The following is a 221,400-nucleotide window of genomic DNA, read 5'->3' as shown; positions in this document are numbered from 1 at the left end:
CATGCGTGCATTACCGCTCCTTATCTAATATTGAGATGCTGCTAGAGCTGTGAAAGCTGAGTGATGCGGCACAAGCCCTCCCTCCCAAACGCCTCGCCGGACAGAAGAATCACTGCCGCAACAGCTCCAATGCACCAGGCACTTGAATCTCGTCTTGAAAGGCACTATGATTAATGAATCTCCCGTAACTCTTAAATGTTTCTTCCATTTTTGAGAGTGAGCAGAGTAGAATAAGAAGAAAGAGAAAAAAAAGTGGAATTAAATCCTGGTCAGATAAAGCCCTCTGGACGCATAGCATTTTTTTTAAAACCCTCTTGCTGAATTAATTTAGCCTTAGAAATGTGATTCTGGTTGCTCGGTTAGCTTCTTCCGCACCTGGAAAAACATGCATTTTGCTCCCTTGTGTCTCAAGATTGAATTCCTTTTTTTTTATTATTAATTCCCTGTTTATAAACACTGTCAATGTAAAACAAACCTGTTCATCTTCAAAGCTCATGTTAAATTCATGCTCATTCTTAAAACATAAAGCAGAGCCAGCGGTGGGGCATCAGCGACTCATGAGGGGATGGTGCGCTGTAATTATGGACGTGGGCTTTAAAGAACGCCGCCAAAAGCCTGTTCATATCGCACACGCTCGCCAAGAATAATCACACAATTAAGAGAGCTATGTTCGCTCCATGCAAGAAAAGGATGACTCACGCATAGTGACTCAGGACTATGGTTGTATTATCAGGAATTAAAAAAAAAGGGATCATGCCGCACAGTTTTAGACTGTCAAACTTACGCAACAATTATGTAATCTTTCAGTCTCCATCAGGTATGTTCTTAATACAATGTGAGCTGCTACACATCAGCAGCTGATCAAAACTGTATGGGGATGCGGCATCGGGGAACTGACTGAGATCAGGCTCTCTCAAATCACACACAGCTCATCATGTACGTTGCTTTTCTTCCTCTCACAGCTCGAGTCACAGAAACAGTTTCTGACTCATACTTTAAATGAATAGTTTGACATTTTTTCGGTCGGTCTTCGTGCAAAGAGAATGATGAGAACAAACCACAACCTCTCACATGTGTACAGTAAACATGAAGCCGGAGCCAGCACCTAGTTAGCTTAGCTTAACATAAAGGACTGGAAACCATGAACGTATGGCTACATCGAGATGTCTGGACAGTCAGTCAGTGAGTGCTGAGTGATGTTCAAACCCACAATTCATCCAGCTCACAAGGGGCTTGAAGCAGGTGCTTCCAGAGACTCCACTTGGGGTGCAGACTTCACCAGATTTCACTGACATTATTACCCACAATCCACTGCAATACGGATGTGACGTTGTAAAACTTAAGTAAGAATGTGCAAAACAAATATTTAATTAGAACCTTGCTGTCTTGACATGACATCACGGGATATATGAATTAAGTGCAAGAAGGCTCAGTCCTCAAACCCGAAGGGTAGACGTTTGGGATTCAGCCCATAACAGACCTAGTCAGAGGGCACCACTCAGCCTTGCTTCAAATTTTGCCTGCTGGCCACTCACAGTGTTGCACAAAAAAAATCACTTTTCCAGACAGCATGTTTGTACTTTACATGACTCCTTAGCTGCAAACAAGGTCAATTATGACTCTTTCTATTATGGAATGTTTGGTCTATGGAGGTTTTACATTTGTAAAATTTAAAAAATCTTTGATGTCAGCAGAATATGGAGTCAGTGGGCTGAGCGCGAACTCACAGGCAGGGTCAGTGGGAGAATCTTAACTGCATATTTAGTGGGTCCCATTACCAGGAAGTAAAACAGGAAGCTGGGACACTTTTTGGGAGTCACTGAATGTGCGCCATCTTTGGTTTAACTATCTAGTTATATTTAAGATCTATGCTGGAAATAAGTTAACAGCTAGCCTTTCTCGGGCCAAAATGAATACTACGTATCATCTCTAAAGCTCACAATTAAACTCCGAAAATGTCCAGGAGACTATTTTTTGGTCGGGAGCAGTGACTTCTTGGAATCTCATAATCTCCAGTAGTACTTTTGTACGTCTGTTTTTATACTGATTAAAATAACAAAATATATCAAGTTCATTCAGGAGTTGTAGATGTGCTGGTTTGTGAATTTTGCTGCATACATATTGTTACCTACGCTTTATGCTAAGCTAAACTGACTGGCTGCTTGCTCCAGCTATATGCTTCGCATACAAACATGAACGTGGCACCGATATTCTAACCTTGCAAGAAAGCGCATGAATGTCAAAATATTCCTTTGCTAATTAAGAACAGACATATGCCTCTGCGTTGCGTTCTTGTGTTTTAATAACCTCCCTTTGTGTCTGGATCGTGGCAGCCATATATTAAGGATGATAAATAACTAATCAATTTCTCCTCTCAACCAAATCCAGCGACAGGAGGAGCCAGTCAGCCTCCATTCATCGCTGTCACATACTGTAAGTGAGGCGCCGCCTCGCGCCCGCAGGACAACAAAGAGCAGCTGACTGCAGCCATATGTCTCTCAACCTACTTAAGCTTTAAACATCTCGCTGTGTTTCCATTTTTATTATCTCCTCTTTCCCCCTTTTTTTTCCCCTCCCCTCTCTGTTTTGCATGGCCCTGGACACAGAAACCAGACCCCCACTCTCTGCCCCAGCGACCTGGCAGAAAAGGAGCGGCCGCTGCGTACCTTGCCAGTGGTGGTCACCAAAATCAGCAGAAGCTCGCCTGCCAAAAGCGCCATTGATTTGTGCTGCGGCCCTGAGCTACGCTAAGCCCGGTCCCAAGTCACAGATCAGCAGCTCTACGCCTGTGCTGCACTCTCTCTCCGGTTTGTCTTTCACAGCAGACTGAACCGGGGAACCCAATGCCAGCTGGCCTGCCAGGAGCCTTTTTTTTTTTTTTTTTTACCCAGATACTCCATCAAAGTGAGGTGTGGTAATTAGACAGGGTTAATGCCAAAGCCAAGCCACGCCATGCCACAGGTGCCTTCTTATTATTGGACAGGTTGATTATCAAGTGTCCCACAGCAGCAGCAGCCTCTGAATGGGTTCAGGTGTCCTCTCTGTGGACTGGCAGACATGACTCTGTGCTCTTTCAGCTGCACATATTTTAGCATATTCCTCCCATTTGAAGGAGTCAGTTCATTCATCTCTCGGCATCGGCTTAGCACATCCTATCCACGTCTCGCCACGGCTCATTGTTGTGCTTGGGACAGTGATTACTCTGGAGAGGCTATGGATTAATCAAGAGTGTGGAGAGCACATTGATCTTCAGTCCAATACATCTGATATTGGCGTCCACTCGATGGCGGGGGGAGAAGCGCAGCATGGAAATCAATACCGTAAGGTCAGGGGGTCCCATTTGGGAAACAGGTTACAATTGAGGTGACCATGTTACGACAGCCTATCAGATGTCCTTCACTGAGTATGACATGCATTTGACATACAGCCGGATTGAAAACAGGCTTCAGACTGAGCTGTGAAATATATCGATGACCTGAGTAATTATATCCGCATTACTGATGATTATTTATCAAATATCTCTCTGTGATAGTGTCGCAATAGTGATAGAGGTGAAACGTTGTGGCTCAATGTTGTCACCAAACTTCATCTTCTCCTATGCTCCTGTTAATCCACAGATGTGCTAAGGTCATTCATATATATATATATGTATATATATATATATATATATATATATATATATATATATATATATATATATATATATATATATATATATATTTGTATTGCAAAAGAGCCTTAAGATATTAAATCATTATTTTAAGGCCTTATTAAAGCAACATTTGTACTTTTTGACCTCAGATTAACAGCTTCAAAGTCATTTTGATGGTCCAGTGTCTTGTAACAGGGTTAATGGTGTCTCTGTCGCAGACGCTCCGCTGCCCCATCATTAGTTTCTGCAATATGTAACTTGGGTTGTCATGAGTTTTGTTTGTAGTCAGCACCTACGTTACTTCTGACAAACTGTTACTCCTCGATTCCACCAGATATGACACAGTAGTTCAGCTGAATTTAGAACCGAGCAGACAGGAAGTCATGCACCAAAACAACAATATTAACATCTGGTTACTTTTCAAATAAAACACTCCGTGTTGAACCACACAAATCTCAAAAAAGAGATAAACACAAGCTCTTCTGCTAATCCTTCGGTCGGGAACACTTTATGTTGTTGTTTTTATAACACATACCTATAACTGCGGTCGCATGTGATTATCGCCAGAACTCCTCAGTCTCGCGACGCCAGCTGTCGACTGTACTGTGCCATGGCGGACTCAAAATGCAACCAGTGGTGGTTGCCGGACGGAATTGCGAGGTAACAGGCCTGGGATTTGTATTTACCACAGTGGTGCCGCCCATATGAACTGTGGGAGGCCCAATTATCTACATAATGTTGATTTAACAAAAATATTCAAAATAAAAATAAAAGAAATATTTCAAAGCGTACAGAAGGGAGAGAAAAACCAACAATTTTTTCTAGTTTGACAAGCAGTCACACTCACCTTCCTCCCCCCTCTCCCCCCAAAAAGAAATTAACCACAGCCATAAATCACCATCTGGAAAGCCGATTTACTTGAATCCAACTTTTTTTTTTTTTTTTTGGAGCAGTCCACTTTATTTTCTCCTTTATTTAGTTTTCCTCCACAGTTTGAAAATATAATAGTCTGTGATGAGCACCGCGCAACTAGACAGTGATTTATTGCAGAAGGAAAAACAACCCCGCCGTGCCTCTGCTAGAAAAAGCTACGCAGAGGTATCGGAGGGTACGACTAATTATTTCGTCGACTGATCCCAAGTTTGACCTCACGCGGTCTTGCTGATCACACTGGTGATTGACCGTGTACTGGTTTTTAAAAAAAAAGAAAAAACCCAGCAGCTCAGGATGCTGCGTGGGTGCATCCCACTGCAAACACAGTTGAATATTGATGAACAGCGCACTCCACCCAACCTGTTAAAAAGGAAGAGTGCAGAATGGAGAACTATGGGCCCCATCCCGTGCATGGTTTGAGTTTTTAGCGTTGGGTGGTGGCGCTGAACACTTTCTCAAGTGTGACAACGGCAGTCATGCATGGAGTTGGATTCAATTCCATACGGCAACGCAGGATGAGCGGGCAGCTGCAGACGGACAAGCTGGTCGCATGAATATATAAAGACCTGAAACATCAGAATGGTAATAGATGCACTTGTAGAGGCATTAACATATTGATGAGAATATTTTTTTTTCTATGGATAGAAACATGCTTATACATGTGTATGTGTGTGTGTGTGAACTACTGTTTGGGGTAATGAATTTAAAAGGCCACGTTCTCCTGCTGATTCTCTGTTTGTTTCCCGCCACAGGTGAGTTATTTAGTCAAGCATCCTTATCTCCGAATTAAGCCCCATGGCGGCGACCAAAAAAAAATGATGCTCTGCCACAGTTTTTGCTTTTTTTTTTACGGTGTGCGGCATCAAGGTAAACACATCAAATCCCTCAACCTGATATTTTTTCAGCCCTGGAAAAAAATGCTCCCAAAAAAAAATTCATGCAAATCAGTATCTGAAAACATGTGGGTGAACGTTCCTCCACTCTGTTTTTTTTTTTCACTATATTTAAAAGGATGACACGACTTGAAAAGGGCTGGTGGGTGAAGATGAAAAAAGCAAAAAGAAGAAAACAACAATGCAAGTCTTTTTTTTTTTTTTTTTTTGCCTTTTGGTCGTACACAGGACCGTTTTTTAAATTTTTTTTTTAATTCCAGCGAAAAAGGAATGGAGCTTTACTTTCCTGGCTGACTCACAGCAGCGCCGCTGCGTAGCCGAGAGGGAGGAAGGAGGAGAAAAGGCGGGGGGGGGCTCGTCTCATCGGAGCTTGACATGAACTGCCCTCCTGGAAAAAGGCTCTGATGTGACTGACACCTCTCTCCTCTTTGTCTTCGCCACTCCAATTAGCTCAGTGACAGGTGCATGTGGAGAGACGAGGCAATCAATTACCGTCCCCTCTCTTCTCTCCCCTGTCCTCTCTTCATCCTCCTCTCCCTGTGTCTTTATCACACTTCGTCCCCTCGCCTTGCTTTCTTTTTTCTCGCTCTTAATTCATTCTTTTTTTAACCACTTTCCCCCCCCCCATTCATTCATTCACACCTTGTCTGGCTTCTCATTGTCTCCTCATAACGTCTCCTCTCCTCTCCCTCCCTCCTTATCCCTCTCCTCTCTCTGTTTCACTGCAGCATGCCTACAGTCAGGGTGACAGAGGGAGAGGAAAGAGGGAACGTGTCATTCAAGACTGTGAGGCATCCTCCCGCTTTAATCTCAGACACACCAAGCAAAAACTGCTCTGGGGCATAACCCCGACGTGACTCCACCACTACTGGCAGACGAAGTCACAGCTAAAAGGCTTCGCGGTCCTCTGTTAGGTCCTTCTTACCACAGCTTTGTCTCATTTAAGAGGCAAATCAGATGTTATTCTTCATCATCGCAAGTCTTAGTCATTTATTTGTCAGAGGCTAGAGTCAAATGTATCTGGAAAAAAATCAATATGCACCCTTGGTTATTTAAAACTCTGATGTCACTGCAGGTTTCAGGGTGGGTCTTCTCCACTTGGATGTTTTAATGGTGAAAGTTTGCCACCTGCTGGTAATCACCGTCACGTCCTCCGGCGCCCCTCGGATCAAAACCTCTCTCATGGCTCCTTTAAAAAAATAAAAATAAAAAAAAACACACTCGCCCTCCTGACATTTAGTGCTGCCAAATGTCCACATGAAGTGTTTCATTCTGTTAAGGTCAAAAGGAAGTTTCTTGACGTCGGGCTAAAGGGGATCAAATTAAATGGCTCCAAAATGTCTGACTGGTTCCGTGTTTCCAGCCCCCGTGGTATAAATTTAAAAAAGGCTTCAGGGGCGATAACATGCTCAAAGTTTCACGTGTCACTTCACTGGTGAGCCTCCTCGCAGGCACAAGGTCATCTTTCTAAAGTCCAAAGTTCAGGCCCTTCTGTATCTATGAACAGTATACTGAACGCCTGCCAGCTGTGTCACAAAAAGGATTACATGACTTTCTCCTGCACATTATTAAACAGCAACTGTAGTTTGTCCACTCACACAGTAGGCCTACCCTCTAAAGACCACCATCCCTTTGCTATATGGAATTTTTACATTGATATTTTCTTTCATAGTGATGTTTTCTACTGCAGTGGCCAGCTGTTTTCAGCAGAGAAAGCAAGCAACTTACAGCTAGCTTGGCTGGCTACTTAGTGGGTAAACAAGTGGAGTGCTTAGCAGGAGAGTGAATATTGGACTTACATTGGCCAAGGGTCTATAGAGACATGACTCCGGATGAATGATGTTGTTGTTCCTCGTCTGTTGGATGTGTAGATGGGCAGTTGATTGCTAACGTGGATGTCGTGTTGGTTTTTTTATTGAGTTCTCAGATTCTTTCCAGCTGCTCCCAAATCCCTGATTGCAGGTTTGGGCAGAGGTATGCGCTCTACTGATTGGCATTCTGGCGATCAGTAGAGCGCATACCTCTGCCCTTAAACTCAAACAAGCCGAATCACCGTAACTAATTAACCAGAACTTAAGATCAGCAAATCTAGATTTGCATCGAATGGTGCTCACTCATAGATACACGCCACCTAAATGTGCCTGATTTAAAAGAATAATAATTTTTAAAAAAAAGTGGGGGAATGAAAATCCTGGATGCACACCAAAAGTTAATGGGGTCTACTCTGGGCCAAGACCCATCCTCCATCCAAGTTTCACGGAAATCCATTGAGTAATTTCTGTGTAATCCTGCTGACAAACTGACACCTTAGATAAACGCGACCTCTTTGGCAGAGGTAATGAAACATTTAGTCAGGTGATTGGTGATTTAGCTATTTTTAGCCAAAAGGGCCAAATACATTAAGAGCTATAAGTTGTGCAGGAACACGGGGAATCACAGCAACGAACAGTTTTACGAGAAGATGAATTGAGGTGACGTCTATTCATCATCTGACATCTGAAAAATGTCCTATATCTGACACAAAGGGGTCAGCTGATACAGTACATATATATCATGGGACCTGTAGGTTTAGATCTACAGATCATTGATTCTCTTCAGCAGGAACTATAATTCAACGCAGAGAAGAATAAAAAATGGGGGTGAGTAACCTACAGTTAAAACATGATGTCTTGGTTCCTTGACGTTTATAGATTAATAGCATAACTGAACATTTACTTGTCATTTTGATAAAACAGTCTTTCTACCAACGGGGTATGTAAGAAATTCAAGGATAAGGTACTTTTTTTTTTTAAATAAAGACACTCAGTCGATTCATCATGACTAATGCTCGGGCGTCCTTGATTCTTCTCATCAAGGTTTAAGTGAAAAAGTGGTCTTCAATCATTTCACCATTACTGAAACTGTCATTCTATAAGTGCCGTACAAGTGAAATGTTTTACGGACCATCGTTGTTGCGGCGTTACAGTGTGGTCAATGTCACATCAAAACTACCAGTACATGAAAGAAGACACAAGGCAAGTTATTTTTATTTTTTTTCCTTTTTGAATGTGGCATGGCGCCATTTATTTATTAAAGTTATGCATAACCTTCCAACTTGATCATTGTACAGTATTCTTGAACTTCATGACATTATTAGGATATCAGGCAGTCGGATCAGCATCGCCAACGTTAGCAGGAAGAAGCAGCAGTTCTGTCAGGAGCTGATACAGAGGGAGCATGACCGCTCCGTGAAGAGGAGGGGGGAGGAAAGAATGGGGCAAGATCTAGATGAGGAAGCATGACATATAGAGTGTGAGAGGGGATAAATAAGCATGACAGCCACTGGGGCTGTGAGGAAAAGGGAGAAGGATGACACCCATAAGTGTTCACAGGGAAAAGAAAGGGGGAAGAGTCATACGCAGAGGAGAAGAGGAGCAGACGAGAGGTAAAGTACCCCTCACGGTGGGGGGGAGGAAGAGGAGGAAAGAGGCATCACAGAAATGCAACAGGACCAGATCAGAGCCTTCGGACTCTTCATTCTAGTTAACACCACACCTAGAATTCATCTGAAATTCTAGACTTTAACACAATGTATGAGTTTTTTTAACACAATGGGATCTATCCATCACCAGTGCAACTCTGGCCTCTATCAGTCTGAATATATTCCTGCCATTTCATCAGGGTACGCTAAGGCTAGCGCGCTTGTATGCTAGCGTGCACTCAACACTCACACTAACCCTGTGTGACTGAAGCAGGAGAAGCAGCCAAAAAGGTAACACCATGGCCATTAAGCATGCAAGCAATGTGGGGAAACACTTAAAAAAAAAAAAAAAAAATGAAAAGAAAGAAAATAAATACATCTTGGGATAAAAAAAATCTTAATACATTATCTTAAAATTTTCCTTTTCTTGTTTTGTGTTTCATATATATATATTCTAAACACACATCTTTGTACATTTTGGTATAAGTTCTCTTTCTTGCAGGGAGCTCCGGAGGGGGGGGGCGGGGGGAATGGGTGTTAGATGGTAGAGGGGTGAGGTTTCGGGGGGGGGCAATCCCACCTCGCTGATTGCCTTGTGCTGATGGAGAGGGGGGTGGGTGGGGTGGGGCGCGGCATCAACAAAGATGACTCCACCCTTCAAACGTTTCCGCTCACACTCAAGTCTTTTATTCTCTGTGGCAACCGCGGGCGACGGCGATGGAAAATAAGAAGAGGGGGCTCAGCAGTGAGAGGACAAGCTTATAGGATGTCCAGAAAGTCCAGGACACAAGAAGTAGGAACAGACTACTGAGTCGGTACTTCCTCTTTGGGACCAGAGCCAAAGGCTGAGGCACAGACTTCCACTATCTCTTATCTGTGGGGAAGAAAAATGGAGGTGAGGGAACAGAAAAAGCCAGGAAGTGATTCACGTATTAAGATGTAGTGTTTCATATGTTGACACCAAGCATTAATAGAGATACCTTTGTTTCCATCCGCGTCTGCCGCTGGTGGCCTCTCTGGCCTTTGGCGTATTAAATTATTGTACTTGGCCTCAACCTCCTGAAAGAGAAACGCACCACTTACCGTTAGATCGGGCAGTAAAAATGACACAATGTGTATAAATATGGAACTTTTATAGGTATGTGCTGGTGGGCTCTTGATTGTTAATCACCTTCAGATAGTTGAGGTTGGCCTGAAGGTTCCGAAGGTGAGACAAGACCTGTCTGCTAAAAGAAGAGAGGCTGCCGGCCTGTGACGCTGAAGAGAACCTCAAGTTGATGCCAGAGTCGGCGGCGCAGCCTTGCGAGGTGCGCAGCTGCTTCCCCGTGGTCGACGCCAAGATGTCGTCATCTGTGCTGCTCTCCCCCGGGCCACCGTAACCCTCCAGGACTAAATATCCTGCTGAAAGAATCAAATGGACCCATTTAGTTCTCATAACATCGGGATCAGAGAAGAGATAAAGATCACTGAGCAAATATATTTAACTGTAAGCACAATCTCTTTAAACAATGTAATTCATTTCTGACAAATCAATTTGTTCAATCTGACTCGGCTCACCATAATCTTCAGGAGAATCAAAGAAGCCCGTGTCCCCAGAGCCCAGGTCCTGAGTCGGGTCCTCTGTCTGGGAGCTGTTCTTCTCTGAGCCATTGTGGACCATCACCCGTGCACGGCTGTCTACGGGGGTCCGCAGAGAGGTGGTCCTGAGGAGGCGGGCCCCTGTGGAGCGTTTGGTTTGCTCTGCAGCCTCCTGGGACATCAGCTGGGTCACCAACACCTGCTTTAATGCTGCCACTGAGAGACAGGTGAGAGGTTAATGATTATCTCAGTACAGCTGCTTAATACGCTGCATGTGTCATGCTTGATTTTTGAGTCATCAGCTCCTTGTGCTTACATGTTTTCAGTGCTTCGTCTGCTCTGGAGGGAAACATGTTAAACGAGTCTCCTTCTTTGCCATCTTCAGCCACTGGGTAAGCAAGCTCTGGGTCCACGAAACCTTCCTCTTCCTCCTCTTCCTCCGCCTTTACCCCCTCAAACGGATTATTACCTGGTAGAGAGCTCTGCATCACAGTTCTAGTGGCTGGACTGCTCTCTTTATCTAAGGAGGTATAATCAGAAGAGGATTATCCACACTACAATTAAATACAAGAGAATATCTGAATTAATAGGAAAGAAAAAGTGAAGACGTAAGTGGCTCCAGGTACCTGTGGACTGGGTACTGCCGGTGGATGTGCGATCTGGGTCTCTACTCAGCCTGGAAACACCTGCTGTAATGATCTCCACACCATCTCTCTCCCCACTGAAACACAAGCAGCATGTTATGTTAATGAAATCGAAGAAACAACGGATTTGATTATATTATAAATACGATGGAGTAACATACTCAGTCTGAGGTAATGGTATGACGCTGTGAGGTTTGACTTTCATGGCATCAGCTCTCTGGGTGATTAGACGCTGCCACCTTGTGCAAGGAAAAAAGAGTTATCACCTTCACACATTTAACAACTGGGGCAATAAAAATGTTCGTCATCAATCAGGAGTTAAGGGACTCACGTTCTCTGATCTGAGACCGTGGGTGCCATCAGCTCGTAGATCTGGGCTCCATTGTCCGACATAGATAGGACGAAGAAGGACTTGTTGTCTGGCAGGAGAGAACGTTCGGGCTGAGATTAATGACAATTCTGTACACACTTTTGTTTGGATGATTTGATCCGATCCAGCTTTATCACCTAATTGTTCAGCCTTGTTTGTAAACGGCAGAACAGAAAAACAGATTAGGCGATTAGGTGTTAACTGACCTGTGGCCACGGAGCGCACCAGCACGGTGTTGAGTTTGATGATGGGGCTGAAGATATGTTTGGTATCTGCCGTGCCTGCCAGGTTTTTACTGTGACACTTGAGTATCAGACGCTCATCTTGTTTCTGTAGCAGAACGAGGATGTCCTCCAGGAGGAGTGTGTACAACTCTGAAAAGAGACAAGCAGATAGTTATATTTACTGTTTTAGAAGCAATGTCAAAGCTTGATAACAGTATTTTCTTTTATGATGTGCTAAATACAAACCAATAGTTTTGTCCTTGTTGACTTTCCATGACAGCGGTCCCTCGTGCACCATTGTTCTTTTGGTCAGATCCAAGTTCTAATGAAGGTAGAAGATGGAAAAACATTTTCTCCAGTACATTCCAGGCAGCGCTACCTGTCTACCGAGCAGTTATTTCAAACAGCGCATGTGGGTGTTCAACAAGTAGGTGTGATTTAACTGAAGCTAAAAGGGTTGTGTAGAAGTCTCACCTTTAGCTCCAGGATCATGGGGTTGTCTGTCTGCTTTAAAGAGGAGAGGTCCAATCTTCTCTGATAGTCCTCCAACCTCTAGAGGAAAGATGGAGAGAAGCAGACACAGTGAAGGGGGGATAAGTAAGCGCACTTTTAAAAAAACAAGCCACTGCCTGGGGAGAAAAGGAGGTAGAGAAATAATAAAATTGTGGAGGAGCAGGAAAGGACTTAGGATGAGAATAAGAGAAAAGTCTCTGAGAGTGCATGAAATGGAAAGAAGATTTTATAAAACATTGCACCTGCTTGTCCTCAGATTCCTTCACAGCCTGGTTGACGTGATTGAGGATCTTTCTACAGCAGTCTGCCGCCTGCTTCACTTTTTCCTTCTCCGCTGCATTCTCTGAAAGATATTATGACATCGAATAAGAAGTGAGGCCTCCTCATTTCTTCGAAAGGGGGGGCTGTCCGGGAAATTGATATTTCCACTGTCCATTAACACACCATCGTTCTCAAAAATTATGATAAATCAGGGGGGCATTATGAGCTCATAATAGCTGGTTATACTTTATCGTTAGCGCATTGTCTCTGTGTGAAGCCCAAACCCCAGCCAAGACTAAAATGATGGACCAAATAATGGGTGAGACATTTCCCAAAATGTGCACGACCGCTCGAGGACCATTAAAATGATAATCTCTCCATTTGTCTCTGTAATTCACTAATGCTTGGCATGTTGCCATGTAGAACCTTGCTAAAGACTTCATTTGCTTCATTTTTGTCCACTTCCTTCCACCTCAACAGTTGATTTGCATTTTTATCTATTGTGGGGTTTTTTTTTACATGCAGATTATAAAATGCAAACTAGGTATTATTCCTGCAATGCGTGTTGCCATGGTTAACAGCGACATTAGTAAATTAATGCCCATACTGAATAAATTGCCTCATAGGATACTATTGATTTAAGGATCTCAGGAGTGAGAAGCTGAATACAATAACTGACCTCTACTAATGAAAGTTGTGTGCGGAGGAGCTGCACCAGAGCAGGCCAAACTTAGAAAAATAATTAATTTCTTTTTTAAGTTCACAGCGACAACCAATCTGACCAAATATACAACACACTGTCAGGGAAAAGAATAAATATAATAGTGTTTTGAAGCTGTCATTTTTAAAAGCAGATCACAATGACTCTCTGTGATTGGAGTCAGTGGTTGAAATATTTGTGACAAAGTGGAACAGACTGCGATGTCTGTGTAAGGCTTCCAGAGAGGAATCAGTTTATGTACATGCATTAACCAGAAGTGTTTTGTAAAAACCTGCTCTGTTGTTGCTCCTGCATGTTGACAGCATTAAAGGTGCACTATGTAACTTTTTTAAACAAGGCCCATCAACAGAAATAGCAGTTTACAGGAGCTAACATGAGTTTTAGATTAACTTTAAAGCCATATGTTTACATTTGAATCTGTAACCTGGGGTCAGGTGAGTGCAAGTATAACGCAAAAAGACAGTATTATGCAGTTTAAAGATTTGTAACATCATCAAGCAGAGGAGCTCTACTGATTTAAACCACAAGAAATACGTTTCGGATAAATGAAATCAGACAAAATGTTTGTGGCAATTAAGATTACTTAAAGACTATTTTGGCACCTGCAGATGCCCTGCTTGTGTCCATCAAATTAGTTTATAAAGCTGCAATTAGTCCATAGGGAAAACATGTATCTTCAACAAATTTGATCATTAATCAAGTACTTTTTTAGAGCAAAAATCCCCACAATTCCCTGCTCTGAGACCCTGGTAACTTGTAATGGAGATGTTCTGTACTTTCTGTTTTTTTATAGGACAAAAGATTAATGGTTTAATTAAGAATATAACGAGTAGAAATGTTTGGTTGGTTGCAGCTATATTCTATCACCATTCAAGAAAACTAATATCTACAAGCCACATTTATGGATCATTCATTCATCTTGATTTGAATCATTATTATGTGCAAGGCCATGCACATGGTTAGTGTGTGGAGTCATTTTTGCACTATAACAATGTTGTGCACATAAGCTGATTACAACATGAACGAATTACTGCAAATTGTTGTGAAGGAACTCTGATTGGTAAGGAAACACTACAGCACCTGTGTACTTGGAGATGTTCTCTAGTAGCAGGGGGTACTTGGTGAGCCGCTGCATTTCTACAGGAATGATGTCTTTAAGCTGCAGTCGGCGACACAGTCTGTTACTCTCGGCCTCCTGCCAAGCAATAAATAAAATCAGGTTGGATGGTCATCAAACAGCATAAGTACATATTTCAAGAAGTATGTTTCAGGTGACTAAATGCGACTTGGGTTGAATCTTCTCTATGATGCATCCATTCAGTAATTTTCACTCAAACGTTATCTCTGTCGAACAATTTTCTGCAATATGTGAGCATGATGTCAGTACCTGGATGAACGAGGTGAACCGCGAGTCTTTCTTTTGCTTGGTCTTGATGATCTCTAGAGCAAATGGCTGGTTACTGCAGAACGTCCCCACTGCCTGCTTGATCTTCTCCTCCTCTCCGCCGCTGAACTGTAACCACCCAACCCAAGACAGGACAGAGACGGTGATCAGTCACTCAGTCGATCTGGGTCAGGGGTAGTTGCCATGGAAATGTCTAGTATTTAACCATTACAATGAGCAGCAACTCCCAGAAGGGGGCCAGGCTTAAGTCCTCGCAGCAGCAGAGACGGCTTAAGTTTGAACGTAGACTAGATCGATCAATCTGACCCTCAGGGGACCGTTTACCCAACTTAACCCCCTTAGACAAGGCTGCCAGCTGATATGTAGGGACCTCTCATCAAATGTATCACACATGATATAGAGATGTAGAGATGTCAGCCAAATTTAGGGCACTGTCTGACATAACCATTTACAGAAACATGCTCCGTTTCACTTGCTTCCACTGCGAATACAATTCTTGTTACTGAGGAGGGCGGAGTTGTTCCTTTGTGTCATGTTTAAGCTTTGTAAGAGTAGAATTCAAGCTCTTTTGAAGAACTTCACCAAAAATTTCCAAACTCTTGAAACATTTATCATCACATCTAAATTGATGTGGCAACCAAAAAAACAAAAAACAGGACCATTTAATTTCAAATATCAAAAATATTTAGTTTTGTGTAGATGAAACACAAGATAATGATGATTTTCAAGGATTAGTCAAATTTGAGCTCATTTCTAACATAAAATAAACAAAACGGTTAAGCATTTTCCAAACCTTTAACACTTTCTATAACCTCAGGATTTTGGTGTAGGATGTAAGGATTTAATGTTAAGTGTAAAAGAAACCCTTCTCTTTGTTCAAAACCATTATCACATTCAATTACACTGTCTAAATAAAAAGAATTGAACCTGAAAAACACCAACAGTAAAACATTTTTCCTCCACTTTAAAGGAATTTAAAGTGGGGAAATTTCAATTTCTTAGCTGTTTTTTTCCTGCCATCAGTCATCTTGAAAATGTATTCAATATAAGAAAATGTTTGAAAGAGGATATACAATTTCAGCCTGAGAATTGTACTCACCCAGGAGAGCAAGTCGTCTCCTATCTGATCAATTACTGAAGACTCATTTCTCTTCCGAACGGCTGCCATTTGCTCCAGTATTGAAGCTGTAATACAAAGGAGAAGCACCAATGGACCGTCAACGTGTGTGTGTGTGTGTCACCGTGTGTGTGTGTATCTAATGGCGGGTATACACTACAGGATTTTTCAAACCTTCACAGATTAGGAGACCACACACTTGATGATAACAAAACACAGATCACACAAGATCTCTCTCTGCTGATCTTATAGTGTGTGGTGTTCTCCGTAGTGCACACCACACACTAACCGATTCTTCAGCAGAGTATCAGGTTCCTTCACGCGCAATATTGCAAATCTTGCATGGTCAAACGTGACTTTAGTGTAAACAAACATGGCGGATGAACCGGAAGATGCAGTGGTGGTTGTTTTACACCTATTACTGGCTGAAAAAGTCCTGGAGACGACGAGAGTGTGGGCTGTATGCGTTACAGCGCGAGTTGGAGGTGAGTAAAAATTGTCAGAAGTATTACAGATAGCTTCGAGAGCAGCGCTGTGCGCTCTGGCCCCGGGTACTGTGGGTAACCATGGTAACAGGTAAATAAAAGGCTGACGGAGAAACACAGCTGACTCAGGTCGCATATTGATTGGCTGTTGGTCCGGTACACGTGACATCACACGCTGTGCGTGCTCGGCTCCGCTCGGAACACCCCACACATTACAGGATTTCTAGTTTCAAATATTAAACATGTTCATTATTTACGATCTCTCCTTCTGACACCTTCCGAGCGGATCTGACTGGACAAAATCACTCTTAACACACCCCACACCACAGGAAAATCAGACACGATGTCCTTTGCAAACATCAGATAATAGGGCCTTTGCTGGCTTTGATCGTAAGGGGGAAATCGAGACAAAAATCGGCCCAATTATCCTGTAGTGTGTACCCCCCTTAAGATAACAAAGACAAGGAACACAACGCAAAACTAAGAATGCTCTCAATGTTTTATCTTTGTAGTTTAGTTTTGCTTGCATTTTTTATTCTTACTGCCTTCCTTCAGATTTTTGCAACTGTTTAAAGGTTCAAGAGCAGCCATGCATAGATAAGAAGTTCTGATGGATGTATGCGTGTACCATGCAGCTGAAGAATCTCCTCCAGATTTGTGAAAATGTTCTTGATGTCAGCAGGAGGCAGGATGGCCTCTTTGGAGAGCTTCTGGTAGAAAACGTGGTCCAAAACTCTAAGCATCCGGACGTGTGCACGCTCTGTGTAAAACAGCTCTGCAGACACAAACGCAAGATGTTAACTCAAGATGGCAGACAATTCATGGCTCAGCATGATTTACATTTGACAGCAGCTTGCTGGTGCTGTATATCATATCATTATCTAACACAACAGTGTTTTTAAGCACACTGAAAGGGAATTATTTGAAAATAGATCTGGCTTTAACATATCATGTGAAGTGGGAAGCCATGTCCTCACCATTGATAACTTCCTGTCTCTTGATTTCCTGAGGCCGGAGACCTGCTAAGACCTCTCGTCCCACTAGCTGCTGCCAGTACGGGGGGTCATGTTCAGAGTCTGTTCCCTGGTCGTCCTCGCTCTGCACATCAGCAGGACACAGTCCCTCAAGCCTGGGGCGAGACCGAAAGTTAACTTTTCATCTGGCTGATAAAATTATCAACACTACCTATTTTTCAGATGCATATATGTTAGAGAAGTCAACATAAACAGGTATTCTCACCTTCTAATTGCCTTTGGCGTTCCCTCGTGGGCTCTAGATGAAATATTGGACAGAATAATCAACGTTAAATAAAAATCAATCATCTCTATGTAAAGAGGCAAAACTGCAAATGTGACTGTTGACACACCTGTCGCTTTCTCTGTCATCCTCCTGCAGCTGGTCCAGGCTGTAAAGGTCAAAGTGCGTAGCAGGGTACGGCAACCCATCCAGAGGGTCGGACTGAAGGCCGTCGCTCAGCCTGGAGGGGCCTGAGGTCGGAGTCCCACCTGAAAGACAAAAAGTAAAAAGTTAGAAACCAACACTTCCTCTACCGATGTGTCTGATTCAGTTGTTCAGTAACTCACCCATATCAGTGTCTCGGCTAGTGTCGGAGCTAAAGGTGGCGCTGTTTGGAGACGAAGTGTTGACAGACGTGGAGTGTACAAGTTCAGAGCCCTCACTCGATTGGCTGCCTCTTAGACGACCGGCTTCCATGTGCTCGCTTGCTCCCAGTGTGGGCTGAGACAACTGTTTCTGAGGCCGGGGGCGGCCATCCAAGGCTTTACCAACTGAATACACAGAGAGAAAGAGTCAAAATTTGAAAAAGCCTCACCAGTAGAGCTGCAATTATTAAATTGTTAGTTGTAAACTTTGTCACTCAATTAATTGGTTTCAGAAAATTAAAAAAATGTAGTAATTTTTTGATTCCACAAAATACTTTTTTTCCCTCTGTGACAGAATACTCAATATATCTGGGATGTGAACAAAACAAGACTTTTTAGGATTAGCTTTGGGTTACACTGATCAACATTTTTTGTAATTTTCTGACATTTTAGAAGCAAAATGACTAACAGAGTAATATAAAAAAATTACTGTTCATGAAAATAATTGTTAATTGAAGCCTTACTTAACAGAAGTATCATAATTATGGTTTATTCTAAAGTCCTGTCACACCTGATGCTGCTTCGATGCGGCTGGGCCGACGCTGAGGTCCAAGGATGCTTGGAAATCTGGGTTTCTTCACCTTCTCTTCTCCTTCCTTTTCTGTCTTGATGCTTTTCTGATTTTTAAAAAATATATGAGAAGTGTCAGGCAGATGAGAGAGAGAGAGAGAGAGAGAGAGTCAAGGTGTAAAGATTAGCTTTATGTACCTTGATCTTGGGGAGAAAGTTGATCCTGACCCGTTTGGACTCCAGACTGCGAGGTTCCTTGACCCTCACACCAAGGTGCTTCATGTATGTATATATGACATACTGCATTGTAGTGCTAAAGGAAAACAACAGTAAGACTTTGGTCACCCCTTTCTGATTTGTGACAAATAAAGAAACAGATCGCTAAAAATTGAAGAGAACAAGTGTCCATATTGTGTCTTGTACCATATGTCGCACCAGTCTTTCTCATACAGTTTCTCCACAAACCATCTGCAGTGCGCTGCGACCATATGGCATTTCAAACAAGGCTGTTTTAATCAGTCACACGTTTGAATTATTGAATATAAACATACTGCATAAATTAGATGTTATCTTTAAGAAATTGCCTGAGCGCTTCATGCCTTTACTATGGAAGATGTAGAGTGGGGTTTGGATGACACCAATATGCTGTTCTTTGTCAAAACGTCAAAGACTATCCTTTAAAGATCAAAAATGACAACCACCGACAGATGTTATTAATTTAGATCAAGATTTCTGTAGTAGTTATTTTGAAAGAGTCATAAAGTCTAATTAAATAAACTGTGACACAGTAATTGTTTTAGATTACTATGAGACACATTACAGCCTGTAATCGCTATGAAGACAGATGGTTCGAGAGGCCATGAGAGCCCTTAAAGCCCTAAATGATCTCCCCTTGTGTGATTCGAGAAATACTCATATCAATTAACCAAATGATCCACAATTTTAGTTCACTTACCATTTCTCTTCCTCTGTGGTCTGAGTAGTTAACCTATAAACAACAAAAAGAAGAAATAAACATCTGAGTGGCAAATAATGATTAGAGACATAAGATCATGAGTATTTGTGCATCCAAGCAGCATATGTGTTTGTGGGATGTGCTACTTACAGGATATCCTCTATCTTGGTGATGATGTTTTCAGCATATGAGCGCTCTCGCTCCAGAGTGACACGGTCCCTGATTCTCTCTTGGTCCAGTCTGGCCAACTCTACTTCAGCCACCGTCAGCCCCATACTGCGCTTCTGCCTAGAGGTACAAACATATACCCGCAGTGTAATAAGTGAGATACTTAGGTTATACAAAAAGATAAGTTCTGCAATAAATCTTAATCTGCAAGACCAAAGAAAATAAAATGTCTGATTGACAAATTTACCTGAAATCCTCGAGATTCTTCTGAATGTCAGGGAGCAGAGAGTCCTGCAGTGTTTGAACATGCTGTCTGTTTATCTCCTCTGGGATCAGTTCTGTCCGCCGCCGGTCTGCAAACACATGCACACACACACACACAAATACTCACATATACTGTACTGCGTGACTCTAAAGCGATTATGGCAAGTGAACACTAAATATGCACTGTTACGGTTAAGCAATACTTTCCAAACCAGCAGAGCGTTTGATTTCTTAATACCTTAATTGGTAGCCTGCATGGTTGAGTACATGTTACATGGACTGTTTAATGAGGATGGCGATAGGAGCAAACAGAAGTACAAAAGGTGACACTAACAACAAAATGTTCACCTTTCCAAAATGACAGCACAGCATTAAATACTTACCGAGGTCAGCAGAGATGGATTCAGGAACAGGAACTTTCAGATTCTAAAAATAAAAGAGTCAGTGTCAACAAATGAGCAGGAAAAAAAATATTAACGAATAAACTAGATTCTACAAAATCGAGGCACCCATAGTCACATGGTGAATGATGCACTAGCCAACTTGGAACACATACATAACCTTACTCTAACCTATAAAGTTGCTGTCTTAGGCAATTTGGTGTTGACTGAGAAAATGTTTTGGTCATGTAGATCGTTCCATGTTAAGTCAAAACTGTTTCAGATTTATAGACAAGGTTTAAAGACAACAAACATCAGATGTTGGGGCTTTCCTTGGTCTATTTAGTGATGACCAATTATTGGTCAGAATCTAATCAGTGATGCACTGTACACATTCTGTGACACAAGACAGAAGAACATTAGATCAGCCTGACCTGTAGTGTTGCCCATATTACACTGTAAGGAACAAAAACTGTACTTACTGCTCCCCGGTCTATGAAAAAGGTGTGGAGGTCCATGAACACCCGTCTGGTCTCTTTGGAGTTGGTCTGCTTGTAGAAGTCAGCATAGAGGTAGCACAGCTGAGGACATAAGATGAAATACTAGTTAGCGATAGCGTCTGCCAGGCTGCGTGAAAACAGGAACTTATTGCTTAAAAGTTTTGAACAAGGTGTGCAGGATGAGGGTCTTACCACAGGAGCAGGGTCAAATTGAGAGATGACATGGTGAAGGAAGGCTGCGAGGTGGGCAGGGCGAGACTTGAGCTGCTCGATGCTGTTAAAGCTGTTACACTGGCCGTTAGTCTGAAACACAATCAGAAGAACAACTTTATCGTCTTGTGGTGTTTGCCGACGATGCTTACAATGAGATGTGTATGATTACCACAAGAAGATGTGTATGATTGTGTCAATCAATGTGTATGGTCAAGAAGATTGCCTGTGTTAAAATACCTGCTCCTGGTCTGAATCAAAATAGTCGTCCTCAGCACCAATTATTTGCGAGACGAGGCGGGAGGAGGAGGGACTGCTGACAGTGGTAGGGGACAGAGAGTCCTGGAGAAAAGATGGTGGTAAATGTATCTCACAAAGAAATTCTCCATTTGGACATTTTAATACACACTGTACATATACTTGCATTGACAGAGACTATTTACGTAATATCTAAAAACATGCAATATTTATCTATAAATCACACTTCTAACATCCAAACATTTGCTCCAGGAGATGGAGCAAATCAGTACATTTCTTGATTAAAATCTGCACATGGCCAAAGAGTATAACTACCAGGTCAGTGGCGTCCTCTGCCTCAGGAGAGTGGCAGGAATTGAAGCTGTTCCTGGGTGTGCTCTTTGGGCTGGGGCAGGATAACTCTCTCTGGCAGAGACTCTCTGGTGATCCAGGCCCAAACCCACGTGATATCTGGAGTTGACATGAAGCAGAACATTTTCACCCTCAATTCAGAAAAGAATTATCAAAAACTACAGGTGCCAAGTAATCAATTCAATTAGTTATTATACGTGACCAACAGAAAATGGGATACAGAATCAATACCTACACTTATTGTTCTTGCAGTGGTGTTGACCTGATCTGAAGCAGTCAAAGCTAAGCAGGTCTTATTAAGATTAATCTAATTTAGCATGATTTAGCCATGAATGTTCTTCCCTAAAGCTTATCTAGTCTTTGAATCAAGGCTGAGGGCACATTCAGATCAAATCTGTGCAGCAAAATGTCACAGGTTTTTGTCACATTGTGACTCCATGGTACATGTGTATCACATGTTGGGAACCCCGGCTGATCAGCTGAAAGACGAGGCTTCTATGTTGTTATGCTATTAGAATGCTGGTTTTACTAGAGATTGTTTATCCACATTGACGGTTTACAAATAATGCTAAACAACCAGCATGCATGACAGATTATTACTATGCGTTTTAGACTGGGGCACAAGTCCAATCCAAGTGATCACAAGTATTACATAGCGCTACACAAAGAAATGTCGTTTGTGTTCCCTCTGTAGCATTTAGCCATGCTAAGTAACAAGCCCAGCTACTGACCCAGTCTACTCTGCCTCTGATCTCCGGTCAAGCCTCTGCCACGGTAGGTTAAGCATGCCAGTGCTACAGTGATCGTCGGCATCCACCGATGTGTTTTAAACTGGTGCAGAATGCCAACTGAGCATGACACATTACATTACAATCCACTATGTTTTAAGTCATTCATGCCGCCATTCTGATTGCCAGCATATGTAATTGGCCACTGCGATGGGACGTCAGGCCCCATATCTTCAAAAGTTTAGTTTGTCTCAACCTTTTCGCCGCAGCCGGCTGTAATTTTCTACAGAACCCCTTACAACTGGCACTGTCGCAGCCATAACTGACTGCTCTCTTGGGAAAACCTGCATTTTTGCCACACCACCAAATTTGGCCTAAAACCACCCTAAATATGAAGATCAGTGGGAAATTTTAATTATCTGGTTAGTAGTGCTGATGGTCAACAACTTACAGGAGAGCTGGTCCAGGACAGGTCCGTACTGTTGTCTCCCTTCAAGGCAGGAGTGTGGTCTGTCTCAAACATGCTACCATCGTCTGCATCACTGCCTGGAACAGCCTCCTATGGATTCAAGTGAACACAAGACTTATTACTAAATATAGTATCTATATACTAAATAACAGCAAGATTCAAAAAGTTCCACATTTAACATGTTTTAGATGAAGAGCAAACTTACAGGCTAAATGGATGACAAATAATTAACCATGTAAATGTGTGTTTTAGGAGCATAATCTTGTTAAATACAACTTGTAAAGAGAGAGCAGACTGTTATGCTGACATGCATAACACTTGATTCAGTGAGTGGTGTATGTAAAATAAGCTGTCACACAGACACAAAAGAGTGGCTTCCCACAGAGAAAGCCTAATCCTCTGATAAGATTAGGATTAATGTTTGTCTGGAGCGATCCCTAAACGCACTACACAAAATAATGCAAACACAGCCTGGATGCTGCTGGTGCATCAGCGTCCCTGGATACCCTTCTGTGTATTTCAGTACATGGAGGCAGTTTATCAGTTTTGTGTGTGTGTGTGTGTGTGTGTGTGTGTGTGTGTGTGTGTGTGTTTGCTTCACCTGTGTTGCCCCAGTGGCCCTGAGGAGCTGACCCTGCAGCTGAGGAATGTGTTTCTTAGCTTCCTGGATGTCTTTCAGTAGTTTGGGGGAGGGGTTCTTGCTGTACTCCTCCTTCATGGCCTGTACAGAAAAATCAAAACCAAAAATCAGTAACAGTTGTATTGAGCTGTCTGTATAGTAGAATCAGGGTTCAAAGTTCGGCTGTATAGTCATTATACACTACATGATTGCGCAATAAAAGGCCGCTGTTGCCTCCACCCCTACACACTGCCTGTCTCCAACCTTAAGTTATGTTCTAAATAAAAACTGATGAAAGCAGATTATTTTATTTTCAACACGTCTAATGACAGAACGTTCCATAACAGGGTTTAATTATATACAACTATGCAATAAAGTATGCAAGTCACCTAAATGCTGCCAACACCTGTCAAGTAAAACAATGTTACAGTGGAAAGAAGACAGGAAGTGACAGTGAATGTTATGCTTACCTGCAGCTCCTGTGTCTCTCTGGAGAGCATCCTTTGCAACACGTCAACCTTTTGGTTGGAGACACTGTTATTCTCATCCTGTCGGGAAAAAATTAAAAGGGAAATTGAAACTCATAAAGGAAGTGCGCATTTGACTGCAGGTGAGGTGCATTCAAGCAGACCTTAGACATGAGGAAAGATGATGTAGATGGAATTTGTGGAGGCAAGACTTTGAAAGAAGGCAATTCAAGTAAGTGATGTACCCATGATGGGAGAGTGGAGGAGAAGCGGTCCTGAGGACTGTAGGGGCGCTCTGCTGCTGGGGAGTTTGGAGAGGAAATGCTAACACCCAACATTTCAGACTCTGCTTCAGACAAAGGGATCTGGGCGAGCCCTGGAGGCCGCCCCAACACTGTGAGGGCCACATAGGAGCCCGCTAAAGTGGTCAAACCAAAACAAAGTGTCAGTGTCACTTTAAGGTTTTTTTTCAAAATGAGAAGATGTGCTGGAACGGAGACAGAGGAACTTACATTTGATAAGCTTCACCACCTCTATGTGATTAGAATGTGTAACAAGGGTCCCGTTAACCTGGAAAACAGAAATTATACTATGATGAGAATAAACAGATAATAAATCCGTGGACTAAATCCAATAAATCCAAGTCGACATCACATTTGTATGGTACAGCATGAAGAAAGCATATAAACTGACTGGCCAGCAGGTGGCAGCCTATAGCCTCTGTTTCAGCCTTGGACAGGAAAACAGTGACGTTAGCAGTTTAAAGACATAGATGCAGATGAACACAATACCTTGATGATCCTGTCTCCTGTCTGAACACCTGCCCGCATAGCAGCCCCATCTGGCAAACAGAGAGAAAAAGAGCATTAGAGCAACAGAAGAGGTGTGGACGGAGAAGAAACAGGCGGGAAAACACAAAAGACACACATTTATTTCATAACGCAGTTGTTGATATGTCTGCACAATGAATACACTGTATAGCCTTGACAGAGCAGATGTGGCAAAGTGACTATTTGCGTGCTATTTTGAAAGACCATAACAGTGGTTATATTACGAGAAGGACCTGTTTCACAGCTCCACCCAAAACAAAGGGATTTAGGCATGAGACAGGTTATTATGAGATCCACGTCTGGCTCTACAGTCAGCAGCACATAGCTCAAGTATTTTGTAAAACAAATACAGATCCACTAATACACTACTTATGATGTGAATTTTGGGTCTTCATCTTTGTATCAGTATGCAGATTTAAAAGACATAATCGTGTGTGATCAGTTGGCATACAAGTAGAGAAATAGGCATGACTGATAATTTGTGACGAAATAATATAATAATAATATGTCAATATGTAAACAGATACTTGGATTTGATCCGTTTTACAACGAACAAAAGCCTTATCAAACTGCTTCTTGCTTGTTTTTAGGTTTAAAACCTATATTACAGATACAAACTAGGAATGAATTTGATTTGCTTCTCAGTTCATGATCAAAACAAAATTGTAATTTGTAACTGTATAAATTATTCACATGAACGATCTACTAAGTAGATTGCTTTCCGTGTTGAGTCATTAACAATAGCACAAATGGGGAGCCACACAGAGATAGTTAAAGGCTGCCAAGCACTGATGACAGTGCAACAAAAGTCCTTGATCGGTTCCTTCCTCTTCCGTCTCTCCCCATTGACGTACAGACCGTGTAATGTTCTCTGTGACCTGATAACGGCTCACATCATCCTCTACAGACAGTAAGAGACTGTTGGATACCACATAAGTATCCTGTAAAAGTCCCCTCTATAAGAGAAAACAAGATAAAGCAGAAGCAGCAGCTACTGTGAAACTACTGAGGAAATATATGGTCACTGGCTTCACTTCTCTAAGTAAGTGCCTGAGAGGTGGTGGTAGTGGTGGGTGCTGAGTCCCAGGAGCCCTAGTCTCTATTACAGTCCTCAACCAGAGGTCGTCATCATACTAACATTTTTTTCTTCTTCCTTTTAAGTTCGAAGCGCCTCCTTACCTTCTTTGACAAGCTGCACAAACACTGGGTTGTCACCGCTGACAGTGAGCCCAAAGCCATTTTCATCTTTCTGGATGATTACACATCGCTGGACCAGACCTGCAAGTGAGACAGACAGGAAAGAAAGACATAACAGTGTCTTCAAAAGGACCAGGAAGTCACTTCAAGAAATGTGCTTCACTCACTGAAGCCAGTGCATTAACAACCAACTTTCTGAAAAATGTAACTCATGCTAAGGAGACATTTTACATAAGTAACAGATTGTGAAGGGATGTGGCAGGTGATACAGTCTATGAACATTACTTTTTAAACTTCATTTTTTTAAGAGCGGCTTTACATGTGCTGTGCAAGCATTGGGTCTCACCTAGGGCTGGGCAATATCGTTATATTGTTAATGAGAGCTCATGTGTTGTCTATTTCTTGTTTTAAAGGCTGCATTACAGTGAAGTGATGTAATGTTCTGAACTTACTAGACTATTCTGCTTGTTCTAATACTTCCCTTTATCCACACTACTCACAATTATTTGGCCGAAATCTCATGATGTTAAAATATTGTGAGTATAGTCATCCCAACAATATTTTTTGCAATCTTCTCAAGTTATTTTAGTCAGAAATATAGTGAAATTTGATTTTGTTGCCTAATCCTGGCATTCATGAATTGCTGTATGTAAAGCCTACAAATATTGCAACATCATATTATGGCCCATATTGCCTAGACCTGGCTTCACCAATGGGTATAGGAATAGACTTTTCATTTAAAGGACCATTTCACACTGGAAATAATATTAACATGTCATGTGTATGTGTATTATAAAACTGATTGACTTTTAAGAAGAAACCTCTTTGTAGCCAGTATCAACGAGAGTAAAAATACATGTACAGTAGGTGTGGGCATGTAATTATGGGCCCAACTTAAAAAAATGTGAACTATCGTATAACAAATCAGCACATGATCCAACCCCAGGAGTCTGGGACTCTGTTGTCATAATAAACTTGATTAGATCTCATAATTTGAATGTGTACAGTAAAGAGAGCTTGTTCTAAGGTTGACCGTTAAACATTTAAACAGTCTTACATTTATTAGGGAGATTTTATGTATTTTGTGCATAATGTAGCCTATATGTTTTTGTATTTTTTTAATTAAGACATTTTTACATTGTCAAGTAACCCCTTTGGTGAAAGGACAACAAAAAAATACAAAAGTAAAAAATAATAATAAACAATAATAATAATAATAAAAAGTATTAACATAAAAAATGTAAATACTTCTGATGTGAGGTGATGTCTGTAACAGATCTGGCACCCCAGACATTTTTGATTATAGTTGCACAGGCCAGAAGGAGGAATGTTACTTTTCAGGTTGTTTTATGCAGCGTTTCATTAGTCTGGCAAGAAGAGATAAGAGCTTATCTAATGTCTGGGTGACAACGACTAAACTGACAGGACAGTACAAAAGAAAACAATACAAAGAATGCAAAATGCCACCTAATGATATCATTAAAGGATAAGTTCAGCCAAAAATTAAAATTTGGTAATAATCACCACTGTCATGTCGGTTTCATAATTTCATATTCCACAAAACATTTTTGGAGCTTCACAGCAAAACACTGTTGCAGCATTCTCCTAAACAGCTGAAGAAGATAGGGACTTTAAAAACATAAAAAAACAACTGGAAAAACAAAACATAAAATATAAATACATCCAGTGGTCCCTAGATCTAAAATCAATTTGAAAAGACAATACGTAAACGCTTTTTAAAGCCGAAATCTTCTCCATAACTGCTAAGCTAAATGCGTTAGCGTCCTTCGTCAAGGGTGTAAAAGTTATCATTTCAAATCAATTAGGGATCTCGGGGGTTCTGGACATTTGGATTACACCGGAAGATGTACAGAGACATTTTCTGTTTTGGTCTTTCAGCTGTTTTTTTTCCCCATTTTAAAACAAGTCACATCCTACTTCAGTTGTTTAGGAGAATGCTGCAGCGCTGTTTAACTATGAAGCTCCAGAAATGTCTCGTGGACTACAAAATTTCACCCAACTTTGCATTGAAATTATGACAAGGAGATAATGACATTTAATTTCTGGGTGAACTTAAACTTTAAACAGAAAGTAGATTTTCCAGTAATTACAGAAGATCCTGAAAATCTGTAACACTGATTTCATACAGTAAGTAACCCAGACTGAATGAGGTGACCCTTGAACGGATGTCTTGTTCTGTCCCAGATTTCTCGGTCAGTGCAGCATCCACCAGAGAGGTGAGTCAATCGATAAGGGCAGTGGTGGGGTGGGGGTTGGAGAGTGGAAGGAACAGGAGCTAATACATGGAGAGAGGTTATGGGAGGCAAAAGCCCAAGGTAGGGGGGAGGGGTGTAGAGAGAGAGGGTTAGGTGGAGCTGAGGGAGCAGGGGGAAGGGAAATTAGGGAGAGGGCAGGGGTGTCAAGGAAACAGATGAGGCCATATGGGTTAAAGAGCTGGTGTGAATTTGCCTCTAGATGTTGATCTTGTTCTAGGCTTCACAGTGTATCAGAGATCTTTGGTTGGCATTTATAGACCATCAGCAGAGGGAGTGCTGACATGATCACTGATCAGGTTAATCCATCTAAGCTAATGTATTATTCAGAGGTTTAGCCGATCCGCAATCAGCACCCTTTGTTGTAACACGAGGGAATGTACTCAAGACACCAAACTGACCTTTAATACCGACAGAGTACCTTTAGCCCCACAATCACACAAACGAGGAAGCCAAGACGACAAAAGGTCTGACTACTTTTCTTAAATCTAAAAGTCTCTTCTGATGCTGTTCAGTGATAAAAGATTCACGTCGGTAAACGTCTTTAGTTCTACATTGGTGCAAGACGAGACAGAAAGGAGAGAACTGATTTAAACAGGAAAAACACAACTATGCTCTGTTGAATATGATAGAAGATTATCTTGATAAACTCTGTCCTAGTCAGAAACTAGACACCATCAGAAACACTTCTGATGGAAGCCTTTTGATAATTCACTGCATGCGAGTTCAGGCACCCACTAGAGGTCATTTTATTCAAATTCTCAAATTACTTGAGAATTTCTGTCTCAGCCAATAACAGGAATTCTAAAAAATGCCCCAGACAATGTAATGAGAGCTGCTGACCAGGGTTATGATGACACTCTCCCAATCAAAAGGCTCCATAATGATAATGTGTGATAATGTATCATGTCACTTAACTCTGTTCAGTGGACACATGGCTTTACTCTGAGTGAAGGTCCTTGTATGCATCTAAACATTATTTTCTTTCCAAACTTAATTTTTAATCACATTTAGATTAAGAGAAAATTCACATCAATTTCAGGATCTGACTCAAGAGTGGCATTATGGTTTCAAGTAAACTCTGCAACTGCATCCTGTTAATCCAAAATCTATCTTTTAAGTAGTACTGAGAACAGCTGCTAAGGTCTTCTGCAATAGATTCCAATACTGATCATTTTTCACTACTGGAAAAAGTTACTAAAACACCCATGGACTGAGATGGAAGTGGTGTATTTAGCTGTATTTTGGCAGTAATGTCTTACTTTGCATAAAGATGGACAGTAGAAAATAATGGGTTTGAATAGTTTGTATGGTTTCTCATTAAAGTATCAAAAGCCAAATATCTCACAACCTGGTCAAGTAATCCTTGAGCCTGTTGTACTGATCAACAAGTACACAGACAAAAAAGTTGATTTGCTGATTGGAAACAGAAGGGCTGATGGGATGGGATAATCAGGGGAAGCGCTGGCTTCAGCCTCTGTCATCCTATCTAGATGATTATCTAAATTATGATGGCTACATTGAGCACTATGAACTGCTCATATTTTAAAGTCTGCAGCGGAGCTAAAAGATGTTATTATTTGAACAACAATCCCATTCACCACTGACATCTAAAAGTAGAGATTAAGTGACTTCTCAGTCATTAACAGCCATGTTCTGCTTTTCTTGATCTTAAATGAGAGTGAATTAAATAATTATCAGTTTTGGCATTTTCAAGTAAAGAAAATCTTTGTCTGTGCATATAAGGGTTAATGAATTGTTTTCAAACAATTTATAGAACAACTCATTGGAAGACTAATCTGTAATGAAATAATTGTAAATTGCAGCTTTAAATCAAAGCACATCCAATCATGTTGGAGTGGACTGTAAAAACTGAGAAAATGTTAGGAAAATCCTATGTTGATACACAGCAGTTGAGTTGATCTCTTGGCACTGACTCTCAGAGGGGCTTAAAACTCAGACTTCTGACCATGCAGTCAAATAGTTTCATGATTTAAAATAAACAAAACTCTACCGTCATCACTCTGCTTTAAACAAACATCTAGTGGCAATTTCACACCAGGATCTGCAGCATGTATAGATGCAGCTGTCACACCAGCCATTCCAGCAGGAGCATCTTACCACAGGACTCAGGCTTCCCCTCTGCTAGCACACTGCTGCTGCCACTCTTCTGCACCACCAGAGCTTCTGCCCACAGCCCCCACCACGCAGACCACAGCGCAGACAGCACAGTCGCAAACACACATCCATACAAATGCACGTACGCACACACACACACACACACACACACACACACACACACACACACACACACACACACACACACACACACACACACACACACACACACACACACACACACAAACAAACAAACAAAACAAGAACCGACACAAGGAAAGGAAACACAAAACAGTAAAGAGAAAATCATGAGGGAGAAACAATCATGGGAGAAGAAAAATTAAATGAACAAATAGGTAGTTTAATAAAACATAATGGTTTGGATAGGCAAGAGCGCTGTAATTATAATTAAACTAGCTAAGTACTCCAACCTGTAGGGGTCAGTCTACCAAGCCATGGTGTCTTCAATGACAGGGGCCCCACTTTTCCAAACTTTGTGTTTTTTGCATTGAAATCACAAGCTTAAGTGATCTGAGTGCAGTTAAGGTTTAACTCTGCACCAGAACCATCATAAAATAAACACAATATGTGGGTTTCCAATCCAGAAATATTGGGATAATACCTAAATGGCCTTGCCTAACTACACGTCATAATAATGAACTGACATTTCAATCATTATAGCGTAATGAAAAGACAGCTGGTTAAAATGCAGTTAAAATTTTATGTCCATCAACACCAGAAGGTGGTTATACACGTATGGCAAAGGAGTTGACGTTGCCAGCAACACAGGAGGGAGTGGCCGTGCTCCAATAAATACAAATAATTACCCTGTTTTAGCGTCCAGTATATGTATCATTATTAATAACCTATTACCGGATATATTATCATTATTATGAAAACATGTGACTCTCATGAGCCAGTGAGTATCTGACTCCTTCTGCCCATCCCTAATAAACCCAAACCACTTTGAAATCATGACAGAAAAGGTGCAATAGGAGGAAATCTGAGAAAAGACTGTTTAAGAGTTCATGCAACTTGCAGAAAACTAAAAAGGGAAAAACAAGTAGACCAACAACATGCAGGCATGCAAAGGTTCAGGGCATAATTTCAAATCCGAATATCTAGATATAATAATCTTAGGACGTCATTGCTTCTCTGTGACTACTTCAATCACTGCCTCATTCGAAACATGGACCAAACCATCAGAGAGATACATGGAGAGAGATTTTAGCCTGGTGCTACACAAACACGCAACGATCTGCATGTCTTGTGTAACCAGTGAGAGAACATACCGTGTCTATGTTTTGTTGCATCATACAGAGATAAGCCACCATGCAGTGCAGAGGATTTTCTGTTTTGTTTTGAATACAGAGGGCTTCAGTCATATCTCAAATCACACTGCCCTGATTGCTGACAAACACCGCAGGGAGTGTCACCATATCAAACCAGTCTGTTTCTGAACCCTAACAATCTTACACTGCAATAAACTGGATACTGGAGTGCATAACAGGCTTAGTGGCTTTTGTGCCCTTCAAATATGCATCGAGACCACCCAACCACTTTGAGCATACAAAACCCACAGTGCGCTGATTTATGCAAAACTACAGGAACCGTGTGGATGTTAAACATGCAGTTGCAGATTTTAAGGTGCTATAATCAAACCTCTCTGGGCTTATCGGCTTAAAATCTGCAGCACGTAACACAACATAAGCTTCTGCCAGTTGTTATAATGCAGTGTAATGGGGACTTAGCCGATTAAGACACATTATGCTGTCTTTTAGATAATTAACTCAGAAAGAAAAATTCCAACTCTTGTTCAGAATAAGTTGCAAGGTTCCACAATTGTCTTAGATGAGACCACACAAATAATATGAATGTAAAGTTGTCAATGAGATAACAAAACATAGAGCAAGATACACACACCACCCTTCACCATCCCAGCATGCCTTGTGCATCGAGCAAACCATCATCAGCACAATTGTTTTATGAGACTGTTTGTGTGTGTGTGTTAGAGAGAGAAAAAGAGAGAGAAAGACAAAGAAAATGGGTGAGAGAGACAGAAAATGTATGAGGCAGTCAGATAAAGTGATGCATACAGAGGTAGGATGGAAAAGAGGAAAAAGAGTATGTGATAGAGTATATAGGGAAAAGAGTGAATAAGAACAGAACAGGAGAAAAAGGCTGAAGAGGAAAAGTGGGAAATTACCTGTAGGGTCAAACTCATTGGAGGGAAGTGAGGTTTTGTCACTTTTGTGTTTCTTGTCCGGGGGGTGGTCTTTACTGAGAATGCTGCTGGTTCTGGAGGAAGAGAAGCACCCGTGAGAAACAGGTAAACCCATCACAAACAATCCTGTGTCCAATAAATATTGTCATCTAAACTAAAGCAGTAACGATTAGTTGATTGAAAGAAAATTAGTTACCAACTATTTTGAAAATCGTTAGGTTTAGGGTTATTGTTGCAGTCCAAGAAATATAAGGATTTACTGTCTTTCTTTGTTACTTATGATAGTAAATGAAATGCTTGGGATGGTTTTGAGCAGTTGGTTGATTAAAGGAAACAATCTGATGATGTCACTTTGGCCTTCATTTTACAGACTAAACTATTAACCATGAAAATAACTGGCAGATTTATAGATTATGGAAATCACCATCAACTGCAGCCCTACATCAAGCACTGTCGCTTTTATGAGTAGGATTTTTTTTTTTTTAAAGGCAGTATCACTGCATCGCTCTGTTCCGTCTGCCTTCATATGCTCAAGCTGCAGGCGAGTGAAGGTTCAGGAGGAATTACACCAACACACAGAGCCCAACAATTGTTCCCTTCAGCATTGAGAATAATGTGGCTAAAGGACCTCCTAGTGTATGAATCATGCTGAGTGTGTCTACTGTATAATGTGACAGCCAGAGAGGATGTGGAGCCGCTCTGCTGAGCACCCAGGGAGCAAGGCCAGAGAAAGGACGCTCCTCAGAGGAGGTGCTACGAGGCCAGACTCCGGCTTGAACATCGGGAGGCTATGTATGGCTGCCTCTGCATATACCGGCCCCAACTGTGAAAGGCCACTGTTCTGTTCGCAGTGAAAGGCAGTGATGGGCCGCCCTCAGAAGAGGGACCCCTTTGTCCCTGATACTGTGTGTGTATGTGTGTGTGTACATGAGTGAGATGGGGGAGTGGAGAGGGTATGTTTGGTCCAAACTCTGAAGACTTCTGTGTTGCAGCACACCAGGCCGAGTAAAACCTGCCTCATCTGGAGCACTGGAGTGTGTGTGTGTGTGTGGCCACAGGATTACCTACACATTTGCAAAATATAATAAAATAAAGATTCTTACCTGTTTGCCTTCCTGGGAAACCTGCAACATAAAACAGAACAACTATCAGTATCTGACAGAAGTGACCTGGAAAAAACTAATAATATAATAAAGTCAAGAAAAGCAGAGTTGTTTATGAAAAACAAGATGCCAAGCTGACAGCTTCTCCTGAGGCCTATATCCTGGTAAACATTATAATCCTGATCAAGCATCAGAGTTCTTCAGCTGCAGATTAAAGCCTTTTCCAGGTCAAATGTCCCCCGCCTCTCAGATCTCAGCTGTGCGCACATGTATGTGAGTGTGTGTTTGTGTGTGTGTAGTTGTGATTTAGTTCCTGACAGACATCAGGACTTGACTGTAATAATCATATCCACATCACATCCATGGCCTGTTTCCTTCGAGGCAGCGTGCCCCGAGACTGATTGCTGCCGCAGAGTGATGTAGTGATGAAATAACTTTGGGTTACTGTCAGCAGAAAGAAAGGGTCAGAAAAAGGTAATGTTTTCAAGGAACGGTTAGAGATTTGCATATTAACTCACTGTTTGGCAGACGAGCCATGGATGAAAATTCAAACTGAGGCAGATACTGCACTATAAATTTAATTCTGGCAGTAAGTGTTTGATGTCATCTCTAAGGCTAGAGCCTTATAGCGTCAAAGCTAGCTCAGAGTGAATTTTTATACACAAAAAGTTCTTATAATTCTACATTTAAGACCTAACACAGAAGTGCAGTGGACTGAAAAGAGAGTGCAAATAAGCATCAGTAGGACTGAGCATGTCACAAAACCTAACCCAGCTCGGCCAGGCAAGTCTCACTCAAAAAACAATTTTGACTCTAGTAGTCCATGAACAATAAATAGGATTTATGCCACATTTTAAAATCTGTAATAAGCCCCTCTGTGTTCTAGGTTAACCATAAGTAACTGAGGGACCCTATGAAAATCTATTCCAATGTAACATTAATCATGTTTTATCAGTAATGCACTTTCCACTGAAAGGAAAATCTACTGAGCACTCATGAAGTTGCCAATTATCTCTGTGGCCCCTCAGCTACAGACAGAGTGAGCCACGTTTTGCCATTCTTCTTCATGTAGTATGAAAAACCACATCAATGGTTATAAAAGTTATATAGCTGCATAGCTATCATAAAGCCTAAATTTAGATTCAGTTTTATCATTCTTTTATTGTGATGAAGTAGAAAGCATGGAAAAGATTGATGTCTCAGCCAAGAAACCCCACAAAACAAATACCTTTTAACACTTTATTGTAAAGCCCATATCTTATTTGTTAGTCGGGATGATGGTTCATATATAATCATGTTTGACAACATAACATTTTCTGAATAAGCCTACAAAATGCTTGAAAATGGACAATACACAAAGGCAATAAGGAACGGGATGCAACTCCGAACTGCTCTTCTTTAAAATCGAAACACTGACAGTATTATACTACAAAACCCTAGTAAGAATTAACTCCACATTTTAGAAACACCAGTCTTCCGTAATAGGGAGGTCTCACAGCTAACTAGCCCACATTAACTCTCTTTCTCCTGGCGACAGTGTGTCCCATTCAGAGCCATGCAGGGGCAGCTGAATGGCCCGTTTATGAAAGTGCCTCAGACTGTAATAAGTTCCAGAGCCTACAGCAGAAAAAAAAGACTAGCTTTAAGTAGCCCACTCCCTAAGAAACCTCTGACTTGGAGAGATGGAAAAGTCAGCACATAAACACACACACTGAACTGGGACATGTGTACGCACAAGCTTGAGGATGGCAAAACTGAGTAGGCCAATGTTGTTCTTGGTTGATCATACAGGAACAACTGAAAACATGACAGGCAAACTTAGTTCTAAGACGTGGATGATGCATCAGGCTGTCTATACTGTCTATGCTCAACCCTACTTATGAATCATGCTCTCACAAACAATGTAGTAGTGTTTTGCCCCTGTTAAAAGAGAGCAGAACAGTTCAAAGAGAACTGGAATGGCATTTTTATTCCATTTATATCATGCGGTATATATCCGAAATAACAATAGGACCATGAAATGACCTGCCCGAGACACATGCCAGTTACCAGCTAACAAGAGGTTATGAAGAAAGACTGAAGCAGTGAGCAGAAACTATAAGAAAGATTAAGAAAGAAAAAGCATTCTTTGAAACAACATTAATGATACTGAAGGATGTAATTAAGTGAAAAGCCTGAACATTTATGTCAGTTTAGCCAAAAATAGGTAATCATGCAACAGAATAATTTTGCACTACAAAGTGATAGGACTTTCTGTTGGGTGCATTTCAAGGATATCAAACAATAATAATAAATACACTATACTTTAAAATACTAGGTAGCATTTCTTAATGGCAAACCAAACATATCCTGCTGCAGAGAAGCCTGAAACTGCCAGGCCTCTGGAAGAAGTTGTTGAAAACACACAAACATACCACTCCAGGGCTTGACAGTAAAAGTTCCGTAGTTTCCCCTGGCAACCAGATCTGGATCCGTCTTAACCGCCTCTAAAAGGTCTGAAAACCCTTGCTGACAACCACCTCTCCACTAATAATATACAGACAAAGGTAGGCTAAAATAAATATAATACATTAAAAATATAACTTGTTCTCTAAGAACAACTTTCTGCCTTGGTGGACGAGAGTGCTGCCTTTACACTGATTTCCACACTAAACCAGCAACACTGATGGTGTGGGGGGAAAAAAAACAAAAATAGGCACCACAGCTACACAGTGAAGCAGTACTGATAGTGGGAGTCGAACCTGTCTGAAAAGGATGAAGAAACTTCATTGGGATTTTAGAGGCAAAGAAAACATGTAAGGCAGAGAGTGCTACTTCAGGCCTACAAAAGAAACTGTATTTACAATTGTTTTTAAAGGGCAACAGTCTTACACATTGTATTAAAAACTGCACAGACAAAAAGGATTAACAAAGATGGTGGGAACCAATAAAGCAAAACAAAAGTAACGGACAAGTATCTAATTTGACAAGTGCTGCCAAATGTAAAATTAATTTAGTTAAACTCATTTATCCCCGTTTGTGCCTATAGACAAGAGCCAGACCAATACATCAGTTGCCTTTATCCTTGTCACACGTGCTGGATAACAACAACTGAGGGATCATTCTAAATACGAGTGTATATTGGCCAAAAGGTTCCTCATAACTAACACGCACAAAATATTAGCCTACTTACAACAGTTATTTAACAATAAGTCTCCATGGACATAGACTGTGCCTTTTACAACCAATCAGACTAACCGCCTCCTCCTTAGAGCTACTGTGAGAGTTCTCTGAGACAAAGATGATAACAGCTATTTTGAAACAGCAAAGGGAAATCAGAAAAAAACAGGTACTTTCATTGAGGAAGTAAAAGTGCTCTCTGGTTGAAAATGAGAAATTCACAATTACCATACTGTATTTTAAGGCACTAACAAACACCACAAACTCAGTGTCTACTACAGTACTCTGCAGCAACTCCTTGCCTGTATGTGACAAAGCAGCTAATGACAACTTAAGTCATCACGCCTGATTCATGCAGTGGCAGCACAAATAAACGGAAAGGCGTACAAGCCTCATGAATTCACATTTGGTTTCACTTTCACTGCAGATACAGAAAGGGTTCATAGATACACATTTACAGTATACTTGTCTTGTCAAAGTTGACATGTTAACTCATGCCTTACAGTACAATTATGATGTTGCACTTCTCTGTTTACGCTGCTATGCACTGTCCTGCCCTTTCAAATTTCCTGGCAACCACAGAGACTGGAAGCACATTTCTTTAGATGAAACAGGATTTATATCAAAATCATCTTCAACGCATAATATTTGATATAACCCTTTTTTCATAGCCCAGTAAATATGTAGTAGGAGCAAGTAAAAGCATTGTTGGCTTCACCCTGATGTATCAGTTGTCATTCTGATGCATTTAATCTTCAATTACTTGAGCAATGTACATTTATGACTGCACGCATTGCTGTCTGAAATAGGTTAGGTGTCATAGCTATGAGGGTGGCTGAATAACTTTCAGAACTGTTCATTGCAGGGATTTTACCTTTGCTCAAGCTAATAGCTGAGGTTGATAAGTCATACGTGCCACCACAGCAGAATACTGTACTGTGCATATTCAGTTGTAGTTACCATGGGAAACAAAACAGTACAGTTGTGACAGTAGAGCAGAGGCTTGTTACAGCGAGCCTGTATCTGGGTGGAAACAGAATCCAGTCACTGCAAAGCTGACTGGTCAACCAGGGCAATGTTTCCTTGAGTTTTCACTGACACTCAGTCATGGCTCGCATAACTTCACAGTGCATCTCTTGTGAACTATCACAATGTCTCCACATTAGCAGTGAATTCTCTGTCCAGTAGACAACACTGGTTTATTGTTCTATGACCTAATGCTAATACTTTAAACACCCTACTACCATATACAGAACAATAAATAACTCAACTAAATAACTGAGAAAATATTCTAGCTGAAATGGTGGGTCGATTAATTGGTAGGTGACTGACAGAAAATTAAAGGCAGCTATTTTGTTTATCTATTAGTCGCTGACAAAAAAAGAATTCATACATTCTCAAATGGGAGAGAGTGCATCTCTTCTCAGTCTTCTTTGATAGTAATCACTGAAGCTTTGGACTGTTATCAAGAGAGTAACCAGAAGATTAATGGATGATAAGTCACAGCTCTAGAAACTGAACGCATCTGAGATACAATGTGAACATTACCGGTAATAGGATGTAACACCTGCAACGCATGGGATTAAAACATTAATGTGAACTATAAAATAGTATTTATAGGCCTAAATAATTGAGTCAAGATAGATCAATAAGCAGCCTGTAGAAGCTTTGCTCTGCTGCAGGCAGCACTTTAAAAATATTTTCTTGGTAATACATAAGAAAACAAACAAACTTGCAGCTGTTCTACTTTTTTAGACGATAGATGATATGTTGATCTGGTGGAAACTACATTCTGAAAACCTACAGACAGCATTTAGGAATCAATTTTGCCTCAGCTCATTCAATTCTTCAGATCCAGCTATAAAAGTCTGAGCTGGGACCTCTTCCTGGACAGGGCCATTAAACTTGCAGTGAGTGAGAAAAGGGAGAAAGAAGGCAGAGTCAGAAAAGGGTGGGATGAGAGGGAGGGGCAGCATTGGAGCGGGCCTGGGCTTGAATGCTCCATTGAGGTTTGGTGTTTTGATGGAAAACTGTGGCAGAGCGGGGCCAACTGCAGCAACAGTGGCAGGGAGAGAGGCCCGGGACCAGACCAGACTGTGGAGAGAGAGAGAGGGAGAAAAAGTAGCAAAGGAGGGAGGGACAAACAGCCCCGAGGGAGCGGGACTCTCTCTGACATACGGCCATTTCTGTCAAAGGATCTCCCCAAACTGAAGAGGAAGGAAAACAGCGAACAATAAGGAACTAGACCAACTCATGGAAGATTCAGGGGAAGCACTTAAAGTTATTCTCAGTTCCTCTTAGAATCAGTAAAAGCAAATACAGTCCAATGACTGAAGTTCAAATCTGAGTTGAATTATGTGAACTACTTATTCAATATATAAAAGAGCTAAGACAAAAACAAGAACCTCAAACTGATCATGATGATAAACTTGTCTGGATACAACCGACATAACGAAGTTACAGTATACCAAAGTAGTGTCACACTTGTAATGTATGGAGTTGCTGCAGTAATCCTGAGTTTCCTACTAGAAGCAGAGTGACACAGCTCTTTACATAGGTGTTGTTGGGACTGGGAGAGGCTGGGGCCCGTCTGAAACTGGGAGAGGACTGGACAGTTTTGGGAGTTGCCTGTAGGCTGCACAAATCTGAGCTAAGGTGTGTTTAATTACAAGATAACTTTACACACTGCAAAGCATCATCAGATGTGAAGATTACACTGGAAAATGTAGCTGGAGTCTAACTCTGTAGTGACTGCATCCTGCAGCTGGGTTTTGTGCTGATTCATGCCACTGGTCTGCTGAGTACCCTATGGAACTAGTAATATCTTCTTTTCAGCCAGCCAGACAGCCAGCCAGCCATTCATGCCACCTCTTTAAAACCGCTCTGAGTCTATCTCAATGGTGTAATGATACAGTCTCTTGAGCAGCCTGATTCATGCCCGCAGCCTGCCAATGGGAGAGAACACACACACACATTGTGCTTGTTATCTAATCTATACACCTGAGTCACACAATGTGGGTGCACACACAAACACACAGCCAGCATGACGTCATCGCTTTCCACTCCCTGCAACTGAGAAAGAAGTAGTCTACACCCACATAGTGATACTCCTTTAAACCCCCTTCTGTATTACACTCCAATATCAAAACACTTGTGTCATCCTCAACGTGTGACCTTAGCGGTGTATCCATGTACTGCTGTTAAGGTGGTGATATTGATTTTAAAGAAAGGTAGCATTAAGTGAGTGTATGAAATAGAGAGGGAGAGGGAGGGGGGAGCGAGAGAGAGAGAGGTGTGGTGTGGTGTGTTGAGAGACAAGAGCAATAGCTCTGGAGCTCAAGCTACAGCCTCAGGGGGAAAACAGTGCCCTTTCTGCCCCAATAAACCTCATCAGGATTCCTGACATGAGGTCTGGGGGATAGACATTTCTTCACGCTATGCTGTCTGCTGTCCTCCAGCACTGGGAAAGGAAAAGAGGTGGTTCAACATGCTACACTGTCCACGCTGCTGCCGGTCATGAGCCCTGCAACTAAACCTGGGAACTTTACTAATCCTTTTTAGTTCAGGTTGATCTTCAAAGGGGTTGTCCTGTTTAGAACAGGGCTGCATGGCTTTAAAATAATATTGCAAGGTCTTTAGGCTGTATTGCAACACATATACATCTCAATATTTTGAGACTGGGTAACAATGTAATATAAATACTGTGACAATATGAAACAATGAGATTCTGATAAATAGTTACTATTTATGTGAATATAATGGCTGTCGATAAAGGCAAGTTTTAAAAAAGAAGAACTGTCTGATAATTTCAGAAAATTACATTGGTTTAGTTGAAGTGGGAATTACAGAGCAACTAACGCTACGATGCATGATAACAATAGTATCACGATACAGCGATTCTGCAATAATCGATACATTGCGAGAAATTGGGGTATTTCTGCAACTACGAGGTGCATTTGAATAATCAAGTTATCTTTATAAAGGGAACACTTTAAATATTTGTTCAGATCTGTAAGTATAAGCATATATGTCACCGTGTCTGAGTAAATATCCACCCGAGCATAACAAATTAAAAAACAAAGACAGGAATTATGTATTTATTCGCTCAGGGCTCCAGGGTGCGGCTATTTTGGTCGCACATGCACCCAAAAATCTGTTGAGTGCAATTTAACATGGACGCACTGGTATGCGTCAAATCCAATAGTTTATTTTTTTTAACAATTAAAGTTATCACCATCTCTTGTGCAGTGATTTAAACAAAGAAACACATTCATTTGCAACTTTATTCACTTTTCTTTTGCATTACTTTGCATTAAAATGTCTTGGGTGCATCTAAATCATGTGCTGGTGCAACTAAATACACAGTGCAAGAAAGAATAAAAACTTATGTCTAGAGACCTGATTGACTGCATTGTGGTAACAGTTTCAGAGAATATGACATGAACTGAGAACATCATTCCAATGTAAAATACCCATAAAATGGCAAAAGGTTGAAAGCAGAATAGTTATGGAGTTAAAATCTTTAAAGGAAGGATATGACTACGACTGATTAAATCTTTTCAAAGTGTGTAAAAATAAGTTTAAAGAAGTTTTGACCACACAGAGTTACGAAGGAGTGATGGTGGTAAGTCATACTGTAAGGGGGACCTGTTTATGGCACCTACAATTTTAAATGAAAATATCGATATTTGGTTCCAGTGTATCAATAACTCTATTGCAAGAGATAGCAATACGATATTTTGCCGTATCAATAATTTGTCCCACCCCTACCATTAATGTATGTAGCCTTTAAAACCAGTAAAAGACAACAATTAACACCATATAATGTATGATGTAACAATATGCAAAATTCTAAGAATAGTATCATATCACAACAACAGTCTATTATCAAAATATAAACCTGTTGATCTAACTTTAGAGCTACACTATTGGATAAGTGGGTAGGGTACCTCTGCCAACCGCACATGGACCCCTGGAATGACAGACTTTGTAGGTACGATTTGGTATCCTGCAGCGATCTCAAAATGTTTTGATGTCTGTCAAAGGCAGACCTAGGATGACATCCAAGCTGATGCAACCTGTGGTAAAAGCACATCACTGATGCCTCATTCCCTCCAAAGCTACAAAATGTTCCATCTACTACACTACTCTCATTAAAAAAATCTGCAAGATGATACTGAGTGATTCATCACTGAAGGAAAACGTTGGGCGTTCACAAAAATATTCTTAGATTGTGAAAGGTGCAACAACATAGTACATTCACTTTTTTCTTCCACGACTTTATGCCATCAAAGAGGATTGAAGTCATTCAGAGAGCTGTGTTTTCCACTTAGCATGACCGCAGTTTGGTGACAGAAAGTGATCTGACGTGTTCTTGTAGAGAAAGTGTAGGGGTGTGTTAGTATGTCTAGTCACCCCTGAATCAGCAGAAACAGGCAGTAAGGTTAATCACAATACAGCAGCAGGTTGCCCGTCTCTTGCTCTCTCTCTCGCTCTCTCTCTCGCTCTCTCGACGATACAGCCTCTCCAAGCATGCAGAGACAACATTCGATTGGAGCATCCCCATTCAGAGACCCAGGGAAGGGGAGTCTCAACATGTCACATAAATCACATCCCATCATCTACAGCAGAGATGCTGCTTCTTAATGTCAACTATCTACTGCCTGGTATATCAGACGAAGACTGAGCATGCTGTACATGTGCACTTACAAAATATGTATAATTCAAAAAATCTAAGTTGTGTGAAATAAGGAGCTTAACAGCAAGAAATATCAAATACATCTCCAGCCTCTCATGTCTCTGGGCCACTGAGCAGTCTGCAGAATATCATGGCTTCACAAGTGCCACAGTTAGCTTGGAGGCACAAGTCCAGTTCACAGCTACAAACCCCTTACATGGACATGTGAGGACGTGACACTCTGGAATGACAGCTCTCTGCCCTTGTCCCCTTTTTCTCTATTGTAGTCATCCTGTCTTTTGTGAAGTGAAAGTAATGTTTAGGCCTGAAGCTCTCTTGGCTAAACAGGGCAGGATCGTACAGGGTGTCCACAAGCATCAGCATCACAGGGCTGGGTGATAGACCCCCCAACTCCCCCAGCACTCAGAAGCCCCAGCTAATGCCCCGACTTCACCAACTCTCCAACATCCCCACCCCTGGGGCACTGCCTATTTCTGTTCCTCTCTGCCATCTCTTTCTCTTCTTCCATCCCAGTGTCCCTTTATTTTCTTTTCGCCAATCTGGACATGACTCAGATAACAAAAGAAGAATTATTAAGACCGCCCAAAAAACACAGAAAAGAGACCCAGGTCAAATCATTCCCACCTGTCCAATTTGAAATTGATGAAGGGAAATCTGATGTAGCTATAAATGTTGCCTACCTTGGAGGCTTAATAAAAATGTGGTGATGTTGGTAGAAAGGGAATGATTGAAGTAAAGACTGGAATAAAAGATGGATGTGATTGAGAGAGAGTGTGAAACAGAGTGAAATGGAACCAGACTATGATGAGAGTTGGTGTGTGCCTGCCAAAGTGACGTCCAGGTGTGAGCAGAGTCTTCATAAGGTTCTCATTTATATCCAATAAATAAAAAAACCTAAAAATCTGGCCAGTCATCTGGGGCAGACTGTCAATAGGTTTCAACCAAAAGGAAAACTTGATATTGCTTTAATGTAAAGCTGGCCACCTTGGCTAAAATGTGACCACGTCATCTCCCAGAGCATCAATGCATTACTGACAACTGTAATTGCAACAGGAGAATAACTCCAGAGTGGCACATGGTGAGATCACAACATAGTAGGACGATGCAGCACTTAATTAGAACTGGCGTTTAAAACTATAATTCACATTAGTGAGAAGATGGAATAAATGTGTCAGGTCAGACATAAGACAGGACACAGCTCCACTGCTGCAGGCGGAAGCATCTGATTATGGAAAGAAGTCAGAGCACCAGTGTTGGATCAACTAGTTTCCCTTTTAACCGCTGATTTATGCCTAGATGTCTTTAGATAGCTTTAGTGATGGCAGATTGATATAACATCTAGAGTAGCTGTACTTATAAATGCCATATTGTTTTCTCTCCTTCTTTAAATGTAAAAATAAAACTCTTCCAAGTCTTCGACACACAATTTAACCTACAACAACTATTCACTTTCTTCATGAATGTGACAATAAGATTCATAACAAGATTTGAGACCAGGCCGTGGTACAAAATGATAACAAATCAATACTGTAATCCAGTTAGCCAACAAGCTGCTTCTCTTTTCCACTGTGCGTATGAAAGCCATGAAGCCACTCATAATCTATAAATACCATTATGAACAAGGTCACCTTATGACAACAAATAACTAGGCCTATGCGTTTTCAACGCGCTGATCTGGGCTTCTGAGAGATTTCATACTCGCCCATGGAAGGCAAAGTCTTAGAAACACCTTTCTGTATAACACAGCACCACCAAAACCACAACCTCCAACGTCACAATCAAATTGAATCCAGACCTCTCTGACAAAATCTGAACCAACATGATACACTTCATAAAGATAAGATTTATGGCAGAGCTGTTGTGTTTGGTTGCACAAGACTATTGTTTCTTTGGCATTTTCATATACACAATCACCATACTATGAGTAACTATGCTGTTAAAAAGATCTAAAATGGTAAAAGAAAAGCCTACAGGCTACCATACCTAAGGTTAAGGAATGGTTAGAAATTAGTCATGATTTTGTCTATGCTTTGTCTAATTTGAACCTTCAGGGAACTCTTTCCAAATTTTCATATTGGAGAAGCTGGAACAATAACAGATTTGGCATTTTTGCTAAATAGCCAAATAATCTTTGGATTAACCGTTTATTGATCTACTAATCGGGATACAGCTCAACAAAGTGCATTATAGCCCCAAAACAACATCATGACATTAACCAGGAGTTCTTTCTTACTCAGCAACTGGCGTTGCTGACTTTACATAAGATACATACAATGATGAAGCTGTGTACCCTACCTAACCTGCCCTACTCGGATGTGACACAGTACCTTATAGCTGCTAATTCTTTTTGACCTGATGTTAAGTTTTTCCCACCTGCAAAAGTTTTATCTCATCCTTTTAGTCGCAGGAAACATGTTAAAATATTCTCCACTGCATGCTGAGCTGCAGCCTTTGCAGTTCTGCTCAGAGCTTAAAATGACTTCTGGATACTCATTTTAATGCACAGTTCAGAGCAGCTGACACAGCTTCCCCAGCATCAGTGCTGACTAGATGGAGAGGGGGCATACTGCATTATAAGGCAGGGATGCCAAATACAGGAGACGCATACAGGCAGCTGTCAGAGGTACTCATGAAAACATTGATCATGAGGACTGCAGGAAGGCCAGCATCACCAGTTATCATCACTTGGTGTGCACATAATTACTTTATTAGTTAATAATTGGCATAATTTCATTTGATAACAATCCTGATTTATCAATTAACCCTTTTGAGTTATTCATCCAAGCATATGCTGGATGCAGAATCTGATATCTGTTGCTCTTTTCCATTTAATTTTATTGTAAACTGATTGGCAGGACCAAACAAACAATCTGGAGACATCTCTGTGGCCTCTGTTATGGTGTGGTGGCCATTCTGGCATGACAGTTGCCATTAGAAATGCTTAATAGTTACATCAGAATCAATAACAATCAATCAATTAACGCAAAATGTGTTTGTTGCAACCCTATCATCATTAACTAGCCACAGACATAACCTTAAACTTTGCCTGCAGTAGGGTAACCGTGAAGACATACTCCAACCAGCATCCCTGAATGTACCTGACCTACACTGACAGACCTGGATAGGAACATACAGCGGACAGCCAGTTTGCTCCCACTGAAAGCTATTGTTTACTATTAGTGATGTCACCAGCACCACTTCCCGGGAGGGCCTCAGGGGGGGTGGGAAAAACGTGGAGATCAGCAGAACTCTATGACAAAGAGCTAACAGCACACTAAACTGACCCATCGGCTGGCGGCCCAACCCCAATAGATGCTGGATGCATGCTCCAACCATGGCCAACAGAGCGAAAACAAAATGCACAACACCACATGCATAGAGGGAGGGAACGTAAAGACAGGGATATAGGGATGGAGTTAAGGAGAGAAGGCGGGAGGAAGACAGCACTAATCAATAAAGTCATTATCGACACCCACTGTAGAAAAACAACCTCGAGAACTGCTGAGGTGTAAACAACAACAACTCAGATCACAGACCCGCTTTAATTTTTCTGCAAAAGAAGTACAGAGCAGGTTGCTTGCATGGCCTGCAGCCTGCTGTCACACACACTGTTTTGCGATTTTTTGTTTTGCATTATCAGAATGGCTGGCCTGCATCACGCTCTACTGGTAAAGTTACAAATGTGACCTTTAGGACACAGACATTGTGAGACCAAAACAAACGGATTAACAAATTTACTCTGGAGGTATCAACACGCTTTGACAGAAGGGAAGATTAATAGAAAGCAGATTTGTGTAGCACCGACTCAAGACTTCTCATGCAGCAGCAAATCTGTGTTGACCAAATAGACTGTATGATATTACATAAGACACTGCACCGCCTAACACCAATAGAAACCTCTGATTAGGTGCTTTATGGCGTCAGGAGTATCTCTGTGATTTACTTGCTTATCAATTGCAGTTTAAATTTAATACAGGTGATAGAAATGTGCTGATTTGTTCAAGCAACCAGATATATCATGGTGTCTGCACCGGTTTAGTCAGTGATAATGCCTTGTGCAGTGATGTGGTAATACTATTTAAAAAATACAAAAACACATGAAACAAACAGCCCCACAATAGCAGTTGGTGCCAGCCACTGTTGCCATCATTGCAGTGGGGGAGGGGGTCATGTAAAATGGGGTTGGGCTTTAGCCTCTAGCTGGTGCCCTAGCCCATAGGATATTTCAGATCCCAACCTGTGCAGTAAAGCCCTCTGCTCTGAATCTACCAAGCACATTCCACTCTATTGGCCTGCTGTCCTCACAGGTATGTGGGATTCAGGTGGGATGTGATGTAATGCAGCAGCTTCGCTTCTCACTGCCAGAGCAAATCAAATTGAGAATAGGAACCTCTTTATCCTCCAGGTACAAAACACATACAGGAATTCATGACAACTCATATCTCACCGGATGATCCGTCTCTGCCATTTAGTGTGCTCTTAAGGCCATGACACATTATTTAGCCCTCTGGTCTCGGTGTCCAATCTTTGCGTTGACAGATGCCTCGGATAAGGTGATTACACGACGGGGCTAGGGTTTTGTCTAAATCCAGAGATTGTTTTAATAGGTGTTGGAGAAGGTTAGCTTTAAAGGCTTAGCTGTAATAGTGATGTTGAAAGGTGTACAGGGATCACAGACGACTGTTCCCTAGCACACAAACAGTGGCAGGCCTTCTCTCACTCCTTGGACAACTAGTACTTTACTGTCTGCACAGAACTCCATTACCCATGCTGAGATCAGCAGAGTTTCCATCAAGATCTCTGATGTCCTCCCTTAGTAATTAGATTGTATAACACAGTTATTACCGAGCACATCACCACAAAGAAGTGCTTTACTTGGACCATGTAAAACATATTTTCATCTGACTGTGGCTTGTGTTTCACATCCAGATCATCCTAACCCAATCAAGGAAGTCTAACAAGATGTTGTATTTTACTGCTGTAGAAATTCAATTTTTATCCAAGTGGAGTGCTGTCATGGAATAGAAAGATGGTTGTACACTGTACCTGTCAGTGAAGCTGGACTGTGTGTCACTCATTGGGCTTCCGGTTAGATTTGCAGCAAATTATATCCGATTAACATTTTCCAGAGTGTGATGACACGATTTCCTGGGGCGTCCTTCTCTGGCATTCGTCTGAAGTGGGCAAGGGTTTTTGAGAATGGTGTTGAGCATAAATTAACTGAGGGGGTTTCTTCGTGGCACGTCCAAACACTGTAGAGGGCAGAAATACTACCTGTGTGCTGTCTTTTTAGCCAATACTCCTTGTCAAAATGCAGCAGCAGGGAGGAATACACAGTGCAGACCTTAAAAATGAATCGGGCCCTCTGTCGTATTAGCTGTACAGTCAGATGATATCCCACCCCGGCAATAAACAATAATTTGGCAACAAGAATAAATAAACTGCGCCAGCTGGCACAAGTTGTCGTGCATGTATGAACTCCTTGTGTGAATCCTTTGCATTCACATCCCAGTTTTCCGCCGATATGAAATGTGTAAACAATCTGTATTCCAATGTAATAGACACCTTGGCCCAGCGATGCAGTCCGTCTGCCACCACCCCTGCTCGGCTGAATGGCCCTCGGTTCCCTAAATGATCTTTGAAGATGCTGGAAATTCCTCCAGTCCCATTTGGTATTCCCTGCTCCCAGAAATGCCTGTCTGTGGCTGTGAGGAGGACGACTCTCCCGTGACCATGAGAATCGCTCGATAGCGAGTTTAAACGACCCGTGTTAACACACTAGCAAAACAACCGGAGCTAATGTTAATACCGGCGTAAGACGTTACGGATTCAAAACGAGGAAAATTGTCAGATGGTCGATTTAAAAAAAAAAGCACATCCAGGTTTTTTGTTATTTTTTAGAAAGTCCTTTTCTCACGGCAAGCAGGCTGTTGAGTCTCGCCAGCTACCAGCTAACAAAACAGATGAGCTCTTTCAGCAGAAAACTTTGCTTCGTATGCTCTTGTTTCGAGTGCAAACTAAGCAAACTCCCGTTCACCACAATGAGCCGGCCAACGACTGAAAATATATATATACAACACGACATGAATGTTGTCTGGCTTCCGATGTGTCTCCGTGTTGTGTCCTTCAGAAAAGTCTCCTTGGGGCGAAAAAAAAATCCAGTGGAGTCGGTTAGCACAGCGCGACGTTCCTTGACTCCATGTTTCCAGAATTCAGTCGTTTCTCGGCAGAATTCCCGTGGATGGAAGCGGGCTAGCTTATGTGGCCAGCTAACGGGACAGAAAGTCTCCCCGGTCCTCTGTAAACAACGACGAAAACACACCGAGTCGCTGAAAACTTTTAGCGAACACCGAACGCTATTTTTTTCCAACGCGAGGCGTCATTTGTACAGGAATATAACTTGCGGAGAGGTTCCCAAAAATCCCACTTTCTGCCGCTAGCAACGCCCTAGCCAGCTAGCTGTTCAGTCCACTAGCGCTTCCACTAACCACTTCCGCCGGGAGATGGGAATACTCGTTTTGTTTCAGCATAATGCGAGGGGGGCTGCTGCAAAGTAACGCCACAATAATAACAACCATGATACAACTACTACTAGTAGAATTTTATATATATTTTTTTAACACTTGAGTTGTTCTTAATGTAAATGTATTATGTTATGTTTTGGAATGAAAAGAGTCTTACAAATGTTACAGTCTGTATTAGGCTAGACCTGCAACAATTAGCTGATAGAACAGAAAATCAATCAGCAACAGTTTGGATGATTTCTACTTTGTTTTTGACTGAAGATTGTTGTCTTTTTGACTGTTGGTGAGACAAAATAAAACATTTGAAGACGTGACCGTAGCTACGGAAGCCCTGAGGGGGCAAGTGATTTTTATTTTTTCTGGTGATCATTTTTCTAAGTGCTAATAATCTTTATTTAATGTGTCAAAAGGAGTGTTTGTTTGTTTTTTCTCGCGAGAAAGACATCTTTTCACTCTGCTTTCATGTGTGAATCCAAACATGAAACTTTTTTTTAAAATTCAAATTGATCATCAGAAAAAAGAATTGTCTCACTTGCCCATCAGAGCTCCCGTGTTTAAAACCTTGGAACTTCTCATGGACTTTTTAAAAATTATTTCTTGACTTTTGTAGACCTTACAATGAATCAAAAAAGTCATAGAATAATCAATAATGACAATATATATCAGGGAGGGAAATAAAGGTGACCGATGTCATGTTTATAAGTTGATTAATTGATTTGTTGATAGAGTATGAATCACTAGTGATTTACACAAGCAACAGTGTTTTTGCATTCAGTATTATGATGTATTTGGCCAGCTGTCCAAAGTGGGGCCCTCAGGCCAAAGTTGACCTGCCATAATGTTAGATTTGACCCACCAGATGTTTCTTGTGAGAAATTATTAAAATTGAAATGATAATATGAGTAGCTGTTAATGTTATTTTACTTTATGTTAGGTAAAAACATCTTTGAAATATGTGGGATCCCTTATAACAAGTGGGCAGGATTATATTTTGTCCCGGAAGTTCATCAATTTAAGGCACTTGGGATTCTACCGAAGCCTTGACAGGCAAGTGAAAAGACATTTAAGAAATATCAAAATATATTTCTAGCAAAATAATAAAAAATCTGCAAGTCATAAACATCTCAACACCAAAGGTTTTTGCTTTTGGCCTGTGTTCCATCATAAGTTTCAGTTTTGTCCTCTCAAGGGAAAAGGTTTGGGCATCTCGGTTTCAGACTGTTGGTCATACAAAATAAGGCATTCCTAAACCTGTCTGGTATTTTATAGAATTTCAACTGTATAATCAATATGTTTACTGATCATGTACTTCCCAAAGGTTTACTTTTCCTTGAGCCTTTCTTAAGCATTTTCCATAAGTAGTCATTTTCCTTTAGGTGGTTGGTCATCTTGCTCATTACGTGTTGTTGTTGTTATGATTATTTCATGCTTTTCATGGCCCTCTGCCTGTCTGTGGTCGGTCTGGGGCTGGGAGAATAGTCATTATGTTCATTATTTACAGCTTACAGTCCAGTTCTTTGTCCACCCGCCGCAAAAGAAGACACTCCTATTCTGATGAAACGTCCTTAACTCATCCACAGAGGAAGCTTGACAGATGTAAAAGAACGGAGAAAAAACCCTACTTAAAGTGGCTGCATGTGAGTGTAATATAAATGCATAAGATAGATAGTTTAGATATTGATCTACAAAATAGTGCAGAGTCAGTGGAGACAAGACCAAGACCCATATTCAGTGCAATCAATCCCCATCGATTCCTTTACTGGTCCACTGAGGATATGGATGTTTTTTTTTACATTTACTGTACAGGCCACATTTTTGCACTGCCACAATGAGTATGTCAAAATCCTATTTACCTTTAAATAACCAGTGCTTGAGTACAAGTGACACATGTGCAATTCTTCCTCTCGAACCTTCTCTGTTATGTTTGTTTGTTTGGATCTGTATTTAGCGTACTGAAGTAATACACTGTATACGATGAAGTGTATTACAGTGTTGGGAAGCGCAGTCCTATTTCATTATTGACATTTCTGGCAGCTAACCATACTGCGGGATACTATAATATAAGCACTGTATATTACATTAAACTTCATGTGCTGGAAATATATATTCAAAACTTTAGAATTAATGCTAAAAAAAGGGAAGCAACCACAAGTAAAACTAGCTTTAACTAACTTTCGCTAAACTGAAAGTACATTGTGACATTATTTTCTGTCAACAATGTTGCAAATGTGTTATATGTTCTTTATTCTATCATTACCAAATGACTGTCCTCATGTTTCTGCTCTTAGCAATTCATATATAATTGATATGACACCATCATGTGGACAGCTGAGGTAACTTCACCCTCAGTTCAATAGTACATCTGAGTACCTGGCTTTAAATGACGCAAACGCAGCTCATCCGTTAGTTTTAGTCGACATTTTGCTGTTTACAATTTATTCCAAAGCATCCAAACAATCCATCACATCTTTATTTCACTTCACGCAGGGATTACAAAGGCAAATCATGAAACCCCAAGCCGACACTTATTCCTTCTTCAACTCCTACGCTCACGTTGGAGGGTTTGTACAGTACGGCACAAGACGATTAACAAACATAGAATTAGGAAAGTACATTCAGAGAACTAAGGCACACACCAGTTAGATTTTTCTTGTATATAATGGTGATTCTCAGTGGCAGCCAGGTAAACAGACCTTATATGAGAGCAGCACATTAAATATCGATCAAATATAAACGGGGAAACAACAGGATGACAGGTGTTTGAGCACACTGCTGCAGAAATCCATGCGCACTAAAATAACAAACAAGATCATAATAATGACAACATAACATAAAGTCATGAAGCTGTGTGCATGAAGATGAAAGTTTGGTAACTCTCTTAGCATGGAACGAATCCTTTCATTGGGGGGTAATAATTCATAATATTTTCACAACATAGCCTTGTCTTTATCCCATGATGCACTTGTGGGTTGTGTCTGGACAATATGGTTGACATTATTATCATAATATTAAGATGATTACATTTCTAATAATAACATTATGGCAAACATAGGCAGAAACGCACAAAGTCACACTCGAAAATACTAAAACTTCCACAATGCTCATCACTCATGTAAATACAAAAAAATTATTAACTTTTTTGTCAGTATGTTTGGAAATATTTTTTTATTCATAACAAAACCAATAACTCAATATGATTATATCATCTAGATGGATTTGACTGAAAGTTGTGTGTGTGTCACTGACTTTGAATAGACTAAGATAGAAATGTGACATTATATGGGTTAGAATCAAAAGATGCTTCTGCATGTTTGCACAGATATTCATCCTGTTTCAAGTCAGAGGCTATCTAGTGCTGTTTGTTTGTGTCAAATGTTAAAGGAGACATATTATGCTTTTACATTTTTTTCCTGTCCTGGTGTATATACTTGTGCCTGTAAAAGATCTTGAAATTGAAAAAAGGTCAAAGTTGGCACCAACAGGAGCTCCTCTCTCCCACAGAAAACACTGCTCCTGAAATGCCTCGTCAGAAGTCCTGTCTATGATTCCGTGACTTTCTGACAACACGCGTCACCGTGTTCCACATTTGCTTACCAGATGCCTCTTGGCCAGTTTAGCACGTATGAATTGATTTAGCCCAGCTGCTCCGTTGTTGTTAGGGATACTCGGTCAGGCAAGTGTGAGCTGATCATTCAAAGGAGACTAGGTATTCAGGTGGAGGAGCCTTAAAGAGACAGGAGGTACAAAAGGGCATTTCAGACAGAGGGGGAATATAGAACTGCAGCACTGGACAGGATAAGAAAACAAATGTGTTTTTTTAGTGTTAAAATATGTAAACCTATTCCAGTATTAACCCATTATGAATCTGAAAATGACCATCATATGTCTCCTTTAAGACAAATAGAGTGTTGGGCACGTGCATCTCAAAAACGTTTAACGAGATGCTAGATAAAAAAAAAATTTGCCGAAGTCAGACATTATATCAGCACATTGTACAGATAACTCTGAATAAATGTAATTAAATCGTCATGTCTTGCCTGATAAGTCCTCTTTGTGACAGAAACATCCTTCTATTAAATCAAATTAATTGGAAGCTATCAGTCCAGAGCACAGATCTTTTGTCTAACTTTATCTAAGAAGATTAAAGTACGTTTTGCAGGTCTGTGCTCACATAGTCGACACAATGAAATTCAACACTTCAAATAACTGAAAAAAAACTAACATTTCACCAAACATTTGAAGACAATTAAAGTTTACATAAATATTACCAGTGTGGAACTACGCAAGTGACAGGTGTCTTATCACATATCCCTTTACATGAGGGAAGTAAAATAAATGAAATGTCTTTTTGGGCTTGTTCTGCAGTAGGATGTCAGACAGCAGGCAAAAGCTTGGACGAATTACCGTAAACCGTAGGAAACAAATAATCAAACACATCACACACTATCTCTTGAATTCACCCCCAACTCTCTGTTATGACTTCATCTCCCTGAGTATACCATTCACATCTGCTCAAAATTTCCCATGTGCCAAAAAACAACAACCTAGGATTACATGGAAACCAATCCTAACTTTCTGATATGACTAAAAAAGTTTCACAAGGACCTCGGGCATTACATGTAAACAGTTTCTTTCCTAATGTCAAGCTTTCCTTTGGAGCAACACCACCACTACATATGACTAGGCCACAGTTCACTGCAACTGAAAGCAACATCTGTTCAAGTGTTTATACAAAGTGCTTTGGTTTTCAGTGATATAAACTACATCTGTGTTGTTTGCTAGCTGTATATTTGACATGAAAATCTAACATGTTCAGCTGGAATAACTGCATTCAAAATGACTTTTCTTAAAAAAACAAAAATGCACCGGTGTTGGACCTTACAGACAGGATATTTCGCGACATGGGAAACTATGTGCTTGAAATATCTTTTTTTATCTCAGTTTTACATACAAAAAGTTGATTCTCTTTGTCATTTCCCCTGCGCGTCGAAAGTAAAAAAAAAACAGACATTATTCAATGAAACAAAAGCCCATCAGTCCTTCTTTCCTTCGTGGCCGTTAGCTGCCACTATCTCTTGTTGGTCTCTCTGCTGTTTGTGCCAGCTCTTGCTCTTCCTCATGGCAAACCGAACAATGTCCACCATAAACACCCAGGATAGAGCGTACATTGCCACTCCCCCACACTTGATGAAGAATCTGGGTCTTGGGGAGATCAGCTCACAGTACAGCATTGTACCTCCCACAAAGATTCGCATCACCACAAACAGCAGCACAAACAGGACGTCCACGGCGTCGCCCAGCCACGTCCTGTAACGTCCCGTCTGTTTAAGGAACCAGCGTGCCTGCAGGAGGGGGTTGGTGATTTCGCTGCCAAAGAGGACGGCGCAGCCCTCTATGCCAGACTCCCCCAGCCACAGGGTCAGCAGGATTCCCAGGATGCTCATGGTGTGGTGGGCCAGCATAACAGGTCCCTCTGTGCGGAAGTACACGCACCAGGCCATATCAAAAATAAAGTAGCCCAGACTCACCACCATGGCACTTATCTGAAGAGGAGTGTTCTTAGTACCTGGAATCCACAAACAGAAACAGAGAGTTCTGTGTTAGCATAAATATGAGCAGAAGCAATCGGGAAATCTAAGGGCTGCAGCTAACCATTACTTTCATTATCGTTTAAAGCTTCAACATGTAAAAATTGGCCACCTGTTGAATTCATACACAACAAATAGGGGCAGCATATCAACAGAGTCACAGCCAGGCTGCTAGCACAGGAGCGCTGGACTGGAACAGGCCGGGGCGAGCTGGTTAGTATGCTAAACAAGCTTTGTAACAATATGAAGACGACCGTATACCGTCGTCTAACAAAATTCTTACATATGTATTGATTCATTGTTTAGGCTATGAAATGTAAAAAAAAAAAAAAACGTTGTTCCTCTTGCTTTTTAAATTTATTTGTCTTATTGTTTGTCTGTGGCGGGTTTATTCAGACTTGAAATCGTTCCAATTAGTAGTACGCACTGTGTACACCAATGGCTGTTTACTTAACCCTTTTTAACAACATACTAAGCAATCTAGAGCTGAAAAGATTTGTCCATTTGGACAAAATTCATCTGCAACTATGCAATAACTGATTTGCCACTGAAGTCATTTTTCAAGCAGAATTGCCAAATGTCACCTTGTTCTAGCGTGGCAATTGTGAGGATTTACAGTTTTTTATTTGTCATATGACTTGACACCTTATAGTTTTAATATATAAAAGTAATAATATAATATCGTTTTCTGATTAAATGAAAATGAAAATAATTGTTAGCTGCAGTTCTAAAGCAGCAGCTGACTTACTTAACAGTGACTGAATTAGCATTTACAACATATGGATATGAAAACGACTTCATATATTTGAATCACAGTGACAGCCGTCACTGTTTTGTTATCTTGAGCTTCAATGTAATAATTTGAATCAACAGAGGGTACACGTCCTTACCTGGATAAGTGAAAGGCCAGGGTCCATCCACATAGCCTATGTATGCTGTGATGCAGCATGCCAGGATGCCGTGCAACAGGGTGACAAGGCGACAGTTCCACTCGGAGCTCCTCGACCCGTTAATGTGACACAAGATGAAGTAGAAAGAGACCCAGCAGCACAGGGACAGGAGCGCACTAACCACCAGCAGAGCCATCTTCTCTTCTACCGACCAAAGACAAACAAGAAAAAACTGCTGAAACCAACTCACAGTTTCTCTCAAACACTTGCCTCTCAGTAGTCATCAAGCCAAGTTTGAATCACATTACTCCGTGAGGGAAAAATGCATTAGAGGCACATCTTGCTCTGTAATATCGCTTACAGTAGAAAGAGACAGCATTACCGACCGAAGACTTGGACTGTGCAATCCTTTGTAAGTGACCAACAATTAGCCTTTGCTTGAACTATAATAGCACTATAGTTGGCAGGCCGAGGGTCTGGTGGGGTGAGGGGGACGTCTCTTCTTCTGCTGCTGTGACGTTTGTACAAGGAGGTGAGACCATGCAGATGGACAGGCCCACACTCACTGGACGGGAACAAGATGTACACTCGAGTCTCAAAGACTTCAAGTGAGTTTCGAAACTGGACGAGAGGTTACTGTGTGCTGGGCCTCAGACGGTTCTCATTCTTTCAGCGCCGATTAAATGAAAAAAACAATAAATCCAAAATGTGTTGTTGTTGTGGGTGTGATGTGAAGCAAAATTAAGTTAAGTTCTATGGGTACATGGATGTTAGGGTGGCAGGGGGAATTGAAGCTGTGATATCATATGTAGTGGAACACTCAATTTGGGTTACTTCCCACTTTCCAAAACAGCATGCCAACTACTAATACTTTCCTCAATGAAACACAGAGTATGTACCCATTGCTGCTTTAGGGTCTCTGAATGAAAACAACAAAAACAAAAGATGTAGTTTCATGACGTCGTAGGTAACAATGGGAGTTGCTGATGAAAATCTACCTAACCCTAACCATAACCTGAGAAAATGAATTTAAAATGTTTATTACCATCATGTTTTGTCGCTTCCTTCCCCTTTTCGCAATATCTATAAGAAAGGGGCGTACAAGTTGTATACATTTATCAAATACGAACTGTGTTGGGACATGACAAATGAGACCTCCGTCTCTTCTGTGGATGGTCTGTTTAAGTTGTTTAGTGTTCCTGGACTGTGGATTTCTGGTCGTTCTTAAACACTTTAAAGTGGAAATTTTATGTATCTTTGAGCATTATAAGATGTCTAAAATAGAGACAAATGCCCATAAGAACCCAATCTGATGTATTCAATTGACTTGTTTTTTTTTAAACCAACCGTTATGATGTATTAAGAAATCACTCACAGGAATTTTGAATTTCTTTTGCTTACAAAACTAGTCGATTTATCATTTCACCTGCAGCGACAGTAGATGGGTGAGATAAGAGAATCGCTTGATGCTTTCCAATGAGAGAATATATTGAACATTAAATGTGTTTGGTCATAGACAACCTACATGACAAACGAACAAGGTAGAAAACAAAAGACACGGATTCATCACTGGATCTGGCTGTGGGGGGGATGTACAAAGAAATAACACAATCTACGCAAACTGTACATAGTATATAAAACACACGAGATGCAATAGATTGAAGTGATCACCTGTTAGATAGACAACTTAGTTTGGGCACATTCCCATAACTTTGTCTCCACATGACAGCATGCAGAATATACAACCTACGAATGATGTAATACATTATAAAACTGTCTGACTGACACCATATGTGTCGTGGCTAAACAGAGTTACACATAAAGTTCAGATATTAAGCGTGTTTAATGTAATTTCACAGGTTTATGACGCACAACACGAAATGTGAATTGGAATTACGTTCCCATGGAAACCTGTCAGAGGAGACGACAAGAAGAGGCATTTGGCAACAAGCTAGCTTAATTTTAAATGGAGTTAATGTTTTTTGTTTCCCCCTGAGCTAAACTAAGCTCACTAGCACCTACACTGAAGAGGAAAGAGCACCAGAGATAACTCTTCATGTAGGAAGATGCTCTCACGCCGGCTAACTACCACAGTTAGCTGGACCAGCTAGCCGGCAGCAAGCTAGCGCTACAGGGCAAACAAAGCCCCTTCTTAACACATCCACAACACTGACAGCAGCACAATATCGTTACCTTGGTGGTGCACATGTGGCTGTCTCTTCCTTCACATCCTGGGGTTTTTCGAGCTCGGTGAATGTATGTTTGCGCTGGAGGCTGTAAAAAGAGTCATTTGCAGGACACGGTGGCTGCTGTTTGTTGGCCCTTTAAAATGTGAGCTCCGACAACAGCCTCCCTCAGCAGCATCCCTTCATTTCCCTACCGCCTTATCAGCCGCTGCACATGCAAATGTAGAAGAGCAGCAGGCGTGTGAACTGGCTGTATTATCCCATAGTATGCCGGAGTAGAGGCATTATGGCAGGCTTAATGAATATTCAACAGGGGGAAATATAAGCATGTTTACATCCTTGTTGATGTCTTCACACATCGGCTGGATGCTGCCTCGGCTTTTTGTTTTGAAATAACAGTGGCGACACCTGGTGGTCAAAGGCTGGAATTACACCCAGGGTTGTCCTCCAGCAGGGACACAAAATGGAAGAACTACATGATAGTAACACCACTAATGGTCTAATAATGTTTTTTAAATTTCCTAATTTTACTTTGTTTTTTATTATAATCATTATTCTCCGTTTTATATACCATATTCTAATGTCTCTGTGTTAATGTTTCATGTCCGTTAGGTGTCTGTTCTTTCTGGAATTTCGATCTCTCAAATCAAATCACTGAACAAAAGTACTAACAGGGAGGTGCAGAGATCATCCTATCTGAATGACCTGGTTTTAAACTCTAGAGGCAAAACCCTGCGTCCACAACAAGGATGCAAATTATAAGGAATTTATTTGACCGATAGTCTGCTGCGTTAACAATCGCTTATCGGTTAATCATTAAAAGTATTTGAAACATGTTCTGTTTTTCAATTACAAAACTGTTTTAAACTCTGAAGGGAAAACCAGAGCAAACAACATTAGCAGTTAAAAGAACAGATAAACACCAAGTTGCTTAAATGATAAACTGATAAACCCCCAACTGTCGCAATTCAACAACTGGACCAACAAAATCACACTCATATTGAGAGTGCGAAATGGCTCAAATGTAATAATATCAGTTTATATAGAACGTCTTATTGTCTGTTTTAATTACAAATTACTGGTATTTTAATCAAACGCATTTTCTTTTACCAGTATTTTATATTTTATTTTGCTATACTTGATAAGCGAGTGTTAGTAATTTATAACAAGATACTTTTTGATGCATGTGTGCATCTCTGATCCGTCAATTAATACATTTTTAAATCAGTTACATTCTAAACGGCGATTAGGTGATTAATCATTGATGTCCCTAGTACTCAAGCAAGGCTTTGGCTCCAGCTGTACCTGTGGTTGACCTCCCAAAAGTGGGTCGGTGCATCAATATTATTCACATGAACACAATCAAGCATCGAGAAACCATTTTAATTGATTAGGTTAAGCGAATAGGAGAGCCAAGAGGTTTAAGGTGCTGATTATGCAGTCGCGGTTTCTTTCTCTTCCCTTATTTCCTGTCAGCTCTCGACTGTATACTGTTTAATCAATGGCATAAAACTTCTAGGTCCCTGATTAAAATGTTGCCTGATATGCACTGATATGAAATCGTTTATCTTTTTGTAAGAATTATAATGCAGAAAAAGATGCTCTGGATTATATATAATTATTAAATTCCCAGTCATCTTAGAATTTCAGAGTATCATAAAGTGTTGTGGTTGGATTGTAAAATATCCCACACTCTTTACAGATCTTTCATTACCACATTTGAGGGATCGTTGCAAAAAATGTGTTCACCGGTTGATTTATCAGCATCAGAATTTTTTTACTTACAAGTATTGGAACCGGCCCAAAAAATCAAGTTGTGGCAGGGACCTGAAAAAAAACATCAATTCATTAATACAAAAAAAAAACACATTTACTCATACTTGTATTTGCAGTGCAAAGAAAAGACTTTATTGAAACAATTCATGAAAAAAACACAACTCTTAAATGGTACATCACCTAATTGCTTCATTTTCTCCTTATGGCAACTTTTTACAACATATTCAGAACTCTCTCTCATAAAAAAAAAAAAAAAATGTTTACAAACTTAATCTACACAATTACATAGCAAAGATATCAGTGGAAATGTTAAGGCACTTGATCACCGGAAAAGGCCACAAATACAAATGTTTCACTCATTTGGTTCTTTAGTCAGCCGGACGCACCGGCACACGAAATGAACGTTTGATATGGCAGTAGAGTGTGAAATGAAGAAGGAGGTAAGACAAAAAAAAACAAAAAAAAAACTAAATTATACTTCAACCAGGCGGACGAAAAAGGAAGTTTGGTCCCACAAGTTCAAGAAGTGCTCCTTGAATTACGCATGTAATATAAGATGCATAAATTATAAAACATTTAACTGTTGACACGAACACACCTAACCAGAGACCAAAAAAACAGAATTCTGGCAAGAAACTGAAACAGTGCTTCACCAGAAGAGGGCAGTAGAGATTATTTTAAAGGCCGTGCTGCAGTTTTAGTGACTTCTAACGTGGAAAAACACTAAACTGAAGAGCCCGTTTCTATAAACTGAAACATTACACCCTTCTTTTGACAGCATTTCCTTTGACTTTGGTTTATTTGACACTTTCAAACAGAACGGGAATGTGATTGGTGGGCGTGAGGAGCCCCACCTCTATGGGTATTAATGGGTGAAAGCAGAAATAAAACTCTCCTGTAGAGGAAGATAATACACCTGTTGATCCACAATCTCTGTATTAGCATGACAACCTGGCAATGACACCCACGTCATGGGATGTGTGTGAATACTTCTTGTTATCGAGGACCTGTGGTAGAAACGTGTGACTTTAAGAGCTTGTTTAATGCAAAAACAAAATAAAAAGGAAAAAAGAATGATGAGGTTATTTATGACAAATAAGATACAAAAATAGTCCTCCATAATTTCACTTAGCAACCAAAATAAATAAAGCCAGCATTAGGGGAGCATTTTCTGCGTCGGACCAGCTTATATCGTCATAGATAGGCGTCCGGCGGGTCTTTCACAGATGATATAAATCCACCATCCAAATTTTCCTTCACCAGAATGGAAGATTGTGTTTGTACGACTCCTTTGATCAGAGTCGTTCCTCTGCCGGGGGTTTAATTGACCAGAAGCGCACTGTCCAAGCTTCGTGCATACCGTAGCTTGTACGAGAGGTTATTGTTGTTGGCATCTGTCATCCGCTCCAATAATTTCTCCAAAAAAAGGAAAGGCACAAAAAGTGACAGCTTCTTGGCAAAGCCACATTACAGCTGATATGTGGATTTTTCCCCCCAGAAAAGGCTTAAAGTTAACTGGTCCTCTTAGAACGACTCCTTCTTTTTTTTTTTTTTGGGGGGGGGGGGGGTGGTCTCGTTTAAGAACCCGAATTAATTTTCAGCTTGAACATCTGGATCTCCCCACCTGAGACAGCTTCACTCACCATCACATAAACTGAGGTCCAGTGTTTTCTGTGTTTACTTTGAATAGCAATGGGTGGAGGAGCGTTGGCTTGGTTGGGAGAAAAAAAAAAATGTATTTCTCTTTTTTCTTAACCACGCAGAACAAAATGCTAGGTCTCCTCGTCCCATAGACAGAGCTGTTTTTGAGGAACGTAGTAGGTGAAATGGTAACCCTTGCTGCAGCTCTTTATGCCGCACTTGTAGTTGGAGCCTTTGCCCACGCTGTCCCGGCTGCGGCAGTACTTGAGCAGACACGGGTACCACTCCAGACGCAGGCTGTATGTGCAGAGACAGGGCTGCCACATGTCTTTGGTGGAGTGACAGGCCTGAAAGCTGGGCGCCTCCACCGTCTGGGGCAGGGCCTCGAATATGGAGCCATCCACTCCTATAACACAAGACAGGAGAGGAGCATTATAAAACAAAAAGCACGCCGTCATAGACTTATGTGAATCCTCCTCTTTTTCTCATTTCACTCAATTAAATACTGCAGAGGGTTGAACAAAGTGGTTCAACGGAGGGGAGGCGGTGCAGTAAAGGGGAAGCTTTGTTATGCAAAGGAGATGCTACTGTGATTCCCTCTGCTGATAATGGTGCGGAGTGCCTGGTGAACCATGACCATCAACATTGTTTCCTCTGTAACAGTGCTGTCAGTGGACAATAGCGCTGTCATAAGGATTCTCCTCAGCCTGGATAATGTGGAGTTCATTGCTATGAAGATACTGGATCCCCCTGTGAACATGCCCTGATGGGACTAATAATAATAATATTGTCATGTACTGTTAATCGTATTAGCCGTGACTGTCCAGAGAGGTAAACTATTTACCTACCAAAACCGGTGTGCTTGGTGCATTTATCAGGAATGCAGAGAGACAACGAGGAGGGTAAACAGAAGATAGCATGAACAGTAATAGAGTTGTATCAACAGGAGGCAGGAGATAATGGTTGGAGTTGGAGTATTATCAACAGAAGGAAGTGGAAGATTGTGTTTAGGTGATAGAACCAGGGAGTGTTGGGGAGATAAAGACTGTCAGGACAGAGATACGTTGTAGAAGCAGTCAGGAGGGAGGGGGAAGAGATAGGAGACGGAAATTTAGCTCAAACCAACAACCGAACTTGTGTAAAGTTTCAGTAGCCGCGTTTCCACCCAAAGTACTCAAGAACTACTTTTTTCGAGAAACCAAAAGGGTACTTTAGGCGACGGCTGTTTTTTCACGTCCTGGACTCCAATCCGTCGCTTACAAATACTGGTAGTCGCTGGTTGCAGTGTTTGGGGCTTGTTCCTCAAGTTAGGTTGCTACATCTGGTTTGCGCCCATCTCTCCCCTCTCGCCTGAAATGCCCAGATTTTATGTTCCGTCTACAACCTCGATTAGGTTCCCTCCACTGCTCCCCTTCCCCATAGACAACACAAACACGGGTGCCATCAAATCAAGTGTGATTTATGAGGGTTTATTCTTTAGCTTAAAAAAAGGGAAGTATGGGAAAAATGATGGCAAAGAGTGGAAGGAAGAGACTGTATCGAAGGACTGGACTGAATCCAAAGTGGGGGAGAGATATGTTCACATCATGCTCAACATGCCAGTTTATACTGATAAAAGTAATACATTTCCATTACCTCAACAGTGTTAACTGATATACTTGGTCAGGTCATTATATGCAACTTTTCGTGCAAATTTTCGTTTCACTTATGCATTTATTCATTCCTCATGTTTGTTGACCAGATGGTTTTGTTCAGGTTGTCTCGAGATAAGAAAGAAAAATATAAAAATGACAAGGTCCAGCATTTTCTAAATTCTTTGAAATGCTTAATAAATCCGTAAAGTTATAGTATAAATTAATCAACAAGCCTGTTTTGGGCTTTTCCCCGCCCCTCAAAGCCAGGTGGCTTCTTTCGGGGTTTTTTCCACAGACCTGGTTGCTTGTTTCTTTCAAGAGATCTGGCAACATTGACCCCCAGACCCTGCAGTGGACACGGACCGAGTTCCTCCAAAAGGAAAGTTTCTGTGGTGGAAACGCGGCTAAAGACAAACCAAGACAAGATGACCACTGACCTTTGTCCAGCCAGTGTTTGACATCGGCCTCCCTGGTGTAGATGGCCTCCCGGGCCTCGCTGCACATGTTGTGGATGTGGGAGCTGAGTTGCCAGGCCCGACTCAGATTGACCGCCGCGCTCATCGTCAGCTGCTCCAGTCCTCTCCGCTCCTCTGCCAGGCGGATGGCCTGAGGATTTTTCTGAGCAGACGACACGAAAACGATCAGCGTTGACAGCCCCTGCTTCTTATAATACAACCCACGGATGCCGCTTTATCTGCTGTGTCATACCTGTCTGAGGCGGGCCATGGACTCGCTGGGGATGATCTCATTGCGGCTGAGGCGGGAGATGAAGCACAGGGCCTGGTACTGGTTCTGCCCTCTTTCCAGCTCGCCCAGGATCAGCGCTCGGAATATCTTCACATCCTGCAAGACATCAGGGATGAGAGATGACAGGCTGAATGGATAAACAGACGACTCGCAGATGTCACTGAAGCGCTGCATGAACGCGAGGCTATAATAACTGTTTATACGCGTAGGCTCGTACAGATTAGGAACAAATACTCTTTCCGTTTCAGTGCTTGATGTAGCACTTTTTCCAGACACTCAAAGTAATTCAATATGTGGAGTTCAAAGATGTTCAAACAACCGTCTGCTCGCTACACCCATAGAGCCTCATCTGACACTCTGTTGATACATTTCATTGTCTGTAGGCCTGTGTAATGTTGCTTCAGTCATGCTCTGGTTCTTTGTACTGTCAAATTAAGACTCAGGGCGCCGTTTCTTGATCGGAGTTCCTCACATGCCGCAAAAGTCAGAGCACTTTGCCACGCTGTTTTATGTGCAACTGAAGAAGTAAGGAAAATGGTGATAGTGAGGTTCCCCCCCCCCGAAAAAAAACTTGTTGCTGTTGGCAAGTGTGTGAGAGATCTGGCGCCAGAGATGAGGCCATAAAGAGTTCTGTGAGAGGGCATGCAAAGCATGATGGGAAGCTCCAGCAGTGGGAAGAGCCGAGCAGCAGACCTGTCCTCCTATTCATGAGACGCCCCCCACCACCACCACCCCGCCACCACCACCACTGCTTGGCTTCTGCTTCAAGACAGACAGTCCCAAACACCCCTCCTCCGCTTTTCACACACCCGTCTGAAGCCAACAGGCTGCAGAGGAGTAGCAGTTTCAAGGCTGGAGGGATCTCTGGGACAGATAAACAGCCCAGAGATAACCCCACTGAGTTCTCCTTAAGCTCTTGGGTCCCACTTCCTGTATGCTTAAGTGTACACACCAGGAAGAAAGCACCACAGGCTGCCTTGGAAGTGTGTACGCTCCGTTTACGCTCTTTTATAGACTACTTTGCATGATCACCCGCTCCTGATTTACGAACCACTTCTGTCTGCGAAAGGAGATCCTGGCAGGCGTTCAATACAAGCACAGGCATTACACAAGACAATAACGCAATACTATTTGACCTTTGGAAAGCAAATTACTGACCAAATATTGATCCACAGCTTTTATGTGATATTAACCTCAGATCCTCCCGCCTCGAGTCCATGTGAGCTGCTGAGCGTTGGACGAGAACACGGACTCAAAGGACTGTAGGAAAACAGAAAGCCGAATACCTCAGACGTTCCCATCCAGCGAGAATAAGTCAGTATTTTTGGGTTTTTTTTGGCAAAAAGAAAAGAACAAAGTCTGAATGATTAAAGAGAATTTCAAGGCTAGATAGATATGAATGTATCACAGGGAGCACAGTGAGGTGCAAGGACGAGGGAGCACAATGCCGACAGAGTGCCATTTCCCCTCAAGTGCAGGGAGATGCAGAGGCCACGACTTCAAGACCTCCCATATTGCAGACATATGGCCCTGCGCTGGGACACTGTGTTCGTACGTGTGTGTGTGCAGGCAGAGAAACTGAGAGAGAGAGCGAAGGGGGAAGGCATTCGTGTCAGCCACATAGGGTTGCCCCAGGGCTCTCTGGGTAATTACAGAGAAGCAGGGCAGCTCCACCAACTCTGCTTCTTTGGAACTTGCTCAATGGTAAAGTGTCGACGCCGAGATCTCCTCCTCCCCTTTTGTCATTATGTGTCCAGATTAATGATTGTCTACTTCTACTGCCCTGCATTTGGAATCAGGCCAGAAAGGGCAAAGGGAGGGCAACAATGTTGAATGTGGAAGCTTTTTCTGATGGAAATCTTGAAGGAATAGTTTGCCATGTAAAGGGAAATGCTCTTATTTGATTTACTGCGATAATATGTCACGTCTGTCTGCTAAATACAAAGCTGGAGCCAGCAGCCAGTCAGCTTAGCTCAGCATTAAGAATAGAAACATGGACTGGCTCTGTTCGAGGCTAAATCTCACTGACTGAGACATTTTATGGTTTGTTCAATTCATACAGAAAACAAAGTAGAGAGGTGACAATTCATGGTATGTTGTACCTGCGATGGCTTTTTTGCAGCTGACTATCGGCTGATCCACAGGTGGGCCAAGACACGCAGAGTTGAAGAGCTGAGGTAAGCCGGATGAAACATTGTTGCTAACAGCTAGCAGTCACTCAAAGTGACCATACCCTGAACTGTGCACAAATTCAAAAGGTCATATTGATCAAATGTTTGTGTAGAATCATTGTTTGAAGGGAATACATCCACAGAGCTCGTAGAAAGGTGCAGAATACATGTATCTCTTCTCCTTCAAGTCAATATTCTGATTTCGAATCGATCATTTAAAATATTTTGTCAGGTCCAGAAAGATTGTTTTATTCATTCTGGTTCCAGGTTATACTGAGTTTGTGAGCCAATAGTATGACACGGTTGGTATCAAATGGTATCTAAGTTTTCGTCAGTTTCTAGTTTGTCAAAGAAACCATACTGCTTCACTTTAGCTAGTTAGCATTAGCGACGTTAAAGTTAGCTTACATGCGCAACGTTAACATTAGCTAGTTAGTGTGCAACAAACGGGCAACCACTTTTGGGGGGGCAGATGATGCTGCAAACCTTGCTGTAATTTAAACGACTGAGTGATTAAAAAATGCATCCTGTGTACAGGTGTCATGAGTGGGGTTTCCTCTTAGTCGCTGCTCTCAGTTAAACAATCCAGTGTATGAACATTTGTAAAATCAACTTTTTTTCAGTTTGATTTTATCATACAATGTTTAACATGATGAGCTTTAACGCTGCTCTTTGGAGGATTTTGTTAACTTTTGACAGCCATGCATGCCGATCCCCCATGTTTTCTAGACTCCATGCTAAGCTAAGCTAACCAGCTGCTGACGCTGGATTCATATTTAGTACACAGACAGCAAGTGGCATCAATTCCTCTCATCGATCCCTCTCACCTAAATATCTAATTAGTTTAATCACACAGGTGGCACTGAGAAGGAGACACTAAATATTTTGTCTCTGGCCAACAGTTAAGAGAAATTAAGCCTAATCGAGGCCTTTAAGTGGCAATAACAAACCGGTGTTGATACCTCCGCGGTTTGGGTGCAGCTGGTATAATCATCAGCGCGGCTTGTAAAAGCAAAAAGAGTAATAACAATGACATCACCTCCACATCTCCATCCAGACAGAAGCTGTTGGATTCAACCGCTTGTTTGGATAAGACTAGACTCACTTCTGCCTAGCTGAGAGCAGCAGTGGCACACACACACACACACACACACACACACACACACACACACACACACACACACACACACACACACACACACACACACACACACACACACACACACACGCACACACACAGCCTCGTTTGTGCCGACACACTCAAAGGGCGATAAAGGAAAAACGCAGCAAAATGCCGCGTGCCGCGATTAAAGAAGCTTTTACACCTGTTGTCACGATGACAGGAGAGAGTGAGCTCACTGATCAAACAGCAGTTACCTCTTTTAAAAATCCGTCAATGCCGAGTGGGTTGGTGGTGTGTTTTTTGCATGCTGTAGATACAGGCAGAGTGTGATTTTGACAGATGTCAGGTGTTAGGCTCCTTTGTCAGGCTCCTTTTTGCGATGGCAATAGGGGGTAAATACTGCAAGAAGAACCTGATTTTATCAGTGACTCAACTATTGCTCAAACACTCAGATTACACTCAGGCGGTGATGGTGGCGATATATCTGAATAGGATAGCACTGATTCACCTTTAGGACATCATACTTGAGTGGGCCTGCTCGAGCTTGAAAATGTTAGAGCAAGGCCACTTGAACTCACAGCTACTCCCTAAAAAAAAAAAGCAAAAAAACGAGAGGCTTATATCGGGAAAATGAGTCACCCTCCTAAAAATTGCATTTCCACAGAACTGCATAAAATTAAAGGTTCGCAGACCAACATTTAGAGAAAATCACCAGGTACGGACATTAAGAATTAAAAGGGTGACATTTCCCCGTCTTGACTGGTAATACCATAATCAAAGGACAGCGTAGCCTTGAGTTTTTTTTCCCCACCAGAGGAGTGTAAATGTCAGCACGGCTATAAATAATCCACACAAGCAACAGATTCCTCAGCAATGCTCCCTGACACCCTAGGACCCGGGCCATTTGCAGACAAACTACTGCTGGCCGAGAGCCAAACACAAGTCTGTATTCAGCATGACTAGTGGGTCATACTAAGACCTGTTAAACTGGAGAGAGGAGGGGGGGGGGGGGGGGGGCTGTTTCATTGGTGGTTACCTTTGGTGGGCCAGGTTATTTAAGAGGTGAACAAAAGCCTATTCAGACTCTCAAAGGGTGCCATTTACAGTGAACATTCTCCGTCACTGTAGTTGCAACCCAGCTCGCCAAATAAGCTCCCCTTCACAGAGCATGTACCTGCTTTCCTGGCTGTGAAAACGAGAGTGGCGTGGAGCCAAACGCCGAAAGAGAGAGAGAGAGAGAGAGAAAAAAAAGCTCATTTTTCAGAGAGCTAACAGAGATATACATCGTAGCCCACGCCGACTGTGCCAGCTCACACTTGCACGCATGGCTGGACATCCAAACACACACAAATGCGCGCACGCACGCAGACACACACACAAACACAAACAGTGTGCCAGTGGGTATCCCCCCCCCGTGCTGGAGGTTCTTCCTGTTTTCCAATCCCCTCTAAGACCCTGTCTGTTGATAAGGCTGATGGCTGGCTTGGGGAGGACTGCTGGTCAGCCACGCTCTGATGAGTCATTTGGGATCACTGCGGGTCTGTGTGGGTATTTGAGTTGGCCGGACGTTATGTTTTCAATCGAGCTGGAACCAAAAACATTTCTGAAATATATATATATAAAAAAAGAAAACAGCAACAGCTAGAAACGTTTCCCTTCGCCAAATCTTTTTTTTTTTTTACAGTTTGATATGTAAAAGCTCATCGTGCAGGCTTCCAGTTGGTTCCTTTGGACCGTATATGTTGAAGTGCAAGTGATGAAATGCTGTATTTACAAATGCCCCCCCTCCCCCCTTCAACAAAAACCCACGGATTGCGCGTGTTTGGCAATGGGGGGTGGATAATTTTCCCTCGGTGGATGAGGGGAAGAAAGAAAAAGCCCAGGTATAGGCAGGGATTAAAGAACATGTTGGGAGACAGAGGGAGAGAGAGAGAGAGAGACAGAGAGACAGAGAGAGAGACAGAGAGAGAGAGAGAGAGAGAGAGAGAGAGAGAGAGAGAGAGAGAGAGAGAGAGAGAGAGAGAGAGAGAGAGAGGGTGAGACGGACTCGCGCAAACAAAAGGAGCGGGAGAAAAGCCGCTGCGTTCAAAAATGCTTGAGTTGAAGCTAATTACATAGGCTCTGGAGACAGGAATGTGGAGTCACTTTCGGAGGCCGGTCACACCTGGCCGTCCAAAGAGCCGACCAATTAGTAAACAGTGGCAGTGAATGGACAGTAAAAACACCGGAGGCCAAGGAGAGAGGGGTGTTCCCCCTTTGGCTGCCCTCCTAACAACGGTGAAAGCTAACTTACTTTTCCCAACATGTGAACTCAGAAATCAAGCTACACACAAACCGCCTTGAATGTGAAAGTCTGCAAAAACCTGCGCAAAACATGTGCATCACCACAAACGGGGGGGAACTGCCCATTCACACACGAAATCTGGATACAATTATCTAGACACCAAAACTGTTTATGGAGACTTTGCATTCAGGAAATGACTAAGAGACAAACAGTGAGTGCTAACAGGGAAGGAAACGAGGCAGATAGATAAGGCATAAACAATAGGGGTGGCTTGAGTCCCATTCAGCCTCCAGCCGTTGTCCCACAGCTTCATATCCTGTTGCAAGGGGGACACGTACTGCCTTTTAATGGAGAGGCATTTAAGCTTTATGTCATTGTTTATTTGTTTTGAAAGCTTTGCATGCAAAAAATACTCTAAAAAACAAGGGAAACAAGAGAAATTCGTTAACAAACTAAATAAACATACTCTCTTTGTTTTCATGAGTGAATAAACCGAATAAACAGACTGACCTTAAAGGACACCACAATTTCATACTGTTTGTTTACATGTGGTGGACCCTGCCACCTCCCTCGCTTCAAACAGAGCTCTGGCGACCTTATTCTCCTCTGAGAACAGCTTCTTTATTTAGTTTAGACAAACTAAATAAGTCTGACTTTGTTTTACTACCTCATTAATATTATGAATATTAACATTATAAACTGGGATTTTTTCCCCCCCCAAAACTACGTGAAGCCCCTTTTAAAGGTGATTTTATTTATGCAGGAATTGGCCACCTGTCAAATTCATACTCAAAACAAATAGGAAGCAGGAAATCACTGGAGCAAACACTTGCCATTAGCTAGTTAGCTCAGTTAGCCAAGCAATAAGCGATCCTGACTGGGAGCTTGAGCACCAGGGGGGGTGTATTGTTTACACTGCTAGTAGGACAGGCTGGGATTAGCTGGTTAGCATGATAACTTCATATAAACAACTCTGCAATGCAGCACATTGACATCATATTTTCAGTGGATCTGTGTGTGTGGCCTGTTTTTCTTCATCTATTTGAAAAGATAATATGTTTCTTTTTACATAAATTCCAAGCAGCCTGATGCTAGTTTCCTCAGTCAGATAATAAAAACATTAAAATTCCCTTTCATTACTTTTTCTAGGGTTCCATTGCTTCTTTCAGAACTCTGACAACCGAATCACAGTTTTATGACTGGAGAGTGACACAGGAGTGGTTTATTTGACAAGAAAAAAAAGGGGTGACGTAATGTCTCCCCAGGTGCGGACCCTCATAACTTCAGCATTGGTGCTGAGTGAAATGTCACAAAGGTTGCATGCTGAAGTCAAACACTGCGACTAAATTAGTTTGAAGCTAACCAGGCTGAGCCGGCCAAGAGGACAGGACACAGCCACGAATTTGACAAAGGGACATTTCAGGACGCCGTGTGGAGAACAGAACAGAAGCTTTGGCAGAGCAAACCCTTTGTTAGCTCTTCCGCTGCCAAGAAGTGCAATCTTGAAACCTCTGAGGTAGTTAGAGATGATGGTGCACGCCACAACTTCCATCACAGCACCGTGCAGTCCACTGTCTCTGACCAGTGGGAAAAAAAAAAATCTAAAAAAAAAAAACAAATGATAGCAGTCGTTCTCTGCATGGCTGTGGGAATGGGAAGCTTTTTCTTTATCAGCGGCATTACAGATGAACATCTGGTCTGCTGGTGGGAGGAGGATGAAGGATAAAGACATCAAGAGGGGCAGAGGGACCACGAGAGGCCAAAGGGGGCCAATGTTGAAGGGCCACAGAGGAAGCTATTTTTCCAGGGATTCTGAGTCAGCGAGGGAACAAAGGGTGGCTCGGAAAAAGACTTAAGTGTATGGGTTAATCTTTGAAAAGGTCCACTGCCTGCACACACGGCAGCCGAAGATGCAGAGAGCAGAAACAGAAACAACATTCGAAATAAAATCAACCCACATCTGAGCCAAATTTAGGTCTAAAATTCCATATACCAGATTACTTTCTAGACAAGTACGAGCGGTGCAATTCCTCTGAATCACACAGCCTGTGACATATCTGCAGAGTTTATCTCTCCAAATCAGAGAGGAGCCGTAGTGTGAAAAGGGAAAGTGAATAGGCAACAAGGTCCTTTAAGGTCCTGCTCCACGTAAACACAAACCTGAATACCGGAGTAATTATTGAGATTAATGAGGAAATACTGGTTCACTTCCAATCTGTATGGGGACAATTTATTACATTTATTAGCGTTGGTGACTCGCACATGACTCGCTGAGCTCTTTTCCCAACACAGGAAGCCTCGTGTGCCCCCTCAAAGACTCTGAAACAACAACATTTTCCCAGAAAGGGTGACACTCACCTGTAGAAAAAAAAGAAAAAAAGAAAAGGCTTTACAAGTTTGTGCAAGTGACAAAGTGGGATGGTGTTTCAGGGTTGAGTGAGAGGCAAGGTGTGGCAGCCAAAAGAGAAGAGAAAAAAAAAACAGGTCATATAATGCGGTGACGACACTGCACTGACTTGCCGCCGATTTACAGTACTAAACAAACCGGCAGTTGCTTCATTTGGCAAACACCGGCGTTTCCCACAAACAAAAAAGAAGAACAAATTACGTTGCCAGCAAGCCTCCCACACAGGAGCCAGTTTGCCTAATAGCTAATAAATACCTCAGTCCAAATCCATTTGAACAATTTTGATGGATGACCCAGTATGCGGCGGCTGTGGGAAAGCTAGAAATCTGCCAAAATAGATCACAGATACCATAAAGAAAAAAAAGTCCAACCAACCCCCCCCGAATCTCTGTGTTTGACACAGCACATGAGGGTGTGTGAATACTCGCCCATTCATTCTTACAGTGAGCTTACTGATGGGCGTTTTCCATAAAGCCCGTGCGCTTTGAAGACAATCAGAATATACACTAGAAGCGAGCTGACCCGAGGGCGAAACGGCCCCCAGCCGAAACACAATCCACTTTATGAGGTTGAGATGAAATGAGGATCTAATAATGACACAACTCGTTCTCACTGCGGCGCCATTGTTTACGAAACCCGGATCCATTTAACGTGATAGTGTGAGACAGTTTGACTGTTAAGTGGTCTCCAACATCTGGTGCTGCCTTGACCCCCCCCCCACCAGCACAGCGTGGGGTCACTCAGGACACGTCTGCACTGATGTGGGTCAAACAGAAAAATGCCTCCCCGAAGTGGAGGAGTTTGAAAATGGCTTGGTGTTGTATAAACAGGGGCTCCTACACCTTCTCCACAGTCAGATTCAAGACTTTTTCAAGCATTTCCAAGGCACACTTTCAGCTTACATCTGTGGTAAATAATTCATCTATATCAAAGATGCATTGTGCTACTGACTGGGTGTACTTTAAGTCACACTGGTCGCTTGCTGTTTATGGATGTTGGCTACTTGCGCAGTAAAAAAAAAAAAAAAAAATGTTAAAGGAACAGCTCACCCAAAAGTTTTAATTCAGTGGTTATCTACTTAATCCTCAATGACGTAGCTCCTGAGCTAAAAGAGTTAGCATACGCCCTGTCCAATGTGGGTGCACGAGGTAGACCGCATATTGAGTCACGTTGACGTATTTTCAACTCAATTTGGGATCACTTGGCTTCCAGGAATTACGATCATGCTGGATGAGCTGTACGGAGCCATTTCATGTTTTGTTCTTTCAGCTGTTTTTTATTTTTTTATTTTTATGTTTTAAAACAAGTCCCAATCTACTTCAGTTGTTTAGGAGAGTTCTGCCACACTGTTTTGCTGAGAAGCTCAAGAAGTATTTTGTGGATAACAAAACTTCACCCGACTTCCCATCAGCATGGGGGTGAGCAGATAATGACTGAATTTTTCATTTTTGGATGAGCTCTTCTTTTGAGTTGGAAGTCCCAGGAAGTCCCAATACTATAAAAAAAAAAAACCAAAACAAAAAAAAAAAAACACGAAGATACACAACATATAATGATTACTTTAGTTTACAACAAATTATATCAGATGTTTCCTGAAAGAACTGAACAGAAGGGTGACAAATTCAAGTTTCATGTTTCAAAATGTGTCACCTGTCTGTACGTTGCAAGGCTTCCCATATAACCTATATAACAACTTGTCAAAGTAATGCAGCAATAATTTTAAGCAGTTTCAAGCACTACATCCAAAATCCAAGCACTTGTTGAACCTTAAAACATTTCAGTTGAAGCGTTTTCAAGCACCGGGTTGAACCCCTTTATGTTTGATGTTTAAGCATTTTTTCACCATTCCCACTATTATTGATCTTTCAGGCAGTTAGACAAAAAACTTTCCAAATCTAAAACACACTTCTATTTTCATTCTGCATTAGTGTTGCCGAATGTTTGGAGATGTTCTTTAAATAAAATCAGATGACAGACATTACAGAGGACTCTGTCATAGAGCCGAGGTGTGCGATGCGACTATAGATCTGCGAGGATGTGCACCGCTGCATCCCAGAAGTGAAACCCTTCTTCATATGGGACCTCAGCCGAGAGGCCTGCGCAGTGAAGTCACTTACATTCCTGCATTGATCACTGGTTGCACATGAAAGCAAGACATATGGAGTACAAACTGATTAGCTTTACTGACAAAGTGCTCTACATCTGGAAAGACCCAAAACAGCCTCACAAATATGCGAGACATTTCCCTCGGATTAATCTCCAAGACATGGTTTATGTTCGGCTCAAGGTCTGAAGGCCATAAACTGCTGTACTGGTTCGCTGAAAGATAAAAGACGAATCTGCCACCAACACATGACTGAGAGGAAAAACCGTCTATCCGAGGCGGAGAGGGCCGTCAGACTCGTTTGATGTCGTATAATTGAACGTTGACACTGAGCATGTCATCGGGATGTAACTGCAGACACACTGCTGCAAAACAACATTCAGAGCAGATTTGGCTGTAAATACTTCACAGTGGTCCCAGATTGGAGTGAAACAGATGAGATCACCAACATGAAGCCCCTCTTCTTCACTGGGAAAGGTTTTGAGTGAGTTTAGCAACCAACAAATAAACAGGTCGACTCCCTCACGTGCTGCTGCCTGCCTCTCGTGAAAAATAATGACACAGTTCATCTGCGGTCTGAACTTAATAGACGATGTTATCTACATGTTGAGGTTTACTCGACACGATGCAGAGGTGTCACGGGCGAGCTAACCTGCATCGTCTTTTCCATATGTCTGCTGAGCAAACCTCCTGAATAATCACAGTCCGGCGGATTCTCACAGTGATTCATTGCTTGGATAAGGCTGACTAAACTTCCTTCTCGCATCCAGCGGAGCCCCTCAGCCGGCGGTGTCTAATGGCTATAACATTTACCGTCCCGTCTTTGCCACGTACTCACAAAGCAGAGAGGAGCTGCTTGTCTGATGATTATTTATAGAGTCATAACAAAGATCTGATGCTACTTTTTTCTTTTCTTTTTTTTTATAAACATAAAGCTCAATCCTGGATGAATCAAACATGATCACTTGGATGGGAAAAAGGCCAAACGCTCGATCGACTCATTAATTCTTCTTTAATCTGAATATTAAGTAACCACCTCTGGCTGTGTTGTTCATTATAAATCTCGAGTGTGTTTTAACAGCCCTGGTAAAACACTCTTCCTCCCACATGCGTTCATCTGGACCGTATATTCATGGCAGCTGCAAGTGACAGCTCATCCAACTTTCCATAAATCTTGGGAGATACAGCACAAGAGCCGAATGAGAACCACATGCAGGAGCAGCAAGGAGAGGGCAGGCAGTGAAGGAGCCGGGCCGAGAGACAGAGAAGGGGGGGACAGACGGAGAAGGAGGGAAAGGAGGGGCGAGGAGGCTGACCTACAACTGTAGCAGATAAATCAGGCAGCGGAAAAGTAAATTGATCTGAGAGGTTCTGTTGGCTTTATTCAAATAAGCAGAACCACATGTGCGTGTGTGGGGGCCCGGGGCCGCGCATGAGGGGGGACGCGGCGACACAGGGCGCCCTGCACGACCGGGCAAAGGCTCGCCGCTCACAGATCAGTTGTACGTCTCTTTATAGCGGTTTGTCACCGGTGATTGGGGGTGACGGCCTCCTCTCTTTCAACTCTAAATTAGCTGTTTTGGTTAGTGAACCAGACGCGCAGATCAAAAAGGTCAGACATGCCCACTTTATCCTGGTTAATCTCCCCCTTCACATCTCGCCAGCCTGTCAGCTTCTGTGTGACAGCAACCATCACAGACACATGCCTTTGCTCTAGTGCGCCGCTGTGAGTCCGCTGCACTCCTCCTCCGTCCCCCTCATACAACGCAGCAGTTGTAGTTTTCCTTCCAGGACGGACATTTAAATGTGTCTCCCGAGCAGAAACAGCATCATCTTTCAAAAAAAAACCCCAAAAAAACTGTGAATGTAGAGCTGCTCAGGAAGGGACACTTGATCTGCTTGGCTCCTTTTAGAGGAATGCTAAATATGGCTGCTGATGATCAGCTCTGGGCCAGCGGGGGGTTTTAAGGCCATCGGGGTGTGTGGATGTCCACATCTAAGCAGCAGCAGCTGTCTTGACCTCTGTGAAACTCCCGCTGAGATGGAAAAAGATGAATGAAACAAGTCTCACTTGAGTTTATGTGTGAGTTCTAGCGTCTGCTCTGGGGAGGTTTTCCTTTTAAAAGTTCAGATTTTGGGAGCCTGCATCCTCGCCTCGAGGCAACCAAAGAGGCCACTGTGGCTACTGGAGCTCAGACTTAATGGAAAACAGATTTGGGGCTGATCTCATGAGATAATCATAAAAGAACATGTAGGGAAAATAAAGGTATCAAGGTAAACAAGTGGACATTTACTCCTCTTGACTTCAACCCTAGGGACAGGACAATGGGTTGTAGGGACATGAGGGCTCAGATGGAAGGAAAAAAAACATTTATAAATGATCCATGTTTTAGGTGATGTAATGACGGGATTGTAGGAGGTCAAAGCAGATCATTACGGCAGGAAAACAATTGCATTATGGCAAATCAAAACCTATTTAATCTAATTTGATATCAAACATTTTCTTAATGCAAGCTGAGTTTTTGCCATCTTAGTTTTAAACTAATTATGCTTTTTAAAAGGGCACTATGCAGTTCTAGAGAAGAAATTCAACCTGATGTAATAACTCAAAACTCTGAAATATTTATTTTTACCATAACTGAATATACAAGCTGTTCTTAGAATAAAATAAGGTCCCCGGCACACTGTTGGGAGCTAGAAGGGTGGCAGGGTCTGCCACATATAAACAAAGTCAAACAGTATTAAATTGTGTTGTCCTTTAAGGTCAGTCTGTTTATTCAACCATGAAAACAAACAGAGTCTGTTTGTTAACTTTGTTTAGGCATAATTAACAGTCAGGGAACATCTTTCTCTTATGATTCACCCAAACTACATAGTGCACCTTTAACAGTAGCAGGGACATGTCTCCAGCCTCCCCAGTGTGAGTGACTCCTATGGACAGGACTTGGATTTGGTAGAGGGAGGTTCTGGTCATGTGAAACATAAACACACCCTTGTTTGGTTCTTGGGGACCCAATTAAGTAAGGTTAAATGATTAAATCAGAGGGTCCCACAGTGAAGTCTGACAGACCTGCAGGAGGCTGAGAAGTAAAACAAGGGAATCTTGAAAACCAGAGAATGTCATCTAACAAATGATTTAATATCTAAACAAGGAGCCAAAAGGTGGGACAAATCATGGTTCAGTGTAAAGTTTGACATCATCTTCTACGTCTCGTGTGGTCAGGGGGTCTGAGTTGAGAGACCCTCCAGAGGTAAACAGGACCACCACCACCACCACCACCTCTCACCTGTTTGAAGTCCGCCACAAAAGTGATGAGCGTCCCGTCTCCCTGCTTGAACTCCAGCGATATCGCGTCTTTCTCGCTGTCCGCCTCCAACACCTCCTCGGTCACCAGTCCGTCAGAGAGCCGGACGCGGACCCGCAGCTCCGACCCCAGTCCCACGGCGGCCAGCAGCACCAGGGCGGCGCAGAGCCGGGTCAGAGTCCGAGCTGAAGCCGCAGAGACGCGACTCGCAAACATCCCCGCAGAAGACGCGAAACCGAAGCCGACGGAGGAAAAACTCTCGCGGAATCCACCAATCTGCGCTCATAGCCCCCTCACTGCTGCGTCTGGGGGGGTCCGCGTAAAGTCTTCTCTCTCATATTCAGAGTGCGGCTTCGCAAGTCCCATATGGTCTCCTGTGTGCCAGCAGCACTTCTTTCCAGAAGAATCACAAACACAGTCATGGAAATCAGACGACAATCTCCCCCGCGCTGAAGCCCTCTCAACGCTCACTAACTTCTTCTCCTAGTTCACTTCCATTGAGACTCCGGCGCTGCTGGTCGTGGAGAGATCATGCGCATTTCAGTCCGATGATCGCACGTTGCTTCTCATTCTGCTTTGTGTTGATATTCCCGTCTTCTTCTTCCTCTCCTTCTCCTCTCTCTCTCTTTCTACACTTCATACAGTCCCGTCACTTCCTATCCGTCGGTATTCCGACGCTGCTCCAAACTTTCTGTTGTGTGTGTGTGTGTGTGTGCAGTGATGGTAGTAAACTCTTAAAGCCACACACCACCCTGTGAACGCTCTGCCCATCCCCCTGCAGGCCCTCATGTGATCCTCCTGCACTCCAGCAAGCAGGCTGAACTAATAATATCCCCCCCCTCCAACAATTACAACAAAGGTGTTGATGGGATTTGTAAATCACTGCTGCTCTGTGGATGTTTGCTCTGGTTCATGTGGGGATGAGTAGATAGATAAATAAATAAAGGAGTACATAAATAAATAAGTAAATAAATAGAAGGCTGGGCTGAACTCTAACCTACAGCTGGTGGTGATCCAACAGCAAACAATGACTAATAAACAAAAATAAACTTTTGGAAAAACACTTCCCTTGTCATTCATCTCAAAGTAGGTGTGTTTCTTAAAGGGGCAGCTCACCCCTCAAAAATCAAAAACATATTTTTTTATCTACATTTACATTCAGGGCATTTAGCAGACGCTTTTGTCCGAAGCGACTTATAATAAGTGCATTATTTTGTCACAATATATCAGCGACCAATAAAGTACTGATGAAAAAATACTAACCGTTTTCAAGACCCTCATGTTCGTGGTGCTTGTGATGTGATTACAGAGCCTAGTGATGTATAGTGTATAGTGAGAACAGATATGGTCCTAGTACTGAGCCTTGAGGGACACCAGTTTCCAGAAAGCAGGGTTTGGACAAGCAGCCATTCCATGTGACCTGAAAGTTGCAATTTGTCACTTTCCTCTTACATGTACCCGTCAAGCAAAAACATATCCAAAAGGCGTCTATTCAGCGCCGTTGGCAATGCTGAAATGACGTCCAATGGAGAGATGGATTGCGATGAGGTCACATGTTTTATGTGTGATTTTATATGCGATCAGACCCGAGCACAAGCAGTTAATAATAACTGTCTAAAACTACAAGCCTTTTTTTTTTTTTGTAATTTTAGTAATCTTTTCAACTTCAACCACCAACCTTTAAGGAACCTCTTGGGGTTCAAAGTTCAAGTGGATTTGAACCCTGAGTCTCAACCATGGCAGCCTGCACAAGGTAGGTACTTTACTAGGAGAGCTATTTATCAGCTTCACTGAAAAGCTCATGTTTAGTCTTCCAACCTTAGAATGCTAGCTTACCTGATGAAGGTCAGATGACTGAAACGTGATCATCAACAAAGTGCATCAATAGCTCTCTTGGTAGAGCACAAGTTTTGAACCACATGTAAAACTTATTTTTTTTAATCCTGTAAGGACGATACTTGGACATCAAAAGTGAACATACAATCTTTAATCCTAGCTCTCAACTGGATGTCTTTTCAACATTTAAGAAGTCCTTGAATTGACATGTTTTTGCATGTCTAGATTGTTTTGGCGCTGAGTTTTAGACGGATCAACCCTTTGACTCTGGATTAAAAACCCTCTAACACTGACTAACATCTGACTTTTGTCAGTATTGTGACCTTGTAAAATAAGAATTCACTCTAGCGTTAAGGGTGATTATCGGCTCCAGCTCTGATCAGCGATGATGGAAACAGAACACTTGGGTGGACGCGATAATTTTCCTCACTTGTTGGGCAAAGTTGCAAATACTTCTCAGTTCAAGCAGCACTCTGCCCCTTGATTTTAGCAGGTTTGCCCTAGTTTAAAAACACACACACACACACACACACACACACACACACACACACACACACACACACACACACTCACACACTATTTTTGGTCTAATGATTGTTGTAATGATGCCTCCCCCTGAATGTAATGGGACAGATGACACTCGGCTTGTGTTACTCAAAAAAGTGGCAAAAAAATTGCTTGAAAAACATCTCTCATGTCTCTCTCCGAAAATCATGACCCAGTTACTCAAGATAATCCACAGACCTTGTTATCAGCAGTTTTATGTAGGAACTATTTTCTTTCTGATTCGCCGCGAAGAAGGAAGTGTGCATCTACTTGTGGATGAGAGGCTGGTTCAGCTAGGCTAACTTATGTTGCCTCTTTACATGAGAAGATGCACATTTCCTTCTCCACGGCGATTTAGAGAGAGAATCCTTCCTGTTTGGAACTGCTCATAGCAAGGTCTGTGGATTATCTTGAGTAACTGGGTCATGATTTATAGAAAGAAACATTCTTTGGTGCTCTGAGGCCGATGAGCTGGGTGCCATCTCATTCCATAATCTTCAAGAGAGGGCACCTCTACAGATAATATCGCTGAAACCTGGTCTGATTTGGGGTGAAATGTCCCTTTAAGTTTTCAACTCTTTTCAAAATCATGATAACTGCAGTGCATTTATGTCAGAAATGTGTCGCACTATGCCATTTTATGGTAGATCATAGATCTTCTAAAGCATCCTCTTCACTTATCAGACATTATTGTCTCTTCTTTGCATCACAGATGTGTGAAACCAAGACCGTTACTGTGAAAATCAGTCTAACGCCTACAGTCTGGAGAGGAAAACAAAGATGCAGGATGCAACATTAATGTTGTATAAGTGAATAAAGAAAGTTTTAGGAACAAAGGTTGTAAATAAGTTAAGGTGCAATCTTCTTCTGTAAGCTTGTATTGTTTATCTGCTGTATCTACCTAATCTCTCCAACACCCTTCTCTTTATTTATGAATTCAGTTGCCTTCTGAAATAAATCTATTCCATAATGACTACCTTTGATGACACATATGGTTGATTAACGGGTTCGATCTGAAGCTACAGGTACAGTGACTCCTTTATTCTCCTGACGAATGGGGCTTCATTTTACGATGTCCTGAAGGGAAAGTTTGACAGACCTGAAGTGAGAGCTGCCAAACAGAGACAAGAGGACCATCTCAGAGCCACAGTCATGGGAAGATTACCGCTGTGTGTGTTGCAAAAAAAAGGGAGGGTGTCATCCCTGCAATAAACCACCTGAGCAGTTGTGTTATCTCTGCGGGGCTGACGCGCTGCATTCTGGGTGGGCCGACGACCCCAAATGCGGCAGGACTTGAGTGCTGCTGAGACAAAGAGGCGGTCGCTCCAGTGAAGGGGAAAACAAACAGAGAGGCTATAAAGCAGAGCAAACACTGTTAGCTTGGCCCTTGCAAACCAAACTGGGCCCCGGACCCTGATAGACTGGAGGTCAGGCAAACACACCCCATTGTGATGTGAGTCTAGTCCTCAAGCATTCTCAGGCTACATCTTAGTTGGAGCATTGAAATAGCTGCAGGCTGAAGCTCGGGTGGTGGTACGTCGTTCCGTCCATCTTTATGAAAAACATCTCGCACATTTGGAGCTTCGTCATTCTTGATCCGCTCTGAATATACTGAGCCGCATCCGCACCAAATCAGCGGTCCAAAGTGCAGTAGCTCCACGAGGCTGTTTGCCTGCCGTGACTCAGGCAGATAGCAAAGACAGACACAAGCTTCAGTGTACAGAGGGTGTTTATGATTAACTAGCAATCGTGCTGCCCTGCAGTGATCAGGGGCACAATGAGCAGTGTATGGTTAACCACGTCAGGGCCTTACCTCACCCGGTTTTTACAAAACACAGGGCCTGAGAGGAATAACATCGGTTCAGTCAGTCTATTGTTAAGAAGAGGCCAAATCATACAAACACCCCGAGAATTATATTTGCATGACATCTGCTTGAAGTCAAGCGATAATAGAATTTGAATTTCATCATACTCCTTCCACTGTTTATTTGATTTCCCTAGATTCCCCAGTTGAAATGCAGGGGAAGCTGTTTGCATTCCTGAAGGCGAAACCTGTGAAATAGACACCGCTGTCTTGTCGGGTCAGACTCTCCGAATGTGTTTGCTTTTTCACTCAAATGACAAACAGCTGCAGGAGATTCCTTATCTTGGTGTAGGTGATCTCGACATCCTCCTGCAGTTGTGAGATAACGCAACCAGTTGTGATTCATTGACATCCCAAAAGAGCAATCACATCAAGTCATAGATAAAGAGTCTTTCATGTGTGTTTCACATTTGACCGATATCCATTTATGTCTTCTTAAAGACCCCAAATGAATCATGATAAGTGCAGTGGACCGGCCAGAACTAGAAAGCAGCGTATTCATTGAAAACAGAAACATCGGATCTTGGTTCATTTGTCAAATGGTCCTTTGCTGCTGCAAAACACGCACACATGCACTCCCACTTTTACCGTTAGAAATGTGAAGTATTTCCACCCTTTGATGAGGCGCAACTGTGCTTATTTGCGAGGTATTCCGGCTCTGACTACAGCCTGGGTGCTAATACTGCATTCCAGTCGTGTGTGTGTTTATGTGTGCGCACGTGCATGGACTTGCACAAGGTTAGCCTAAAACAGTTGCATTTGACAGGGGATTTGTGCCACCCAGATGGAAGCTCTCCACCAAAACAGCAATTCTTGCCAGTGAATCGAACCGAAAGCGTGACTCTCTCTGCATCCCACCATGTTTGCCGTACTTTAAAAAGAATGCAATAAGGTGGATTAAGATCATATTCCCCCAAGTGGAAGAAGTTGTTTTCATAGTCGGGAGTGAAAATGCCAGATACAGAAAGACAACATTTGCACTGCGGTTTGATCGGCATCACGTGCAGCCAAGCAGTAATACCCTTAATACTCCCTGAAAAGGCGCAATATTTTCATCAGTAATGGTTTGCTTGAACAGAGTATTCAGAGGTTATCAGAAAGCCTCCAAAACCAGCAAGCAGATGACGTTTCACCTCTGCAGGGCTGCAGAATGAGGACAGCCAGTGGGGGAGAGCCAAGCTCTGTGGTTGATCTAGTTGATCCCTCCTCCAGACAGATGCCAGAAGTGTTGTTGTGTGTATATGTGTGCGTGTGTGTGTGTGTGCCTGCGCACACTGTTTGAGAATGTGTACAGTATTTATATAAGGATTGTAGAAGCTGAAATCAAGCTGCTCTCCACTGCTCTGATGATATTTTCATATCTTCGCTCCCCTTCTTTTTCTTCCCTCAAACTGCTTTTCCTACAGTGTGTCGGGGCAGCGCTGTGGCTCTGGGAGCTCTCCGCTGTAGGCCGACTGACTAGATATCCCCTTACACATGTGGGGCTCTGGGGCCAGAGTAACCCTTTTGGAGCAAAGGCACGCACGGAGGAAAAGTAGGGTTGGAAGGAGAAAAGTTGGATGATGATGGAGACTCAAGAAACTACAGGAAAGGCAAAGAAAGTTATACATATATATAGTTTATATAGGTATACAGCACATTTTTACAGAGGGGGAAACAAACCTGATTTAGAAGAAAATATTAGAAATAATACTCACAGTACCAAACAAATCAGAGGTGCCTGTCCTCAATTTGCTTACTACCGCGTCGAACTTGTACTTCATCTGGTTTCAAAGGGAATATCGTATGTTCATTCCCCATTTATTTTGTCGAGAGTGTTTGCAATATAACATATCATCATCTTATAAAATATGAAGTCACAACCCTATCACCAGCATTAATGTTGGCAAACTATGAATATGTTGAAACTTTACATTTCTTAACATCATAATTTATGCTTCTTTATGTTCTCAATTTCATCATGTCACAACATTGTGCTCATGGTCTGGTTAGGTTTTAGGTCAAACCACAAAAAAACGCTTGGTTAGGTGTAGGAAAAGCATGAGAAGTAATTTGGATTTTCATACTTTAAGGTCCAATGGGTTGGCCCGACCTGCCAATCCAAAGCGTCAGTATATGACGACTTGGGAATGAGTGCGCATTGATGTGGTCTCGGAATGATCAGAAAAAAAATAGGTTTTCTCGACTGGGAATATTCACATGAGAACCAACTTCCAAGTAAGACCAAGAACTCTGAAAGTCTGAGAAGATTTCTCTAAAGAAAAAAAAAAAATGCCAAGTCGACGTCATATGACGCCCAAACATGGCGGGGGAAAGTCACCATTGAGTTGACGATGAAAAACTTTAACCTGAGTCATGTATTGCATATGAACCACAGGCTCACATATAATCTGTAATATGGTAGTTAAGACTGTCATTTTTAATTCCTCTGAAAGATTAAAATGAAAAAAAAACAAAACGTATTTTCTGGCGTCCATGTTAATCCCACATTCTGACTTGACGTCCATGAACACACCGAATTTGGAAGAACCACTTCCCTACTCGGGGAGTAGAACTCAACAATCCACTAACTAACAAATATGACCTTTAAATGAAATATTGTGTCTGTGTTGTTGCCATTCTTGGTCAGGTATCCCTGTAAAAGAGATCATTTAACCTGGTTAATTAAAAACTGAATTTACATTAAAAAAAGCCTATTGTCTAATGAATAAAACAGCCATCTACTAACATGAAGTCACATTTTCAGTGCAGGATTACAATATATCTATATTTACACGTGATCACATCACTGGAGACTGGATGCATGTTAGTCCTTATTCAAACACATGACAATAAAAACATGATGATAGTCTGCAGGCAGGCTCATTTGCTTTATTGTTTGATGATCATCGGTTACATAATCCAGTACACAAATGTTTGGATGCCGTTTTAATGATAGTACATCAGTAACTGTTGCTCACTGCGCGAGTGGCATCCAGATGTTTCCGTGTCATCACTAGTGGGGGCAGAGTTCAGAGGAAAAACATGGCGAAATAACAGAGGAGGGATCGTTTTAACCCCTTCCATCTCCGAGGGAAAGCATCGCACCCCCGCGTATGACTCCCTCATCCCACACAATCACTTACATTACAAAAGAATTCCATGGAAATTCCCATAAAAGTTAATGACAGAGAGAGAGAGAGGGGGAAAGAAAGAGTAGGAGATAGAGGAGGGCTCTTTTTCAATTGTAAAAACAAATAAACATGTTTGGGCTTATAGCTGGCAGCGTGAAGCCCCACAGTGAGAATCTTTCCTGGCAGAGACCCAGCAGGAGATGAAAGGCGATCCCACTTTAAACACATGTGTAGGAACGTATCATTTATCTTTCCCCATAATGGGACGACAGACCTGTTATGATCTAATAGGTGAGGTGGAGCTGCCTCTCCAGTTCTTTTCTAGAAAAGTCATTTACAAATACTTTGAGCATCTACCGTACGCACGCACAGTAATTTTCAGAGCGCGGGCTTTTACGCCGCCCTGCGTGTAAACATCTGGCAAACCTCTTCATAAACACAAATACATCCATCTCCGAGAGCCCTCAATAGAAACTAAAGCTACAGTCTGAGTCTGTTGTCGGTTCGGAATACGAGGAGCTTCAAGGTAGATGATACCGGGCCAACAATCTTCCAGCAAGTCTGCCTTCATCAGACGGAGTTGATTAAAGTCTGAGGAAGCACATGACTCAGAAAACATCTGTTCAGGATACGGAGAAGATCTCTGCGGCATTTAATTAATCAGGCTCTCTGGGTTAAAGCAGAAATTACTGCTAATTCTCTGTGGGGGGGGGGGGGGGAGGGTATTTAATAAGGTTGTTGGGAGTCACTCAGAGGTGAAACACTAGACACGATTTTCACAGCAGTTAAACTTCCTTTTATACCGATAAGACCTGCTCATATTTTACTCTGTTCACGTGCTGCTCTGCTAAACACCAGCTACACTGACTCTAGCTGTGGTTACAATACTCTGCAGTGCATCTATTACTGGTTACAGTATGACAATGACTGGGTTTACAGTGATACCATCCAAGAGAGCTGCACACAAGTCACAAACAAGTGTACGTCCAGGTTCGCTCCGGTGCCGGCAGAATAAAATGTCGCTATTGATGTTGGGTTTGTAGGTTTGTAGGTTTCATTTGTTTCATATCAAGATTTCCACAGTCTGTTTCATATAATGTTGCACGTACATTAGCAGACTTCCTTCATCGGGAGGAGGCGGGGGTGGCAGGTGGTTACACCAAGAAAATCGAGTATTAGTGGCCGACGGGACGTTTTCCAGTTATTCGTCGTGACAAAACCAGGTATTTTTAGCCAAGACATGATCTTTTCCTAACACTAACCAGGTGTTTTTTGTGCCAACAAGACATAAAGAAACGCGAACGGAAGAACAGTAGAGTGGAGTTCAACGTTTACATGGTTTGCAGATGTTGTCCAGAAGGAAAGGCTGACATCCAATACAATAATCATTCCAATATTACACAAATACTGAATCAGTATCACTTTCTTGCTCAAGGTCATTTTCAAGAGTAGTTGTAGAGCCAACTTCTGCCTCCTCCCAGTGAAGCTCCTCGCTCTGAGGCGAGAAGAGGTGGCTGTCTGCAGCCTCCACAGGTCATCCCGAGGAGTGTTTAGCGGTGAAGAGGACCTCAGTTCAGGGGAATTGGATCTTCCAAATCATGGAGAAGAAAAAAAGGAGTACCGCCAGTTTGAGCCAACAGAACTCACACGGTGGTCTGTCAGCGACTCCGAGTCTCCTGTGGACAACAGTTTAAAGGGAACTCTGACTGCCAACGTGACACAACATGGGCTCGACATAAACTGAGAGAGAGCAACAGAGACACGATTATCTGACTGCTGATTGTGTTTATGTGTACGAAGACAGTTCCCTTCAGCTCTCACTGCTCTCACAGCGTTGTTAGTAAAGCCCCATAGTTTGGAGTTTAGGGTCAGCGACCAAAGCGCCGGTATGTGACGAGCTAATAGATGCATTCCCAAGGCTAAAAATTGAACCTGTGTTACGAGCCTTCCAGTAACCGGAATACACTCTGGAACAATATCAAAGAGCAGTTTTTAATCACCAATATAGAAATGGAAAGCTCAGAAAATAATCTTGACATCACGTAAGGTAAACCCTAACCCAATTCCATTCCCAGACTGAGATTACCGAGGGGAAGACTTTAAGGCACTCTCCGTCGGCGGCCCTTTTTTTTTTTGTATCGGTGCTCAATATGTCCATCTGTCATTAGGCCTGCTACTCACACAGATAAGAGGCCAGTGTAATTGCCGTGTGGCTCCGGCAGTCACGGCATGGCCGCTGATGTTCTGCCAGCATACAATCAAGATGCCTGCTTCAGATTATCACGCTGTAAACAAACTGACGCGGGCCTCTCCCTCAGTGAATTATCAGGCCTCCTTTCATGCACCGGGATTAGCTTTTTCCGACTGTCAGCTGTCAGACTGGGCTCACTGCTTCTCTCCTGACATACTGAGGGTATGTGTCTGGAACAAACGGACCAGATCAACAAAAATACAAAAAAACCCTTCAGCCAATCAGAACCCCGCGAGACTATTTGTTACTATAAAACATATTTGTAATTATGGATCTGACTGTGTTGCTGAGTTTATCATTCTTGACTGGTTCTCTGTTCTGCTCTAGTCTGCTGGGGGAACTATTAATTTAACTGCCTCTTCCCAGAAAAAAAAAACAGCAAACCAGTAAAAGTCTGTTTTTAGAAGGCTGTAAACTGTAAATGAGGGCAAACATTAAGGCTATCTTTTATAACAGTGATGCCTTGGCTTTTTAATGGGTGCAGAGTTTCATTATACTAACTTAAAATAGTAAATATAGGATAATTGCTGCTGTTTCTACGTGCGCAGAATGTTTAAGTATGGAGACAACACCCACAGGGACTGTGACTGCAGCGTTTTTACAGTATTTTGTTGTGCAAAGTTTAAGTGGAATAAAATATGCCCCAAAGTTTCAAAACAGCTGTGACAACTTGCGGAAAACAAATATCTTTCCACGTCTCAAATATGTTATTGTTTGCCTGTCTCTAATATTCACTTTAAAACCACCGGGCTCCAATCTGTTCTTGTTTCTCCTCATGAAAACAAATAACCATGCAGATATACTGTATATGACAGGCTGAAAAAAAATCTGGTTTGATCAAAAGGAAATTGAATTAGTCGGACATTTGTTACGTCCGTCTTGTTGCCAAAGCACAAATGACCTTTGCAGCCACAAAGTACAAAATCTGTATAAAGTTCAGCCTGTTGCATAATACTGATTAAAAAAAAAAGCAGATTTCGGGACAAATACACGCGAAAAAACCATGGAGGCTTTGAAAAGCCATTCTCTGACAACACACATCACCGACAGTAACTAATATAGGGGTCTAGCATGCATGAGTCTGCTGAGAAAACTGAGGAAACCAGCTTAACGATGCTGGTATTCAGGAAAAGGATACTTGAGCCTGCGACAGCCTCTGTGTACACAGCTCTTTGGAAATCAGATAACTTCAATATTTACTCAAGCCAATGTTGCCTTTGATAGCTCAAGCTGCTCTGACCTGGAGATCAAACTGTACGGAGTCACGTTGATGCGTGATATTATGATAGATGATGCACACAAAAGTTTTCCGTCAAATTAGAAACACACCATTGTGATCAATGTAAGCGCTGCAGTGACTTCATGAACGAGTCCTCATAAGGTTTGCGCCTTTCATTTCACCTGCGTGTGAGAAAAGGAGGGTGAGGACGGTGATGTAACACACTCTCTGACAAATGGAGGAGGGCGGCAGTGTTGCCAGATATCGCGAGAGAAGCAAGCAAGCGGGCCTATGAAAACAAGCCCAAAACAAGCGATTTATCTGTTCGTGGTTAAAAAAAAAAAAAGAGAGAGAGAGGTTATTACACTTTGCACACACACAAATATCACCCTGAATCCAGAAATATCATTGTATTTATTATTGTTTTTATATGTTATGACCCTTTTTTGTTTTAGTTACAGGACTTCTAAACAATATGACATGCAATACAATAGGAAGAGGAAGACTTTAACAACAAGCCCAAAAACCCGCAACCCGCGACTACCAATATTTAAAAGCGATTTTACAGAAAAACAAGCCCAAAATTGCTTGTAAAAAACGGACGTGGCAACTGTGGAGGGCGGGTGTTGCACGTCAGCTGTTGGCGGTGCCTGGGGCCTTATCGCCACTAGGGGTGCCAGACAGATGATAGAAGAGAGCTACCTACTTTATATACATTTAAAAATCTGAAAGACTCTCTTAATTTGTCTGAATCTTTATTGTATTGTATGAATACATCATTAAAAACAGAAACCCTAAAATATAAACCTAACTAAATCAATGCGTATGATGATTATCATGTGGCACTTTTGGTAATTTTCCTTTATTTACCATATGTCAAATTGTGCATAGACGGGATCCCCCTGAGAAAAATCTTTCTAGAGTAAGCCGTCAAGCCAAGGGTAGGAAGCCTTCTCTTTCTCCCTTACATGAGTCATGTTCTGCTGATAGCGCTTTACGGAACCATTAAGTTTAAGACCTGTTTTATCAGGATGTAGTGCAGGTGTCTCAGAGTCCTGTGGCTGAGCGTGTGAGGTCTTCCTCCCTCGTAAAAAAAACCCGTAGCTTTTAAAAAACCAACTTGTGAGTTTTTGGATTGGGTTATTCTCACGGCTAAAGACCAGAACCATTAAGAAGGATGTTCCAGGAGATGGCGTAGAGGTGGGAGTTCATTACAACAGGCAGTTGTTTGCCAGTCACTGCCACGGTGGGTGTGTTTTTGTAAAAGAGAGAAAAGAGAAAAACTGTTGTTTTTGTGCCCAGATTTACGCCATCAAACACTGCTCTTTGTTTGGTCAGCCGCAAAAGTCGTCACTGACACAAAAATGCAGCACCAGAATTCAGGGTCAGCTCTCGCGCCTGACCTTTGACTCCTTGCCATTCTTGTCAGGGATGTAACTGTCTTCAGTAAATCTGGCTTGTGTCCTCACAGTCCAGCGCTCAGACAAGGGGCCGGGCATTCTTGAATGTGGGAGTCAGGCGAGAATGGGACATCCCTCATGATTTAACTGCCTCTTCCACAAGCAGGGCTTTGTCTGGATGCGTGTTTGCTCACATGAAATAGGTCTGGGCTTCGCTGTTGTCTGGTCAGCAGGGGGAAAAAGGCTTGTGTGGCTGACTCATTGCCCCGACCAACGCCACAGTCTAATCCGCGGCGGAAGATAAATGCACATGTTTACTTAGACCTTGGCGGAGAGTCCCGCGCTCTAAACATGTGAGCATGTTTGGATTGGTGAAACAACTGTGAGACAAGCTGGAAGCACTCTATGAAGAGCAGATTAATGGACAGCGAGGTACTAAAAACAGGTAGTACCGCAGTTTGGATTTATTCCGCAACATGTGTTTTGTATTTTACCCAGGTTCCCATGAAACCGGGCCATGGATCATCCTCGGCTTCCTGCTGCACACACACACACACACACACACACACACACACATACACACACACAGTGCCCTTTTACCTCGGCACATGCTGGGAGGAATTCTCCATGGTGAGTTCCGAAATGGGAGAGCGCTGAATGAGAAAAAAAGGAGAAAACATGCGAGGAGGGTAGGAAATAGAAAGCAACATTTTCCTCAGTGGCTGCCAAGAGTCTTAACTACACCTGTAAATCTATCTCTTTTAATGAGGAGTCTGCGAAACTCGCATTAAGTTACAGCAAGAGAGCTTTTCAGAGGTCGTCCCAGGATGCCTTTTAGATGGTATAACAAACGAGAGAAAGGGTTTCAATTTAGGCACTTTTCCTCTCTGCTCCCTTTGACATATGACTGACTGATTATACTGTTGTCAAGTCAAAACAGGCTCATGTCACAGCACAAACATTTAGAGGGCAGTACCGCTGCAGACACAACAAACTGGGTTTTTTTCTTCTCTCCTCACTGTGCCGTGTTGCAAACGGAATATTTTATCAATTCTGATCAACATTCCTGTATACGTCTTTCACAAAAGCTCCGGACCTGATAAGCTGCCGGAAAACTTTAAGGATCAAATTACGTTTCTCTTTCTCAACTTTCAACCCCCCCCCCCCTCCCTGCTCAGGATCAGGATTTTAGACCACCAGTGGAGATCTATGATCCATGATTCAGAGCTCAGCTGAAGCCGTGTGTGGCACCTGTGCAGTGTAGAGAGTTAGCATCACTACGAATGATAATGCCTTTTAACTTCTGACATAAGGCTGCAGAGATCTGAAAAGGATTGTGAGTACTAATAATTCATGAAGTAAAGAAAAACATTAAAACTCTCAATTCAATCCGAGCCAAATTAAAGAAGAAAAAGTGCAAATACATTAATACAGCCCTCAATGGCCTACACCAGAAAATGAAGGGACTATAAGAAATAATGACAATTAAAGTCACTTTGTATGGGATTTGAACGTTTCTAAATGTATCACCCCAAAGTGGTAGGTTTCAATCATGATGAATGCCTTCACAATAATTTAAAACAATAGTAGAACTCAGTTGAACAGTTAAAACAGTCGAATAGGGTTTTCTGTGGCTCTGCCTTCCAAACCATCTTGGCTTGGGGATATAAAAGTCATCTAATTTCGGCCTCTTGTGCTTGGACTGATTACTTTTATACGTTTCTTGTGGGTCTCCCAACATTACGGAAGCGCTGTAGCAAATCACAGGAGTTTCACTTTAACCAGCAGGGACAACAAAGAACTGTATGGAGCTCCCCTGTCAGAGTGTGTACTGTCACTGTGAGCCACTAGCAACTTTCCTGTCTAAAAGGGTCAAAATATGCGAATGATGACATGGCATCTAATTACATGACAAAGCTTTTGTGCATTAAAAATGAGACTTGTTTATTCGTTGTGAGCCCAAAAAGTGCAACAATTGATCCTTGCTAAGCCCCGCCCATTTTCACTCTGTGGTCCAATTACAGTTGAGCAGGTACCCTGATGAACCTCGGTCAACTTCCCTGTTTTTCTGTGTTTCTGTGGTAAAAAGATGGCATTCCTGGCAGAGGCGGAGCAATGTTGACTGATAATCTTGTCATCCTCTGGCTCTACCTTGCTGTCAGCTACCTGAAGTTAAATTGCCTGATGCCCATAAACTCTCTAATAAACTCTGCAGCTGGAACAGAACCGGCAATGCCATGTTTGTTTTTGTCAATCTTGTCCAACCTAGCAACAGTACATTCTAAAAATACATTGTGATGACATTATAATTCATACCCTCAAATTTCACTTCGATGACAGTCAAAAGTCATCACCTGCCTATGCATGTATGACACTGTAAGTAAATGACACTGTTGCTACCTTTGACTTTGCGTTTGCATGGCTCATGTACCAAATCCCTGATCAAATGTCCCTGAAAAAAAGTGCCACGCCTTCCTTTGCATGCTAACGTCCGATATCGTGCAAGCCCAGTGAAAACCACTTGCTCGTTTAACCACCGTCAAGGTGCTTTTGTAGCAGGTACAGTATTCACTTTCACGCCCATAAACAGCCCCATTGAAGTTCTGTGGCAGTTAACCGTGATGTGACTCCCAGCCTCAGGGCAGAGCGGGCGACCAAAGGGTTGCGGCTATCGGTTACTTTAATTAGCGTTGCACTCATGAAAACATTTAACAGTCTACTGACTCACAAAGTAGCATTGTCTTTTGATGTGGAGAGGTGAAGAGTTTATAAGCGTCCATGCGTGCACCTTGTTCCTCCTCACTCACAGAGAAGATGGATTCAAGACCCTCAACGAGCTTTCTGCATTTGGTTCACACAAACAAGCAAGAAGCACTAATGTATATTAAAATTAGGGCACATTGTACTCAGCCTGTCACCAAGAAGCTCCTTTAATTCACGAGCTGCAGTGCCTTTTATCATCGGCCATGCAGCAGAGCGCCGGGATCGTTTTATGATAAGACCGCGTGTTGTTTCATCAGAGCATTCCTGCAGGCTAATGTCAATACACTCTGTCACGCTATGTGGAGGAGGTGATGGGTAATTACGTTCATTCAAACAAACGCTCGTACGAAGATGTGTTTACTCACTTTCTCTCTCTCACCTGCAGCAGTAACACTGGAGGTCTTCGGTTTCTTCTTTCCTGCTTTGAGATCATCAACTTATTAAGTAGGGTTGCAATAGTTTGCACAACAAAGGACAGGGACATGTGAATAAAAAGTGAGGTCTAGCAGATCAGTATAAAGTGAATTTAACTATTCTCCGACCTGACTTTGGACACAAGTATGCCTAAAGCCTTTCCTGACGCCTGCTGTGCATTGCTCTGTATTGTCAATATGATTTCATCAGAGCTGTGTAGGTGGTATTCTGTGCGTAAAATGAGGCCAGCAGGTGAGGCAACACTTGCTCCAGAGAAACTGGCAACATATCACAAAAAGTCTCCATAGTAATAAAAACAGTACGGAGTAGCCGGAGGAAAAAAAACCACCCAGATTTTGATATGGCTCAAAGGGAAGCTGGGGAGAGAGGAAGGCGTGGCGCGGGCTGAGATAAGTGGCACCTTTGGGTGGTGCACAACTGGATAACTAGCCATATTTCAACACATGTCGACTGTATTTAAGCCCTCGAGTCTAAAATATGCCAATGAAATGGGTTTCAATCAAATGATGGGCAGATAAGCCACGCATGATTGGAATGTATGCACAACGATTTATGATGGAAAGATCATGCAGCCTTAAACACGGATTCAAATGAAGCATCAGCCTGTGGTGTCAAAAGAGAAAAGATGTTTGACTTTAAATACATCTGTTTTTTATTCAGATATAAAGTTTCATGTATGTTGTGGTGTTGATGTTAAATCCAATTTACCCACACAGACACATCTCCTATTAACGTGAGGCGTTAATTTGCTTTAAATGATGTGTCATTGTTATGTTTTTAAAGATGTATGTAACATTTTTAGTTATATATCAGAGTATAGTTGAGTTGTGTTATTACTATTGCCATTTTTTCTGGATTTGTGTCACATGGTCTTCATCAGTTACTAGAGCTCACTTTATTTTCTGAAGATGGATCCATTAACAAAAAAGCTCAATAGCTGCTCAGAGCATTTAAAAAAGGATGAGGAGCCCTGAAAGTAAAAATGGTTAAAGTCATTACAGTTACTGAGCTCGCATGGCAACAGATCCATCTCCATGACAACTGAGCAAACTAATGAATATGAAGGGTAATACTGCTGAAAGATCCAGAGAAAAGCTACTGTAGGTGTTATTGTTTCTACTATTTCCGAGGTTGGGAAGGATCTTTCACGGTTATTTTTCAGAAATATGTAACAAGTCATGCGGAGGAGCACGTAAGTCAGGTTCTTCATGCCCACAAGTTGTACTATAATTCATTATGTTATTAGATAATTTAATCATTTGGTTGCTGACGTCAGTTTGCCAGTTTTTTTCAAACCCAAGTTCGCACTAATTCCTTTCTCCTACAGAAGACACTGCTCCTGAAACACCTTCTTAGTAGCCCCACCTTTAATTCTGTGATATTGTGACATCACACTACTTCATCATGTCACACATTTCCATAATTTATGCTTATATTCACAGTAGAAGTGAAACTAACCGGAAGCTGAAAACACAACTGGAAATGTGATGATCAGTGCTGGCTCAGGCCTGTGTGAGCTGACCAATCAGAGCAGACTGGGGTTTTGGGAGGAGGGACCTTGAAGAGGTAAGAGCTGAAACAGAGGGGAACACAGTGCTGCACCACTGGACAGTATGAGAAATCAAATGTGTTTTTTCAGCATTAAGGCTAAAAAAAGGTAGGTAACCCCAAATTAGATTATGAACCTGAAAATGAGCATTACACTTCTCCTTTAAAATATGTTCTAATTCCTGAAGGGACCGGAGTTGACCTACTGTGGAAACACAGTTGCTTTTATAAGACAGAAGACACTGAAATGTGTGTTGTATAAGCTTTATGTATAAAGACTGAACAAACATACAAATCACCGTTTTACATGTATTGTGAGATATTAAAACGTTTTTACAGGACAAATCGTGTGACACCTTGGACAATATATGCCTCTACATGGCTTTCTTTTGTTAAAAGGTGTAGAAGGTAAGAAAATACATGTTGATTTGTGATGGATTAATAAAACTGATCATTGTGTGAACAAAAAAATAAAGGTGCAAAGCTGCATTCTTCTTTGGAAAACACCCAGTGGACCATATCAATCAAAATCTTATTCCTACAGTGAGGTGAAAACATCCCGGTTTGGTGCATTTTATTTTTCTACTGGAAAAGTTGGGATAGAATAAATAATCATTTGCAGTTTGCAGTGAATATTTTACTGCACCTTTTGTCCATTAGATCTGTTCTGCAGCCATTTTTAGTGTGTCTAACCCTAACCCTAACCCTTTTGAAAAACTGGTCCTTTAAACTCTCATAGCACTATGAAATAATAAAAACTAGAGAGAACAACATAAACACCATATATATATATATATATATATATATATATATATATATATATATATATATATATATATATATATATATATATATATATATATATATATATATAAGGTCACCAGGTCCCTCTCTGTTATATCCAGTGCAAAAGTCTAAGTCAAAGTTCAAGACATGCCACCATGATGCCTAAGTTTAGTTCAGTATGTAGCCAAGCAGTCTCTCTTTTCTCTCCATCTGTCATCTCCAGAATGCAGCGCAGAACGTCTTCACTGAGGCCTCAGTCACTTTTTTTGAAGTCTTTCTTCAATTTGAACACAAACGAAGGCTCCTGAAAGAAAGTAAGGGCTTGGATCAGGCAGAGAGACTGCAGCATGTGAAGGACGAAAAGACTAAAATCTAGGCTTAAAAAAACACAAGTCATTGACACAGAGCTGTGCCTAGATCAGCTCAAACGATGCCTGACCACCAAAAGTTTGTTGTCCACCCACAGATAAAAGCTATTGGACTGAAGTTGCCTCAGAGCTGTGAGTGAGGATTGGCTTCCCTATTTGGGAGGTCAAAACTTGCTCAGAGTCGTTAGGCAACTTCACTATAAAATGGCAGAGAAAAGGTTATTGTTCACGTGCAGAAAATGTTGCATCTTGTCACTGTAAAAAACAAAAGTTAAGATAAAGTTTAAGAGGGAAACAAACAAGCAACAATTTCAGCACTTTGTTTTTAGCCATGACCACAAAATAATGTCATGCTAAGTCATATATATAAAAAATAAAATAGAGCTAAAATATCAAAAATGTGAATATTTGTACTTGCGAATTGTGCTTACTTTAAACAATTAATTTTTTTCTAATGTTAAAGGTCCCATATTATAGCAAGTGAAATTTACATCTTCTTTTTTAATCATTAAACATTGGTAGGTAGGTACAAAAAACACTGTGAAATCATACAAAGCACTCAATCCACAGAGAAATGCAAACAACATATGTTCCGAAAATTGCCTTCAAATAAGCCTTCAGGACTTCTGGAAAGTTATGATGTCACATCTACACAGCACTGCCGTGGTTGCAAAAACACCAGCGAAGCTCACTGTAAATAATTTTGAGCTGTTTCAACATGAAAAAAATCAAACATTTTTGGCTGCCTTAAATATTTGAGTTACTTAACTTGAATAATAGTCTTTAATATAGTCTCAATAGTCTTTTTTTGTGAAGCCAAATTTTAAGGTAGCTTAACCTGAGAAAACAGGTTCTATAACCCTAAGATGACAAGTTGAACTAACAACTGTTCAGTAACACTGACAAATACTAGGAACAAATTTAATTTCCTTTTATATTTTTTTCAGTTTGAATGTTCATTTTACACAAAGAACAGCAACAGATCTTCCTGCTGAAGCTACATTGTTCCAGCATTGGTCCAAAGACAATACGTGAAACTGCTCCCAGTTAATTATTTTCAAAGCGTCAAAGTGTGAGGCGGTAACGACTGAATTCAATACTAACTTTAATCATGTTCGACATTATTTTCATTATTGTAACAAACCATGACCTTCGCTGAAATGTATTAAAAGACACAAAGCAAGTTAACATTACATGTGATTTCTTCAGAGTATGAAAAAGGAGGTTCTCAGGAGATTAATAATCATAAAACAATGCATGTTCGGAGGTCTACAAAAAACGTCGATCATGTTTCTGTAGAAACTTATTTCAATGACTGGAATGAACTCTGTTTAGCCGACTCAGCCAAAAGAACTCAAGTTAGAAGTACTTGAAGGACACATTCTGAAATGGTCTGACAAAAAAAAAAAAAAAAAAAAAGAAATATAACTTTATTTAGTTAATTAGAATAGCTTAGTTGAATCCACTAAATTCCTGTATGTTTTTTTTTTTTTTTTGCGATTGTGGAAAGTGAGGTGGATGATGCCGGCTCAGGCATGTGAGAGCTGACCAATCAGAGCAGGCTCGGCTTTTTGAGAAGGGGGGCCTTAAAGAGACAGGCACTAAAATGGAGCAATCAGACAGACGGTGAACAGAAGTGGTGCAGCAATGGACAGAGAAAAATAATGGGTTTTTTTTATATTGAAGAGGTCATATTATGCAAATCTTCAGGTTCATACTTTTATTTGGGGGTCCTGATAGAATAGGTTTACATAATAAAATTTTCAAAAAGCATATTTTTCTCACATAGTGCATTGCTTCAACATCCCTTTCCGCATTGTGTCTTGAATGCTCCGTTTTAGCTGGGGAGTGAGACATCCCACATCTGTTAAATCTTTGGTTAGAGTAGCACTTGCACATTACTTAACTGGCAGGATGTAGCCAATCAGACTGTGAGTGGGGCTGGTCATGCCGTGCAAGGTAGTGTGATCTAAAATAACACTGAATATGAGTGGAGCATTTAATTCTGTAACTTATGTGCGTCACTATGTAACAGATATATATATATATGTATATATATATATACATATACATATACATATACATATATATATATGTATATCTGTTACATAGTGACGCACATAAGTTACAGAATTAAATGCTCCACTCATATTCAGGAGTCTCATAACCAGGCAGTGCAGGAGCAGTGTTTTCTGTGGGAGAGAGTAACTGCCTTTGGTGTGCACTTTGGGCTTTTTCACTTTCCAGACCTTTAACATGCACAAAAATGCTTTTAAAAAAGAAAAAAGAAAACACAATATAGGAAAGCAAAAACCCCAAAACCAAAATATAACCTCTTTAAAGCATGTAAACATTTTCTTGCAGACACCCAGAATAAAACCTGAAAGTGAGCATAATATGGGACCTTTAACTTTCCTGAATGAGCAGTTGAGTTTTTCTTTCTTTACTCTTCGTAAGCTGTTAGCTTTGAAACAACTGAGGCCTTATCACTTGCCAAGAATCTCCAGTTGAATCAATTCATCTTGAGCCTACTAAGCAGGATTACCCTTTTGGGTTTCCTTTTCGTGAGAAACTCGATATGAACTCCTTGGTGTTAACTTAAAAGGTGAATCCAAAGTGATGAAAGTGCTGCACATTCACAAAGGTTCTGGCTTTTGTAGACAGAGTTCAGTGTAGAGGAGAGTTGCTGTGGAGAGGCCAGAGAGAGGCAGAGACAGAGTGCACTCGTGACACTAACACTAAAGCACAACCAAGGAGTCCGTTGCTTTTACTTACACAGATATCACTGCACTCACTCACTGCACAGCTTACTTCTTCTTCCCGCCTAATGACATACTTTCAGTTTTTTTCTTCTGTGCCTCATTGAACAAAAGACACACCTTCATGTTAGCAAGTGGTTTTGATGGGCGTGTGCATGCATGTGTGTGTGTGACCCCGCCCATGAGAAACAAATTGCACAACTGGTAATTTGTAGTGTTTGGTTACTCCAGGTGAGAAGCTTAAATGACACCTTGTTGATTGACTTGGATTTGTTTTCTACTTGCCTCCTTCTCACAGCAGGAAACCTGTAACGCTGCCATTGTTTGTTGGACCACTGTCTGGGTTACTGTAAGTTCTTTCAAGGCTCCAAACTAAATTTAATTAGATAAGTCCCCACAGGCACAATGGCATGTTTGCAACCACGCAGAAGTGTCACTTTTGCCTGTGATTACTGCATGTATGTGCAGGCTCAAACCAGTCTTATTCCCAGCCCTTTTTTTCCCCTGAGGTCACCAAATGAAAATTTCCCCATATGATTGTTGCCACAAAAAAAAGACCAACAATATCTTGATGACACTGTGTAATTTCACAGTAAACACAAGGTAAGCATTTAATTTAACTAAACTTATTTCTTACATTGTTTATGCTGCTTATAGTTTTACATTACCAAATTCACAAACACAATCTTATCATTTTGGGAAATACGCCTTTTCACTTTCTGGCGAAGAATTAGGAACAGTGTAATTGAAATACATCAACTTCCTTTTTTACGGCGGATATGTATGTGCCTATTCCTTGGCTCGGACCAGTGACTTAACAGATTGTAAAGCCTTTAGCAAATGTGTGATTTGTAATTTGGTGCTATTCACTTAAGTGTACCACATGTTCATGTATATATACATGTATAAAGGCACTGCAGGCGTTTTCTTGAGCACACCACTCAAAACCATGGATGCCAGGAAAGCAGCTTTTTTGTTACTTACGAAGGAAGGACAAAGTCTCACGGAGTTCTTCAGAAAAGACCGACTTTATTTTTGGCATTATGGCTAACTGTTAGCATACTGACAGGTTCTGTCAGAATGAGCAGCAGGATGACTCATCAGCTGGCAAAAGCCTTGACAACGACACAATGATTGACTGACACACATTGGGTTAGCTAACAATGAGTGGGACAGGACATGATAAATGTCTTTGTAAAAATAATTGAAGACTGGGATATTTCAAAATATATTAAAGATATTTGTCTGGACTTGGGTCACCCAGCTTGAAACTGGGACAGTCCCGGACAAACATGGGACATATGGTCACCGCACTATGAACACAAAATTGACATGATTTGACTTGAATGGGTTGTTGTTTGTACAGATTTAAAAATAAATAAATAAATTATAAATGTTAGGGGGGCATGTAGCTTTAGAGAAATAATGTAGTAGATTTTTTGGGGGGTTTTCCTAAATGAATAAACAAGCTTTTTTCAGAGAAAAATAAGGTCCCCAGAACACTGTTTGAAGCTTTAAAGGTGGCAGGGTCTGCCAAATATAAACAAAGTAAAACAGTATGAAACTGTGTTGTTAAGATCTGTTTGTTTATTCAGTCATGGGAATGAAGAGTTTGTTTATTTAGATTGTCAAAGTCAATGAAAGTCTTTCTCTACTAATTCAAATGTATTGCACCAAAACTACATAGTGCACCTTTAATTTATAAGCTTTGGAGGTGCTGGACAGAGCGAGGCTAGCCTTTTTTCTTGTGTTACAAGTCTTTGTGCTAAGCTAAGCTAAATAGCTGCTGTATGTAGCTGTATAGTTATGGTTCAAACATGACAGTGACATTGATCTTCTCATCTGAGACAGAAAATGAGCATATTTCCCAAAATGTTGAATTATTCCTTTAATTCTATTTTTTTTTTTTCAAAGTAGCCGTCTGGGTTATATAACAGTGACTTCAGCTTTGCTACTGACCCACAAAGTCTCCATTTTTACGTTATGTTATATACAACATTGGTGATAGATAGATAGATAGATAGATAGATAGATAGATAGAGCAGAATAGGTTCTACCTCTGTCATGGCGTCATCGATCTGTTTCAGTTCCTCATAGTGGTCACGAGAGTCTCTCAACGGTTGAACCATGATCTCCTCAATCTGAGGGAAAAGCTGTTGGACACCACAGCAACAGCATTAATTGTTGCTAATTAATGTGGGTGTATTTATCGGGGAACACATCTCACACACATTGGAACACATCTCACCTACCTTCATGACAGTCTCAAACATTGGGATGAGGACAAACTTGATGAATCCGATCTGAGCGGTGGGTTTGGTGACTTTGTCTCTGTCCATGAAGGGAGCCACGGGGAGACCCTCAGACTTCTCCCTGTCACTCTGGGAAGCACACATGGGGATGTTTTTTGATTCAATACAGCAAAATTCACCTCTAATGGGTAGCAATGTACTTTTCCCTTCACCCGAGTCAACATATAGGATTTAGATTAGTGGATTTCTGGAGTCAGTGAATGCTCTGGTTGAAGTCACCTGCATGAAGTACTCCTCAAGGAGGCAGTCCACCCACGGCTCGGCTACCTCAGTTGGCCTCACTTCATTGGAAATATCGCAGCACTTGATCAAAACCATCTTCAGCTGAAAACACAAACACACATGAACAAACACACGTGCCCCTCACGCAGGATAAAGAAGCCTATTCATTGTGCATCTACTGTATTTACGTGACTACATTCCAAATTACACTAATACAGTCTGTTTGGCTCCTGCTGATTAAAGCACACTCAGCAGATAAAGGCCCGCTTGTGTTGAGGTCACCTCTCACATGTGCTGTACAGTAAGGAGCTGATGTCAGTTGGTGATGCAACGTGATCTTACAAGAGGTGTATACATACACATGTCACATGCTCCTCATTGGTGAAGTCAAAGTTGTCCACTTTTTGTTTGAAGGAGTCTAGTATCTCGCCGTGTCGGGCCATGTCAGTGGCCAGGATGAGGGTGATAATTGCCTGGAAATAAAAAGACCAAAACTGCTTGAGACCTTTGCATTCTGACATCAGTTCTTATGATTGATATGTAAATATGGGACAAAACCCTGTAGGATTAAAGGGACAGCCCCCCCAAACAGAAATACATATTGTTCCTCTTACGTGAGGTGCTATTTATCCGTCGTGACTGTTTTGTTGTGAGTTGTCAAGCTTTTGAGATACCAGCATTGAGATGTCTGCCATCTCTTGAATATAACAGAACTGATCACTGAGGACAACCTACAGACCTTGTTGTGAGCAGTTTCCTGGAGTTCAGGGCTGTACAGTGCGAGCATTTTGCTTGCATATGCGCCTAAAAATACATTGTGCCAGTAGAAAAAATAAAAAGGGAGCACAGGTGTGAGTACAGATTTAAACCCTTTCATTCGCATTTTGCTCCTACAATAAATCCATTCAAAGTGGATCAAAGTAGAGTAAAATTTTTGCGCATCTGTATACAAATCGACAAGTCATAGCCAGTGTTGGGTATAACGGCGTTACAATAAATGGCGTTACTTTTTTTCAGTAACAGGTAATCTAACTAATTACTATTTCCATCGTTACAACGCCGTTGCTATTACCGACTATTAAATGTGGCGCGTTACAAACTGAAGCTGATCATTGAAGCTGTTGTCATCCGACTTGGCTCTCAGCCACCGGAGCTGCAGAGTTGTTTTTTTTTCCTCCGGTGAGGGGCGAGACAACCGCATTAGTGAAGATGATTGGCTCTCTAAGGTAGAGTGAGAGTTCTTAAGCCAATCAGTGGCAATGTTCGGTCTACACACAAGCCACACACGCACACAGCAGCCTCACACACACAAACTAGCAGAGGTGAACTGCAGCGATGGCGACTCCGGAGGGAAAGTTAACGTTTTCAAAGTGGAAGTACAGACAGTACTTGAATCTCTTTTGTCCACGTCCGTTGTAAGAAATTTCATAGTGCTCCTAAATGTTTTCATTTAGGAGCACCTGTGTTCCTAGTGAAAAAGCTAAGCGTACAGCCCTGAGTTTTCAGGAACCATTTTCTTTCTACCAAACTCCCCCTGCCTACCATATCTGCGTACACCTATGTTTAAATTGTTAATTAGTGTATTTTAGGGCGCACTCACACAAGGAAATCTGAACCATGCCCAAGTATGTTTGACCCCCAAAGTCCAGTTCGTTCGACTGGCGTGAGTGCTATGTACTGTACAATTTCTTGGCCCTGGCCAAGTGTGAGTGCTCCCTTAGCCTGTTTTTTCACCATAGTTAGTTCATCTGTTAGCAGTTTTCACTAATGTTTACATCCTGCGCTGCCATGAGCACAAGCTTCTTATTCAAGAGTAAATGCGCATATCCTTCTGTGTGACGATACAGAAAGAAATAGTTCCTACATGATTATCTGATGATGTTGAAAAGAGACATTTTTCAATTTTTAGTCTTAAATTCGAGAAAAGGCAGTCACCTCTCCGGTCGATATCAACAAAACTGTGAAACTCGCACCAAAACAGACTAGATGGATAAACAGCACTACAGGTGAGAGGAAACATGTATAATTGATTTCGGGGGGTGAACTGTCCCTTTATGATAAAACTACGCCAGCGAGAGCTTTACATTCCACATCTCACCTGTCGGATCTGTTTGAATGCCTCTGGATCCACGTTTGCAAAGATATTGCACTCAGGAAGAGAGAGGATCTGGAAGGCAACAGCACAGTGATGGTTCTCCAGCGGGGAGATGTCGTTGTAGCGCACTGCCAGCTCTGTGCGGGCATTGATTTGGTACCTGATAGACGACACAGGTGAGTGAATTGATTGACTGTATTCCCATAAAGCTTCACCGATAAGAGGTCCTCACCTTCCCTTAAACTCAGACAACACGATAATCTCAATCACCGTGTTTTCATACCTGAACTCTCTCCATCCTGAACTAGTTTCACAGTCCATTGACAACAGTGTTGTGCCGAGGGGTGTCAAAACACACTGGGGTCAATGGGCATCTGCATTGCTCTATCTGTCAACACCCCTACAGACCCACTGGTGAGTCTTACGTGTTGTTGTAGCCAGGGTGGTCCAGGTCATGACACACAGCAGCTGTCATTAGAATTCCCATATCGGTGAGAGTCAGCTTCTCCTGGACAATGGAGAAAATGAAAGGTGTTAATGCTAAATGTCCAGACTGGAAATGTCTTGATTGGTATTTCAAAGACAGATGGTTGCAAGAAACAGTGTTTAATCCCACAGTCTCAAACACGCATCGTACCTGCAGGTTGCAGAGGTGAATCATGCCATACATCATCTGACTAACGCAGAAGCAGTGGCGAAAGTTGTGGAAAGGGTTGTTACGGTAATTCTCCTGAATCGCTAACTAGAAGACAGAAAATTATCAATGCACTGACTGAAAATCTTGTTTGAGATCTGCAGTGTGCACTGCAGGATACAGTATGCCTATGTGCTCGGCTGTGTTTACCAGCCAGCGTTTGAGTGTGATGGGGTTCATGTTGAATTCCTTCACCAGCCCCAAGTCATGGTACATATACTCCAAACAACTCAGCATCTGCAGCCACAAAAGAAGAGAAAAGAAGTTCAGACATGCGGCACCTAGATCACATTGAATGGGAAGTGAGTTATGGCAAGACAACAAACCTCATTGTGTTCCCAGTGCCAGACGTCAAATGTCGGCTTCTTGAGTGCCTCGATCGTCTCCTGCGACAGCGTGTACTGAATATATAAAATGAAAAAAAGCCATCAGAACTACCAATTTGCAAGGCAGTTGATTTTTGAGTCTCATTCCAAACTCTGAACTCTTAAAATACTGATGCTTTGAGAGAGGGGCCAATCGACCTACGCCGTAGAGATTTAAAGTTTGCTCTGTCTAATAGTAGTAAAGATACCAGTCTCGGTGGACATACCTTTGGGTAATTGGGGACATCTCGTCTAGGAGTGACCTTCTTCCCATCGTCAAAGTTGTACTTGCACGGACAGTTCACCCTGAATTTCAAAGGAAAGGAAATTTTACACAAGATTTGATTGTCGTAGACGCACGTTGCAAGATGTCTGACTTTAGTCTTCATCTCACCTGCCACCACCTCTTGAAGTCATCTCATCTCGTAGCTTCTTCAGATCATTTTTACACCTCTCGATCTCCACCACCTTCAAGCCCTCCACTGAAACAACATGGCAAGGCATATCACAGCTTGCTGGAACGCATTTGCATTTTCTCTATTTCGTTATTTAGGGCATCCTCTTGTCGGTCCGATGTACCACTTACATTCCACCCTCTTCTCCAGCATTGCTAGCCTGTTGGTGACCTCAGTCTTCAACTCGTTGATGCGAAAGGCTCTGTGAGAGGAAGGCAGGCGATAAGAATAGAACATGATAAGACAGCGGCATGTATTTCACATGGTTCAGTGGTAATAACGACAAAATTGCCTCTGTGGGTTGCGGTGTGTTATCATTGAAAGTCACTGGTTTCAGGTATGTGTGTGAGGTATGTGGGAGGGTGGGGAGGGATGGGCTTCGACTGTAACATAACATAAACAACTGAGGTGTTACCTGCTGAACTGCTCCGCCACCTGGGACAGCACATTCTGAAACATGTCCTCCTTCTCTGCAGACACAGATACACCGCAGATAAATCATTGTGAACAGCGCTCGCCTTGTTGAATCTGGTATTTACAAGCTCATTAGTGACGGAGAATAAAGATGTTTACAGCTAACCTCCGAGCTGGCCAGTGGACAGAGGGACAACTTTGTACAGAAAGCTGTGAGGAAACCAGAAGAGCAGTTATTATTCTTAACTCTCAACATCAGCCTTACTATTTCTTTACACTGATTTTATTTCAAAGAGGTGAATTTATAAGCTCTTGTGTCACTTATCGATAAGGTTTGAAAACAAATAATACAAATCTAATCTAATAATACTGGTGTGTTACTTTGGAGAGTTGGTGGGCATGGTTGGATCTATGGAGACCAAGGCGCCCTCTGGGTCCACCATCATGATGGCCGTGTTCCTGTTATGACGGGACGGAGGTAAAAGTGAGAAAGGTGGACACATCTGCAGTTGCGAGATCAAGTGATGATGGGATCTTGCAAACCCATCGTTCCAGGTTTCAAACTGTGGTCGAACACACATTGGGTGAACCATTCAGCATCCAAAAAGGGAGCTACAGTCAGGAGAAGTGACTGTTTGCAAACAACAGTGGTAGCAAAGAATGGCACTTAAGGCATTCCTCGATGGAAAAAGATGTTGATTTTGCTCTTCTCTCGACTGGCGAGTTGGTGGAAGCGAAAAATAGTATATTAAAAACCATGAATGTGACAAGAAGTATTTTTGCTATACATAAAGCTGCATATGTGCCATGAACGTATTTTCAAGATAAGGTCTGCAGAACAAGGGAAATAGAGGAGTGTCGACTGAAAGACTAGTGTATAAATAATGTATCTTCCTTTACAACAGAACTATAAGAACCATGACGACAAACCCTTTCCACTGTTCTAATTGTCTGCTTTGATGTGCGTTGGCCCTATTGTTACGCACAATTATTTGTTGTATGTAAATAGCTGTTTTACTGCGTGACAATGTTGCTTTGTCATATAATGTTTGTGTGCAGCTTTATGTGATGGTTCATTATTCTTTATAGTGACAACAGATGCAAATCAGATACTGGCTACCTCTGGCGCAATTACTTTGAATTGTGAGCTCTCCCTGTAAAAAATAAACACGAAAATAAAATAAAAATATCTAGAAATGATATTCAGTGACACAGATAAACAATGAATGAAAAATAAATAAAATAAACCTACGAAAGAGCAAACAAATTAACAAAACCACAAACCTGGGAATGTTAGATGAGGAACACAGGAGCTCCTTGATGTCACATGGGCTGCAGTGGCGACTGAACACCACCTGTGAGGAAAACAAAGATCTTTAATTGTTTTCTGAATTCAAATACAGGACTGTCTCTGGTTTTGTATCAATCATGGAAGTGGCGCCAATTGTCAATACGCCACATGTTCGGGAGAAACCTCCTCCGTGGCCCACAAATCCAACACAGTGCGATCTGTGTCTACAAGGATTCCAAAGGCACACCTGCACACAAACAGCTGCCGGTTTTGATATAAGGCCTCAGTGTTCTGACGAGGTCGGAAAGTTATCAGATTTCATGTGTTTTCCAGACAACCGAGTCACATGGGAGCGAAAAGCAAAAGGGTCGGTTCGTTTTTTATGGTTGAATAAGGTCAAGTCGGCAGAGAGAGCGGTGAGGGGAAGAAAAGGACAGCTGGAGTGTGAGGGTTTATGGAGCTCTGGAAGAAAGCAACATTATCCACGCCTGTCATGCAATCAGACTTAGTACAGTACAAGTATAGAAAGGGTGCTGCTGCGTGAGTGCAAAAAACTGTGAGCTCACATCTTGAAGGGAGCAGGTGTAGCAGACAAACATTCAGCCTCAGGCCGTGGGGCTCGGGGCTCTTGAAAAGACATGTGTCATCGCCAGCTCTCTACTTGAGGCACTCTACATCACCACAATCGGCAAGTGCTGCATTTATCCGTATCTCAGTATGTCTGGAACGCTGTAACATGAAACTCGAGCCTCGAAACATTTGTCACGACGGTTAAAATGATGACCAAGCTGCTGTGGTTCCAATTAAAAAGCTGATATAAGTCACCATTTTATTTTATTTGCACTCCACAATTTGCGTTTTTTATTATTCAGTTTAATCATCACTGATTAATATCTTAAATTCTGCCTCTGGAAACTTGATCTTAATCCATAGATTTTACTCGTATACCCCAGGGCTGTAAGGCAGCAGAAATTAATGGTGGTGTGGAAGCTGTTAACAACAGGTGTTTGGTTCTATCAGTAGCACCTGTAAGGCAAACTGCAACGCGGTGTAATTTAAGCACCTCCTCAGGTGAGGTGAGTCCGCAGGGAATACCTACTAGTGACTCAAGAAGGTTGCCATGGTTAAAGTTTATTGTGATTTGGTTTTGTCATTAAACAAATGATTAGAGGGGCTCTGTGGAACCGTTCCGTGCTGGAAGCCAGTCATTAGTTTCTGTTAGCGGGCTCCATTTCTAAACTTAGCTAGCTACCGATGCTCTCTGTTAGCAGAGTGGATTAAAAAAGAAATCTGCAATCGAGCAGCATTAAACAACTGAAACAGATCATCCACAGGCTCACATTAACAAACGAATGAGAGAGACAGGGGGGGCCTCGTGTTTTTCTCGCCACATATGACCAATATAGAACTGAGTTTTGCATCAACATATTATCACATAGATCCCCTTTAAATCTCTTATACAATAATCCAATCATATATTTAACCATAAGAAAAAATTATTTACTGAATTTGTCTGAACTTTGATGATTTGAAACATATTTTGGACAGTACTGCCTGCACAATTAATTGTCTTTCTCTACAGTTAGATACCTAATACACTGCTTTCTTTATACTCAAGATATAATATACCAACAACATTTACAGTGTAAAGTTAGTATTTTTTGCATCAGTGAACCTTTAACTCGCTTCTTTTTCCTTTTATTAATCCCATTTACATGATATGACACTGTTTTCTCCAAAAAATAAAAACAACATAAATTAACAATTTAAAAAAGCAAAAGCAAAAAGTGTTTGCACTGGATTTGGACCCACCTTTTGCACTTTCCCGTCCACATCCAGGTAAATGGTTTTGGGGGCATAGGAGGAGGAGCTGGAGCCCATGTTGACCTCCCTCTCCTCTCTTACACCCGCAGAGTTTCTGGTTTAAAGTCCTGATTGACAGATCTGACGAGCCAACAACCAGGGTCTTTTCACAAGGAGTCACTGAAAATACAAATATTGGGAGGACACCCATTTCTTTCAGTATATTCTTGCAGATAATGCCTGATAAATGCAATAAATCATGACATAAGGAGCAGGTGAGCACAATGAATATACCTGCCAGCAAATGTGACATTATGCTAATGTCCAGTAAAAAAAAACAAAAAAACAACTACAACATAGAACAAGAACATTATCCCTTGAAAATGAAAAACTCACATCAAAAAAGCTCAATAAACAGTCCATTTACACATATTATTTTCCATGATACAAGCCAAGTTTTTCATACTAAAATCAAACAGTAAAGCTGTCACCTCCAATTAAACATCTAACATGATATTACACTTAAAATCACGGTCAAAGCAACAGCAGACCTGTTGAACTCACAGTGTCAGCGGTGCAGCTTCCCCTGTGGAGACTGGAGGTAATGTCTCAGGTGCTGAGGATGCAGCCGACTCACATGCAGACAGGCTCACACTCCAACGCACAAAGGGAGAGCTACAGGGGAGGAGAGAGAGAGGGCGAGAGAGAGCGAGAGAGAGAGAGAGAGAGAGAGAGAGAGAGAGAGAGGATGTGAGTGATGAAGAAAGAAGTGAGGAAGGGGATGTGCGAGGGAGCCAGAGGGGTGAGGAGTACTATGAATATAACTGGTACTCTTACTGATTGCCAGGGGACTGTTACTATGGAAAAAAAAAAAAAAGGAAACAGACATGTCTTAAGTGGTGTAGGGCTTTTACCTGCGCCCGCCACAAACCTGCATCTTATCTTCATAGCCTAACTCAATGAAACTCACAGAGGAGAAAAGCACACAAGTATTATGGCTTAATCAGATACTGAACACAAATTGTTTAATTCACAGATATCTGATAAAAACCCAGGTAGATTATTATATTACACCTGCGTTCTGCTAAAAACAGCAGTTGTTATTGGCCCCTGAATGGCGCACAGGGCACAAACTAAACACTGATTAGGGCACTCAGCAATACATGGAAAATTATATCTCATTGGCCAGACTCCACTTCTAAACCTAATTTCAAGTGTTTGTTCGTTCTTTCTGTCTTTCTGCTGAGTGCTACATATGTACATATGTGAATGCGCTTTGATTGTTAGATATGTATTTCTGTTTGTTTTCTCTGTATGTTTAAGTGTGTACGTGTGTGTTCGCGTGTTCATGTGTGTGTCCACTTATCCACTTGGTTGTTGAGAGCAGGTCTAGCAGATGGTTCGGTCAGATGAGTTCAACAGAGCACTCCAGGACATTTTGAAGTGAGTTCTTTTTTTAACACAATTTACAGCCGAAAAGCGCACATACAAGTGTATCAAAACACATGTTTTGATGAAATGAAGAACAATTCAGACCATGTAAGATAAATTCCTAAGGATAAGGAAAACTTCACAAATAGGGGAAAAAAAGATATCTCAGGAAGAGCATCAGGAGAGATGGAGGGAGTGTTCAGATCTTTAAAGAAAATGTGAAAATACATTAATGTTACTCCACTGCAAGCACTGCATTAAAATTTTAACCTACATAAAGCTGCTATATGTTACTTTCATTTTTTTGTTGATTCTGGAGGCCCCTGTGGACAGCAGTGGTACGAGCACCGCTCAGGTCACAAAGATCATGACTCGCCTAATGCACGCATTTGTTCACATGTTACTGTGCAAGATTGATAGCTGTAACGTGACAAATGTCAAACATAGTTAATGTTGTAAACAGCTAATAGATGTGGTTGCTTGGTAACTTTGTTGAGCTAGAGTTATCAACATTTCCTCATAATGCTTGACGTCATGGAGAATCCACCTTTATGATTATAGATGCATTGAGTATGTCTATTTAGAAACTGCAAATCTACCACTGATGGTCTTGTTTACTTGTAGGTCATATAGAGTCATCCAAGCTGACTGTTTCATAACCAGTTAAAAACACCTGACGTATGTTTAACTTCAACTTATGTCAAACATTAGATTTTTTAATGTATTTTTTTTTCTCAATTAAATTTTTATTGAGTTCTTTATAGCAAAGTATATGAGTACAGGGTTGGTCATACATTTCTGGATTTTAGCATAAACATATGACATGTCACAGAGGAAAAATAGAACTTGAAAAATAAAGAACATTAGATTGGATAGATAAGATTTGTTATTTTTTTTAGCTAGCACTTGTTACCCAGAAACAATTGTGGCTGATATATTATTACAATAACAAATCCATAAATAGTTAATACTGATGCCTCAATGTGTAAGATGCATTTTGCTGTTGGAGCTAGTTTAAACTACTTTACATACCGTGAGACGGATGTTTTAACCTACCTTGAGGCTGGGCTCTATAAAAATGCAGAGGTGAGATGATTAATAGGGTATAGAAGAAGAATAAACAATGTTTTGCCAGAAAAAAAAAGAAAGAAAAAAGATGAATTCTTCAGGATGTTTCTCTTCTTTGTATTTGTTTGCTTTTTTTTTTTTTTGTAAAATATTGTTCCTAAAACAGTTATTTAAAGAGTAATGTCGCCAATTTTACAGATTAAAGTGTGTTCACAGGTCTTGGCAAGTACGACAGGTTATGAGCCAAAAGACTGGAAGCCATTGCCTTAAACTCATTGCATTACTTGTATCTATCATATGTATTTTAATATAAAATGGAGCAAGTAACCGTAGCTTTTACATAAATGTAGGGGAGTAGAAGGTACAATATTTGTGTGTGAATTGTAGTGCAGTATAAAGTATAAAGCAGCACAAAATGTAAATGCTAAAGTAGTTACTGTATGTTCAGAGTAGACAAATAGTAGTAATGAGAAAATGTAAGTAAATTAAGTACATAACATATACTATTACTGGAGATGTGAAAAGTAGTTTAAAGCCTTTTGTGGCTCCAGGGGAAGCCTCATGTACTCTGATGAAATGCCTTAAGTGATGTCACTCAGTAGTTAAGTGGCATTACTTTGCAATTATTAAGTCTAATAGGACTTTATTCTATATAATAGCTGTCCGCTGCCTTACAAAGGCAGGGCTCTACTACCTAATACGAACTGCAGGTCCCGATCTATGGAGCCAAAAGGACTGGATAAGAGCTTTCCAACAGTAAAGTCACCCTCCTCTACTGGGAATTTCACATCAACAGGCTGGTGTGACAAGGACATTAGTGAAAAAGGCTCGGCCAGGCAGGAGGAGGAGGTCATTAATTAGCGCTGTAGAGCATTATACATCATCTCCATTGAACTGATAGGACTCCCCACACATGGACTTATACACATGTACCGTATGCACACAGATGTGATCCTACTCCCCAGTGTCTAATTACTGCCTTGGCTTCCAAGCCAGGAGAGGTGGAATATGGCAGGGAACAGACTGTGTGACAAATAAAAAAAAAAGGGAGATTAAAAGCAATTTCCAAGCTCGGTCACAATGATCTGCTTTCATTATATGAGCACATTTAATTTTCCACTTACTGTAAGCCACTAGTCATTATGCGTGTGTTTCTGTGCCCAATGACGCCTGTATGTGTATTCATGAGTCTATGTGCCGAGGAATAAATTACATTTTCAAACAAAACAAAGGCAAGATCAAAACAGGCGGATCTGATTTGCTCATGCAACCGTAAGACTCATCGCACCTTCAGCAACGGAAGACACATTTCAGGATAAAAGCAATTAATAAAATCATGCAGATTTTCATGACAAAAGATGTCCAGCTGTACCTCTGAAGGGAGCACATTATCCTGATAATAGTGCTGGACCACGTCACTGTGTGTGTGTGTGTGTGTGTGAATTAGGAGAGTCTTTCACAAGCTTGTACCTCACAACTGAATACAGGTCAGCACACCCTTTAATCATTCACCTTTCTGGTCTTTTTATCCAATGCTCCTTGCATTTGCAATGGAGAAACACAAGTACATGTAGCCCAAACCCAATATTACGTATTTAGGAAATTAGCCATTTGATCATTTCCGGGAACAATTTGTCCATAATCAAGAAGAGTATGCTTATAAAACCACAAATGGCTGACTTGAGGATTCCTCTTGACGACACAATTTCATCACTTATTTTTCTTCTTTCAGCTTGATCCTCGCTGACCTTCAAATGTCAAGTAACTGAAGCTTAAGAGGCACTTTGTCGCTAGCCGACCAGTTGCTCATGGCTCCAAGCTTTCCCATCAAACAGTTGTAACAAATCCAGCGTAAAACCCAACACTTGCACAATATATTCCAAAAATGTCAACTGCATTTTATGGATTGAAAAAAATTCAGAAAATTGGTAATGTTGAAATGTATTTACAGGTAAATCTTTCTAGTGGTAAGTGTGCATTGAAATACAGTATTCAAAGAAATCTGTGTGCGACACCTAATGGACAAGAAAGGAATTACAATCACATGAGCAGATCACATTCAGCTCCCTTCCACAAGACAAAAGAAAGTAATGATCTCTATTAGTTTTTTAAAGTGGAATGTAACTATAAGTGCATTAACATGCTGTAGTTCAGTAAAAATTTGAGGGACTTGTACTGTACTTGAGTATGTCTTCCACCACTTCTATTCCACTTCTTTTTGAAGGTAAATACTCTACTTTTTACTCCACTACATTTATTTGATTACATTAGCTACAAGTTACTTTGCAGATTACATGCTGCATTAGACCCAAAGCAGAGGACTCTTTGATTATTTTATTCTATCGGCAACTGGATAAAAGAAAAACAGTGATTCCAATTTTTAAGTACAGTATATATATACTTGTTAACATGTGTGTGACTAGTGACTAAAGTTGTCAAATAACTATAGTGTGTAGGAAAATAACAATATTTGCCTCCAAAATGTAGTTGAACCAAAGTAAAAGTTCCTCAAAACTGCGAAAGGACAGTAATTAAGTAAATGCACTTAGTTACCATCCATCACAATTACTCTTTCTGACTCTTTAGCTATAATTGCCATTAAAATTAATGAATGTATAGATGGACTGCTTCGGGTCTAATGATACATCATGTAATCTGCGAAAGTTGGCAGTAACTAAAGTTAATGAGTAGCAGTACATGGAAAAACGTATGTAACGTAGAAATACCCCCAAATTGCAAAAATTGCAGATCAGTACAGTACTTGTATTTAGTTACATTTGGTCATAGTTTTAGATACATAGGTGCATTTAATATCAGATATTGAAGACTTTTACTAAAGTATTATCTTTTCCAAAGTAATATTTTAACACATTGTCTTTACTTTTACTCGAGCGTGATTTGTGGTTATTTATATTACAACACTGCTATCTTGAGTGTGAAACTCTAATAACAGGACGATGTGTTTATACTGTACAAGTAAAACTGAGTACAAGCCTAAATCTACTGTGGTGGAGAATGTGTCAAAACTGATGACAAACAACAAAATATTTAAACAGTTTTTATTACTGTTACCTTAGGTTGTACGACGACCTACTGTTGAATAAGAATACACTTTGTGGTTTAATTGTCCAAAAGAAATACCTGATCCATAGCTATTAACTTACATACAGTATATACAGGCACTTATCAAAAGTTCCCAGTAGAATTTATAATTCATCAAGAAGCAAAATATATACCAGAGCTGTAAATTCTTTACCGGTTGACAGAATATAATTCTCTCAGGACAGGATATTATCAAAAGACTACAGAAATACTGTGCATAGAGAAATAGATGATAAATAATGGAATACAAAGACACAGTTAGCTGAAAGTGAACTTATCTCTTATCCTAGTGCATCGAATCCTTTATCTCCGCTGCAGGATGCAACAAAGACCAACAATCTATACATGTACTTTACAATCACAGAATAAACACATACATCTGAGCAGCTGTCACTGCTGTGATGGACACTGAGTCTGATCACAAGGCTCTGCACACTCCGCCTCTACAGGCAGGTGGCTGCTGGTGGGGATTCCCACCGGTGGACGGGCTTTTCTTATGGGACTGAAGCTGCGTGGAGATGAACCGGGCGAGTGAGCCGGCGAGCGGATGGGGCGTAGGGGAGGACCTGGGAGGGGTTGTGGGAGAGGCTGTGCCAGTGGAGAGGGGCTGCGGGGGTATCTGCGTGGGGCGGTCCAGACAGGCCGTTCAGTTCTGTTGTTGGAGGGGGGAAGGACCGGAGCATAGGTAGCAGGGATATTCATTTCTGATTGGCTGACAGCATTGCCAGAGCATTCTTCCAAACGCTCCAGAGTCTCCTGAAATGAGATTGAGATACACGTGTTGTGGCCATCATCACATTTGGTGTTCTAATGATTTCATCTTAATGGAGCCATATCTTTTACAAAAATATTTATATATATATATATATATATACATATATATATATATATATATATATATATATATATATATATATATATATATATATATATATATATATATATATATATATATATATATATATATATATATATATATATATATATATATATATATATAAATATAAATGTTTGCCTTGGTAGTAGAATGGCTTTAAGGATGGCGATGTGGGTCCAACAACTAATGGATGGATCATGATTAGAATTGTCCAGACATTCATGGCTCCCAGAGACTGAATCCTAATGACTTTGGTGAGACCCTTATTTTTTCCTGTCGTACCCTCTTGAGGTTCAATAACCACTGTGGTGAAATTTGATACAGACATTCACACTCCCCCCAGGTTTGAATTTTAAATTTTCAATCTCCAGCTTCAATATTGTTTAACTCTTTATTTAGTGAGAGCATCAGGTCAGTTTTCCATTTTTACAAAGCTTTGTTTTATGACCGAACATAGAGGGACACTTGGAGAGCGCAAGACCAATGATCCATGCTTCTATGATATGCAAATCTGCAAGCGAAATCAATACACGTCTGACTATATTTACAATTGTACCTGTTCTCCCACGAACCACTGTCACACTGAGTGCTCCATAATCTCACAAGAGTACATGAGGCAGTAAATGTGGATGGTACAGTTGGCTATTTTTTGTCACTACTGAACTTTACCACCATCTGCTGGATTTTAAGATGTATGCCATTTATTCAGCCAATGCCAAAGGCCCTATAGTAAAAAAAAAAATAATAAAAAGAAATTGTATCCACCCTGTGATTTGGATCTGCTCCAAAAATGTACTGGCTTCTTCCTTGGCCCCATGAAACAACTTTTTTTCAGTTACATGACAATTGGGCCAGTAGATGTTCAGTTGTCCTGCTGTTAAACAAACAGACAAACACTCTGAACCAAAAACATAACCTCTTTGGCTAACGTAACAATAATGATAATCTCATCATCCTCTGCTGGGCTTTGTGCTCAGTAAACAACATGCTAAACTGAGATGGTGAACATGATACAGATGAAACCTGCTAAAACATCAGCATGTTAGGATAGAATGGCTCTTTGTCTTGTCTCATTGCAAAGCCGTCAATGGCTCCTTTTGAATTAAATGAAACGTAATATAGATGTTAAATCGAAATGTTGTGACTTACATCTTCAGTGAGAACATAAAGAGGCATGGGACTCCTTCGACCGAGTGTAGATGGTTTGGGAACAACATCAACTGCAAAAAAGACAGATATTTATTTTAATATTGTGTTTTTTAATCAAATGTTTAAAGATTAATTGCAATATGATTATAATAATATATATATATGGTATGATATATATACATATGGTGTACACAGGATGATCGACTGTAACTGTTGCTCACCATCATGGCCATTTTCACTCTGCTCCACATAGATGGGAGCTCTTTGGGGGACGGGTCGATGCTTCTTTCTACAGCAAGGAGAAAAATAAACAGTGCAGAAAAATCCAAACCGTGCTGTTAAATGGCTGCTCACACCAGCTACAGGTCACCGTTTGCACTTTTTTTCAACTAAATGTTCAGGTGACACCGTTGACCTACTGATTGAGATTCCAGTCACATCCTCAAGTGCAATATCAAAGCAAAGAGAGGTGGAGAGAGGGGAAGAGAGAGAGAGAGAGAGAGAGAGAGAGAGAAGAGGGAGAGGAGGTGCAGGAAGAATGACTAGCTCTCACTTGGAGGGTTTCCAACAGGCACACACTGTCACCAGGGTGATTAGGAGGAATATGCCTCCGGTGGACAGGATGATGTATAGCGAGCTCCGTCCTAAACCAGAGTGATACAGAGGGGTAGATGAGAACAAAAAAAGAAAGAAAGAAAGAACGATGGAGAAGTTTGTGTCAGTAACAGCCAGGCAACAACAATGAACCAATGACTTGTACCTTGGCTTCACATTTAACTTGACCTGCTTTGTAGATAAAGGAACGTTTGCAGGATTAGCAGAAGTGTGTCTTCCAGGAAATACATTTAGAAAATCCTTCTTTCTTTCCAGCTGTAAAGCCTAAAATGAAACACGACCGGGACACGGAGCAGGCAGAACATTCGATTCCTTTTTCTTTTCTTTTTTTTTTTTTGTGTGGCTTGCCAAGTCTTTAGAGAGCGCTGGCATGAATAAGGTGCAGCGAAGTAGCACATCAGGGTAGTCACTTTGAGACTTTGTGGCGTGCTGCGATGCATGCAGAGGGAGTAGAGAGCAGTTTGAGGCGCCTGTAGCTGTCTCCTCATGCAGCACATCACAGTGCAGCAATAATGAAGTGAGGATTACTGAGGTCCACCGAGGCAAAGCGTTCTCCCCACCTGCCTTCTTTTTCTGCTCCGTCCTCATAAATAACTGTCCATTCATTGGATTAGACAGCCTCCCCCCCCCTCTCTCTCTCAGCCATGACATGAGGCTCTATACTGGCGCCCAGTAACAGCCTCTCTGGGCCAACTCCAATGCACTCAGCGTGGATTTGCACTTGTTGTAAACAACATTGTTAGAGAGGCGGGCGTGCTTGTGTATGGGTCAGCATGAGATGATAATTGCTTCTGCTAGCTGCTGAAATGGATGGCTGTCCAACAATGAGCTGAATATGAGCAGCTTTTGTAATTAGATTCTGAGGATATGTATACATTTTCATATCGGTTGTTATTTATTAGAACGAGCTGGAGCTGCTTTAACTATGAAATATAAATATCATTATAAACTGACAATGAAATTGTATAGTATCGCATTGCAATGCATCGAATCGCATCGAATCGCATCGTATGGCATCGTATCGTATCATATCCTGCACAGGCTAATGAATAGCCCACTTAAAACTTAAAGAACATTTTGCCAGTAATACTTCTGGTACTTTTAACTGATTTAAAATCTTGAAGGCAATTTTACTTTTAAAACTATGTTTGCAATCCATTTACTTAAGTCTCACATGGTGGGACCTATCTCCACATAGGTAGCTGTGTGTCTAGAGAAAAGTCTTAGCTGTACCAAATCTGATTTTGGCATAGGGGAAAAAATAATCCAGCTTGTCTGCACTATTGTCTTGTCTGTATCATTTTCATTGTGTAGATTGCTGGGTCGCAGGTTGTTGTTGTGGCAGAACGCCACCTGAAATAGACACCCATTGGAAAACATACACCAACGGTCTACAATTCGTGAGTCAGGCTATGTTTACTTGGATTTTATACTTACTAGGATTGAGGTGCATCTAGTGGTGAGGTTGCAGTTTGCAAACAACTGACAACTCCTTGTATCTTCCTCATCTATGGTAGCTGCTAACAATGCCAAGAGCGTCAAAAATGCAAAAGGCCCACTCTAGAGCCAGTGTTTGGTAGGTCCGTTCTGGCATACTGTAAAACATGGGGGCACAACATGGAAGAGGACCCTGCCCCCCATGGATATCGTATTCCATTTCTGCCAATAGATCCTTCTAAAGCCTTGAAGTACACTGAATATTTCTTCCACCTCTGCTAGAAACCCTGTGATGTTACTTTACCACCATCTCTGCATCCTGAATGTAAACATGTATAACTTGAGGTCCTACCGGTGTTACATGCCACCTACTGTAGACAGTTAGCTTGACAGGTATGCTCCTCATGCTGCTGATGGGGTTCTCCACCGTGCAGGCGTAAACATCGTCATCAGACATCAGGACGCGAGCGATGGTCAGCACCTTTTGGTCATGTGAGAGCAGCAGTCGTGAGTCGTTGCTCAGCACCTTGCCTCCCTTCAGCCAGCCGTAGATGGGCTTCGTGCCGTTATCGTGGGAACAGTGTAGGTTAAAGTGCTCGCTGTATTCCAGGACGGACGAGGCCATCATCTGGATGTAAGGTTTGGACACAGGAACTGAAAAATGACAGGACGAAGAGAGGCTGGTTGAAATCTAGTTATATAAATGATAAGTGAAATCCCAGCGAGTGTCTTCAAAAAACCCCCCAAAACACCAACACTTGTGAATCACTCTGTATCATGAACTGAAAAACAGAACAGTATTACTATTACGCTCTCCAGGGTGAGATCATGTATTTTCAACCTGTATTGATTTTCTTTTAGCTCTTTACTCCTCTTCCGAGTCCTGCTCATATTGCTCAGATGTTTTGAAATGTGAGAGGCTCTGTGAAAGGAATTCTGCATACCATCCACAGTGAGCTCAATGTGGCGCTCTCCAGTGAAGGTGTCGTCAGTGATGGAGATCTCCACCTCGTAGGCCCCTTCGTCTGACAGCTGCAGGTTGTGAAGCAGCAGGGAGCCATTCTCGAACACTAGGATGCGGTTGCGGTACTCCGGCCTCAGGTTCCCTATGATGTCTGTTCCAATGGACTGCACGACGGTGATGGGTTTCTCTTTGTCCCTCTTTATCTGCCACTTGATCACGGGCTTGTCGGCGCTGCTGCTGGAGTAGCTGACCGACAAGAGGGCCTCTTTGCCCACCGTGCCCCTCACCACCTCGGTTTGGCTGGTCACATTCACCCCCGACACCTCACCTGGAGGGAAGGCAGGGAGACAAAAGGTGAGATCTTGAACTGAGGAGCAGATAGAGAGGGATGCAAGGATAGTAAGAGGCTGACTGGGGACACTGAGTGAACAAAGGGCAGGCACTTTGCAACCTTTGATGCTCTGCCAGTGGGCAAAGAGAAACAATAGAGGGCTTATACAAAAACACACTAATTACTGCTTCACTAATTACTACTCTACAAGAACAGGCATGGAGGGCATGTTTACAATGGCCCTATGCACAAACATTTACACAGCTACAGTGTAAGTACAATATTATGGTTCATTTTACTTGAATATATCTATTTGTGAGATGTACTGTTGAATTGTGTATCAAAATATTGTTACATTTATTGAATTTCAACAGTCACTTGTTCATTCGTGTGTTGGGTTGTTAGAATTTGAACTTAAATTGTCAAACCATCAAATACATGTTGATGTATGCATAATGTAACCCTAAAAACTCTACTTTTATCCTTAATTGGTCATTAAAGTGAAACTCTCGCCAAAATGCAACGTAGGCTTTTTTTGTGAATGTATATGAGTCAAACCTTCGTATAAAAGTATAATTACGACGAAAGAGGCACTTTTAAGATTTACCGTATTTTCGTTTTTGGGTCAAACTCATTTTCAATGGGAGTGCTAAGGGCAAATTAGCGATAGCAACAAAATCGTGTGTTCTTAAAACACTAAGAAGGCTCGACAGAACATGAAACTTTGCTTGTAGAATCACCGGGGTCTCTACACATGAACATGAGCATTGAGAACATTGTTTGTGTACACAGAGTTTACTAAAAAGAAAGTGCTAAGATGCAAAATGACCCTAAAGCGTCAAACATGTAACAAAAAGACTCTGCACACCTTTATGTACTTCAAATCAATTTGGTGGTAACTGAATTAGAAAAATATATAATTTTTTTGTTACGCCTATGCTGTTTTTCCAGCACAAAAAACAGCAACTGTTTTTCCAACCAGCAAAAAAATGATAAAACATTGAATATAATTCAGAATAATTTATATCGAAAATTTGATATCAAATTATTTTCCCACCCAAATATCCCGGGAGACGATAAAGTCTAATGGCAAAAACGACATGTAGCCACATTCAAAGCCCTCAGCTCCCCATTTTCTGACTATTTCAACCCGATATATTGCAAATGACATCATATTGCAAGTGATTATTGATAATATCTAATATTGGCCCCAACCTAACACAATTGAACCTTTAACTAGTGGCTTATTACAATGTTTATCAGAAGCAAATTGGCTCTTTATTAGTCATTATAAAGCCCTTAATAATACTGTATTCTGCGTGACCATATCATACAGCTTCTAAGAATAGACCATATCTTTAAAGTGTAATTAAAGGAGAATTACTATTCTTTTGGTCCTACCTCCATCATAAGGCCCATACTAAGAAAAACATTTAATATCGTCATTAACATACAACAACTTCTTTTCTTACTACAAATAAACAGTAATTGGGAGGTTAGCCTAGCAACTGTAGACTATTGTAATGGAGAATAAGGCATTAATTGGTGCTTTATAATGACTTATACTAATAAGAATCTTAATGGTTAATATATGTATTCATTATATGTATACATTGAAGGTGCAATGTGTAGGATTTTTTCTTTAGAAACCTAAAATTAATCAGAGGAAATGTTTAAGTTATGTCAGCGACGACTCTTCATTGTGTTGCACAGAGATTATTTAAATCAGCTTACTAACGAACAAGTCACTTGTTTTTTGGAGCAATAATTCAACAGTTTGACAATTCTTACTTATTGCGCTTTAAATAAAAGTGTGGCTGAATCGTTTTATTATTAGAAGTGCAAGTTGACTACTTCGTCAAACTTTGATACTGTCACAAAGGGCCTTCATCCTTTATGCCTGAGTTGAAGGTGTGTTTCCTTTATTGGAGATTATCAATGCATCAATGAAATTCAATGCATTTTCGCACTAAAACAGCCATTGATCACTTTGCTTTATCTCACACATGCAAACAAACGCAACAAATGTACACTCTTGCTTCTACCCAGGCCCCATGATCACATCTTGATCACTAATCTGTTTCTCAGAAACACCCTAGGAATTCCTCGTGCCCCCTCGTAGAGACCAAGTAATGCGCTAATTTTGATTTGTGTGCCTCAATTATCCTCCAGCCCACCCCCCCCTGCAGGGATACAGGGATAAGGTATTACAGCGTGAGCCACATTTCATCTTTTATAGACGAGCACTGTCTGGGAAACCAAACACAGCAAAGCTATTATGTTCACAGTGGAGGTTCCTATAACTCAGCTGTAGCCGGACACACGGAGGCCTAAACATTGGCTCCGTGCCTCTGAGGGGCATCCTACTGTTAGGCCTCAGTGATAGAAAAGATCAACCTAGGAGAGAGGGAGGAGGAGGGAGAGAGAGACAGAGAGAGAGTCCGCACTGTTCACTATTCTTTGCAGCGAGGCAGTTAGCAGGGCATCGCCTCATTGCCGTGGTAACCATTTGGTGCGCCTGACAGGGGTTGCCAAGGCGATAAGACAAAGGGCATGATTGTTGGAACGAGTTTCCTCCCTCGAAAAAGAGCGAGAGAGGCAGAGAGAAAGTCTTTGTCACTGGTGAAGTTGGAGATTGACACAGGATCCAGTGATTCCACCAAAACCAGCCTCAGTGGGTAAACCGGGCCATGGTACTGTCATTCAAACGAAATATTTTTCAAACCAAAAACATCACATTCTAGTCTTTTGACAACATTTTTACCCCTTGAATGAGCTCATCTGAAGGTTTCCCACACTCAGAACAACAACAAAGAAAAATCAGACCAGGCCCTCTTCACCTGCTCTCCACAAAACTTGATATTGCCACACTTAACCTAACACATCCCCTCCTTACACACCTACAATGGCCACTCCAGGCTCCTTTGAGCCGGGGATGGGGGCCCAATATAGAGCGCTACCCATGAACGAATCCATTGTGCCGCCAGCCCGTCGAACACAAAAACATCTGCGACTAACTTAATCTGGATTAACTTCAAAAAAGCGTACAAACTTGTGTTTTGTCCCGGGTTTTAGTGACAGAACTAATATGCACAAAGAAAGCGAAGCAAAGAGTGTAAACGCTGTGTAAAGATGTCAATTGAAATGATGATTACAGACCCACAATTAAAATGGAAAATCCACTTGTTCTGTCGTCATCAGAGAGGTTTTTCTAAGCCCTGACAAATCTTTTGGACTTACCTGCGAGGAGAAGGAGAAGGAGGAGGAGGAGGAGGCCGGAGAGCGTCAGTAGTGAAGGAATGTCTGTAAAACTGTCGCCCGTAGAGGAGGTCTTCCTCTCCACCTTCATCTTGTGTCCTGGGCAGAGTCTTTCTCCCACTTAGTGAGCATGGTTTATCCACCCCGGGCACGTCCCTGCCGCTCAACACTCTCTCCACTGCCTGACTGCCTGCAACACTGGCCTCTGCCTGGTCACACTGAGCCCCACTCTCCTCACAGCACCCCAGTCACCGCCAACAACAGCCAACTGTGTGTGTGTGAGTGTGTGTGTGTGTGTGTGTATGTGTACAGTGTGTGTGTGTGTATTTGTGCGAGACAGAGACATAGTGTAGATGAGCTCCTCTCTTCCACTCCACATTGCCCTTTCAGAGAGGAGCTCAAAGGAAATAGTGTTTGCCTTTTTTTTTTGTCTTAAAGTGTCTCCTTGTAAAAAAAACAAATTAAGTAATTAATTAAAGTGCTGCCGTTGTTACATTGTTACAGAGTTGAATTCAATATGGAGTTGAGCTTCTTTGCGAGAATTCGCGCTGGGAAGATGCACTGTACTTCAGCCCAAACAGTGGCTTCCGAGAGGAGCCCACTTAAAGTCTCTGAAATGTCTGAGTTTGAAAAACAACTCACTTCCCCCCTCTTTGGCCCACTTTTGTCACATTGTGTAAACTCCTCTCTGGACCGGAGCCTCACAATAAACTCAGTATTTGTCACCAGGCAACCAACCAACCAACCAACCGACTGACCTGCTGTTGACGCAAACACACACATTTGCTGCAAGTTGCTGCAGGAGCTGTCAGGTGCGTGATTCATTTCATGGTAGCCTACCTGCCTGAGAGCGTCGTACGAATATGAGCAACACATAAAGGGGAAGAAATGGAAAAAAAGAGTGTTTGTACCTTATTTGTCCTCCAGGTGGTGTAGAAGCTACATTAAGGTACAGAACAGAACTGATGGAGATGTCAGGAGGTGAAACTGTCAAGTTGTGGATTTTTCACTGTTACTTTGTAATTGAAATATCTAATGTGAGTGGGAAAGAAAAGGAGTGCAACATATGATCAAAACAAGAGGAAAACACTTGCAGGAAGTCTGACATTAAAAGAGAACATGTCTGACTTTGAAAAGTCAAAATATAAAACACATGTTTGAATCATTTGAGGGGCACTAGAGTTCTCTCTAGGGTTTTAGAGAAGAAACACAAAGACAGAGTTTTAATATTTACAGTATTAATGAGGAAATGATACAAACTCTCTTTTACATCACTGAATGCGGAAGCTGTTCTCAGAGGAAAATAAGGTCCCCAGAACACTGTTTGAAGCTAGAAAGGTGGCAGGGTCCACCACATATAAACAAAGTAAAACAGTATGCAACTGTGTTGTCCTTTATTCAGTATTCACTCATTAAAACAAAGAGTTTGTTAATTTGGTTTGTTTAGACACACACACACACACACAAAAATCAGCCAGTGAAGTACTTTCTCTTCTGATTAGAATTACTTTCCAAAAACGACGTAATGCACCTTTAAGCATTTTAAGATCTAAAGCATCCTTAGATGTTTCTCGCAAGCCGTACTGTCATTTCTCATTATATCAGACGTGACGCCACGTGTTACATCAGTCACTTTTTCACTGCCTTTTGGGGGATTAAGGCATTAGCTTGTTCGCGCTGATGAGTCAGTCGCATCACAAGTCATCTCTCCCACTTCGAGAGAGCCGTCTTTTCTTGTTTGAGTTTGTTTTTGACTGCGTTTTTTTTTGTTTGACAACAAAGGGAGGGTCTCGATGCAGAGGAGGAAGCACGGTTGATGGAAAGAGCTGCAGGAATGTGGGAACACAGCTGCTGTCCACCGCCGCTCTCCCAGGCCTCAGACGCCTGTGTAGTGGCCCATCAAAGCCGAACCTCTCCCCTCCACCTCTGCCCTCGGTAAAGGCAGCACCTCCCTCTTCCTCTCATCTTCTAACACACTCTAAATCAAGGGGGTTTCTTTGCAGTCGACAGAGGAAGAGAGACGGAGCACAGACGGTGCCTGTGTGTCTCAGTCAGTTTGGGTGACAGAGAGCGTTGTCACGTTGTAGCCCACAGCAAGACTGATGTCATCCGGTGTGACTCAGACATACAGATGTGACAAAATGTATAACAATCCACCAGGTTTTATTTATGCAGCCGTGCCTCTCATTTATACTCTCTCATTGCTGCTAAGTTGTGTAACCTACTTAGTATTAATGGCACTGCATCTCTTAAGATGGCCAGGCCAGTGGCATAACCACTGGAAAGCAGATAATTGCGCCCCCTGCTGTTCATCCCAGCTTTTTCATTTCTAATTATCACCCAGGAGACCACAGAGGTCTTTTTTTCTCTCTCTCACTGACAAGCTGTCTGAGGCAGAGAACAAACCAGCCAAGCAGATCTTTCACATGATCTACTCCTAAAATAATCCACGTCCACCTTAACAACTTGTAAAAGGGACCGAGTGAGTATTCTCCGCTTCGCCGTGGTAAGTTCAAGGATGCAAAGGACACTCTCGAAGATTTTTCAAGACCCCCATCCAGCTCGAGTTTCATGTTTTTTTTGTGTGTGTTTTTTTTTGAAAACATGTCTTTTCCCTCACTCTGAGAATTCAATCTACAGCACCGAGTGGGTGTTGTGCTATGTTTGGAGGTGTGCAGATTATTGATTGTTCACCCACAGTCATTAAAGAGACAGGAGAACGTGGCCATGGCACCTCTGGGACTGAGTAGGAGAAAAGAGAATAGGTCCATATAAAACCCATGGAGGATATTTATGAGAGCGTGGCGGAGGAGGAACGTCAGCCTGAGAAGGAAGTGCAGTGCACTCTGGCTCTGCAAAACCACAGAGACTAAGGCTGGTGTTGGTTGTCCTATCTCTACAGCTGGTGACACCGCCAGCAAACCGCGCGTGTGTGAGTGTGTGTGTGCATAATGTGTGTGTGCATGTGACAGTGAGTGACTTGAGTGGGATCTGCATGCTGAAGTACGGGCTGTGTTTTTCCTGTGTGTGATGTATGTGCAGTCTGAGTTTGTGCAGAGTGCTGTATGGCTCAGATGTGTGTAGGTGGGCTGAGTGGGAGCACTGGGAGACTGAAGATGCTCGAGCCTGTTTCTCATAAAGCGACCAAGACTGCCCGGGCAAATGAAGCAAAAATTGCGTTGTTGTCTTGTGACTTAAAACAGCCTTGATGCAATAAAGGTGGCCCAAAATATCCGGCTGGTACACGCATCACTCAGTGTTGGAGGGGTTTATGACAATGCAACTGTTGACAGGATGAAAACACTTGATAATTCAATTCTCCATGCGTATGTGATCATTTAAATTGCCCTCTCTAATAGCTATTATTAGTAAAAAACCCAATTTATTTGTCTAGTGTAACTGGTAGTTGTCAATATGAGTAGTGCGGCTTCATGTGATGAATTATGCATGTGATTCCTTGTGCAAGAGCGCCACACGGGAGACAAAACACTGTTGCAGCTTCATGGAAACGGCTCCCTCCAATTAGCAGCCCTGCTTATGTGGCAGTGACAAAAGGAAAAAAATGAGCAGCTTTGGCTGCTGTGGTGCCGTACAGAAATCTCGACTTTACCACTCGGAATAAAGATGGAGGTGATAGACGACATAAGAGGTCCTGTTTGAAACTTGATCTTGAATTAATGAAGTGTGATACAGACATTTCACCGTATATTTAAGGTGGATTTATTAGTGTAATGCCATGACTCTACAGCAAAAGTTCAGCAATGTACTATTCAGTTTAAATTGAAAGCATGAAGGCTCTGACAATGGAATTTTCACACACTCTGATTTAACAAGTCAAACCCACCAACACAACAACAGAACATATTGACCCAGTGTCTGTTTAGGTAAAGCTGTACCAAATGCATCTGGAAAAAAAGAAAGAAGTGTAGTTACTGCATGCTTACTGTTCTGGAAGATCAGATTTATAGAAAATGCTTGAAAATGTGGAAACTTACGTATCATGTGATCAGAAAAGACAATCAAGGCAATTGCAATCTGAGTGATGTAACTTAGAATAAATAGAACATACATAGCTACTTCTCTTGTTTTCGATGTTTTAATCCGTTTCGTAAGCAAGTCAAATAGGTAAATAATAGTCAAGATACAAGCACACCAGAAAACAATGCAAGAAAAATGACACATAATCAAAGCCACTAATCACGCAAAGTCTAACGCTGATGCATACAAGGTTTATACACAGATGGTATGAACGGATCCATCCAAAATAAGCCCTGTTTAGCATTTAGAGGACATTCATTTTCACATTCACAGATCATCATCTAAAAACTAGCACACTACCAGAAGTTTCACAAGTACATGCAGTGAGTTGCAAATTCTGGGTCAAAGACATCCGTACTGCTGGAGGAGCAGAGAAGGAGTGTTAAAGTTCACAAAATTCACAAAACACACCCTCAAAACTGTCGGTTCATTTTCTACTGCTAATTTGTGTTGAGAAAAAAACAGAAAATGACTCCCGGGGTAAAAAGGTGTGCCTGAAAGCCAGCCCAAGCCGGCTTATGCCAGCCATCTCTCGCTACCTTGCTTCTTCCCCTCTTTCTCTTCATCCAGGTCAGGACAGGGGGGCGTCACTGCTCTGGCACAGATGTGTCGTCTCTCTCTACTGCCCCCGATCCTCCTGTCTCTAAAAACAGAAATAGGCAAAGGCGTAGTTAAGCACTGCGGAGCCTGGAAAGAACAGTTTCTGTGTACTCTCCTGTCGCCAAGGTGAACCGACTCCAATGAATAGTCACAAACTGCAAGGTTACATGTGGGCGGACCTATTTTAAAAACACACATTTGAAGAAAACTTGAGATGGTGAATTCATTTTAAAAAGAGTTGAAACGTGCTGTCATGTAAATATGAACTGTCTCTTAAATTTCATTTCGCAGTTTTCAAGCACTTCGCGCTGCTGAGAAGTTGGCAGATGAGTTCGAAAAACCCAATTCTACTGTGAAAAGGGGGTCCCCCCCAACGGAAGGTGCTTGTAATGCTCTGTTCCAGCCCGACAGGCCCATTAATTCTGCTTGGCCCTCTGAAGCACATTGTACCTAATGCACCTGGAGCTATAAATACATCTCCTACATAAGGATGCAAGGCAGCCAGCAACTGGGTTAGGGAGAATCATAGACGACCATCCCTTGTGTCAGCCTCATCCCAGAAAAAAATGCTGCCTGGTCTAACAGGAGCAGGGATAACATTTTTACCTGTGTGGATATCTGGTGTGAATATGTGGTGATCAAAGTACAATGATTTCATACTTGTTTACTTTATGCGTCGTCTTTTTCAGATATGTTTAAGTTTGGTTTGTAAGAGCGTAAAATCGAACCTAAATGCAACCTTTGCTCGTGTTGGAACAGTGGAACCCCCCCCCCAAAAAAAGGTAAACTAACTTCTTTTGGAGCGACTTAACTGCACATCTACAGGCAGATTATAATTCCTTTAACAGGAAAAAAAAAAAATAATTGAAAGATTCAATCATCTGTTGCAGGAGACCCTATGGTGTAATTAAATGAGTCACTCAGTTATGTGTTGCATTAATCACACTTGGGAGAACCCATAAGGGGCTCTAATAGGTGTATTCAATTATGTATAGCTTTTTAAATGGTTTCTTTTCTGTGTGAAATGGTTAATTGGCTTGTGTTCACTGTAACGCTCAAGTGTTTGAGTCTGAGAAAAAAGGTTACAGTCACACAACGTTCCCCTCTAACATCTTAAGATGGAAACCAAAGACTAATGGTCAACCAATAACATGCAGGACATCCTTAAAACGTCCAACTATGATAACTTATTCTACTACCTTATGCCTAAAATGTTCTTTCTCATAAGTAAATGCTCTCCATCACTTACCTTTTTGTTACCTTCTGATGGGAGCGTCTGTTCCATAATGCCCTCTTTAACGGCATTATGTGACCTACTCTTACCCTCATGGTTCTACACCACTGACCTGTGTCCCCCTGGCTGCCGTTGAGCACATCCCCAGTGCTGCTCACCTCCTCCCCTTCTGCTTTGTCCTCCGGCTTCATCTTCTTACGGGTCATGTGGCCACGGAAGCCAGCCTGGATCTTGGCAGCAGCCCTGTTGGCCTCTGGGTCATCCAGGGGGATGTCCATGATGTCCTCCTCCTCCTGGGGCCGGCTGCAGTCCTCCTGCTGAGAGGGACCAAAAAGTCGTAGTTTATCACAGATGGCTGGCATGTTACGTGATCACATCTGGACGACACCGGTGGGAGAATCTAACCATCAATAAGCTGCTACAGCGCATTTTTATGAGCTACAACACCAGCTTTTAAACAGTAAAGGATGCGTGCTTATTGCTGAGTGGCTCCCCTTGTTACATGACTTCAATAGGGCTCTCAGGAGGTCAATAACCCACATTGCCTCCCTTTTTCTCTCCCCGTCTCCTCTTGTCACTTACTGAATAATACACTGCTGGCAAAAACATGTCTGAGTCAGCCTAGTTTCTAATGAATTATCACCGTCTGCTCTTGCTACCATGGATGCAACTGCATATTTAGCAGACAAACTGAACAATGGTCGATGATACTCAGATCATTGTTCATTAGACAGAGTAAACTCGGTAAGAAACAGGTTTGATGACTGATCTATGACAGTATGGGTAAAAAAGTGTTAGGTTTGGGGGAAAAAAAACTTCTTGCGCTGCACCCTGGGCTGAAAATGGATGACCCAGCGAAATAAAGAAAAAAGCTGCCGTCGTCAACACCAGCAGCTCAGTCAGTGCCTGAAAGTACAGCATCCACTGTCCCAAAGGAAACTGGGGGTGGGCGGAAGAGAAATTCTGGCTTGTCATAAAGTGTCAGTGGAAAAGCGCCAAGGCTGTCGACGAGTTATGTAAACACAATTCAGATGCTGTGGCGAAACACATATCGGCTACACCCCGTGCTTTGCTTATGGATAACAGATTGACATTTCATACAAAGGCAGCCCACAGAATGAGCCCACTGTCATCCCACTACCTTGGTGAGAAACAGTGCATCATGTCTCCAGTGAAACCCCTCCAGTGTAGGAGTGTGACCACCCACCTGTTCAGCCAGCATTCATTAGCCTCCCTGTCTGACTGCTCACTGAGCAGCCAAAAATCCAGCTCTCTCTCTCTCTCTTGCAGCAGAGATGATTGACTGATGCACTAAATTTTGCTGGCTACACACCTCCTCAGGGGTCTCATTGTTTTTTATTGGCTCGGGGTCCTTAGACTTAATCTGACATAAATCCTTTTTTAAATAATCTGACGCAAATGTCAAGTTATGTTATCCATTTATGATGAAAAAAAGCTTGAGAGTTGTGTTAAATTAGTTACCCTTGGGGCTAAAGAATCTATCAATTGTGAGTCTTAATGATTAACAGAACATATTGCACACTTTGCAAAATAACAAAAACAATAACACACACTTGCCAGTAAGCAATTTGACAACAACCAAACACTAGTAAATACCAATAGTAGTAGTAGAACTGTCTCACTCAATAAATGGTATTTGCATTTACCTGCTACACTGATCAAGTGACAAAAAAAAAACAAAAAACAAATCTATTCAAAAAAGTTCATCTGAAGCTTCTACTCACATTGTGACACTCCATGTCTCACTCAGAGGTTACTTCAGTCTTCAGGTGGGCTGACCTAGTATGACTTGTGCGCCTTGGTTTTTCTACGTGGACCCAAGCAAAAGCTCTCTTTAAATGAGTCTCCGGTATAATACAGATGCCTCACTGGCTCTTACTAACAATCACTGTATGTTCAGTAACACCCGCTCACGCACAGAGTGAGAGAGAGGGAGAGAGAAAGAGAGAGGGAGAGAGAGAGACATACAGTCGGAGAGGGGGGAAGAGAGAAAGAGGGAGGGAGGGAGGGGAATAGAGACCTCCTACAAACATGACAGCATGTGTTCCATCTTTTCACTCTCATTAGGGGCTGCTGACCTACTGTGTTCACATTACTGCTGCGGACCTTTAACAGACAGACACAGATTGAAGCCTAAACGCTTGGGTAGTAACTTATATAGGGGCTGAGCAGAGAGTATATAGTGCCGGTTAAAGTTTGAAAAAAGTGAAAAATGATGAGCTACACAGTCTGGGTGTAAATTAAAGTAACTGCCACAGTGCCAAGCATCATAAAAAATCCACAAGTTGCAGTGTTATTAACAAAAAAGAATCAACAAGACTCACACAAATAACAGATGACCAACATAGAAAATACTATGTGACGGCATATGGCCGCAGAACAATAAAAAACTGCTGACTTTCAAATTCCACTAATTGCGTGAAAATAAAACTGTGTAAGCATCTTGGGCTGTTTTACACTAGGAGGTGTTATAAATTTATTAGAGGCAGAGTGAGCTAACAGCCCTCTCCATCCCTCTGATCCCAGCTGGTACAGCCGCCCACACTCCTCTGCCAGCCTCAGAGACAAGACGGAGAGGGAGAGAAACAGAAAGCGTCCATTTATCTGAGTTATATCTCTGACATTAACACTCTTCCTGCTGGTTTGCTCGCCACCTATTCGAACCGCACCTTCAATTAGCCTTGCGCCTGGTTTCCCCTGCTTCATCAATGAATTCCCTGAACGATAGCCACTGTGATTACATTTACAGCAATCGATCATGATATAGAAAGCCTGCTTATATTAGCCCGATCATTAGTCTAACACATTGTTTACTTTCCTAAGATGATTAGAGCGTAGGAATATTGTTGTGGGCACTTGAAAAAAGAGAGAGCTGAAGGCAGGAACATTAATAAAAAAAAAACTAGACATCTGCTGAGCTTCCACAGCTAGGTCACTGTCAAAAAGATGGCCTATATACTGTATAGTGCAGTTGTGGTAGATTCACTCCAGCTGAAACAAAATTCTGCCTCTAAGCAGGCAAAATCACTCCGCAAGTGAAAAAACAGAAAGTGCTTTTTTACTGTTCAATCAGTCAGTCAGGGGCTGCTATTAAATGTAGATTACTAATACAGATGGTGCATAGCAACTATCAGCATCACCATCTCCTATTAATTCCATGACGACACTAAGAGAGAGCAGGATGGTGAGGGGTTACCATGGTAACATTCTTAGTACCCCTTCCTACACTCCCTCCCCGTGTGTTTGGGAGCCCTGTCGGTCCAGACAAATCAGACGGAGCTAACTGTGACAGCAGTAAAAATGTTAAAAGCCTAATTCACAAGACGAATTGTTCAGTCTGTCTTTTATGATGATAGATGGCAGAATCAGACTTCAATCTGTGGAGGCTGTGGTGGCTCCCACGAGGAGAGTTGATCCGGCACTAACAAAGCCACGGTATTACAGTTTCATGAGCAGGGCGGCAGAGAGAGGTCCTCAAACAGCATCTTGAACATGCCCGCGGATGAACAAAGACACAGATTATTAGGGCGAACGCTCAAACGGAAACCTTCTGCACATTTGAGATGGGAAGATTTGGACTGTGACCCTCTAGGTGACATTCAAAGTTTGTCAGAGCAAACGCGCATCCATACATCATCCAGGAAATGAACTATTTTGGAGATATTTTCAATCACCTATCCCTAGAGAGTCCAGGAGGCGAAAAAAAGTGAGGGCCACTGTTGATCAGACTCGTCCTTGAAGGGTTTATTTATATAGGCTACCTGAGACAGGAAAGGGAGCAGAGCAGCAGACTGTAGCCAAGCTAAAGACACATCTGTCTGAAAGGGAACATTTACCCTCAGCCTGCTGATAAAAGTGGACTAGATGCAGTGATGGAATGTATCTGAGTACATTTACTCAAGTGCTGTACAGTTTTGAGGTACTTCTACTATAATTCAGTATTTACATTATCTGCTTCTTTATACTTCCACTTCACTACATTTTGGAGGAAATATACTTTTACTCCGTGAGCTCTGCCAAGGAGGTCATGTTTTCAAACACGTCCGTTTGATGGTTGGTTGGTCAGCAGGCTCACACAAAACCTACTCAACAGATTTCCACAAAACTTGGATAGAGGATTGGTTCTCGGCCCAGAACAGACCTCATTAACTTTTGGTTTGGATCCAATTAAGGAACGGATGCATTATTTAGTTTTTTCTTCACTTTCTCTTACATTGCAATTTATTTCTACAATTTCACCAGCCTTCTCCATTATCAGGGGATAATGTGTGGATCTTGATATAAAATAGGTGTGTGCATTTAGGAGGCTGGTATCTGTGATTGAGTGTAATTTGATGCAGGTTCAAGTAAAAATCAAGATCAAGCAGATTTTAATTTCTGAGTTTGAAGTTCTTCTCCAAAACTACATAGTGCCCCTTTAAGTGCACTGATTGTCATAAGATTACTTTTGATACATAAAATATTTAATATCCAATGCTTTAAGACTTTTACTCAAGCACTATTATATTTCGTTTAACTCAGGTATGAGTTATGGGTACTTAAAAAATGTTCATTTATTATGTTAAAGCGTACACAAATGTGTGAAATACGGTGTATACTGTTTTGAGAGGAAGCAGAAAAAATTACCTTGTCACCACTGTGGCCTTCAGGCTCAGTGGTGTCCTGTTCAGACCCAAGCTCACTTTTCTCTCCTTGGTGCTCATCAGCCAGCCGATCTGCACTCTGTGTGTGGCTGATGCTGCTCTCTTCACACATTGCATCACTCTTCCCTTGTATTGCAGAATCAATCTTTCCCTCTTCCACAAGTCGCTCTGCTTCTGATATTCTCTCCTTTGAAGTGACCTGTTTTTCTCCCTCTTCATCCTCTGGCTGTGACTCCACAAGTGTTCTCTGACTCTCCTCGTTCTCCTCTGGTAGTTGCTCTAAAGTTTCACTCTCTGCCTCCATTGCAGCAGTTGATATATTTGTCTCGGTTTCTTCTGACGTGTGATTTCCCGCAGCGCCATCATTTGTCTCTCTGTCCTCAACCTCACCGTGGCCTTCTGTTTGCATGTCCTCCTCTTCTTTTCCTTCCATTGTGTCTGTTTTGTCTTCTTCTTTAACGTCAGGGTTGTTCCACTCATTCTGGTGAAATTCGCGTTCACTTATCTCCTCGGTTTCTTCATTTTTAAGATCGGTTTCATGCTCCGGGCTCTCTGCTTCTGCTTCGCTGGTGGGCTGATGTGACGAGCTGATGGTTTTAACACCTTCTCCGTTCTCATCATCCTCACTATCATTTGAATTAGAGTCAGCGGTTTCCACCTTCTCCTTCGTTACATCAGATGCCTCGTGTTGCCTTTCCATTTCCTCTCCTTCAGGGTTAAGTTCCTTTTCAGCTCCCACCGTTTCAGGTTCATCATGGTCTTGTGTACCTGATATATTTTGGTCTGTTGCTGATGCGCTCACTTCCTCAGACTCTTCCTCCTGTTGCATTTCCAATATATTAGTGTTTAAGACCTCTGGCTGTTTCTCCCCAACTTCTGTATTCTGCTGAGCCTCTGGAACATCTTCAAAGCTTATCTCAACAAATGAATCCTCCTTTGGTATAACATTACTGTCTAAATCACCCTCTATATGAGTTAAACTTTCATGTGTTCCCCCATAAGGAGTCTCAGTCTCTCTTCCTTCCTCTTCCTTTGCTTTTTCTGCCTGATCTTCTGCTACTTGTTGATTGTCTTGCACAACAGTTTCTTCAGGCTGGGGCTTTGAGCTTTCCTCTTCAATGATAAGTGTATTATCTTCAGCTCTGCTCCCTTCCACTGTCCTCTCTGCTCCTACAAGCTCTGTAGCACACACATCTACATCAGCTAGCCCAGAATACGGATAGACCTCCACCGGTTCTTCAACTTCCGTTTTTTCCTCTTCTTTCGAGTCTACAATGTCTTTATCCTCAGCCGCAGTCTCTAAAACCTCACCTCCCTCATCTTCCACTGTTCCCAACTCCTGTGCACACACATCTACTTTTGAAATCCTTCTGAATGAAGACAAGTCAGTGGGGCTGCTATATTGTTCACCAGCTGTCCCGCCAAATGTGGTTGGGTCGTCCTCTTCTTCTGTCCCACTCAGTTCATCTGACTGTGCATGTGCAGCTCGGAGCCTTATGACTGATTCCTCATCCGAAAGTTCCTTTTCCGCTGAAATAACATGTTCCTCTGTAATATCATGTTTTTCGTCTTCTTCTCCTGTGCTTTCAGTCAACTCAATCTCTTCAGAGACATGAGGTTGTGTGGCGGTAAGATTTGAGGCCTCTGCTGAATGACTGGATTCATCTTCAGTTTGGGACTCATCTGATTTTTCTCTAAACAGAACATCAAAATGAAACATTGAGGGGATTACTGTGACTTGAGTGATGCCAAACAGAACAGTGTCATAACGCCTTTATGACACTCATCTGGAACCTGTGACTGTCTTCCTGCAGCTCTTCAGTCTTTCCTTTTCCGCTCACCCTTGACACTGCAAACTTGAAAGCGCTTTCATCACTAAGCTATTCTATTCCACAGTGTATTTTTGCTATAAAGGGTCTTTACTGACCTGTCTGAAAAGCTGAAGCATGACATAGGATGATTCTATTCATATTCAACTAATTCTTATAAGTGATTTTTATAAGCTACTGTGAATAAGTTACATTTTGATTTATGTATAATTGTCCTTGATTTTAAGTGTTTTGTATGTGCTTTGCTCAATGTACAGTATTCAATTTTAATTCATTTTAATGTGTCTATTGTAGCTCCCATTACAATTGGCCAAGGACTGAATCGGAAAATGAGCGACTAAACTGGCATATTTACAGAAATGTCCTTAATGTGCAATGTCCCTGTAACTCTTAAACATCTTTTTTAAAATGACACTTTAAATGAGGTTAGGACAATGCATGTACCGTCAGTCCAAGCCTTATTGCAAGCGTAGTTGCTGAGTGATTGTGCTGTATGATATATTGCAGCAATGCGCTCAAACCTGTACCTAATATTCCTAATCAAGGCAAAAAAACAACAACGGCGTCTACAGAAAACCTCACACAACGACTCTATATTGAAAACTTTTAGTAATATAAAACAAATTATTTATTGTTCTAATTTCTTCCTCACTTGTCCCTGAACTTTTCTCTCTCTCCTGTCCATCCTCGCCCTCTCCTGTTGATCCTCCTGGCTGTTAATAGTTCATACATTGGGACTCACTTGGTAATGGTCACCTCTGCTGCAGGCTCTTTTTCAGGACTAGCCTGTTGGGGGGGAAAAACAACAAGAAAGGGTTTCATAACAAATAAATAGAGACACACTAAAACAACAGAGAATATTTATAGTTATGGTAAGAAGTGGTCTCTACAGTAAGGTTGACCCAGTACCCCAGTAGCCTTGAATGCGTGGTTGTTGTAGAATCTATCTTCCAGTTTAGCAGCCCAATCAGCAGGGTCCATGCCACTATCTTCAAGCAAAATTAGAATGAAAAAAAAATAAAAAATCATTATAATAACTTGACAGCGTTTAATGGCGTTGGTCTCATTTTACAACATACAAAGTTGCAGTTACCTTCTCTTTGTTTGAGAAGAGCATCAAAGTACAGTGCAGCATATTGAGGGATGTCTTCAGGCTGGTCTCGCAGGACTTCTCGGGCCAGTCCCTCCAGGATGGTACCAAAACCTCTCGGGACCCGCAGGTGAGTGTTGGAGAAAGGCACTGACATTTTTTAAAAAAAATATCTACAGTGACAGCGTGGGATATCTGACCAGCAGAAGTCGACGTTTTTGCTTTCTCTTTAACTTTCTTCTCGGTGTGTTGCGTAGAAGTGCAGGGACGCTAACGTTAGCTAACACTGGGCACTTTATACAGACAAGCTGACTTTAACTTTACATTTGTAGTTAAGCGGCGAGGTTGTCGTCTCAAAACAGTCAAAGTGCTTGATAGATATATTCACAAAGATTAAGAAAATGTCAAAACACAAGTTAGTAGTCACACCTGTTACCTGCATTAACTGCAGTTCGTATCCACCTTTAGTTTTTGAACGCTACAGCTCGCCGGCTAACCACTTGTTGATAGCCGTTCCTAGGCAACGGTTCTAACTACGGACACTGACAAGGCTCAAACATCATAAAACTCACAAGACAGAATGGCTTTATTTGAAATTAATGCGGGTTCGTTATAAACAAGGACACAAAACAAAGAACATTAATAAGTAGCTTAAGTGTAAAAATCGTTACATTTATATACACTTAACGTGCATTAGCATGTATGACACACATTCAGACGTGTGTTATCCTCCTCCTCCTCCAGCAGCAGCAGCAGCAGCAGTGTCCTCAATCAGGCATATGTGATGACTGCGTACTCAGAGTTGGTGCTCATCTTGCGACTGACCTCTCTGGGGTGGGGGACGTGCAGCCTGTCAGCTGATCGTGAGGCCTGCAGGTGAGACCACTGGAGGAGAAGCAGAGGGGAAAAAACAACAGCTAATTATTAGCTGTGAAAAATAACTAGCAAACCTGGCTCTCCCCTAGTGTGCTATAAATCAGTGTACATACAAGATACATACAACTGGTTGCATCGTGTGGTGTGTTTGAAAGCATCAGCAACACATTTAAGTGTCACCCAAGTGTGTTTAAGTGTGCAATTATGTCAAAGCCAATAATAAAATAAACTAACTTGGAAAAATATAAACATGGTGTACATTTAGTTGCAGAAATAAGACTAACCCAACAGCTCTGGGGTGGAAATAACTAATCACAGCTACTCAGTTACTCTTAAAGTAATATTGATCAAATCAGATCTAATCAATTTCCAATCACACTGTCTCAGTGGGCTTTACAATCTGTACAGTGAACGGCATTCTTTGTCATTACAACCTCAATTAGAGTGAGGAAAAACTTGCCATAGTGGAAAAGAAAAAAAACCTTTCAACGGTGAAAGACTAACAGAAACCTCAGTAAGAGCCTCAGAGGAGGCACCCCCCTCCCCGGATGGACTGACATGCAATAGATATTGATGCAATACAACATCTGATACCAGGGAATTATATAGGATATAAGTGAAGAGCGATTCGAGTTAGAGTACTGAGGACAACTTAAATGAATATCCAAATCTTTCTGCTGCATTTTTGTAGCCAATGAAGCTATCTGATCAAAATCAGGTCAGTGGAAACCCTGACATATGGACAAAAAACACAAAACAGTGCAGTGGATCTGGGTGACCGTGACACCCCGTGGACTGAATGCCTGATATATATATAATGCTTAAAAAAATCAATGGTAAAAAAGGAACAAATACTCTGAGTATTGTCTGAGAAGAATACTTTGTACTTCTCCTTAAGTATTATTTTAACACCATTAGTTTGACTTAATAATTGAGTAATATTTCAGTAATGTAGCTATACTCGTACTTGTGTACAGATTTCCAGTGCTCTCTCCACTGCTGCAAAAGTATATGCCTGTTGCTTGAAACTGTTTCAGAGAGGTGTTCATTTAAGAAATTGTTATTTTGCATGATGTGATGGTGCTGTTGATTTGTAGTGTGTATACTGATCTACTATTAAGTCTGTGCTAGAGGACATTAATACCTCATAATCTGGCAACTGACTGTTTATAAATACAATTACATGCTTATGAAATGCATAAAACCGCACAAGCTGCGCCCCTCACCTCTTTTTGATCCCCAGGAGTGTAGCCGACCTGATTGAGCTCTGGTGTGCTGACGCCGCGGACGGTGATCATTATGTCAGCATAAGGAACCTCAGTGTCGCTCTCGTTATCTAAACAAAAGAAATGATTCAATACTTTAGAAATTGGCCGACTTTGCATTGTCGACAGCAGTGCTGTGTCACTTTGGAAACAAGAGTGGTGGGACTGCTGATCCAAAGATCCTCTTACCTGGTGTAGGAATCCTCAGAGTCACCCTATCACTTTGTGTTGACAGTAGTCCTGGGGAAGATGACAGGTGTGAATGACAGGGCTGAATTCAGAGGCAAAATTTCTTACACTGTATATTTTAAACCGTTTACCGTTCACTGGTGAGTGGACAGAATGAGGAGGCACTGGGGATCTGAAACATGGATAGATAAAGAAATGAACTTGTAAAGAATTTCTGCACAATCTTATCATATTACATAGTCATATTTTTAAAGCTGTTTGAACATAGATTTAGCCAAATAGTTGTTTTTAAATTAAATTGTACTCACCCTGACCTGGACACAACTGGCTCCCCTGGAATGTATGACATAATTAATACAATTATACAGAGATAGTGTGTATTTTCTAGACAACAAGTCTATGTTCATATTGAAATATCACCTTTACAATTCCAGCTCAGTTTGTTCCGGTTCAGACACAGAAAAACAGCCAATGCTGTGAGCACCGTGGCCACAGCAACGCTGACTGCTGCTAAAACCTTAATTCCAGTCAATTCTGCTGATAACATAGAAACGACAGTATGAAGTTGGATTGTATGGACTAACTTTGATATTTTAGTTCCAGACATAGAATTAGGTAATCATTGGAAATATATTCACATATTATGCTTAAATTCAAGAGCTGTCTCACCTCCATTTGAATATTTTGGCTTAGCAGGAAAAGATGCTGAGAAATGTTGAACATAGTACGCATAAGTTAAAGCACTGTGTGAAATAAAATGTATATTCACAATTGTGGAGTATATTTTTTTATTTCCTCTGAGCATACATGGTGCTCACCATTTGTAGTTTCAGTCTTTGGGGAAAGGGTCCAGTTTGGGGCATGTGTTTCACCTGAAAACAATGAAAACAACAAACATCGAAATGAAATCTATGGCCGGCTACACAACATTTGGTCACTTGGTGCCTTCATAAAGTTTGCCACAAACGAGATAAATCTTATATTTATTTTCATGTTGTGATATTTATCTACCTTGAAGTTGCAAGAGAACAATACGCTCGGTTTTCTTTGGAAGTTGAACATCGTCTGTAGCTTCTGTGTAGCAGGTGTAGTTCTTCAGATCTTCTGCGGTCACATTTGAAAGATGAAGAGACGCTGTGCAAAAGGTGCATTTTTTTTCCTTTATCCCACGACAGCCAGAGTTTTCCGATGCCTTGCTCCAAAATCCACGGACAAATCCACTGGAGCAGTTGTAGGTGCAGTTTAACGTGAGAGAGTCCCCTAATGCTACGGTCAAGACATCAACAGGCACCTTGATATGAACACAGCTTGCAAAATCTGCAAAGAGACAAAATATTATCTACTTTATGGAAAAAATAACATCAGTTTTAATAGATGAGTGCATTATAACCAAGAGTATATTTACTCTACCTTGTGTCAGCCAAAAAAAGAGCAATGTGAAGCGTACTGAGATCATCATTGTTGTCCCGTTTTCTGGTTCCTGCTGCTTTGAAACATGCAATTGGTTGTCTTGTGCTCTTGTACTCTAGTGATGTTTGCATCTGCAGAAGAATGCTGAAATACCCACACATCTACTCAAACCCTGGGGTTAGGGCACAGGAAGTGGTATGCGACTGATTTCAGAGTACGCGTGTAAAAATAATTCAGAACTTTCCACTCAATGCACCTGACTTCCTGCAAAATGAATTTCAGTTGAAAATAGGAAAAAAAACATATCCTCAAACATGCATAAATCATACATGAACATTATACAATAAAGAACAGTTTACTGTATTAATATTGCAAAACTATCTTGGAAAAAAAGATACAGTACACGATGATGTGGTTTACACAAATATCTGCAGCTGCATTGCTGCAGCTCCCTCTCAGCTCGCACAGAGGATGTGTCTGACATTCATTTGAACTAAAACTGAATAATTTATTTTTAAATGCTCGCCCTTTGAAGACATAATAGATTTTTTTTTCTGACAAAGCATTCAGCGTTGGCACTGGATTAATTTAATTGTTTCCAAAAGTCCGTCTGAGTCTTCATGTCATCCCCATATTTTATACTCTCGATAACCTCTAAATGAATTACACAGGTAGCATCAATAATTGAAGCAATCCACTAACAGAGACAATATCTAGGTTAGCTTCAGCACATGCTCATGCATTATAAAAGTGGAAGGTACAGTTACAGAACATCATCGCTCCCCGTTGTCAGCGAGGGCAATCACATGGGAATCACATTTCGCGCTCATGTTTCACTTTCAGCGACTGAGGGCCTCTCACTTTCATGCCTTTACACTATTAGTCATGTAGGCTCTGACCAAACAGTCTTGAATGAAAATACAGGAAAAAAAAGGAGCAGTGAAGAATTGATCAAAGATTCAGGGATAATGTGCTCATGGAAAAGAATGTGTCTGTTGTGTTATTCAGCTTCTTGGATATTTCTGCTGCTGACACAATCTGGACTGGCCTCAGGTAAGAGGCATATTGTTTATTACAGAACATGTAACAAACTAAGCTTATTTAAGACACAAACAGTCAAATGCTGACCCGCTGTTTATCTATGAATTTAAGAATCACCTGAAGGGAGTGCAGACAGCAGTGAAGAGACGGGCATTGATCAGTGTCCAGGAGGAAAATACTTCTCCCACCAGCTTTGTTTAGAGTGTCCGTCCGGTCATTTGTAAGTCATCAACAATCTTTAAAATGACTGATGTGTAAACTTTTACTATGAACTAAATACATAGATATTTTCTTTGAGACATCGCATGTAAGAATTTTACATTCACTTAAAAACATGAAATCGGTTACAGATGTTGAACTGATGCATTTCTTTTATATAGTTGTCCTGGCAATGATTCTGCACCTCACAGATGTCCGGCAGGAACATTTAACCTCTACACGGGGCGAAGCAGTAGCAGTGACTGCAAGGTAAGAGACAGCTGTGTGTAACAAACAATCTATAAACAACACAGTGGCTCCCAAACTTAAGACTTTATGGTCTTTTTTAGCGATGAATCTGGATCAAGAACTTTGTCACAACAAACATTTTGACTTGTCTTAGTAGAAAAAACACACGTGGAACTAATAACAGTAAAAAGCACACTGCTCCAGCTGTTACTGCATCACAATGCAGCGTTTAATGATTAGTTTCCGACAAGTCAAAATGTGCAAAAGCTTTACTCAACTCTGCTTGATGGTGTGTGGCAGGAGATATTGTTGTCAAGGTGCTGTCTTTTAAATAAAAACTAATTTCTGTTCATTGCAGCCTTGTTTTCCAGGTCTGATCAGTTCGGAGGACAGAGTGGACTGCAGACTGTGTCCTGCAGGTCTCACGTGTGATCCAGCCAATGGGACCCTCTCTTTGTGCCCTCCAGGACAACATTCTCCTGAGGGGGTCCTACAGTGTCTGACCTGCCCTGCAGATTCTGTCTGCACCTCTGGATTTCCTTTTAGGGTAACTATGGACCCTTTTTACTACAAATATTATAAATAGTCAAAGCAGGAAAAGCACACTCTTGATCAATAACTTAAACAATGGCTCTGTTCTATTAAGTGTCCCAGTAAGCCCTGTCAGTGATACCAGAGCCCTGGATCGAACTCCCCCTAACAGAATGCAGCCATAATTAATGTTCCTAGTCCTTTTTCCTGCCGTGAAAAGGGTCTGTCACAGTAGACTATTTCAGTGTTGTTCCTCCAAAATGCATTGTATCCGAGAGGGAAATGCCAAGGTAATTACTGTGCCAAGGTGATTTATTTTTTCATTATATATCACAGGGTTACATAAGGAAAGGAACGTTTGTAGTTTACTCATGTGATACAAACATTATATATCCAGTATGCATAAAAACACAGTGTACACCCGGGAAATTATTCTGTCTAGTTTGTCTTTATGAATTGCTGGTTGGGTCTTGGAACATTGGAATTGATACAAATCATGTGCTTTTTCTCCTTGCTCCTCTGTTCATCTCTCATAAATGCCTAATAGTGTGGGCCTGGCAAGGAGCCCGACATAGACCACACTGTGTGTAATGACTGCCTCCCGGGCTTCTACTCCACTGTGTGTACTATCAGGTGTCTGCAGTGTCCAGCAGGTAGTTCAGTAAAAAAAAAATATGACCATAACATTAACCTAATCTGCTCTCAATATTATGTTTGATAAGTGAGAAGACCTGAAGTAAATCTGTTAATGTGTCCTTTCCATACCATAGGAAGTTACTGTCCAGACAGTGGGATGTCACAGCCCCTCCCCTGTCCTCCCGGTCGCTCTTCCACACCGGGACAGACTTCCTGCCCTAGTTGTAACGATACATCGCTGTGTGAGGGAGCTGTGGCCCCCCGCTGGAGCCAGCCCATCCACAGGTCCAGTCAAACGATCACCTGTCGACCAGGAACATACAGAGACTCGAGGGAGGAGTTAGCATGTGTGGTCTGTCCAGTAGGTTCGTATTTATCGCTGCATTCTGCCATTTATATTGCCTTTCCTTCTGTAAGATGCCCAGTGTTTACCTGTGAATGTTTCTGTTCACCTCAGGTCATTACTGTGTAGGAGGTGTAGCCGTACCCTGCCCTGCAGGGACTTATGGCTCAAAGGAAGGTCTGCAGAGGCTGAGAGACTGTACAATCTGTCCTGCTGGTAGAGTATTGATAAAACCTTCTTTCAGTTTCACGTCCAAAGACTATAATATTTATATTCATATCAGTATGTATGCCCATTACATTACCTTGGTTACAGGCTAATGTTACTGATGTCTTTGCTATGAATATTTTATCCTGCAGATATAAAAACATATTTTTGAACTTATCTATAAATACTTCTCTCAAGGGTTTTACTGTCTGGAAGGAAGCTCACAGAGGCCCACCTCCCAGTTCCTTTGCCCACAGGGCTATTACTGTGAGGAGGGCACCGCCACCCCTCATGGGTCACCTTGCCCTGCTGGTACAGCGGGGGAACAACTGGGTCAGACAAGTAGGGCAGCATGTAAGAGATGCAGAGAAGGACGCTTCTGTCCTGCAGGTAAGTCTTAGCACTAATATGCCGAATTCAATACTGTGTGTCACAGCAGAAGATAGATTTTAAGGTGGAATGTCACTGTACCGGGCCAGCTCTTTTCTCATTTTTCTATGTAATGCATATGTGTGTGTGTGTGTGTGTGTGTGTGTGTGTCAGGCTCATCTGGGCCTGGCTTGCCCTGTGCTCGGGGGAGATACTGTCCTGCTGGCTTGGAAGAGGTGATCTGTCCTAGAGGCACCTTCACCCCTCATCAAGGAGCAATAAGTGAGCTTATATGCCGTATTATTACAGTTTTATGTTCCCCCTTTATTAAATCGTATTTCATATTCACAGTCATTGATTTTTTTTCACAGTTTACCGAGTATAAAGCTCAGGCTTGCCATTTATTTTTTAAGTGAAACTGTTATCTGGGAACAGCCCCACAGCTCACCTTAATGTATTATGGCGCTATAGCAGTCTATCATGGCAAAATGCAATGGTTATATAATGATATGAGTGTTGTTCCCATGAAGAACTGGAATATATGGATGAGAAATTGCAACAGATGGATGCCAAGAGAGCAAGGACAGATTTTTAGTAAGAAAAAATAACCGTTGATGGTTTGCTGGAGCTGTCAGTGCAGTATGAAAAAAAAAAGAATGTCTATCAAAGGAAACCTGACTATCTGTGCTACATGAGTGTGGACTATAAAACACAGGTGGATCACAAAACTCCAACATATTGCGTTAAAAAGAATCTAACATACATTTGTTTGTAACTGATTCCTTCAGGTGTGAAGGACTGTCTCAAATGCCCAGCAGGTTTTTACTGTCCTGAGGGGACAAGCGACCCTGTCCCTTGTCCACCAGGCTCCTTTAACCCCTTAGAGGGTCAGGATGAGTTGGCTGATTGCAGGGAGTGCTATGCTGGGAAGGCCTGCACACAGGTAGCTCTGAGAGCCCCCGATGTGGACTGCATGCAAGGGTGAGTGACCGCTTCAAATTCTCCTCAGCCACATGCTTTGTTGATACTGTGAACTTGTGTTTTAATCCTGCCTTCCCTGTCCCTCTCATTTTGACCAATCTGCCTGAATCTGAACAGGTTTGTGTGTCCCCCCGGTTCCTCCAAACCCAACGCACCGACCAATGCCTGCCCACCGGGGACACTGAGCAATCGCACTGACCTCACTGATCGCTCACAGTGTCAGCAGTGCCCCGCACGATATGCCTGTCTTCGAGGTGACATTTATCTTTCTCACATAACACACACACATTTAATCAACCTTCAAAAGACTCTGTTTGATATTATGAGTATAGAACAGAATTTTTGGGTTGTTAATGCAAAGTAGAGCCTGGTGATTTATTAATATTTTTTATATGAGTCAACACATTGATTTAACTGTGTGTTTTCCGAGACTTAAAGGGTGCATTATTGTATATTTTACACATTTTTGTACTTACTTGACTGCTGTAGAGAAATAAAATGTACCAATTTAATCCACATTTGTCATCTGTTTTCTTTTGTGTAATCATGTTCTAAAGCAGGGGACCACATGAGTAGCCCTCAGGCCTTTTCTAAAAATGAAAATTGAATATTGATATTATCCGTTTCCCACCTTGTTAAGTCATTGTTGATAATTACTGTGAGAAATCATTAACGTGATCAATGTCTTCACATAGATGAGTATCATTAATCATTAATAATCATATATAACTAAAGGCAAACTGAGCAAATGTGTTATTTCAGAAGAGTGTGTCAAACTGGTAGTCCTTTGTATGACTCAGTACCCATGAAGTAGCTCTCAGTTTCAAAAAGGTTGGTGACCCCTGTTCTAAAGGTAATTGTACTTTCCCAAAATAAATGATCAATATGAGGTTTCCGGTCAAAGTGATATTTGATTTTGTCAACATCACCGATATAATCATTTGCTTCCAGCTTGTTTTCCGAACTTCATGCCTGCATTTTTTAAATGTTTTTTAGGAACTGGTGGTATCCAGAGGCCGCCACTCTCCTGCTTTGCAGGGCATTATTGTCCACCTGGAACTATGTTCCCCACCCAGTACAAGTGTCCTGTGGGGACATGGAGTGGTCAAAGTGGACTGGAAGCTGAAAGAGAGTGTCGTCCATGCCCACAGGGCTGGTACTGTTTGGCTGGTTCTGGAGTGCCGTCAGGTCGATGCAGCTCAGGACACTACTGTCCTGAAGGTACATGAGTGTGACATAAATGTTAAAATACTGTGGATAGTATCCAAACAAAATTATTTTTAGTCACTACGTGACCTTTTGTAAAAAGATGAATGATTATTGAGTCTCCGTCCGTCCATCCATCCACCATCTATAACCAACTTATCCTTAGCGCGGTTGCAGGTGGCTCAAGTTAACCCAAGCTAACATTTGGTGAGTGGCAGGGCACAGCAGTTTCATGGCCATCAAATACCAGTCAGAGTCAAATACCAAACTGGGTCTTTGGCCAAACCATTAACTGACAATCTGGGAAAACACTCAACATCTTTCTCCAGATTTACTTTAAAAGATACATAATGTTGCTTTAAGATGTCAAAAGTCTCACACACAAAAGTATCTTGAAAGAATTTGAATGTTTTCTTTGGAAACTGTTAAGGCCTAAACACAGCTCTTCGTGCAAAATCGATTTCATAAAATAAGATTTTTTCTCTCTCTCCTAGAGCTGATATCGTGAGTCACTTATGTGGATATAACTTTTTCGATGTTGCATCACCAGGGACTGCATATGGCACCCAGTATCCCTGCCCTGCAGGCACCTACAGCATCCAAATGGGGAACAGACACAGAGAAGACTGTCTGATTTGTCCTGAAGGCTCATTCTGTCAACAGGGAACCTCCAAGCCGTCACCCTGCCCACCGTAAGCCGTAATTGTGTGCTGAATGTCAGAGAGAAGATGTGAGGATGATGATATGGAGGAGGATGCATGGAAAGAATGTGCCATAAAGAATGAAATGAAGTATAAAGCTGATGTGATAAGTATGAGTTAGTATATTCACTCTGACCTGTCTTCCAGCTCCACTTTTCGCCGCCTGAAAGGAGGTCGAAGGCTGGAGGACTGCTCTGCCTGCCCTGCCGGCTATTTCTGTCCCCACTCAGCCTCTGTCAACCCCAGAGTGTGTGGAGCTGGCAGCTACTCTGTAAGGCCCCATCTATAACACAGTCCACTGTGACTGGTCAACTGACTGAACCAGCGGAAACCAGAGCTGGTGTACACGTCTCGTCCTTTTGATTGTCCTATTTTTAGATTAGCATTTTCAGCCCACAGTGATATCGTATTACATTACTCACCATGTATGTACATCTGTAAATGTCAGCAAAATGAGTTGCTAAACTCAAAATTTCGTAATAGTTCATCTCTCGCTCTCAATATGGAAGCAAAATCAGTGCTCCTGCAGCATCTTGCAAGTTCGATCCTCCTCTCCCTCGAGTTTTCAGAGTGTATTTTGCGCTGTCCCTCCCCCATACTGGTTGATATCTTTAACTTAAACTCCCTGAATCTTCCTTCACGTTATCTGGTGTGTAGGACGAGGGCTCTTTGGAGTGTTCTCCATGCCTGCAGGGCCACTACTGCAGCAACGAGACCACGAGCGAGGAAGCCATGTTGAGTGTCATGGTGTGCCCCCCAGGCTTTCTCTGCTCTCAGGGTTTGGCCAGAGACCCCCAGCGCTCAGCCACTCTCTGTCCTCGTGGCTTCTACTGCCCTGGAGGAGGCATTGTGAGTCGAAACGATATGCACTGCAAAGGAAGAATTTGTTTTCTTTATTAACATGTATGTTTTTCAAATGTCCGAAGCACTTTTGTTTCATTAAATTACCTTTAAATGTTATTTCCCTCACAGGATCCCAACCCCATTCCTTGCCCCAATGGTACCTACAGTGAGGTTCCTGGACTGCGTGAGGCCGGCGAGTGTGTCCAGTGTCCTGAAGGGAAGTACTGTTACTCCCAGCAGCCTCAGGAGCAGCCTATTACCAACCCTGTGAGATCCAGAATAAATTAGATATATAGCATTTAATATGAAAAAATGTATTCAAGTATTTATTTATTTTTTTCGTCATAATACTGAGCACCATTTGACTGTATGTGTATACTGTGATATCACAGACAGGAGTGTGTCCTCATGGGCACTATTGCACCGTAGGGACTGGCTACCCCTACACCTACCCCTGTCAGGCTGGCCAATACAGGAACAATACACTCGGCCACAGTGGAGAGGCGTGTGTATTATGTCCACCTAGGCATTACTGCGACAGCCTGGGGACTCAGATGCCATCAGTCTGCCCTCAGGTGGGAACATCCAGCATTTTGAATAAAATGTGTTAACACATGGATGAGGCAGTGTAACAGTATAGATGAGAAATCTCTTGTCTTGTCACTTTTTTGTCAGGGCTATTACTGTTCAGAAGGCACTTCTACTCCCGAGCCGTGTCCTGAAGGCACCTACAGTTCACGCTCGGCTCTCAGTGGTGGGTCTGAGTGCTCCCCCTGTGGCGGAGGCCAGTACTGCGCGGGTGTGGGACTGTCAGAGCCCTCTGGAAGCTGCAGAGAGCGCTTCTACTGTCGTGAGGGAGCCAAGTCTGCAGTATGAAAATACTATTTTTAATAATTTACTCAATAGAGGTTGCTAGTAATGAATTCTTTATTCTTTTCTTGATGTGTTTAACCCTGATTAACTTAAGTAAAATAGTTACTAGTCCTCCTGGGGTCCACAAGCAAATTTAGGGAAATAATTAAAGACATCCTCTCTAAATAATGAAGTCATCAAGTCAAGTAAACGCATCAGTACAACATTAAACCTCTGAACTCCAAACAGGTTCCTGATGTTTTTTGCTCTCATCACATTTGTAGTCTCTATGTACTCATTTTTCAGAGCAATTTATTTTATATATAATAGTATATTCAGATGAAAGCAGCACAGTCATGATTAGAAGGAGGGGAGAAGTCAAAACTGTCTTTTTGGCAATTTAACACAGATAATAATGCCATAAATCAAAAAAACAAAGGAAAAAAATGAATATGTTGATAATTTATTCGACAGAGATATAAAAAAAAAACCTACAATCCAAATGTGCAACATATTTCATATAAGACAGAAAACACATCAATATTCTGCATAAATAAAACAACATTTCAGTTAATGTTACCATGAATGCCCACACACATACAGTTTTTTATAACGTCTTATTCCCACCTCAGCATCCACACATGGATAACAACAGGCACACACAAAGTCACACACACACACACACACACACATTTACACACACACACACGTACAACACAACTACCAAAAGAGAAAAGAAATGCTTTTCAAAGAAAATACAGTTTCAGCAGATCTCAGGTCACCCGACAGTTCCAGAGAACCGCTCATTATAGTGAATAAAAACACCATAACTGGTCTTAATTTTTAATGGTTGGTACATCCAGGAGACACCATTAATGGCTGACTGAAGAGCTACTGCAAAAAAAAGATTGGAGGAACTTTCTATGTCGTTTACCCTTCTCGACCTTCGGTCTACTGATGAAACTCATATCATGAAACATTACTTTCCTCCTATCAGATTCCACTGCTTCAGGAATTGAATTTATTTCCCTATTCACTATCTTTTAGCAAATCTTTACATGCCTGTTCTGTAACTATTTCCAGACCCCTGCAGATGGGCCGACAGGAGGTCTATGTCCTGCAGGAAGTTACTGTCCTCTAGCTTCGTCCTCTCCCTTCCCGTGTCCTCCCGGCACCTTCAGCAACAGCACCGGCCTCAGCAGACCTGAGGAGTGTGTCAGCTGTCCACCAGGGTAATGCCACTCTTCTTACTATTCACTTATAATCTCAGCCCATTTATTCGAGAGAAATAAGAAATCTCTTTTCTTTGTGTCAAGACTTTTCTCTCCCCGTCAGTTTTTATTGTTTAGGTTCCAACAACACCTCACCCTCAGGCCCTTGTTTTCCTGGTTTCTACTGTACCGGTGGCTCCGCCTCGCCTGTTCAGAATGAAGCACCGGAGGGTTATTATACCTCAGAGGGGGCAGCTAGGGCAGAACCATGTCCTCTGGGCACTTTTCAGCCGGTAAGAAATAATCCTTACAGAATGCCAAATCCCGCTCTACTGAAACTGCGCAGTTGAAAATAAATAATGAAAGAAAACCTGCTCTATGTTAGTCCCTTGTCTCTACTCTGAATCCTCACAGCGACGAGGTGGACAGTCATGTGTCGAGTGTGAGGGAGGAAGAGTGTGTAACCAGACAGGCTTATCCCAGTCGCCGCTGTGTCCCACAGGACACTACTGTCCTCCAGGGTCCTCTGTTGCTCGATCCTGTCCTCCAGTCAGTACTGTATCTGTGTGTGGCGTGGTATTGTGACTGTCCATCCAGCTGCTTGTCCTTGTTCTTCAGTCTTGTTCTGAGCCGTAGTCCGACATGTCGGCTGTGTCTCCTAGTTTTACACTCGTGCTTCATTAATTGCATTTACCCTGATTCCAATGTACATAATTACTGTGGTCAAATTTGATCATCTTATTATTCAGGGCTCGTACTCTGACCAGCCAGGTGGCGACACTGCGCAGCACTGTCGGCCATGCGAGGCCGGATGGTTCTGCAGCAGAGCAGGCCTCTCTGCCCCTCAGGGTCTCTGTTACCCGGGACACTACTGCACCTCTGGAGCCTCCACTGCCTCTCCAGTAAGATGAAATGAATAATGAATTTTGAAAACTTGGCTTCTAACAGCGCATCTAAATGGATGTTTTTAGTATAAACAAAATAGTACAACATTCAAAGAGACACATGGTTGTTTTAAGTGTGAGCTGTTTTTGGGACAGTATCACAAAAAATACTAACTCTCCTGACCGTCTCTTTATTTGTTGTTTTTATTTAACAGTATATAAGAATTGGCCACCTGCTGAATTCATATTCGAAACAAATGATGGGCAGCATATCACTAAAGTTACCGCTAACTGTTGCTAATTGTAGCTGTCATTTGCTAGTTAGCTCGGTTAGCTGTGCAGCTAGCAGGTAGGACTTGGTTAACACTAACACTGGACCATTGGGATGGTATGGACAGGGGCTGGCTGTTTATTATGCTAACTTCAGTTGCTGCTGACAGTATTGGTTGATTTTTGAATGCTTTCAACTAGAATTCCTACATATTGCACCTTTTAACCTTTATTTTAAAAGGAAGATTCCCATTGAGATTCAAACACTCTTGTACAAGTGAATCCTGGCCAAGACAAGATTCACATAAAGGAGCAAACAACAGCTTAAAACAAACAACATATATATATGAGTAAACATTTTAACAAATAAAAGAACAAAGCAAGCAGTATAAATTATTTCAAGACAATGGTAACAGTGTTTCATATAAAGTCTAGATAAAGTGCCTGTGCCCATGTATCTGAGGTTGTGCAGAGAAAGAGAAAAAAATATACAGAATTTGATTATTCCCTGTTTTGATGTCATATCATTGTTCTTAGTTATTTGTTAAAATGATTTTTTTTGTTCACTCAATAGATATGTTTGACTTCCAGTGATATAGCAGGAATGAAGGCTTCTGTGCCCTCCATATGTGCCATGTTGAAGCATTTTATTTGCTTTGTTGCCTTTTGTTGATTAACTGGCTTTTTCCTCAGGTGAGGCGATCCTGGATTTTGTGAGCATATCACAGCATTAAAGATGTAGAAATATCCTGTGTTTTTCAAGTGGAATATTTCAGCTTTCGAAGTTAAAGCTTTGTATTTGATTTGATGGCAGCCATTAATTTCCCACACACTGTGACTGCTGAAGTGTTTGTCATCGGATATGAATATGGATTTAGATGTTCAGTTCAAGTTTGCGTCGCTTAAAAAAATAATTATATTTCCGAGATGCTTGTTGGATATGCTGCTGGTAGTGCGTGGGAAATGAATGACAGCAACAAACTGCCAACACTTTAAACTTTTAAACTTCTAACTATAGCTGAGAGCCAAGATTATCAAAGTTTTTTAATTTTCTGTTGATTACGCCGACATTCCCCGCAGGTGGCCGTGGCCTCTGGCGGTGTGTGTTCTGCAGGATATGTCTGTCCACGTGGGACCAAGTATCCACAGCAGCATCCCTGCCCTGTGGGAACATGGAGCAGCATTGTGGGAGCTCAAAACCTGTCCTCCTGCTGGCCCTGCCCTCCAGGACACTACTGCAACAGTACTGGGCTCAGAAAGCCCACGGGAATCTGTGAGACAGGTGTGGGAATGAAGTATCTGAACAAAGGGTGGTCTTTTTAAACTGGCATTGACCTTCCAAACTATTATTTTATGGTTTGTGTAGATGTTTGTTTGCTATTTTGTAGCTTAGTTTTAATCACATGTCAAATAAATTATTTTTCACACAAGAAGTTATTCAAACAAAAAGCATCATCACATCTGTGTTTTAATTCTTTAAATGCCTTATCTACTGATTTTTAGGGTATTACTGTTCAGGAGGGGCCACGTCTTCAGTGCCCTCAGATGGTGTGACAGGGGACATTTGTCCAGTTGGACACTATTGTCCCATGGGCTCAAATTCTCCTGTAGTCTGCCCTGATGGGACGTACTCAAACACTACAGGTATGGACAATTCATTCCATGGAAGTGTGTTAGATATCAAATGTCATGATCTGAAAGATAAAATGTAGGCTTAACCTCAATATCTCCATCTTCCTATGTTGGGTGAAGGGGCGGAGGCGTGCGATGACTGCCCCACAGGGACATACTGTCTGTCAGGAGAGGGCGTCCAGCTCTGTCCAGCAGGACACTACTGTCTCGGTGGTGGAGTTGAGGGTATCCTGCCCTGCCCTCCTGGCACTTACAGCCCTCAGTTTGGCCTCAGCCAAGTGGAGCAGTGCCTCATTTGTCCAGCAGGTGAGAGTATTGTCACATGGTTATCTTCACTGCTCTGCACGACACTGCAAATGCTTTTATAATATGTTTAGTAGTAGTGTTGGGAGTGTTCAATTTGAGTGTTTTATGTATAATTTTGTTCTTTATTTATTAGCTAGAGGATGAAATAATTATTTCCACACCTTATTTTTTTAATGTGGTGGTGGTTTCAATTCTCCCTGCTGTGCTTCACAGGGTTCTTCTGCGAGGACTGGGGTCTGTTTGAACCCACTGGACCCTGTCAAGCCGGTTACTACTGCATAGCAGGTACACATGCGGTAAAAAAACAAATATCACCATTTATCACTGTAACCTAACCTAAACAACTGCTACTAGCTGAAAGCTGTGGTGCTGAACTAAACAACTAAACTAATTTTAGATATGCACGCTCTCAAGGTGTAAACTTTCAGAACCCAGATGGAAACTTCAGCACGGGAGTGGGAGGAGCATGTCCGCAGGGGAGGTACTGTCCCGAGGGCACCAGTCTCCCGGTGCCCTGTCCTCCAGGAACCTACTCTGATAGGTTGGACACCTCATATATTACATAAACATATTCCTATTAAGTTAACCCTGTTGTTTTACTATGTATGTGACGTGTGGGTGGTTGCAGTCTTTATCTGACAGATGCCTTTGGCTGTAGTCCGTGTCCAGCGGGTCAGTTCTGTGGCACCGCGGGTCTCACGCGTCCGTCTGGACTGTGTCAGGCAGGATTTTACTGTCCAGGGGGAGACACAACAGCCACAGGTAGAACAGGAAAATATTGAATTGTGCTTGTCAGATAGTGGCAAAGTGACTTCATCCATTACTCCATTGTTTCTGCAGGATAAATCTAGTCTAGCCACATCGATGCGTTGATTTTATCAGTGGTTAACAATGGATGTAGCTCATACATGAAAGTGACAGTGTAGAGCCGGGGTAATATATAATGTGTGAGGAGAATTCTTATGAAGAAGCATCAGATAGAGGAGGAACAGATGCTGATAAATGCAGCAAATCTGAATGTGTGAGGGTGTTTTGCTGAATGGTTGATTGCCGACTTAATCAGGGTTTATCACTGGATTCATCACACTGAGGGCTTCACAGTCACAATCTCACTAATTTACCACGTGTAATTGGGTTTTTCCTCTCCAGGCTCTGAAGGAGGTCTTTGCCCACCAGCTCATTACTGCCCTGATGGGAGTGCGAGCCCAGTGCCCTGTCCGGCTGGGACCTACACCAATCTCACTGGGCAGTCGGTGTGCTCCCGGTGCCCTGCTGGCTATTACTGTGCAGAGAAGACCGGCAACTTCACCAAGTGCCCCTGTCCACCTGGATTCTACTGCCCTGATGGTATCCAAAAACCTTTCATGGTTGTGTTTCTTCATGAATTTATTGAAAAAACGTACATGCTACAAATACTACAAATACTGAAATCTGATTGCGTTGTACACCTAGGTACAAGGCATGCCACTCAGTTTCCCTGTCCTCGTGGATACTACAACCCCGAGCCTATGACTCAGAGTCTGGACAGCTGCTTGCCTTGTCCTCCAGGACACTACTGTGAGAAGGAGAGGCTGACCAAAGTGTCTGGAAAATGCAAGGCTGGTCAGTAACAGTGTCTTTGTTTATTTCTACCAAAGATACAATCACAGCAATAGTTTCTCAGTGTCAGGACTTTGTCCTCTGCACCAGCCTGTTTGTCTCCTGGGGCTGACAATCCAGTCCAAAGCAGTCTGGAAGACTTCGCGGTCAGGAACAAAGAGTGCACATTAAGCATGAAGCGCCACAACTCAACACCAGCCACATCAGTCATTACTTTAGTTCTCCTCCTCACTTTCACTCGCGCACTTCAGCACCAACCGCAGCTTTCAGATAATTCCCTGTGCATAATTCATGTATGTGCAAATGTGCAGAACAGCTTGGCTCCATATGCCACCACATAATGCCCACAAGTTTCATGCAGATATTTAAAAAAGTAGCTAGCTAGTTTGTTGGAGGTTTTTTCTTTTTTTTTTCTTCTCACCAATGACTCATCTCTCTCACCTTGCTCTGTATTGCTGCTCTGTGTGTGTGAGAAAGTCATCATGTGATGTCTGCAGTGATGCCTCTCTGTGTCAGCAGCAGCAGAGTGTTTGTGTATGACAGAAATAGACAGCAGTCAAAACATCAACGCATCACTTTTCATCGGCTCTCACTCTGTCTCCTGCTGTGTTTGTTTCCTCTCAGGTTGGTTCTGTGTGTCAGCAGCATGGAACTCTCAGCCTTTTGACCTGGACAATTACACAAATGCCAACTGTCTGTGTCCAGCTACCTCCACAGGGGGGCGCTGTCAGGTAGGCTTTTACTGCCCCTCAGGTAGCCAGGAGCCCCTGCCTTGTCCACCCGGAGCCTTCTGTAACATCTCAGGTATTTTGACATTGCTTATCAATACATGTTGGCCACAAATCCACAGTTTAAACAACACACGTCTAATATTTCCAGGTAACAAGGAAAATTATTAAACATATGATTTGTACAGTTTCACCTTGAAACAAAATGGATTGTTTGGAACATAAAGGAGGATAGATTAGAGTTTTACAAAGTGGTAATTTGTAATGTTGGCTCCCAAATGTCTCATTTGACTTTGAAGGTACTACGCTGATAGTAGTCTATAATATAATGGAAACATCATGCTGTCTGACCTCCTTATTATCAACTTGGTACACCATTAATGTCACCACGTTACCATTTTAAAACTATTACTCCAGTGTTACCATATAATTACTGAACTATGATGAAAAATTAAGCAGTTGAAATTGTAGATTTTTTTCGTAAAGTAAAGGCACATTAGAATCAACAAGAGGTCTAAGGCCAGACTTGTAATTTATAGTAATAAACAGCGATATATTAAAATGTATTTAAATGCATAGAAAGACACACTGTAATTAGAAACAATTGTGTAAGATGTTACTAATACATTTGAGTATATTGTCTGAAACAGCAACAATAGTTGGTTTATTTTGAAAAATAGTTGAAAAATATATTATGCCACATTTTACACCAAGAATATCAAATATGAATGTATTTATGTTGGATTATGATGATGGATATATGACAGGTGGACATAGGTAGATATATGACATTGGATTTCATTTGATTTGCGAAGATATTGTTTGTTTGTTCTGACCGCTAGATATATGATTAAAGCAACAACAAAACATAAAAGCAAAATCCAAAAATAAGTACAAACCAGGATAACACAAGGATACAGACAGTAAATGCAAAAATACACAAGTAGAAGACAGGACCAGGAAACAGATGTGCAACACAGCCGAACAAATGTAAGATTGAAGGAAAAAGGGTGAGGAAAAAGACAAAGACAGGAAGTGGAATGCAACACATGACACATGAGGACATAGTCTACAAAATAAAACATGAAACAACTATACCGTAAACCATGACGCTACTGTAAAAAACTTCTGCAAAATGGGATTTCAGTCCCAAGGCAATTTATACATAATATTTCTGGGCTACATCAATCAAATAATATTGACATATAACAAACAACAAATACTACTTGTATTCTTTGGAAGGTTTGGCTCTGCCGATGGGTCCCTGCTCCCCTGGTTATTACTGTGTTGGAGGAGCAGATAATGCCAGACCAACAGATGGAGAAACTGGCAGCATCTGTCCACCTGGGACATACTGTGGTAAGCCCTGAATTACCACCGTGTATCAATAGCTTGCCAACAAAGTTTTTAAGCCTCTTAATAGTTGAATAGTAAAGTGCCCGCTAGGGGTGGACAGAGACAATTTATAATCAAGTTTAATTGGAAAATATATTCATTTATTCATAATATCCCCATCATACATTAGTTTTTGGTGTGCAATGAAATAGTTAATCCACCAGTCTTAACATATCTCACTTTAAATTCAGCACAAGTTGTTTAAGCGAGAAGTCTTTAGCCTTAACATTTGGGGTACTCTCAAGATTCACTGGTGTCTTCTCTGTGCCAAGAGACATGCAAATTAGATAACCTGTAGACTCTAAAGCTATGACTCAGGTGGACCAGACACCCTGAATTACTCATGGGTATGCGTGTGAGTCATCTTGTTTCTATTTGTGTTGACCTGCGTAGAGTTACTCCACACTTTTCTCCCAAAGTATCCTGGTGTAAGTCTTCATGCCCTACAGCTCAGAATAGGACTGTGTACGTAAATGCGCTGAAAGATTAGGTGAATGAATGACTACTCGAAGTGTTTCTCTCCACAGTTGAGGGCTCAGGAGAGCCAGAGTTGTGTCCAGCTGGTACTTTCTCCCCCGTGCCAGGTCTGAGCAGTGAGGCTGGCTGTCAGCCCTGCGCCGCTGGGTTTTACTGCAGAGGAGCAGGACTCAGGGCTCCGACTGGACCCTGCAGCCAGGGTCAGTCCATACACTGTGTTAGATAGATTCTTTGCTCTGCTCCAACCTTGTGTCCATCCTTTCACACAGTATTGTGTCTCTTGTCACTTTGATAGGCTATTGGTGCCCTCCTGGTCAGACTGTGGCTACAGCTCTGCCATGTCCTTTGGGACACTTCTGCTCAGAGGGCAGTGCAGCTCCTGAGCCCTGCCCATCAGGGACCTATCAGGACAGAGAGAAACAGGCAGCCTGTTCTGTCTGTGAGGCAGGTAGGAGCCTCTCAGCAGACGCATATATTTATTTTCCTTTTTGAAAACATCTTATTTACCCTTGTGCCATTTCTGTTCTGCTGAACAGGCTGTAATGAAAGTAACTCTCAATAAACCCTTCACCCAACCCTTTTATTTACTGAAGTTAATGTCTTGTTCACATGCACATGTTCCATTTATGATACAGCACTTTGCAAGTTGAAAGAAAATGTGTTGAAATATGTGTTCCTCTTCTTTCAAGGTTACTACTGTGATATGAGACTAGCCAATGCCTCCTTGCTGAGGCCGTGCCCTAAAGGTCACTACTGCCCTGCAGGTACAGCTCTGCCCAACCAACACCCCTGCCCCAGAGGCTCCTTCAACCCGAGACAGCACGCACACAGCCTCACTGACTGCATGCATTGTCCTGCTGGACAATACTGTGCTTCTGTGGGACTGTCAGAGCCAACAGGTGAGATCTTCTCTTCTCTTCTCTTCTCTTCTCTTCTCTTCTCTTAACATACATAAAACTCTATTGGATAAAATCAAAATATACATTGCATTGCAAATAAACATTCTGCTAGCTAGACTCTGCTGCGGATAACTTTAAATTTACTGTATTTGCCTAGCTTTTTGAGAAACCAATCTCAGATGCTGATATCTTGAAAGCTAATTTGGGTGATCTAGTTGTTAAAGGAAAAGTAATTAACCCATTCAGTCGGGGACGTGGTTTAAAATGTAAAACAACAATTGAAAAAACAAAACAAAAAACAATTGGGATCAATTTGGGATCTCAGGACTTACAGTGACTTGGATAACACCAGACAAGATGTATTCTTTACTGTTTGATGATGATGTGTTGTGATATTCCTCCATCCACAGGACCATGCCATGCTGGTTACTGGTGCAGAGAGGGAGCATCCTCTCCCAGCCCACTGGATGGCCTCTCAGGCTCTCTGTGTCCTCCCGGTCAATACTGCCCCTCAGGTTACTGTCTTGTCCTTATGTAATAAGCAATCTACCACCAGCAGCTGCTTCAGTGTTGCTGTACTGTTAATACCTGAAATCTATCAAGTGGCAGGGGTCCACACTTTCAAAATAATGGTTTTCGTAACCCCGGTGCTGATGTAGCTTGTTTTACAGGCTAATGCAACCAAATTTATTCAGTGTGAGGCTATTAACATTCTACCATATTATGTTCAAGGGCTAAGATGTTTTATTCATACTAATTACCATTTGGTGGCCTCCAGGAAGTTCTGACAACATTTATCTTGTAACTTTTGATACCGCTTTCTTCAAATTAATTTGTACACTTGTTCTGTCTGACTTGGGGCGCTGACCCGTGCTTTAGAAAAGCTGCTTCAGGGTAAACTCTGCCTCGTCCTGAGTTGCTCAATGCTGCAAGCAGGAACTGGAGCTTTCACTTATTTTGTTGCACTAAAATTCTGCTCACAGTGTGTACAACAGTGTCACAGCATATTACATTGCCAAACCTAAAAACTACATTTTTCTTGTGGAATTATTTTTTTAGTTTAATACATACTCATATATACATGCTGTTTGCTGAAGTCGAAATGCAAGCTGTGTCATCTTTACAGGCACCACAGCCCCTGTGGCCTGCCCTGAAGGAAGCTGGTCAAACAGCTCAGGCCTGCGCGTCCAGGACGACTGTAAACCCTGTCTGGGAGGATTTTACTGCGACTCTGTTGGCCTCACTAAACCCACAGGACCCTGCAGAAGGGGGTAAACCAGACTCTCAGGAAACAAACATTATTTGTGCCCTCGTTATTATTTACTTTAAACTAACGAGTAAGTGCTTATCAGCTCTGTTTTATAGTTGTTTTGTTGTTTCTTATGCAGATATTACTGTGTGGAGGGAGCCATCACATCCACCCCTACTGATGGAGTTACAGGGGGACCATGTCCTGAGGGTTCCTACTGCCCAGAGGGAACAGTTCAACCTGTGCCCTGTGATCCAGGGACGTATGTTGCTGTGACACACGCTACTCAGTGCGAACCCTGTGTGCCAGGCTGGTACTGTGTGTCCGGCTCTCTGTACTTGTGTCCTGCAGGTCTGTGGTTTACTACTTTGTATACCCTTAAAACTATTTGGAAATTGAATTTGCTTTTGTATGCTAATTTCACGGAGTTATCACGTAACAAACTGAAACAAACTCTTCCTTCATATTCATGCATCTCCTTGTGTTTTTGTTCTGTGTCCTTCAGGCTTTTACTGCCCTGAAGGAACTGGATTTGACTTGAAGGGCTGTCCAGAGGGAACTTACGGTCCTGACCCCGGCTACTGGTCTGTCTCTCAGTGCAGGCAGTGTGACGGTGGCCATTACTGCTCTTCCATAAATGGCACAGCTGTCACTGGACCATGTCAGGAAGGATATTACTGCTCACTTGGAAACACCTCTCCACGACCTCTCTCGCAGGCTGCAGGTAAACAATCCTCTTCACCAGATGTGTGCTTCACGGTCACACATACAACAAGGTCTGAGCCCACCACACTGTTTCCTGCTAATATGTGAGAGAATCGAATTGTTTGCTGTATGATCATCTGTTGAGATGTGGAAGTATTTCTATTTTGAGATGGTTCACAAATGGCAGCTGTTCTCTGTGTCGCTCATCAGGAGAGGGAGGGCCATGTCCTGCTGGTCATTACTGCCCCCAGGCCACCGTCCATCCTCTGCCCTGTCCACGTGGGACATTCTCCAACCTGACCACATTAGTCTCCCAGGTTGCTTTGACTCAACACCACACCAATAAGTCTTCTTGACAATGATTGAGATAGAAGTCATTCCCCTCAAAATGAAGCCAGGATGGACTTTTTCTTTTTTACCCTGTTTATTGTCAACAAGAAAGACGAGATAAAAAAGAATTGTCATCAACTACATTTTCTGTTTTTCTCTGCATAATTCAAGATGTTTGTGCTATACAGCATATGGCACCAATAATCATGTTAATATAGGTACAGATAAAGTGCCATATATATTCATTCAGATCGCAGAAACAGCCAGTGGCATATCTGGCAAAATAAATCAGTTACTAGCAGGAATTCTATCCGTCTATCACCGTCAATGTGAGAAGAAAATGTTTTTTAAGTTTTAAAAATGTATTGGATTATTTCATGGTTTTATATGTTTTTCTTTATCTCTTTTTACCATTTATCTGTTATTTATTTCATTTTGTATATCGTATTGTTTTTGTTTTTTTAAAAGTCTTATATAAATTGTTTTTTCTTCTGTGTTTATGCCTTGACAAATGGTGAGAAAAGGTTTTGCCATAATAATCTTTCCAAGTTCCTTAAATATTTTTATTAAAAAAAGAAAAGATTGTGCTGGCATAACCTTTTTCAACTATTCTCAAGTCCTTAACACAGGAGAGAAAACTTTTTTCGATCTGACTTTACCACCAAAAAAGAAAAAGTCCTGTCTTGCCACTCTGGATCTCCAGACAGCATCGCATAGATGTCTATCACATTCTACTTTGAAAACAAGGATATGGTCAGCAGTCCTGCTACACAGTAACTTGCAGTGTTTTCTATCTCTTTCATTGTGACAGCTGATCAATATCTAATCCCCAATCAATATTTCAACGCGTGCACACCCTCTTTTTTCTTTCCGTTTTCTTACTGTCTCCTTCTCTCTCTGTCTTCCTCTCTGCCTTTTCCTTTTTCTCTCTTTGTCTCTTTCATTTCCCCTCTCAGGAGGATTGCCAGCCTTGTCTCCCTGGTTACTATTGTGATGCTGTGGGGCTCTCTGCGCCATCAGGTGAATGCTGGGAAGGTTTCTTCTGTCTGGAAGGTGCAGATCGTCCTGACCCTCCTTTGAGGGACAGACGGGGTGGACCATGCCCAAAAGGTGATCAGATCCCTGAGAATTTAGACATCTGCCTCCAGATTTGTTATTTTTTCATAGTCGTGGTTGCCTAGTGGGAGCACCTGACCCTGACCCCTAACCCAAATATCTTTTTAGAAAACTCGACTAAAACCTTTCAGGCATTTCTCCCTAAAAATATTTTGTCGAAGAGGTTGCAGCAGCATAGACGCTTGTAATGATCATGGAAGTATGGGAATTTTACAGGAGCACTAGCAGCAGTATGCCTCTATGATCCTCTTGCTCTTCAGCAACGACACCTTGCTGTGTGTCACTTTGATCATGATTGTAACACTACTATGAAGTAGATAGGCCACAATATGTAGTTTAGAGACTATTATAAATCAAAGACAAAACTGACAGAAGGGGGGACTTAGAGAAAGAGGCCTATTTATTGTCAGATAAAGTATCAATGAGTCACAACCTCTCTGCCCGTGCACTCCCCATTTTTTTCATTTAACCTAGTCAAAAGAAAATGCATGAAACAGTCAAAAGAAAAACACACTTTTGGGATGTGAAATGGCAGCAAAAAGCGATACCTTGCGTGGCATTGTAGGAAATTCATAAGAAAATGTGCATTTTGAAGTACATAATGAAGTTTAAAGTGTACATAATCTCAGAGCCAGCTTAGCGAACAGGTAAACAAACCAATCTTTCAAGTTATTAAGGCTAAACATAAGCAGCTGCTCTGCTGTCACTGGAAACTGAACCCCGTTCACTGTGGATTGCGCATGTGAGTGTGTGTGTTTGAGTGTATGTGAGCCTGACTGTGTGTCTCTTTCATGACTCTTGTTTTTACACAACCAGGTTATTACTGTTCCGAGGGCTCTGTGGCTCCTCAGCAGTGCCCCTTGGGAACCATCAGCACGGAAGACGGCCAAGCCAGCTGCAGCGCCTGTCCCCAGGGGTAAGCTCTTTTGTCAGCCACACGCAGTCATTCAGCGTCGTAAAACACATGCACTTCTTCTTAGACGAATATGATAGATTATGAAAGAACTGTATGCGTACAAAAAGTATTTTCTTTTGATGTGTACATGCTTAAGTAATTTTTTTCTCTCACATATACACATACAGACACAAGTGCATTCATGCCACTTTGATGAAAAGGATTCCTTCCTTTGTTTTGTCTGGATAGTTTTTATTGTCCTGGCAGACACAATGGCTCTCTGTCTAGAAGTTATGAATGTCCACTGGGTCATTACTGTCCGTCCGGGACCTGGTCCAAACACCAGTACCCGTGTCCAGCTGGGTCCATCAACCCCAACACTCGTATGGCAAAACTCCAGGACTGCTTGCCCTGCCCTCCAGGTCAAACATCACGCATCATTTACTGCAAATGATCATGAGTTCCTCTAAGGTTAAGTAGTTGAGTCAGGGTTAAGGCAGGCCTTGAAAGTAAAGTAGCTAAATTAATTAGATAAAGTCTGTGTCTCACCTGGGACTGCTAGAGTATACAGTTTCTTGTTTGACTTTCTTTGTTTTGCAGGGTCATTCAGGGTAACGTTCCAATCCACTGAGTTTCACAACCAATTTCTTCTATCGAACCAGGCTCCTTCTGTGAGTCCCCTGGGAAGAGTATTGCAACAGGCCAGTGTGGCGGTGGGTACTACTGCCTCTCTGGGGCCTGGTCACCCACACCGGAGGATGGAGGGGCAACAGGTGACAGATGTCCTGAAGGTCATTACTGTCCCCGGGGCTCCTCAGCTCCACTGCCGTGTCCCATAGGACATTACAGCAACGAAACCAGAAACAGTCATCTCTCCGACTGCAAGCCTTGTCCTCCAGGTTGGAACTAATTAAGCACCTTTAAAATACATTAATTATGTGTCTTCTTATCTGCCAGAAGATAAATCTTTTCATTACATAACTGAATTTATTGGCGGATAATCCCTTAGCACAATGCATGTGGCTGATTAACAGCATTCCCTTTGTTTTTGCAGGTCTCCTGTGTGTCACCAGAGGGCTCTCTTTCCCTTCTCATATCTGTTCAGCTGGCTCTTACTGTCCAGGCAGAGAGAACAACAGCCAGCAGGCCTCTGTACCCTGCTCACCTGGAAACATGTGCCCACCTGGATCGGAGAGACAGTTACCCTGTTCACCAGGCACCTACCAGGATTTACCTGGACAGGTGAGGAAGAGGCTCAGGGTTTCGAATTTGACCTGTGGCTCTTTGCTGCATGTCACCACCCCCTCGCTCAACCCATCTCCTGTCACTCTTCATCTGTTCCTTCAAATTAGGTTATGAAAAGCCAGATAAACCAACACACCGAGACCGATTAGTTTAGTTTTTTTAGGTTCCTATTAGCCTAAGAATTGTAACAGCTATTCTACAGAATAACCTTCAGTAGTTCTACAGTCTTACATGGTATATGGCTTCTGTAAAAGATGGGATTTTAATGTATCACAAGGCTGTGTTATTTTCACATTATACAGTAAAGGGAAGTTATGGCTCTCCTTCTGTTCCAGCATCTTTCACCAACATCTGTGTGCCTTGTATATACAGTTTGTAGTTTAGCTGTTATAATCTCCAACACAAGCACCTAAAGTGTCCATGTCTGCTGATATTACTGAACATCTGTAGCCTACTCATAAATTTGCATTTGTACTGTGCATAATTTCCCTTCCACAGGCAGAGTGTGTTAAATGTACAGCAGGATTCTACTGTGCTGGCTCAGTGGATGCTGACACTGGCCATGTGTCTGGGACTCACACTCCCATGCTGTGTCCTAGAGGACACTATTGCCCACCAGGTAGGATACAATACTGCAGCGGCTCAACACGTTCATGACTGTTAACAGACATCATGTTATCAGATGTAAATATATGTTCGACATACAGTAAGTGATGCTCCAGGCTCAGTCAGATTGATTAATTATAATAATGTTCTGAATTGCCTGAAAAATGTTGAGTAATACTGTTCGTGTTGTGAGCACTCATGAACAAGAGGCTGTAACAGTAAATGGCTTTCTAATTATGCAAATGGCCATTATAGCACATAATCAAGATAAGGATTGTCCTCACGAACTGCTCTGTGATGTTTAGTCCTGGACCATCTGTAGATTTTATGCGATATTTATCTACAGGAACGCAGTCTGGTGTAGCATTCCCATGCCCAGCTGGTGCCTTCAGCAGGCAGATGGGGTTGTCCAATAAGTCAGGCTGTGAGCTCTGCCCTCCAGGGAGATATTGCAGTTCCCCTGGACTGGCTGCTCCCACCGGGGTCTGCTCTCCTGGGTAAACACAGGCAGACCGAACACATACTACATCATGCTCACTGATAGACTGTGAAAGATATGACACCCTGTGTCTGTTTAATTCTGTCTCCCTTGTCTATAATTAAACCTCCCTCATACTCTGTCTCTGCCTCTGTCTTTCTCATCTATCACTTTCTACATCCCCCTCCCATCGTCTCTGTCCTCATCATCTCTCTGCTCCTAGTTACCTCTGTATCCACGGTTCTGCTTCTGCCCAGCCAGAGGAAGGCCCAACAGGAGGCCGCTGCTCTGCTGGGTCCTACTGCCCCCAGGGTACCAGCTATATGGTTCCCTGCCCTGCAGGCACCTTCAGCTCCATAGAAGGTGACCTACAATAATTACACAGAAACACTGTTGGTGACATTTGGACATAATGGGCTCACTTAACTGAAGTTATTGGCAGGGTTAAGTGCACATTCTTTTTTTTCTCTTTATTCACTGAAGCGAGACATAACAAATGAGACAAGCCAAGATACAACTAGGCACAATATGAAACATGACAGGATAAGCAGAAAATAAACATTACAGAAAAAGGCAGACATCAAAAAACAGGAAAACATACTGGGATGTTGGCGGTGTATATTGGAGAAATTTTGTGGCAGTTGGTGTGTGTGTGTGTGTGTGTGTGTGTGTGTGTGTTTGTGTGTGTGTGTGTGTGTTTGTGTGTGTGTGTGTGTGTTTGTGTGTGTGTGTATTAGGAAACAGCAAGGAGTAGTAGTTTAGAGGCACCAGAAAGGGAATATGGAAAAAAGTAAGATAGATTACAGTAAGTCTGAAAAAATGCAACAATCAATAAATACATAGATAAATGATTAGTAAATAAGTATTAATTTAGTAATTAATAATACCATGTTGAGTTTTCCTGCCAAGGAAACTGGTATTATTAATGAAGACGGGTTATTTCACTTGACTCTAATAAATGCCACATTTTATCATTTAGATCAAACACATGAGTTGTTTGTTTTGCTCTTCCAGGGGCAGTTTCTATAGAAGTATGCCAGCCCTGTTTGCCCGGCCATTACTGTGCTGAGGTTGGCCTTTCCTTCCCATCGGGGCCATGCAACCCAGGCTTCTACTGCACAGAGGGATCCAGAATGGCCACACCTTGGGGTAACACCACAGGTAACAGCCTGATTGTTATTGCCCTTTACAGAGTGGTAATAAATGCATGGCATCTCGCACAACGACGAATTTTAGAAAGGGTAAAATTGCGCAGGGTAATCTGCAGAAGCCTTAGAAATACTGTGTGTGCACCATTTCCTCTCAATGCTCTCCTGTTTTTTTCCACGGCCTTTGACTCCACAGTGCTGCAGGGGTCTCCACAGAACATTAATCAGTCCCCACTGCTTTCTCTTTGCAGTATTTTTCTCCCAGGGATCGCACAAAATGGCTTTGGCCTTTTGGTTCACTCACTAAACTAATGAGTAATGACATCCAATAAAGGTCTATTGTCTCAGTTACAGGAGATACCACATCTCCATCCCCACATCTTGCTGATTCAACCCCGGGTCAGGTCCACGGTGATGTGTGTCCTGCAGGCCACTACTGTCCTGAAGGGAGTGCAAAGCCAAGCCCCTGTCCTCCAGGTAGAAAATCAACACACTCTGAGGGAAGTGATAATTATTTCTGTTATCATGAACATTTTGCTAAACAGAAATCTATAAGTCCCTTTTTATTTCCTTGAATGAGCTACAGTGTGTGTCTGACCTCTTTTTATTACACTGCCACCAAAGGTGGAGCCACAGAGCCCCCAGAGGTGCAGTATAATGACTTAATGTACCCAGAACTTTAGAGGAGGTTGTAAAACTTAATGGGAGTCCAATAAAACTGTCATAATGGTCGGCTAGCTACTTAACCAAGTGAGTAAATGATTCAATCTATAGTACGCATAGCTGACGCTGTTACAGCATGCAATTTCTTTTCCTGTGTGTGTGTGAGCGAGAGATAAAAAGAAGAAGAGTCTGTGTTATTTTTACTCACACAATTTATCTGCACCATGTAGGTACTTTCTTGGGGAGGTCTGCAGCTGAGTCTGAGGCCGACTGTGAAGCTTGTTACCCGGGTTCTTACTGCCCCTCATCGGGTCAGACCTCTGTCGACCTCCTCTGTCCGCCGGGCTGGTTCTGTCCGTCGGGATCAGTGTCTGGACATCAGCCAGGTACAGCACACATCATCAGGGGTCAGCTCAGGTTTAACCAAGGTAGTCTTTGCACTTCATCATTTTCTTCTTTTAACGGGATGTCTGATCATGTACAGACATTGTAAGACTGATTTCAAAACAGTCCTGCTCACATGATGAGACAGGTTCATAAGGTCAAGCTAAATCTTAATTCAGTCACTGTATAAGCAACTTCACATACGAACGATGTTGCACATTTATTCTTAAATAGGATGGCGAAAATAGATATAAAATACATGTTAAAGTTGCTTTTTGAAAGTGTACACTTCTAATTGATCTAAAATGCATGTTTGATTCTTTTATATCTTATTAGTAACAAAACTTTTACTTATGTCAAAGAGTTCACCTCAAACAAGCAGTTCGAGTCCAAGATTCGCTGTTTTGTAGACATTAGAGAGGCTAACAAAGCAACATGGTACATAAAATAACTTTGGCAGAAACGTCAGCGACATCAGATCATTATGTTCGGTCTCTGGTCTTTGTTGTTGTCCTATGAAAACCATGTATGTCTAAATTATCAACTTTTCAGGAACTTAGAAAATGATGTCTGTGACAAAGCATTCTCTGATAAGTGAATTACTTTTTTATGTATTCATTTAGCTTAAGAAATAATTGATTTTCTTCACCAAAGTTCATCTAAAAGTCTAAAAAATTACCACAATGAACACTGGAGATTTGTGGTTTTCATTGGGCTTCTACTGTGTCCTTTATTATCACTTCTCTTCCTCATTGTTGATAGAGATAGTTTGAAATATGTGGTTAAAACTTAACTTAGATTGAACACATTTGATGATGCTGCTGTTTAACCACCAACATGTAAAGCTTTGACCAGTGATTGTGACTTCAATATGCTACTTTTAAGGTAGCCTGTAGAGTTTTTGACCACTAATAGCGCTGTGGAGCAATGATTTTATGAGGTGGTTTGTTTTTTATTATACATGTGCACAACGTTGCAATACACATTCTTGCCACTGCCTCCACACCGATCTACAGATTAGGACAATGCACCAGCAGTTTGCCAACAGAGGCAGTGAGGAAGAATTGTGCTATCAAGTAGTCATGGATGTTAACAATGCAAGTTTACATTTTTTACAAGACATTGGCTATGCAAATGTTTTGTTATGAGAGAAATACATTCATCACGTTTATTAGCAACACTGAATAAAATATTACCATCACCTCCATGTTTGGCACCTTTGAGGTCTCTTCAATGAGGTGTTTGCAGGATTTTTTTCTGCTCCATAAATATACAAACCATACTCGACATGTATCAGGGAGGTGATTTTATGACTCATATGAGCTTTCCTCCTCCTCTTATATTACATGAGCACTTAGAGATTCTCTGAAAGACATCACCGTCACCTCTTCGCCTTTGATCCAGAAGACGTTTTGCTAATTTGAGCATTAAATGGCCCAGAACACATAAAGAGTCTCCAGCTCGTCGCTGTCAGATCATGGCACCTACTGCGTAGCCTCCTTTCTCTTCTCCTTGCCTCCCAAAGGATTTCCATACAGGATGAGTGCTGCTCAGAATCACGCTCTTCTTCGTCGCTTTGTTTCCATGGCACCACACATGGTAGCCATGCTTCCTCTCGTGGATAATTGCCACATCAATAAAATGACATGTCACATTAGTTTTCTACGCACATTGCTCTTGTTCCTGTTGTTAACAAGGAGAGGCACCAGATGATGGTTTGAACTTTATCTGGCCGTGTCTCAGGACATCTGTGCCCACCTGGCCATGCGTGCCCTCATGGTAGTGCTGAGCCGGCCATCTGTATCCACGGCACTTTTCAATCTTCATCCGGGCGATCCACTTGCAACACCTGCCCACCAGGTAATTAAAAAAAAAACATCGGTGCACTCACACGTATTCACTGAGGAAGCAAAGGTGATTAAAGCTTATTCTAAAATGTGATACACCACCTTACCCAGGTTTCTACTGCATGGAGGGTTCATCTGTGGCATCCCCGTGTCCAACTGGCAGCATCAGCGCTTTATCCGGCAGGACGTCCCTGACCGACTGCTCCCCCTGCCCCTCCGGCTCCTTCTGTAATAGCAGTGCACTGAAAGAGCCGTCTGGACCCTGCAGCCCAGGTCTGACCGTCCAGCTTCAAAATGGGAAATGATGACTGTCTTGATCTAAAAGAGTGTCTTTTCCGCTACTGAATAACATGGTTCAATTACTCTGCATTACAAATGCTGCAGTGTTTTCTGTGAGAAATCTAACTGAATCGTCTATCACAGGATATTTCTGTTCCCTGGGGTCCTCCGAGGCTTCTCCTTTCTCCCAGCCGTACGGAGATGTTTGTCCCATGGGGCACTTCTGTCCTCAGGGAAGTGGGTCGCCCAGATCCTGTCCTGTTGGCAGCTTCCTCCCAGAGCCTGGAGCTTCCTCTCCCTCTCACTGCCATCCTTGCCCCCCAGGGAAATACTGCCTCACTGCTGGAGGCTCACAGCCGACAGGTGGGGGATTTCACCAGGTTTCCCATTAGTCAAGGACATGCTTAGTGAGCATAGAGGGCCAATTGTGTAAAATCTACATCTCATGTTTCAGTTGTACACATCACATTAGCATGTTCCCAAACCCCTGAATGGCTGCCTGCGTTAACAAGATCATAGGATCTTGTTATAATTAATGTAGTGAATCTACATGACGGTTCATGTCTGATTGTCAAGCGAGGATCACATATAATGAACTAATTCATTCTTGCAACCCTTTTCCTTAATCTCCCTGTGTTAGGTCTGTGTTCTGCAGGTTTCTTCTGCTCTGGAGGAGCCGGTAGCCCAACACCCCGAGCCAATTCCTCTCTGTTCAGCTGTCTTTGTGAGGTACTAGAGGCGTATACCACAAAGACAGGCGCAGCCTTCTGGATGCACAATCTGTCCTGCATCAGTAACTCCAGTAATCCTGGTAAAATATGGGTTTCTCCAGTTTGTAATAACACAATAAATACTTCCAGTAAAAGGGCAGTACATCAGTTTCTTCAAAGCCTTACTTGTTGTGATAAATGTCCCACAAAGCACTGGCTTTTTAGTTTGACCTTCCCTTAAAGTATTCTACAATGAATCAGTGCCTTACAGTGTTACGTTGTTTAAAGATGTTGTTCCCTTGGAAGTCAAAACCGTTAAATCAGCATGTAGGAAGAGAAGAGTGGCTCCACTTTGGTTTCTTGTCTGCAAGACACAGACATTAACTCAGACATCTTTCATGCCTTATCATCCGTTCTATTACAGGCGGGGACGCGACCTGGATCGAAATGGTAGCGGCGCCACAGGCAGATTCAGACCATATTGTGACTCACCCACCGCCACGTCTCAAGAGTTCACATTACGCCTGTTCCACCTACAGAGGGGATATATGCCCCAGGGGTGGGTAAATCCTGACAGTGAACTTGTGCACTCAATGTTAAACTTTGATCATTCCCTCAGGCTCACGTGTTATCTTCCTTGCTCATGACACGGCAGTCCTACTTGCTGTAATTGTTGTGACATCTGACTGATTTCATCTGTGTGTCTCATATTCCAGCTATAATAGACTGTCGCTTTATCTTGGTTTTATTTCGACACTCTTTAAATGTACTACAAGTAACTTTTAACTGGTTATGAAACAGGGTTACTCAATCTAGTGCTGATGCCTCTATTCGACCTACATACACAAACGAGGCCACTAGTGAGAAGATTCCTATATCATAATTATAGAATCATAATCATAATTATCATAATTAGAATCAGTAATGCTTGTCTCCAGGTTGGATAAGTCATAAAATGACTGCTATTTTTGCTGAGGATGAATTGAGGCATCTCACAGCCTGAGGAAAGACGCTGCTCTGTAGTCTGGTGGTATGGCACTAAAACAAAATTAATTTGGTTTCAGCCTCATCATGTTACAGTTGTTAATCTTACACAAATAAATACATTAAAACTTACTGCTCGCTTGCATCCTGCTAACAGCTGTGTTTAGAAAAGAAATATAAAAAATGTGTGGGCTTGCTCCCACACTTCTCAGACCTATTGGTTCTTTGACAAATATGTGCTCTCGCCAGATCAAGATCTCAAGATCTCAAGATCTCAAGCCAGAATCAAAAAGAAATAAAAAGGTTTCCTGTCAGAGAAAACAATGACTGGAACCTGGTCTAAAGCTCCTGAGTGGTGGCGTTATTCAGGTAACTCCCTGTCTGGACTGCTAGTTGCATGGCTAACAGAGCTTATAAGCTCATAGCCGCTACAGCTAGCGTCTATTCTAACAATATCCTGCCCTCTAATTGTCTTGAGTCTGAATCCTGGTGTTCAGTTCCAACACAGTGCTCCTTTAAGTCAAGAACTACAGAAAAGGCTTTGCCAATCATTGTACTGTCAATCAGTGATGGCAGCACAAGGTAATCGCTGATGGTTATGCAACAAACATTCTAAAGCAATTAAACCCTTGAAGGTTCGAATTCCCTCTATTTGAAGACCTAAGAGCAGAACTGCTTGAGTTCGACTTCCCCCTTGAGGAGGCTGGAGGTGGTTGGGAGGTGATGCACATTAAACAGCAGCACTGAAATAGCAGCTTATGTCAAACCAGTAAGGAGCAGGTTTAAACTTCTGGCAGCAAAGTAATTACAGCCTGCTGGAACATAAAAAAAATGTGAAGGGTTTACTGTAAATAGAAGAAGCTGCAATAAGGAGTGTGGGAATAAAAAGTTAAGAGAAAAAGTTTAGAGAAAATCCTGTTACTCCAGAGGGAGCATGTGCATGAGAACAGTAATCCTCCTGATTGGACTTTTTGCCTCGCTGACGTTGATTAATCTCAGTGATACATTTTTTGGCTACTTTTCAGGTTTCTATTGCCCTCTTGGTTCTGCCTATCCCCAGCCCTGTGAGGCTGGCTCTTACTGTAACCAGACTGGATTAGACGCCCCGGCAGGGCCCTGTGCTGCAGGATATTTCTGCCCAAAAGGCTCCTTTGACCCCCATACCACCTCTTGCCCCACTGGACACTACTGCCCCCTTGGAACTCCTCTTCCTCTGCCCTGCCCTCTTGGAACCATAAAAAGTGAGAAAATTGCTCTTTGGCATTACAGCTGTAATTGTTCGATTCATCTAAAAATCAAATGTATTGTTCATTTTTGTGAACAGTTTAATTGTCTTGAGGTTCTGCTTGTCCTGCGTGTCTTCTCTTCCATTGAATAGAGAAGTCAGTAATCCCGTCCTCTTTTCCCAATCATGAATTAATGATGAATGAATGAATCAGGCACAATAGTAAAGTGAGAGATACAACTCCTAATCCTCTTTGTTGCACGCATTGTCAGTTTTTCTCACCAATGTCCCCACACAACTGGTGTCTATCTTTGGAGTTCAGTCATGCGGAGAAATGTGAAAACTTCCATCGAAGCCCCCTTTTTCTCTCCCCTGGGCTCCTATGAATAATTTCAGTCACGAGGAGGTAAAATCGTGTAATTGTATTCTTGTCTCGCGGCGGACAACTAGAATCCTATTAGAATGTGCTGTAGCTCTTTTGTACGTTTATGAATTAGAGAGCGGATGAGGGAATAGGTATGTACTTTGCATCGCATTAGCATTGTTATCTATTTTAATGTTTCATTACGCCAACTTATGAAGGAATTCGGTGATTATTTTGCGAGTCAGCAAACACTGTGTATAGATAAAACACCGAGCAAAGTAAATCAATCTGTGAATTCATTTCATACTGATGTGTCTATTGTGTGCTTAACACTAGGTTCCCTCGGTGGATCCACGGTTGAGGCTTGCCAGCAGTGTCCCGCGGGTCACTACTGCCACCACAGAGGAAGAGCTGAGCCAAGTGGCCAGTGTGCAGAAGGCTACTACTGTCCTGAGGGCCAGAGCTCAGAGAGACCGCAGCAACATATCTGCTCAGTAGGACATTGTTGTGAGAAGGTCAGCTGTCCAGTATGAGTCCTCAAGCTATTGTCGGTCATCAGTGCTGAATATTGCATGTCTCAGCATGAGTCTTCCTCCTCAGTCTGTCACGAAAAGTGCATCACTGCATAAAATAAGCAGTGTTGTAAGAAGTATTCAAATATTTGATCGCAAAATAACTTTTCAAACTAACTTTTAAAGGATTAGCATTAAAATATTGGATTAAAATTGTGTATTTGTCTGACTCAGCACTGATGCATCATGCAATCTTCAAGGTAAATAGTAACTAAAGTAATCAAAGAAATGTAGAGGAGCAAAATATTTGCCTCCTAACAAATTACTCAACTACTCAAGTAAAGTACTATTACCTGAGTGCCTTTACTTGAGTAAATGTACTTTACTCAAACATTCTACATTCCATCACTGACTGAAAGTCAGTTGATGTTCTCTTCCTGTTTTTCCCGACGGTCTCTCTCCCCTTACGTTGATGCGTCTGTCTCTGTCTCATTGTTGCACCATGATTACGCCTGATGATGCATGTTACTCCCCTGATATGAAATCTAAAAAAATAAATTTAACTGTCGCTCCAGGGCAGCGCCAGACCGACAGCCTGTCTCCCAGGCAGCTACCAGTCCAGGCAAGGCCAGGGCAACTGCGAGACATGCCCTGCTGGTTTCTATTGTCAACATCAAGGTAACGCCGATGGGCTGGATAATCGCCGGATAACAAAGCATTGAGCAGCTCTAAACATAAACGTATTCTACACCGTGTCTGCACATCAGGAATGACGCTTCCACTGCCATGTGAAAGAGGATTTTACTGTCCCAGCGGAGCAGCAAGTCAACAACCATGTCCAGCAGGGACCTATGGAAACATGTCAGGATTGATTGAAGAGTGGCAGTGCTCACTGTGTGACGTTGGGATGTACTGTAAAGAACCAGGTACAATAAATCCTCTCACTCCATATCAGTTTTTTATTACGTATGTGTATCACAGATATCTATCTTTCTCTGTTTTTTGGTGTAATCCAGAAACAATTAGAGGGAAATGGCTGCTCTGTTATTTCTTTAAGGAAGGACTTTCCCCACTGGGCCATGTGCTGCAGGCTTTGTTTGTGTAGGGGGAGCTGCTGAACCTTCACCACTAGACAGATTGACTGGATTCCCATGTCCTCCGGGCTTTTTCTGCTCTCTGGGGACTTCAGTACCAAAACCATGCCCAAAAGGAACATTCAGGTGCTTATCCTGCATTATGTCTGTTTACTATTTCATCTTCCTCTATTAATAGCTGTGCAATATATCAATAGATGGTGGTGTGGGGATATGGCACAATTGTTGTCTTTTTCTGTTTTTAAAGGCTGCATTACAGTAACGTGATGTAAAAAATGTTCACCTCTCTGGACAGTGAGCAGAGCGGGCTTGTGGATAAGTCTCAGTGTCGCAGCTGCAGTCCTGGCTTCTACTGTTCAGGGACAGGCCTCTTCGCCGTCTCTGGACCCTGCCTGCCAGGTCAGAAATAGGACAGATGATTTCAGCTAATGTGAAAATGATGCTTTTTCAAACATTTTATTGGAAGTGCTTCTCCCCAGGTTTCTACTGTCTAGAGGGATCCAAGACTGCCACTCCAATGTCAAGTGTATCTGGAGGTGTTTGTCCAGCAGGCCACTACTGCACAGAGGGCAGCAGCGTGCCATCACCCTGCCCAGCTGGCTCGTACCAAAATGAGACTGGAGGGAAAGGCAGAGATGACTGCAAGCCGTGCCCGTTTGGTAAACAAGAAGCCGTACTGTATGACCTGAGCTCTGTGCTATCGGGAGATGTCCTCACTGACTGAATGTCTTTGCCAGGCTGGTTCCAGGATTTATCGGGTCAGACAGAGTGTAATCCCTGTCCTCCTGGGTTCCACTGCCAGTCACTGAGTTCCAGCCCCACCAGCCCTCTGCCCTGCCCAGCTGGCTACATCTGTCCCAGGGAGAGTCCGGACAGACAACCTCTCCCCTGCCCCAAAGGCACCTACAGTCCCAATCAGGGTCTCACCACCACAGGTAAAAAGCCAAAAAAACATGTGAATTTCCTTGTGCTGTTGTTTGGCTTTTTTTGCTGACTGAGAAGGAGAATTAATTGCTTGTTAGGGCAAGTGTTTCGTTTTGGAACAGTGAACTACTGATTATTCAAATCCAATTTTCCTTTCTAATCTGCATTAATAAGAAAAGTTTGAAAAACCTACGAAACAAAACAAAAAAAGGACCCTCATTTTTCTTCAAATGATCCTCCTTAAGTTATTTTGCTCCCAGACTTGGACACTTGTAGCAGTGTGCAACCATCTGAGACACTTGATGATTGATCTCACCTGGCAGGTAGCTTGTTTTGCTGCTTGGACTGAGGTCAAAGCTGTCCATCTGTGTTTGCAGGTGAGTGCCTGGCGTGTCCAGCGGGTCAGTTCTGTGGGTCTGAAGGTTTGGTCGAGCCGTCAGGAGTGTGTGCTGCCGGGTTTCTTTGTCTGATGGGTGCCACGGTGCCCAACCCGACTGACAACAGAACTGGTTCTCTCTGTCCGCCTGGAGTTTTCTGCCGACAGGGGCAGAGAGCAGGTAGATGGAATAAAAGAGTCCTTGAGTGATATTGAGTAATGTGTAGGTTTTTCCAGTGAGTTTCCATTTGTTTTAATGCAATTTTGTGCTGATTTGATTTATTTTTAAAGTTAGTATCCTCCACAAAAATGTGTTGTTTTTCATTTTTGTGCCAAAGGAGATTGCTTGGCAGGGTTTTACTGTGACTGGGGATCCAGCAGAGCAGATGAGGCTCTGTGCCCAGCTGGGTTTTTCTGCCCCAGTGGAACACCAGTCCCCATGCCTTGTCCTGCAGGAACATTCAGCTCTGAAACAGGCAACATGCATCAAGACAACTGCACCACCTGTACTCCTGGATACTACTGTAATGGTAGGAAACATTGTCCTTAAGTAATCATACACATGATGAGCTAGATAATCTTCAACAACAGAGGATACTATGGAGATGATTAATTATTTTCCAGTAGTAATCATACAAAATGATAGAATACTGCACATTACTTTTGCTCAGTATCACATTTTATTGATCATACTAAGTTATTCTCCGTTCTTTTACTAACTGTCACTGACAATCTGTCAAGATGTATAGAACATATAAGAAAAGAAAAACAGGAAATGTTATGGAAGTCCTAAGGGGCTAAAGAGATCTTTTTTTGAGTCTAATCTAAAATAGAAAAATTCTCTCCTCTGTTTATGACTTAAAAATTGCTGGAAAAAAGGATTGGACAGGATCCTCTTTCAAAGTTCTTTCATTTTTATTTTATCTGTGAAAATATATTTTTTTCGCACAGATTTCACTTTATTTTTATTCAATTGCACTGAATTGCAAAAGAATTAGTTTGTTTGTAGTTTATTATTATTATTATTATTATTATTATTATTATTATTTTTGTTATTATTTATTTAGGATGATTATCCTTGCTAAACCTTTTTTTCACCAGTTCTCAAATCATAAACATAGAAGAGAAAAAAAAAGAGAGAACATTTGAAAATAAATCACTTCCCCCTCAAGGCTTCCACGAAAAGGTGAGGCACCATGCCACATAATTAAATCTACTTGCAAGAATGTTGCCAGAAATTGATTATTTAATGAATGAAAATAACAGTGTTTCATGGGACATTCAAAATCATGTCATCACACAAACTACATGTATTGAGTGTACCATAAATAAAGGTCATAAGGGTATGTAAAATAGCCAAATTCCTTGGAGCATGACATGCCATGGAATCTCATTATTCAGTTCTCTCTGGGAGATAAACTTTGCAAAGTAAATTTCCAGTGTACTAAGCGTATTCAGACAAAGTTAGCATGCAGATCAGGTACATGAGGTTCACCGCTATGATCACAGACATGTCAAAAGGACACAGATCATTGTCTGGCTACTGTAGCTGCTGAATGTTAACGAGCCCCATATGTTCAGCTCTTAATGAGAACAACAAATTGGCTGAGGTTCTATTGGGATTGTCGAAAGTCATACTGGGAAGCGCATGCTTTCTCTAATTGAAGCAGAGCTGAGACATCTCGGATAAAATGGCCACGGCTAATTTAGGTGACACCTCGCTTTATCTCAGACAATCTAACTGACAACTGATTTCACAGTTTCGTTGATTATGCAGCTTTCTGTCTTTTCAATGTCAGAGACAAGCTAAAGTTGTGAAAATACAATTAATTGGTCTCATCAGATATCATCTGTTTTTATTAATTCCTCTGTGTGCGGCTCAGCTGAAGGCACTGTACAGCCTGCACTGTGTCCTGTGGGATACTACTGTCCTCCAGGAGTGACTCTAGGACTGGAGTTCCCTTGTCCAGCTGGCACTGTGCAGAGCCAGCTCGGAGCCTCCAGTCCTCAGGCCTGCCTGCTCTGCCCTGCTGGTATGGAAAAGATTCTGTGTTTTGTTGTACATCATTAGAACCTAACCCGAATTAATCCTTTGTGCATGTCAAATCAGTGTGTTTTAAATCCTCATCACTTCATTCTGTTGGTGTTTCCTGCAGGAATGTTCTGTTCTCACCCTGGTCTGTCCGAGCCAACAGGACTCTGTGAGGCAGGATTTTACTGCCCTGCTGGATCAACCAGCCCGAACTCCACTGAGTACCAGGTGCTGTTCTTGTTCACTGTCGCTTCTGTCACCTGGTGACACTGATTGATCGATCATTTGTTCCCAGAGAATGATTCATAATGATACTGGTGACCCATTGACCTTTCATTTAATGAAATAAGAAAGGATGTTAAAGGTGCAGTATGTAAGAATTTTGTTTAAAGAACTGAATTAACATTATCAATAGAATGTGAACAGTTTTGACATAATGTCAAAGACGTCTATGTACTGTGTTGCAGAGATATCTATTGATGTTATTCGATAACCAGCTAGCCCTTTAGCCACTTTGTACCTCAACACCAACACTCCCCTTAAGTGGCCAGCCTGCATTTGACGTATTGCATCTTTAAGATTTCCGTATTTCCCCAAGAAATATAATCAGAATCTGAGTAGATGATTGACTGAGCACAGTCTCTCAATACTTTCCTTGTTTTACGGCCCAGTATCATTCTTCTAAAAGCACCATTAGCTGAAATGTCAATTTACTGTAGCACACAAGATATAAAAAATTATTGCGTTTACTGGGAAATTTGCTCTTGTTATTAATGGCTCTTTGACGATGAGTCGCTTTTCCTCGAGAATTATTAAAATCTAACTGTGATGTTATCATTAATTTTACGAAAGACATTTCTGCTTTGATTTTGGTCACAAATAAGCTTTACTCAGTATCCTTTAAGGCCAAAAATGTTAGAACTCACACACACACACACACACACACACACACACACACACACACACACACACACACGCACACACACACACGCACGCACACACACACACACACACACACACACACACACATACACACACATACACACACATGACATATTGTATAATCAAAAGGGGACTAAAGCCATATTGCTGAGCACATTCAAACTCTCATGGGAATATTTTGTTTTGATGTAATGACCGCATGACCCCCTCCACATCATATTTTTAGTCCCACTCCATGGAAGGCTCTTTAAGCGCTTTTGTATTGTGCAGTGTAATAAACATTTCAGCCTCTAGAGACCTCAGGGCATTAGTAACCATTAGGACTGGTTTCTAAATGCATGCTTTACAGAAATGCCAGAATGCATTCTTGGGAAATCAAGCCAAGTACAGTTCAGTTTTTTCTATGTTTTTATTTTTCTGCTTCTTCCCAGGGGAATTCTACCAGAAGCCTTCTTTGTCCTTCCGGCCACTACTGCCCCTCTGGCACTGGCTATCCACTCCCCTGCCCCACAGGATCTCTCTCCATCTCCTGGGGACTGAAGGGTGCTGATGAATGCCCCCCATGCCCCCCTGGACTGTTTTGTGACAGGCCTGCAATAGCAGAGCTCTCAGATGCTCTCCCATGTCATGCTGGGTAAACACTTCTGCCACTTCAGTTTCATCTCCCCACTCTGACTGCACAGTTTTGCCATTTTTTCATAATAGGTATTTACTTTGTTGGCTTCACTGATTTCATCTGTGGAGAAGATGGTCCAAAAAAATTTTTTTCTTTCCCTCTCTCCCTCTGTCAGTTTCTCCCTCGTGTCTAATTCAAAGTGTTCTCACCTTATATCTTAAAGCATTTTGGATTTATGTGTAGGATTTGTACATGGATTAAAGGGACCAGTACAAGATGCAAGCTAGATATATAATGTTTAAAAAAATCAATCACAACCCAGTGTTCACATGAACAATATCAGACAGATAATCGAAGACAGCAGATGTCTTTTGCATAAGAGTCTGTTTAGTCTCAATAAGGGGGAGCAGGTGTCCTCAGCAGGACAAGATCCACACAACTCATTTCTAACTGTTGCAATATGCTCTGCAGTATACTTAGCGATAAAAACCCACTTTAAAACAGCCGTAGCACTTCAGTGTGTCTACCAAGGGAGTTTATTTCTATTCAGTTTAAAAACTGTAAATAAGAAGATCTGATGTAACTTAGGGGCAAGTAGAATTAACATTCAAAGTAATTCAAAAACAATAAATAAAACATTAGTTTTAGTGTATCTGACACAAATCACTGCCAGTTATTATTTATTATGAGCATTTTATTTCAGGAAACATGCTTCACTAAGCAAGTGATGGTGCTTACTTCTGAATAATTAGAACCTAATATGGATCATTTTGAAGTATAACCCTAAGTATTAAGGTAACTGAATTAAAGGAGACATATCATGCTCATTTCTCAGGTTCATAATTGTATTTTAGGTAACTACAACAATGTGTTAACATGCTTCAATGCTAAAAAAAACACATCAGTTTTCGCATACTTTCCATTGTTGCAGCTATGTATCCCCCCCCGTCAGAGATGCTATGTTTTAGCTCTGATTGGATGACTCATGCACGCCTAAGGCAGCACCACTAAAGGCTGGAACACACCGGCCCAACCGTTGGACGTCGGAAGCGTTTTGGGAGACTCGGATGAAGTCGGGAACAAATCTGTTCGGTGTGTTCAGCTGCATTGGAAGCTTTCGGAGCCATGCGGACGTTGTCTGCTCCGATTCAACATGCAAAGTCTGTGGAAGTTGGCTGTTGGCTGTCTAAGCCATTGGATTCTCTGATTGGTTGTGTGCCAGCTGTATGACCATTCTGATTACCGGTTTGCTAGCGAATCAGCGTGGTGTGTGGGAGGGGAGGAATACTGTGTGCGCTTAGTTTTTCTATGCACTCCGTTCTGTCGTTCCCTGTTTTCATGTTTTGGAGTAACGTTACTGGCATGGATGAATTAATCTGTGTTCGTTCGGTAATGCCTTGCTGCATGTTTAGTATGCAGCTGTTTTTGTCTCAAATAGTTAAGTTTCATTTTGATTGAAAGTAAAGACAGTTGCGTGCATAAAGCTCTCGTGCAGTGTCTTTTTTATACACAACACTAGTGCCACTCACTTATTGCATCTCGCGCAAGCGCAGAACGTACACACTACTGTGGAGCTGGCAGCACGTCGAAGCGGCGTGTTCAATGCAACTTTTCTGCCGAATGGGTCAGACAAGAGGCAACAGAGTGGTCGGATAAAGGCAGTTGGCTGTTGGTTTGAGTCTGGGCGGTGTGTGGGGGCCTTAAGAACAACCAAGCAGCTGTGCTATATCAGTTCCTAGTGCCAAACTGGCCATGAGGCATAAATCATACAAAGTGTGACACGGTGATGTAGCTTAGACGTAATTAAAGGCGGGACTTCTGACGAGGCATTACATGTGGGAGAGAGGAGCTCCTCTTGATGCAGACTTTTTTTTTTTTTTTACTTTTAAAAAATTAGATGCAGAAGAACAGATAAAAAACACTACAGGATAGGGAAAAACTGAAATGGCATAATATGTCTGCTTTAACATTAATAGTGCATTGTCTTCATCAAACAGAAAAAATTGTCGGTATCTGCACTGTTGGGAATATTTATGACTAACTGATTACCAATTCGAAGTGGTTACACTTACGTCAATTTGATTAATTAATATGATCATTTATTATAATTTGATTGATTATGTACTTAAATGAATCATTACAATTGTTGGAATGTTGTGCAGGGAAATTCTGCCTTCACAAAGTAGTTATATGGAGCACATACTAACAGATGTACACTGTTAACCATCACAGAACCAGTAATTGTAATAACATCATCTGAAGTCTGTGGTGGACTTAACTGACACATATTTTCAAGATGTCCACTGCAGTGTTTTTCTCAAACTTTTCCAAAATTTCCCCACTAACCAATTGTTCAACTTCTCTAATTGCAGCTGGTGGCAGTATCTGTAATATTTTTTTTTCCTTCACTGTTTATGCCTATAGGTATGTTTGCTTGGGTGGCAGTTCCAGTCCCACCCCGTCTGACAGTTCCCATGGCTACCTCTGTCCCGCTGGCTATAGCTGTCCTGTTGGCTCAGCAAGTGAGGCGCCCTGTGAGCCTGGCACTTATAGTCCTGCCCCTGGAGCAGCCCACTGTATAACATGCCCTAAAGGGACTATGTGCTCCTCCTCAGCCACTCAAGAGCCCTCTGTCTGCCCGGCTGGTGAGGATGGTGAAAATAAACTACAGTTTACAGTATATACCACATAATTCAACCTTTCTACATATAGCAGCAATACTCGCCACTGGTTAAATGTCAAATTCTGCGGTCATGATAAACTGATATTTAATAAAAGCTCTCTTCGTAGGTCATTTATGTCCTGCTGGGACAGCCCTGCCTCAGCCGTGCCCTTCAGGGACTTTCAGCAACCAGACAGGAGCCCACTCTCTCTCTGTCTGCACTCCCTGTACCTCTGGATCCTACTGTAGCTCACATGGAGCCTCAGCACCACAAGGTGACCAGATGCAAAGATAATTATTTCAGTCACACGTTAAACCATTTATTCAGACAGGTGAATTAATGGTGTCATTCTATTTTTTTTCTAGGTCCTTGTTTACAGGGTTATTTCTGTCAAGGTGGAGCCACAGAGCCAACACCCCACAGCTATGACAACTTCCCCAGGAATGGCCCTTGCCCTGTGGGCCACTACTGTCCAGCAGGGTGCCTCTACCCAATTCCATGCCCTCTTGGCAGCATACGCAACACCACTGGTACACTGACTGTTTACACAAATCATGAAATGGCATTTTCTGTCACATCACCCTGTGATATCCAGTAGTCGATGTAGTAGAAAAGTGCATTTACTCACGTACTGTTCAGATCAGCTCAAACTTAAATATCTTCCGCAGTAAATGCAGCTATATTATTCCAAAAAATATGATATATGATAGCATATCATAGTTTGCTGCAGTTGATACTTACAGACTTTATCTTAACTACAGTTTTTGATGCAGGATTTAATTACTTTAGTTAGTTGGTTGGTTGCTTGGCAAGTGAGTGAGTGAGTTGGCATTCAAATTTGAGGGAGGTCCTGTATTTTGTACTTTGTGTGTCTGATCTGCATCACCACTGTACCCCTCACTGTTATCTGTCCTGTTTATCCTCCTGTCTTAGGAGGTGTGTCATTAGAGAGCTGCTTTACCTGCCCTGCAGGTCACTTCTGCTCCACTGAGGGTCTGGCCAGCCCCAGTGGTCCCTGTGCTGCTGGTTTCTATTGCCCCTTTGACTTCTCTTCGACCACTCCTTATGCCTTCCTCTGTCCCAAGGTAAGGTTCTGTTTCTCTCTGTACTCCCTCTTCCAGTGAATTGCCTTCCCCGTCCTTCCCTTTTCTATTGTTTTTATTGTTTTCCTCACAGTATCTCTCCTAGAGGCACTTGTGCCAAGCTGATTATTATTTATGTCCTGGTGCATAGAGTGCCACCCCTCAGTTGCGCCTTTGTCACTTAAATTCCCTTGTAGGGCCACTACTGTCCAGAAGGCTCTGCCCTGGCCCTGCCTTGTCCCACAGGAGAGTACCAGCCGAACCCAGGCTCAGATAGCTGCATCCCATGTCGACCTGGATTCTACTGCGAGGAGGCCATAGGGGGAGATCCATGGACCTGCCCACCACACTCATTCTGCCCTGCAGGTCCTCTAAAAGGATGGTTTCAAATACAGAGGATGGCAACTTTAATTTTATCTATGTATTACATAATTCAGCCTCAGAAAGAATGCAAAATAGACCAAAAATGTGCTCCCAGTTTTGTGTTTCACTTAAAAAAACACTTTCCTTTGTGGTAATCATTGTGTAATAAATCATGCTGTCAGTCTTTGTTTTAATGTAATGCATTTTTTTACAGGCACCATGGTGCCTCAGCCCTGCCCTAATGGGACATACACTCATTCAAACCAAGGAGGCCTACAAGAAGAGAGAGAGTGTTTACCCTGCCCCCCAGGGAAGTTCTGCAGGTACACCACTCTCAGAAGTGCTCACGTGTCACGCGCTAATCAAAAACATCAAGAAATACGCATTCATGTAAACAGACAGACACACTATTATGCACAAGTGCATCCCGTACTCATGCATACACATGCAGTACATGCTCAAAGGCAAACACTCGTCTCTGCTTTAATTATACTCACAATTAGCAGAATGCAGGAGTGTATCATGTTCAGGATCCACGGTTCACTGAGCAGCCAAATTAACACCTTAATATGTATGAATATAATGAATGTAAATATAAAGTGGGAGGTGTAAATTATGTAATTGTCATTCTATTTATCTAATGAACCGTACACTTTATTGTCTTCTAAATGGTCTCGTGTGAACATGTGTGCTGCGCAGTGTATCTCATGGTTTTGTAGATAAACTAACCCTGTGTATATTTTCTTCAGGACCGGTAGGATCCAGGGTGTGTGTGCTGCAGGCTATCTTTGTATTTCTGGGAGTGCAGATTTCACCCCCCAGGGAGCCATATTGAACCTGACCCAGTGCCAGTGGGGCATGCAGTGTGCTGGACCATGTCCTCCAGGTATTTACACAGATTTTCATACATTATTCTGAAATTATTTTACGTGAGGGATCAGAGGGTTCATTTTTTCTTTAAACTATTTAGAATTCATTGTTTGTATTCTTTACTCCAGGTTTTTACTGTCCAATGGGCACAGAGGAGGCAGAATTGTGTCCTGCAAATACTTTCAGAAGTTCCCCAGGAGGTGCCAGTGTACAGGACTGCTTACCCTGCCCACCTCAGCACTGGTGTAAACCTGGTACGGGCTAAGTGTGTTTAAGAGCTACTGTAATCGGGTTTTTACAAGATAAAAGTGCAGCATAAAATACACGATTTAGCTGTGAAGACTCAAAGCAGGAACAACATTGTATAGTTTGAGCTCTGACAGAAAATATTTAGTGTTTTTATGGGCCTATTGATAAATAAGTAGATACCGGCAGGATCTAGTTATTGGATAACAGATAAAACCTGAAGCTGAGAATTAGAAACATGCATTAAGAATAAAGACTAATCCCGGGCTCGTGCAGCGTTAACAGACCAGAAATGTCGCCTGTGCAAGTGCTTGATGAGCCTTATATCGTTTGTTTGCAGGAGAGCCAGTCCTTCGCCTGTGTCCTGCCGGTCATTACTGTGACGGTCTGCGTGGCAGTGACTTCAGTGGGGGGACTGGACCCAGACCATGTCCTCTGTTCACCTATCGAGCTTCACCTGGAGCAGGCAGCAAGGGTGACTGCCTGCCATGCCCTCCCGGTTCACACTGTAACAGCACAGGTCCGAAACACTGCATCTCAAACAACAGAAGATGAATGATTATATAAGATTACCTAAAATTACTTCTACAAATGTAAACAAGTCCTTTCCATGTATTCCCCCTCTTCCATTCTGCTATTAGAAGTGAAAAATACAGCCTAATACTTCTCTTTTTGGTGGGTTTGAATTTTGCAAGGATATTTAAAGAAAGAATAACAGCCTTCTGAGGTTTTATTAAGTTCAATATGTACACAGACTATCACAGCAGGGCCTGAACCTGTGCCCAGGATAAGAGTGATGAATTTAAAACTTGCGATACCTGAGGCTACAGTCATGATTGAGTGTTGAGTTTTATAAAGGAAAAGCTTTTTTCTAATCCCCCTCAAAGGTGTTTGGAATTATTGAAAATTGAACCCATATTGTTGAGGTTCTGGTCTCCTTCTCTTTGGTTCTTTGTACGAATACATAAGCCGTTTTGATAAGCTTCGTTGTTCAGGGGATTTTTTTATTCAAGGTCACTCTCAATGTGTGAACGATAATACAGCATTTATTTCTCCTTTGGTTATATTGTGTGAAGTATTATTATTATTATTATTATTATTATTAAGATATTTGTGATGTATTTTTCAGGGCTTACAGACTACTCAAACAGCCCATGCCAACCTGGTTTCTGGTGCAGCGGGTCTGGACCCCCCATCCTCTGCCCTGCGGGAACTAAAAGACCCCTTCCTGGGGCTTCCACACCAAGCCAGTGTGAACCCTGCACAGGGGGAACATTCTGCCCAGATCCCCGGGCTACAGGAAAGCCCAATTTGGAGGGGATCCCATGCAGGCCATCTTATCAATGCCCCGCGGGTAGGTTTATCTACACAGTTTATAATGTTAGGATAGTATATTACATTCTGTATATGACTTTGGATCTTTTACTTTGATAAATATCTCTTTCCCTGGATGCGGTACTGCAGTAATGAGTTTTTGCTCATCATCCAGGTGCCGTCTCAGAGAGGCTGTGCAGCGCTGGCTCATTCTGTGGCCCTCAGACTGCAGAGCCTCAAGTCTGTCCTGAAGGATATATCTGTCCCGAGGGATCCCATTCATACCAAACCCCCAAACAAATGTGAGTGCATGTCATAAAATCTGCCATGTTTGTAGATTGAGATTGAAATGAGAGGCTTTAGCTGTGAAATAAGGGAAAGCCTAATGGGTTTGGACTGATTCTAAACCGCGTGGGCTGAAGTTTTATAAATAACCATGTTACTGTGCCCCACAGCTGTCCATTTCCCTACTACTGCCCGGCCAACAGCTCTGCCATGAAGTCTTGTGAAGGGGGTTCCATGCCTGTCAACACCAGCGGGCTCAGAGGATCCAAAAGCAGCTGCTGTGGTGTGTGTGATGGAGGCACCTATCGTCCGTATCTCTCCCCCATCCAACACTGCCTTCCATGTCCGCCAGGATACTTCTGCCCCTCGGGTACTTCAAATCATTCCACATTTAACCCCAAGATTTGTTATTTCATGACTAACTATAAATAAAATATGACTTTATTTTATTCAAACAGGTACAGACCACTACAAGAGTAACCCTTGCCCCCTTGGGTATGTCTGTCTTATGGGATCCACCAAACCAATGCCCTGCCCCCCCGGCTCCTTCGGTAACCTCACTAATAGTGAGTCACTGAGCAACTGTCACCCATGTCCAGCCGGCACCTTCAACCACCTGGCTGCTCAGAAGGCCTGCTTTCCCTGTGGCAGCTCCTCCACCTCCCCATCAGGTTGGGTCCCATCAGATATCTAAATTCATGTTAAGTTACAGCTTCAAAAGAGTTCACTTGTACAGGAAGACATCTCCATGTCACACCTGTTTCCTTAGGGTCTTCGTCCTGCACCTGCATTGGTAAGAACCGTGCTTTCCAGCACTCAGATGGTTCATGTTTGTGCAGAACGGGTTTTATCTTCTACAATGAACTGGATTTCAAAAGCTCCACCTCTGACAGTGAACTGGACTGCCAGCCTGAGGTCAGTAGTAGATCTAATAAGGAAATTCTATATTTATTTTTTTGCTGTCCAAAGAAGAAGACATACCTTTTAATAAGATACCTTTATTTGACTCACACACACACACACACACACACACACACATAGACAAACTCAATATTTTGTTATTGTTTGAATTTGTCATTTCATTCTTTCAAGAATATTAAAAAGCATTCGCATAGCATTTTTCTCCCTACTTTTGAATTTATTCCATTCTAAAGTTTTCAAAGAAATGCACTCAAATGTGTGGATGGTTGAAAGTCTGCCAGAGAACTGTCAAGTTTCCCAGAAGCATATTAACAACCCTGACACCCCTCAGTGTTGACCATCACAAATAAATGACCGAACTTGTGGAAAATACCTTCTCTAACTCACCTGTTTGCCATGATTTTACTTTATGATTGTGCTTCTCTTCCGGGCAATTGGAAAAAAAAACAAACTGTGAGATGGGTGAAATACTGTAATAGTTTCCAATCTTGAATGATGCAATGGGCAGCAAGGTCTGTGTCTGTGTCTGTGTTTTAGGTGAACAGACGGTGTGCCACAGGACAAATACGTCTGGCAGCATCCAGAGAGTGTGTGTCACCTTCCCTCCACTCCTGTAATATCACCTGTGGACCACATGGAGGAACTCTGGATGTGGAGATGGGCATGTGAATCTCAATTGTGCTTTTCTATTATATTGCTATTTAAACCTGTAAAATGCTTGTGATGGTTGACGTAATGAGTATGGATAGTATCCAGTAATATAGCTTGACATAGTATTTGACCTCTTGTCTAATCCTGATGCCCCAGCTGCCGATGTGAGCGGTACGTGTCTGCTGAAGAGCTCTGCAACACGTCCTGCCTTTCCAGACTGCCTCAGCTCTCTGCCCAGTTCTCCATAGATGGCCAATTGCTGCTCAGCCTAAAAGAAAGAGGCAGCATGGTCTGGGCCAGGGTAAGGTAGAGACGGCAGATTAAATTCTTAAGTATTTATTTTTTTACAGATTTTGTGATATCGGCGAGAGGACAGTGATATGTAAGGCAAGAATTTCAACAAAATAGCTACTTTTCACTGGCTTCATCATTTAATGAATATGAATAAATGAAATATTTAGGAGCACCCACTTTTATCCTATTGAGAATATAATTTTAACACAGCAGTCTTTACTTAAATACAGGGCATTTATCTTTTCTTCAAACTATTTTGTGTTGCCACAATCTCCATTTTTGGCAATTTAAATTGAACAAAAAATGCAATTATTTATAGCAGACATTGCCTCTTTTTGCCAGATTCAGTAGTCAGAATAATATACTGTATATGTTATTAATGCTGAAACACCATATTTCATAGTTGTTCTTTATTGCTTCTCCAATGAGGGGAACACTTTACAGCGGTGTGATGTTATTTCATTTTTATTATATGCAAAGGCATACTCGACAGATTAATGAGCGACGACAACTCTCTTATTAGTTATCGATGACTTGTCATTTTCTTTCTTGAATTTATGTAGTATTCTGTTGTATTGTGCTGTAGTGGCAGTACTCATTGTGCTTGTGTCTGTTTCCTTCCAGGCTGTGATGGATGTTTTAGGACCAGATATCCATACAAAGAATGTTGGTGCAATCCATTTGGTCCAGTTTGACTCTGAAGGAGTGTTCGGTTGGATTCCCACACAGAGAGAGCTTGTCAATCAGTTTCTGTCAGGTGACGAGATCAGACACGTCATATTGATTCCATTCTTTTTTAAATTGCTTATCAACACACTTGCTCTCTATATCCAGCATAATATAACAGTAGAATGTAACTGATTTAACAGTGATATACCTCTATTCAGAACCAATCAAACTCCTAAATACAAAACCCAGAAGGAGAAGAGAAACAGAAGACGATGATGATGCTGCCGACGTAGCTGTCCTTCCTCGTATCCCTAACCCCATCGCCTGTCTGTCCTCCGGTGACATGCTCATTTTCCACCTCACCATCAACCACACAGGTGTCACTAGTTTTCTTTGCTCGAATGCTGGTTGTATCATGATAGTGTGATTTATTTTTCTTAATCTCATGCTAACTTTATTTTATGTCCTGTAGACCGTCATCTCAGCCACTTCCCAGTGTATCAGAAAGACCACCTGTTTAACAGTAACCCCGGCTGGGACTTTGGTGCCTTCAGACGTCTGCAGATACTCATGATGCAGACGAACTTCAACTCTACTAGGTAGTGTTGAGGATTAACTGCAAGGTAGAGACTCAGGTGTTGATCACTTTGTGACCATATCTGTCCCCTCCTTTTTCTCAGGTTTGCTCATGTGTTTTCAGACACAGGCAAGTATGTGTTTGTTGACAGCGCTGTCCCAGAGTGGAGTATGGTGGTGGTGGTCAGCGAGGAGGGGACAGAGTGTGACCGTCGGGCTTCAGTCTTCCAGCCCATGACCCCGGTACAGCTGGTCAAGTATGGGATTGTCAAGCAGCACAGACTCAACCTTCTACCTGACTGGGGAGTGATAGCAGGTGTGTGTCCCTACTGTTCACCTCATGTTTTATCATGCAGGAACATGACTGTAATGAGTTAACCCCCTGCTTTTTTTTTATCATGACACAATACTAACTGTGTGTAGGGATCCTGAGTCTGCTGCTGGTTGTTGTTGTGGTTGTCACCACCACAGTGCTTGTCCTGCGACCTGGCAAAGTAAAACTTGTCTCCCAGTGGAGGACAAAGCCAAAGTGGCGCAGCCTCGGGGAGCCCTTCTGTCCAGTGGATAGTGTTTACAGTGGAGAAAGGTGTGTTGGCTTGACATTAGACCTGATGGTGTGTATTGTCCATGTGTCAGGAGACTAATGTTGGGGGTACTAGTAGCACCTAATAAGTGTGTATCATCATTTAAAATGACATAAGGCAGCACAAGATCAGCATACATTTAAATGATCTATAGCTATAGCTATACAGAAAGTTCAGGTAATGTTGCTGGACTGGCACCATTTGTATAGTTTAATTTGTTTCCATCAAAGCAGATGTTTTTACCTTCCAAGAGGTTCAACAAACAGATATATGAGGTCTTTCATTCGTCCAGGTACTGGCTTTTTAAACAAAATGTCATTTGGCCTGTATGTAGCTGTGGATGTGATACAGTACCCCTTTTCCTTTTTTCTTTCATTTATCTATGTATTCATTATTTTTCCACTGATCCCTCCAGTTGTTTTGGTGACAAGTGACAATAAGAGGGCTGATGATGATGGTGACATTTGACTCTCTTCATTTATTTGCGTAGTATTTTGCATATGCAAGTTTTTTCATTAATTGTATTTCCAGCGATGTTGGTAACAACTAATTTGTCATAAATTATTATTACATTTTTTAACAAAGATTTCACTTTAGATGGGTCAACAAGTCTAAAAGTAAGTAAACAATAGTTAAAAACTGAGCATAATGTTAACTGTCATTTTGAACACTGAAAAAAAAGTCTACAAAGTACAAACAATACTTTAGTTACAAAAAGTAGTTTAACGGATGCTCGTTTTTTCATGAAGCAGCATTTAACTCGAAAAGACGTAACATTTTAGCACCCATGATGTCAATATGTAACATGAAAATATATAATGTGATGTTTAACCAACTAGGATTTCTGGTGCAGACTATTGAGGTTAACAACGTTAATCTACTAGTCAACTAATCGCATAAAAATGTAGCTGTGTATTTGTTTTTCAGCATAGCTGTTCCAAGTCTAGGAGACTTCTTAGGCAGTAGGGGTGTAGGAGAGGGAGCAGAAGCTGAGGAGCCTGCTGTTTCGAAAGGAGGTAAGATCACCATTTCTGACCCTGTGCTGAGAGCCCTCCTCCAGAAACATGATTAAACCCCCTTAAAACTTATGGAAGCGATATAAAGAAATCATGGTGTGTGCAGTGAGTGTGATGGAGTTTGCAGTGAGTTTGCCAGCTGAGTCCTAGGAAATGATCTTGTGAATTATATTATGTTGTATGCTGAAATGGCCACAAAGCACATAGTATAAGGGATTTTATAGTGAGGGGCAACTATCGACAGCCTGTGTGGGGGCAGCTGTGCCTCAGGAGGTAGAGCGGGTGTCTACTGATCAAAGAGCTGGTCGTTTGTTCCCCACCTCCTCCCTGTCCACATGTTGAAGTATCCTTGGGCAAGACACTGAAGCCCAAATTGTTCCCATTGCACTCTGTGTGGTAGCTCAAAGCCCTTGTCAAGCACTTTGGATAAAAGTGCTATACAAACGTCGCCATTTATAGCCTTGAGCGTATTTCTCAATCATAACTTACTGCAAACATGTTTCGCTTGAATAAAAACAATATTTTAAGCATTTTCTTTAATAACTTGCACATAATTTCATCATTGGAAATGTTTCCAGAAAGGTTTCAATAAAAATAAATTATCTTTCAAATCTGACTGGCTTTCAGTTTATTTGCCAGTGTTTCTTTCAAGTATGTGATAATATTTGAAATGACCATGAGCTAGAGTTGACTATAATGTTTCTCACTTAGTGCTGAGTGCATTATTCATGTGGTTTGATAAGCCGTTTAACTGTCCATTGGCCGAGTCATTATGAAACCACCATGCATGACCAGGTAGCAGCTAACAGCCTTTCCCCCATTTGATCAATGATAAAAAAATAATGGCTAATATCACACACTAATGGTTTGTGCTGTTATCTTAAACTCTCTAGATAGCCTCTGTGCAATTTGAATTCAAGTACTTATCATCCTTTGCATGCGCCATCCTGGATAGATGGTCTAAAGGGACTCTGCTGAATCATTATGGAGCCAAGTGAGGGGAGCTTTTGATTTCGAGGGGCAGCCATTCATCATGAGAGTATCTCCTTAATTCTTAAGGATGGCGCACTGAGGCTTTGTTCTCTTGATTTCTGCCCATTTCTAACTTACACGCCATTGACATTTACTGCTCCCATTTAGGAAGTGTGTCAGGCTACTGTGATTTAGAGGAGTTCAACGTGAAGACTCTGTACGACAAACTAGAGGACCAGAACCTCCACATAGCCTCACAGCTTGCCCGACACCGCAAAGACACGCAGGAGTTTTATAGGAACATTTGTCAGCAGACTGAAACCATCAAGGTGAGTTGAACTGTAGCATAGAAAGAAGTAGCCATTATATATCTAATATTGAAAATGTGTGACTCAAGTGTCACAAGAAAAAGACGTAAATTTTTTTTTCTTCTTTCAGAATGTCTTTGAAAATATGGATAATAAAAAACTGAGTCATCTTAAGGAGCTGCTGGTCCATAATGCACTGAGAGATAAACCATCTAACAGCATCACAGGAGAAAGAGATGCAAATGGTAAATAATGAATAATGGTGACACGGTGTGCGATTTCATCAAAGAAACCGAGCTGAAAAACAATTTCTTCTTCTATTAAAGAAAAAGGCAGTTGGTTGATTAAAGAAATGTTCCCCAGATACATACGAACATATACATAACGGGAACATGAAAATGAGCCCTATGCTCCCCAGTTCTTCTTATGTGCTCCTCCAGGTTCCTATGTTCCCACAGTCCTCTGTTTCCAAGGTTCTGTATTTCCCGCTCTGGGTTCATGGTTATGGTTAAAGTTAATGCTCTTCAACCTGAACACAATAGTAGGGTTAATCTGTGTTAACATAAACTGGGGAATTTAGGACTCTGGAAACACTGAACCTTGAGAATTTCTGACCATGTGAAAATAGGACCTTGGGAACTTAAGATATTGGCAAGTTAAGACCCTGGGAACATTGGAGCATTGGAACCTACGACACTGGGAACATAGGAAGTTTGAAAAATGTAAATTGGTGGTTTTGCAAAAGGTTGTATGTTGTTTGATCAAATAGGATAATACTTTTTTAAGAGAGCTGCTGGGAGGTGAACTGTTTTAAGTCTAAGTGTCTGCTGGCTACATTGGATACAAAGACATTCATTGTATTGATCTTCTCATCTAACTCTTAGTGAGTAAGATAACAAACATTGTATTACCTGCAATATTTAAGCTTTATCACATTTTATGCCTGAATGTGTGAAACAGACGTGCTCAAATTCTTTCTTTCCAATCACCTGTTGTTGTTTTTTTGAAAGCCAAAAAAAACGGTCACATCCTTTATTAAATCTGTTTGTCTCATCACCATCACCCCAGCTGAGGCTTCAATAGCGTTACTTGGAGCTGTTCTCAGGTCAGTGGAAGCTCTACTATGTAGGCTTACAGGGGAGGCTTGGCAGAACCAGGATTTGCCTGTTCGCCCGTACTGTCAGTCGGATCCTCATGATGGTAGGGAATGTGAGCAGCAAGCTGGATACACACATCACGGTGACACCAACATGTGCTATACACAGGTAATGTGTCGTAGTCTTCTGTTTGCAGCATATTTTGGAATAATTCAGTTGAGAGTCATTTCCGATTTCAACTTTTGTCCTCAGTATTCATCATTGAATATGACCAAAGCAGAAGCTCTTCCCCATGAACCAGGTAAGGAACACATCCATACAAAGGTTTGTTGCATTTCCAAGAGCAACGGCATGTTATATCACCACAGTGAGATGATTCTGTCTTCCCCAGTCCATCTCCATGTACAGAGCACAGCTCCTTGTCTGAGTGACCACGACCTGTCCAAACTGGTCAGCATATCTCCTTTATTCAAGACCCTGCAGGAAATCCAACAGTCTTTACAGGACCTTTCCACGGCTGAGTTGAATCAGCATCTCCGCAGCGGTACAGAAAGTCTCAATACAAGACACTCTAAGGAGCAGTTAAACCCATAATCAGTGTCACCAAGTATGGTAAATGTGAAGCCTAAAATAGACAATTTTCTATCTGTTTTAGCAGCTGTAGAGCATTGTGTGCAGGAGAGCAGTGGTGGGCAACTAATCCCGACTGCGCTGGACAACCTCTCACCTCTACACTCGGCTGTTTTCCTCTTTGGTTGCCAGGTGATGCAGTTGCTTTCAAACTGCCCCCTGTTCCCCTCTGTGCTCTTGCTGCTGGCCAAGTCACTCCCTGTGTCTTCATCCTCCTCTAATGAGGCTCTGCTGGCACACTGTTCAAGGGACTTTTATTTTGACGCCACCAATCAAATCCTTTATCTGTCGGAGGCAAAGCTTCACCATGTGGGACATTTCATCGCTACTATTCTGCAATCCATGGCACACATAGCATCAGGTAATCAGATGGAGTCCCGAGACCTTATGTTGTGTCACAGTTTTGCAATCATCTTTAAAAGCACCAAGTATGTAATCTTCTTTGGAAACAATGTTATATTTGTTGTCTTTTTTTCATTTTTAAATCTAGGATCTAAATCCCAGAGCTTTATGCAAGCCCTCCATGAGGCTATTTCAGCTTTAAGCCTTCAGCTGTTCAACTTTTCTTTCAAATGGAACACAGCAGAGGTGTGTAGGAGCCATTTAAGCCTCGCACATCATACTCACGCTCCACAAGTAGGGACAAATAACCTTGTATGCTTTATGCTTTCTTTTTTACAGCCAAAATTAGATGCCTCAGAGGGGCAGCATGGTGCATTAGTTGAGGAATTTCTCAATATTCGAGTTCCCAATGAAGCGCAATTCACTGAGCACCTATTGGCTAGCAGGTTGGTGAGAAAGATACAACCTACAGCAGAGAATTGTATGCCGTTTAAACAAATTCAAGCAGTTGGATAACTTACCTGCTTATCTCCCGATTTTAGACTTGAGCGATACAAATATTTCAAATTGGAGCAGCTCATCACAGACCTCAAACAGCGTTCATCCGGGGACAGAAACACAGGTAAGACAATTGTGTGTTTCTAATAAGAGGAAGTTATCTGACACTGTATCTCTTACTACAAACTATGTAGATATGGAAAAACTGTAAAAAAAAATTATGCAAGAAAGAAAAACACAAGTGCTTTGAGCATTAAAATTCATCTCTGTTCAGAAGCTGGATCATTGATACAAAATTGACATTCACGGTCAATGCCACAATAAAAACCCTTCTGTATGAAGCACTAACCCCTGACCAAGATCAATAGAAATCCTATTAACGTCTATCCAGCAGCCTTGTACACTTTCCCCCCTACATGAGGATTGTTCGAAAGCTTTCAAACGACAATTTTCCGGCCCTAAGCCACTGACCCGTAACAGCATCGGCATGCTGTCTTTTAAAAAAAAACACCCATGACATTCCTATATTTCACAACAATAATGCACTCATATGAGCTAATGAACACATTTAATAGTGAGATAAGGTGTTAAAGTCAGACACTGTTCCATTTCTCCTCAGTCACACAGGATGTAGACATCATTAAACCATTATAGGAAGCCCTGTAGAGCAAAAGAGTCAATTTTCACCTCCATCACCCGAAGAGCTTTTGTTCAAGAAGAATGGCCCAATATCCTAGTACACACAGTTCATGACTTGAGAGCACGCCAATGATTACTGACTAAAGCTATTCTGTAGGCAATGGGAGGTTGGTCTCTGGCTAGATAAACAATTATCATTTGTGTTCAATTGTAGCTGGCCACTGTACCTTGCCATCGGCTCCAGCCCCACATGACCTTAAAAAGGATAAGCGGTTTCAGATAATGGATGGATGTTTCAATTGTTGTGGCTTTTCCCTCAATACCCATCATGCTAACACTTTATATCAAGGTACACATACATGCTATCAAAGGCAATATTTTGATTTCCCTAAAACAAAACAACACTTAGACTCGTACAATATCTCTCAATCAAGACGTATAACCCACTAGAAGTGTTAACCGTTGTCTGCATCTGCAGAGACCCAATCCTATGCCTGTATTTTCTTATTTTCTTAGTATCCGCCGGATTCAGCACATCTCTGGCCGCCATCCTCTGGGCATTTGTGTGTAGCCTTCAGTCAATAAACAGTGTGGGGTTGGGACTATATAAAATTATCCCTACCACTCTCAGACAGGGTGAAGCGTTCACTTTGGCTGCATTCACAAAAAAATCTGTAAGGTTGTGTGGAGATGTGTGCTTAATCCTAACAAGAAAATAACATTTGCTCTCTAGTTGGCCCGACCTCAGTTGCTTGTAGTCTATTTGTTCTTTATTAGTCATTATAAAGCCCATAATGCCTTATTCCGCATGACCATATTCAACAACTACTCTGTCACTAAGAGTTTGCCCCCCAAAACCTCCTAATTTCTATTTATCTAGTAATGCGTCGATATGATCTTAATACACTTTGCGCAGTCACAGCCTTATAGGTTGGAGAAAACAGTACTACAAGTGTTAATAGTGTACAAATGACTGAAAATGAAGTCTTTCTAACTCAGAATATGTTCCCCCATCATGAAGTCAGATCTTACTCTGAACGTACTCACAAGTAGTTTACCCACACTGGTTCTTGTACCCAAAATAAAGTTTACCCAGAACCCATTAAGACATTTACCCCAATATCATGTCAAGGATCAAAAGTCTTGTTTAATTTCTGCAGGTTTACCACCAAAAGGGACGCCAATGCAGGTATGTTACCCCGCAAGCATCACAGATTTTAAATCAAGAGAATCACCGTCCTGAAAGCAGCATTCATCCAACTTCACATTTTTCCCTTTATTACAGATGTCCTGTGTAGAGGAAGAGATCGACCGCATGAATGAGTCTTTCTTGCACCTGAGCTTGCAGCTACAGGAGAGAGCTCAAATGAGCACACGGCTGAAAGAGAGAGAGAACAGTGCTGGCAACCATTCTGTGGTAATTAGCTGGGTTATTACATATATCGTTGCATAATCCAGAGAATTAATCTGAGCGGTAATGGTGTTTTGAAGGGATTGGAAATGATCTCTTAGTGTTGTATTTTCTCACAAATTTCAACATGCTGAGTTTATTCTGTTTGACTTTCTTTTGATGTGAGAATAATGTGTCAATATGCATGAACACAATGTTTGCCTGCATTTGCACATTTGCATCGCATGCTTGCGACTGCATTTATGAATCAATTTGTCTCCTTTAGCACACATCATCTACAATACATTATCTGTACCCATCGTTTTACAGAGGGCGACACCAACAAGCATGCCCAGCCTCAGTCGTAATGGAACAATCCTGCTGGAACTGAAGAGACGCCATGTATCACAGTGCCTCAATGAGCTCCAGATCACATTAGGCCAGATGAGACGGTGCCAGCAGCCTGACAGCAAGTCAAGAGACGGGACGAGAGGCCGTACTCAAACAGACGGCAGCGCCACTCAGCAGGAGCAAAGGAAGCATTATCCTGGCATAGATGGCGGCAGTCTTGCTGTCGGCCAGCGGCAGGACAGTATTCTAGCTAGCCAGAGTCACAGCCAACAAACCATAGAGAGCTTCGGTAACCATAAACTGGAGAGTCATATTTCTGGGCAGCAGACGAGTGGCACTGTCCAGAGCAACGACCCTGATGCTTTTCCAGACTGCCAGATGCTTGAGAGCCAAGATCGGCTGAATCTCAATGTCGCAGGAGAGCAGGAGCTAAACAGTCAGATCACAATAGAAAATACAATTGGACACACAGATATTGATGACATGTGGGGGCCTCCTGATCAGAAACTTGATCTGAATGTCGATAAATGCTGAGAAATGTGTTGTTTGTGTGGGTTTCTCTCACCATTGTATGTAGGTCTCCTTCCTCTATTTCACAATTATAGTTTTACTACAAAGCCTTCCACAAACTTTCTTTTAAATGTCCTTTAAGTGTCCCGTAAGAAATCTGATGAAGCTGCTTTCTTTTAAAATAGAATATGAAACAGTCTCAATTCAACAATGATACCTCTGTAGGTCATACTATCAGCGAGAACATTGACTGTTTCTATATAGGTATCAAAGTTATTTTTAATGACTATCACAGGCTCTGATTCATTTGGGTTGGATACGTTATACCTGGTCGCCCATGAGTCCTTCAAACAGCTGTATTAAAAATGTTTTTATTTCCTTCACTCACTTTCAAACCAGTGCGAATGCACAAGTTCCTTGTGGCACCTTTGCTTCTATCATTATTAATGTTTTATTGTATTGTTTTCAATCACTTTTGTTTGTTTGTTTGTTGGTTTTATGCTCAATTATCATTGTCTTATATGAAGTGTTTATATCAATTTGATCAGGTTTATTTAAAGGGTGACTCCTCCAATTTTACATATTAAATGGTGTTTCCAGATCTTGGGGAGTATTAAATAAAAGTTGTGATAAAAGTTAAATAAAAGGCTTCATACTACTTTTTTCACATATGCAGTAGTACTGCCAAATACCTTTAAACACACCTTTATTGTGACTGTATCCTTTAAGCACTTTGAACTGCATCTTTATATGAACAGTGCAATACAAAGTCATTTTTTATTATTTTGTCCTTTTCCATGCTCAGCCTAGAATAGCTTGGTAATCAATGCACTGTATTATCTTCTTTCTTTGTTTGTCGAGGAATGATCTGAGTGACCTCCGTCTTAATTCGCACCAGCTTATAAACAACTCGGCTGTGTTCTTCTTTAATTATCCGTGATCCCTGGCTAGAAATAATGTCTGGCTACGAGCAACTGTGTGACACAGTCCGTCCTCTTGTCCAAATAGTTTCTTTTTCAGGAGCTTATACTGGCCTTTAAGACAGGCTCTGTTCATTACCATATTCTAATTGAGACAATAAACTTCAGCTGAGTGAACACAAGGTGACACTCCTGCTTATGCAGCGACTCCTGCTCACAACAAACTCTCCCCTGTGTAGAGGTCCTCATGAATATTATATTAAACTACAAAAACTGTCTCTTTTTCTCTGTTTTGCATGAGGACCTCTAACATTCCTTCTCCAAGCCCTTTTTTCAGTGTGGTGAGGTTTCTCTATAACCAGAGGGTCAGCCAAGTGGAAGCAAAAGTAGCAACTGAATTTGAAGTCCTGTTTGATCTGCTGCAGAAGAGAAGTCTATGCTGCTTGACTGATGCAAGGGGTTCTGGGTCTTATAATAGAAACTGAGTATTCCTACAGGGGGCTGTGAGCCAAATCAGAAGGTCAGATGGAACAAGTCTTCTCTTACTATCAGTGTTAGCTTCAAGCTCTGTGCCAAGTCCCTTGGGTTGAATCTGGCAGTGCCCTGCGGCTGTGTGTGTGTGACTGTGTGCTTATATGGGGTGTGGTTCAGTGGCTGCCTAAGATTATGTTCCTTTATCAATTAGATTAGCTGTAATGTGCCACTGATCTGGCCTGTGTGTCTGCCTCGCAGTGGGACAAGGCATCATATAACTCCATGATGTGCTGCTCTGGAGTGATGTGCGTGTGAAGTCACTCTGTGGTGATCTGCAGTGCTGCAACATTATGCTTGCTCTAGTTGTTTAGATCAACATGGAGGTTATTTTTAGGAAGACTGCTCTTTGTGTGATGTTTGCTTAAGTATATGCACATCCTGTATATTCATATGTATGAGGACTTCAGATAAAAGCTATTCTTTGAAATGAATAAAAAACACAGTTTGATTGAAATGCCTTTGAATGCCCCTTAAAAGAATAAAACATAAAGAATTCAAGTACTATTATTTGAACATGGGAAAGATAGTAGCTACTGAGAAGAACAAATTAACATTTTCTATGAAACAGTAAGGGAAGATGTGTTGCTGGTATTGAGTACATAAAGATGTTGTCTTTATCCTTTAAATAAATTTTAAATTTGTTTTTTTTTTACACTGTTTCTTCCTGTGAAGGAAAGCAATAATGGCACATAGAGCAAAAATAATTGAGTGATCAAAGGGTCATATTGTACCTCATTGATTTTGAGTTAGTGAAAGAGACAAGATGAGAGTACATGATAGAGAGAAGCTGTCAAGTTATATGCAATGTATGTGTTGTACATACAGTTACATTTTGTCAAGGGGTAAGTAGCTGTGAAACTACTGCTGGCGAGTAAGAAGAAATTGTAGATTCAGTTTTTTAGGCACTCCGTGAGGAGGGTTAGTTGAAAATCAAATCTTGTCTAGATACTTTTTCGGTAAATTGTTGTGAAACTGTTGAAGCTGAGCATTATTAGTCGGTTTCCGCCAAGCCAGCTGTGGCAAATAGGCTTGATTGCAGGGGCGGAGCCTTAGCAGTACTCTGCTCTACATTTACATTTTGTCTAGGAGTCAAGCAGGGTATTGAAAACTATGAGAGTTAGGATTAAACGAGATGACATCACGTCTTGTATTTCATTAGTTTTATGACAAACTTTCTCTAGTCGAAAAAAAAACAGTGATATTCATGGAACAATCCGAACACGATCTCCTGCCATTTACTACCTTACATTTTTTTTAACTAAGGTCATATGGTTTTCCACTGGTAGAGGCGTCACTTCATCTTTCTACGGTTGTTTGTTAACAATGAAGACGACAATGCAACTTCACACATCACTGTACGTCTTGTGCTATGTCAACTTTACTCAGCAACTCCAATACATATGTATGTATACACAGTGAATGAGGACAGCACAGTCCAGTATGTACAGACACAGATGGAGCAGGGACAACTACAGGCTATAGATGTTTACAGAGATAAGTAAACTCCTGCATTAGGAGGTTTTTCCGGCGAGCCGCACATGAGCCTTTACATCTCAGTTTCCAATATGATTTACCCATGGCTGCCTACTGTAATCATGTTATAATCTTGAAATCCTTCCAAATCCCTGGAAATCTGTTGTGTGCAGTACATCCTCGAGGGGCCCTGCACGCACACACACACACACGCGCGCGCGTACACACACACACACACACACACACAGATGTATACACTACATACATGTGCAAAACACACACTTCTCCATCTAACCCACTTGTTTATACACACAGTCACTTTAATTATTTACTCCCTTATGTAAACCACTGATAAACACTGTGTTTCCCTGTTAACTCACCCCACAAAACTGTCCTCTTACTCTCCTGTTTTACAGATACAGGTGCTCTATTTCAAGCTCTCAGCTCTGACCACAGAGCGACATCTCTTGAAGGATGTTAACACATTATTTATTCACCTTTTTTTCTATTGGAATACAGTGAGTCAAACACGTCGGAAGCTCGTGAACAAGAGAGCAGGCTTGTGTTGTCGTCCAGAGTCTGTCGCTAAGCGGGCCTCCTCCTGCAGTCGCCATGGCACTGCATTACTGTTGCTATGGTTTCCTTATCTGCAGGATGTGGTTCAACCAGGCCTGCCATATTTAGTCTGCTCCCTCAGAGTGCCAGCCTACTGCTGATGCTGACAGCAACACAAGAGTGCACTCAGCTGCCTCTCTTTGCTGTTCATTTCACATCAAAATCTGCACCAATAACCACTGGAAAACCAGTGGATTGACTCCTCCAACAGTTTTTCATGTTTACAGATAAAAAAAAAAAAAGAAAGCAAAGCAATGTACAGTTTTTATATATATTTTTTCCCCTCAAGCCTTTTTAAAAGAAAAATATAATGCAAACCCCCCTCCCTGATTGCTATGATACCAGGGAGTAATCCTTTCGCTACTCCAGATACAATGGATGCAAGATTAAATGCCATGATGTCAAAGTGAGATTATCGTGACTCTTTCAGGCTTGAGGATGTCACGTGGTTCATCTCAACCTATTTTTCTCTCTGTTCTTTCACAGAGTTGGCAGATAACAACATCAGACGTCGCAGTAATCCGGATTTCTTGGTGTGCATCTTGGAAACATTGCGGCTGGAAGGAAAAAACAAACATTTGAAACGAGAGATAAGAATTTAGCACGTGACCAAGCTATATATACAGAAGAGCATCGTGGTTGGATACAGAGCGATTTCCTTTTCGCATATTAAAGATGGTTTTATATTCTTTTGAATGTGGATGCTGAATAATCAAAAAGTCGGTTTCCTTTCTTGTGAAGACACCAAAAAGACGAACCTGAAGATATTTGAGCGTATAATCAGTCATCTTTGAAAGGTTTTCTTTAAAAGAAGCACAATACAACCCATCATGCGAGATGAAGAAAATAGAGATTTGTGAAAGAAAGGAAATTGTACATTAATATTATATTCATATTCAAATGCTATGAGAGCCGGAATAAAAAGCAAAGAGTGTGTTCAGTGTTTCGGCCATTTCATTGCATTCTCATCACATCTTTCAGCCTTTATAAGATCGTCAAATCGCTGCAGCTTTCAGCCAGTGGAAGAAAAAAAGAAGTGATATGATTACACTGTTCAGCAGTCACTTCAGTCCTCTCTGCTGCAGGTTGTGTGGGTGTGATGGACAGGAAAAGGTTTCAATCTTTTTCCTACCTGAACCAGTGAATCATTAGACTGCATGAGTGAAAAGATTTCATCTTTATTCTTCACATTTAGCATTGCTTATACCCCAAAGGTGCACTATGTAGCTTTTTTGGAAACAATTTTGGTCTTACAGTCCTAAATACTTGAACTACACTATAACCCACTGTAACTCAAAATAACACAAAACACAAGCCTGTTTTGCTTCAAAATGTACAAATGAAAAAATTATAAACATGTGGTTTTAGATGTGCAATATTTAGATTCATGTTATTATTTTAACTCTGAGTTTTAATATGAGGTAATAATACAAACCAGTACTGAATAAACAAGCTGTTCTCTGAGGAAAATAGAGTCCCCAGAACACTGTACGAAGCAGGAAAGGTGGCAGGGTCCGCCACATATAAACAGTATGAAATTGTGTTGTTCTTTAAGATCAGTTCTGTTTATTCTGTTTCTTCAATCATGGAAACAAAGAGAGTTTGTTAAGGCATGAAAAAAGAAATCAATGAAGATCTTTCCCTCCTGATTAAAACTTCATCCCCCACAAAACTAAACAGTGCAAATTAAAGGATGAGGGAATAGAAGAAGAGAAGATCGTTGTTGGAGCACAAGTTTGTACCAATTAGAGACAGAATATGGCAGGAAAAGGTCAGGCCCTTTTCAGTGCAGGGAACAGGAGATCATTAGATTAGCAGGTTGGGTCCTGCACAGCATTTGATCAGCTTCATCGCTGCAGGAAGCCACAGACACAGATCCGTCATGACTTCAAAGTATACAGAGCCAGACCAGAACCCACTCTGTAGAGTTAAAGGAAACAGGGAACAATGCATGTGCACCGATGTGTAACACGCCTAATGAATGGACTCAACCAGATTACATAACACGTGACATGCTGAGTTGTGTCTCCACTGTTCTAATAAAGTGATTTGCACGAGGTTTCAGGTTTCAGGTGTTTGTTTAGCTCCTGCAGTCAGAGGCAAACAGCCCCGGCCTCCCCCTAAAGGACAACAACGCGCTCATGCTCACTGTGGACTGGAGTAGGAGGGAGTGACTCACGCATGCGTATCCGCAGCCCCCCCCTCGCGCTCTGTCGACGCTAAAGTGACTGCTGGGAGAAAAAAAATAACAAAGGCAGGGAACCGCGGCTGGGAAATGTCATCAGTCATCTTTAATGGAGGAAAACAGACTTTAAACAATCAATGGAGTCATCCTGCAGGGGGGCTGCCGCCGCTGAGCGTCTGTGAGCAACAAACAGTGAGTGACTGGATCGGCTTGTGAGAATCCACAGGTTCCTCCTCCTCATCTTCCTCCTCCTCCTCCTCCTCCTCGCTTGTTTTTTTTTTCTTTTTTCTTTTTGTCTTCTTTTCTGGAAGGATCCGGAGTGGATGACAGCAGTTCGGGGACGAGGAACTATTTTATGTATTCCGCCGAGTGGAGGGAATGGTGAAGTTAAGATCCGACTAGATAGATGATGACTGGCGCCTCAAGAAGGGGGGATTGCAGGGAGGCTCCTGTTTATGGATGAGCAGGTGACGACTTCCGCAACTCTTTCTATAGTTTGAAATCCTGCCCTTCTTTTTAAAAAAGCAAAACAGTTTTCTTTTTTTTTGTTGTTCTAAAGAAGAAGACAGTTTGGGGATTTTCAGTCGCACCTGCGCGCTCGTCCGCCGAGGAGAGGCGCTGTCCGTGGTCCTGAAGTCATCTCGGCACCTCCTCCTGTCTCACTCCTGACACAACTTCAAGGGTCACTCCAGCAAGTCAGAAGGACACGGTCCACCAGCAGACCCGAGAAAGAGCCTAATATGATAACTCACACCAGAGTTCATCTGCAAACTTTGGTACTTTTGTTTTTTGCAGGTAAGCACATGAAGAAAAATGGCGAAGATGTCAATGTTCTGTTTGTCTGTCGCATGTCTCACTCCATGGATGCACCAGCGCAGGCCTTGTTGGTGCCACGTGAACCTCCCCTCTAAACCCCCAGTCTGCAAAACAGGTTCAACTGCGCTCACTGCTGTCAGCATTAAAGATAAATCAATGCAGCCATTGAACAGAGGACAGCGGGGTTACACTATATCTTTATCCCTTTCTCCACTTTTCCCTCCGCTCTCTTGTCTCCTCACTGCTTCCAATGCCATCCTTTTTCCATGTGTTTGCATGAGCCCCTCGGTGAAAAGAGAGAGAGAGAAAAAAAAGAAAATAGGATGAGATGGAATCGATGTTGTCACTGTCTGCCCGGGGGGGCTGTGGGTTACATAAGAGCACCGGACCCAGCAGGGCAGCAGTCACACAACACCAAGACATCCATGTGGCGAGCTCACTGAGATTACTGCCTCGCTTCCCCCTTCACAAGAAATCCCATCCCTCTCTGTGTTTATAATCTTTTTTTCCTGTAATTATCCTTTCTCTTTTAATGCTTTTTTTTTCAATCACTTCCTCCACAGTCCCTGCATCCAACACTACCGGCCACCCTCCCTGCCTTTTTTATCCCTCCTTCTGCCAGCTAATAATAATGGGCAGAGGCCATCATTAGTGCTTACTGGCCTGTACGATCTTGGGTTTGCTATCAGTATTGTGACTCGAGTCTCCCCACTGCTCGCAGAGCCGAATAATTGAATTTGTGCCTTTTTCAATGCTCACTGAGTTTTGCATCTGGCTCAACATAGGGTTTTTCTGTAAGCACCGGTTTCCACGAGCATTTGACCTCCACTGGAAAGGCCGGGCCATGAGCCTATTAATGGAGATTAAGAAAGAGTAATTGGATAAAGGCTGAAAATGTCACTGTACATGATTGACAGCTGATTTTACCTTTGACGGACTTTTGAATGTAGTCTGAGGAAACTTGAGGTTCATTGACGGGTGTTGAAGAGCTGTAAAACAGTAAAACAGCTGCAGTATACTGTTTAAAAGTTCTCCTCCACTTAAAGGAAAGTTCAACCAAAAATGAAAATTCAGCCATCATCTCCTCACCCCCATGCCGATGAAATGCCGGGTGAAGCTTTGTGATCCACAAAACATTGCTGGAGCTTCACGGCAAAACAGCGTTGCAGCGTTCTCTCTCCTCAACAACTGAAGTCGACGGCAACTTGTTTTAAAATGTTGAAAAAACAAAACCATAAAACGTCTCCGTACAGCTCGCACAGGATAATTAACGTCCCCAGAAGCCCTGAAAGCCGAAATCGAACTGAAAAGTATGCATTCAAGCAAGACCGTCCACTTGACATGGTGTGCTAACACTTTTAGCCTGTCAGCTACGGTGTCAATTTTTGCTTAAAAAGGGTGAAAATAAAATTGTTTCAAATCAATGTGGGACATCAGGCTGTATGGAGCGGTTTTATCTTCTTGTTTTGGTTGTTTTTTTCCATTTTAAAACAAGACAAAACAAACAATTGTTCAGGAGAATGAACTATAAAACCTTCATGTCCCCCCCGTACATGTCAACACAAAGGTCTGGTCATAAACATGTGATGTGAACGTGATGGGCTGTCAAAAATCATCTTGTGCTTAGCCACCTTACACTCAGATTTTGAGGTGAGCGCAAACACACTTTCACCCTTCAGCATGTGTGCGTGTGTGATAACAGCCTTCTAGTGTCAAAGTCTGCACAGTGTAGCCCAAACATCCGAGTAATGTCAACAACTTGACTGGAGCTGAACATTTTGACAGACAGAGTTTCCATCAGGCTGGCTGCTGTACTAAATGCCTGTGACTGTTTCGTGCTCCTCCAGTCCACCTGAGCCAGCCAGTATGTGTGGAAGTCCCGTCGGCTACAGAAGCGGTCCTGGGGAAACCCATGATGCTGACCTGCATCGCCTGTTTGAGGAGGGAGGAGATCAAACCCAAGACGACTGTGCAGTGGTTCTTCATGCCAAACACAGACGACATCACAGAGGAAAAGACTGCTGTAGGTTGCTGTTACCGTCATGTATTTGACATGACATGTGTGCTCATACTAAGTGTATTTATGTTATATATGTCTGCATGCCTTTCCTCTCTGCCAGATATACAAGTACGAGGGTGAATCCCCGGTTGAGTTGGACGGACCATTTAAGGGCCGTCTGACCTGGAAAGGGAGCCAGGACCTGCAAGACGTCTCCATCGAAATCAAAAATGTCACCTTCAACGACAGTGGCGTCTACGAGTGCATCGTACTTCGAGAGTTTGAGTTTGACTTCTTCACTCCGTCAGTCTCCGTCTCCAAGGACATCAAGCTGAGGGTGAAAGAGAAAGGTGCGGCTGATAGTTTTCCACTTTCTTATATGTTTTTCCACCCTGCCTGTGCTCAGCCTTAGCCAAATGCTTGGTCGCTGTGTGAGTACAGCTCATTGTTAAGGCCGGCTGTTATCGCAGCTTGTCTGACTGCAGTAACAGCCTGGAGTTTCTCAGATCTCAGACTGGAGTTTGTCGTGCGTCTCAGGCAAGGAGAGGTTCCAAAAAGTAAACATCAGTCCCAAGAAATGAGCAACTTAAATCTGACATGGAAGCTGTCACTTTAAAGGTGCAACATGTATAATTGGCCTTAAGACATATACAAAAACAGGGGTGCACAGTATCACCATAGTTACCGTTAACTGCTGCTGAGTGCAGCTGCCAACTGTGGCTGCCATTAGCTAGTTGGCCCAGTTAGCTGTGTGGCTGACCCGAACTGGGAGCTCAGAGCCCCAGGGTTGTGTTTTGTTTACTGACGGACTATCAGGGCTTGAGGTACAAAGTTGCTACGGGCTAGCTGGTTAGCATACTAACTTCAACACATAGATATGTTTGAAACATGACAGAAAACTGTTTCTTGAATAATCTTAATTAATGCTGCACCTTTAAAAGCGTTTTTTCTTATATGTAATGATCTGGATGACACATAAAAAAGACTAGAACTTCTCCGGTAAATGTTTAATTAATATTTGGCCTTAATGTAAATATAAGCTATGTATAATATACTGTTAATTATAACAGTATTTTGTCTCGTTAGTTTCTAAAGTGGGTTTGCTTGCTCTATGTTATTTTAATGTTTTATTGTAAGATGTGCGATATTTGTCAGGAGCAGCATTTAAGAAGTTCACAATATGGTATTATGGATATAGTTAACTTTAGTTATTTTCTGAAGTCAGTTAACTAAAATGTTTTGTAATACTTACATGTTTTGGCTCAGTTAAATCTGCTGTAAGCTAACCCTCATTTTAGTTAGGACAGGAAATGAGTTCTCTGTCCTGATTTGTTAAAGTGGGAGGAAGTGCCAGAACAATTTGTTTCTCTTTTACTGCTTGAGCAGGAGGAGGAGGAGGAGTGACATGGGTTATTGACCTCTCTGTAATGGTGATTACAACATAGAGATATATAGATATTGAACACTTGTTTTTATAAAAAAAACATATCACTTACAGCAGCTTTAAAGCAACAACATGTTAATTTCTGGAGTAAGATGAGTATCCCAGTTCATCACCCAGACCAAAGCGTCACTGTTTGACACCCTAGAGATGAGTCTCATCTTTCTCTTAACTTTAACAGCTTCTGCTGAAACATAAGTGATTGTACTGATAAATATGTCAAATATCTACCTAGAATCTGTCTGTGTACAGTATATTTATCGTGCATGCTTTGCAATATGAGCAGAACTGATTTATGTTGACAGCGAATTTAATCCAAATGATTTGCTTTGCAGCACCATTCGTGTTTCTGCTGCAGTAATGCACGTTTAAACACTGAGTGGCCCAGTGTATCACGTTAAACATGACGACAGTGATGTTACAGTTGCACGCAGTTTATTCTGAGAAGCGGTTCAGCTCCGGCGTGTTGATTTACGTTCCCTCCTGGTGGAAGCAGTCTGTGCCGTGTTGACTTCTGTGTAGTGAGTGTTCTTCTTTGTGCTGTACGTGCCTCTCCCTCAATTTGTTTATCAGACTGCTTTAAGTGTTTTTTTTTCGCATTTTATTATATATTTCCGACTCATTCTCACTAAGTGATGCATCATTGTGAGGGCAGCTTGCCACTAATAACGCCACTTTCCTTCTCTCCCTCTTTTGTTGTGACCGTGCTGAAGAGGAATAATCTGTGTGTTATGTTTTGTCTGCCTTTTATTGTTCATCAAAGCTTTTCTTCTGTTGTCAGTGAAGGGGTTAATTCAAACCAACTACTTTGCTATCTAATATGAGGGGTAATGTATTCTGCTTTCCCGAATGCTTGGCTTGCTGAATGTGTCATTTTTCTACATTGATCGAATATACAGCACAACATGTATATTTGGAACTACTTACTTCTCCCCATTTCTTTAACTTTACATGATTTAAAATCTGCCTGCATGTGGTATATAGTTCACTATCAGAGGCATATAAAGACAGGCGAGTTGCAGCCCAGAGAGCAAATTGGATTGTGATTGTCCTCGGAAGTGCAACTTTCAAAATATACTACAGTTTGATCTTCTCTAAATATGTGAAAGCCTCTCAGTCACGTCCCATACAACTGTGGTGTCAAATTTCACAAAGCCGTCATCAGTGTACTGTAGATTACAGCTTGGGAATCATGTTACAGTAATGATGTCCATAGCAGTAGAATGGATTAGCTCACAGCAAACATATCTGTGCTTTTCCATCGGAAGGGATTATGTTACACCCGGAGCCTCTATTTGCAGAGGCTGCAGATCAAATCAGTGAAAGCTGTCAACTGTCTGGTCAGCAGGCTTTCTGGAATTTGGTGCACGCTCACTGGCACAGTGGTTCGCAGCGGTTTATAATCCCGTTTTGATGGTTCACATTTTTTTGAAAGTCCCATGTGTGCATTGGAACAGTCTTTTGTTTGCCGTAATCACTCCTCCTGTTCATACTGGCCATTAGAAGATCCCTTAATAATGCATTTATAATGTAAGTGGTGGAGAAAATCCATAGCCCTCACTCTGTGTAAGATATTCATAGCAGCTTTAGTTGGTAGCTATATCAGATTTCAACCACAGGCAGTTCTTGTTTGTTCACACAAAACTGATGAAAACTCAGTTATTATGTGCTCAAGTGTAACAAGTGTAAGTATACGTATGTGTAGCTGTAACATACCTGGAGCCTCACAGCAAAATTACTTAATTTAATTTCCTTAACAACTGAACAAACTAGATGGGAGTTTTGTTTTTAATATAAATAATACATAAATAAATGCATGAAATCTTCACTATAACTGGGTGCAGAAGCTTGACCGCATGTCGAGGGTGAAGTGTCATTTTTGTGTGAACTTTTACTTTAAATAGGCAAAGCAAACAATCAACATGACATTCAAAACAGAAAGCAATGAAAACAATAATAAAGCAATAAAAACAGTTCAATTAAATGTGCAACCAAGAAATGGTCGAACTGATACTCCAAACAATTTGGGAGCAGCATATCACCAGAGTGATAGTCCGAACTGTATTAGCCATTAGCTAGTTAGCTCAGTTAGCAATGAAGCTACTGGTCCTATTAGCTGAGTCCAGTATGCCCGGACTGGGTGCTCGGAGCAGAGGAGGAGACTTGCTGTTAAAACCACTGGCACTGGAAAATGTGAATGGAATATACACAGTAAGAAAGAAATAAAGACAAAGAAAATTAAAGTGCAGTAGGGAAATCAGTCAATCAAAGTAAGGATCTTTTAACTCAAATATTTTAATTTACATCCAACTTAGTCTGAATTAGAAGACTTCGTAATGTAAAGCCCCTCCTCATCCTGCAGTGAGGAACATTGTCTGGTGAAACACAACGAGGGAATTCTGTCCTAAAAAGAATGGAATTTTGAATAAGATACCCACAAGATTTGGTGAACTGCAGATAAACTTTGGATAATCAGGGTGAATGAGTATTATAAGAGAGTCTTGAAAAAAATGTGAGCCTATCGCCTTAATTATTTGTAATAATATGACTAAATTAATTGATAATGCTTTTACATTTGTAAACATGAAACTAACATTTGAGCCAAAATGAGGTCATCATATGTCTAAACTTAACGTCTGTGCCGTACCCTGAGAACCACTGTGACTTTGCATTTTCATCTTAGTTCATTACTGAAGGAACCCTGTGGAGTTTTTGATTACCTGTGAAATTCATCTTACTATTACTTTATGAGGACAGAAATTGACGTGTTTATTAGACCTTATGGATACGCACGGTGCACTTATGAATGAATGTAAACAGACATTGTGTGTACTCCACAGGGCACCTTTAACTCCCTAGACACCGTTATCATTATAGGTATGGTCATAATGTTCTGTATGCAACATACAGTAGCATCATTCATGGTGTATCTACAAAACGTGTGCACACCAGAAAAAAAAAAAACATGACTCTGCTTTGCTTTAAGTTCAGCTGCATAGCAATGTAAACACAGAAATATTGCCTTACCTATCATGTCTGACAACTGATTATGGGTCAGCAGTGTTGCACATAGATGACCGAGCTCGGCATACTTTTCTGAAACCTGTGAATAGATAAGTCTCCCCTTGCTCTATTCAACACATTAAACACTCAGAGGTGAGATGCATGCTGAATAAAACATGTTTCTTTGCTGTTGTTTGTGCTCCGCAGCCAGCACAGACACCACGGCGCTCTACTCTGAGATCATGATGTATGTGCTGCTGGTGTTCTTGACCTTCTGGCTGCTGGTAGAGATGGTCTATTGCTACAGGAAGATCTCCAAGTCTGATGAGCAGACGCAGGACACAGCGTGAGTGTACAGACGCACAGTCGGACGCAGACACAAATAAGAGTCGGGGCACACTGTGCATATCTGAAGACACGCCTGCTATCAACAGATGCATATTGTGTACTAACTTTTGTGTTTACAAGGCAGTGTGGTGAAAGTGTGTACCTGTGTGTGCCTGAGTTTCTGCTTTTTAAAATCTCGGATGTATGTCAGACAGAGAGATGTAGGAGGCAATCAAGAGGAAGCGAAGGCAGGACAGAGAGGAAGGGAAAGAGTCAGACGGGCAGATAGACAGACAGCGAGGGGATTCGGTCTAAACTGCATTCGTTCTTAACCCTCCTGCAACAGTAATCTGTCTTTTCACTTAGACTGCCTGACAGGCCTGAATAATTCTAAGCACTGCTGACTGCTCTTTTTTTCCCCCAAACAACCTCTTTACATCCGCGGCGGATTTGCAGCTCCTTCAGAAAGCGTCACCCTGTCAGCTCTGACAACAGCCCGACTGCACCTGTATAGTCAGCTCCCAGCGGGTTGTCCCGTTGTTGACGAAGGCCAGTCAATACAGGTCGGCAACGTTTGAACAGGCAATTTACGGCACAGACGGAACAATCACAGATGACACACACCACATGTGCTGATCCAGTTGTTGTGGCTTTACAGACAATTAACCCTGATCTCAAATCCCAGATCTCCAAGACTCACTGCAGCCACACAGAGCTACGCTTCTGCAAAATGTATTTCGAACATGCGGGCGTCCTATACAGGGGGTAAACACAGTAGAATACGATTGTAAGGTGTCCTTGTTTACCTCTACCAAAAAATTGCTTCTTTAGTTCAAATTTGCTGCAATCTTTGTCACATATGATAGTAAACTGGATATTTTTCAGTATTTTCTGACATTTTATGGACAAAACTAATGAAATGAATACATGATAATAATCTGTAGATGCATAAATGCCTAATTAACATCTCAATCAACGACATTTGAACAATATGAAATTCACACTTTGATACAAAAAGAAGATTATATTATATTTTGATTACTTATATTCCCAGAAATTTGTTAAATAATGTAGTTGTAATAGTTAAAACATTATTAGAAGTCAGCAAGCAACAAAGCATAAATATTTCTTTTGAAAGCAGTCAATGATGTTAAGTTAATGTACATTTACTGGCACATTTAAGTCTTTCACTTTGCCCTCACCATTCATTGATCAATGCACAGATCCGGAGTGCACATTAAGTTAAGCATCAACTGATCGAATGTGCATAACTGTTAACTCCACCGGTGCCCGCACCTGAAAGAGTTAATAGCTTGAGGCCACCTCACAGCCATTATTGACCTGTATGACAACACTATCTGCAGTGAGGAGCTACACCCACTCAAAGAGGCTGTTCTGTGCCACCTCGTCTTAATGGAAATGTACCACGGCCGGAACATCTTCAGGTGACATTTTCTGATGCATTAGCGGCTCGTATGAGTCATGTAACTGAGGAACAAGATGGAGAGCAGCAGCAATAGCAATAATCAAAGACATACAAAAATATATTTGAAAATGCTGAGAGAGCCACAAAGCATTTTCACTATTGTGAATGTTGCCTTGTCTACACAGTGTCTGTGCAGCTCTACTGAATCAGGCTCCTATTCATTGAAGTTTGCAGTTAAATACTGGGTGTCATATCTCCCTTGATGTGCAGCGCGTGCCAGCGCCACACTGCTCACATTACAGGGACGGTTTTTATCTTTTAAAATGAATTCCCTCTGGGGGTGTACATTGTTGTGGCATCATGAATTATGGACACATCTGAATGGAGTCCAAAAATGAAGGACAGTCAGTCATTTTCATCTGTGGTGATCGCTGTTCAAACCTTTACCAGCATCACTCTGTGGGTATTTGGTGGTACAGAGAGCACAGAGTAGCACCCGCTCTCAGACACTCCTCTGTTCTTTTCTACCAATCTGCCTGCAGGACAAACTACCTAGCCATTCCCTCTGAGCGGAAACCCCCTCCAGCCGCTCCTGTTACCGAATAAAAGTGGTTTTCAGTGACACGGTATTTTACATGTGACTCCCTCAACATGAACCAGAACACTCAAAATCGCCCTTGTCTCTTTCCAACTCATTGTTCGTACCTTTATCTCCCGTATCTGTGCAGTCCTGTTGCTTCAACACCCCCTGTGTGTCTGCTCTCGCTCGTCCCCCTTCAAAAAGGGGCTTTCATTCCTGGAACTCTCACCCCTCAGTCATTAGTTGTCCATTCGCACCTTCCATTCAGAGTCCATTCAAGAGTTTTCCATTAGAAATGTATCAAAATGAATGTATTTGATGTAGGGTAATTCGTTTTTAAATTATACAGTATGCACGCTAAAGAAACTGGTATAATTTGTTTCAGATGTCATTCAACAATTTAATATGAGCATATGCAATTCAAACACAATCTGCTCTGGTACTGATCTGCATGGTGAAGATAGTAAATTACAGGCATGTGAAACAGGTGGCATTTGCATGTATATGAAGGGGGGGGTTGGGGGGCTCCTGTATCATGATAATCCTAAAGGACAGTGTTGATTATTGGAATTAGATGTTGTTTCTGTTTTTAATATTGCAGATGCAACACTGGTTATTCAGCATATAAATCATTTCATGATGAATAAGATTGAACATGTCATCTGCTCTTTTTATTTTTATTTTTTTAGGTATTAACCAATCACACTGGGATTTTGGTGTCAACTGACATCTGAAAAAGGGCATAGATTCCACATCTCTCATCTATACCCCTGATGAGGGTATCATCGCTCCCAAGACGGTTACGGGGATCCTGCCGACCAACCCGCCCCCTGTCTATCAACTGCGTCTTGTGAAAAGCCCATCGGAAACGTCCCAGTGCTCAGTTTTTTCTCCTCCTCGCCCTGTTGTTGTGTTTTTTGTATGTTTTACCTTCGTGCCAGGCATCTGAAATCAAGTGCTTTCGCAAATACAGCAGGTTAAAAAAAAGCAAACATAACAAACATGTCAGCGTCTTGCACTTATTATCAGATAAATGCCAGCCTAACTGCTTTATTTGGAGTTTAGGATATTTTCTTCGTAGTCAGTGGTGCCGCCGTGATTTATAACCTATAAACAGAAAACACCCAAGTGAAGTTGCCGTCCTGCTGCTCTCGAGGCTGTTATTATATACAACCTATATACCGACTGTGTAGTATTTTTTTAGTTTAGTCGTTTTATTACAATTTTATAGACTACGCTGAGACTTCACAGTTTCGTTTGTATCTCTTTTTGATGTCTTTTTAATGAAAATGGATTGCGATCGCTTTTATACTGTACGGATGTGCATTTCTCCCTTTTTTGCTGTGTGCCATCGGTGAAACCACGGTGTACTGGAAAATATACAAAAACAGATGAATCGAGTCACTTTATTTCAGTCGATCTGAATTCATCTAGACGCCTTTTCCTCTACTCTCCTCTGTATAAATCTTTAATCCGTGTTAAGCACTGAGGTCAATCAGTAGGTCTTACTGCGTACCCTTACTCTAAACTTTACTCTTAAGCTTAAACTGTTGCTTTCGAGACTAAATGTGTGCCTCTTTCTATAGTGCAACACTGTAGAATTGTATATATTTATATATATATATATATTGTGACTCAATCATACCACACTGTTCTTTGTCTATATATCTCCTGTGAGAGTGAGCTGCTTCTGATCTATTAAATACAATGCATTCCACTCTCTGTGCCGAGGCTCCTCTGTTCTCTGAAAAATTCTTACATTTGCATTGAAATAGCTGAGCCTGTCGCCCAAATAAATGTGGGCAATTAGTATTTCTGCAAACCGAGCATATGATGAAATATTACTTTTCTTTAATCTTGCAACGGTACATTTTCTTTTGGTTAAATTTTCAACTTCATCGTGTACTGCTGTTCTCGTTTGACAACGCTGTGCACCGCTTAGGTTTGGCCTCAAAAAACACCTGGAAGGAAAACACCATGTTTTGGCTATAAGAAAAACCTGTTTTGGTTGCAACAAACACACCTACCGAGATCTCCTTAAAAACACCCGTTTTTTGTTCCACAAAAACTAGAGGTCTCCTTTAAAAATGTCTTCAAACTTACAATACAGTCTTGAACTGTTCTCACTGGCTTGGCAGCGTTCTCGCCTGTCATTCCACCATCATTCCCTCCACGTCCTGATATGAAAGTCAGGTCATAAACATGTACCGTCAGTGTGATATGATACGCTTTGTGGAATTGTCAATATGGTACATAGCTTAAGAGATGTACAAATGTGAATGTGGTTTGCAGAAATATTGACTACCAACATTATATCCTGGTGGATATTGCACAAAATGATAAGCCAACACCCTCAGTGGCCTCTGTCTTATATTCTCCTTATTATCTGTGTCTGTGGGGGTGTTGAAGGACAAAAAAACAGGTTTTAAATCAACCAGAATCAACACCTCTGGTGTTTCCAGCTCTCATCAACACTGAAAAACATAAAAGCAATCTTAAATTTGTTTTCCTTGAAGTATACTTTGTTTGTTTTAGGTGTCCTGCAGAGCTGAGGTGTAGTTATTTAAGGCAGAGGGTTTTATCTAGTAGGAGCAGAGCTAGAGCAGAAAAAAGGCCAGGAAGGTTGCAGAACACAAAGAAAGAAAGCAAAAGGTGAAGGTACCAGAAGAAAGACACGGGAAAAGACTGGCAGTTAGAGAGCGAGAGAGAGAAGTGATGTACATTGCTCTTTTAGCTGGCCGTGACCCACGGCAGTGACAGATATAGCAGCAGCTGTTGTTATGGCAACCCAGGCATGGCTGTAGCAAGGCAGATTGCCTGGCAAAGATATTACCATGCGATAGTTGAGACTCATTCATTTACGCTCAACTCAACAAAAGTAATACAGCGCTTTATTACTTGCCATGCACAAAGTATGAAGGCCACTCACCCAGCATGCTTTACTACAGGAGGAGGCTTGATAGAGCATCCCTGAACAGGAGCGTCGACACCACCTGCCAAGGTCAGGTATATGGTCCGAATGGCAAACAGGTAATGCAACAAGCACACCTTTTATCCTTTCATCAAGTTCCCATAAATTGTTTATTGATTGTGCGCCACATCCCGTAAACTCTCCAACAATATGGCATTATGGCTCTGACAGCTATTGTGAAAGTGGAATTCTTTGACCCTCCCCCTTCTCTCTCCTCTCTCCTCCTCCTCTTCCTCCTCCGCCTCACTGTCTCTCCTTTCTCCTTCTCTATTGTTACAATGTGCCTCCCTCAGGATACAACCCAGTAATCTGGCCCACATTCTACAAATATACGTTTCAGTGAAACCACAAGGCCCCAACTGCCTCGGTGCTCCGTTAAGTCACATCACACGGAGAACTATAAACACTCTTAACGCTTGTAAATGTAAATAGCCAATTACACAAAGTGTCACTGATGACAGGAAGGGGTTCAGTCGGCCAATAACCCACTGACAAAGCATGCTCATACACTGCCCACTGTACCATATGGAATGTATGTTCAACATACCCACCCCCTTTCTCACTTTTTGCCCTAAGGATGACCGTGAGTTGCAGCCATGCTTCATTCTGACATGAAATCTGACCTTTATTATGATTATGAATCATTATAATCTGTGGCACATGACGCTTGTCCATCCATGAAGGGTCTTTGTCTCCCCCTAGTGTAAAGTACATTATGTCATCAGATGTTGACATAAAATCAAAGACAAATTATGAATGTCAATCAAATAAAAATAAAAAAAGTGATGCTGTTGCACAATTTTTTGATGAGTAGAGCGATTACTGGTGTGCAGGTAGCAGTATTTCTTTGCAGTAAATTCAGATATTTCAAATGATTGATTTATTGATTCTATGTGTTCGGAAGGTGGATTTGATCAGAAACGCTTGGCTGTGGACCGAACATTGACGCTGCAGCATGCTGTACGCTGCCAGACATTGAATTAACCCAGAAACACAAGTTATTGATTGCTGTTGATCGATACTCACTTTGCTGGAGCTCTATCTAACATTAAAGAGTTATGAGAGATTGGACCATGCTGATGATACAAAGTGAGTAATTATTATGCATTGGGTCTCCACATTCTAACCTGTATGCCATGTAACTTCCTGTCCTCTCCTCGCCTCTCCTCTCCCTCCTGAGGGGTCCAGCCTCTGTGTGGTTGAGACTCTAAAGGGATTTTTCAAAGCATTGTATCAGACCAAGCTGCTGCTAACAGGGTGTTTCCACAATCATTTTCCCGCCTGCCAATTTCCATTTTCTTTAAGCGGCTGAAAACGAATGCACACATTTCAAACGGAGGCACAGAAATTGAATCATTTCTCCCAAGGAGGGCTTTCTTCAGAGATAACCATGGGGCGACCCACTCATAATTATAAATCTCCACACATTTCATGCTGTATACGGAAAGACAGGGCAGGGCTGTTGATGTTGCCATACATAACCCCGCACGCCTTATGAATGCATCTCTGGATGTGCAAGTTCCAGCTCAATTATAGACTTGCAGCCAAAGGAGAGATGGGAGATATTTTTGGACTGCAAACAATCTCTCTTTTAGCTGACATAAATTAAACTGTGATTCATAGTCTTGGAACAAAGATAGCCAGACTGTTCTCTTCTGATCCGACTTGGTTGATAATAAACCAGCAATCATTTGAATTGCCAATGAGATGGAAAAAAACATTAGGGCTTATTTGAAAGGTAAGCCAATTTAGAAACGTGACACGCCATCGAACAGATTTGTTAGATCTTGTTTAAGGGTAAATATCTCTGCAGATACACCACATTAAACATTAATAATTGGTTTGGCAGTCATTTACAGATTTTTCTTTTTATCCAAACACAAAGGAAAGGTTTGAAAATACACACGTCTGCCATCTTGCCTAGAGTAAATTCTGAACAGATAACACTCTTATAGGCCATTTGGCTGGTAAATACGAGGCTAATGAGCCAGCAGCCAGTTAGATTATCAAAAAATGTACCTAAATTCTAGAAACAGGGGCGAACAGCTTGCCTGGCTCTGTCCAAAAGTAACTAAATCCAACTCCCCCATAAAGGACAGGCAGTTTTTTGCCTGATTGCAACATTTCCTAAAGTGTTAAACTGTTCTTTCAACTTATACATAGGGATGGACGATATTGAATTTTGACAAATATTTTTTTTGACTCTTTTTGGCAATGCCATGCCTTGTAAACCATTTATTAACAGTTGTAAAGGTTTGAAAACATCAGTTGCACCTTTAAAATTGCTGTACAAGTAATGTTTATAGATGCAGTATTTATTGACCATTTACAGTACAAATATTTAGTACTCTAAATACCTGTTGCAACTTGACCATTGATAATTGCGTAATAAATGCTTCATTAAGAATGTAATTGTTTGTTAGCAGTGAAATTGGCATTGTGTTTGATTTGACACCCATAGTTTCTGAGTGCAACGCCACTGCCGTAAATACAAATCCCAGGTCTGTAACAATCTGTCAGACATAATGTAGGTGCCAACTACAAACAGAACTTGTTACGTCATCCCAATGTTATGTGTCGAAAACTTGTGTGTTGAAGTAAACACGTATGTAGCACTGTGATCCTACCCCCTCACTGAAGTGACATAGTGCTGAAACAGGTGATAGAGGGTGGAGTGGCTGAGACAGAGACACCATTCACCCTATTACAAGACACTGGAACCATCAACATGATTCTGAAGCTGTGATTTAAAAAAAAAAAAAAACGACACTATAAATTCACTGTTAGACATGTCATCATGCACCTCTAGTATCTGACCAGTTAGCTGAGCGAAAAAAGACCAGAATATTTGAGTTTCAATAAAAAAAAAAATTTCACGCTGCTATAGCGCTACTGCTTTATGGTGAACTCAGTGTGTTTTTGTGGTTGACAAATGTCACATTTATCACATTTGGGGACGGAAAAAAAAATAATGTTCTCATAATCATCTGCTGTCGAACAAGACACACTGTCAGCACAGCCGCACTAATGCCTGGCTGTGATTGTTATTGGCTGCACTATTATTTAGTCAATATCTGATTAGAGTTTACCTTTACCCCCTGACTCACACATTCTTCAAAGTCAATGCATATTACGGAGCAGAAAGCTGCTGGCACAACACATCACTCAAGTGTCTAAGGCGTCTTTGTCAGCCCATTAAATTGCACCTGCACAACTTTGAAGCACCTCTGGAGAAACCTTTTCACTCAAGGTTAAAATCATCTGGAATGTGCACAGGCTCCGTGAATTATTCCTGTCTGTGTAATTATATCAACCTTGCAGTTACAGAGTTGTTATCATTCCCCTGTGGTGTCATTGGCATAAAGGAGAGTAAAGAGGCGAGAGGCAAACAGAGAGCGGCTCCTGACTACTGAATGAGAAGCCTATCTCCGCAGGAATATTCATTTACTGTCATGTAATCCATCAAAGCTTCTTTTCAACGGAAGTGGTGTTTCAGCTACCTCACCACCCGTCTCATTCCGATTGTGCGTACATCTCACTTAAGTCTTCTTGTCGATCCTTGCAGGCGTGTGATATCTGTAGAGCAACATTCCTCAAAGCTACCATGCCCTTTTCGATTCTGATGTGTCTTTAATCTCATAAGCCCCTTTGTTGTATTTGATTCTTCCGTACAAGCTCAGCAGCAACAAATGCACTACACCTGTAGGCAGACATATAATCAACAGTGAACCATGTGGAAAGGCTGCTGCTTCCAGCCTCGTTGTCTTTGTCATCGTGTCGTGCGCGTGGATCAAACCCAGCCTAGAATGCAGACACACGCTTTATTTTCCTCGATGGCTTAAGTGAAATGTTTGTAGCCGACATGGGGGTGTTTCCTTATCTATAAAGTGATTCCCCAAATAAATAACTGAACTCCAGCCTTTGCATTGTCTTAGACGCCTATTTTATCACCCGATAAGGTTGGTCGCCGAAGGGGCTGATGCTGAAATAAAAAAGAGATAACACATCCAACGCCGCAGCTGTTTCACACTCCTAATCAAAACGGAGTCCATGAATTAAACAGCAACCCTTTCACCGTATACCTTAACCTTTCCTCCCTCCCATCCATCTCTCCTATCCATCATCCCATCCTCTGTTTCATTCACCCGCATATCAAACAAGAGGCATCTTTGATTAGCGAGACAAAGAGGATGCCTTAAATAAAAAGACCATTTACAAGTCAGACTGGGGGAGCGAGGCACTGACTGGGCGCCTGCTTTTCTAATTTGCGATGAGAGGATGGAGCTGGCCCGCGGCTCAATGACGTCGCAGCCCTATTGTTAGTGAAATGAACACCTGGCTGCCAGAGAAGTGCTAAATCACCACTGTGTGTTTAGCCACACCTGAGGCCCTCTACGCAAAGTGACACAAAGCAGAACATTACATTGCAGGCTGGCTGGATTCAAAGGTAACTGTGCTGGCAGACCGAGCGCGTTTCATCCAATCAGTCAACAACCGGTCTGTCGATTGGACAAAAATGTACTACATGTGTATTAGCTGCAACATTGTTACTGGAGGAGGAGAGGCACTGACAATGAAAGGTGATTAAACAAAAGTGGTGGATGGGGAAATTAGCCCCGTGGATTCTCAAAGATTTCTAATTATGCTGTGTAGTGAAAAGTTGATAAGGGGTAAAGGGAACGCAATAAAACATTGCCAGACCTCTGACAAGCTTGGCGCTTTACTACATTTATTTTGTGCAGCAGCCAAGGAAGCAGTTGGCTGATATCCTTCTTGACACCGCTAGTTAGAGAGAAGCCCCACCACAGTCTGATAAATATAATTTCACCCCCACGGTTAAAAAAAAAAAAATGCACACACGGTCTGCACACAAGAGTGTACTCACACGCTCGCCTCATTCAAGGGTAATCATTAGAAGTGATAGCCCGTGTCTCGCTATTGCCGTGGATAAAAACCCAATTAATTAAACCCCTTCAATCGCCTCTGACGCCAGCAGGTTCAATCCGCGGAGGATAAAGTTATAGATGAGTGGTGAAAAATAGCAGCTGCTCTTGTCTGCTGCTAGATGGCGGACCCTTAATTCAACTATAAATCCCGCGTCTGCAGAGATGCTCAAGTCAAAACTCCTCTCCACAAATCCTCTGGGATCATTTAAAGCGGAGTGCACAGGACATGGGAGGTTCTCTAAATAATTCTGATCTCTGTAAAGTACCATAACATTTCCATGCAAGAGTTAGTGTGATTCAAATAAGGCACAGCTCGGCCTCTGTACTTTGACTAAGCCTTCAAGCTCATCTGGCAGAGATGAACGCAATCATCCTCTGTGACTTAGCTAATCATTTGGAGCAGCAGCGAATAAACACGCTGGATCAATAGCAAAACACACAGCGTAGCCAGGGTTACTGGAGTATTCCATTTTTTTCACATCCTTGCAGCAGTTGGCTACCTGCGGGAACAGCTGACCTTCTCTGCGAAACAGGAGGAAACTGAGGAAGTTGCATCAGCGGGAAGAAGGGAAGGATGACGCGAAGGTCCAACGCCATCTTGTTGTGGTGAGACAACATCCAGAAACAAAATAAATCACTTGGGATCAAATGAGGCTGCACGCTACAGTGCAGGTGTTCCACGGCGAGGGAACAGAGTTGTTTACAAACGTAAAAACAAACTCGTTTTTTGATATTTTAGATTCAGGAGGTACACTCACTGTTGCCCGCACTGTGCTGTAGCTTTTCTCTAGAAACACAACTAAACCCATTACAAATAACTGGCTGTGGTAGAAACATGACCCAGACAATGGCTAAAAAAGTTGCGATGATGTGAGTTCCTGCACTTGGCCAATGTTGTGATTTCGATAGAATTCAAAATTCATTCTTCGTCCATGACCCCCCCAAATGTAGAAACAGCAGTGATGCAAGGAAACAGAGTTAACATTGGCTGTGGTGGTGGGTAGTGTGAGCCTGTGGCCAGACAGATCCCAAAGATAATATTGTGAAGGAAAACCACATGTCTCTTTGTTAGGAGAAAATAAAGAAACAATGGTGGTGCTCCAACCAGGTGCCCACTGATATCATAGTACGTATTGTAGGTGTGATATGGTCGAAGCTGAAGACAGATGTGCGTGTGAGATACTGTTGCCACGTCAAGACAGACGTTTAGTTGCATGCAAAGACCCCAGAGCTTACTTTAACTAAAATCAAGGAGGAAACTGGTCGCTTCCTGTTGTTCCTTGCTAGGTAAGTAGCTCCAAACTAAATTGTAATCTAATTTGTGTAGAGTTGGCTGACAAGGTTTGTGTCGCTTAATAAACTTGAGTATTTGTCAGGACCTTGTGTCGATGTAGAAAAAGACATTTTTGGGTTTACATACCAGTTCTATTTAAAATCTACATTCAACACAGGGACGCTTTGAGCTAAATTCCAAAAATTACATTTTAGATGCTAACGTGCTAACATTCATCAGGTAAGATGTTCACCATCCAAACGCCCATTTTTTTTTTTTTTAATTAACACAAAACATATTAAGGTACAGCTGATCTAGATGACATCATTAGATTTGCAGTCAGGTGGACCAATACATAATACTTAATTATATAAGATTTTGACCAGATAATCATCAAAGTCATTACAATTCATTGATATTGGTACCACATTTAATTCCACTCCATCATTAGCTTGAGATAATAATAAAAATGTCAGCCTTGTGTTGGTGCCAGAGGAAAAGCAGAGGAATCGCTGAAGTCAGTAAGATTGATCCTTTGAGGGACCATAAATATCTGTACAATATTACACAGCAATCCATCCAAAGGGGCCAGACATGTCAGACTGACTGACAGACCAGACAGCAGACCAACACTGGCACCTCTCGAGACACACCACTAGCACAGCTAAAGAATTGGAGAGAACAGGATCAGACTATTACTAACATGAACTGGGAGACTAAAAAGAAGGCACAACAAGCGAAGTTCAATTCTCGGAAGAAATGGAAAACATTATTACCACAGTTTTTCCACCCAACACACACACATTTTCCCTAACAGCCCCTCTCTGCTGCACCTCTCCGCAGTGTAGATCAAATTTACTTCCCCTAGTGAATTTGACCTACACTGCACCATAAAAATCACTTAACCAAGTGAATTTGATCTAGGTTGAATTGGATCGGGTTACGTGCTTTGCAGCTGTGCCGACCAGCAAAGAAAAGGTGTGATTGAATACCAGAATAGACCTTGACTGAGCCTAGGCTTTTACAATAGTTGTAGACAAATTGCTTCTCAGCAGCTGCTTCAAACCAATTAACCTGTGGATACTCGCAGGTATACATGTGGCACTTTCACTGGAAAGAAAGGATGACATGGAAGCCAAGCCCACTTTGTGTAACTGCCAACATGTACAGGTCGACGTCAAGGAGTAAAAACAGAATTACATATATGGCAGCAGCAGTTTTTATTCTCTTTGGCTTCTCTTGACTTAAGTAAAAAATAAAGAATTATACCAATATTGACTATCATCATCTGCAGCTAGATAATAAACATGCAATGGATTGAGCTGATTATCCATTCCACCTTAACTCGGGGGCAGAATCATCACAGAAGCTGTGTGTCTCAGGTTTTGTTTTTATTCTAAAGGAGCATTCCGTTTCCTAAAGGGTCTCCTTACGGCGCAGATAAGTCTGTCTCTGTTCAGTGACTGTGACTGATTTATACTGAGAGAGGGAGAACGGGTGAACACAATACAAACAAGGGACTTGAGACAATTGCAGTATTGCAGTTGTATTTCTCGTTTGTGGCACATTTTCCTTCAAACAAAACGGTTTACTT

The 221,400-nt window shown here is 41.8% G+C and overlaps 9 protein-coding genes across 33 annotated transcripts; 2 read left to right on the top strand and 7 right to left on the bottom strand.

The window, feature by feature from the left end:
• Positions 1 to 8,509: 8,509 nt before the first annotated feature.
• On the bottom strand, positions 8,510 to 48,903 carry arhgef12a (Rho guanine nucleotide exchange factor (GEF) 12a). 5 transcript variants are annotated; one of them, XM_030395990.1, is made up of 41 exons: positions 47,445 to 48,903; positions 33,542 to 33,562; positions 32,421 to 32,512; positions 30,218 to 30,283; positions 25,806 to 25,904; positions 24,588 to 24,637; positions 24,309 to 24,366; positions 24,042 to 24,214; positions 23,800 to 23,877; positions 23,312 to 23,431; positions 22,693 to 22,800; positions 21,478 to 21,612; positions 21,145 to 21,246; positions 20,887 to 20,997; positions 20,677 to 20,775; positions 20,198 to 20,240; positions 19,798 to 19,903; positions 19,533 to 19,670; positions 19,383 to 19,415; positions 18,626 to 18,740; positions 18,429 to 18,534; positions 17,840 to 18,043; positions 17,623 to 17,761; positions 17,496 to 17,528; positions 17,234 to 17,385; positions 16,885 to 17,031; positions 15,754 to 15,839; positions 14,637 to 14,762; positions 14,330 to 14,444; positions 12,510 to 12,610; positions 12,229 to 12,306; positions 12,001 to 12,076; positions 11,737 to 11,904; positions 11,492 to 11,579; positions 11,322 to 11,399; positions 11,143 to 11,237; positions 10,833 to 11,036; positions 10,496 to 10,732; positions 10,110 to 10,336; positions 9,919 to 9,997; positions 8,510 to 9,812 (listed from the first exon to the last, which is right to left on the bottom strand). In XM_030395990.1, exons 1-41 carry the CDS (start codon positions 47,474 to 47,476, stop codon positions 9,802 to 9,804), a joined length of 4,329 nt encoding a protein of 1,442 aa, XP_030251850.1. In that variant the 5' UTR covers positions 47,477 to 48,903; the 3' UTR covers positions 8,510 to 9,801. The 5 variants fall into 5 exon arrangements, with proteins under 5 accessions (XP_030251850.1, XP_030251834.1, XP_030251843.1 ...); XM_030395974.1 differs by having other exon boundaries at positions 10,110 to 10,339; positions 47,445 to 48,902; XM_030395983.1 differs by having other exon boundaries at positions 10,110 to 10,339; positions 30,218 to 30,280; positions 47,445 to 48,902.
• Positions 48,904 to 51,325: 2,422 nt separating this feature from the next.
• tlcd5a (TLC domain containing 5a) lies at positions 51,326 to 57,979 on the bottom strand. Of its 3 annotated transcripts, none has more exons than XM_030406524.1 (3): positions 57,594 to 57,979; positions 55,401 to 55,604; positions 51,326 to 54,488 (listed from the first exon to the last, which is right to left on the bottom strand). In XM_030406524.1, exons 2-3 carry the CDS (start codon positions 55,594 to 55,596, stop codon positions 53,956 to 53,958), a joined length of 729 nt encoding a protein of 242 aa, XP_030262384.1. In that variant the 5' UTR covers positions 55,597 to 55,604; positions 57,594 to 57,979; the 3' UTR covers positions 51,326 to 53,955. The 3 variants fall into 3 exon arrangements, with proteins under 3 accessions (XP_030262384.1, XP_030262393.1, XP_030262375.1); XM_030406533.1 differs by lacking the exon at positions 57,594 to 57,979 and adding an exon at positions 55,787 to 56,446; XM_030406515.1 differs by lacking the exon at positions 57,594 to 57,979 and adding an exon at positions 55,762 to 56,444.
• Positions 57,980 to 59,466: 1,487 nt separating this feature from the next.
• Positions 59,467 to 77,524, bottom strand: oafa (OAF homolog a (Drosophila)). Its single transcript, XM_030407609.1, has 4 exons — positions 76,761 to 77,524; positions 63,346 to 63,480; positions 63,075 to 63,255; positions 59,467 to 61,409 (listed from the first exon to the last, which is right to left on the bottom strand). Exons 1-4 carry the CDS (start codon positions 76,992 to 76,994, stop codon positions 61,135 to 61,137), a joined length of 825 nt encoding a protein of 274 aa, XP_030263469.1. The 5' UTR covers positions 76,995 to 77,524; the 3' UTR covers positions 59,467 to 61,134.
• Positions 77,525 to 94,626: 17,102 nt separating this feature from the next.
• Positions 94,627 to 108,054, bottom strand: pde9ac (phosphodiesterase 9ac). Of its 4 annotated transcripts, none has more exons than XM_030408108.1 (20): positions 107,869 to 108,054; positions 107,327 to 107,497; positions 105,508 to 105,578; positions 104,605 to 104,682; positions 104,390 to 104,433; positions 104,225 to 104,279; positions 103,941 to 104,011; positions 103,749 to 103,836; positions 103,582 to 103,660; positions 103,316 to 103,390; positions 103,140 to 103,226; positions 102,933 to 103,037; positions 102,721 to 102,803; positions 102,299 to 102,455; positions 100,560 to 100,673; positions 100,198 to 100,302; positions 99,919 to 100,047; positions 99,724 to 99,819; positions 97,683 to 97,765; positions 94,627 to 94,843 (listed from the first exon to the last, which is right to left on the bottom strand). In XM_030408108.1, the coding sequence occupies exons 2-19, from the start codon at positions 107,393 to 107,395 to the stop codon at positions 97,715 to 97,717; spliced, it is 1,557 nt and encodes a 518-aa protein (XP_030263968.1). In that variant the 5' UTR covers positions 107,396 to 107,497; positions 107,869 to 108,054; the 3' UTR covers positions 94,627 to 94,843; positions 97,683 to 97,714. The 4 variants fall into 4 exon arrangements, with proteins under 4 accessions (XP_030263968.1, XP_030263983.1, XP_030263956.1 ...); XM_030408123.1 differs by having other exon boundaries at positions 97,683 to 97,759; positions 107,882 to 108,054; XM_030408096.1 differs by having other exon boundaries at positions 107,882 to 108,053.
• A 4,807-nt stretch (positions 108,055 to 112,861) lies between these two features.
• hepacama (hepatic and glial cell adhesion molecule a) lies at positions 112,862 to 121,812 on the bottom strand. The gene is made up of 7 exons (XM_030407728.1): positions 121,532 to 121,812; positions 117,941 to 118,288; positions 117,369 to 117,650; positions 115,498 to 115,588; positions 115,166 to 115,233; positions 114,945 to 115,015; positions 112,862 to 113,674 (listed from the first exon to the last, which is right to left on the bottom strand). Exons 1-7 carry the CDS (start codon positions 121,638 to 121,640, stop codon positions 113,309 to 113,311), a joined length of 1,335 nt encoding a protein of 444 aa, XP_030263588.1. The 5' UTR covers positions 121,641 to 121,812; the 3' UTR covers positions 112,862 to 113,308.
• A 3,433-nt stretch (positions 121,813 to 125,245) lies between these two features.
• On the bottom strand, positions 125,246 to 135,505 carry nrgnb (neurogranin (protein kinase C substrate, RC3) b). 2 transcript variants are annotated; one of them, XM_030402866.1, is made up of 6 exons: positions 135,008 to 135,505; positions 134,824 to 134,903; positions 134,567 to 134,700; positions 132,069 to 133,779; positions 127,534 to 127,738; positions 125,246 to 126,230 (listed from the first exon to the last, which is right to left on the bottom strand). In XM_030402866.1, exons 3-6 carry the CDS (start codon positions 134,644 to 134,646, stop codon positions 126,175 to 126,177), a joined length of 2,052 nt encoding a protein of 683 aa, XP_030258726.1. In that variant the 5' UTR covers positions 134,647 to 134,700; positions 134,824 to 134,903; positions 135,008 to 135,505; the 3' UTR covers positions 125,246 to 126,174. The 2 variants fall into 2 exon arrangements, with proteins under 2 accessions (XP_030258726.1, XP_030258732.1); XM_030402872.1 differs by having other exon boundaries at positions 127,580 to 127,738; positions 135,008 to 135,491.
• Positions 135,506 to 135,571: 66 nt separating this feature from the next.
• Positions 135,572 to 138,892, bottom strand: LOC115572613 (uncharacterized). 2 transcript variants are annotated; one of them, XM_030402910.1, is made up of 10 exons: positions 138,745 to 138,892; positions 138,346 to 138,651; positions 138,153 to 138,206; positions 138,004 to 138,039; positions 137,755 to 137,871; positions 137,643 to 137,667; positions 137,466 to 137,506; positions 137,335 to 137,385; positions 137,107 to 137,216; positions 135,572 to 135,889 (listed from the first exon to the last, which is right to left on the bottom strand). In XM_030402910.1, the coding sequence occupies exons 1-10, from the start codon at positions 138,791 to 138,793 to the stop codon at positions 135,776 to 135,778; spliced, it is 903 nt and encodes a 300-aa protein (XP_030258770.1). In that variant the 5' UTR covers positions 138,794 to 138,892; the 3' UTR covers positions 135,572 to 135,775. The 2 variants fall into 2 exon arrangements, with proteins under 2 accessions (XP_030258770.1, XP_030258780.1); XM_030402920.1 differs by having other exon boundaries at positions 137,755 to 137,868.
• Positions 135,765 to 195,938, top strand: LOC115572556 (zonadhesin). Of its 11 annotated transcripts, none has more exons than XM_030402756.1 (104): positions 135,765 to 135,880; positions 139,753 to 139,797; positions 139,897 to 140,005; positions 140,166 to 140,253; positions 140,604 to 140,779; positions 141,311 to 141,416; positions 141,534 to 141,764; positions 141,857 to 141,958; positions 142,148 to 142,339; positions 142,493 to 142,600; positions 143,107 to 143,299; positions 143,417 to 143,553; positions 144,296 to 144,520; positions 145,056 to 145,197; positions 145,354 to 145,477; positions 145,864 to 146,055; positions 146,179 to 146,316; positions 146,442 to 146,624; positions 146,725 to 146,919; positions 147,985 to 148,133; positions 148,237 to 148,405; positions 148,527 to 148,661; positions 148,862 to 149,014; positions 150,347 to 150,548; positions 150,770 to 150,910; positions 151,019 to 151,204; positions 151,418 to 151,489; positions 151,619 to 151,745; positions 151,833 to 151,966; positions 152,354 to 152,551; positions 152,657 to 152,806; positions 153,428 to 153,607; positions 154,774 to 154,890; positions 155,454 to 155,603; positions 155,699 to 155,851; positions 156,093 to 156,302; positions 156,713 to 156,817; positions 157,429 to 157,573; positions 157,691 to 157,902; positions 158,057 to 158,275; positions 158,467 to 158,573; positions 159,543 to 159,696; positions 160,519 to 160,618; positions 160,847 to 161,019; positions 161,260 to 161,496; positions 161,652 to 161,839; positions 162,341 to 162,461; positions 162,795 to 162,945; positions 163,150 to 163,289; positions 163,941 to 164,087; positions 164,423 to 164,551; positions 164,968 to 165,123; positions 166,865 to 166,981; positions 167,080 to 167,241; positions 167,392 to 167,610; positions 167,888 to 168,058; positions 168,382 to 168,516; positions 169,967 to 170,182; positions 170,867 to 171,045; positions 171,618 to 171,720; positions 171,810 to 171,968; positions 172,100 to 172,262; positions 172,432 to 172,535; positions 172,616 to 172,795; positions 172,874 to 173,071; positions 173,438 to 173,617; positions 173,775 to 173,966; positions 175,320 to 175,469; positions 175,593 to 175,696; positions 176,842 to 177,044; positions 179,451 to 179,671; positions 179,817 to 179,963; positions 180,055 to 180,219; positions 180,623 to 180,774; positions 180,969 to 181,137; positions 181,349 to 181,457; positions 181,884 to 182,020; positions 182,133 to 182,258; positions 182,591 to 182,770; positions 183,380 to 183,604; positions 183,740 to 183,866; positions 184,020 to 184,219; positions 184,308 to 184,520; positions 184,619 to 184,764; positions 185,308 to 185,435; positions 185,578 to 185,722; positions 186,340 to 186,472; positions 186,603 to 186,761; positions 186,857 to 186,983; positions 187,065 to 187,276; positions 187,384 to 187,546; positions 188,472 to 188,560; positions 189,701 to 189,861; positions 189,971 to 190,085; positions 190,909 to 191,105; positions 191,190 to 191,238; positions 191,329 to 191,481; positions 191,593 to 191,928; positions 192,058 to 192,155; positions 192,249 to 192,355; positions 192,452 to 192,531; positions 194,207 to 194,235; positions 194,332 to 194,463; positions 194,767 to 195,938. In XM_030402756.1, exons 7-104 carry the CDS (start codon positions 141,557 to 141,559, stop codon positions 195,319 to 195,321), a joined length of 15,669 nt encoding a protein of 5,222 aa, XP_030258616.1. In that variant the 5' UTR covers positions 135,765 to 135,880; positions 139,753 to 139,797; positions 139,897 to 140,005; positions 140,166 to 140,253; positions 140,604 to 140,779; positions 141,311 to 141,416; positions 141,534 to 141,556; the 3' UTR covers positions 195,322 to 195,938. The 11 variants fall into 11 exon arrangements, 9 of the variants coding, with proteins under 9 accessions (XP_030258616.1, XP_030258625.1, XP_030258643.1 ...); XM_030402765.1 differs by having other exon boundaries at positions 140,591 to 140,779; positions 141,538 to 141,764; XM_030402783.1 differs by having other exon boundaries at positions 140,591 to 140,779; positions 164,429 to 164,551.
• Positions 195,939 to 201,002: 5,064 nt separating this feature from the next.
• scn3b (sodium channel, voltage-gated, type III, beta) lies at positions 201,003 to 212,333 on the top strand. Of its 4 annotated transcripts, XM_030402934.1 has the most exons (7): positions 201,012 to 201,491; positions 201,584 to 201,819; positions 203,688 to 203,863; positions 203,961 to 204,189; positions 208,491 to 208,629; positions 210,579 to 210,662; positions 211,306 to 212,333. In XM_030402934.1, the coding sequence occupies exons 1-6, from the start codon at positions 201,484 to 201,486 to the stop codon at positions 210,640 to 210,642; spliced, it is 852 nt and encodes a 283-aa protein (XP_030258794.1). In that variant the 5' UTR covers positions 201,012 to 201,483; the 3' UTR covers positions 210,643 to 210,662; positions 211,306 to 212,333. The 4 variants fall into 4 exon arrangements, with proteins under 4 accessions (XP_030258811.1, XP_030258820.1, XP_030258802.1 ...); XM_030402960.1 differs by lacking the exons at positions 210,579 to 210,662; positions 211,306 to 212,333 and adding an exon at positions 206,062 to 206,107 and having other exon boundaries at positions 201,004 to 201,491; positions 208,491 to 208,624; XM_030402942.1 differs by lacking the exon at positions 210,579 to 210,662 and having other exon boundaries at positions 201,011 to 201,491.
• The last annotated feature ends 9,067 nt before the right edge of the window (positions 212,334 to 221,400 follow it).

The sequence above is a fragment of the Sparus aurata genome, chromosome 2 (assembly GCF_900880675.1).
Source record: "Sparus aurata chromosome 2, fSpaAur1.1, whole genome shotgun sequence".
Classification (NCBI taxonomy): domain Eukaryota; kingdom Metazoa; phylum Chordata; class Actinopteri; order Spariformes; family Sparidae; genus Sparus; species Sparus aurata.
Note: the sequence above shows the minus strand (reverse complement) of the source record. Positions and strands in the feature narration are given on the sequence as shown.

Excerpts from the sequence above, each read along its gene's own strand:
- arhgef12a (XM_030395974.1), bottom strand. The coding sequence starts at position 47,476 with ATGAGTGACACACAGTCCAGCTTCACTGACAG. Across the intron at positions 18,741-19,382 it reads ACCACAGAGGAAGAGAAATG|CACTACAATGCAGTATGTCA; the intron begins GTAAGTGAACTA and ends GTTTTCCTTTAG. Across the intron at positions 15,840-16,884 it reads GGAGATTCTTCAGCTGCATG|CTTCAATACTGGAGCAAATG; the intron begins GTACACGCATAC and ends TTTGTATTACAG.
- tlcd5a (XM_030406524.1), bottom strand. The coding sequence starts at position 55,596 with ATGGCTCTGCTGGTGGTTAGTGCGCTCCTGTCCCTGTGCTGCTGGGTC. Across the intron at positions 54,489-55,400 it reads CTGGCCTTTCACTTATCCAG|GTACTAAGAACACTCCTCTT; the intron begins GTAAGGACGTGT and ends TGTGGATTCCAG.
- oafa (XM_030407609.1), bottom strand. The coding sequence starts at position 76,994 with ATGTTTGCGAGTCGCGTCTCTGCGGCTTCAGCTCGGACTCTGACCCGG. Across the intron at positions 63,481-76,760 it reads TTGTGGCGGACTTCAAACAG|GATGTGAAGATATTCCGAGC; the intron begins GTGAGAGGTGGT and ends GATGTCTTGCAG. Across the intron at positions 63,256-63,345 it reads CCATGGCCCGCCTCAGACAG|AAAAATCCTCAGGCCATCCG; the intron begins GTATGACACAGC and ends TCGTCTGCTCAG.
- pde9ac (XM_030408108.1), bottom strand. The coding sequence starts at position 107,395 with ATGGGCTCCAGCTCCTCCTCCTATGCCCCCAAAACCATTTACCTGGAT. Across the intron at positions 103,837-103,940 it reads GCTGGAGAAGAGGGTGGAAT|TGGAGGGCTTGAAGGTGGTG; the intron begins GTAAGTGGTACA and ends ATGTTGTTTCAG. Across the intron at positions 100,048-100,197 it reads TTGAGGAGTACTTCATGCAG|AGTGACAGGGAGAAGTCTGA; the intron begins GTGACTTCAACC and ends TGTGCTTCCCAG.
- hepacama (XM_030407728.1), bottom strand. The coding sequence starts at position 121,640 with ATGAAGGTGGAGAGGAAGACCTCCTCTACGGGCGACAGTTTTACAGAC. Across the intron at positions 118,289-121,531 it reads CCTTCTCCTTCTCCTCGCAG|GTGAGGTGTCGGGGGTGAAT; the intron begins GTAAGTCCAAAA and ends CCTTCCCTCCAG. Across the intron at positions 115,589-117,368 it reads TGTCAAGCTAACTGTCTACA|GACGGAGCTCGCTATACATC; the intron begins GTAGGTGGCATG and ends ACTCTGGTTTAG.
- nrgnb (XM_030402866.1), bottom strand. The coding sequence starts at position 134,646 with ATGTATGAACTATTAACAGCCAGGAGGATCAACAGGAGAGGGCGAGGA. Across the intron at positions 133,780-134,566 it reads AGAGAAAAGTTCAGGGACAA|AGAAAAATCAGATGAGTCCC; the intron begins GTGAGGAAGAAA and ends TGTTCTGTTTAG. Across the intron at positions 127,739-132,068 it reads AAGGCCACAGTGGTGACAAG|CAGGAGGACTGCAGCCGGCC; the intron begins GTAATTTTTTCT and ends GGTCCCTCTCAG.
- LOC115572613 (XM_030402910.1), bottom strand. The coding sequence starts at position 138,793 with ATGATGATCTCAGTACGCTTCACATTGCTCTTTTTTTGGCTGACACAA. Across the intron at positions 138,207-138,345 it reads TGTTCTCTTGCAACTTCAAG|GTGAAACACATGCCCCAAAC; the intron begins GTAGATAAATAT and ends CATTGTTTTCAG. Across the intron at positions 137,872-138,003 it reads GCCAAAATATTCAAATGGAG|CAGAATTGACTGGAATTAAG; the intron begins GTGAGACAGCTC and ends CTATGTTATCAG.
- LOC115572556 (XM_030402756.1), top strand. The coding sequence starts at position 141,557 with ATGTCACAGCCCCTCCCCTGTCCTCCCGGTCGCTCTTCCACACCGGGA. Across the intron at positions 151,490-151,618 it reads CGGTTACTACTGCATAGCAG|GTGTAAACTTTCAGAACCCA; the intron begins GTACACATGCGG and ends CACGCTCTCAAG. Across the intron at positions 154,891-155,453 it reads TCCACCTGGGACATACTGTG|TTGAGGGCTCAGGAGAGCCA; the intron begins GTAAGCCCTGAA and ends TTCTCTCCACAG.
- scn3b (XM_030402934.1), top strand. Across the intron at positions 201,820-203,687 it reads GGTACTTTTGTTTTTTGCAG|TCCACCTGAGCCAGCCAGTA; the intron begins GTAAGCACATGA and ends GTGCTCCTCCAG. Across the intron at positions 204,190-208,490 it reads GCTGAGGGTGAAAGAGAAAG|CCAGCACAGACACCACGGCG; the intron begins GTGCGGCTGATA and ends TGTGCTCCGCAG.